At 36.0% G+C, this 210,988-nt stretch overlaps 1 protein-coding gene across 2 annotated transcripts; it reads right to left on the reverse strand.

The window, feature by feature from the left end:
* Positions 1 to 7,374: 7,374 nt before the first annotated feature.
* DTWD2 (DTW domain containing 2) lies at positions 7,375 to 138,817 on the reverse strand. Of its 2 annotated transcripts, none has more exons than XM_027874968.1 (6): positions 138,582 to 138,817; positions 88,511 to 88,601; positions 86,936 to 87,030; positions 79,735 to 79,927; positions 21,364 to 21,492; positions 7,375 to 8,740 (listed from the first exon to the last, which is right to left on the reverse strand). In XM_027874968.1, the coding sequence occupies exons 1-6, from the start codon at positions 138,815 to 138,817 to the stop codon at positions 8,570 to 8,572; spliced, it is 915 nt and encodes a 304-aa protein (XP_027730769.1). In that variant the 3' UTR covers positions 7,375 to 8,569. The 2 variants fall into 2 exon arrangements, with proteins under 2 accessions (XP_027730769.1, XP_027730770.1); XM_027874969.1 differs by lacking the exon at positions 138,582 to 138,817 and adding an exon at positions 137,963 to 138,073.
* Between the last annotated feature and the right edge of the window lie 72,171 nt (positions 138,818 to 210,988).

The raw sequence follows: 210,988 nt of genomic DNA on the forward strand, positions 1-210,988 counted from the left end.
AGGAAGGAAGGAAGGAAGGAAGGAAGGAAGGAAGGAAGGAAGGAAGGCTGGCAGGAAAAGAGGAAGGGAGGCAGGAAGGAAGGAAGGAAAGCAGGAAGGAAAGAAGGCAGGCTGGCAGGAAATAATGAAGGGAGGCAGGAAGAAAGGAAGAAAGGCTGGCAGGAAAGAAGGAAGGGAGGCAGGAAGGAAGGAAAGAAGGAAGGAAGGAAGGAAAGCAGGAGGAAGGAAGGAATGCAGGAAGGAAAATAGGAAGGAAGGAAGACAGGAAGGAAGGCTGGCAGGAAAGAAGGAAGGAAGGAAGGAAAGCAGGAAGGGAGGAAGGCAGGAAAGAAGGAAGGATTTATAAGTGCTTTCTATGTGCCAGGTACTGTGCTAAGAACTTACAAATATTATCTATCTTAATTGATCCTCACAATAATCCTAAGACAAAGGTTATAAGCGCTGCACAAAACCACTAAGCATCTGAGACTGAATTTGTATTCAAGTCTTCTTGACTCCAGGTTCAGCACTCTAGCCACCATGCTATCTAGCCATGAATTTGAAATGTCAGGCACATTATACACATTTTCCAAATGAGGAAACTAGTGTTCAGAGACATCAGTTAGCTAGAAATATGACACAGAGCCAGTAAGGGTCAGGTACAAAATCTGAATGTTGGTCATTCTTGATTCCAATTCCAGTGTTCTTTCCACTTACATCACACTGGTTCATTAATTCCCCCAGATAATTCCCACCACCGGAGGACAAACTTATACTGATTTGATTGAATTCAACTGTATTCACTTCAATAAAAATTTATTAAATGCTTACTATGTACCAGGCACTGTGGTTACAAAAACAAAAATGAAAAAATCTTTGCCCTCAAGGAGTTCATATTCTACATATACACACAATAGATCTATGCAGAATATATACAAATACAAGATCATTTTACTGAGGCAGGGGGAAAATGATGAAAGACTTCAAGAACATTTTGAAGGAAACAAAGTTGTAAGTGGTAGAGGTGAGAAAGGATAATGGCTACTGAAAAAAATGGAGCAAAGAGGAATAAGGTCAGACTAGCTAGAACATAGAGTTCAAGAAGGAGAGTGTAAAGGCACCCAGAATTAGAGATGATCATTTTTCAAAGTCTTTTGCATGTTGAAACTTAATAGAGAAAAAAAAAAACTCATCTCCAAAACAAATTAACCACTAAAACACTCTTGCACATATCACATCAATTACAGGCTCACACAGAGTCTTACTGGATCTGGACATATAGACAAGAAATTCCCAGACTTCATAGCAAACAAACAAACAAAAATAACAAAAAAAAAAAAACTTTGAAAATATTCATGACCTGTGGGGACAGTAGCAAATCCTCAGACCCTATATAAGGCAAAATGACATACACCTGGATTTATACCAGTCCTAACTTTCCCCCAATTTGGGTTTCCCTTTCACCAGTGCTGTGTCTTCCCTATATCCAAGCAAAAGGATTGCTATCATTTTATTTCTCTCTCTCCTCTGATACTGCTCTATCTATTTCTTCTTGGAGCTGTCCTAAATTTGGCACAATGCTCTGCCCGACTATTCATATTGGGTCCCTGTTTCCTACTTGTCTTCACTCTGTGTAAGAAAGATCTTGCCTCCACCGCAGCAAGTTTACCTGAGTTGAAGTAACCCTCAGGGACTCTTCCAACCTGAAATTGGATCTTCCCTCACTTTTTTCTATTTAGTCTTTCCAATATCCCATTAATTAAGAATTCATTTCCTAGACTTAGCAGTTGGTGAAAATTCTATGCTAGTCGAAGATGTTACAATTCTGTATAAAGTCTAGGGGTCCACAAAGTAATCATAGTTATGCTCAGTCATTCAGTCATGTCCAACTCTTCAAGATCCCATGGCCATAGCACAACAGGCCCTTCTATCCTCCACTATCTCTTGAAATCTGTCCAAGTTCATTTTTATTGTTTCCATATTACTATCTATCCATCTCATCCTCTGTCATTTCCTTTGCCCTTTGCCTTCATTCTTTCTCAACATTATGGTCTTTTCCAATGAGTCCTGTCTTCTCATTATGTGGCCAATCTTTAAGCTTCAGCTTGAGTATTTGACCTTCCAGTGAATAGCCTGATTTAATCTTTTTGATTTCCTTGCTTGTCCAAGGGTTAATTACAGTTTCAGGCAAGTTTTATTGCAAGCATACATAGGCTCAGGATACAATCATATTAACTATCAAATAATTCCAGGCCTCAACATTGCTATCTTTGGAGTTTGCAGCAAATTGTGCTACTTCAATAGTGCTCTGCATTTCTTGAGAAAATCCAGATCTGCATCACTCATCCTTACCTCTCTTAACCAAGGATTTTTTACCTCACAGCAAAGGATAAAATTTTCTAGTTTGGGAAATAGGTGTAAACACTTTCTTATGTAGTTGTAATCTCATAGCTATCTTGTGTAGGAACTTTCTTGAAAGGGAATTGGAATTTGAGGCTTATGCCTACTAGTCTTTGGAGAGTACATAGACTTCGATTCTCCAAACGTCCACAAGAAATCTAGACACATATTTTGTGAAAGGGTGTATTAAACCAGACTGCATTTTACCTTGTAAAGATGAGTTCACTTCAGATTCTAGTGAATTTCATACCTTATAAAGGATATAAAACTTTGAGTAGGCTCATTTTACTCCTTACAAAAGATGTGAAACTTTAAGTAATTCTAGGAAAGCAACTAAGCCTCTAGCAGAAATGCTGGACTTACCCACTAGGGCATAGATTGCCTCTGTACCTTTTCCCTACCAGTTCATTTGTACAGACCAACTGGAAAAGGCTGTATGTTTTTTTTTCAATAAGAGTTGTTTGGTGATTATAAGGTAAATGGACATTGACTGGCTATGCCCTAGTCTGGGGATAGGGAACCTAAGGCCTCAAGACCACATGTGGCCCTATAAGTCCTCAAGTGCAGCCTTTTGACTGAGTACAAGTTTTACAGAACAAATCTTTTTATTAAGGGAATTTGTTCTGTAAAGTTTGGATTCAGTCAAAGGGCTGCACTTTAGGACCTAGAAGGCCACATGTGGCCTTAAGGCTGCAGGTTCCCCATCCCTGGAGCCTGTAGAGATAAGTTTTAAGAAATAAACTGGATAATTACTATAAATTAGGGTAAGGTCTCTCACAGAGGGAACTCAGCCCTATACCAAAAAGACATGACAAAAGGAAAGGCTAAGCAAAAGGGAACTAGCTTCCCAAAACAATCAAGTTCTCCTGTCTCCTACCTGGGAAATGGCGGGCCTCAGAGGCAAGTCCCTGAAAGAGCTGTAAAGATTTCTACTAATTCTCTTTGAGAGTTCAACAGTATCCCAGCTGAGGCTGTGTCATCTGATTGAGCAGAAGGAACATTAGAACTTTTATATTGCTTAAACCCCCCCTAAATTACAGACTCAAAGGTAATATTCTGCAATTTTCACCCTCCCTCAGGAGAAATTGAAGTTTTTTCACCTTCAAAATGGCAGGGGATTTTACCTCCTTTTGTTTTAAATATTTCCTTTGGTTTTTTAATAAACAATGGCATTTACTAATGTGGGTGTTTTTTTGGAGATGCAGTTGGTAGGAAGCAATGGAAGGGAGCATCCCTGAAGAGAGGAATTTTACACTGAGGTATTTTGCCAGAGTTTTCTGACTCTGGTTAGGGACTCAGATCTAAAAATAGTGAGATTTATAGATCCTTTTGTTACTACTTCCCAGAGGGAGGAAAAAGTATTTATACTGGAAAACCCTGCTATGGTTCTGATTTTACAGACCTCATTGCTGGAGCTGCAATCTCAGCATCAGTACCTCCGCTCTGCTGCCCCTTCTCAAATTGGAAAATTCCTTCTGGGGTCTCTATTTTGAAGAGAGACCCAGCCCAGTCAATCTTCATTCTCCTCCTGGCCATACTTCAGATTTTCCAGATTTCATTATCAAGGCTCTGCAGTCTAACCATGAGACACTCATCTAGTGAGCCTTCTTACCATTCCTTCTGATATGCCAGTTCCCTTTTCTCATTTGTGAGTTCTCCCTAGGACTTCCATTTGGAGGAGAGACCAGGCAGGCCAAACCATTACTTTCCCAGGTGTGCTTCTGAAATTCAACACCATGCACTTGAGCTAGGTACCTTCCTAATCCCCTTACCCTCTTTCCAGCTAACTGTTGTGTGTTGTCTTTGCCTATTAGTCTGTAAGCTCCTTGGGGGCAGGGCTGTTTCTTCTTGCTTATATTGCAAAATGACTGAAACAGAGTAAGTGCTTAACAAATGCTTTGTGCCTTGCACTGTTTTGTTATTTAAACAATGAGCAATTAGCAGACTGAGGGAGACAAAGAGAATGGTTGAACAACCCTGCTCACCACATCATCCCATCAGTGCTACATTAATATTCTCAGTATATATAAATATTTAAGTGTTTACTATGGAAACAAAGGAAAAGTGAAAATACTCTACAACCTCAAGGAGTTTACATGCTAATAGAGTAGAAAATAAGTAGGTAAAAAGGTATTTACAAGATACTGGGAAGATACCAGGTAACTTAGAGCAGAGAGCACTAACATGGGAAGTGGGATGATCCACCAATAAAGTTGGCCTTCTGAAGACTGAGATGTTTAATCTAAGTCTTGAAGAGGCCAGAGATTCTAACAGTGTAGGGGAGGAAGGAAGGAGAATATCCAGGCACGCGAGAGCGTAGGCAGAGGCACAGTGATGATGCTGTGTGGGAGGGACGGTAAGAAGGCCAGTTTGGCTTGATCATAGAGTGTGTGGAGGGGAGTAATGTATAAGAAGGCTAGAAAGAGAGGAAGGTTGTAAAAAGCCTTAAATGCCAAACAGAAGAGTATATATTTGATCCTAGAGGCAATAGGGAGGCTCTGGAGTTCACTGATTGAGTGACATGGCCAGATTTGTGTTTTAGGAAAATCAATTTGGCATCTATGAATAGGATAGATTGGAATGGGATAGGAAATGCTTGACAGTAACAGAGTAGTTCATAATATAAATGGGTTTGGGGGAAAAGATAATAAGTTGTTTTGGATTTGTTAAGTTTGAGATACCACAGGAAGATATCCAGGTCAGAATGTCCAATAGGTAAGTTGGTGATATGGGACTGGAGTTCAGGAAAGAGACTGGAGCTGGATATAGAGCTGGGAATCAAATGAATAGATGATAATTAAATCCATGGGAGCTGTGGTGTCAGAGTATAGAGAGAAGAGATAAAGTCCCAAGAGAGAACCTTAGGGTACAACTATAGTTAGTGGGCATGACATGGATGAAAATATAGCAAAGGAAACTTAAGAGAGGTCAGATAGGTAGTAGGAAGGGGAAGAAAAAGGGAATAATCATTTATATAATGCCTACCACACGCCAGGTATTGTGCTAAGCACTTTACAAATATTATCTCATGTGATCCTCACAACAACCCTGTGATTAGTAATTAGTTACTATTATTATCCCATTTTACAACTAAGGAAACTGAGGCTGAGAGGTGAAGTGACTTGCCTAGGGTCACACAGCTAATAAATGTCTAAGCCCAGATATTAACTCAAGGGTGAAAGTGGTCAACAGTGTCAAATGCTGCAAAGAAAGCAACAATGAAGATTAAGAAAGGGCATTAGATTTGGTCATTAGGAAGTCATTGGTTATTTTTGGGAGAGCATTTTTAGTTGAATGATAAGATTGTAAGCCAGGTTGCAGAGTGTTTAGGAAAGAATGAAAGGAAGCAAAATGAAGACCACTAAGTGTAGGTGGTTTTTATTTTTTTTTTCCCTCCAAGGTGTTTAGCTGAGGACAGAAGAGATATACTGTAGGTTAGTAGTTAAAAGGGACAGTAGATCTAATGAGGATTTTTTTAAGCATGGGGACACTTGGATGTGTTTATAAGCAACAGGGAAGTACCCAGGAGATAGGGATAGATTGAACAATAGATGTGGAGAAGGGATGATAATGGGGGAAATATGCTGAAGAAGTTTAGAGGGGATAAGATAGATGATACATGAATAGGATTGGTTTTGGTAAGATGGGCCACCTCTTTATCTGACTAAAGAGAAACAGAAGTGGAAGATGATGTCAGAGGAATGTGGGATGAAGAGAAGAGGAAGAGGAGTAGGGCATGGCAAAGAGCCTGTTTGTTTTGGTGAAGGAAGAAGGGAGGAATTCAGTTGAAAGGGTTGAATGGGAGGGAATGGGCTAACAAGAAGAATGATGGCCTGAGAAAATACTGAGAGAAGGAGGGACATAGTACAGGATAGAATTAGGAGTAGTAAGGTAAAGGGAGAATGATATGAAAGGAATTTTGGAGTCCTTGACCATGGAAGTAGAAGACAAGTGATTGATGGCAAGATCAAAGGTATGACCACCAGGTTATGGTAGTTAAACAGATTGTGGAATTGAAAAGTGAGGGTATTTGAAGGAACATCAACATGTATGCTGAAGTCCTTTAGTGTGAAGGAAAGAACTGAGGTGGAAAGGGAAATCTTCAACCATATTTGAGAAAAGAAGGACAATTCCCTACGGATCAGTAGATAAGGGCCACCAAGGTCTAGATTGGGTGATAAATTTATATAGGGTGAATGAACCTTAGAGGAGGAGAGGTTACTAAACATTTTATTAACTAGAAAAAAAATTGAGATCATGCTGAAAAGCTTAAGGTTGTTGATAATTTAAAGGTTTTTAACAATGATTAAGAAAATTAAAGTCTAGAAGTATAATGCCTCTCATGTTTAAATATATTTCACAAACTCAGAATTTCAGAATTGGAAGGGACTTCAGTGACCATCTAATATAATTCATATAAGGAAAAAAAAATCCTTCTACAACCAACCAAACAAGTGGTCATTCAGCCTTAGTGAGGGGAAACACACACTATTATAAACTGTGGAATTCTAGTATTTTTTCCTAATTGGCATTTCAATTTATTATGGATTTTAATATCTTTAATTCATCCTATAATAAAAACCTATACAACTGAATATAGGAATATAAATTATCTAAACATTTTAATTCATTTACTAGTTCCCAGAAAGTGACTTATCTACTTCTCTAATGGATAAGTCCAAATTCTCTAATTTTTTTTTAATAATGTGAAGATTTGTGGCCCTTTAAAATTATAAGAAACCAAGTAAAATGATACAGCAATTTTCAGAAAGCATACATCTATACCATTTTTCTCTATGATGCTATATTATATCAAAATGACTATAATTATTCAATGGCAAATGGTGACAACTATATGACACACAAAAGATAGTTAAAAATAAAGTAAAAGATATGCCTTTTTTAACAAAAAACCTCCAAATACACTAATATGTGGCAATAAAATACATTTCATATATTTTATATGCTTTTATAATAAAGTATATAATCCTAGAGCTCTATTAATTTAAATGCTCAACATAAGGAAGAGCTATAGGAAAAATCTACAAATAGCAAAGCAATTCTAAGGACTCAAGCACTAATAATCAAGCTTATTCATAACTTGCAAAAACAAGGAAACAATGTTGTTTTATTGTCAAAATTCACATGCCTTTGCATATGATTTATGTTAAATATAAATGTGCACATAAACATTTCTTCTAATGACCTAAGGGGTATATTTAATTCACAAAACATGTAGTTCAAATATTCTCTATGAAATTTCACAAATGTTTCCCCAAAGTTGTAGAATTTAACTTCTTTCTACTTAGAGAGTTTTCTCTTAGATTTTAAAAAAATTTCATCTTTTATATTCCAATGACCCTAATTGATATTCATGTTATTCCATAAGAATGCCACTGAGAGTACTGTATATTTTTTATTCCAGTTTTGTTACTTATGAAAATTTCAACAAAATATGGCTTACTGTTAGGCAACAAATATAAGAACTATGAAAAACAGAAACTTTCACATTGAGAATGACTGCAACTGAAAATATACATTAATTTTCAAAACTATATGCAACCCTAAAATATGAAATTATAGTCTCTCCTAATAAGAAAGTACTTAAATCCCACTATTAACTGCATCCAAGTTTAGCAGGAAAATGAATTTTCCTTACTGTGTTATAATTTTTATTAAAATAAAAAAGCATAGATTTTAATGCTATAATTTGCTTGATTTTGTTTGTTTTTAACCTACTGCCCAACATCTATAAGGTTCCCATTCAAAAGTGAAAAATTGATGCAGGCCTTCACCATTGCTGAATCTTTACCAAATATACAGTTTTCTAAAACAATATTGCCTCAGTTAGTTGTAACAACTTTCCTCTTTTTATAAAGGGTAATTCCTTGAATGGACACTGTTAATCTAGAATAACAACTAACTTTTTCATTACAGGAGTTGCAAAAATTAATAGAAGTTTTTGAAAAATAAAATCAAGCCTTTTAATGTTGTTATCACTTTTCTTTTAAAAAAAAAAAACTATTTGTTTCATTTCCCACCTCTGGACAAGATTCTTATATAATTTCTCTCGGTTCTTTTGCTGAGTCAGTCAGCAACTCACAGAACTATTTGTAGGCTGAAAAATTACATTGGTGTTGTAAATTGCAAATGAATATGTATGTATACTAACACCACAAGGATAATTTCCCTAAATTTTAACACTATTCATTAAGAGCTCCATTTTCCTTAGTTTGCGTTTATTCTTTGGCATGGGCTTAGGATATAGCCCGTTTTTCAAGAGGTGTTCCTTGCTGAGACGAATCTGAGCACCATGCTGAAGCTGGAAAGAGCATAAAGCTTGAAGAGGTCGAAGCAATGTCTGGTGGAGGGAAAGAAGATGAAAAAGTCATTAAATATGTACATTAAAAAAGTCATTGTATCTAGACTTTTTCTAGCAATGGTTAAAATTACTCTTTTATATTGTCATTGATTCTTATACTTCTAATACTAGCACTAATAAATAGTCTGACAAATAGATTCTTTATTTGCTATAATAATTTATAGGACAATTCATTTCCTATGTATCACTAGGGAAAAATTTTAGATTATTTCACTAAACAGAATAGAAGATTCCCCTAAAGATACTGGAATTCAAATTTACTTTTACCTAATATTCTAGACAAAGGTGGGGGGGGATCTCCGTCACCCATAATCTGTCTGTCTCTGTGACTCCAGGCCTAGAGCTCTTATCCACTGAACCACCAAGCTGCTTCCAAGGAGTCAGGAAGACCTGAGTTCAAATATGACCTCAGATACTTACTAGCTGTGTAACCCTGGGCAAGTCACTTGACCTCTGTTTACCTTAATCTACTGGAGAAGGAAATGGCAAACCACCCTAGTGTTTTTGCTAAGAAAATCCCATGGACAGTATGGTCCATTGGACCACAAACAGCTGAACACAACTGAACAACAATAAAAATTGCCAAGGCTATGGAACAAATTAAACTGTAGCATAGCCTCTTAATTACTAGAATATATGAGACTATAAATTCTCTAAGTATATATATCTTGGGATCCTCTAGCTATTAAGTTAAGAGCTTTAAGGAGTTCTTAACCTTTTTTATGTGTGTTATGGACCCGTTTGGCAATCTGGTGAAGCTACGGACCCCTTCTCAGAATAATGTTTTTAAATATATAGAATAAAATATATAAAGTTTCAAAGGAAATAAATAATATTAAATTACAGTTACAACAAATAAAAATAATAAAAAATCAAGTTGATGACCCCTGAGGCAAAATGAGATAGGTATGACTGTAAAGTGGCAATACTATTGTAGCCATGATAAACACATGCCAAGAAAGTGTAAAAACATTTCTGGACTTGAACACAATAGTACATGCTGTGAAAACAGCCAACACAACAAAATTGTAACCAAATGTGAAACATTTTGAATACCATTAACATACTGAAAAACATTAACAGTTATGTCAGGAGAGGCCACTGAATCTCTAGCTTCCCTGAAAAACCGGAAAACAGAATGGAGAAGGCATTGTGCTAGGCACTTAGGATACAAGTATAAAAGATGAACCAATATCTACTCACAATGAGCTTACCTTCTAATGGGAGAGATAACAAATACATATAAAATATGCATGGCATAAATATAAAGTTAATTAATACAAATATATACATAGTAGTTAAATGTAAAGTAATTTGGGGAGGAGGGCACTAGCAGTTAGAGAAGGAAGGAATCAGGAAAGGTTTGATGCAAGTCTTGCTTAAGCATCTTAAAAGAAAAGCAGTATGCTGTAAGGCAGAAATAAGGAGGAAGTACATTCCAGGCAAATGGGAGGATCAGTGCAAAAGCATGAAGACAAGACATGGAGTGTCATGTAGGAGGTACAGAGGAGAAGGACAATTTGGCTGGATCACAGAGGGCAGGAGGATGAGTAAATAAGCTAGAAAGATAGGTTGAAAGCAAGTAATGTAAGATTTTAAAAACTAAAATCAAGAGTTTATATTTTCTCCTAGAAGCAATAAAAAGCCAGTGGAGTTTGCTGAGTCACATGTTTATATCTGACCTTGAGGAAAATTACTTTGGCAGCAATGTGAAGGGTGACTACAGAAGGGAGAGACTTGAGAGGCAGGGAGATCAATTAGGTGACTACTGTCATAATTTAGGTAAGAGTGGGTAAAGACTTGAGCTAAGGTTGTAACTGTACAAGTAGAGAGAAAAGGCCAGATTTGAAGTAGAAACAGTAAGATTTGGCAACTCTTTGGCTTCATGGGGTGAGGAAGTGGAAGAGGACCAGAATAATGCCTTAATTATAAACCTGGGAGACAAGAAGGATGACATAGCCTTCTACAGAAATATGGAAGTAGGCAATTGGTGATACGGTAATTAATTTCAGGAAAGAGATTGCAGCTGGATATACAGATCTAGGAGTCATCTACATGGTTAAACTCATGGAAGCAGAAGAGGTTACCATGGGATTACAGATGGAAAAAAGAAGAAGGTCCAAAATAGAACCTTGAGGAGCATCTGCAGATATGGGGTGTGGTTTGAATGATGAGCCAACAGAGCTGACTGAGAAGTCATATAGGTAGGAGGCAAAGTGAGAGAGAATAGTGTCACAAAAACCTAGAGAGGAGGGAGTTTCCAGGAAGAAAGGGTGGTTAACAACAAAATCAAATGTAGGAAACAGCTCAAGAAGGATTAGGATTGAGAAGACCTTCAGATTTGGCAATTAAGAGAACATTCGTAACTTTGGAGACAGCAGATTTGAGTGCTCACAGGATAGAGATTGCCTCTGTACCTTTCCCTAGCCACTCATTTGTACAGACCAACAGGACAACATATCAAATTTAACATCAAAGGTATACTAGAGCCAGCTCTAACAGCCCACCGTAAAATTTTCACTATGAGTATTTACACCTGAAAAACTGGCAATCCCTACAAATCAGAGATTGATTTATTGTTCTGTTAATTCTCTAGAATTAAGAATGTATTAATAATGCAGATTAAAATTAAAAGTGTGTATGCATACTTTTTTTCCCCCAGAGAGCATAGTTGTTAAATATTTACCAGCACATTTCTGTATTGCTCTATAAACACTGCTTGAGCTCAGCAGGAAAGAGTGCAGTAGAAGGTTCAGGGAATTAAGTCATCGTTGGACTAGAGGTCTGCGAAGTAGAGGCTAATAACTCAGCTAATAATAATTAAGACATTTATACAGCTTTAAGGTTTGCAAGATACTTTACATCTATTACCTCATTTGAACCTCACAACACCCCTGTATATGTGTGTGTGTATATATATATATATACACATATATATATATACATATATATACACATACATACATGAATTGTATAATATATATATAACCTATGGCAACATAAAAAATAAATATATCAATTATAAAATTCTCTGGCTTTTAAACCCTTCTCTAGAACAAAGGACAAATAATAAACAACAATAACAACAACAAACGCTTCTTTAGTTTTGTTTTGTTTTGTTTTGTTTTTATGCCTTAATTTTTCCAGTGGCACTGGTCTCTTTGCTATTTATCACACAAGACACTCCTTCTCCTGGGAATTTTCCCTGGTTGTTCTCCATGCCTGATGTGCTTTCCCTCTTTGTCTCCACCTCCTAGTTTCCCTGGCTTCCTTTAATAATCAGCTAATATCCCACCTGGCTGTTAGATGGCTCAGCGGATAGAACTCTGGTCCTGGAGTCAGGAAGATCTGGCCTCAGACACATGCTAGCTTCACAACCCTGGGCAAGTCATTCTGTTTGCCTTAATTCACTGGAGAAGAAAATGCAAACCACTCCAGAATCTTTGCCAAGAAAACCCCATGGACAGCATGGTCCCACAGGGTCATGAATAGTCAGACACGACTGAACAACAAGAAAGATTCCACCTTCTTTAAGAAGCCTTTCTCCGTTCCACTTAATCCTACTATCTTCCCTTTAAGATTACCTCCAATTTATTTGAATATTGCCTTCCCCATTAGGTGGTGAATTCCTTGAAGTCAGGGACTGTTTTGAAGGGTTGGGGGGCTTTTTTGAGCTTTTCTTTGTATTCTGAGCACTTAGCACAGTACCAGTCTCTAGAGTAGATATTTAATAAAATCTTGTTAGTTTGTTGACTTGACTTGAAACAAAAAACAAAAACCAGAGAACCCTGAACACTAAAGCCATTTGACGGACATTGTATGGTTTTGGCCTAATCTACAGAAAGGAAGATTTGGAAAATATAATGGATGGTCAATATAAGTTAAGGTGAGGTCCCCTATTACTGAAGGGACCCAGCCCTCAACCAGAAAACATTGAAAAAAGGAAAGGCAAACTTGATTTCCTACCTCCTGCCCCCTAGCTGAGTACCTAAGGGAGGAGATCTAGGGAGATTTCTACCAGTTTTAGTCTAAGAGTCTTTGTCCCATCAGAACTGCAGAAAAGATTGAAGCTGTAGGTAGTAGAAATGTCTATCACAGGTCAAGCCCCAGGGGTTGAGTGAACTGACCTATTCAGAGATGCTACATGTGCCCTGTGAGGAGAGGCCTCCCTGAGTCCTGCCCTGTGCAACACACACAGCAGTGAACTTCACCTGGACTCTACACAGAATAAAAGAGCCTTGAGGCCTTACAGTCTGCAGTGATGAGTTGCCCTTGGCAACATGTGCTTCTCTACCATAATACTTTATGTTTATGCCCACTTTCCCCATGGACATAGTCTATATATGTGGGACAGTATGCCCAGGTTTGGGGGATAAATGCTTTGTAACTACCATTCTTGCTATGCCTTAGAGTCTACTGGCACAATTATTTACATTCTTTCACTGGTAGGACTTCATGAATTATAGTTTTAGATGGGTAATTCCACAGGGTTACCACTAGAGCCTAAGGAAACAGTCACTCTTTTTAAAGGCTCAACCTGCAGACATAAGTTCTAATTAGGGGAGTAACCCAGAAAGGAAGTTACATTGAAAGGTGGAGACACATGATATAAATCCTAGATTCCAGGTAGCAGCCAACTTCTGAGGATGCAACCTGCGTCTTTAAGTTGTTATTGTTGTTCCTCCTCCATTTTTGAAGAGGACCAATAACATCATGGGGTAATGGGTGCTGTCTTGACTTGTGTACGAATTGGATTTAAGTGAACATGGTCATCAGCCTCATTCTGTCTTCCAAAGTCATGGAATCCAGTGCAAGACAAAAGTCAAGACAGCTGGTGACCGGGATGCAGTAACTTAGTGTCTTCTCTAAGTTCTACAGAACTTGTTTCAACTGCCTTCATGGCCATTGGAACAAATTTTTCTCATCCATCCATTCCACTGGGAAAGTCTTCACATGCTTGGGGCAGATATCCCTCTAACTCGCCAACAGATTTGAGGCCTATAGATTATCCTCAACCTGGTATAACCCATCCGCCAAGATGGTTTTACCAGGGTGTGGCCACTGTGCATGCTACAGCTTCTAGGAGCCCCAGGCGAGAATTGGGTAGCAGGCAGAAACCAAAGGTAGATGAGCAGCTCTGAAAAGGCTAGGCAAGCTCCCACACCAGAGGTGCTAGTCCTCCCTGAATGCCCCATACACTGCCATACAAGTTGGGTAAGTGCCAAAAGAGGAGTGCTACAAATCAAAATGATAATGCTTCCTTCATTAATATACAGATATAGTGCTATATTATTCAAATTACCAAAGGGATAGTAAATAACTAGACAAAATAATGACATAAACCATTTGGAGAAGCAAAAGATCTAAAATCTCAAGGAAAACAAGGGAAAAAAAGAAGGGGAATTAGAACTTAAAGATCTCAAATTGTAGCACAAAGTAGTAATTATCAAAACAATTTTTTACTAGTTAAAAATTTTTTAAAGTAGATCAATGGAACATATTAGACAAGGAAGAATTAGTCCCTATATGCCACCCTCTTCTCAATTCTTCTCAAATCTTCTCTATTTACTTTCCTCCTTTGACAGTCCTGATCTCAGAGGTGACAGTTCAACATTATCCTTTACTCTTAAATATCTTGACCTCCCCTTTATCCTATAATCAGTCAGTCACAGCTTGCCAAACCCCAACCATAGATTAGCTCAGTCATCTATCTTTGCTGCTCTTACTCACATGCTGCTGAACATCCCTAGTAAAAGTCATCCCTATCTCTTTTCTCTTTCACAGAAAAACCTTCTAAAATGCATGATCTACATCTCCATTTTCTTATTGTCCTCTCACTTTTCAATGCTTTGTAATCTGGCTTCTCGGTTACCATTCTAAAGAAAGTACTCTTCCCAAGGTTACCAATAATTTTTGGTTTTCCTTTGTTTTTTTCTTCTAAATTGGAGGGTGGTGGGGTAGGAGGGAGAAAAAATAAATGTTTCTTAAGTGAAAAAAAATTTTTTAAGAAAAAAAATAAATTCAATGGCCTTTTCTCAGGTTTCATTCTACTCAATCTCTCATCACTTGGATTTGGGACATTGTTCTCCACTAGTTTTTCTATTTGACTGCTCATTTATAGTTTCCTTTGCTAGTTCGGCATCTAAGTTCCGATCCTGATGTGTTCCATGTCCTCTTCTCTACTCTACCTATATTTGCTTCCTTGGTGATCACATCAGCTCCAATAGGTTTAATTACCATCTCTATGAGAATAATGCTTAAATATTTCCATCCCAAACTCTCTCCTTAACTACAATCTCACATTACCATCTGCTTGTTATTAATTTCCACTTGGATGTGCTATAGGCAACTCGAAGTCAACATCTCCATGATGAATCTCATCACATCCTTTCCTTCAACCCTAACCTGCCACCAGGAACATTACCAGTCACCCTGATTACAAACCCAGAGTCACCTTTAACTCTTCCCTCACCCCCTATCCAATCAATTGCCAAGTTTTGTCTATCCTACTTTCCTACACATCTCAATTTGTCACATTCTTTTCATACCATGTCTACCTTTCAATCAACACACATTTATGAAGTTCCTATTACGCGTCATTGTCATCAGCAAGCCATAATCAACACTAGCTATTACTATTGTCATGGCCATCTAATTGGTTCTCCTGACTCTAGAGTCACTTTTCTACAATTTATCTTCCATACAGCAGTCAAATTGGTACTCCTAAAACACTGATCTGATCATGTCTCTCTGCTATTCCATAACTGTCAATGCTTCCTTCTAGGATAAATCACAAAGTCCTCAGTCTAACAATTAAAACCCTTCACCAACTAGATCTGCTTTTCCAGTCTTACTTCATATTACTCCATTCATTCAGTCATACCAGCCAGTTAGCTAGTCCCTGGTTTTTTTTGTTTGTTTTTGCTCAGTTGTTTCAGTCATGTCTGAGTCTTCATGACTCCATTTGGGGTTTTCTCTCAGCAAAGATACTGAAGTAGTTTGCCATTTCCTTCTCTCATTTTACAGATAAGGAAACTAAGGCAAATAGTTATGTTATATGTGACTTGCCCAAGGTCACACAGTTATAGTAAGTGTCTGAAGTCTAATTTGGCCCCAGGTCTTCCTGGCTCCAGGCCTGGCACTCTATCCATTGTGCCACCTAGCTATCCCTAGTCCCACTTATAAGATTCAATTTGCTACTTTCATGTCTTTGCACTCTCTCCCCATCTCAGCTAGAATCTCTAGGTTTGTCAAAGCAAAACTCAGGTACCACTTCCTTGCAAGAGACATTTCCTGTTCATTCTCTCTCCCTCTGGAAATTACTGTGTGTGTGTGTGTGTGTGTGTGTGTGTGTGTGTGTGTATACATACATATATACATACATATACATACACACATATATAATCTTTTTTGTATTTATTTATGTGTATTACATAAATAATATATTCTCTTCTCCCCTAGTAGAAGGGAAGCTCTTTGAGGGAAATTAATATTATACTATTGTATCAATAACTAATTCTTAATTTGTAATTCAACCTTTTTTCTCCTATTTTTGTCAGGGACCCACCCCTGAAAAGGCCAGGCAGTCTCTGAAGAGGATGACCAAATAATGTGATTACTTCTAGCCCCCAAGACATCTGCTCATTAACTACTTTAGGCAGGGCCCTACCCAAATGGGACCCTAGTTGTTTAAACAGGACCAAGTTTGAGTTAGACCCTCCTCCCAGGGAGTATGAGCTTTGTCCTTGTTCTCTTCATTAAAGTTTGGGGTGATCTGGTCTACAAAGGGAAGAACAAGCCAGTGAAAAACTGAATAAGATGGCTTGTGTTTTTCTGGTTAAGACTGCTAGAAATTCACTTCCCTTAGGAGTCAGAGAGGGGCTTGATTGGCCACCTTCCCCACTTCCCAAAGATAGGGAGGAGCTGAAAATTCTTAACCAACCTCCTCATTAAAACATCCATAAATCACGATTGCCACAAGAGGTTCAAATGTTATACTGTCAGGCAAATCAGAAGGAACACACATCTATGTATAAAAGACCCAGCCAGCTCTCGTCTAGGGACTTTGGCTCAACTGCAGGCACAGATTTGACATGACCTTTATTAACAGATCACATATCCCTATTAATATTATGCTCAGAGAAATGACCTCATGTTATTATTGGTTAAATTTCCTTTGTGACATCTTTGAAGACAGAGACTACTTTGTTTTTGTCTTCATATACCCAGTGCCTACCAGTGTCTGCCTCGTGGCTGATATTTTAATAAATATTTAATAAATATATAATGAATATTAAATATTTAATGAATTATTGAGGAGGAATCTTCACAAAACCAAAAAAGGTGAAATGGCCAAATTTGAGGTAGAGAAGAAATCCCTAAATTTACTTATTTAGGGTTCTCAGGGTACATTTGTCAATTTTACACACCTATGAGAAGGACTTGTAAATTCTTTTTGTAAGTGCACGGACAAGAAATTATTTTGCTGTAAACACCTAGAGCTTGATGAGTAGTATAGCTTTAGGGGATGGTTGTTTGATTTTCTAGTTGCATCTGCATGTAATTTTGGCTAAAACAGAAATTTCTCTCTACCACAGCCTGGCAGAAAACACATTCTTATGTACTCTTCCAAGATCTAATGGAAGTAATATGCTAAATATTTTTTTCACTAAAAAGACAAGTTTCTTCAGTTCCATTTAATACTTTACTAAATCAACTTTGTTAAATTTATCATACAGTTTTGGTAAAATAAAGGGCTTATTTTCTTTGTTTTTCAGTTAAGGACTTCACAAAAATCAGAAGAAAATGTCACTGTTGCCCATCTCCTCCTAACTCTGCTCCTGACTTTCTGAACTTTAAAACTATGCCTCTGTTGCTACCTCAACCTGGAACTTCTGGGTCCTCCTCCACCTGATATATCCAACTATGCCTGTGGTCTTCTCACCCTGGAATATCCCTCCACTAAGCCAGCCCCTTTTTCTAAATGGTGAATTCCTCCTGGGACCTCCATTTTGTGGAGAGGCCAAGGCCTTTATTCCCCTTCTGACTTTGTTCCAGGCAGAGACCTAACCCTAACACTTAACCCTAACCCTGTCCTTTAGAGTCTGAAGCATCCCAGCCCTCCCTATGGCTGTGATGTTTAGGGCATCCTTCAAGGTTGCTACCTGCCTCCTTGCCTCCCTCTCTGGCTCCCACTGCATTTGGGGCCATCTCTAGGTGTTGGATATAGTGCATACTTGTGTAATGGGTGTAATGATTAACTAAATTAAATAGAGATTAATCCATTTATACAGCAAAAATAGGGCATCCTGTATAGGATATAGGAAGTTCCATATGGCCCTGCTGGAGTATGTCACATTTCATGAGTAGTTTATTTATATTGGAGCAGAGCTTTACAAATGATCAATTATTGATCTAAAAACAAGAAAGTTGAAGATTAAATCAGAAGAAGAGCAAATTTAAGGAAAGTTCTAATGAATCTGGAAAAAAAAGGAACGTCATTAACTGATTTGGCAACTACTGTCAACTACTGTGCAGGCTGGACTGCCCAGATTATGTACTAAAATTTTAAGATATGCATACAGTCATGCTTGTCAGCAACTTTTTTTGTTTGTTTATTGGTGAGGCAATTGGGGTTAAGTGACTTGCCCAGGGTCACACAGCTAGTAAGTATCAAGTGTCTGGTCTGAGACAAGATTTGAACTCAAGTCCTTCTACTCCAGGGCCGATGCTCTATTCACTGCACCACCTAGCAGCCACTTGTCAGCAACTTTTTGAGAAGCAAGACTGCATACTAGCTCCAATTTTATTTAATATGCTTTATTCAACTATACAACAATGAATTGGAAGCTGGTACTTTCCAGATATCAGAAAAAACCTCCATTTAAACAGGCTATAAATACTGAAGAATATCTTTGAGATACTTATTTAAGATACACTTTAAGCTCATAATTGTTTCTGAAAGAGCTAAACAGGATTGTGGATTGCTTTTGAGAATGACACGACTGATTCTGTATTGCATGTGAAAAACCTCAACTAGAAACTGTCATTCTGTTCGTTCAGTACAGATCTTGGTGACACCACATGTCATTCATCAGATTCTTCAAAGTTGGGAAAATATTTAAATTTCTACACAAGATGGTTTCAGTCTTCTACTTTCACAAACATTATTGCCCAAGAAACACAAACCAGAAACAGAAAACTTGATGTTATGTGTATGTTTTGTTTTGGTTGTTGTTTCTCTTTTTTCTTAAAGGCAGGGTATTTGGGCAATGACAGTAAAAAGATGGACACTGTTGCCAGAAGCTCAAGTCCCACTCTCCCAATAGCTCTGCCTGCAGCCTGCACTTCAAATGTGAGAGAGCAGAGGTTCTCTGTGGCTGCTGGAAAATGTTCAATCAGTGTAAAGTTTGCTCTCCTAGGTGAAAGGAGAGGAAAAAGAAGAAGTAGGGGAGATGAGTGGAAAACAGCAAAAGAGCCTGTTAGAATATATGATACTTGAGAATATATGATCCATCTTGAAGGGGAGGAAATGAGTATTTATATTACTCAGGTACAGTTGGATGTATCAGGTGGAGTAGGACCCAGAAGTTCCAGGTTGAGATAGCAACAAAGGCATAGTTTTAAAGTTCAGAAAGTCAGGGGCAGAGCTAGGAGGGGATAGGCAGCAGTGACATTTTCTTCTAATTTTTGTGAAGTCCTTAACTGAAAAACAAAGAAAACAATACTACTCACCTACTACATCCTACATGTGCTAAATACTTTTACAAATATTTCCTCATTTGATCCTCACAACAACCCAGTGAGACATGTGCTATTATTACAATATCCATTTTATAGTTGAGGAAGATGGGGCAGAGGTGAAGTGACCTGCTCATGGTCACATAGTTTGTGCCTGAGGCTAGATATGAACTCAGATCGTCCTGAGGCAGGGTTTTACCCACTGCACCACCTAGCTGTCCCTAGCCCATTACATTGGCAAGTTATGAAGGACCACTGCCATTGACATAACAACTATATTTCATTGCTGACAATGTCACTGGGTACTATCCACCTTCTTCACTAGTAATTCATATAGCAAAGTCTCTCAGTCTCTATCATGTCTATGATATTGCACAGATGATAAAACTAAGTCTAATAGAAAGGGCATGTTTTGTTTCCTCTTTTGTTTATCATTACTGGTAGAGTGCTGGAAAGTGAGCAAAATTCAATGATAGTTTTACCATTGAGTAATTATCGTTAGCTATACCAGGCATCACACCACAGAAAAGAGGACAGAAATGAAAATGTGCTGATAAAACTGAGAAACAAAATAAAGGCAATCTGAATTTATAATTGTATAATGTATTTTGAACAAATTACTTCTCAATCAATTTATACTTCTGACAAATGATGGTAAAGCTTTTATTAAATTACCAGACTTATATCCTTCAAATAGAATACTGTAATGTACATGGCTAATATGGTCCATAAAAATATAATGAGTTAACACTAGATGCATCTAAATTGTAAAAAATATAGCAATAATGATCATATCACTAAGTACTAAAATCTTTATTCTGTGTCAAAGTAGAGAAAAAGCTATCTTTTATAATGAACTTTAAAGGATTCAATTTTCTCTCTTTTCTACATTTTAAGTATGCTTGTGTTTCCTTTGTCTTCTTGAAATATATTTACAATAAGTTTTAGGGATCAAAAAAGATTGTGCTAACATAAACAGCTTTTTAAAAATTAAGTGTGAAAATTCAAAGCTTAAAAATATGCTTTATACTTAGGCCTCAAAAAAACAGTGGAACATTATTTGGTGCTGGTAAATATTATCTAGATAATAATCAAAATTTCTGGATGGATGAAAGTTAAAAAGACGATTACACATTTTAATCTTGACATATTTTACAAGCACGTCTCTTGGTCATCATTAACTACAAAGTCTCTATCAATCTTTCTTTTCTATACTCTAAAAAATGTGAATACAATACATGGACAACCTATAAAGTACTCAAATAAAAATCAGATCAAAATGAAATATGTTTGTTGTAGAATGCCTTAATTCTTAAGAGAGACTGACAGAAAATAGACTTGAGCAAACCTGAAAAACGTCAACAAGCAGAAGAAAAATCTTCATAAAAGGCTCAATGTAATATTTTGCTATTTGAGTACATTTTAGTATGCTATAAGAACTATTTGCATAGCTTAGTGTAAAGTAATTAAAATACATGCAAAAGCATTAGTGATTACAGTACTATCTATACTTCTACTCTATATCAAAAGGTATGTAGCAGAAAAAGGTCTAAACTGAGTCAAAGACATGGGTTCAAGTCCTAAACTTTACCTTTTACTAGCTGTGGTAACTGGGCAAATCACTCAACCTCTCTGAGCCTCAGTTTAATTGTACGCAAAATGAAATAATCCTATTTACATTCCTATCTCACAGGTTGTTGGAGTGAATAGTTTTATAAACTGTAAGGAACAACAAATATATGTTATTTTATCTATTTCAGATTATAAGTGCAATGGATTCTTTTTACATTTTCACAAAAATAATTACATTTTCCCAATTAAATGTCCATTCTTTAATCAAATCATAATTTTCTTCAAGGTACCTCTTGAATGTGATCATTTTTCTCCAAGATGGCAAGTGCAACAGCTGCACATTCTAGTGTAGAGAGGCACCTATTGGTTGGTTGTGTCCGAATCACATACTGACTAGAAACACTGGTTTTCAATTGCACCTGCAAGCAAGAAAAAAAGAATTTAATTTTAAAACCATATACTCTTAAAACAGTCATTTTTGCATGTTATTCACCATCCTACTAATATATATTTACGCTGACAATATACTGTTCTAATATAAAATATGAGAGTTTTTATAACCTTAGTTATATCATAATATCAAAAATACTACTTTTTTAAAATAGTATATTTCTAATATACAAATAATGTTGCATACTTCAAAATAGCAGTTACTGTAATACTCTTATGAAATATATATCATCCAACTCTGTTAAATTTAAGCTATCTATATCAAAAATAGAGATCCATGAAAGTTTTATTTGATTCAATTCAATAGACAGGTATAAATCTATAATGATTTCTTAATACAAAACATTGTGTTGAACACTGGGGACAGAAGGATGAAAAAGTCATTATCCTTGACCTCAAGGTAACTGTATTTGGAGGAAACAAGATAAGGATGCAAATAATTCTAACACAAAATACAAAGTAAAAAGTTTAGAAAGGGTGCCATCTGACAAAGTGTCATAGGGTGTGGGGGGAGTGGGATCAGGGTAGAAAGGAATTAGGAAAATCAGAGATAGCAGTATCTGTCTTAGGCCTTAAAAGAAAGAAAGAATTTTGGAAGAGTTGGAGGCAATATAGCAAATAGCTCTTTTGACAGAAACGAAGAAATTATGGCCTGGAGTTTTAAGAGAATAGAATGAAATGTTAGGGTGAAGTAGACTGTAGCGTGCCTTAAGTTCCAAGATAAGGAATTTGGCCTTCATTTGTTGGACAAAAGAAAGGAAGGAAGGAAGAAAGGAAGGAAGGAAGGAAAGAATGAAGGAATAAAGAAAAAAAGAAAGAAAGAGAAAGACAGACAGAAAGAAAGAAAGAAGGAAAGAAGGAAAGAAAGAGAAAGAAAGGAAAGGAAAGAAGAAAAGGAAAGGAAAGAAGGAAGGGAAAGTGAAAAGGGAGGGCAGAAACTTTTATTAAGATCTATGTGCTGGGCACTGTTACCTGATAGTGCTACAAATACAAAAATGAGACAATCCCTACCCTCAAGGACCTTAGATTCTAAATGAAGAAACAACACATTTAGGGGAGTGGTAGCCAGAGAAGACAGGATCTAAGGGATGGTGAACTGATTCATTCAACTGCTACACTCTTTCCAGGAACCACATAGTATAGTATGACTGTTCCATGACTGAGCCCAGAGTAAGGCAGTGTGTGGGAATTGGTGGTGGAGGTCCTTCCATTTTTTTAAATTATTTTTTTTATTATCTTTATGATCCTTCCCTGCTGTAAAAGTCTATGAATCAAATGTAAGTCAGGTATAGTCACTGGCTTCTTTAAGAGTTTAAGGGGCAGCTACCCTGGAGTCAGGAGGGCCTGAGTTCAAATCCGGCCCCAGACATACAACACTCACCAGCTGTGTAATTCTGGGCAAGTCACCTAACCCCAATTGTCTCACCAAAAATAAAATAAAATAAAAATAAAAATAAAATTCTTTGTAGGGCAGCTAGGTGGCATAGTGGACAGAGCACCAGCCCTGGAGTCAGGAGGACCTGAGCCCAAATCTGACTTCAGATACCTGACACCCACCAGCTATGTGACCTTAGGCAAGTCACTTTTCTTATTTTTATTTTTATTTTTTTAAAATTTCTTCTTAGTTTTCAACATTCACTTTCACAAGATTTTGAGTTCCAAATTTTCCCTCCTCCCACCCCAAGATGGCATGCATTCTGTATATCCCTTCCCCTAATCTGCCCTCCCTTTGATCTCAACCCCCCCCTTTCTCTTATCCCCTTCCCCTTCTATTTTCCTGTAGGGCAGGATACATTTCCATACCCCATTTCCAGTATTTCTTATTTCCCAGTTGCATGTGACAACAATTTTTTTTAACATGTGTTTTTAAAACTTTAGGTTCCAAATTTTCTCCCTTCCTCCCTTCCCATCCACTCTCATTGAGAAGGCAAGCAACTTGATGCAGGTTATACATGCGTAGTCATGCAAAACATTTCCATAGTAGTCATGTTGTAAAAAACTAAATATATTTCCCTTTATCCTATCCTGCCCCCTATTTATTCTATTCTCTCTTTTGACCCTGTGTTTGCTTCTGATTACCCTCTCCCCTAATCTGCCCTCCCTTCTATCATTTCCCCATTCTGTAATTCCCTTTCCCCCTCTTTTCCTATAGGGTAAGATAAATAGGCTTCGGATGTAGGAGCTTTGACTTTGTTGTCTTCTTCTGGTTGTATGTTTCGATCTTCTTTGTCACCAGAGTAAGATTCTATGGTCCGACTCTTTTTGGGCTGCTTGCTCATGATCTCAGCCAATTACTTGAGTTATAAACTCTTTGTTAAGGTAGGGGTCTGCTTCCAATGTGGAAAATGTACTGTCCCAAACTTCAGAGGTTTTGTGTAGCTGTTTTCAGAGATACTTCTAGGGATCTATAAATTTTCAGTTTTTCCAAGACGCTATGATCAAAGGCGAGGTGTTTACTCCTTTCCTGGCCTGTGCTCTGGTTTATGAGCGACCACAAGCACTCTTTTCTGTCTTGAAACCATGAGGAGGATTTCCTTTCCACAGCCACTACAAGCTCCACCACACCAGTGCTCCTCCTTGCCCCAGGATCACCACCCACAACTGTGACCCAGATCCAAGCATGGGCAAAGCAAAAGAATCCTGCACCAGCAGGGAGATCCCTGCCATCCCCCTCTGATCAGCCACTCAATTCCCCCTCAGTCTGTGGGCCAGAAGCTCAGGAAACAGCCACCACCCTGGGGCGACCTCAGGGAATGGGACTGGGACCGTGCTTCTCTCTCTCACCACAAACACAGACTTTTCTCATTGACCTTCTAAGTTGTCTTTGGCATTCGTGGGTTGAGAAGTTTGGAAACCACCACAGCCTCCCACGATTCAGTCCTCTGAGGCCTGCTCCAGGATTGCTGAGGCCTGCCTTGCCTGAGTGCCCACACCGAACTGCATTCCTCTCCCTGCTCAGCGTGATATATCTTTCCAATCAACCATCCAGGCTGTCTTGGGCTTGAAATTTGTTTCACTCTGTCTTTTTATGGGTTCTGCTGCTTTGGAATTTGTTTAGAGTCATTTTTTATAGTATTTGAAGGGGTTTGGTGGGGAGCTCAAGCAAGTCACTGCCTTTACTCCGCCATCTTGGCTCCACCCTGGTCCTTCCATTTTTAAAGAGGACCAGTGACATTGTATGTTGAATTGGATTAAGTGAGGAAGAGTTGTGCAAAATCAGCCTTACTCTCTCTTCCAGAGTCATCAAAGTCCAGTGGCAAGACAAAAATCAAGATGACTGGCAATGGATGATGGCCCAAGGTGTTGGGGATGACCTTGGCTTCTTTGATGTCTGTCCTAGCACTAAATGATCCACAGCACCTGCTTCAGCTGCCTTCATGGTTATTGGAACAAATTGTTCTCTTCCACCTATTCCACCAAAGAAGTCTTCACATACTTGGGGTAGACACCCCCATAACTCACTGACAGGCTTGAGGCTTGTCAGTTATCCTCAACCTGGTTTAGCACCTCTACTGAGATGGTTTTATTTGGATGTGACTGCTGCACATGCTACAGCTTCTTGGAGTCAAAGGTGAGAGTTGGGTGACAGGTAGATACCAAGGGTGGAAAAGCAGCCCTGAAAAGGGCTTGGCAAGCCCTCACACAAGAAGTGCTCATCTTCTCTGTACCCCCCAACATGGGGGAGTAAGCAGGAGGCAGCAGAATAAATGGCAGGATGGCTCATGGCTTTGTGCTCACTCACCAATCTGGCTCAGGACATCAGTTCCAAAGCTGAATGAATTAACTCTTCCAAGGACTAGGGGATTTTTTTTCTAGTGGTTTGGTACATTCTGGAGGCGATACCTTAATTTGGAAGAAGCAGGGCAGCAGCTGAGAGGATGGCAAGATAGCCACGTTTGAAAGCTAGATGCGATATGAAGCATGGCCTTTTCTGTTGCTCTGAGGCTTGCTGGGTATACTAAGCTATTTGAATTTATGCTCACTCACCATTCAATAAAGCATATGGTGAGAGACTAATGAAATTGTCCAGAAGGGTATTAATGAAAGATATGAGAATCAGATCTTTGACAAATGAGAGTGATCTCTTTCCAAACATGTCATAGCACTATGCTTTTCCTTTGCACTCATCTCAGAGTCTCTTGAGTTATATTTCCTAAAGTACATATTTTTCTTCATACCAGATTATAAATTCCTTGAAATAAAGTTTTATATTTTACATAAAAAGATAGACACATGATGTTATAGGCTTGTTTCTTCAGCATCCTTCTATTTGCATTCTCTTTTCACCCTTGTCTGTGTATTTTTAGTTTCTACACATACAAAGAAAAAAAATTAAGACTACATAATTTCTAAATTCTCTTCCATCTCTAATATTCTGTGACATACAATTGATTTTTAGTTCTGTCTCCCTAACTGGACCATAATAACATTATTTCTATATTTCTGCAAGGTTTACAAAGCACTTTTTCTGCAATAGGCCTATGAGGAAGGTAGTATAAGAACTCTTAACTCCATTATAGAGATGAGAAATCTGTGCTTCAGAGAAGGTTTGATTTATCTATGGTCATTCAGCAAATAGATATTGATAATCTGAGAAGCATCCAAAAAAGGTTGAAGGGGCAACTAGGTGGTACAGTAGATAGAGCACCGGCCCTGAAGTCAGGAAGACCTGACTTCAAATCCGGCCTCAGACCAAACACTTGACACTTACTAGCTGTGTGACCCTGGGCAAGTCACTTAACCCCAATTGCCTAAAAAACAAAACAAAACAAAAAAAAGGTTGAAGATAATGGTGAAAGAACTTGAAAGCATGCCACATGAGGAGCTGCTAAAGGAATTAGAAACCTTTACACTAGAGAAGACTTAAGGGTATATATATATATATATATATATATATATATATACATATTTTTGCAAGGCAATTGGGGTTAAGTGACTTGCCTACAGTTACACAGCTAGCTAATGTCAAATGTCTGGTCTGAGACCACATTTGAACTCAGGTCCTCCTGACTCCAGGGTTGGTGCTCTATCTACTGCGCCACCTAGCTGCCAGGGAAATGATAATTTTCAAGTATTTGAGGAACTGCTGTGTGGAAGAGAGATTATCAAAGAATCAACAAGCATTTGTTAAATGCCTACCTTAGTAATTGTGCCAGGCATTGTGTTAAGCACTGGTGATATATCAACAAAAGCAAATACTTTTGCCTTTAGGGAGCTTACATTTTAATAGGGGAGACAATGTGTACATATACAGGTCTAAGATAAAATGAGCAGATGTGTTGGGACTTCTTTGAACTTCTCCATCATGCCTTCCTTTTCTAGGAATCTCATCATTGGGAAATTCATTATCCTGCAAGACTGAATCCACTTGATAATCACTTCTCATTAGTATCCTCTTCCGCTTTATTTTGAACTCTTTGGCTGGAGGGCAGGGTCATCTCATCATTTTCTACCAAGCTAAGTCACCCTCCTGCATTCCTCTGAACTTGGCCATCATGTCCACCTTACATACTTTTCAGCTTCTTTTTTGCATATTGTCATCCTCCATTAAATTGTAAGCTTCTTGAGGGAAGGGACTGTCTTTTTAAATTCCTATTTGTATCCCCAGGACTTATCACAGTACCTAGCATATAGTAGACACTTAAAAAAATTGTTGACTGATATGAATGTAACACAAAATTATTATATCATAAGAAATGGCAGTTGAGCACAGATAAAAGAGAGCCTTGGCAAACAGGATTACCAGATAGGAAGAAAAGAAAAAAAGAATGGATAAAGATATAAGATTTTGAGGTATAGAAGACTGGAGGGTGGTTAGCTCCTTTCAAATGTCTAGGATCAAATATAAGTTAAAGGCAAAGACATTTGCCATGAGTTAAAGTGGTTGGGACTTAAAGGGAACAGGAAAGTTTTGCATGACTATTTTAGGGGGAAATGATAAAAAGTTGACTAGAGATGAATAAAAGGATTTTCATTTGGCAAAATTCCAGTTGAGGTCAGAGTCAGTTTAAATTTCTTTCTCAAGATCAAGTAGTGATAGGGGAGGAGGAGCTAAAAGGGGTGAAAAGGTAGAGCAGAGGGGTTTAAACCCAGTATTTTAGAAATTGAATTATTTTGCCTTCCTTCTCAAACTAGCAATCAGAGAAAATACATATTTAACATTTTAAATAAAGTATAACCACAGTTGTACTTTTTTTAATGTCATACAGATTAAAGATACAATAGTATTGATAATCCTATAAACAAAATGTTGAGCGTGTCCTGAAGTTTATCTAATACATTAAAAATAATCTATGTATATTTCGTTAATATAAACAGTTTATAAATTATTCTAATTGATTTTCTATATAGCTACTGCTTTCACTGATTTGTTTCTGCTATGAATGTGGAGATTATAGGCAAAAACAACACTGATAATAACTGAGCAATACTAAAGAGTGCTCACCATGAATCTTGAAGATGGAGTTAAGTTCCTTCCAATATAAAAAGATAAAAAATTTCATAATTTAGCTTAGGCATTTAACTATTTACAAAATCAGAGCCATTGCTCTGAAGGGATGAGTTAATAATCCAGAGCACAAGATATCTGCTAGACAAATATTTAGGAGCAGTGTTTAAAGTTCCTGAAGTGGGAGAGAATATAAAGCAACCTTAGTTTAAAAAATTAAAGTTAATTCTTATACTTCTCACATAAAAGGTAGTCAATTTTAATTAAGAAAAAGAGCAGATTTTTAAAGTACCAATCACCAATTGCCATTATAGTGATCAATTTATTCCATCCCAATGACATCTTCAGTACGTCATTCAGATTTCATCCTGATGGTTACTTCTTCAGTTGACAGAGATTTCAATTTCTCTATGTCTTTGGTAGATGTTCTTAAATTGCCATCCCCCCCAAAAAAAATATCATCTAGGCAACCTTCTGATGATAGATCTCTTCAGATGTAATTAAACTATTTCTTGGATGACCTATATTTTAATCTCTGGGATAATATTAAAATGCTAATAATGAAGTATATGGTTAGAAGGTAAACATATTCACTAACACTTTTAAGAATGAGAAGGGGAAGGAGTTGTTCTTTAATTTACCTCTGATTTTGAGTTTAAGAAAGCTCATCTGAGATGAATCAAGATTTTCTTTCCTTCTAAGATTTGAAACTATTTTTCATTTACATTAGATAACAAAACATTTATAATGAATAGGATTAGGTTCTGGAATAAGTACATTATATTATTTCTTCTAAGCATATCTAGCTTTGGCAAGTTCTTATTATTAAAATTAGTTTGTGTAATAACTGATATAGGTAAAAAAAAAAAGTCTAGAAATATGATAGGTAAAAGGAGAAAATCACCCTGTGGATTTAAATTGCTAAAGATAATCTAAAAAGTAGTTAATTCACAAGTCATTCATTAAGAGGCAACTGCAATCTCTCATGGCTCTGAAAGTTAATGGTAGAGTCCCCAAAGCATTTCTGCATGCTTAGAGGCATATTCAATTCCATCTTTAACTACCATTTCTATTCCTTCATTGGGGAATTAATATAAGTGCTCTGATGAAAACAAGAAAAAAGATGCTCATGAAACAAGTAAAGTTTACATATTAAAATCAATTTGGCTATTTATTAGAATGATTCTATTTACTAGTTGACTTTCATTTCTCATTTTTAGCTTATAGCAGACTCATCTTTTAGTATTTTTGCTATTATACCACAGCTCTTCCTTGGGTTTTAAGGAAATTCAAGTAGGAAAAAAGCATGACATCAAAAGTCATTAAGCTAGTTTCACGTAGCGTTCGAGAAGAGTACAAGAATATGGGTCTAAAGATGATTCCAGGAGTAGGAGGTTAGCATTCAAACCCATGCATGAAGTAGGGATCTAATTTATGTGGAGAAGGGAAAAATACATTGAAAATTTAAGCCATATTATTGACATGTTCAGTAATATAAGTGTGAGACCCTAAGTTTTTTCTTCTTTACTTTTTCAACCATCCACGGATGTTTTGAAGAGAAGTATAAACAAGAAGTGCCCGAGCCTTTACTCCTTTGGACCTCACCACCATGTCACAAGAACTTCATCATCCTACAAATTCACTTTCACTCTGGAATCCCTACTTCATCACTACCCTCTTTCCCTAGATCCCTTCCCACTAAGTAGAGAAGATGGAAGTGGAGAACTCCTCCCAGAACTTCCATTTAAGGAAGACATCTAAGCCAACTATCTCTTCATTGTTAGATTTTATCTTTAGTCTATTTTTTCTCCCTCCAGATTTTCTAAGTAATATGAATTCAATTCTATTCAGCTTATATTTATTCAGGGCTTACTGTGTACAAGGAATTGTGCTAGAGATACCTCCAAGGTCCACTAACATTCCATTGAGCTAACAGAAACAATTTATGGTTCACACTCCTCCCCCAAATCCCCAGAAAGCCACCAAACCAACAGGAATGACTAGCCAACTTCCCACTCCACAATCTCAGTTAGAAAACAGAATACAACAGTATGTTATTTACAAGAAACACACATGAAACATAAGGATTTACAAAGTTAAAAATAAAGGACTAGAGAAGAATTTATTATACTTCAAGTTAATTCAGCAAAATAGAGATAACAATGATGATTTCAGAAAAGCAAATAGCAAAAATAGACATGGTTAAAAGAGATCACCAAAGTAACTACATTATACTTAAAAGTACCATTGATAAGGTGATAACTTCAATACTTAATATATATGCATTAAATGTATAGCATCTAAGTACTTAAAGGAAAAGCTAACTAAATTATAGGAAGAAATTGGTAGTAAAACAATACAGGAACCATAACATGCCTCTTTCAGACCTAGAAAAATCTGACAAAATTATAAATAAGAAAAAGTTAAGAACATGAAGAAAATTGTAGAAAAGTTAGATACGATAGATTTCTTGTGACTATAAAAAAGGAATTTAAGGAATACATACACACATACACACACATAATATGTATTTATATGTATGTATGTATACACACAGACACACAGACACACACACACACACACACACACACACACATATATATATATATATATATATTCTCAGATGGATATGACACCTTTACAAAAATAGATGATGTACTACAGCATAAAAACCTTAAAAAAAATGTAGAAAATCATAAACATTAAAGACTTTTACTAACAAAAAAGTAACAAAATTATAATCAATAAAAGGATCTGCAAGAGGCAGTAAGGAGTATGCAAACTTCATAGCAAATGTGTCAGAGAATATAAGAGGAACAAACAACCTTGCCCAGACTGGCAGTGGATAAGTTCTCCTCTGGAGACAGCTAGGTTTCCATGAGTTTTCAATGTTGTTTAAATGAAAGAGACTTAAGTTAAATAGGAGTTTGTTAACCACAGAGCAGAGTTTGCAGAGCACACAGAGAAAGGAACAAAGAGAAGTCAACAAAACCTGCAGAATAGTTAGGTTAGCTAGGATTCAGGGAAGAAAAGAAGTAAAAATCAACAAAGTTAAAAGGACACAAGATCTCTATATAAGCAAAATTTTATTTCAAAATATATCTATACTGATCTCAAAGACAGGATGTATAGAGATAACATAAGGATCATAAGACTCCCAGAAGAATATGATAAATTAGAAAACCTGAACACTATAATGTGAGAAATAATACAAGAAAACTGTCCCTGAATTCTGAATATGGAAATATAGACAACAGAAATCTTTAAGATCAAAAAGTGGAAAAAAGATATATTATCTCAAAAGGATTCCAAATTACTAACAACCACATGAAAGAATGCTCCAAAAGAATGCTGAGAAAGAGTGCAGGAAAAAGTACCAAGGTAGAAGGATTTTTCCCTTGGCAGACAATGACTCTGAATTACAGTGATTCAAGGAACATGTGATAGGAACTTGCTAGTCAAAGAATAAGGGAAATATTAGCTCCTCGTGGTAACCAAGTGAGTAGTTCAATATTGAACACTTCAATCGAGGGGTTCAATTCAAAGTACAGTTAGAAAGGTTGATGGTAATGGTTACTGGAAAGATCAAATGATGGAGGCAGTTATTAATCCTGTATACACAAATTCTGGCAACTATGTCACTCTTTTGACATCACTGACATAATAATCCTTGAGAAAGAAGCTGGTACCAGGGGCAAGAAGATCACAGATACACAAATCAGAGCTATGAGGGGTCTTTTAGTCAGTCAGTCAGTCAACTTGTCCAACCTCTTCATTCGACAAAAAGGTCTGAAGCGGTTAAGTGACTTGCCCAAAGGTTACACACATCCTCTGATTCCAAAACAGGCCCAATTCCCATTAAATTGGCTAAGAAGACAATGCTATGAAGGAAGCTTCTAGACTCAGGCAGCAAGTAATACCTGAACTTTAACACTTTTTATCCCAGTTCCAGTGAGGGATAGGGGATTAGTATTGGTATTGGCACCTCCTCTCTCTTCAGCAGCACTGGCCCTCAACTACATGTTGGCGACAGAAGCTAGATTAAATGCTACTTCTCTGAATAGTAATGACAGTCAAGATGCAGAGACATCCAATCAATGAGAAAGGATGACAGGAGGAAGGGGTCCCACCTTCCTGGATAGTGTGGAGAATGAAGTGGAGCAGATGTCAAGGAAGCAGCACCTCCATGGGCCTTTGATAGAGGAAGGAGATTCAGTAGAATTTTGTAGGCTGCCCTGGGAACCTAATTAGAAACTACTATTTGCATAAGAAAATGTATTCTAAATTCCAGAATTAAAAATGAAAATTTGGAATATGCATAAATGCTAGGGCTGGAAAGGCTAAATTTATAGTTAAACTATTTCAAAAATGAGTTACAGATTTTTTTTCACAAACATAAGGAAGCTAGTAACTTCTAAATGAATGTCAGGACAAAAAAATAACAGTTCTAAAATAACAACTGACATGGTATAGTGGGAAAAACACTAGCTCTGGACTCAAAGGAACTGAGTTCAAATATTACCTCTGACACTACTTGACTTTCTTCAAGTCATTTAATCTCTGAGTTCATTTAATTACTAATATCAAAATTTTTAATCATCTATTTAAATAGTTATCATAGTGGTAAGAAGATAAAAGGGTGAAGTTGAACCAAAATGGATTAAGCTGTTACCTGCTACTTCACCAATGTAGTCTTTCATGTATGTTGCTTAGAAAAAACAGCAATTAAGAGTTTTTGAAATTTAGAAAGAACCTTTAAAGATCTATTCTTATACCTCATTTTACAGAGAAGAAAACTAAGGAAAAGGTTGGTTGACTTGCCCACAGAATTAAGATCTAGAACCTGAATTTCTAGCTTCCTAACACAAAAGTTTCTTCCACTATTTTGTGCTGCTCAGGATTAAATGTTTCTTTATTTCAGCCTTAATAGGTTTATCAACCTGAGAGAGTTATATGGAAGGCATGACCCCAAATTTGGATATAAATATGCAAGATTTTTAAAGTGATAAAAATAAACTTTACTGCAATAACTTTTACATACTGCAGGAGGATTTTCTGTGTAAAATTTGAAATTCTGAAGCTGTTCATGTTCTGGAAAAAAAATACCCAATTAATTTTCTCATTTCCATTCAATCATTCAATTATTCTCACTGAAGAGTATATGGTTCACAAATTTTATTGAAATTATTTCTGTTAAAGCTACCTGGCATTGTTCACCAAGAATGAAAAATAAATTGATTATAAAATATCTAATTCTCATCTAACCTTTCCAGGGAAAAATTTCTATTATAAGAACTACTTTATTCTTACAAGATTTTATCTCATTTTCTAAAATGCAAAATCTGATACTCTTATCTCTAAGGCTTTTTAACAGTTTCTTTTCTTATAGAAGAAAAATTCAGGCAGTGCAAAACTCATTACAGTATTGAAATTCACATTAAGAACATAAATAAGTCAACTCAAACATCTAGACTTTAATTTTAAGTGACGTTTTTAGAGTTCTTTTCTTTGCCAAAAAGTTCTAATGGAAATAAATGTCATGCAACTTTATTAAATGTATAGGCATAAAAAAACAAGTGGATATTGCAAAAACCTTTAGCAACCTGTTTTTCTGACTATTTCTATATGTACTAATGTTCACTTCTACTCCATAGATGGAGAGAACATGAATATCCACAACATAGACCAAGAAATCTAGATAGAATAACATTAAAAACATCTCCTCTATCATAATACATTTCTGAAATATTTATCATGTAAGACAAATTAGAGATATTAGCTGTTCAACATTCAAAAATACTCACGGGTGTTTTATGTACATAGAACTACTTATAATTTTCTTTTAGTTAACAGATAATAAGGGATCTTGTAAGCACTTTTACTGAATGGCTATTTTAGCATTCTTACAGTTAGTTACATTTTCTAACATGACTCTAGAGCCCCATACCTGAGGGAAGAAATATGTCAGAGACTCCCATGCCATTGGGGGAAGGAATAATCCCAGGAAAACTGCTCCTTGGGAAGAAAGGGATATATCACCATAGCAACACCTCTTCACTGCTCTATCTCCCAGCAACAAGATATGCCTTGCTGCTCCTCAATTTCAAACTTCAAAATCTTATACTTGGTCTAAAAACTTGTCACTCGATCCAGAAACTCTACCTCTTCTTCAAACCCCTGATCTAGAAACCTGTCATTGTGCAGAAACTCCTCAGGTCCAGAAGGTTTGATACCGAAATTATCAGTCACTGTTTCTCCCTGGGGCTGGTGCTGTCTTTTGTTGGCACTATCATCTGCAGCTAAACCTACTGCTTATTTCTCTAACAGAGTGCTATCACTCTTTTATGAGACTGCCCCAGGCCAACATACCTGGGAACTAATAAAATATTTTAAAAATTCTTTTGTTAAAGAAGTCAATACCACAAAAATAAATTAATTAAACTTGTACCTAAAGGCACTAGAAAAGAAGCAATAGTACAAAGGAAAGGTGTTTGGGATTTTGGGGGTTTTTTTAGGGAGCGATTATTAAGAAATATGAACAGAAATAAAAAAAGAAAATGAAAAAATATATAAGTTAATAAATAATCAAACAACAAGTGTTCATTAAGCACCTACTATGTATGTCAGACAGGGGCAGCTAGGTAGCACAGTGGATACAGTGCCAGGTCTGGAGTCAGGAAGACTTCTCTTCCTGGGTTCAAATCTGGCCTCAGAAACTTACTAGTCATGTGACCCTAGCCAAGTCATTTTACCCTGTTTGCTTCAGTTTCCTCATCTGTAAAATGAGCTGGAGAAAGAAATGACAAACCACTTCAGCATCCTGGCCAAGAAAACCCCAAATGGGGTAACAAAGAGTTGGACACAACTGAAAACAACTGAACAACAAAATATGTCAGACACTGTTAAAGGCACAGATATAAAAGCAAGGTAATCCCTTCAAGAAGTTTACGTTTTACTGGAGGTATAAAACATGTTGAAAGACATATACAACATAACATAAAAAGTAAATACAAAGTGACTAGGAGAAGGGGATAACAACTGGGGCAACCAGTAAAAGTTATCTGTAATGAAGTAGCACTTAAGTCATGTTTCACTAACAGTATTATTTCAATGCTACCTAACCACTATTAATAACAATATTTCTATAGGAATGGTTATTTTGACTCCTACCTCAGCATGCCAATATATACTGAAAAACCTATCGGCTGAGAGGCAGATTCCTCAATGACTATCTACTACAATTTCTGAGGGCCATGAGACTGAGAACAATAAGATGACCCTTACTCAGTAATGTGGGAAAAAGAAAACTGAAATCTCAAGAGAGAAGTATGCTAAGGGGTGGTCATCAAGGAGATAATAAGGAAAGAAATGGCAAGTGAGATGTGATGTGAGGGTGATGTGAGACAATGTGATGGGCTTCAACCACAGAGTCATTAAGAATAACTAAAAAGATAGGAACAGTCGTGATTTTTATTATGTGACTCCTTTAGGTGAAGAAAATGCCCACTTTAGAATGTTTACTTTTATGGAATTCAATTTTTTTCAATTTTATGGAATTTATTTCAAGCACTTTGAAGTTAAGGGATTTATTCATTTGGGTTTTTTGGATTCTCCACAAGGAATAAAACATAGCACAATGTTCTGCACATAACTGGTACTCAATATATTTATTCATTAGTTGAAAAATGGAATGTTTAAAAAAGAACAAAAACTTAAGAGAAAAGGTCCTTAGGAGAGAATGCTAAAGGATGGTCATTTTCAAAAGTAAGAGTTTGGAATAATAATCCACAAGTGTAGGGCCAGAAAAGAGTCTGAGATTGTACTTTGCTCCCTTCCTCTTCATGTGGGTAAAATATTACATATATTGGTTATATGTTGTTTTGCTGAATCTCTTTCTTTGAGTATTCTTTGTCATGAGGGACAGCTTCCGATGCAAGGAAGAATGTATTCAGAAATAAAGGTGATAGAAAAACAAAATATACCAATAAAATTTTAAGAGGATATGAGTAAGAATTTAATAGACATTATAATAATGTCTTTAGAATAACAATAAGCTGAACCTGTAATAATCTTTTATGGGCTCTAAAGGGTTTTTTTTCCTATGTCATTGGGCTAGAATAAATATGTTTAAAAAATGGAGAAAGGGAGATCCTTACCTAATTATAATGAATTAGGAGATTTTGGCTTAAAGAGATGCTTTTAACAAATGTTTTAAAATTGAAGTGACTTTTTAAAAAAGTAAAACAAATGTATTATATTATACTATGCAAAATGTTCATTTCCTGTCAGAAAGACTATCTGTATAAACAAAATCATTTCTTTATATTCTGTTCAATCTTAAAGAATCTAGGGAGGTGAATGAAGAAGCTTTCAAAATTAGAACACAGTGGAGTAAAATAGGGTTCCATGTATGGATTAGGAAAAGAGTTTCTGCTAACTCAGAAGTTTGTGGTGATAGAAAATGTTTTGTTTTGTTTTGTTTCTATCCATTATGCCTTTTTCATTTTCTTGTCTTTAGTTACAGAGATATCTCCATCAAAATAAGCTATCTGAGAGTGAGTATGGCAGGGAAAAAATATAGACTAGGACAGATTTCATTACCCTGAAATTAAATCACTTCGAATTCATGGATAGGTAATAAGAAATTCAAACTATAAATGAACTCAGATTTTCCATTTTTAAAGAATACCATTAGGGGCAGCTAGGTGGCTCAGTGGATAGAGCACTGACCCTAGATTCAGGAGGACCTGAGTTCAAATCCAGCCTCAGACATATAACACTTACTAGCTGTGTGACCCTGGGCAAGTCACTTAACCCCACTGCCCAGCCAAAAAAAAAAAAACAAAAAAAAAATAAAGAATATCATTAGACAGAAAAATAGTTCAAATTATTGTTTGTCCCTTCAATTTCACATTTAATAAAAATAGAAGAGGAAAATAATTTCATCTCAAAGACAAGGACATACCCCTTATAAAAATAATTATTGGAAAAATAAAAATTAATACCTACTTCTCAAGGGAATCTTCTTTTCATGGGTCATAGATAACACATTATTACAAAGTAAAGCTAATGAAAATGTTACTATTCACAAGTAAAAAGAAAGACTGTGGACCACTCCAAGTCAAAACTAAGATCCTGTGAAAAAGATCAGAGAAAGATCAATGCTAATAAACATACACACAGATAAATTCAAGAGTTGCACAAAAAGACTACCAAAAGACAATGGAATCAGAGAAGCCACACCAGGAAATCCAGCATGAATTCTCATAAACAGACCTAAAACCAGATAGATTTTTTACAGATAAATGCAGAGTTCTGGGGAAAGTGAGAGAAGATGAGTCAATATTAGAACCAGTAATCAGAGACCTGAAGCCAGATTGTGACCCTAACCTATCAGATTTTTAACCAGCTCTCATAGGTAGTGACTTACACAAGGAGAGAAGGCCTAGCCATGCACTCCTTGGAACATCAAGGGTACTAGTGTCAAAAAAGTTGTGAAGGCCTAAAACAAATATGATCTTCAATACGCTGACTGAGAGATGTCAGAGACATAGCAGAAGACAGAAATAATTCCATATTGGAGATCATGAGAGAAGAAGACAGAGTCTAGATAATGCCATAACCCACAGTGGACAATCAGGAAATTGAGGCAGAAGTCAGGAACTGAAGCAGAGGGTGGAGCCTGCCACCATCCACCAAGCTGCTCCATCCTGTTCAGCATGGTATTGAATACAGATTAAAGAAGAGCCAGGACAAAACAAGGAGTATCTAATCTATTCACAAGTGCCAGAAAAGATTGGCCCAAGCCCCAAATCAAAACCCAAGGAATGAGGCTAAAACATGAGGCAACAAAGAAAACACTGAACACTATGAAGAAATACTATGGATAAGAGAAGCCCAAAAGGTAAACCCCGCAAAAGGGAGTAACCCCACAACTATAGTTAAGCTAAGAGTTAAAAAAAAAAATTCTTTGACTACAAAGAATATAGAAAGTTCTAGAAAAAAATGGAGCAAAAGCTAAAATATGAAATTATAAAGAAAATTAGAGTTCAAAAAATAAAAAAATAAATAGAATAAGGAAAGGAAGGAAAAGAGGGAAAAGTATGAGAAATTCTGATGGTGAGAAATACATAATTAATAATACATAAATACATAAAATACATAAATACATAATACATAAAAGCTCATGGAAATGGAAGGAAATCCATAACTAGGAAATATAAATAAAGTAGGAAAATAGATCCTACAACACACAAGAAACACACAAAACAGAAAGTTTCACATAGAGTCAAAATGAGAAGTTGGCACTGAATTTATTATGCTTCTGATAAATTCAAAATAACAAAAATCAAGCATAGAAATCATTATTTCAGACAAGGCAATAGTGTAAGATAGACACAGTTAAAAGAGATAATCAGGGAAACTACAGTATGCTAAAGATATCACAGATAATGAAATAATATCAATACCCTACAAATGATATTTATTACTTAAAAATATGCACCAAATGCAATGCACTTAAATACTTGGGATGAAAAACTTAACCTAATTCTAGGAAGAAATAGAAAGCAAAATATGATAGAAAAGGAATTCAATATGCCTCATATAACAAAAAAAAAAGAAATGTGAGAAATAATATATGAAGAGATTTAGAATTAAAAGGAATATATGTATTTCAGAGAACTTCATAATACTTTTACAAAAATTGGTCATGTGGTTGGACATAAAACCACAAAAACAATCAGAAACATTAAACCTATCCTTTACTGACCTAAATACAGTATATTCAGTAAAGTATATTTGAAGAAAGGATTCAAAATTAAATAGTCTTTAATGGTTGCATTTGAATAATTCCTGTATGTGGATTACCTTGTAGCTGAACTCACAGATTTTGGAATAGAATTTTTTTCTGTCTCTTCCTGTTGGTTTTTGTTGGTAATTTACAGAAAGATTGATGATTTTTTGGTTTATAGCCTACAACTTTAATGAAGATATTAATTATTTCAATTTTTTAAGTTGACTCTCTTAGGGAATAAGAAAAAATAGGAAGAAGTCCCAGCAGTATTAGTCAAAAAAAGAAAAGAAAATTTAATCAGCAGAACAGCTTAGATATGCAAGACACAGGAGCAATTAAACAGAGAAGCATAGTGTTATTTGCAGAGGATATTTACTTAAAAGAAATAACTAAAATATAAATGTTTCCCTCTACATTTCTAGGGCATACTCTCCCTTATACCACCTTGGTCTCTGGATGGCATGAAATCAGCTTAGCTCAATACTTACATAGCACTGGTCCCAAAATGTTCATGTTCCAACACAGCATCTCTGATGGATGAGTCCTTGTCTCAGCTTCCACTGGGTGAGACCCCTGAAGATCTCCCCAAAGATCACTCCTTGTTCTTCTAGGCATCAATATGAGCTGACTGCAACATCAGATCTGGATTATGATTCTGGGATTCCTATTATTTACTCTTCCAGCCTTTCAAAATTCCCAAAGTTGGAGTCTCCATTCCATTCACCAGACACCAAGAGCTATGCCACTAAGATCCTCCAGAAGGTAATGAGGCAAAGCGACAGTAGCTGAAGCTGACAGGTCTTTTAAAATGCCTTTGTACTAAATCAAGGAGTGTCATTTTCAAAACATGATTAGACAACTAGAACCAGTTAGAGAACATCTATGGATGCTCCACAATCTGTCTCTCTAAGGCATTTCCCTTACATGACATCACAATTCTCCCAGGAGCAAGCATTCAGATTCTCCTGGCACTCTGTGAATGTACCAGTTACTCCATCACATTTTGTATGAAGAAAAATCCTTGTTTGCATACATGTGTGAGATCAAAATATTAAAAAGGAAATTTTTAAAAAATAAAATGTTCCTAATATTGCCTCTTGCTCAGCTTACATTTTAGAAAGGAATGTCTAACAGATCAATATTTCATGAAGCATTATTCTTTTAATAATGAAAAAGAAAATTCCTACAAAATTTTAGTGAACAGAATAAGTCTGGAGAATAAGGTCATGAAACAAAAAATTTAATTACAAGTATTGTCAGAGCCATTTAATTTTAATTACCTATCAATATTAAAAATTGGAAAACACCAGAAGGAAAATGAAATATTTCATGTCACATAAGTAATATCTGTTCACTGACATACTTGAAAGCCTAAGAATTACTTTTGTTCTCAATGGTTTTATTGCTTGTTAATCATGTTGAACATATCCACTGAAAAGAATTAAGAGTTGTTCCAGAGGGCAATGTTTAGAAAAATATGCAAAAGAAACTAGAATACAAATCTTTAACTAATTTCCTCAAAACAAAAGTATTCCAAATTAGTACATAAAGTATACTTATATAAACTACTATAAAAAAGCTACCTTGTTCAAAATAATTTACCAAAACATATTAGCATTTAACATGAGATTTTCCATAAATATTATTATTGTTTAGATTCAAAATAGAAATGACAAAACAGCAAATGAATATAAAAAAGTTTTAGACTTTAGACTGCCAAGTCCTCAAAAGATATACTCAGAAAGATATTTCCGACATTTGGATTCTGAGAACTTTTAGGTGGTAAGAAAACATTGTAGTGAAACTAAATATTTTCTTCTTTTCTTTTAATTTTTTAAATTAATTTATATTGATTTATCAACAATCACTTCCATAAGCTTTTGAGTTTTAAATTTTTCTCCCCCTCCCTCCCTACCTCCTTCCCCAAGACGGTACGCAATCTGATATATGCTATACATATACATTCCTATTAAACATATTTCACATTAGTGATGTTGTAAGGAAGAATCAGAACCCATAGGAGGAACCACAAGAAAGAGAAAACAAAACAGAACAGAAGAAAAAAAAATAGCAAATAGTATGCCTCAATCTGCATTCAAACCCCATAGTTCTTTCTTTGGATGTGGATAGCATTTTCTACCATGAGACCTTTGGAGATGTCTTAGATCCTTGCATTGCTGAGAAGGGCTAAGTCTATCAACGTTAGTCATCGCACAATGTGGCTGTTACTGTGTACAACGTTCTCCTGGTTCTGCTCACTTCACTCAGCATCAATTCATACAAGTCTTTCCAGGTTTTTCTGAAGTTCACCTGCTCATCATTTCTTACAGCGTAATAGTATTCCATTACATTCATACAACACAACTTGTTCAGCCATTCCTCAATTTATGGGCATCCCCTCAATTTCCAATTCCTTGGCACCACAAAAAGAGGTGCTACAAATATTTTTGTACATGTGACTCCTTTTCCCAGGAAATAAATATTTTCAAAGATGATTTTATTTAAATACAGAGAAAGTTGTCAATTGAAGTAAATTTTCTTGCCCATAACCACATGCCAGAGTTTGAATCTTCAAAGATGGATCCAAAATCATTTTCCTAGAACCTAGAATGTAAGTTATATGGCTTGACTTTCATCTACCTTTAACTGCCATTTTCTATTTTATCTAGTTGAAACCAAGATAATTGTCAGAATCTGTAATATAAACCTTTTTAGAGTGTGTGAAGATGGAATAGGAGACAGACAGAACACAGACTCTATGAAAAGTCAGAACTAACTTATCTTTAACCCAAAATCTAGATATTTTAAGAATCATAATTTTTAAAAGTCACCCTGTCAGATAAGTCATAGTCATCAAAAATACTATTAACATGAGCTTCTATTTTGTTTCATACACTAAGTATGGAAACTATTTAAAAGGCTAAGTTCCTTATCAATTAAAATATTAGATTTGCCTAATATTTTGGAAACAAAAATAATCTCATTATTTTTATATTTTAAATTTATTAAGTAAAACTTTTAGGAAGTTTAAGGTACTATTCATCAAGGATTTTTGTTGCTGTTACATTGAATAAATTATCATTCTTAGAGTTGAAAGAGAACTTAGTCCAACTAGTCCAAATCACACCTGAACAAAAACCCCACTCTACAATAGTCTCAGTCACCTGGCTCTTGCTTGAAAATATCAAATGAGAAAGGAAATAACTTTCTGCTGAGGCAGCCCATTCCATTTTCAGTTAGATCTAATTGTTAAACAGTTTTTTTAATTATTAAATTAAACCTAAATCTCTCTCTCTGCAACTTCTATTCATTGTTCCTAGTTCTGTCTTCTGAGGTCAAAGAGAAAAAATTCATATCCTCTTTCCATATGACTGCCCTTCAAATACATAAACATATATAATGTCTCTTCTAAGTTTGCTCTTTTCCAGTTTAACATTCTCAAATCCTCCAATCAGTCTTTAAACATTATGGCCTTGGGACCTTTCACCATTCTGTTCTCTCCATTGAACATGCTCCAACATGCTCAGTATCCCTCTTATAATGTGGCATGAAGAACTGAGATGTTCCAGCTGTGGTATTGACAAAGGCAGAGTAAGTAAACTCACTGCCCCTCTTGTTTCAGGCACTCTGCCTACTTTAAGGCAACTAAGGATAACATAAGATTTTTTGGCTACTGTGTCACATTACTGACTAATGGGATGGGGAAAATATCTTATCCCTTGCCCCCATTTAAGTTAAACTCATGTGAACAGATAGTATAACCAATAAAAAGTATAAAGTAAACAGAAGAGGCAGGATAGAACCTTGGTATATACACATCCACAGTTATGGAGGGATACAGCTAATGATCCACCAAAGACTAAGAAGGAAGAATCAGAAGTGGAGAACCCAGAGAGGAGTGTCATAAAAACACAAAGAAGAGAGTATGTAGAGCATTGTCAACAGTGTCAAATGCTGTAGAGAAGGCAAAAAGGATGACTATTTTATTTAGTATATGGAAATGTTCTCTCTCTCTCCCTTTCTCTCTTAGATTCAGAATAAAAATAAAGAGCTTGGGCAGAAAAAGAAAGCCGCAAAAGGACCATTAGACTTGGCAATTACGAGATTATAGAAATTACTGATAACTGTGGAACCAGGAAGACCTGAGTTCAAATATGACCTCAAAGGTTTATTAGATCTATGTTAGATATATGACAAGTCATATAACCTCTCAGTCTCAGTCTCTTCATATGAAAAATGAGGATAATTATAGTATGCACTTCACTGGATTGTTTGATGACCAAATGAGATGACTTATGCAAATGTTTCACTAATCTGAAAGCACTATATAAGTGCTAGTTATTATTTTCACAATTATTACTAGACAGCAGGTTCAATTGAATGATGAGGTCAGAAGACAGACAGTAATGGGATGAGAAAAGTAAATGGAGACAATGAATATAGATGGATGATTCTAGGGGTTTTGGCAGAAAATGAGTGTAGAAGTAAAGAACAAAATCTTGAGAAGATAGTAGGTAGGATAAAAGGAAGGTTTTTGTCAGGATAGGAGAGACTTGGGCATATTTTCAGGAAGCAACAAAGTGTGGGAATCATCCTCAAAGAGACAACTGAACCCACTGAAGCTGAGAAGATCACTAAGAGTGGATATAGGTTAAAAACAAAAAGTCAACACAGAACCCCTGCAGTAAGGCATGAATGATGATTCAGCAAAAGAAACGGAAAAGGAATGGTCAGACAGCAAGGATGAAAACCAACATTATTATTAACTATAATAATAGTTGACACAAACATCAGTTTAAAGACTACAAAATGTTCAAAAACAGCATCTCGTTTGATTCTTACTATAATACTATGAGGTAGGGGCTGTTATTATCCCCAACTTACAGAGGATGAAATTGAGGCTCAGAGAGGCTAAGTGACTTGACCAGGTTACAAAGTTATATATCTAAGGCAGGATTCAAGCCTACGTTATTCTGGCTCCAAATCTAGTACAACTAGAACACTAGAACAACACCATGGTAACCAAGGGAAGAGAGAACATACAGTGGGGAGCGAGTGACTAAGAGGATCAAAAGTTGCAGAGATATGTCAAAGGGAATGAAAACTCAGAAAGGGCCATTGAATTTACCAATTACGATCACTGGAAATTTTAAAGACAGCAATTTCAGCTGAGTGGTGTGGCTGAAAGCCAGATTGTGTAAATATCAAGGAGAACATTTGGTATACATGTCTTTTAAAAATCTGATTTAAAGGGCAGCCAGGTGGTGCAATAGATAGAGCTGCAGCCTTGGAGTCAAGAGGACCTGAGTTCAAATTCCGCCTCAGACACATGACGCTTACTAGCTGTGTGACCCTGGGCAAGTCACTTAACCTCAACTGCCAAAAAAAAAAAAAAGAAAAAAAAAGAAATTGGACCTAGTATTTGCTGCCACAACCCAGTGTTTGAGGTCATGTCTTTAAAATTGACTTCATAATTATAACAGTTGGGAAAATGGGGAAGAGCTCATCTTTCTAATTACCTGTTTTGTCTGGATGGCTGATATTAAGATAGCAAATTGACTTGACATGAAAAAAAACAAATAATTCAATAGGAATATTTTAATAAATGTATCAACATACAAGTGTAAAAGAAAGCCAAAATGATTAAAAGTGTTTTTCTTTAGATAATATTTGAATCTGTCTGTGTGTAACAAAAAGAAGTGGGTTTTAGTTCTTTCTGCAACTGAATATTTTGTATATTAACAGGTTATCCAAGATTTGATGGAATTTAATGGTTTGTAAATAGTTCTATGATGCTTGAATTGGACACTTCCAAGTGTACAATGCAAGAGCTTGTTTATATTTCATACTTTTTTATACTCTGAGAAAAAAATGTCAAAGAAAAACTTTTGGATTTGAGGAAAAGAGAGAACAACTCTAAGGTAAATTTTTTTAAAAAAAGCTTTGTGACACTTGCTTATACACTCACATTATTCTAATTATTAAAATTTTCAACCATCCAAAAAAAAAATCTGGTTGTTGTTGCAAGTGTCTTTTGGAACTAAAGCTAGTATCTTGGATTAAGTGATGCCTGCTAGTGCTTTCTGAATACTCTCATTCTGTTTCTTGCTTTAAAAGAAAAGACAAGATTGTTGGAGCAGTATTGTGGTTATGTAGTGTAATTTCTGATTAAAAAAAAACAAATCTGAATATCAAAATTGGTTTATTTAAAGCCTAACACCATTCCAATAAAGACTCAAAATTTCTTTTGATGTTTGTTTGAAGCTCTTCAATCTCCTTACAAGCTAAATGATAAATCTTTCCTGAAGACCTCACAATCAACAGTTAGGTTATTAGTAAGATGATTTTTTTTAGGTGCTTTGTACAAATAAGCATGTAATTTTAGAACTAAAATACTCACTGATTTCATTTTGATAACTGTATCAACAATTGATATTTTCATTTATATAATGAATTTTCACAATTTGAATTTTTTTCCCAATCACTGACAATATCTTGCAAGTTAGATTTTCATTGCATTTTTAAATCTTCGGATCATGAAAAAAAAAAAAGGAGAAAGAAAATAAATTGAAACAGAACTACCTTTTCTAATGTTTTTCAAAAAGCAACATAATTTCATTTTATGTATATTAGATGTGATTTCTTCTACATTCTATTGAAATTGTGGAAATTGAAATCTTTATAATGTGTGTGTATTGGGAAAAATTATCTTGAACTCAGTTACACCTATTACGTATAAAAGGCCACAAAGAGGGAAATCTTTTAGACAGTTTTTTGCTCTACAGTATGATTGCATCAGTAATGTCAATATTTGAACTGTAAAATGTGTTATCCTTGAAAATAACATATAGTTAGAACATTAAAGTAAATCTATCTAAAAGATGAAGACCAATTTTTTTAAAAGTTGCAGTATGTTGTAGTCTAGGTTCCTGAATTTGGGAGCAAAAACTAGTTTTCATCTGGAATGATTCTGAAGTGTGAGAATTTACTAAATATAAGTGAAACTTCATTTTTCAAGAATAGGAGTAAACCCTAATAGAATGTATATCATGTATCCTTTGTGGCAATCATTTTTCAAAGATCATGTGGTTTAGAAATAAATTGGATAAACAATGAAAAATGAAAAAAATGAAGGTTGAACTCAATGAACTCTAAGGTCCCTTCCAATACCAAATGTTGAATCCTATGATGGCCTCATATTTGCCCCATTCAGGTTCCTGGATTCCAATACATAGTTATCTTGGCAGCAAAGATCAAAAAATTTCCAAAGGTCTAACAGTCTAATACTGAATATAAGAGAATATTCTCCAATATTTGTTCTAAGTTAAAAATCAAGGATTGAATATTTTATCAGCTACCCAGCATTGTTTTGTGCATTAAACTAGCAACACAAAAACATAACTGACATTATCTATTATGTTGACCATTAAGGAAGATATAAGAAAAATTTACAAAATGGTCATTATTCTCCAATGAGATTTTTCACATTTTCTTCTATTTTTTCATTCTTTTGATTTTGTTTTATTGTTTCTTGATGTCTCATGAAGTCATTGGCTCCCACTTGCCCAATTCTAATTTTTAAGGAATTATTTTCTTCAATGAGCTTTTGTACCACCTTTTCCATTTGTCCAACTTTACGTTTTAAGAACTTTTAAAGTTCTCTTCTTCAATGAATTTTTGTACCTCTTTTTCCATTCAACCAATTCTGCTTTTAAGGAATTCTTCTCTTCGGTGAATTTTTGTACTTCTTTTTACATTTTGGCCAATTTGCTTTTCAGGGTATTTTTCTCTTCATTAGATTTTTGTGTCTCTTTTATCATTTGGCCTATTCTGTTTTTTAGGGTGTTATTTTCTTCAGAATTTTTTTGTGCCTCCTTTACCAAGCTGTTCACTCTTTTTTTCATTATTTTCTTGCATCATTCTCATTTCTTTTCCCAATTTTTCCTCTACTTCCCTTACTTGATTTTTAAGCTTTTTTAGTTCTTCCAGGGTCAAGGACCAATTCATATTTGTCTTGGAAGCTTTGGATATAGGAGTTTTGACTTTGTTGTCTTCTTCTGAGTTTGTGTTTTGAGCTTCCTTGTTACCATAGTAACTTTCTATAGTCAGGATCATTTTCTGCTGTTTGCTCATTTTCCAGCCTATTTCTTGGATTTTAACTGTATGCTAAAGTGGGGCTCTGCTTCTGGAATGGCGGGGGCACTATCTCAAGCTTTGGGTTTTTGTGCAGCTATTTTCAGAGATAATTCTGGGGACTTGGAAGTTTTTGGTTCTTCCAAGGTGGCATGATCTGGGGAGAGATGTGTTTACTACTCACCTAGCCTGTGCTCTGGTCTGTCTTTGAGCAATCACAAGCACTCTTTTCCACCCTGACACTGTGACCAAGGTCTCACCTGTCCTGCGGCTACAAGTTCTGGTGTGCTAGTGCTACTCCTTGCCCTAAGACTGAGACCCAGGACTGTGACCCACATCCAAGAATGGGCAATGGGTCCTGTCCCCAGTGACAACAAATGTACCTCTGTAATCTCCTTCTGACCAGAGTCTGACCCCCTTACCATCTGTGGACTGAGAGGTCTGGAAACTGTCATTGCCCCCACTGATTCAGAAGCCTCAAGGCCTACTGCTGGATCACTGGGCCATAGGCTGTGGTGCAACTCTCACCCTGGTGCAACAGACCTTTCTTGTTGACCTTCTAAGTTGTCTTAGGCTAGAAAATTGTTACACTCCCTCCTTTTGTGGGTTCTGCCACTCCAGATTTTGTTTTGAGGCATTATTTAAAGTTGCTTGGAGCTCTTTAGAAAGAGCTCAGGCAAGTTCCTGCCTTTTCTCCACTGTCTTGGCTCTGTGGTCATTATTCTCAAGGAGTTTACAATCTTTTGGGGATGAGATTACCAAATACTAACCGGTCTAGTAGAGTTTACAAGTGCAATAAGTATCTGGATAAAGGAGAATAGTGGGATTAGGTTTGTAGTGAAGACTCCATGAAGGGAAGTGGGATTTGAGTAGAGCTTAAAGGACAAGCAGGATTTGGTTAGGTGGAAAGGCAGGAATAGTACAGGAATAGGCATTATAGGAAAATAGCACAGAAAAAATTGAAATAATTTTACTCTCAAAAAGTAATATAAATAATACTAACATTTATATACAACAGACTTGTCAACAACAGGACTAGATACTCTGTGAGGTCAATTCTTTATCCTATGATTTTTACACAAAATAATAGTTCAAAGAATTATAACAAGCCTCAATAATTTGACATAATAACAAACTTCAAATGTCAGAACTGAAAATAACATCTAAAACGGATGAAAAACAATAACCCCATATGGCATATTTCAGCATCTCACTTATTATTTACTAATCCCTATAGATTGCTCATTTCTGATGCAGCAACATTCTTCTTGGCATACATGGAGATATTCATTAAAAACAAATCATATTAAAAATTCAAAGAAAAGAAAATGAAAAGAAAATATACTTTAAGGAGGACCATTCAAATAACAAAATAGTATCATATTTTAAACTTTTTCAGAAAAACTTAAATTAGAATATCATACAATCACAGCTTAGAGTCAGAAGAGACTTTTTAGGTCATCTAATTCAAACTCTTTGTTTTACAAATAAGGAAATTAGGCCCAGGAAGCTTAAGTGATTCTTGGCCAAGGTCAAACAGGAAGTGCCAAAGGTGGGATATGAATTCAATTCCTTTAACTCCAAGGCCATTTCCACCATACCATAAAACATATTTTGCAGTATTCCCAAATTTAGAAACATTTTATATGGTTTTATTGTTGTCCACATTTCCAATGTCCAATAGATTTGTCTCAACTTGCCACAATGTTCCTACCCTCAAATACTCCCCCTTCTTCACTGACTAGAACCCCACTGCCCACCTGATTCCATTACTTCATTATTTCACTGAGTCCATTATTCTGCCAGTTTAAAAAAAGTCACAAATTCTTCTGAAAGTATTTTTCAACCATGAAGATTTTCACTGAAAATGCATGACCAAAATACTAATGGTAATTGTGTGTATGTGTATATATCCATCTATATCAATATATATAAATATGAAAAGTTTTGTTCCAAGGAGGAGAAATTGGCATTTGAATTGAATCTTCAAGGAAGAGAAATATTTCAATAGGCTAAAATGTGGAAGAAATCTACACATGGATGAAGGAGAAAGTAGGATGAGATGAGTGAACAGCCATCATTCTAGTTTATACTGAATATATAATTAACAAAGGCAAGAAGTTTGAAATAAGGCTAAAATAATAGATTGGAGATAGATTATGGGAGCCCCTGAATACCAAGATAGGGGAACTATTAAAGTTCTAAGAAGAGGGAAGTGATGTTATCATGCCTGTCCATGATGAAGATTACTACGGAAACAGTTGAAAGGATGAATCAGAGAAATGAAAAACTTGAAGCAAGAAAATCAATGACAAAGTTAATACAGTAGTCCAAGCAAAAGGTAATGAGGAACTTAAGTTAGAGTGGTTGCAATGGAAATCAAAAGGAGAATATGGTTATTTTTGTACTGGCCAAATATCCTATACAGGATGTCTCAAAAGTCTTAGTGCAAGTTTTTAAGCTATTAAAGCTTTTAAATCACTAAGCTTAAGTTTAAGCTACTGCTTGAGCTATTAAAGTTTTAAACTACACTAAGACTTTTTGGGACACCAACTGTATTAGCATAGAGTTAAAGGTTAGAAAACCTGAATTCTAATTCTATTTCTGCATCCAAAAAATGAACAATTTGTATTGGATTATTTCTAAGATCCTTTTTAGAACCTAAAATTTTTATTTCAAGCATTTTCACTCTGCCACTAAATGCCTTTAGGTAAATGATTCTCTCTGTGCCTTACCATCTTCCTTCGAACCATAAAATATTTTATTTGAATGAGAAATCATATCCAGTGAATACTAGCACAAATCCTTGTCAATTTAAGCAATCCATTTACTTAATAAGTATACTATAGACTGTTGGGGGAAGCTGACCTCAAAGTCAGGAAAACTTGAGTTCAGGTCAAACTTCTGACACATCTTGCCTGCATGACCCTGAGGGAATCACTTCAATTCTCAAAGCTCTAGGAAATTCTCTAAGTGTGAATGTTGCACAGAAGGTGCCAACTTTCACTAGTAGAAGGAGTTTAAATATTTGAGAGTTCTGTATATCAATGAAATTATAGGTCCAGTACCTATACTATTTAGGTACAGTAACTTATAATAATAACATATTGATAGAGCACTGTATAATTACACTATGATTTGAATCATATATATACAATGCAATCTGGGTTTTTTTTGTTTTTTTGTTTTAGGCAATTGGGGTTAAGTGACTTGCCCAGGGTCACACAGCTAGTAAGTGTCAAGTGTTTGGTCTGAGGCCGGATTTGAAGTCAGGTCCTCCTGACTTCAGGGCCGGTGCTCTAACCACTGCGCCATCTAGCTGCCCCATGTAATGCAATCTGAATAGTAATAATATAATATACATTGTGTCCCAAAAGTTTTAGTGCCATTTTAAGTTTTAATAGCTTAAAATGGCACTAAAACTTTCGGGACACACTATTTTTTAAATGTGTGTTTCAGATAAAGGCAGTTATGAATCGTTTTTTCTTTGTTCATTTGTTTTATAAAAATCATTCCTTTGGGAGCTAGAGGGTTGTTGACTGTATTGGAGTTCCAATTATCAGATGAAATTTGCATTCTCAGGGTGTACCCTAGATTTGGCACCTATCACTTGACCTGTCACTTTTTTTTTTCCTTAGGCAATTGAGGTTAAGTGACTTGCCCGGGGTCACACAGCTAGTAAGTGTCAAGTGTTTGGTCTGAGGCCAGATTTGAACTCAGGTCATCCTGAATCCAGGGCCGGTGCTCTATCCACTGTGCCACCTAGCTGCCCCTACTTGTCACTTTAATGAAATGACAGCCAAGAATATGTTGGGGACCCAGATGCAGAAACATTTGGAAAAGAGGTTTGAGCACTCACACATTTGCATTCCATCTTATCTAAAACTGAAAAGAATACTAGACTTAGAGTAAGAAGACTTGGGTTGAAATCTAAGCTCTATCATTGTTTCCTTCAGGCAACTTACAACTTCTTTGGAACTCCCACAATTTTCTATAAAATCAAGTGCCTAAACTAATGTTCTCCAAGGGTCCATATGACTCTATAATTCTATGCTAACCATGTTTTAGAGATCATTTATCAATCCCAGCCTCTCTTAAGATCCAATCCTATTTGCTCAACTGCTGCCAGGACATCAGTAAATGTTGCAAAATAGTGTATTTTCCATGCCTTTGTACTCAATTGACTATGAAGAAGATGTGGTCTGCTGCCAGAGATCAATTGTGAAAACTAGTTTTCTTTTCATTTTTTTCCTCAAGGATACCCTAACATATATATGGATCAATCTAAAAAAAAACTTTTATAGCGAGGAAAAGGCAGGCACATAGGTTGGCATGTATTGATGTTCTCTGAAACAGCATTTTTCAGCAGAATTTTCCCCACTCATTCATTTATCTTATCTTTCACATATCTTGCCAATGATCTATCTAACTGCTAAATTAAACAGTTTTTTCACAGTATTCATTCCATTTGATCTCCCTATAAATTTTGACACCATTCGTGATCCTGGATCCTGGATCCTGATCCTTCTCCTGGATATTGACTCTTTTGCTTCTTTAATTTCTATAGTCCTCCACTTCTCTCTGTCTGTCTCTGTGTCTCTGCCTTTTCCTTTTCTATTCCCTTTCTATTCTTCCTTATCTAACCATTCTTTCTCCATCTCCTTTGCTCAACCATCATTGGTGTCCCATCCCCCAAGCCACTGAAGTTTACTGATTAGAGCAGGGACAGGTCAGGCCTGTACTTTAAGAAAATCAGGGATGCAAAAATGAATTAAATGGAGGGGTGTGTGAAATGTTACCTATTTTGCTAGTTACTTTCTTGGATTCTTCATTCTTGTTCTCATTCTTTAAAACAAGAACTAAACATTCATAAATATATATGCACATATGTATGCATACATATGTATATGCTAGTATGCATATGCTAATTTTATTGTACTGGTTGGCAACAAACTTTTTTTTTCAAAAGGAAATATTAAATCCAACTGAATACAAAAGCTACTTCTCTTCCATGAGGGATAACATTTATTATAAATACCAGTAGATAAATTGCCACTTAAGGGATAGGAACTGGACCCTTGATTTCATTAGTACAGAAAATTACCAGGTGATGAAACTTTATGGCATCATAAATTGCTATCTCCTATGCAGTCTTACTTAACTATTAAGTGACTTGCCCAAAATCAAATAGCCAGTATATTTCAGAAGCACTACTTGTACCCAGTTCTCCCTGTCTTATTTATAGATGCTATCAGGATAATTTGGTTTAGCTGGGTTTCATTCCAAACTCTTTGGAGTATTTCCTCCCCTATATGAAGCAGTGTTTCATATATCCAATATGAATCCTGAGAGCATCTGTAAATGAAACTAGAAGAATACTAAACAAACATGACATAATACAGATTGCTAATACTTCTATGACAAATCACAGGTCCAACCCCCATCACTATCACTACAGAAAAATGAAAAAAATCCCATGGGAGATGAGGTCACTAAGAGAGAGCATAGAAGGATGCCTAGCATGGAACAAAACATGAATGGCAGTACAGAAAAGACTGATGAGGAGCAGTCAGGCAAGTGGAGAACCAGGAAACAGTGTCATCATAAAAAGCAAAGGAAAAGAGTACACAGGGTAAGGGAAGGGAGTGTAGGGGGAGGGGGGATAGGTCAATATGTTTAACACTGAAGAGAGGTCAAGGATGAAGACAAAGATTGGCGACTTTGTAGAGAACAATCATAAAGGATAGCTTATGCAAAGTCCATATACGAGAGTCATTGCTTATTAATGGTGAGGTTCTCCAGATCATCTTATTCATGAATGGTATCATATTAACTACATTCAAGCTCTGGAATAGTACAGAGCATCCTCAATATGAGATCCATAAGAAATATCAGCCTCTCCACCCACATTAGAAAAACAAAGCAGATAAAGATTGTACATTTCATATACTATGACATTCACTTACAGCTTATTAAGTTAGTCCATCAGTATATACATATATACATATACATACCTATACTTATAATATACATCTATGCATATATATCCATACACAAAGATATACATACACACATACAAACACATACCAGACACTGAAATGAACAATAAACTGGGCACACAATTGAATGGTACTATGAATTGGATCACATTTATTAAGCTGCTCACATCACTTTCAATAATCCCAAGTTGCTCCCTATAATAAAAGACCATATTTTAAATCTCAATATTCACCTGGGGGTGCTGTGTGGATGCCTACTGAAGAACATGACAATGTCAGAGGACCCAATATTACAGGTAATCTATAAAGCAATGGGAAAGCATACAGAGGGTAGCACTTAGACAAGTCACTTACCATCTCTAGGGCTCAGTGTCCTCATATGCAAAATGAGTTAGACTAGTTGACCTCTAAGGTCCTTTCCAGTTCTAAATCATAGAACGTAGGTTTTCTGTCACCAAATTGTGTATTTTTTCCACTATATCACAGGTTAGAATAGTTCAGATTCCCTTTGTTTGCAACTTTGGGATCACATTATTGTAACTTTCATATTAAAAATCTATTGTTTTAGGGATAAGGATTTTTAAAATTAAATACATCTCTAAGTATTTAATCCTAAAGGAATAACCCCACTTATACTGAGCCTTTAAGTTGAAATAAAATGCAAAAATATTCTAAGGATGAAGAATATGAACCTAACATTGTTGTTGTTTTTTTAAACGGGGGATTCAATTCCTTTGAGCTTTTGATGTCAGTCAAGAGACATTTATTAAGCACCTACTACATGCCAGGTACTGTGCTAAGAACTGAGAATATAAATACAGTTTATGCCGTCAGGGAGTTTGCAATCTAATGGGGGAAAGGAACACTGAAAAGAAGCTTAAAAACAGAGGAAGGAAGTGGAAGGGGGAAGAAAGAAACCTGGAGCATGATGGATATTTCCAAAAGAGTCCAAAGCAGTATTGTTGTTCGTGACCCTATTTGGTTTTGTTTGTTTGTTTGTTTGTTGTATTTTTTTTTTTTGGCAAAGAAACTGGAGTAATTTGTCTTTTCCTTCTCCACTCATTTTACAGATAAGGAATTGAGGCAAACAGTGTTAAGTGACTTGCCCAGAGTCACACAGCTAGTAATTGTCTAGGTCAGATTTGAATGAAGATGGATCTTCCTGACTCTATACCCGACACCCTATCCACTGCACCACCTAGCTGCCTGTAAATATCAAAAAACTGTGTAGCTGGTGGGAAATGTGAAGAAAAAGTGTGCTGAACCCCCTCTCTAAATAGAGGCCCTGTAGGCCATGACCCTGCCCTCCAGTTAAAGGGTCCAATCTGAGGGGCAAAGAGAAATGATGAGATCAGTATCATGCAGATTGAGTCTCTCAGAATGAGATTTCTCAGTGATGAGATTCCTGGGGAAGTAAGGCATGATGGAGGATTTCAAAGAAATCCAAAAGCAGTATAGTTGGTGGGGAATAGGGATTCCCAGAAAATGCTCCTTTTCTATGTTCTTATAGGAAACATTTAGTTTGCCTTATATTTAATGGTTTTAAATACATATTGTTAATCAGTACTATCTATATAATATACCATACACAAGTGATTTTTATTATATGAATTATTCCATTATAGAATTTTTCTTATATGAATATGCAATACATATTCTATGTATTCCATTAAGCTCTGAATATATTCTTACTATTGGATTTAAAACACAAAAATATTTATAATTGTACCTTATTCAGTTTTCCCATATTTGCTTTCATATGGGTTCATGCCAACCCTATTACATTGACAGAGAAGACATTATTTCCATATCATAGTTAAGGGAACTGAGGAGCCTGTTTAAAGTCACAGGTTTAAAATCTTGATACCATAGTATCTCTCTCCCTCTTTATATTAAAGCAACATATACTATTTTTAAAAGATGGCATTTTATATTTATGTTTATATGTATATTTATAAAAGACAGCAGATAGGGGGCACAGTGGACAGAGCACCAGACCTGGAGTCAGGAAGACTCATTTTTATGAGTTCAAATCTAGCCTTAGGCACTTACTGTGTGACCCTGGGCAAATCACTGGACCCCATTTGCCTCAGTTCCTCAACTGTAAAATGAGCTAGAGAAGGAAATGGCAAATTATTTCAATATTTCTGCCAAGAAAACCCCAAATGGGAACCAAAACAACTGAACACACACATATCTTTCATACATGTGAAAAAAGTTACAATTATTTATGTCCTAAACACATTTATATTCACAGAAATATTAAATATATGCAATTGTTTCTAAATAGTTCTTCAGTTCTCAAATCTCTAGTTATTTTTCTAGAAACATGAATTCTACTATGCTATGATGCATACATTGTTATTAGTTATATTTTTTCTTTATGATATGGAACATGAAGCTCCTATGATGTAATTTTCAAAAATCTTTACTAGTAATAGAAAATAGCAAGATTTTCACTTATTTTCATTAGTATTCACTAGGAATGTTCTGATTTATAAAACAAGAATAAAATAACCACAAATAGAAAATAATATTTCTATCTAAAGAAAATCAGAATGATAACAAACTTTTAAACTTCTTTTTAGAATCCTAAAGCTTACCTTGGAAAATGAGAAAGAAAATCCATCACTGTCAGTGTAAGAAAATAAAATAACTTTAAATGATATTTTTTAAAAGATAGAAAATAAATAAAGCTGACAAATGATGATACTTGAAAATGCTGGCATTACGAATTTTACAAATATTTATGCTTTTGTAAGTAATGAAAAGGAAAGATTGAGAGTGCTACAGTTCAGGGCTAGACATCTGTAGTTTGTGAATACATAAAGGTTCACACTCCTTAGATATAATTTTGCAGTTACCAGATTAATATGAACTAAATGAAGGAAAACAGAGAGACTATGATAAACATCTCCCACTCATCTTTACTCAAACCCACAAACTCACCTTTACTCAAACCTTCATTCTTAATGAATTTTTTTTCTAGAAGTACTAGCATTTTATAGCAAAGTATATTTCCTGTTTCACAGATGGATTTGTATGCATGTATATAGCTCCACTATAGCTGTGATTTCAAAAGAAGGAATACTATAAAGCTACATTCCAAAATAATACCAAGTTACCGCATTGCAGGCAGTCATTTTAAGAAATAAAATAAAACACATATCTAGTTTTCATTTTTATTTTATATTTGGCATTGAAATATTAATCACTCAACATATTTTAAGGTCCTATCTCTTTCAGAAAAACAAATTCAAGATCCACCTCAATAAATCTGAAGATTAATTTCACTTAACAAATATTTGCCAAACTAAGAACAAACTACAGCATCAACCTCCTCCTACACCAAATCCAATATATCTCAACATTTATGTAAGGGCAAAGAAACGTCACCTGTTACTGCTGTTCCCCCAATTTTCATTCACCTATTTCCCAAAGTCTCTTTTCTTCAGGGAAAATATGTTCATCTGAATTATTTCAAGCCAACTCATCCTAGTCACTCCTCTCTTCATAATTCCAGATTATTAATCATCTTCATAAAACAAACAAATAGTCTCTTGCAGTCCACTAGGCCCCTAGGTTTGTAACTCATGGACTGGACCTAAAGTTCTGAGCTCACAAGGACCCAAGTCCTTATCTTAGGAGCTTTTCGAATCTCATGTTTCCCTGGAGAATATCTGGATTTGACTCATTTCTAGCTCTTACTTAAGTGTTGTATTAAGTTCCCTTGCAAATACTAACCTAATGGAGTTCAGAACAAGTTTATTACACTTGGAAAGAATATAGAAAGGACCCATACTTGAGACTCAAGAAAACATTCTCCTCAATAAATCCCAACCTTCTCCTCCCACACTGCCCCCAAATCAAGAACATTTATAGCTGTTCCAAACTTATATCAGCAACCTGAGACTGAGGTTGCTCTAGATAGTTGCTAGGGGGTCAACCCACTGCCCAAATGAGCTCCACCTTCTACAATACCCTATAGAGAGTTGATCTACATTGACAATGACATGATGGGATTGAGGCTTCCCCAAATGCAGAAGGAATGCAAGAATTCTAGGAGTGAAGCAACCAACTCACGGCCCTCTTTAGCCTAAATGACTCAGAGTATGAGGGAAAGGCAGGTCCAAGTTGACTCCTGTGCATCATGGCTCTAAATCTGGCTCCACAAGCTCCCACTTCGAATTAGGAACCCCTTAGCTTGACACTGTTACTCCCTAACCCCTGGTCTATACAATATTGTGACCTCTCCTTCCTCCCTCCTCCCTCTCCATTGCATTTTCCCTCTCCTTCCCGTATATCAACACTGATCCAGTTGCTTATTGCTTTCAGAGACACAGAGGCTTCATCACTAGGCTACACTGCTATTGCCACTTCTACCTCTTAGTCTACTGCCAAAGCTATTTTTACAGTACGAGTCGCTTCCTCGGAAAAGAATTAGAATTTTTTTAGGATGAACCACAGCAAACCAACAATCCTCAAGGATTGTCAAACACACTTCCAGGTCTTCTGTTAGTCAAAACAATAGCCCAACCCGGCTAACCACAAAAGGCAACACTAATAACTTTTCTGGCACTATGGAGACCATTCTTAAGACCTCCCTGAATCAACCTTCTCAACCACAAGTATTCACCTGGGCTACTAGTCAAATTCAAATTAATTCAACAAACATTTATTAAGCACCAATTGGGAACTCTTTGAGGGCTAGGAAATTCAAAGGCAAAAATTGTCTTTGCCTTCAAAATGCTTACATGGGGTGGGGTGGGGGGGGTGGCGCAAATAACAAGTACCCAGAGGTAAATACTAAGCAATATCAAAAGAAAGGATTCATGAAAGCCTTTGAATAGGGGGCAGCCAAAAAACTGAGAAGAAAAGGTTGGGATTCTAAAAGCAAATAAGAAACAGGAGAATATTTTAGGTATGAGGTAGGAGATGGAATGTTGAAGTCAGGAAATAGCTAATAGATCAGTCTGACTGGACTAGACAGTACATGCATCATAAACATATTAGAGGGGCAAAGATCTTTTTGGATCTATGTCTAGGGGAAGATTTCATGACCAAACAAGGGATAAAGAGAATCAAAGAAGATAAAATTAAAAAATTTCAAATACATAAAATTAAGAAATTTTTGCACAAAAATATCCAATGCAGCTAAAATAAGAAGGGAAAAACATTTGCTCCAAGTTTTTCTAGCAAAGCTCTCATTTACAAGATATATGAGAAACTGATTCAAATCTATAAAAAATAAGAGCAATTCCCCAACTGATAGTCAAAGGATATGATCAGGCAGGTTTCAAAAAAAAAATAATCCAAATGATCAAAAGCCATGTGAAAAAAATGCTCCAAATCACTACTAGAGCAACACAAATTAAAACAATTCTAAAGATAACTGAAAAGCAACATGACAAACGATGGAAAGGCTATGGGAAAGCTGGTACATTAATGAATCATTGATTGAACTGTGAATTGGTCTAGCCGTTCTGGAAAGCAATTTGGAACTACATTCAAGGTATCTCTATACTTTGGGTATACTTTGGGTATATTCCAAGAAATCTCTATACTTTGGGCATATTTTCACCAAGCAATATCACTTTTAGGTCTATGCGCCAGAGAAATCAAAGAAAGGGAAGGACCAATTTGTACAAAAATATTTAAAGAAGCTATTTTTGTTATAACAAAAAAGCTAAAAAACTAACAGACAATCCATCAATTAGAGAATAGCTGAATGAGGTATAGTATATTAATATAATTGACTACTATTATATCATAAGAAATAACGAAAGGAATAGGTTCAAAGAAGCCTGGCAAGACTTTTATGAACTGATGAAGAGTGAAGTGAGCAGAACTAGGAAAGACAACTAATATAAAAACAACACTGTAAAGACAAACTTTGAAAGGCTTAGGAATTACAATCAATACAATGATCAACCACAACTCAGCAGATAATCAATCAGTACACAGATGAAGAAGAATGCCACTCATCTCCTGACAGAGAAGTAGTGAACTAAAGATGAAGAATGAGACTTTTTTTGACCATAGTTAATATAGGAATTCTTTTTGCTTGATTATACATACTTGTTACAAGGGTTTTGTTCTTCTTTTTTCTTATTTTTCCCCAATGGCAGGGGAAATAGAAGGGAAAGTGAATGTTTGTTAATTGAAAAAAAAAATTAGAGTTATACAAGAAAGGGAATAAACTGTCCATACCATTTGATCCAGAGATATACCTCTAAGGTATATTCTCCAAAAAGATTAATGATTTTAAAAGGTCCCTTATATAGCAAAATATTGATAGCAACACTTTTTGTAGTAGCAAAGTAATTTAATTATTCCTTATTATGTGAAAAAGCAATACCATTAATGAACACATGCTCCAAAGATGAAAGAAAATTTTCCATATGCCAAAATACTCGAAGCAATACTCCATAGTAGTAAAAAAAAAACAAACAAAAAAATAACACCCTATAAACAAAATGGGTATAAATCAATTACAGAAAATCAAAACAAACTTTGGCATATAAATGTAATCATGCACTACTGCCCTACAAGAAACATCTGTCACCTAAGAGTTTGGTTCTAACCGATTGCAAAGAGTGCTCTAATTCTCACACCCACCCTAGTCATGCTAACAAAGGTTCAGTTGACAATTGGCAGAATTGTCTCCTGCCCTTGGACAACTGAGCACAAGAAATCTCAGATGGTCCCAAGGATAACTTTTTTATTTTTTTTTCTGGTGAGGCAATTGGGGTTAAGTGACTTGCCCAGAGTCACACAGCTAATGAGTATTAATTGATTTATACCCATTTTGTTTATAGGGTGTTTTTTTTTGTTTGTTTGTTTTTATTACACTACTAAGAGAGGAAAGTCAAGGCAAAACCCTGCAAAGCAACTAGAGGAACCTTACAGTTTAACTGTCTTGATCCAGATGAAAGTTTCAACCAAGCCAGTGAGCACAATACTTTCTGCAAAACATAACTAGGAATTTGACAGTATAAGAATATATTCTTTCTGAAAATAGAATAAGAACATTAAAATTAGTCATTATTATAATAGTGGAAAGTTTCATTTATATATATAGCTTTGATAATTAAATGTATGCATTTTAGAAAACTTAAATGGAGGAAAAGGGATTCCTAAGAAAACAGCTTTAGAAATTGCCGTGGAATATAAGCAATTTTTAGAATTTAATACCTTAATTGATTCATTTATGTATGTTATTATATTTACATGCAAATTAAAACTAAAACTTGACTGTCCATAGCATGCACTCCTCTACTGTGTCTATACCCTCCCAATTGGAGTTCCCATGGATTTAACTATTATATATATGAAGATGATTCAGAGATTTATATATTCTGCCCTAGTCTCTCTCTTGAGCTCTAGTACTGAATCACCAACTACATACCAATCAACAAGTATTTATTAAGCACTTACTATATGCCAGGCACTGAGGCTATGAAACAATGTCTATCCACAAGAAGCTTACATTTTCATTGGAGAGACTACAAGGACATAGAAAAGTATATATAGAATATATATAAAGAGAGTATATACAAATAAATACAGAATGGTTAATAGAAGGTAATTTGAGAGGGAAGGCATTAACAGTTGAGAGGATCATGAAAGGCTTAATGTAGACTAGGTATTGCTTGAGCTGTGCTTTGAAGGTGCTTTTCTAAGGCAGGGGTGAGGAGGGAGTGAATGCCAGGCATGGGGGACAGCCAGTGCAAAGGCACAAAGATGGAGATGGACTGTCCAGTGTGAAAACAGAGAGGTGAGAAGTCACAGGAATTAATTCAGTGGGAGAATGACATGGTCAGATCTGCCCTTACAAAAAATTACTTTGGCAGCAGTGGAAGACAGACTGGAGTAAGGACGAACTGGAGATAGGATGACTAATTAGGAGACTATTGCAATAGTCTAGAAAAGAATGACGAGGGCCTGAACTCAATCGGTGCCTTTGTGAGTGGAGAGAAGGGGTCAGATAGAAGAGATGTTAGGAAGGTAGAAATGGCAAGATTTAACAACCAAGGTGGGGGAGATTTAATTGTCAAAGACAATGCTGAGGATAAAGAGCCTCAAAGACTGGAATAATGGTGGTGTCTTGGACAGAAATAGTGAAGTCCAGCGGGGGTTAGGGAAGAAGGCGGCACAAAGATAATGAGTTCTGTTTTGGACATGCTGAGTTTAGAATGTCACTAGGGCATAGAGTTTGAATAGCAGACAAAAATATTTATAGCACGTTTTTGGTAGTAGCAATAAACTCGAAGGAAAAAGCGAGTACTCTAATATTACTTAGGGAATGGTTTAACAAATTGTAGTTTAAAATGGAATTTTATTGTGCTGGAAGAAATGATAAATACCAAGAATTAAGAGAAACTTGGGAAGACTTGCAAGAACTGGAAAACAATGAAGTCAGCAAAATAGGAAAATACCAATGAAACACTTCAAAACTCTGATCAGTTCAATAACCAATCATGGCTAGAGAAGACTGAAGGTGACACATGTTTCCTACCTCTCCAATGAGGAAGTGGAATATAAGTGTGGCTTGAGGCATACATTTTAAAATTTTTATTTCTTTGTTTTTACAAGCATTATCTCTCCCACTGCCCTCACCTGAACATTAAAAAAAAGAAAAAGAAGAAAGCCTTGATAACAAATGTGCATAGTTAAGTAAAACAAATTCCCACATTTACTATGTCCAAAAGTATGTCTCATTCTGCATTTTAAGTTCATCACTTTTCTGAAAGGAGGTAGGTAGCCCTCTGGATTCATAGTTTATCATTATATTGATTAGAGTTCTAAAGCCTTTCAAAGTTGTTTTTCTCTATAATATTGTTCTGAGAGTATAAATTGTTCTACTTCTGCTCACTTCACTCTCTATCAGTTTATAAAGGTTCTTGCAATTTCCTATGCTCATTTTGACATTTCTTATGGCTCAATAATATTTATATACTGTGTTGTTTAAAAAGTTTGAGAGACATAATTTCTGGGTAATTGGTCATTTTAATAAAAATTCTAGCATTTTAATAAAAAAAGGTCAGTGGCACTCTTGAATACCAAAGATCCTCCTGGCTGCAGGCTCAATGTTTATATGGTCTTGGAAAAGTGGGTGTTCCAGAGGGTGGCAATCAACCCTGATTGGTTAACAAGTAATGAGAGAGAATGAATCACAATGAAGGGCTGGACCTATTCTAATGAACTTTGATTATGTCATTTACTTTTAAATTACCCTCAGCCTTGGGCAATCTAATCAAAGAATTTATCCCCACCCAAACCTGAAAGAACACAATGGGATTATATTCCTTGGTTGAGGTTGGGTGGGGTCTGACCAAGATTGAGGAGAGTTAATTCAATCTCATTATCAGTACTGTCCTTCAAAAGAATGAACTTTGAAATGAGGACTATAGAAAAAGGGAAACTATGGATCTCCCCAAATCTTTGGTTATTAATAATCATTTTTCTGAATACCATAATTTGTTTAGTCATTCCCGAATAAATAGGTAACCACTTAGTTTGCTGATTTTTGCTACCTGAAAAGATTTGCTATTGACATTTTTAAAATATGTCTTTTTCCTCTTTCTCTACTCTCTTTGGGGTATAGACCTACTAAGTTTATGGTTTTGTCATAGAATATATACACTGTCTAGTAGTTTTTGGGGCATAGTTCCAAACTGCTTTCCAAAATTACTAGACTATTTCACATATCCAGTAACAGTATACCTACTTTCCCAAAGCCCCTCCAATATGTGCCATTTTGTTTTTTTGTCATCTTTGTCAATATGATGGGTAAGGGATGGAACCTCAGATGAAATCTGCTTTAATTTTAGCTATACATTTTTAGACATTGCTAATGTGCTGCTTTATTTTGCTTACTTGAACTTATTTGTTACAAGGAAGGGGCAGAGAGCCATTGGAAAATGACAATGATGATTTTTAAAAAATCAATACAACATTTAACAAATTAAAAAAAATTATTTTAAAAAACAAACATAAGGAGAGCTATGTCAACTAATAATCAAATATTTACTGAGTGCTGGATCTATTATGAAAAATAAACAAAAAAAAAATTATTGCAAAGCCCAAGTCCTCAAGGAATTTATAGTCAAGTTAGTGAGACAAAGTTAGCATCTGTGAAATTATGCATGACATGCCTATAAATATCACTTAAGGGGATCTAAAAGCACTAATAATCCCAATAGGAGGGCAATATTTAGTTATAATGTCAAATCTAATTTTTTCTAATGATTAAAAATTATGTACCTTATAAACTTTAGACAGTAATCTGAACAAAGTGTTTAACATTTTAAAGATAAAGGTAGCAGATTCATGAGATACTGATAGAACATCTATTGGAAAAATAAATATTACTTTTACCACGAAAAATTAAAGCACGTTTTCTTAAAATGAAAACATTTTAAGTCCACACTGATGACACTGCAATAACAATAAAAACATTAGCAACTAATAATTCAATACAACTGATGTGCTTTTTTCTTAGTTGATTAATCAGAATCTCATTCCTCTCTTTTCACTGTAATTTTTTTATAGTAGTTGGGGGGGCTTAGAAGAATCTTCAGTTATTTTTCTTAAGTTATGCAAATGATAATCACTTATACTCCCATCTCATTTACACTCCATTGGAGGTAATAGCTAGGGATTTTGTTAATTCATTTCAAGGAACAGAGCCAGTAGGCCAAATACTTTCTCAAAATAGTATTAATAATGCCTGTTGCTTAGTGATGAGGGAATTATTCAAGGGAATTTGAAATTGGAATGAATTTTATTCACTTTCTAATACAAGGAAAGACTCATTGCCCTGCTCAAAGCCCTTCTATTCTATTCCATCCCCCCGAAGTCTATTTGACCTATACATCCAGAGAACGTGTTCTCTTTCATTTTAGTCATTTTTGTTCAATTTGAACCCCATCTGAATAAAACAGTGGCAGGCACTATAAAAATCATAAAAGAAGATAAAGGTAAAAATTCAACCATGAAAATTACCATTACAAAAAAAGAATCCTATAATAGAAAGATATTTCCATGTGTATAGCACACCACTTTGGGGGGGGTGGGGGGGGGACTATCAGTGGTAAGGAGTGGCAATAACATAAAAAATCTCCTACAACACAAAATCCCATACCTGGTCAGGTTAACAGACAATATTCATAATAGAAATGTTTGATTGTGTATTGTTTGCCTAGCAGGCAAGAGAAGGGAGAAAGTATACTCTCTAAAAATTAGGCTTCAATTCTCTTTAAACCTTCCCACCCCAACATTGCAACTAACCCGCCTAGAGTTTCAACCCACCTACTAAAACAAAATAAAACACAGAAAGAACCAGGAATTTAGGAGAGTATTGGAGAGGAAATGGCACAACATTCTCCACCCCCCCCAAAAAAAATGGACCACTTTTTTCACTTGTTAAATTACTATAAGGAAGCTTAGAATCAAGTGGTATAATCCTATATTCTAGAGAGGCTAGGAATATATTTCTACAAATTTGCAATTAATAACAAAATTCCATAAATAGCAAAATAAACTGGATTTTTAAATGGAGTCCATTTTAATGAAAAAATTTTAGAAAACCAAATTTCAACTTTTCCTGAGTGATGATTATAGAGAACTTTCTTTAAATAAAATGATAGCTGAGGAAAATAAACTCACAGAGAAACTAAGCATCTATTTTATTCTAATACTAATAATCTCATTTCAGTACATCAGGGATCCATGATTTCCTCGGTGTAGGTACTCCTCTCACAGAGCAACCCACAAATATTTATCTAAATATGTGTTCCCAAGTTGATATACAACATCCAATTCCAAGTAGAACAGAAGTTCCTTGAGGGCAGTAATGGTTTGGCTTTGTTCTTTGTATTCCCAGCACCTATCACAACGACGTGGCCTTTAGTAGATGTTTCATAAATGTTTGCTGAATAAAAATTATTCAGCAAACATTTATTAAGTGCCTACTAGTATACCTCTTAGTGCTTTCAAGCACAAAGCAATGAAAATTACTTCACATGCTAAATCCAGATAGAGAGCTCATGGACTCAGAGTATAGACTGAAGTATATTTTCTTTCTTTTTTATTTTTTGGGGGGTAAGGGACTTGAGTTATCACTAATGCAAGAATTTATTTTGCTTGACTATAACAAATTTGTAACAGGTTTTGGGGTGGGGTTTGTTTGGGGGTTTGCGTTTTTTGGAGGGATTGCCTTCTCAATGGATAGGGGAGGAGGAAAAAGAAAGGAGAGAACTTGGAGCTGAAAATAAAATGAAATTGAAATTTTAAAAAAAGTCTCCTTTATATGAAAACACCTGGTATAGTGTTGCTATCCATACTATCTTGATAGTGAAGCTTGATCTTCTTGTTCAGTCATGTCTGACTCTTCATGACCCTTTTTGGGTTTTCTTGGCAAGGATACTGGAGTGGTTTGCCATTTCCTTCTCCAATTCATTTTACAGATGAGGAAACTGAGGCAAACAGGGTGAAGTAACTTGCCCAGGATCACAGAGCTATGAAGTGTCTGAGATCAGGTCTGAACTCAGGAAGATGAACATTCCTGACTCCAGGCTTGGCACTCTTTCCACTGTGCCACCTAACTGCCTTAGCTTGATCTTAGTACACATCCTTAAAGCATTTTTCTTTTGTGGTTTGAACTGCTGAATGTGTAAGGCTACACTGAATGTTTCTCAGCTACCATGATTTTTGAGCTCTTGAGCTTTAAAGGTTTTTCCTCTTCTTTGCTATCAGCTTGTTACTTGTCACTTTTTGCTGCTGTCCAGCGTGCCTGGGATAATTTTAAAAATGGGAAATCACATTCACATTTTCCTAATGTTAATGTCTTTAAAAATTAACTCTTGTGAAGACTCCCAATGGGGAGGAGGTATACATAAAGAATGACTATAAAATAAAAGTCAGTACTAAAATATTAATTGTTAAAAAATGATCCCCATACAGTTTAATCTATTTGAGGATAGACAGCAATATGTATTGAAAAGGTAGTAGGCAAGATTATTACATGATAGGGCTGCCTTATATTCAAGAGAAATCATTGGCAGGTAGACATAGTAGATGACAGATACTGAAATCACCTTCTAAAGTCCTCTCACACATCTAGTACTGACATTCTAGGAACTGTGCATTCTTTAGAGAAATTTTCAAGATCAACAAATTAAATTAAAAAATTAAAATTAAAATTAGTGCCTGGGTGACTAAGCTACTCACTCTCATGATGAAGGGACAAAAACTACCATTTTTGAACATTATAGACAAGCCAGTCTAACTGAAGCAGCAACCCACTTTGAGAGAGAGGATGAAGCATGTACCAGGCAGGTGAGGCCACCATTGGAGTTTATTGATTGGGGGGTGGGGTATGTGTGCCAAGATTGGATCTACCTTTTAGGAAAATCATTTTAGTCACTGAATGGAGGATGGATTCGAGTGGGGAGAGACTTGAGGCAGCACTCAGCATACTGTATGGAATTAGTATAGTGTAAGCAATTAATGCTTTGTTCATTCATTCACTATTATGAAGATAAAAAAGGAAAAAAAGAGGGGCGGTATTACTAATTATTCTAAGCATTTGATACCACCATGCCCAATTATAACAGGTAACTAGTCTAAAGGTATTTTTAGGTGCCCAAGCACTATACAAATTTCAGAAAGGTGCTCTTGCCATATGTAAATTTTTAGCTTCTGTGTAAAGGCTGAAACAAGCAGACATTATATGCAAATATAAACTTAGTATATAATGCCTGGCAAATAGAAAGTACTCAATAGTTTATTCATTCATTGAATAATTGATTGGTCAAAGGATATAAACATATAATTATCAAAAGAAGAAACCAAACTATCAACAGCGATTAAAAAATTCTCCAATGCACTAATAATTAGAAAAATGGACATTTTTAAAACTCTGAAGTTCCAACTTACACCTATCAGATTGTCAAAGATGACAAAAAAAAAAGATAATGATTATTGTAGAGGTTAGAAGTGGCACATGGTTGGTGGTGATGTGAATTCTTCCAGCCATTCTGGAAACTATGCCCACAAAAATCACTAAATTCTACATACCCTTTGGCCCAGGAATATAACTACTTAGCCTATTCCCCTAACAAGACCAAAGGAAGATTATTGTAGAGGTTAGAAGTGGCACACTGTTGGTGGTGATGTGAATTCTTCCAGCCATTCTGGAAAGCAATTCAAAACTAAGCCTTCTTGATGCCAGGCCCAAAGTTCTATCCACTGTGCCACCAGTTGCTTGTATGTTTTAAGCCCAAAGGCAATATCAGGTATTATTCATACTTTTCTTCTCCCACAGTGCCTGTTATACTTGTGCTTAATAAATGTTAGCTGAACTGAAATTAAAATGCTTACTACAGATCATAATAAGTGAAATGAGTGAAAAAGAATAAAAGTAAATTTCAGAATTAAAGTTAAAAAATTCAAATGTTCAAGACATGGGAAAACTGGCTTAAAAAGAGCTCTTATAAAAAATATCTGAGAGTTTTAGTCAACTCTTAGTTCAACCCCGTAGCAATTAAAAAAGTAATGGAAACATAGGATGGATAAACGGACATATAGTACTCATATCAAGATTATATTATATTGGATATATCACTTCTGAGAAACATTATTCATTTCTATGTGTCATATTTTAAGAGGGACATTGAGAAAACTGAAGTGCAGCTATCTAATGGAAGGTGGCCAAAATGGATGGAAAAATTTTGACTGAAAATATTACGTGCTATCAACTTTGATCATCAATCAACACAAATCAATAAAAACGAAAATGAGATCTCTATTAAACAGGATCAAAATGGGCAGAAAATAAAAATGCAAAGTTAAAATGTGAATTAGTAAGAAATGGGTACTTCCTGTATACTTAATAAAATTTTAACTGACAATTAATAAAAACTACTAATTGCAGTGGCCATATTTTCCCATTTGTATTCCAGTTGGGTGTCAAATCTATTAACCAAAAAAAACAAAACAAAAAAAACCCCTCTTCTGCTACTTCTTTTTTTAAAATATTAGTATGGTGAAATATTAGAAGGTCAAGTGTTTCTTAGCCATCTGTCCCCACTATGCCATACACATCAGTTCATAAACAGAGGCAGTTTTACCCACCATGCTATTTGATTGCTTCATACAAATGTACCAGCTGCCTAACTGTGCTGAGCATGCTTGCTGTGCTTTTTTATGAACTAATTGCATCCATGGGGCTAACTTAATTCAGTAGTTCTCAGGCATCACCTTTGCCAACTATGACAGCTGTTGTAAGAAAGCCTGCAGCGCATACACAATCGCTTGTGGCCTTCCTTCAAACATGGCTATGCAAAACATCTCTGAATAATGTGTTTTTCTAATGGAATGTCAGCACAATAAAAAGCCTAGAAAGAATCAGTATAATCATACTGCTCACTAGAAAAGTCACCATACTATATGTATTATGTCCTTAAACAATTATTTTAAGCTTTTTCAACTTACGTTCTTGTTTGCAGAAATTGTTGAAACTCAAGTAAATGAGCCAATGAACCAATTTATTACTATTTAACACGCAAGCAAAATGTCTTACACAACTATATATTCTCAATAAAGGCCAAGGAAATCAGAGATTTAAGATTTATTTAAAGTAGAAAATATTTTATAAGACAAATAATAATAATATCTAATATATAGGCAAGAATATATATAATATTTTGAATTTTAAAAAATCACCATTTAATTTACTGATAGAATTATCACCACCAGATAAAGTCAGACAAATAAGAAAAGCCAAATAAACTGATATCACAGAGAAGACTCAGGAAAAGTTAATAATATCCTAAAATATGTATTAATCAATCAATCAACAAGACTTTATTAAGTGCCTATTCTGTTTCAAGCACTGTGCTAAATAAACGTGGGAGACACATGTACAAAGAATGAAATAATCCCTGCTTTCAAGGAACTTCTGCTCTAATGGGAAGACAAGTATTTACATAAAGACATAGAGCATAAATATAAAATTAATAAATACACATAAAAAGGAATTAAATACAAGGCAGTTTAGGAGGGAGGCCACTTGCTTTTGCAGGGATTAGAAAAGCTTAATGCAGAGGATGGTGCTATTGCTTCATCTTAAAGGAATAAAAGGACTATAGGTAGAGGCAATGAAGGAGTACATTTGAGACACAGGAAGAGTTAGCACAAAATAGCTAGTAAGAAAACTGAAGATGGCATATCCCAAGGAAAGGACAAAGAAAAGGTCAGTTTGGCTGGATCACAAAGTACAAGAAAGAGAATAATGTCCAACAAGGCTGGAAAATTAGGAAGGGTCCAGGATGTGAAAGGTTTTAAAACCCAAAAGAGTTTATACTCTATCCTAAGGCAAGAGGAAGCCACTGGAATTGTTTGAGTAGGAGAATGAAATGGTCAGCTCTGTGCCTAAGGAAAATTAACTAGCCAGTAGTGTGTACATCAAACTGGAGTGGGGAGAGGCTTGAGGCAGGCTAACCATTTAGTAGGCTGCTACAATGATCGAGACAAGAAGAAATGAGGCTCAGGACTAACATGGTAACTGCAAAGAAAAGGGGAGAGAATTGAGAGTGGAGAGAGGCAAGATGCACGAGATGTTGCAGAAGTGGAAACAAGAAGATATGGCAACTAATTAGATATGCAGAGTGAGGGATTATGAGGAGATGGTGATCCAAAAAAGGAGCCTGAAAAGATGTGAACAGTAAGGGAGGGGGAAAACAGAGAAAAAGCAGTGAGATGAAATAGGAGATAAGATTATTGGTTTCAGAATCAGAAAGACCTGAGTTTAAATCCTGTCTCTGACATTATTGGCTGTCACTTAACCTCACTCTGCCTCAGTTTTCTCATCTGTAAAGTGGGGATAATAGTGCCTATCTCACAGAGTTGTGAAGATCAAATGAGATATCATATGTAAATGCTTGCTATTATTATTATGTTCAGGAAGAGTGGTCAATCAATCCATCAACAAGCATTTAGAAGGGGAAAAACAACTTCTAATGGGAAAAACTATATGCACATAATAAATTAAGGATTTCTCCTTGCTGGTATCCTGTGTATTCTCTGTACTTAGGATCACAGAATCATAGATTTAGAAATGAAAGAGACCTCATGAGGTTTCTATTTCAATCTCTTTCTTCTATAAATGAGGAAAATATGAGTCAGGGAGATAAAGTGATTCACCAAAGCTCATCCAAGTACTAAATAACAGAGCTGGAATTTGAACCCAGGCTTTCTGACTCCAAATCCAGCATCCTTTCTTCTGCAACAGGCTTCATTTAGATGAACTCTCAGGTATCAGGAAAAAAGAACTTACTTTTTGAAATGTTATGTTATATGTTATAAAGTGAGTCTTAGCCTTATATGTATCAACAAATCAACAAACATTTTTGCATACTTTCCATCTGTAAGGTATTATTCTAGGCATTGCAGGAGACATATACACACAGCTGCAACTTACCACAGAAAGAATGTACCATCAAACTAGAGTGATCATTTATTCTTATGTGGAGAATCTCAAAACCTATTTTAAGAGAATCATTCAATAGAGATTTAGAGCTGGATGAGACCTCTGATGATCCAGAGTAGACACTATCATCACCTTAAGCTATCATTCTATATCCCTCTTTCCTTTCATAGCCAAATGAACAAACAGATGAATAAAAAAGAATTTAAGTTCCTACTATGTGCAAAGCCCTCTCCTAAGTGCTGAGGATACAAACAGAAGAGGAGCAAGCCAGTCCCTGCTCTCTAGGAGCTCACACTCTAAAAGAGAAGACAAATACACATGGGAGGTTTCAGCTGCAAGTCACATAAAAAGATTCATTGCTCCTTAGGGTACAGCAGGAAAGCAGACCATCATGCATCTTCTTTAATATCATTTGTTATAGGCCTATATCTTTTGACTTCTGAAATATTACTCCTTTATAATGGTAGCTGCTATATCTTTTGTGATCCTGATATATCTTGGTACTTGAAATCTTTTTTTTCCCTACTGCTTGTGGTATATTTTATTTGCTATGGAAGCTCTGAATTTTATCATTACCAGTATCAAAAAAATGAAAAAGTAGAATTCATAATAAGTGAAGAAGAAATGAAGTTTATAATTGGAAACTCTTTTGACCAACTAAATGCCAATAAAATTAATAACAAATGAAATTAATAAATATTTACAAAAGTATAAAATACTCAAATTAATATAGTAAGAAATAGAGTTTAAACAACCCAAATGAGCTCCAGACTAAGGAATTCTCTCATTCAAAGACCAATTCTTATATTATACAAATTGTTTACAAAAATGAGAGCTCCTACCAAATTCCTTCTATGATACAAACATGATCTTGATAACTATACCAAGGAGAGTCAAAGCAAAGCAAACTATAGACTAATATTCCTAATGAACATTAAGATGTTAAATAAAATAGGAGCAAAGAGGCTACAGTAACATCACAAAGATTATACACCATGTTTGATTTATGCCAAGAATGCAGGGTTGGTTTAATATTAGGAAAACTAATAAAACAACAAAAATCATATAATTATGTCAACAGAAGCAGAAAAAATTTTGAAAAAAATATAATATCCATTTCTTTTAAAACACTAGAAAACATAGAAATACATGGCCTTTTTCTTAATATGGTAAATAATACATATCTATAACCAAGAGCCAGAATTATATGTAATAGGCATAAACTATAGTCCTTTCCAGTAATATCAGGGGTGTCTATTGTCAACACTTCTATTTGACATAATGCTAAAAATGCTAGCTATAGTAAAAAGACAAGAAAAAGAAATTTAAGGAATAGTATAGGTAAAGAAGAAATAAAACTTGTACATTTTGCAAAGTTAAAATGGTATACCTAGAGAATTCTAGAAAGTCAACTAAAAAAATTAAAACAACAGTTTCAGTGAAGTTATGGGGTTAAAAAATAAATCCACAGAAGTCATCAGAATTTCTTTATGATAGCAATAAAATCTATCAGGGAGAGATAGAAAGAGAAATTCCAGTTACAATAAATACAGAATGTACAAATTTATAAATATTTGGTAGTCGACCTAGCAAGATACACTTAGGCATGATTTGACTACAGGTATAAAACACTATTTATACAAATAAAAACATCTAAATAATTAGAGAATATGAATTGCTTATGTGTAGGCTGAGCCAATATAATAAAAATAACAATATTATCAAATTTATTATATTTATTCAGTGCCCTACCAATATAACTACCAAAAGGTAGCTTTATAATACTAGAAAAAAATAATGAAATTCATCTGTAGGTAAAAAAAATCAAAAACCTACAAAATGTCAAGACTCTCAAGAGAAATAGAGGTGAAAAAAAAAGTAGGGTGGAGGGAGACAGGGTTCTGGCAGTATCAAATCTAAAACTATACTACAAAATTATACCATACTATGAAATCATTCTCAAAACAATTTGGTACTGGTTAAGAAATAAGTCAATCAATGGAACAGATTAGGCATATGATACATAGAAGCAAACAAACCTAGTAACCTAGTGCTCAGTAAATCCAAAGATATCACCTACCGGGAGTACTCGGTATTTGATAAAAATTGCTGGGAAAAATAGTCAGCAATATACCCCGAGTTAGGTTTAGACCAACACCTCACATATTATACCAAGATAAGATTCAAATGGGCTCTGTTGTTGTTATTCAGTTATTTCAGTCACACCGAACTCTTCATGACCTCATTTGGGATTTTCACATTCTTGTCTTCTTCTGCGTTTATGTCTTGGTCTTCCCAGACACCACCGTAGCTTTTTATAGTCAAAATTTTTTCTGCTGTTTTTGTTTGCTCATTTTTCCAGCCTATTTCTTAACTTCCACTTTATGTTAAACTTGGCCTCTGCTCCCCTGGGGGCAGGGAAGTACCATCCCTCCCTTCAGGCTTTTTCTTGCTGCTGTTTTCAGAGCTGGCTGTGAGGGTCTACAAGTTTTTAGTGCTTTCTATCTTTCTTTTCTTCAGCATCATTTCCATGTTCCCATATAACACTTCTGGCACTGTGATATTATAATCCAAATATTATGGCTTCACTGACCTTAATGGTGAAATGGATTTGTTATAACAAAAAAAAAAAAAAAAAGAAATTTTTACAGGTCTTCTCAATTTGTTATGTTAGTCTTTCATTCAGATCTTTAAATGCCCTACAGATGACTTTGTTTTGTTGGATCTATAACCAAACTTTCTTCAAATTCATTTTTCCTTCCATTGTTTCCTACTGTTTTATGAGGTAAAACTGTTCCTATTCTTCTGGCATTCTCCTTTTTAAGACTTTACAAACAAGTTTATAAACTAAACTAGTGTTGTCCTTAGCTGCCAAATCTCTCAGGTTATGAAAGAGGTCAAATGTTTGCTGGCTGAAACAGTTTTTAGGTTCTTTTTGTCTCATAATTTTGACAAATGACTCTCTAATTCCAATTCTGCAACTCCAATTGCCTGCTGGACACCTCCAGTTGGATGTACTTATGGCACATGAAACTAAACATATCCATAACCAAACTCATTAGCTTTATTCTTACATCTGCCCTGCCTTTAATTTTTTTTTCATTTTCATAAATAAATGCATTTAATAAATTTTTGTTGACTAAATATATATATAACATATAAATATATATGTTGACTAAATATATATAACATATAACAATATATATCACAGTACTTTGCAAATAGAAGATACTTTTACTTTGCTCTGGCTATGATTTCATTGGTATAGGAAAGTCCGAGTGAGGAAACTACTCATGCAGATCAGTCAGTCAACAAACATTTATCAAAGTCCTATAATGTTCCAGGCATTGTGTTAGGCCCTGGGAATACAGAGAAAAATAAAACAGTTCCTTTCATCAAGGACCTTACATTCTATCAGGATACATAATAAATACATATGCTGCTATACACAAAATGGATACAAAGTAATTTTCTGAGCAGAAGGCAACTAGTATGTAGGGAAATAAGAAAAGGGTTCATGTAGAAGTGGCACCACTTTATTTTTGAAGGCTGAACCTTAAAGGGAATAAAAGACTCTAAGAGGTGGAGGTGAGGCCCATTCTAGGCATAGGGGACAGCCAATTCGAAGGCAAAGAGGCAGGAGATGGAGTGTTGTGTGAGGTCAGCCCGAGAACACTACGTGGGCAGGCCCCTTTTGGAAGATTTAAGGAATGACAAGGACAAGAATAAATGACTATCAGAGGATAGACTGCCATCTCCATCAACTGGAAGGTGTTCCTATAGCAATGAAAGAGCAAATCCATCAAATTACCCATGCATAGGAAATACATCTATTTGTAGATTGTTATGAATAACTGCAAAATATACAATTGTAAAACATTTATACTTTTAAAAGTATCAAATATTGTTATGTCAAACACCTGAAAACATCTACCTATTAAGATAGATGGATAACATTTTTAGCTAAGATTTAATAGCTTATTTGGTAACATACTTAAATATATGTAATTCTCCATAATTATCTTGACTTTACAGATATTCATAGTAAATATATAGAGAGAGAGATATAGATATAGGTGTGTGTGTTAAAATGTGCTGTTGTTTTTTTTTTTTCCATTTTCACAAACTAAAAAAAGGATATATTCTTTCAATCCCTTTAAATACTCATTTGGGACAAACTTATTGTCATTTTCTGTGCTACAACATTTTTTTTTTCACAACAAATGAATAATACTTCTAACTTTAATCATTAAGTGCTAGCTATTGTTAAAAATATTTGGGGAAAAATATAATATGTATACACAAGTGATTGCCATATGGAGCTTGAAAAGCTGATTGTCTGCAATGCTGATAATGACATCAAAGAACCAGATGCCATCAGCTTATAAATTATAAAGATGTTTTAGATAACCTGTTATATGATGTAAATGGCTTTTTATATTGCTGCATGATCTTTTAGTATCTGTCACCTTATATTAGGCAAGGGCTGGTTAGATTTCTTTATATATGTAATATCTATACACATATATTCATTAGTTTCCATTATGATAAAAATCAAATATTAGTTCTAATTAATCTCCACACAAATACATCAATCTTGAATTGTTATTTAAATATCAACATTATTGTGAAAAGAATACCCCCATCTCAACAATTTACAGATCTATTACTTTAAATTCTAGCAATAATAATTCTAATTTCAATGACAGTTTCTACATCAAATCTTCAGTTACTTCAGGTAAATGTTTTACACAATATAATTCATTCCTGAAAATTTACTCATTATTTTGGTTCAGTCATGCCCAATTCTTCATGGCCCTATTGAGGGTTTTCTTGACAAATATACTGGAGTTGTTTGACATTGCCTTCTCCAGGTGAGGAAACTAAGGCAAACAGGGTTAAGTGACCTGCTCAGGGTCACATAGCTAGTTAAGTGTCTGAGGTCACATTTGTACTCGGTCGTCTTCTTGACTTTAGGCTCAGCACTCTATCCACTGTGCCACCTAGCTGTCCTTGGAAAATTTTTGCATAAACTAAATTCATATTTTCTGATATTTATAATCAGAAAAATGTTTTATCCTCATTTTAAATTCATCTTCAGAGCAGTATAGTAACTACTAAAGTTTTTAAGTTTCTTTGTCCTTCACCTCTCTGAATCCTTCTAATTAATTCCTGACTTAAATTTCCCTCACTTTATCAAAATATACATAGATTCCAGCAAAGTATCTGATAAAATCTCTCATACAGGTGGCCTCAAGGCTGCAGATTCCTACCCCTTATGTAAAGGCTTAGAGGTTGGAGATGGAAAGGTGATCCATTCATATCACGTACCTTACCTGTGGGTACATTTCTCTTGGGACCTCTACTCTCTACACACTCTTTCATATAGTGACCTCATCAGCTCCCATGGATTCAACTGACATCTTTCTGCAGATGACACCCAGATCTACAACTCCAGTCTCAATCACTCTTCTCCAACTGAACGTCCCTTAGGCATCTTAAACTCAATATGACCAAACAAAATACATTATCTATTTCACAAAAAAAAAAAATAACCCTTTTATGAATTTCTTATTTCTTTGAAGGGCATCACCACTTTTCTAGTCTCCCAGGTTTATAACCATGGTAACATCCCCAACTCTTCCTAATTCAACATATAAAAGCCAAATCTTGTTTCTACCTCTACATCTCTGGCGTCTGACTCGACATATTCATAATCACATAGTCGTCTCCTTAGTTGAGGTCCTCGTTACCTCCCTCCTTCAAGTCTCTCTCCTACCCAATTCATCCTCCACAACTGCCAAAGTAATTTTCCATACATGAAAGTCTGATCATGTTACAATGCTAGTCAATAAACTCCAGTGTCTCCTATTGTCTGTAAGACAAAATATTAATGCTGTTTGCCTTTAAAGTCCTTCATAAAGTTTCCTTTCCAGTTTCATTATATGTTACTCTCCTTCCTAGACTCCACCTTTAATTAAACCAGCTTCTTTTCCTTTCCTCACATACATCTTCCATTTCTGTGCCTTTGAATTGGTGTCCCTCTTTCCTGTAATGCATCACTTGCTTACCTCTGGTTCTCTGAATCCTTTACTTCTCAAGATTCAGCTTTTCTGATAGGCCTGACTGCTAGTACCCTTACTTCCTAAACTGCCTTGTGTTTATTTTGTGAATGTTCTGTTTATACTAATTATTTTTATATATTTTATTTTTCGCAAATTTCATGTTAAAACAATTTTTTTTAAATTTTGAGTTCAAAACTCTATCGCTCCCTCAAACAGTAAGCAATCTGATATGGTTTACATATATACAGTCATATAAAACATTTCCATGTTAGTAATTTTGTACAAGAAGACTCAAAAAAAAAAAAGAAAAGAAGGTAAAAAATAACATGCTGCAGTCTATATTCAGACAGTATCGATTCTTTCGCTGGAGGTATGTATGCTTCATCATAGTCCTTTAGGATTGTCTTAGATCACCATATTACTGAGAATAGCTAAGTCATTCACCGTTCTTCATCTTACAATATTGCTGTTACTGTGTACAATGTTCTCCTGGTTCTGTTCACTTTACTTTGCATCAGTTCATGTAACTCTTTCCAGGTTTTTCTGAAATCAACCTGATCGTCATTTCTTTGTATATATTAACTATAAGCAAGTTCTCTCTTCTCACAGAATGTAAATTCTTTATGGAACAATTCAACAATAAAACATAAACTGTGAAAATCAAGGAAGATAACAAAATTGAAAGCAAAAATAACCACCTAAATGACGAAAAACTAGGAACTGGTTTGTTGAAAAAACTAATAAAATAGATAAACTATTAGGTAATCTAATTTTGAAAAAAAGAAAATAAAATCAAATTGGCAGCATCAAAAAAGAAAAAAGAATTCACAACAATGAAGAGATGAAATAATTAGAAATAATTTTACCTAATTATGTGCTAACAAAATTGATAATTTAATTAAAATGAATATTTACAGAAATGTCAAATTCTCAGATAAACAGAACAAGAAATAGAGAATTTAAGTAGATCAGTACCATAAAAAGGAACTGAACAAACTATCAATTAACACCCAGGAAAAAAATCTTAGTACCAATGGATTTACAAGTGAATTCTATCAAACATTTAAAGAAAAAATAATCCCAATATTTGGCTAATTTTGCTAAAAATAGGAAAAAAAGAGCTTATCAAATTCCTTCTCTGATAAAAATACTGTCTTGATATGAGAGGAGAAGTAGAAAAAGAAACTATCCTTAATAATGATCAATACAAAAATACAGTATTTAATAAAATAGTAGCAAAAAGAATAAAGCAAGATATTAAAGGATTATTGAATATGACTAGGTTGATTTGATGCCAGGAATACAGGATGTTCACTATTAGGAAAACTATAAATATAATAGACTACATTAATAATGAAAAATATAAAAAATCATATGATGACATCAATAGATGTCAAAAAAAGCTTTTTGACAAAACGTAATAACCTTTTTTTATTAAAAATACTAAAAAGCATACAAATAAATGCACCTACTCTTAACATGATAGTTTCTAAAACCAAGAGACATCTTTATATACAAAGAAGGCCTCTCCCAAGTTCAGAGTTAAAGCTAGAATATCCATTGCCATCATTATTATTTGAAGAAAAAAAAAGAAATTAAGGGAATAAGCAGAATCAAAAAAGGAAATTGTCACTTTTTGCTGATGATAATGATAATCTAATTAGATAATCCCAAATATTCAAATAAAAAGTTAAGTGAAACAATTACCAACTACAGCAAAGTAGTAGGATATAAAATAAACCCACATAACTCATCATTCTTTCTGTATATTACCAACAAAAACCAGCCAGAAGAATTAGAAAGTGAAATTCCTTTCAAAATAACAGAATGGAAAAAAATTGGGACTGCACCTACAAGAACTACATGAGTACAACTACAAAACACCCTATGAAGAAATAAACAGACCTAAAAGACATATAAATTGTGTCACGCTAATAAAATGTAAATGACAATATTGGTTCAATTATTTTAAACATTCATTATAAGCCAATGAAACTACCAAAGACCTTGAAAAAAGAGTCACAGAATACATCTAGAAGAACAAAACATCAACAATCTCAGGGGAAATAGGAACAAATGTGGGAAAGATAGGGGTGTAGAAATATCTTATCTTACACTATATTACAACATAGTGATATTTAAAACTAGCAATGGATGAGTGGAAGAGATTAGATGCATAAGATCCAGATACAAACAAATATAGTAATACAATGTTCAATAAACCCAAAGACTACAATAATTTGGATAGACTCTGAAAACAAAAACTGCTAAGAAAATTGAAAATTTACACATGCATCAAGTGCAACTTTTATGAAAGTAACCAGAAGATAAACTATGTTCTACAGCAGACAATATCTTTACAGAAACACAGTTTACCTAAAGATGTAAAGAACAAAAGATTCCATTATGTTTGCTTTTGTTGATTATAAAAAAGTATATAATTTCATGAAGTTATCCAAAAGTTATCACCCATATATATTTTAAAATCATAAGATAACTCTTTTTACAATCCTCTGATAAATGTCAATCGAGTAAAAAAATTGGAGAAATATGCTTGTCAAAAGAATTTGCCTCTGTCATAGAGAACTACCAAGGCAGAGTGATTCCCTTCGGTTGGTGAGGTCCTCCAGATGTTCCTACACACAGATGGCATTGTGCTGATTGCATCAAACTCTGAAACATTAATGATCCTCCTAAATGAGATCTACAATTATTCAAAAAGATTTTGGCCTAGCTATCCACATAGGAAAAACCAAGGTGATTTGGAAGGTTTATTTTCCATACTATAAGTACTACTATATAGTTATCAATAATTACAGTAACTCATTATTAGAGGAAAAAAATTAGTCCCCATAAAGTTATATAAGTAATAACTAATTAAAAGTACTTAGCAGAAAATAGCATGTTACTATATATCTATAAATTTAAAGTAACAGAATAATCGTTCACTGAAAACATTAATGGTAACAATATTTACAAAAGCCCAACACATATATTACTATGTGTTTGAACCATGTACCAAAATGTTATAGATGTGAATTTTAAGGTCCCATTTAACAATAAAATGGTCCATTTAAAATTCAATAACTTAATATCATGATTTCACCATTAAAATAATTTAGTTTTTTCATTAAAGAATTTAGCAACATACATGGTTCATATATGTAAATGTACATATATATACACACACAATCACAAATATATAGATACATAAGTATACATATATTTGTATAATGTATGTGCATACACACATATACATACACAATGTTTCATTTACCTGTCTAGGAAGTCGGAACAGGGAATTCTTATAGAAAATGTCTTTAGCCTGGCTCCATGTCCCATCAATGATGATGATAGTGGAAAGATGATTGGGAGAATTTGATATCAATTCTTCCAAATTAATTGCTTCAGCACCAGGATACAAAATTAAAGTGCCAGGATTTCGGCAAATAGCTGAAAGTTCAGGATCTCTAAAATGAAAACAAGGAGAAAAAAAGTTCTTTAGTGGTTTGAAGAAACATTTTGTACTGTATTAAATTTTCCCTGTCCTACCATCCATAACAGTATTCATCTAAACAGGAAAAACAGCAACTCTAAGTAAAAAAAATTAAGATACTGTGCATTCCCCAAACAACAACCATAACTTAGTCATTCCCTGGTCTTTCCCATCTCTACCATTATTCCCTTTACAGTGGCACCTCTTTCTTGGCAGATATTGGTATTTTGGTTCTAACCCAAAACAAGAATTATTACTCTTCACAGTCAGAACTACTCACTCCCTTGCTGCTAAGCATAGGCAAGCATTTCACACAATTTAATTTACTCTATCCCACAGACAACCTCATTTTACTGAGAGAAGAGCCCTAAAACAGGTTTGAGCCACCCAGGTTATGGAGAGTCAAGAACCTCTGACTTTGTCCAGCTCTATTCTGGAATAGACTGGCATAGGTCAAGTCAAAAGTTCATGGCCCTGAAACTACTAAACCAACTCTAATGTCAAATACAAGGTCAAGGCATATAAGATAATATCAAAGTTAATATCAAAGATGGCTTTGACATTCCTAACTACATAGTAGCTGACTAAGGGTTGGAAGTGGGAAAGTGTGGGTCCAGAAAAAAAATGACTTTGAAATATGAGTCCAGAAATGACTTTAAAATATGATAAATGATAGCTTGAGATTGAAATTTTATAGTACATAATTCATAAAACATAATCTCTAAGGTGGGTACAAAACAAGCTAGAGAGATAAGGGAAGCCTAATTCCCCTTTGGGGTCAGGCCACATGCAGAATAAATCCAACCCTGTGAGTCCAGAGCCAGGACATCTTGGTGGAGGAAGCCCCTTAGACCACAGGTTATACATGCATGAGTGTGATACAAAACAAAATGTTATGTGAGACTTATATAAGACCATCATTACTAAGTAAGGGGCTCAGAGAAGACTTCAAGGAGGAAATAATATTTGAGTTGGGGCTTAAAATGATGAGTGGGAGTTTAACAGGTGAAAAGGCAGACAGAGGAGATTGAAAACATAGAGAACAGTGTGAACAAAGTATGGAGGCCCAAAGTGGGTGTCTGGAAGTCAGAGTCATCCAGTTCAGCTGGAGCTTAGAGTACAGATAGGGAAAACATATTAGAAAAAGATAGAAAGGCATAAACTTGTAAAAGACTATGAACACTAAGCAAAAAAGTCTGAACTTAAATTGCTAGATAATAGGGAGCCACCGATGCATTTTAACAAGAGGAGGCCCACAACAATTTGGTTCCAATTTACCTTTCCAGTCTAATTCCATATACTTCATCAGCTTGAAGAAGCATAAAATAAAGAAAAAAATGGTTAAGTTGCAGTGAGAAAGAGCTGGATTTGAACCTTGCTTCTGACAATTACTAGTTAGCTATACGACCATACACAAATCACTTAACTCCTCTGAGTCTCAATTTCTTCATCTGTTAAATGGAAAGAAAGGAAGGAAGAACCAAACCAAATGAAGAAATACTTTGGATTAAGAAAAACACAAAAGGTAATTAGTGATTTAAAAAAAAAATAATCCTACAACAAGCAAAAGAGAGTCATAAAGAAAAAAAAAATGTTTTTTTTTTAATTCTGTTTAAAAAAAGTCTTGCAACAGGATGGCTACAAGAAATGAAGTAAGAAGTAAATAAGGAAATTAGAATTGAAATAAGTGTTCTAGAAGAAAAATTTGTAAAGAGAATAATAATTTAAAACAGATTGTTGAAAACCATACCAAAGTAATAGACGCCCTGAAAAACAGAACAGAACAATAAGGACTTCATGATTATAGGAAACAATGAAAAATACTAGAACAAAATCAAAAGATTTAAAAAAGAAGAAGAAAATATAAAGCACAACTTTCAAAAATAACTGAAAATAGGTAGAATAAGAAATTTGAGAAATAGGTAAAGACAATCAAAGAATAACCAGATTCCTTGAAAACAATGACCAAAACTAAAACTAACCCATGGACAGTATATTTTATCAAATCATAAAGGTTAAGTAAATTGCATAGTGGAAAAGTTAATAAAATGTGAGAGAAGAGGTTGAAAACCAGGGAAATGTGTAATGTACACTAATCTAGTCCAAGGATTAATTCTGCTAATTTGTTACTTTTTCCCAAAATTTTTAAAGTATTACTTGTTAGACAGAATGGCTCTTTGGGAGAAGGTAGAAAAAAACACTTGAAAAAATTTTGTGGATGTGAAAACAAAAGCCATCAGTAAAAATATATTTTAAAAGCAGCAATTGCAATCATACTATCAAAGAAAAAAGAGAAATTCATAACACAGATATAAACAAAATTACATTTTTCTAAAAGGAACCATAGACAATAAATCAATGTCAATATTAAATTTATATGCCCTAAATGCCAAACTATCTAAATTCATAAAAGGAAAAATTAATTGAAGTACAAGAAGATGCAGATAGTAACACAATAATAGTAGGACATTAACATTCCTCTCTCAGAGTTGGACAAATCTAACAAAAGTAAACAAAATGAGAAGTATAGAATTTAACAAATTACTAGAGGAATTAGAACTAAAAGACTTATGGTATCTTCTAAATGAGACCATTAAAGAATATTGGTATGTCTCAGAATTATGTGGAACTTTTACAAAACTTGCCCACAAATTAGTACAGAGATACAGCAAATAAATTTTAAAAAGGAAAAATCCTTTGCAGACTCAATTATAAAAAAAATTGTAAAAGTATGCTACCACACTCCTTTAATAAGAAAAATATATTCCTAATATTTAAACTGGTAAACACTAAAATAAAGAACTATAGACCAAAATCACTAATATCAATTTAAAATTTTAAAATAAAAACCTACAAACAGATTACAGCAATTTATCCAAGAAATGATTCATTATGACTAAGTTGTATTTACACTTGGGATAGATGGCTTAGAGGCATAAAAAGACCTTTTTTTAATATCATAAAAAATTTTGACCTAAAACCAAAAGGAAGCATCATATGCAATGAGGAGATACTCCTTGAGAGGAAGGACTGTCTTTTGCCTTTCCTTCTATCCCACTGCTTAGTGCCTGGCACATACCAGGTGCTCAGTAAATGCTTGCTAACTGATTGACTTATTAGAAGTTTTCCCACTGAATACAGGAGTAAAGCAAAGATACTCATTCTCTCCACTATTATTTGATATAGTTCTAAAAATGCTAGCAATAGAAAGACAAGGGAAAGAAATCAAAGGCATAAAGATGAGGGGACTGGGGGAAAAGGGAAAAGGATTTATATAATGCCTATTGTTTGCTAGGCACTGTCTTAAGTGTTTTACAAATATTTTTATCTCATCTGATCCTCACAACAACCCTGTAAGTGCTGTTACTATCATTATTTTACAGTTAAGGAAACTGAGGCAGCAGTTAAGTGATTTGTCCAAGGTCACACAGCTAGTAAATTTCTGAGGCCATATTTGAACTCAGGTCTCCTTGACTTCAGACATACTACTCTTTCCACTATGCCACCTAGCTGCCTCAGGTGATAGGTAGGTAGGTAAATATAAATAAAGACAGTCATCATAGGGAATCAGCAAATAAAACTAATTAAGAAAAATAATTTCAGAAAACTTGAAGGCTACAAAATAAATACCCAAAAATCAACAGCTTTTCTATATAATAAGATCTATAAGACAATAATAGAATGGGAAGTCCTATTCAAAATAACTAGAAAATGCATAAAATATTTCTCAATCTACCAAAGTACACTCAGTACTTGTATAAAATCAATTAAATAAATAAAGAACTTTATTATTTGGAGGAATATTCAGTACTCATACTTGGGTCCTGATAATATAATAAAAGTTACAATAATGCCTAAATTAATTTACCATTTTAATGCTATACCAATCAAACTATCAAAGAACATTTTATAGGACACTGTAAAATAATAACAAAATTCATCTGGAGGAACAAAAGATATAGCATATTATGAGAAACAACAATAAAAGGTGGAAATGAAATGAAGAATAGTACTTGCAGACCTTACACTATATTATAAAGAAAAAGTAATGAAAATAATTTGGTTGTGGTTAAAAAAGAGAAGTAGATAAATGGAATGGACTAAAAAAAGGAGAATTAGAAGTAGTGGAAATTAGGAAAGAACTCCCTTTTCAATAAGAACTACTGAGAAAACTGAAAAGCAGTATGGGAGAAATATTATTTAGATCAAAGACATACCACATGACACAACAAATTGGATTTGAGACCCAAATATGAATTATCATGCTATAAAAAAGTAGAAGAAAAGCAGATCAACAGGTAAGAGATACACTCTTAAGCAAGCAAGGAATAGAGAGAATTACAAGATATAAAATAGGTCATTTTGATTATATAAAATTGAAAAGCTACTACACAAACAAAATTAACACATATTGGATTAAGAGGGAAACAAATTAATTGGAAAAAAATTTGCAACAAATTTCTCAGATAAGGTCATTGATAAAAAGAAAGTTAATGCCAAAATATTTATAGTAGCATTTTTTGTAGTAGCAAACATCTGGAAATAAAGTAGATCGACATCAACTGGTGAAAGGCAGAGGCAGCTAGGTGAAGCAGTGGATACAGCACTAACCTTGGAGTCAGGAGGACCTGAGTTCAAATCCAGTCTCAGCCACTTGACACTTACTAAAAAGCTGTGTGACCCTGGACAAGTCACTTAACCCCAACTGCCTCACCAAAACAAACAAATGAAAAAAATTGGTGAAAGGCTTACCATGCAAAAGAAATGACAAACAAGTAGAATAGAGAACAGCACAGAAAACTCACATGAACTGATATAAATAAATTAAAGAGAGCCAAGAAAACAACGTAAATGGAAAGAACAATCAGAGCTGAATTATAAAGAACAAGCTGTGCCCCAAAGAATAGATATAAAAAGACATTTTCTCCCTGATCTTTTGAAGAGGTTGGGGTCCACAAGTATGGAACATTAAATATGATGCCAAATTTTTTTGAAGTAATAATTTGCTTTGCTGATTTTTTTTCTCTATTTCTTCTTTTTATTTTTTTTTCTTCTTTAAATAAGTCCTTTTTATAAGGACTATTGCTCCTTGGGAGAGGGAAGAGAGAAGAATATAGAGGGAAATATCAGAGATTTATAAATTTTTAAAAATAAATAAAACACTTTAAAAAAATAATTAGCTGCTCTCTCTATATATGTGTACTCTCTCCATATATATATGTATGACATATATACATATAATTATTAAGAAATTATTAGCAAGTTCTGGAAGATGTCTTGAAAACTTACATCTCCCATCACTGAAATATCATGCCTCTATGTGAGGCTTACAATCTGTTTGCCATATTCTTCATCTATTTCTTGTTTCTATTCAGGAGGTCTGTAATGTACATTACTGACAATGTTACTTCCATTCAGTCTCTAATCATCTTTGCTAAAATGCTCTCCAACAAGTTTCTTCCCTCTGGTTCCTAAATTTCCTCACATAAGTAAGTCTTCTTAATATAACGTTACTTTCTCCCATCTCCTACATATAGATACTGACATCCTTTTACCTCATTAATACAGAAGTACTTCAGTTTTTCCAATAATCATGCAAAGATCTCACATTCAGTACATACTGCATTTGTTTCTAGATAGTCTACAACGATTCTTAGTACCCTCTCTCCCCTTTGTCTACAAATACACCACCAGCACTACGAAAGCAGAAGAGGCTCACGTAGTACTAAAGACCCCATTTTGCATTTTACTTTGTTTCATAAATTGCCATGGCCAAATGATTCATTACCTAGTAGCCAACACTTGGTGACAAACCACTTTATTCTTGCATAACACATTCAGACTATTCCTTAGATCAGGGTCAAAGTCCTTCTAGCTTGTTAGAGCCCATCACTGGTTATTCTTCACCAAAATTACCTTACGAATCTAGGGTCACCTCAACAGGATGAAGCAAATGAGGATTACGTTGATGTTGAGCTAAATAGATTTCCATTCATAATATATGTCCATCTATATGAATACATCTAAGACCTATGAGTTCATTGGCATGCTAACTGCAAGTGTAGGAATGTACTCCTTCAATGTAGGTCAGAACTGATATATAATGTATAATCATAGAAATTTGCCTAGAGATCAGAAAGATTAACTGACTTGCCCAGGTCACCCAACAAGTAAGTGGCAGGGGTGAGGGGTGAACCCAAATTTTCCTCACTCCAAGTCCATAAATTTATCTATTATAACATAATATATCTCTCATATACATGTGTACCAGCATTATGTCCAATCCAATCCAACAAATATGTATTAAGTACTTACTATATTCAAGTCACTATGCCAACCATTAAGAATACAAACACAAAACAAAACACAGTCCACGATCTTAAGGGACTAACATTCTACTGAGATACGTATTTCTATTTTACACAGATTCTGGACCCTAGCACTTTGGATGGGTTGCCTGATAAGGCAATACAGTAATCAAAACAACACTGAAATGAAAATTCAGGTCAATGGCAGTAGCACTAAAAGAAAAGGACACAGTGAAAATGCGCTCTGTAATCCTGGGCTAGAGGCAGATTCACAATAGAGGAGAGGGACTAAAGTTAGTAGGATCAAGATATCAGATCTATGCTCCGAAAAGGCTGATGAGTCAATACACAGTTATAGAAGAGAAAAGAAAATAAGATTGAAAACCTCTTCTCCCTTCAAAAATAAAAAGGCAATACCATTTTTATAATAGAACAAATTTTGGGAATGTCTGCTACTAAATTTTTAGGCTGGTTAAAAATATCAACTTGTCTAATTTATTTTGCCTGTCTTCAAGACCACTTCAAAAATCTCAAGACACAAGAATTCATATTACACTTGATTGGTTAAACAATTTACCCTGAGAAGGTGTAGTTGGTGGACAAATTTAGGCCACAATTTTGAAATAACTAAAAATAAAACAGTAAAATAGAAGTTGAATTAAAAGTGGATTTACCTTTCTTCACTGAAGCGTCGACCAATCTTGACCTTAACTTTGTCCTGGGGAAGGCATGCAGCAAGCAGAGGTACAGTCCGTAATACTTTGTTTTCCTTTAATTAAAAAGCTAAATCAATTTTACAGGGATAAGCATACTTTTCTAAACTCTTATAATTATACACATTTTATTTTTAATTTTTCCATTTTTAAAAGGACTGTCAAATGAAAAATATCAATATAAAAATATTTATTATATACCTACTATGTACCAGGCACTGTGCTTACTCTCTGAGATTACAAATATAAAGAATGAAACAATCTCTCCTCTCAGGAAATTTATATTCTATCTGGGAAAAAACAAGTACATATATACATATACAAAATAAATATAAAGATAATAAATACACAGTAACTAGAAGAGTACACTCATAATTGGGGGAACCAGGGAAGGTCTCATGCAGAAAGCGGTATTTTAGCTGGATCTTGAAAGAAGAGCTGAATCTCTGAGAAGAAAGTATACTCCAGGCATGGGGACGGCCAACACAAAGGCATGAAGATAGGAGGTGAAGTGCTTTGTGGCTGGTCCCTAAAGCATAGGAAAGGAAGTAATGTATATAATGAGGCTGGAAAAGTAAGTTGGGATGAGGATGTAATAAGCTTTAAGAGCTAAACAAAGGAGTTTATATTTTATACTGAGGTAAGAGTATAGAAGAGTTTATTGAGTAAGAGAAAGGAGAATCACTTTGGCTGGGCATGGTGGCATATTCCTCCTAGTGGGAAGGCTCAGGCTGCCTTGAGTTGCTTGATGAGGTTAGAAACCAGAATGCAAAGGTTGGGGAATTAGAGAAAAGAAGTAGAAAGCATCTTATGTGGATAGCTTTTCATAGAAATTTGGTTGTAAAAGGGAAAGATAAAATAATAGCTTCAGAGGACAGTAGGGTTAGTTAGGAGGGTTGTAGTCACAGAGTAGGGGAAAAGAGGAGAGAGTGGGAAATGATGCCCAACAGTTTTAAGATAAAGAAAAAGGGAAAAAAGAGAGCACATGTTGAATGGTCTCAATTTTCTCAGTAAAGTAAGTCTACAGATAAGTCTAGAGAGGAGTGATGTGGAAGACTTGAAGAGAAGAAATTTAAAATTCATTTCAAAAACCTAACTTAAAAAATTCTTCTATTTTAAAGGGGGGAAACATACTTATCTACATAGAGCAGGTAGAATAAATTGGTTTTGGATTCAGATACAGATTAAGTTTCTACGGTAAAGCAGTGCTCCTCTTCATTTATAAAAAGCTCAAAATTCTCAACAGATGACATGAAATTTTCAAAATTAACTAAAATTCCTATTATCACACCTTTCTTAAATTATTAAATGGTTCTTAAATAGTATTGTTACTATACTACATACCACCTATAAAATATTAACAAATGAGAAAAAATAGATGCTACAAATAGAAAATAATTTTCCCCAAGAGAAAACATTATCAACTTAGTTCCAAAAGTGCTAATAAGTTAATATCCACCTATACAATACTGTTTCCCATTGCTTTCTTTCATACTATATTATTTAACTTTTATTGCTTCCCACATCCTTACTTACCTCTGCTGGATGCTGAATTATATACAGGTCGGTAGAGATATTTAGAGGATGTACTGGCAGAAATGGACATAAGCACACCTTCTGTGGACGTCTGCAGAATTATGGGGAAAAAAAGAAAGTGTGTCAAAAATTAAAAACATTTAATGCTATTTTAATGAAACCAAACATTTATAAAATCTCAATTGGCAAGTGTGGTACTACTGCTTAGTTCTGGGAATACTGAGCTATATTCCTTTGAGTTATTCCTTTGTAAAAGGAATTAAAAAGAAATAAAAGCATGAGCAATCGCTCATATAGTTCATATAGTTGTTACTGGAATTTTCATTTTTTTAAATTTAGTATTCTTTTATTTCTTTTTAATTAAAAATAAGTTTCATTAATCTTGTTGGGTTTTGTATCAATCATTTCTAGCTATACACCACAACCAATCTATTATCATCTGGAAATGAATCTTCTCTTGTAAATAAACAAACAAAAAAAAGCAGTTAATCAAAAATAGTCAGACAACAAATTGGACAAGTCTAACTTCATAAATCTCTACCTCTCTGCCAAAAGCAAATATATATATAGTATATTTGTTATTATATTTAATATTATAACATAATATAATAATATTTAATATTATGTATATATTTGATTGGTATATAATGGATCATTATAATTTTTACTTCCTTAGAGTAAATGTGTGCAGCTTTTATTTTTATAAATAACATGTCTATCATAAAAAATACTTTAAAAAAATACTTAAGACTCTTTGGAGGTCTCTGTTTAGAAATACATACAAGCAGCATCTTAAAATTCTATATGAATATTACTTTTTACTCTTATGCAACAGATTCGCATTTATAGGATGCACCAGGGAACTCAATATTACTTCTAAAATTTTAATCAAAGAACATGGTATATACATATGTAACTATGGTAACTATGTATATTAGTATACATCCTCTACTAAAGGTCTGCTCTAAAACTCCATCCTGGTGAGAAAATGACTCAGATTTTTACTAAAACATGCAAATAGATTAAACATTCTGTTACTTTCTACCAAGATGGATCATCTTTGGGTCAGTCTGGTGATGAATCAACTTGTCTATTGTCTGAGGACCACCCTATGATAGTGTACAGCCTCATCTTTAGGCTAGGAGCAGAGTGATAAATTTTTCAGCAACAACTCTAAATCATTTTCTAAATAACAGAGGGATTGGGATCTGCATTGTCCTATAGAAGTAAGGCCAACGAAATTACAAATCTTTAATGTATTGAAGTAGGAGTTACATTAGTCACACAAATAAATTTTATTAAACCATCACACTCCCTCCACAAAAGTCCTTTTCTACCACATTATGATAAGAAATAACTCTTAAGTTCTCAAAGGTTATTTCAGTGGAGTATATATTCTAGCAAGTCCTATCAAGTTATCAAGATTTTAAACATGGGACCAACAAACTGTGTATTAGTCATCTAAAGATCAGCCTAAGAAAGTTCAGAGAGGTTCATCATCAGAGCTGGTTACTGATTGATATGTATTACAACTACAAATTTCATTAACAACCTGTTATGGTGCAGAGTGGGTTTTCATTATAAGTATGAGAAGATGGAATACCCACACTCATGAAATCATAGACACCTGATTTAACAGTACACCATGACTGGCTCAAATAACAGGTGCTTAGTCCTGCTACTTACTGTAAATCTGAATAAAAATAATTGTGGATGGTTAGGAGGAGGTGCAAAACTGAACAAATTTCTATATATCATAAGCCTTTTCATTGTTGTTCAGTAGTTTTTCATTCATGTCTGACTCTTTGTGACCCCATTCGGGGTTTTCTTGGCAGAAATTTGCCATTCCCTTCTCCAGTTCATTTTGCAGATGAGGAAACTGAGGCAAACATGGTTAAGTGACCTGCCCAGATTTACATAACTAATAAGGGTCTGACGTCAGATGTGAACTCAGGTCATCCTGATTCCAAGCCCAGCACTCCATCTACTATATGACCTAGCTGCCCATCACAAGCTTTTAAAAGAACAAAGTAAAACAAAGAACCCAAAACAAGAATATGCTGGTAAATCTGGGGATTCCATATTCATTCTGAGTAGCTATTATTTGTGACTTTTATAATATAATCCTATAGCAAAAATTCTTCCTAATGTATACTGGATATAAGGAAGGATACACTTAAAGTGATCAGTCTATGAAAATCAAGTATAATTAAATGAAACCTGAAATGAAATGAAAATGAAAATGAAACTAAATTTAAAGAAAATAAAGAAAATTATATTGGCAGAGAAAACAAATTTACACATGATAATATTCATTTTAGTATACTAGCAATTTGCCTACTTGAAAGTTATTGTATTTATATTGTCAAAAGAAGTTTTTAAAATTTTATTTAAAAATATTTTTAAAACAAAGAATAAACTAGCTAAGGTAATTCACAACAATGAATTGATAAAAAAATAGTATAAACATCACAAATTGTTTAATCTGAAATATATAAGGAGATAATAGTAAAGGACCACAGTAATCTAGTGTTTGATAAACTCAAAGATCCCAGTTTTTTTAATAAGAACTCAGTATTTGACAAAAACTGCTGAGAAAACTGGAAAGCTATTTGGCAGAAACTAGGGATAGATCAACATCTTTCACCATTTACCAAGATAAGCCCAAAATGAGGGCATGATTTAGACATAAAAGGTGATACAAATTAGGAGAGCAAGGAATAGTTTACCGGACAGATGTATAGATAATGGAAGAATTTATGAATAAACTAGAGAGAGAGAGAGAGAGAGAGAGTGAGTGAGAGAATGAGAGAGTACACTCCTAGAAATAAAATGAATAATTTTGATTATATTAAATTTTAAAGTTTTTGCACAAACAAAAGCAATGCAACCAAGATTAGAAGGAAAGCAGAAAGCTGGGAAACAATTTTTACAGCAACTGACTCTGATAAAAACCTCATTTCTCAAATAAGTGGATAATTGAGTCAAATTTATAAGAATACAAGTCATTCCCCAACTAACAAATGGTCAAAGGATATGAACAGGCAGTTTTCAGATGAAGAAATTAAAGCTATCTATAGTGAAAAAATGCTCTAAATCACTATTGATTAGAGAAATGCAAATTAAAACAACTCTTAGATACCACCTCACACCTATTAGAGTGGCTATTATGACAGAAAAGGAAAATTATAAACGTTTGAGGGGATGTGAAAAATTTGGTACACTAATGCATTGTTGGTGGAATTGTGAACAGATCCAACCATTCTGGAGGAGAATTTGGAATTATGCCCAAAGGGCTATAGAAATGTGTATACCCTTTGACCCAGCAATACCACTACTAAGTCTGTAACCCAAAGAAATCAGAAAAAAAATAACAAAAGGAAAAATGACCTATATATACCAAATATTTTATGGTGGCAAAGAATTGGAAATTGAGGGGATGCCCATCAATTGGGGAATGGTTGAACAAGCTGTGGTGTATGAATGCAACGGAATACTACTGTGCTACAAGAAATGACAAGCAGGATTATTTCAGAAAAACGTGGAAAGACTTACATGAATTGATGCAAAATATTGCATACAGTAACAGCAACATTGTACAATTATCAACTGTGAATGACTTAGTTATTCTCAGCAATACAATGATCCAAGGCAATTCCAAAGGATTCATGATGAAAAACGTGATCCACCTCTAGAGAAAGAACTGATGGAGTTTGAATGCAGAGTAAAGCATACTATTTTTTACTTTATTTTTTTGTGGGTTTCTTTTTGTCTGTGTCTTCTTTCACAATATGACTCATATGGAAATATAATTTGCATGACTGCACATGTATAAACTATATCAAACTGCTTACTATCTCAGGGACGGGGAGATGGAGGAGGAAGGGGAAAAATTTGGAATTCAAATTTTTTTAAATGAATGTTAAAATTTGTCTTTACATGTAATTGGTAAAAAATAAAATATTATTTAAAAAATTAAATTAAAATAAAATATATAAAGAAATAAAACTCAATCTACAATGTATAAATGGTGGAAGAATACAAAAATAATTTTCAAAAGAGGAAAAATAAATTGTTCATAATTACTTGGAAAATGCTCAAACCTACTAAAAGTAAAAAGAAGAAAATTAAAACAACTCTGAGGTACCACTCAATACTTATCAAATAAGCAAAAATAATTTTGAACAGAGCTGAAGCCAAGATGATGGAGTAAGGCAGGGAATCAATTGAGCTCTCCCAAATTCCCCTCTAAACAACTTTAAAACAAAACAAATTTTTGGAGTGGTATAACAAATAAATGATAGGGGTGAAGCAATTTTCCATTCAAAACAATTTAGAAGGTCAGCAGGACAGGTTTCTCTCATTGGGGTAAGAGTGGAGTGAAGTACAGCACAGGCTGAGCCCAGGCAAGCCATCAGCAGGCCTTGGGAGCATGTGCATCAAGGAGGCTTCCAAAGCTCTTAGTTTACAGACACTAAAAGGGCAGGACAACTAGTTAGAAACAGATTACAGAGGACCCTTTGCGGGCACTGGGTTGCATCGTCCATACTCAAGTCTGGGTTACAGTCCCAGGGTGAGGAGGAGCATTGGTCCACTAGTTCTTGCAGCCCCATGGCAATGGGGATCCTAGTCACAGTTTCAATGTAGAAAAGAATGCTTGTGGTCACTCACAGAACAGAGTGCAGACCAGGAGAGCAGTGACCACACTCTCCTTAGCTCATACCACCTTGGAAGAACTGAAAATTTACAGATTCCCCCAGAAGTAGCTCTGAAAACAGCAGCACAAAAAACCTGAAATTTGGGACAGTGCCTCCTCCACCCTGGGAGCAAAGGTCAACTTCAACATAAAGTTCAAAGTCAAGAAATCGGCTAAGAAAATGAGCAAACAATAACAAAAAAGAACCTGACCATATAAAGTTATTATGGTGACTGGGAAGATCAAGACACAAATCCAGAGGAAGACAACAAAATCAAAGCAGCTAAATGCAAAGTCTCAAAGAAAAATGTCAATTGGTCACAGGCCCAAAAAATTTCTAGAAGAGCTCAAGAAGGATTGTTAAAATTCATATAAGAGAGTGAGGGAAAAATGAGAAAAAGAAATGAGAGTGATGAAAGAAAATCATGAAAAAAGAGTCAGCATCTTGGTAAAAAAAAAAAAAAAAGGCACAAAAATCCACTGAAAAGAAATCCTTAAAGAAAGAAAATTATGTACCAATTAATCTAACAACCTAGGTGAAATAGATGAATCTTTACAAAAATACAAATTGCCCAGATTAACATTAGATGAAACAGAATACTTAAATAAATGTATCTTAGGAAAAAAAACTGAACAAGCTATCAATGAGCTCACTAAGAAAAAAATCACTAGGACCAGATGGAATCACAAGTAAATTCTACCAAATATTTAAAGAACAATTCATTCTGATACTATACAAACTATTTGGAAAAGTGAGTAACCAGGAAGAGCCAAAATAGAGAAAGAAATCTATAGATCAATTTCCCTGATGAATATTGATGCAAAAATTTTCAATAAAATACTAACAAGGACATTACAGTAATATATCTCAAAGATCATACACTATGGCTAGGTGGGAATGCAGAGCTGATTCAATATTAGGAAAACTATCAGCATAATTGATCACATCAATAAAAGTCATATTATTTCAAGAGATGCAAAAAAAGCTTTTGACAAAATACAACTAAAAATATTCCTACTAAAAAATACTGGAAAACACAGGAATAAATGGAGCTTTCCTGAAAATGATAAGTAATACCTAACTAAAAACATTAGCAAGCATTATATGTAAAGGGGATAAGTTAGAAACTTTCCCAATAAGATCAGGGGTGAAGAAAGGATGCCAATTATCACCACTATTATTCAATACTGCACTAGAAATGCTAGCTATAGCAATAACAGAAGAAAAAGAAATTGGAAGAATTAGAATAGGCAATGAGAAAACAAAACTATCATTCTTTGCAAATGTAATGATGTTATATTTACAGAATCCTAGAGAATCAACTAAAAAGCTAGCTGAAGCAATTAACAACTTCAGTAAAGCTGAAGGATATAAAATAAATGTACATAAATCATCAGCGTTTCTATATATTACCAACAATGTCTAGCAGAAGAGATAGAAAGAGAAATTCCATTTAAAATATTGAAGACAATTTAAAATACTGGGAGTACACCTGCCAAGACAAACCTGGGAACTACATAAACACAATTACAAAATATGTTCACATGAAGAAAGTCAGATCTGAATAATTGGAAAAATATTAATTGCTGATGGGCAGGCCAATCTAATACAATAAAAATGACAATTCTACCTAATTTAATTTACTAACTCCATTAGCATAACAATCAAACAACCAAAAAATTATTTTATATAGCTAGAAAAAAAAGGGTAACAAAATTCATCTGGAAGAACAAAAATATCAAGGGAATCAATGAAAAAAATGTGAAGGAAGGTAGAATAGCATTACCAAATCTCAAACTATATTACAAAGTGGTAATCATCAAAACAATCTGGTACAGACTAAGATATAGAGTGGTAGATCAGTGGAATAGATTAGGTACACAATACACAGGAATAAATGACCATAGTAACCTAGTATTTGATAAGTACAAAGCTCCCCATTTTGGGGACAAGAACTCACTATTAGACAAGAGCTCACTATTAGACAAAAACTGCTAGGAAAACTGGAAAGCAGTTTGGCAGAAACTAGCTAAGATTAAAGAGAAAACACAAACTAGGGGGAAGGAAGCGGGGAAATTATAGCAAGTTTCTCTGAAACAGGCCTCATTTCTGTAGAGAAGTGAGTCAAATTCATAAGAATACAAGTTGTTCCCGAACTGACAAGTGGTCGGAACAGGCAGTTTCCAGATGAAGAAATTAAAGCTACATATAGTCATATGAAAAAATGCTCTAAATCACTACTGAATAGAGAGATGAAAATTAAAACAATTCTTAGATACAACCTCACACCTATCAGATTAGCTAATATGACAGAAAAGGAAAATGATAAATGTTGGAGGAGATATGAAAAAATTGAGACACTAATGCATTGAAGGTAGAATTATGAACTGATCTAACCAGAATTATACTACTATAGGTAGCTTTAATTGGAAATTTTAAATGGAAATTAAGGGGATGTCCATCAATTGGGGAATGGCTGAACAAGGGAATGGCTGAACAAGTTGTGGTATATGAATGTAATGGAATACTATTGTGCTATAAGAAAAGATGAACAGGATGCTTTCAGAAAAATCTGGAAAGACTTAAAAGAACTGATACAGAGTGAAGTGAGCAGAGCCAAGAGAATATTATATACAGTAATAGCAATAATGTATGATGAACAACTGTGAATGATTTAGCTAATCTTAGCAGTACAATGAATGAAGACAATTCCAAAACACTTATGATGAAAAATGCTATCCACTTCCAGAGGAAAAAAAATACTGATGGTGTCTGAATACAGATTTAAGCACACTTTTTTTTTTACTTTATTTTTCTTGGTTTTTTGGGGGAGGGCGGGGACTGTTTTCTTTTACAGCATGGCTAATATGGAAATATGTTTTGCATGATTGTATATGTATAATCTATACCTAATTGCTTGTTATCTCAGGGAGAGGAGGGGAAAAAGAAGCAAAGAAAAAAATTGGAACTCAATTTTTTCAAAAACTAAAGTTAAAAACTTTTATATGTGACTTGAAAAAAATACATTAAAATTTTCACAGAAAAAAAAACAATTCAAATGATATTCAATCCTATAGAGGTTATAGAAAAATAGGTACTTCCATTCATTGTTGGTGGAATTTCAAGCTTTTAAAAACCTCTTTGGAGAGAAATCTAGCTATGTACACAGTGGATATAGCCGAAGATGTAAAGTCAAGAAAACCCAAGTCCAAATCTGGTCTCATACACTAGTTACTAGTTTGTGCAACCCTGGGCAAGTCACTTAAACTCAGTCAACTTGGTTTCCTCGACTATAAAATGGGGATAATAATAGCACCTACCCCTTTGAATAGTGCAGCACTTCTTAAACTGTGGGTCACAACCCCACATGGAGTTGCATAACTGAATGTGGGGGTTGTGAAAATTTTGGCAACAGTAAAAGGTTTCTGAATGTGCAACAACCAAAAATTAATTCAAAATCAAACACATAATGAATATAAAGTGTTTCTGGCAGTGCTTGCCCATGATGCATCACACAACTTCACTGCAGCCTTGGTTCTAAACACACAACACGCATACTTTGCACAGTGCATGCCGTCATGCCACGTAATGCCAACCAATGCTGCCAGAAACACCTCAGCTCAGATTCAAGACTATTGTATACTATGAATTACAATGTTTTTACTGTACATACAAAGTTTTCTGCTCTTACATAAATATAATAGTTTAATTACAGAAAACAAAAACTTTTAATATTTTCCTACCATTATTCCTCAGCATGTATCAAATTAGTGTATCTTTGGATTGTATAGGGTTAGAATGTTTGATTTTTTTTTGAAATTGATGTTATTTCCTTTTTTTGTTTTGTTTTGTTTCTTTTTTTCGGGAGGGGCGCTAGTCAATTGGGGTTAAGTGACTTGCCCAAGGTCACACAGCTAGTAAGTGTCAAGTGTCTAAGGGCAGATTTGAACTCAGGTCCTCCTGCCTCCAGGGCCGGTGCTCTATTATCTCCTTATTTTACAGAAACATAAGTATTTAATTGCAGCAAGTAAAGACAAAAGTCCTTTAATAATATTTCTCCACCATCATCACTATATGTATATGTAAGTGTGAACATCAATTTTTTTAAATCAAGCACAAACAAATGTAATTTCATACACTAAAGCTAGTATTTATTTGAGAAATCATTAGCAATATTTATTTATATTTCAAGACAAAAATATTTTTTGGTAATGGAAAAGTGTCTAAATTTAGATAGAAGTAAAAATATTGATGACAATGTGGCAGAGTCTTTGCTATCAGGTTGTAGTGTACCTAAATTGACAAGAAAAAGAAAATATATTGAATCATTTTTGCAGTATGGATTTACTTCTAATAACAATGATAGTGTGGAAAAATCTCTTAATTTGTAATGAAGTTTTGGCTGCAGAGAGCACGAAACCAGCCAAACTAAAATGACATCTTAATAACAAGCATGCAACATACTGTAATAAACCAAGGGAATATTTAAAATGGCTTTTAAAATCTTCAAATAAAGAAAAACAATGTTTTAAGAAATTTGTTATTGTCAATGAAAAGTATTTACTTGCATCTTATGAAACTTCTTATTTAACTGCAAAAACTAAACAGCTCTACATAATAGGAGAAGATCTCAAGTTACCTGCTGCTATTAAAATGTCAGAAATAGTTCATGGGAAAAAGTATGAGAATGAAATTTGTAAAATTCCTCTATCAAATGATACTATTTCCAAAAAAAATTTCCAAAATTAGTAATGACCAATTCTAGCAGCTTACTACCAGGCTTAAGGACAGCCCAAAGTCTGCAATTCATTTAGATGAAACAACTGATATTTCTAACATGGCGCAGTTGTTACTTTATGTAAGATGTTTATGAAGGAAGCATATATGAGGAATTATTGTTTTGTTGCCCTTTGGAAGGGCACACAAGAGAGGAAGATATATATTTTAAAGTCGATAAATTTTTCACAAATGAAGGTTTACAGTGGAAAAATTGTGTTGGAGTCTGTACAGACGATGCTGGAGCAATAATGGGTGAGAATGTTGGATTTGTAGCAAAAGTTAAAAGTGGTAGCAATGAACATATCACTTTTACTTACTGCATGATCCATCGGGAGGCACTCATAGCCAAGAAAAATCACCAGAGTTAGATGTTACGCTTCATGATACTATCAAAATCATTAACTTCATTAAAAGCCAAGCCCTCAACAGTCATTTTTTTCAAAATTTTGAAAAGACATGGACTCTGATTACAAAAGCTTGTTACTCCATGCAGAGGTGAGGTGACTCTCAAGAGGGTGAAGTTTAAACAGATTATTGGAACTGAAAGATGAAATTGTTATATTTCTGACTGAGCAGAAATCCAATTTTATTAATTTTTTTCATTATGACTTAATGGCTTTCAAAACTGTGTTATTTGTCAGATTTTTTTTTTAAAAGGACAAACATGACTTCAAGGAAAACACTGTAACATATTTATGTTAAAAGATAAAATTGAAAGTTTTACTTAAAAGGTTAACATATGGAAGAATAGAGTGAAAAATGGTTCTTTAGAAATGTTTACAGCTACAGATGATTTTATAATTGAAAATAACTTCCCAGAGATTTAATTGTAAAAATTATAACTGATCATCTCAAGTGCCTGGAGACACAGTTTCAGAAATATTTCCCTTCAAATTTTGATTCTAAAAAACTAAGTTGGATTCATAAATTATACTCAATTGAAATGAAAAAAGTCAGTCATCTGCCATTAAAAGTTCAAGAAGAATTTGCCAAGTTATCAAATGACACAAGTTTAAAACTTGAGTTTCCTAAGGAAAAAAAAAAAAAAAACATTAAATGAATTTTGGCTTGGGTCAAATAGGTCAAAATTTCCAACAATTTCTGAAATGGTCCTAAACATACTTCTACCATCTTATGCCACGAATTTATGCAAAGTGACATTCTTAGCATTAACGATTATAAAATCAAAATACTGATCAATTCTGAAAAACACTGAAGATGCTCTATGTCCTGCAGTATCAAATATTCTGCCAAGATTTAATTCTTTACGTGAAAATAAACAAGCACATCTATTTCATTAGTAGGCAAATTTGCTTTTGTCCTTAATAAACAGTAAAATTATATGTATACCAAAGAACTGTTTTAAAATAAATTTCTTTATGATTTATTACCAGTAAGTGTTTTATTTGTGCACTTATTTCATATACCTATACACCCAGGGTCACATAAAAATTTCTTTGACAAAAAGGGGTCACGAATGGAAAAAGTTTAAGAAGACCTGGGGTAGTGCACTGGACTGAGAGTCAGGAAGACCTGAATACAAATCCAGCCTCAAATACTTCCTAGCTGTTTGATCCTGAGCAAGTCATATAATTTGTTTGCCTCAATTTCCTCATCTGTAAAATGGAAATGCGGGTCATTGAAAAACTCTATACCTGACTTCAGTGACCAGCCTAAATAAATACAATGACTTATTACCAGAAAGCTAAATATCAAGTGATGAAATTTTTTGCCGCCTGTAACTCATGGAAACATAATTGAAACCCACAAAAACAAAATCACAGATATTTTAAAGTTTTGAAGAAGCATACTTTCCATTTCTTGACAGGGAGCTAGCTGATGGACTAGAGAGGTAGAATGAGATATGTATTTTCAGACACAGTAAATACGTGGATTTGTTTTGCTTGACTGATGCAAAGGAAGATTTTTTTTGAGGGGAAGGAAGACATTTAGGAGGGTGAGAACAGAGTTAATGAAAATTATGTCCCCCCCCAAAAAAAAGAAAGGAGAGTCAATAAAAAAATTTTTAAATGTACAGAAGATAACAGAAAGAAGTGAAGAGGAAGAGACAAACAGTACTGTGTTGGAAATGATGTGTTGAATTTGTCAATGTATTTTAAAAATCAAGTTGAATGTAATATTCATAGTTTCATATATAATTCTCTCTTTTGTTCTTTGCATTTGGAAATATTCATGCCTGTTGATGTTTGTCACATTCAGAATTTTTTTTTAAGATTAAGTTTAAAAGACAGAGGAAATGTTTAAAAGACAGAGGAAATTTAAAAGACAGCAGTCTGTCTGAAAAAAGATAGTTTTTCATGGTATGCAAGTTCTATATCAGGTTTCAGTTGTGTCTGACTCTTAGTGACCCCATTTCGGGTTTTCTTGGTAAAGATACTGGAGTTGTTTGCCATCTCCTCCTCCAGTTCATTTTACAGATGAGGAAACTGAGGCAAACAGGGTAAAGTGGCTTGCCCAGGGTCACACAGCTAGTAGGAATCTGAGGCCAAATTTGAATTAGGTCTTCCTGACTCCAGGCCTAACACTCTATCCACTGTGCCACCAACTGCTTATACCATCTAGAGTTTGTAGATTTTATTCTCTTCCCTTTTATAATCAGAGTATCTGTCCTTCAACCCTGTAGTACCATTGCTATTCTGCAAGGTCTTTTCAAGGTCAATTGGATAGTGATTCAAGTGATTCAGCAGGCCCATCAGTTTTTTTCAGTAGTTGATAAGGGATGCAGTTCATCTGGGTCAGTGACCTGAACTCCTCAAGTACAGCTAAATATTCCCTTACTACCTCAGTACTTATTGTGTATATCAATCCCCTGCTAGACATTTTGGCTTTGTCCTTTTTAGTCCAGAAATCATACTCCATGGTAGAGAAAGCAGAAGCAAGATGAGAATCTTCTCTTTGTCATGCTTTATCACTCCCATCCCTTGCCCTTCCTATTCCTTCTTTGGCCCTCCTTTTCTGCAATATAGGTTTGGTTTTTTTTAACCCTTTAGTTGTAGGCTACAGAAAGATCTATACAGATTATAAGAAAGGAAGCAAGTCTGGGGCAAGCAGCTATGAATTTAAGGGTCAAATTTCTAGATTGCATCTCACTTTGGGGTAAGTGGACAACAGCATTGGGCTCAGAGTTAGGAAAACTCAAATTCAAATCTGACCTCAGACACTTATTAGCTGTAAGACCCTGGGCAAGTCACTTAACCTCTGTTTTCTTAACTGTAAAATGGAGATAACAATAGCACCTACTTCACAGGATTGTTATAAGGATCAAATGAGGAAATATTTGTACAACACCTTGTACCTAGTCGGTACTTAATAAATTCTCCTTTCCTTCCTTTTTTTCCTTTCTTTCTTGTCTTGTAGATAGAATTTCCAAGAGGAAATTCCCACTCTATAGAGTAGATAAGGTTATAAACCACTAGGATTTGGGAACACTCATGGACACATCCTTGTAGTCAATCCATAAACATTTATTAAGCTTCTCCTGTGTGTACTAAGCACTTTACAAATATCTCATTTGATCCTTATAATAAATGGAAGTAGATGTTATTACTGTCTCCATTTTGCAGTTGAGGAAACTGAGGCAAACATCACAGGCAGCTACAGCATGAAAATTTCTTTATTTCATTTATAATAGAGAGCTTTGTATAGTGAAGTGATCCCTAGCATCAATCTGAGTCAATAAAAAGCCCCTAGCAAGACAGATTCCTGCCTCCACAGACCTGGTGATTTTCCCACAACATGCAGTACATAACAGCCACTGTTGTTAATACTGTCTCTACTGGGGGGAGAAGGGAGACAAAGGGAAGTCAATACTAACCAGAACCAGAAGCAGAACCAAAATTATCAACATGTATACTTGTTCTATATTGAACAAATGTATCCTCATAAGCTAAAAAAAGGTATTCTTTTATATGTCTCACTTGTTCCGGGTCAGTAATTTGTGTTAATTTGTGTCACAAGTAGCATTTATAAAATATTTTAAGGTTTACAAAGTGCTTTACAAATATTATCTCATTTTATCCTCACAACAACCCTAGAAAAATGGGTGCTGTTATTATCCCTGTTTTAAAGATGAGAAAACTGAGGCAGGAACAGATTAAGTGACAAGTGTCTAAGGCTGCATTTGAACTCAGGTCTTCTTGACTCCAGATCCAGTACTCTATCCATTGCATCACCTAGCTTAAGATAGCTTCCTAAGCCTCCTAGCAGATCTTTTTGTCATCCTTAGCTTTTCTCACCAGCTTTGACCCATTCGAAGTTGGTGAGTTCTCCAATCAACTCCTGGAATATCCCGTACATTCACACTTAAGTCTCTTTCGACAGTGACCTCCTTTACCTCTTCATCTGAACTGTTTAACTTTGTGTCTTCAGAATTTAATTCAGGAAAGAGTCCTAAATCTCCTTGGCTTGTATCCCCAAAAGAGCTGTCTAGGAATTTCTACCTATCCTTTCTCTAAGGCCTAAAAAAAAAAATGTAGAATACGCATGTAATGGAATATTATTATGCCATTAGAAATGGTAAATATGAATAATGCAGAAAAACATGGGTAGACTTGTATAAATTGAAGCAAAGTAAAATAACTGCAATCAAAAGAATATATTCACATGGCCCATGATAACAGACATAAGAAATCACTAGAAGTAAACAGAACTCTGAGAAACTGAAAGAAAGGTGATGGTCCCACAGAAGAAAGGGTGAAGCATACAACATCCTCTCTCATGATGAAGTATGGACTATTATAAACATTATCAGATATGGCTACAACATTATAATGTTTTGGCTTGATTGTTTTTCTTTGTTACAAGGAAGTGTTCAATTTGGAGAGGAGGTAAGAAGGGTTAGTTCCAGAAATGGCCATGGTGTTTTTTAAAAAAAAAAAGGCATCAATCTCTTCTTTTGATCGAGGCTATGTAGCAGCTGCCCTCTCCTCTATCACAACTTCAAAGAGGCAGTAGTGTCTTACTCTGAGGTTTCCATCACTTCTATCCTAGCAACCTCCCTTATTGGTGAAAAATCATATCCACAAATTTAAGCTCTACATTTTGATGAATGAATTCATTAAAATTATATTTATATAAAAACTTTCTAGAATATAATTAGGTTATTCAGAATAATATTAGAGCACTTAATGAGTGAATTAGTCAATTGAAAACAAGACTAGGAGTTGGGAACTACTCAAAGAAAGGGTCATTGTCTTGCTTTGTAACCTTGAGAATGCTGCTGAGTTTTATCTTTCCTCATTCATAAAAATGGTAAAGATAATGGCCTAAAAAAGTTTTTAAGGAAGGACTGACGAACTGTTGGAAAATATTGTGAATATTTAGAAATTGTAGAAGTCCAATTTTTCTACTAGTTTATTATAGCATAACCATAGGAATAGGTTATTCTTGCATATATATGTGCCTACAAACTGTTAAATGCTCTTTTCCTATTCATTTATGCTTTTCCAAAAATCTATTCTACATTCAATTTTAATTATGCTCTGAAAGTAAAGACAAAACCTTCTCAAAATTTCCTTGGGGAAAGTAATGTTTTTTTCTTCTTCTTTCATTTCTCATTAAGGATACAGGAATAAATATGGATGCTTTCTGAAAGACACAAATTTACTTGCTCAGTAAGTGGGTACTATAATAGAAGGATAATCTGTCACTCTTAGCAACCTATATTTGACAGCATGTAGGCAATCAAAATTACATCTGAAATAGGACTGGTGATGCTAAGACCTTGGGAAAATGGGTTTTTTAATTAAACAAGATATTTTTAACACTTTAGTGAGCAGAAAGCATTCATTGAAATGGCAAATATTTATTCCTAGAAACTTTTTTTCCACATAAAAATGGTTTTAATCCCAATAAATTCATACATATAGGCAAACGTGAAAAATCAGTGAATGATTTTATTTATTTTGTTAAAGTATTTCTATTATGAAAAAGAATTTAATTTTTCCATCAAATGACTATAAATGGGGAGTTTTAGAGACATAAACCATCTTAACTTTCCCAGTATACAACAGAATTTTTTAGGTCCCAAAACTGTGAAAAATCAGTGAACAATGCAATAGTTTCATATCTTTTCACTGGACTGTTTGAATAGCCACACTACATGACACATCAAAATGTCAATAGCTTTCTGGTTATAATACAAATAGATATAAAAAGTTAAATACCACAGTGCCCTCTACTGTCATTTTTTAAAACTCTTCTATAAAGTCTTTTATAATGATATTTAGTTTGGGTATATCCGAAACAATACCCTGAACTGTATGCAGCACATATAAAATAAAAAGAAAAAAAAGCTTTTTCCAGCTGCTTTGTATAATCAAAAATGATCAATTTCTAAAATAATAACTTTAATCTCTGGAGAAAGTGGGGATGAAAATTTGGCTACATCATCAATATCTGTTTGGTTCTGGAATAATAGTCAAAGGCACCATTATATTCAAGAAAACCCATTCATTAATACCTTCACACATCTTATAATTGAATTAAAGGGGGAATCAATCAATCAACAATCATTTATTAAGTGCTTTCTATGGGTTGCACACTATACTAGGGTACTAGGTATACGAATAAAAAATGAAAGTGCCTTGACCCTCACAGAATTGACATCTTAGACATCTCAATACTTATTTCTCTACATTCTACCCACTTTACCAGAAGCAAGGTAATTGAATGTAACTACAAATGTTAATCTTATTTTCTCAAATTCACCATATAGAGACATGCATAAACAAGTACACCAAGATGGTTTATTATTTTTTTAAGTCAGCTAAGAAAAAAAAAAGGAAGGAAAGAACAATAAAGCAAAAATTTCCAATTAAAAACAGAGTTCTAGGAAAGAGGATTAATTTCCAATTTGGATATGATCCATACAAAGAGTTAGGTATGGGAGGGACAAGTGAAAATAATATGTTCTATATTAAGTCAAAGTTGGCATGACTTTCCCATAAGAGAGGGTATCTCCATGAAGACAGGAGACAACTTTAGGTGAAAAGAACTTGCTTAGGAAGGCCTAAAATAGTATTTATCCTAAAGCAGAAAAACTGGAATGTTCTCATTCAAAAAAAATGCCACAGTAGCATTCGTTGGAGGGCAAGGGACCCAATTTTAGAAAGACGAATATCTTAAGAGTATGTCTAAATGACCTTGAGTGAGCCAAGGACCAAACCATATGCCATCTATAGTTAACTATACAAATGATTACCTACTAGACTGGGCCCCCAAGCCCAGTTCATAGGTTCAGTAGTTTATCTGTCAAAAGAGCTCAAGGGGCCAGTCAATCAATCAATAAACCAGAAAATAGGCCAGGAAAAATATCTTAAATCCTCACTACCCTAGCAATCACTCAGGTCTCCTCTTACAGCTAGTCAACTGGCCCTCCACATCTTAAAGAATAATATTTACAATATCAATAGGTAAGGTTCACTTTCCTCCAACACTACAAAGTAAATAATGCGAATGTTATTAAACCTATTTTACAGTTGAGAAATCTGAGGCTCAGAAAGTTTATATGCTTGCCCATGGTCATGTTTAAATCAGGATTCAATCCCAGGTCTTTCCTGGCTCTAAATTCACAGTTCTTTCCATTATATTATACTATGTCTCTAAAACAACACACTCAGAAGCAATCTTTCAAAGCTGTGGTTTGTCCCAAGTGTTTCTCTTATTAAAAGTGTCTTACAGGAGCAGCTAGGTGGCACGGTAGATAGAGCACCAGCCCTGAAGTCAGGAGGACCTGAGTTCAAATTTGACCTCAGACACATGATATTCACTAGCTGTGTGACCCTGGGCAAATCACTTAACCCCGACTACCTTACCAAAAAAAAAAAAAAAAGTGTCTTAGAGAAAAATACATCATGAACACACAAAGCCAAGATGGTAAAGCAGCAGGAAAAAGTACAATAAGAAATCCCTCCCCCCCAAAAAAATTCCTCCAAACTGATCTAGAAAACAAACCATACTGAAACCTGATGGGGAAATCCAAGAAAAAGTCACACTGAGTAACTTTCCAGCCCCAGGTCAGCATAGGAAAACAGTATGGACACTGGGGAAGTGGTCTGGCCAGGAACACATAGCAGAGAACTGTAGTACCTGGGCAAAGGCTGTGCACTAGGGCAGAAGGAGATTCCAAGCCCATACCAGGACACTGCATTGTATATGGATACTGACTGACATGCCATCTGGTAGCTTTGTTGCTCACTATCCAGGTCAGCAGCACAGATTTCAAGGTGGATAGAGGAAGGGATGTACAATCGAGGTTGTGCTTCAGGCAAGGAGCGGTAGTGGGTGCTGGGCTGTGTACCAAGTAGCAAGTCTGTAAGCAAATAGTAGGGATGTGGCTTGGACCCGTAGAGCAGAGCAGGGTGTCAGTTTAAGCCTCTAGCCTAGTCTGAAACCTGCAGAAGAACCAAGAACCAAAGCAGGAATCCCAGACCAAACAGGACTCAGCAGTACTGTAACTGAACCAGCAGTCTAAATAGCTGACAGTGTCTGAGTCCAAGAGTCTTCTACTACTGATCAAACAAAAATCCAGGTCAGCAATTTGCAGGGCTCAGACCAGGAAGATAGCAATTAGACACTGCATGGAATCAGACCACTTTGCGAGCACTGAGTACTTTCCAATCCCAAGCCTTAGATGTCTCTGAAATCCTAGAATAATACAATACCCCAAGAAGACAACAACAGGACTAGCCCAGGCCTCACCTCCAGAAGTGCCCAGAACCTCACCCTAACATCAAGTCTAAAGTAAAGAATAAGGCTGGAAGAATGAGTAAACAAACAAGAATCCCAACAACAACAACGAAAAACAAAAATCAAAAAAAGCTACTATGGTGAAATGGATGCTCAACAATTTGGAACTATGCCTAAAGGGCTACAAAACCATGCACATAACGTTTGATCAAGAAATACCACTACTAGGTCTGTACCCCAAAGAGAGAAAAAAAAAAGGAAAAGGACCTGTGTGAACAAAAACATGTATAGCAGCTCTTTTTGTGGTGGCAAAGAATTGGAAATTGAGGGGATGCCCATCAATTGGGGAATGGCTGAACAAGTTGTTGCACGTGATAGTGATGGAATACTATTGTGCTTTAAGAAATGATGAGCAGAATGCTCTCATTAAAAAAAAAAATGGAAAGACTTAATTAAGTGATGCAAAGTGAAATGAGCAGAACCAGTAGAACATTGTATACAGGAATAGCAATATTGTACAACAATCTACTACGATAACTTAGCTTTTCTCAGCAATACAATGATCCAAGACAATTCTGTAGGACTTATGACGAAATGTGCTGTCTATCTCCACAGAAAGAACTGATAGAGCCTGAATATAGATCAAAGACATTTTTTCTTTATTTTTTTCTTGGGGATTTTTTTTTGTCTGTGTTTTCTTTCATAGAATGACTTACATGTAAATGTGTTTTGCAAGACTACACATGTATAACTATGCCAAATTGCTTACCTTCTCAATGGGGAGGGAGAGAGCATTTGGAACTCAAAATCTGGGGAAAAAAAGTTAAAATTGTTTTTACATGTAATAGGGAAAAATAAAATATTAAATAATATGAAAAAAAGAAAGAGATGCTTAAGACATAAACTTCAAAATACAGAATGACTCCAAAACATCTATAAGCAAAGCCTCAAAGAAAAACACAACTTGGGCATAAACTCAACTAGAATTCCTAGAAGAGATGAAGCAGGTATTTTTCAAAAGGTAATTTTTTTAATAAATGAAATTAAAGTATTAGAAGAAAAAAATTAAAAAGGAAAGGGAATTAAAAATTTGTCATAAGATATATAAAACCTTGCCCAAGCAAAAAACTTCCTAAAAATTAAAATGTATCAAACAGAAGACAATGATTCCAAGACACAACAAAAAAAAATATAAAAATAAAATCAAAAGACTGAAAAAATGGAAGAAAATACAAGGCATCTATCTCACAGCAAAAAGAACTGACCTAGAAAACAGACAGAGTGAAAAAAATATGACTACCTGAATATCATAATTAAAATAAGAGGTGGGATATCATATTTCAAGGGATCATAAAAGAAAACCAGATGACAAAATAGAACTAGAAAGCATCTACCAGTTGCCCCCTGAAAGAAATTCCAAAATAAAATTCCCAGGAACGTTATAGACAAAATCCAGGGCTTCCAGGTAAAAGAAAAAATACTGCAAGTAGCTGGAAAGAATTCAAGTACGGAAGAGCTAGTCAGGATCACACAAAATTTAGCAGCCACCATTATAAAGGAAAAGAGAGATTAGAATACAATATTCCAGAGGGCAAAAGTATAGGCTTACAGTAAATAATAACTTAGCCAGCAAAACAGTATAATCCTACAGGAGGAAAATGGAATTTTAATAGAGGATTTCTAAGCACTCCTGATGAAAAAACCAAAGCTGCATAGAAACACTGAACTTCAAACATGAGTTAATAAAAACATAAAAAGGTAAACACAAATAAACAGTCACAAGGATAATTTTTTAAAATTAAAATATGAATTGCATGTCTTTGCTTGTATTTATCTCACAACCAGGATTCACAAATAAATATCCATAAAACAAGGAGGAAGGTGGTGGGGAGAAGAAAACAGCTGACACCTGAACGTCACTCTCATCTGAACTGATCATAACAGGAAGGAATACACATAAATACACACACACACACACACACACACACACACACACACACACACACACAGCATTGGGTACAGAAATACATTTCTCTAAACAAGGAAGTAGAAGGGGAAAGGAAGAAAAGAGAAAAGGGAATTACAGGGAGGCATTAGTCCTAAATAAAACAAACTCTAAGGATGTACAAAAATATTTACAGTTCTTTTGAAGGTAACAAAGAATGGGAATCTAGAGGAGAAATATAAATTAAGGAATGACTAAGCAAGTTACAGTCTGTAAATGTGATGGAATACTATTGTACTATAAGGAATGATGAAGGGGATGGTTTCAGAGAAATCTGGGAAGATTCATATGAACTGATAAAAGTGAAGTAAACAGAACCAGGAGAACAAATTATACAATATGGTAAAGACTACAATATGGTAAAGACAAACAACTTAAAAAGAAGTGAGAACTTTGATCAGCATTAATGACCAACCACAATTTCAAAGGGTTAATGATAAAAAAAAAACTCAAGCTACCTCTTGATAAAGAGGTGAAGAACTAAGAGTATAGAATCAGACATATTTTTTTGGACATTGTCAATGCACAAATTTGTTTTGCTTCATTATACATTTTTGTAACAAATTTTGTTTTTCTTTTATTCTCATTTTTAGGGGGAGGGGTATTGGGTGGAATGAGAATGGATATTTGCTAATTGAAAAAAAAAAGAAAATATAATTGAAAAGAAAAGAAAATATGTTCTTAGGGATAGGTATTTCAGATTGTGGAACATGTTCTTAGAGGAACTCCTTACCCTGCTTTGATTTTCTATTCTTTAACCTCCACCTCTTTCACCTCATCTGCCACACTGACATTCTTCTCCTATAAGCTTCTCCTAAGCTTCCTCTCACTTTGCAGTACCTCTATATGTGTGGTCTTCACCTATTTGAATGCAAGCTCCTTTGGGCAGCTAGATGGCACAGTGGATAGAGCATCAGCCCTGGATTCAGGAAGACCTGAGTTCAAATCTAGCCTCAAACACTTGACACTTACTAGCTATGTGACCCTGGGCAAGTCACTTCACCCCACTGCCTCACAGTTTAAAAAAAAAAAAAAAGAATACAAGCTCCTTGAGGGCAAGGATTGTCTTGCTTGTATTTGTGTCCTCATTGCTTCACACAGTGCCTGGCACATGGGCAAGTACTTAATAAATACTTTATCTATCTACCCACTTCTCTTGAAATGTAATGTTCAGTTTCTTCCTCCTCCTTTCCAGGTCAATACATAGTTCTTCAAAAGAGTTAAAAGAGAAATTTTGATACTTTATATCAATAGACAATAAAGGACACATTAATTACTATTAAATATGGTTTCACTTTTGTATAATGAAGTATATTGTACTGCTTTTACAAAGCCATGGAGTCTAAACAGTATATTGATGGCTCGTAATATTTTAAAAATCATTTCACTTATAGATAATGGCAGCCCAGAACTTAAATCCTCATTTGCCTAACAAGTACATAGAGTTCCTTACACAGTCAGCCAACAGGATCTATACTGTGTTAAGCCATATTATGACAAATGACATTTTTGCATTTGGTAGTAAAAATATATATTAATTTTTAGTGAGCTTTACTTTGTTGTCACCTTGATTAGAAGAAGATGAGGAAGACAAAGCATGTAAAATAGAATAGGCAAACCAATGCTAAGAAATACAAACAAGCATCCCAAAGTAACAGAACACTCTGAAGTCAGCAGACTCCTGGTCTATGTTGTTATCATTAGTTCTTTGGAGTTCCTCCAGCAGTCACCTTTTTGGGTAGCAAAAGATCATAAGATTTGTAGCTGAAAGGGATTTTAAAATCCAGCTACCTCATTTGACAGATAAGGATACTTGAGATGTGCCATGTCATTTCCTGTTAGTTCTTTTGGTATCTCTAAAAATATGAAAGATTAGATAAACATCTCTGTACTCTAAATATTAACTACTCTGTTACCTAAGAATAAAAAATTCCAAATTATCAAAGGATCATAGATTTAGAGCTGAAAGGAACTCCAAAGGTGATTTAGTCTAACTATCTCATTTTAGAAAAGATGAGGAACTTAAGGCACAGGAAGATTAAGTGATTTGCGAAGTTACACAGACAGTAAATGACAGAGATAGTATCTGGACCCAGATCCCCTGATTCCAGACCCACATAGGTTCCCAAAATATCCCCTGGAGGGCACTGGAACTATCCAGAGGGGTGGCAGTAGCCTTGAGTACAACTGGGGGACATTGAAGAAAAATAAGGGGGCAGTGGAAATACAAGGAAAGAAGAGAATTTTGAAAAACTTTTTGTACATGTTTCATCTGTTATGTAACAGAGTTAAAGTCATAGTGATTACATTACTTTCCAAATAAACACACAAAAATGCAAGTTATAATTGATCAGTGGTCAAGTCTGCTGACAGGTCTTAACAAGGAAGTGTTGGCAGGTAAGTGTGTCTCACATTGTCAGAAAGTCCAGCATGCATCAGCAGGAATATGTTCATTTTATGACTTGTTTACAATACAATAGTATATGGTTACATGACACAATACTGCACTGTCAAAATTTCAATGCAGGAAAAAACCTCAAATTTATAATAAATTATTAAATTTAAGATGAGTCATTTCTTTAAAAAAAATATTTTATATTTTCAAATGACACCAATTTCAAAAAAAAAATTAAAGAAAGTAGATTTCCAAGGGGGCACTGAGTAATTTTTTTAAAAGAGGGTGGTAGGCCAAATAAGTTTGGGAACCTCTGCTCCAGAACTAGGACTATTTCCATTGTACCATAATCAAGTCCTTCCTTAGACCAAAAAATGATTTTCATAGTCCAAGTTTCAAATTCATTAACCTATTCCAGAAATGTCTCTAATTTCAATTCTCAGGTCTTCTTTTGAATGTTTCTTAGCAAGAATAACTTTTGCTTAATTTTAGCTTGCCATGTGCTCCTCTAAGTTTGGGAGACTGTACTTCTGCAAATTTTTTTTTTTATTTTGGTATACTAGCCATAACAATAAAGAACCAAAAACACCACAACAGAGATAGCTTTCAGACAAAGCTTAAGCAAGGGACCTAGTACTATTTATGAAATATTAAAGGTGGATCAAATGGAAGACTAAATTTGGATTTAACTTTGCTTCTATTTAACTGTATATGTCTAAAAATATATTTAAATTCCATCTCGTACCTTAAAGAAAATTTTTTTTCTGAGTGATTTAATCTAAAGTTACAAAATATTTACCTTCAACTATGTACAAAGCTTTAAAATATATATCCACAAACTAATTTTTGATTCCAAATCAAACCAAGGGTAGACCATGGAGAATAGTTAAGAATGATAAATAACAGGGATCATGGGGATAAGATACATCTTTACAGAATGTATTCTTAAAATTTGTATAAAGCATGTGTGTGTGTACTTACACATACACACACACACATTCTCAAACACACACTGGTCTGGGGTGGTAGCACTGAAAGACCAGTGAAAGCTGGGCTTTCCATACTCTCTACAAACAAGAGAGAGAGAGAGAGAGAGAGAGAGAAAGACAGATCAAAGAAAAAAACTAAACATGAACATACATATACATATACACATGCATCCTTTCAAAATCAACCAAAATAAAAATGAGGAAAGCAAAAAATAGTTTCAATACAATAAAAAGATACTCTAGAACAAATAAATCAGTTAAAGTGCCAGAAATAATTAATCAGTCAATAAACATTTATTAAGCTCCTATGTGCCAGGCACTGCGCCTAGTGTTGGGTATACCAGAAAGCAAGGCAATTCCTGATCTCAAGGAGTTCACAGTCTACCAGGGGAGACAATGTACATACAATTGTGTAAAGACAAACTATCTGCAGAATAAATTAGAGATAATCAGCAGAAAAAAGGCACTAAAATTAAGCGAGAAACAATGCAAGTGGACAAAAAAAATAATCAAAGATATCCAAAGAGATACACAAAATATTTGAAGAAATCAAGACAGATTGGCACTGGTAAAGAAAAAAAAATTAAAAACATAAGAGATTAAAGAAAACAAAAATCACAAGAGTAAATCAAGTGAAAATTAAAAGATGCTGAGAAAGATGATAAGGAAATTAAAGCAGAACCTGAAAAAAGTTTACAATAAAAATGTCCTTACAAAGAAAATAAGTAAGAAATACTAAGGAACTATGATCAATAAAATGAGCAAACACAATTCCAAAGAACTGGTAATCAAATATGCTACCCACTTTCTGATAGTTTGATGAAGAACTCAAGGTAATGAGACATATATTTTCAGAAATGACTTATGTGGGGATTTGTTTTGTTTGAATATATACATTTAATAAAAGACACTAATTTATACATAGTTGGTAAGCAAGTTTAGTTGTTTGTATTGATATTTTAATATCATTTTTAACAAAACTTTAAGGCAAAAAAAAAGATGAAGAGAAGCAAATGGAAGGGCAGAGTACTCAAAAGCCTCTATCATTCATGAATGGGATATTCAAGCTCAAGAAATCTACATACATATTAATATATGGCAGTATAATTTTGTTTGGAGTGGTTTTGCATTTGGATTAATAGAAATAATAGGGGTAAAAAAAATGTCTTCCTATCTAATAGAATGATTGAAGAGAGGACAAACCTAATAACTTGTAATACCAACTATAAGTGAACTCTCCATTAAAATGAAAACGAGTCAAAGAATAAATTAAAATCAGAACCCAACAATATGCTGTTTACATAAAGCATATCAACCCAGAAAGATCGCAGATGATTAAAAAGTAAAGGATGGTCTAAAATTTGTCATACTCCTACCAAATCATAAAAAGCAAGAGAGGTATTGATAAATAAAAGCAGGATTCAAAAAAGAAAGCATCAAAAGAGATAAAAACAAGGTCTTTATATTATGCTGAAAGGTTTGTTGCAAAAGATTATACATTGGTTTTAAACATGTGTCTACCTAACAATTCTGCAGCTAAATCAATGTAGGAAAACCTCAATCTTGCAGAAAGTAAATACAAAATCAAAAATAGGAGATTTTTAAACTCTACTATCAGAATGATATAAATCTAACAAAAAGATAATAATAAATGATAGTGCTAAACTAAGAATTAAACAAATGAAATCCAAAAGTTATGTGAAAAGAACTTAATGGAAAAATCAAAGTGTTCATGAAACAGTTTGAAAGTCAATAACGTGCTGGTTCACAATTGTTATTGTTCATCCTTTATTTTTGAAGAGGACCAATGACATCATAAGTGATATCTTGACTTGCCTGTAAATTGGGATTTAAGTGAGGTAGAGTGGCAGAGAGTCATCAGCCTCACTCTCTCTTCATCATAATCTAGTGGCAGGACAAAAGTCAAGACAACTGACAATGATCCAGGATGCAATGGATAAACTTGGCATCTTCAATGCCTGATCAAGCTCTAAGCTCTCCACAGAGCCTCTTCAACTGCATTCATGGCCGCTGAAACAAACTGTCCTCATCTGCCCATTCAGCCAAGGAAAGTCTTCACATACTTGGTGTAGATATCCCCCTAACCTACCAACTTATTTCTACATAATTCCAGTTATCTCTTTACAAAGCCTGCAGAGGACAACAGCAAAAATGAAATTTTAAAGCAAAAGTATAAATGTTTAAATAGAAGACCCTTGCAACATACACTGTTTTTGTATTTATTTGAAAATTACCCTGAACAATACGCAGTCAATCCTCAATATCTGCATATTTAACTTACAACTTAAAGCATTTGCATTATTTTATTAATAACTTCATTTTCACTTTCACGTTGGCAACCAAACATTTTAGGATATGCTCAACAGAGAAAAAATGAGAGGTGTAATGCACAAAATTTGTGGAGCATTTGCTAGCCTACTAGGAGAATCACTGGTCTTGTTCATCCTACCATTGTAAAGAGTTCCCCATGCATTCATTGAATATGTTCACTGTTTACCTTTAAAACTCAAGTTTTGTGTTAAGATTATGCCCCCAAAGCTAGTACAAGTCCACTGGGCTCTCAGCCCAAGCACACAAAGTCGGTGATGTGGTTTAGTGAGAAAATGAAGATAGATAAACTTCCAGTGGGAAAGTCTGCAGTCATTGTTGGTCACAAGTTTGGTATTAATGAATCAATGATTCATTATATCCACAAAAAGAAGGAAAGTATTTATGGTACTGTAGATTTCATATATTATAAAAAGTGACTATTGTCTGAAATCAGTGTTGTTTTTTTTTAAATTAAGATGTTAGCATAAAAAGTCACACAATTCTACGAAATTACTAGCAAGAAGAAATGTTTTGCATGTTACCAATTTTATTTTGTGTACTGCATTTTAAAAGTGTATATTGTTAGAATTAAGATTTTGCTTTAAAGAACTGTATGCAGAAAAGTGCATTTTCAGCAGTCTCTAGCAAAAGAAAAGAGTTATTGGTGGTTGCGGGAAGTTAATTCCCCATTTCCCTTGGGTCCAACATGTCAACACTTGTCTAGTGAGATATTAGTCTAGCACAGTATGGATTAGCTTAGTTTAGCAGTGAGAGCATTTGTTCACACAAAGGCTAAATTCATCAATGAATTTTTATAGACAGTTTCGAAGACAGAAAAAAAGTTATCAAAGTTGATAATTCCAAAATTTTCAATTACCCTGGCAACATTTATTCCCTACAAGTGTGTCTTACTATCCAGGTTCTTTAACTGGGTGCCTATTCTACCCATGAGCACTGGTGGGAAAGTGTAATTCTAGTTTATGGTTGTAATATTACATATTTACCTTGCATTTTCAGTAATGTTTTATTTATAGTTAATTTAATATTAGTGTATGATTTGGGAAATACATCTGTGGGGATTCATTAGCTACAGTGTTAGTAGGAATAGCCATTCATTTTTAGACCCTAAGAGTAATAATTCATAGAAACCACCCTTCCTCTGAGAAAAACCTAACTTACAAGGTGAGGAACTGTCAAAGGGAAATGAGACACAGAAAGTAAAAGAGTGAGTGGGGTAGAAGGAAGTTGCAATGGGGAAGCTGTGAATGAGAGGCATTATATACAAAATAAGCAGCTAGGTGGCACAGTGGATAGAATACCAGGCCTAGAGTCAGGATAGACTTGAGTTCAAATCCAGCCTCAGACACTCACTAGCTGTGTGCCCCTGGACAAGTCAATTAACCCTTATTTGCCTTAGCTCCTCATCTGCAAAACAGGGACACAATGAAGAAGGAAATGGCAAACCACTCCAGTATCTTTGCCAACAGAACCTCAAATGGGGTCACAAAAAGTCAGACTTCACCGAAACGACTGAACAATAACAACATATAAAACAGTTTTTATGTGCATATGTTTTGTCTTCAAAGTGTTTTATTTGCTTGGCTCCTAGATAGTACTGACTTGTTCTGTTAAAGTAGGCAATCTCTTTAATCTGTGAGTAGTAGTAGCTGCCCCGCTGGGGACCCAACTGGCCATTTCCAGGTGGGCAATATTTGTTTGTTTCTTCCTTTCTTCCTTCTTTCCTTCCTTCCTTTCTCTCTTCCTCTTCTCTTTCCATCCACATGGGAAATCATGCATGCCCTTACCAGTGGGCGCTCTGCCCAAAGGACTATAAATTTTGATCACTAAAACCTTGCAAGATATCTTGGGGTTTACAGGCTAGATTTTTTTTTCTCTTCTCTACTCATTTATTCTATCATTTAAAAAAAAAAACTGGGATAATTAAATCTTTTGATCCATGTCTCTTTTATGATTCCTTGAAAGACAGCACTGGAAAACCAGGCCTTGAGAAAGCCCTTTGGGATTCAAATAGAGTTACTTAACCATGCCTTAAACCTAAAACACTCTGGCTCTCACTGATTGGCCAACCATAGGTCCCAGCCCAAGCCTCATTTGGTCATTGTTTGGGTTTTGATAGTTCAGAGTGAGTGTAAATAGCAATTGTTTACATTCTGGCCAGAAAAAACATGAGGGTCTTCTCCTCCCAGTTTGATTTTTTTTTTCTTTTTAGCAGACAAACTAGGCCATCCTTTGCCGCATTTCATACCTAGCCTTAAATCGTTGATTGGATGTTGCCTCAGACAAACTGAGACCTGGGAAAGACATTAGTTTAAAAAGGCCAAAGTCTCCCACTGCATCTGGATCATCTCCAGTTGTCCTGATCTATATCTTACCACTGGACTCATATGACTTTGGAGAAGAGAGTGAGGCTGATGACTTTGCACAGCTCTGCCTCACTTAAATACAATTCACTTGCAAGTCAAGACATCACCCTTCTGATGTCATTGATCCTCTCTGAGAACAAAGAACAAGCAACAACAACAATAACAATTGGGCAGCTAGGTGGCACAGAGGATAGAGTCATCTTCCTGGGTGCAAATCTTGTCTCCAATACTTACAAAATGTGTGACCATAAGCAAGACAGTAACCTTATTTGCCTCAGTTTCCTCATCTGTAAAATGAACAGGAAAAGGAAATAGCAAACCACTCCAATATCTTTGCCAAGAAAACCCCAAATGGGATCACAAAGAGCTGGACACAACTGAAGAATGACTGAACAACAATGAGTTTTATCCTCCTTCCCAAAGTGATGATTTGAACAATCTGAGCTTTTCTGCTAAGAAAAAAAAATGGAGGAATAGAAGTCTTTAAGAGCAAATGAATAAAGAAGACTGAGAACTAGAATTTAATTTATGACCCTTCCAATACAAAGAACATATATTTCTTGATGTTTACTATATAATTATCTATATAATTTTGAATAGGAATATACATATATTATACATGTATATATATTTTCATATATCTATATATACATGTGTGTGTATGTATGTATATGTATATGTATGTGTGTGTATATATATATTATACATATATATATATAATTTCCCCTTCTACCTCACTATGCATAAACCTTAATCCTTTCCAGGTCTGAGGATCATGTCATAAAATAGGAGCATTTTCAACCAATCACATGGTTAGATCTAGTAAACCAAGAAAATTGGCAATTGTCCAAAATTGCATGGTCTAAATAAGAGAAAGCAGTAAGACTTTAAATTATGTATGTTTCTAATTATCATCCACTTAAAGGATATGCTTGCTCTAAGCACTTAGTCTACACTTATTGAATATAATCTAAAGGATAGGTAACTGAAATAGGAGTTATGGTAAAGTTATATTAGATATGACAGCTAAGTGGCGCAGAGTAAGGAAAGCACAAGGCATTGTCAGGAAGACCTGAGTTCAAATGTGACCTCAGACACTTATTAGTTTTGTGACCCTTAGTTAAGTGACTTAACCTTGTTTGCCTCAGTTTCCTCATCTGTAAAATGACCTAGAGAAGGAAATGGCAAACAATTCTAGTATCTATGCTAAGAAAATCCCAAATAGGGTCACAAAGAGTTGGATACGACTGAAAAACAACTGAACAACAATATAAGATATACAACACACACAGCCTAATTACAAATACTTCAATTTAGAAATGAAAAACAAAACTATTTCTTCCTAAAGCAGCCCTTACTACTGAAATAAAGATGCAACAGAGAAAATCAAGGATTAAGATGAAAAAAGACATGAAGAATAGCTAATTTGAAATTTGTTAATAATCTGCAATATGGCCCATTTTGGGAGAGTCTGCCAAGAAATCATTCAGGTTTTTTGCTTTTGGTACCAGCTTCTTTCCTTGCTATAGTTAACTTAGTATTTTTTTTTTTTACTATGGTTAGCTCCCTCTCATTTAATTTAATAGGATTCTCCAACTATCTTCAACAAAATCCATTCACTTGCAACCAGCAGCACAGAATAAAAATACTAAATATTTAGATAGTATCTAATTTGCAAAATTAGAGATTATTTTTCCATTTATTCAAAATTAAATTATGAAGCAAACTAAATTAAGACATGTTCTTAGTTCAGAGCTTTTGCTATGTTTAAGCAATAATTACGTAAGAAAACCTACAAGGTGCTCTGAATTCTGAGTACAAGCATCTAACTCTATTCCTGTTTCAAAAAACATCTCTTTGTACTATTAAATACTAAGAAAACCAAATTGAAAAAAATGGCTCCAAAAAAATCATGGTTACTAGAAGAGAAAACATGAAGCAATTACTGTATAATAAGAGAAGAATTTTAAATCCAGTAACTTTTTAAATTATTACAACAAACTACTTTTTAATAGCTAGGCAGGTTCAGTAGATAGAGCACTGAACCTAGAGTTAGGAAGACCTAAGTTCAAGCTGGTCTCAGGCACTCAATAGCTGCATGTCACTTGGCAAGTCACTTAACCTATATGCTTTAGTTTCCTCACCTGTAAAATGGGGATAATAATAACACCTACATTCTAAGGTTATTGTGAGGATCAATGAGATAATATTTGTAGAGAACTTAGCACAGTGCCTGGCATATAGTAGGCACTTTATAAATGATAGATACTATTATCATTATCATTATTCCAAACAATATTGACTGCATCATTAGATGGTCTGATCTGTTAATATATATTATGTATGGCTGTTTTCATAGTTCAACCATGGAAACAATGCTATCAAATGTTAAAAGAAGGACTTGAACCCCTACTTCCTAAAAATAACATACTAGTATTATTAAAAATCAAATAACATAGTATCATAAAACCTCATTTGATCCTTACAAATTCATGAGATCAAATGAAATAACATATTTAAAGTGCTTTCATTTTAGCCTCATTACAATATTGCCACCTTAGACAATTATCTCAGAATCCTGGTACTTTCTCTTCTCCCGTCCTTTGATAGCTAAAGCTTCATCTCTGTGATACTCTTCCTGAGCAAAACTCCATGCTCCAAATCCTTCTTGACCACCCCCAAACCAATCAAACATTTGTTGATCCCAAGCTAACTGTATGCTGGTTCGCATTATATGAGGTATTTATGTATAAAACATGACCAGTGATGAGATTGCTTCTACATAGCACACAAAATGGTTTGACTAAATGAAATTCATAGAACACAGAATGATTTGACTAAATAAAAGACAGCATACCAGGAAGTACAACATAATAGGAAGGATTATGCCATTCTGTAGAAGGCTTTCAAATCCAGACAAAGAAGTTTAGATTTTATGTGGAAAGCCATCAAAACTATCTGCTTTCTACTAAGGCAGAGTCTATCAGTTGGGGAATGGCTAAAAAAATTATGATATATAAATATGATGGAATACCATAATCCATAAGAAAGGACAAATGAGAGTTTTAGAAAAATATGGGATCACTTGGATGAACTGATACAGAATAAAGTGAACAGAACAAGAACAATTTATACAATAACAACAATGAAAGACTTAAGAATTGTGATCCATACAATGACCAAACCTAAGGCCAGAGGGCCAATAATAAAGAATGTTGCCTACCTCTGACAGAGAGGTGATAGACTAAATATGCAAAATGAGTGAATTTTTTTAACATGGCCAATGCAGAAATCAACCTTCCTTGATCATACAAATTTGTTACAAGGTTTTTTAGTTTTTTCTAGTGGCAGCAGGGGCTAAGGGAAAAAGAAAATAAATTAATTCAACTTATTCAATAATTCAATTAATGAACATTAATTGAAAAGAAAATTTATTTCAAAAAGAAAAAGGAAAAATTCCCTTAGAATTTCCTAAGAAAATCATCATATTGATTTCAAATAGAGATGATTTTGCCTCCTTTTTTCTTACACTTATTCCTTCAATTTATTTTTCTTTTATAATTTCCATACTAGTGTTTCTATCATTTTTCTAATAGTATAGAAAATGGACACCTTTGCCTTATCCTTGATTTTACTGGGAAAGCTAATGTTTCTCCACTAGAAATAATGCTAGGGGCAGCTAGGTGGCATAGTGAGTAGATCTCTGGCCTTGGAGTCAGGAGGATCCGAGTTCAAATCTGACCTCATACACTTGACACTTACTAGCTGTGTGACCCTGGGCAAGTCACTTAACCCTGATTGCCCCACCAAAAAGCAAAAAAAAAAAGAAATAATGCTAGCTTTTTACTTCAAATACTTTTGATCACATTGAAGAAAGGTACTTCTGTATCTATGCTTTTTAATGTTTTCAACATAAATACTATATTTTATTGAAATTTTATGAGATTAATAGTATAATCACGTGCTTTTATTGTTATATCATATTTGGAATTTTCCTGCTATATATTTACTAAGTGCTTTCACCTTCATTATTTCATGTAATTAATCCTCATAATAGCAGGATAAAGTAGTTACATTTTACATATAAGGAAACTGAGATCCACTGAAGTTATGTGATTTTTCCAAGTGGGTTGGTACTACAGAGACAGTACTAGAACTTCTAGGTCGAGTGCTTTTCCCATTTACTAAGAATCATTCTACATTAAATAGAATCTATATTTTTATAAGCTAGAACAGATTTGACTAATCAGTTGTGTAAGTTTGGGCAAATAATTTAGTCTCTCTGAGCTTCCCTTTCTTCATCTGTAAAATGAAAGGGTCATACTAAGTACATAACCAGAGTCCCCTTCTAGCTCATCTATGATTATTTAGTGTACAGCATAGAGATGCATATAGAGGAAGAATTAGATTGAATAGCTGTGTAAAACAGACTTGACAAATTTCTCTAAGACCAAGCAGAATTTCCTAGGACCACAACCAAATGCTACTCTTCCCTTACCTGTCTCTCAGTTTCTCTCTTTAAATAGTCTTGAAAGCCCATTTCTTCCTTTTCAAGCTATTTTCTCTAGTTCTTATCCTGCTGCTATCCCATCTATCATAACCTTTAGAGCATGATCACTACTCTACACTCATACTGCACTAACCTCAAAAAATTAGATATTTATCCAGTGGTTGAAGAAATAATTTTAATTTTCCCCACAAGTTGGAAATCTAGGTCTTCTAAGCTGAGTAGAAATCGAAAGAAATATCCGGATATAGTTAGTCCAACAAAACCATGACTAGTGCCACACATGTTGCAATGCTAAGGAGTTACGGGGCAGTTGAGTTTTGGGGGAGTTAATTAGCAATTACAGACAACATCACTGAGAACCACAGCAACCAGTCTCCTAATCTAGGCCTTCCCACAGGTGACAGATAAAAGCAAGGAGAAACAGAACTTTTAATACAACATTTATAAGGCTAATCTATTTTATTATAGGTGCTAAACTGATTCTCATAGGAAAGGTGAGGGAATGAGCCAGTTCAGACTTTGTCAAAAAGAATCTTCACAGGTCTGTTGTTTCTGGACAATTGTCCTTGTGTCTCTGTATTCTTCATGTTATATGTGTCCCCAAAGAAGGTTTTGGCAGCTAAGTAGTACAGCAGACAGAGTGCTGGGTCTGCAGTTATAAAGACCTGAGCTGAAATTTGGCCTTGGACAGTTACTAGCTATGTAACCCTGGATAAGTCACTTAACTTTTGTTTGCCTCAGTTTCCTCATCAATAAAATGGAGATAAAAATAGCATTTATCACTCAAGATTGTTGTGAGGCTCAAACGACATAATATTTGTAAAGCACTTAACACAGTGCCTGGCACACAGTAGGCACTATATAAAATTACTATTAGTCACAGACAACACCAAAGGCTTTTGCTTCTCTTCATTGGAGGGAACTGGGAATTTGCAGGAATAAGAAAAGTTCAAGAAGATGAAATTCATTTTAAAAATTGAAGACTATGTAAAATTAGTGCTTCAAAGCTATTTTTCAAAATGGTATGACAAAAAGAGCACTGAATGGTGAGACAAAAGTCCCACATTCCAATCTCAATTCTGACACTTGCCAACCACAAGACCAAGGACAAGTCAATTACTTCCTATGAGACTTCATCCATAAAAGCAAGATAATGTTAATTGTACTGTCTCACGTGACTATTATGTTAACTTTGATTCTGCTTTCAAGGATGATTTCGTGATATAGTTGAAACTTCCCATATACAAATTTGTCTGTAATTTATTAGGAATAGGGCCTTGACCTATGATTTTATTCACCTCCCTCTCTTTGTGCAGTTTGGTACCTTCTCTGCAACTTAGAGTCTTAGAACAGAAGTTCTTAACCTGTGGTCTGTGAACCTTTTTTTTTTAATATTCCGATAATTTTATTTTGAGATTGGTATTCTTTGTAATCTTATTTATTTCTATTTCATACATTTAAAAAATTTTTCTGAGAAGGGGTCTAAAGGCTTCCATCAGTCTGCCCAATGGGTCTATGACATTAAAAAGGTTAAGAACTCCTCAGAAAATTGCCTAAAAAACTGAGAAATTAAGCAGCTTTCCCAGAGTCACACATATCTGTGTCAGAGATCCTCATGGCTTTAAGGCCAGTTCTCTATCCACTTCATCAGCTATTCTCAATTTTTTTGGTCTCAAGACCCCTTTACGTGCCTAAAACAAATTAAGGACAGAGCTTTTGTTTTCATGGACCATGTCTATTGATACTTACCATATCAAAAATTAAAACATGTTACTATCACTATGAAAATAGTTTTGACCTTTCAGAACCCCAAAAGAGTCTTGGGAAAGCAGATTATACTTTTGAGAACCACTATATGACACCATATTTCCTTCTCACATATTAAAATGTTATTAGGAACTCTAGTCAGTATAAGGACTAACCATGAAATTGAGAGGACTAATAATGAAAAATGCTAACCACCCCAATAGAGAAGTGAAGCACTAAGATTATAGAGTAAAACACATTTTTTTGGATGTGACCAATGCAGAAATTTGCTTGACTATTCTTGCTTTTCTTCTGTTCTCAATTGAGGGATAGCAATGAGAGTGAAAAAAGGAAATTTTTGCAGAGTGAATTTTTTTTAATTTTAAAGAGCCCTAACTAGGTAACAATTCAAACAACTAACAGCAGAAAAGGCAAAAGAGCTCATTCAGAAAAATGAGGAACAAAGGGAACTGGGGCCAGACACTTGTGTGTCTCTGTGCAGTACTCTATTAAGCCTGAAGGAAAGAGCTCAGGATCCATCTGATGCTAGTTCTGTTCCCCTGGAAGTCCGTTGAAGGCAAAGACTGGGGCCTGTGAAATGCAAATTGCCTGAAGTGGGAGAAAGCTGAGACAGCTTTGAAATCTAGCCCTGAGGGAAACCACACTCAAAGGGATAAAGTCAAAAAGTGAGCAACAGGAGAATACATGGGTGGACTAAAATTACCAAACATCTCAGGAGGAACTCAAATAACTTGAGAAAAGTAGATTAAACAAACAAGGAATATATTAATAACAGAAAAGAATGTGGCCTCCAGCTCAGCTAAAAGAATCCAAACATCTATGAATAAATGCTTCAAGAAAAAGAAAAATGAATCAACACCTGATGATACAAAGGATGTTGTCAATTACCAACAAAGCATTAAATCAAAGCAAGATATTCCTAAATAGTTTAAAAGGCAAATAAAAAATATGAAAGCAGAATCTATGATCTGCATAGCAGAAATAACTGGCAGAACAGAAAAACTTGAATCCATGGTGGCAAGTCTCACCAAAGAAACGAAAGAGAGAATAGCTGATTGTGAATACAAATACACAGAAGTGAAGAACAACTGGAAGAAGAGAAGCAAAAAAGTAGTAAGTATAAAAGAAATCATGATTTCCATATAAACAAAACATGTTGATCTCGAAGATAGGATAAGATATGGCAACTTAAGGGAGACTATGACAAGTCAAAAAATCTAAACACTATAATGCAAGAAACAATTCAAGAAAACTGCCCAGACTTTCTGAACACAGAAAGCAAGGTACCAATTGGAAGGATCCACAAATCAACTCGGGGGGAAAAAAAAATCTATGCTATGAACTCCTACTGGTTAAACCTAACAATGTCAATGACAAAAAACAAACTGTGCAAACGATGGGGTGAAAGACCTTCTAAAATAAAGAAATTTGAATAACACAAGACTATTTCTGTACCTACCAAAAACCACAGATGGGAAGGGAATAATGTGTTCTGAAGAGCAAGGGAGCTCAAGATGCAACCCAAGGTGACATACCATGCAAACCTGAGCTTAACAAATAATGAAAAAAAAAATGAATGTTCAATAAAAGAGGCATTTGGAGCATTGTTAGAAAGAAAACAGTACCAGAAAAAAAATATTTGCTTGTCAAACACTTTAGATGACAGATATGCAAGAGTAAAGATTATTTTATTTATTGTATTTGTATCCCAAGTGCATAGCACAGTGAACATAGCACATAGCACAGAACAGGCACTTTAAAATGTGTGTTTTCTGATGGATATTTAAATATATCCTACCATATAAGACACAGGATTTGTAAATACTTTTATGATTCTTGTCCATAGATACAACACTATCAGAGGCAAGATGGGTCAAACCATACAAGGTTTTGTCCATCTCAGGGTCAATTAGGGGCCTGAAGTTAAATAAATTTCATCAGTTATTAAAAATATAGCTAATTTTTACCCACATTAACAAAGAGGGCAGTAGGGTAGTAGAATTTCTAAATATAAGGGATGCAAAACAGTGGTGAAATAGTTAGCTATCCTGATTACATAGCAATTGTTTGCAGGGAAAGGCAGCTCAGAAGTATTGATGGAATAAAGAAATTGGTCTGGCACTCAAAATTCACCAAAGATAAACCACATAAAATGGATGGTTTAGAGTTAACTGTACTTACCTTCTTAAAAGGGGACTTGTAAGGAATAACTTAAGAGGTGTATTTTAAAGTGGTATGTAAGTGCTAAGTTATGTAAAATGAATATGTAGGTAATGTTTTAAAAAACACTCTAAAGCAAGATAGAAATACAGCCATTTCTGCAAAAGACTACTCAAAATCCATACGCATTTAAAATGTTTCTCAAACTAGCTAACTTTATTCAGAATAGCAAACTTTGAAGAAATATATCTTTTAAAACTAATTCAGAAAATAATAACATATATTTAGGCATATTTCTATATAAATAGATCTGATTTATACAGTAGGACCTTGCCTTCTTCATAACTATAATTTATCTGTATTTAGGAACAGATGTTAGTTAGCTTCCGTCATTACAATACAAAAGCTAAGAATTTTTTTAAAGGGGGAATCTCATTTTTCAAGATAAATTTATTAAAGAAAAGTTGGAAAAATTTTACAAAACCAGAATTCCGGTTCACAAGAATCACTGAATCTCAGAGTTGAAAAGTACCTATAAGACATATAGTCTAACCAGCATAAGAAGAATTCCTTCTAAAACATTTTTGAACATTAGCCATCTAGTTGTACCTAAGGACTTCCAAGAAGGAACCTACTACACACCCCAAGAAAGCTCACTGCACTTTTAGATGGATCTAATTATTAGGAAGCTTATTCTTACCTCAAGACTAAATTTGTTTCTTTGTAATTCCTACCCACAGTTCCCTAGTTCTATCTTCTGGGTGAAGTATATTAAATTTACCTCATCACCTTATCTTTTTATCTTATCATCTTCCACTTGATAGCCCTTCAAGTATTTGAAGACAAATTTTATCTTCCTCCTGAGAGAGGACTTGGGTTCAAATCCAGCCTTTGACATTGACTAGCTATGCGACCATGGGCAAGTCATTTTAACTCTAAGAGGCTCAATTTCTTCATCTATAAAATGGTGACAATAGCTGTGATACTTATATCACAGAGAAATTATAAGGCTGAAATGAGTTAATATTTGTAAAGTAGTTGCAAATGTTAAAGTGGTATATAAACACTAGCTACTGTTATTTTAGTTACCTACCTCTGGACATTTTTCCAGTTTTTTATTGGTAAATGTCCTTTCTAATATAGCAATTTTTGCCTACCCACATGCAGCAAACCCATGAAGAAGATTACACACACACACACACACACACACACACACACACACACACCATGGAGCAATCATTATTTAGATTTGACTGTGATGGAGGGTGTAATACCTCTCTAATGCTCTTGAGTACAAACATACCCAATCCTAACCCCTCTACCTACTGCTAGTTTTTTACCTTATCCTCTCACCAGATTCAAAGGCAGTCTAGTAGGTATGACTAACAACACACACACAAAAAAAAAAACACACTGAAAATTCAAAATCTCTTATTAACCAATTGATTAATTAGCTCTACACACCAACCCTGGCTTATAAAAACTAGAGAAACCCTCTTTCCCCATAAGCTTTCTTTCCTCTTTCAGTTTCAAACTCTGAACTCATAGGGTTACACAAACATCAATATTAACTGCCCATATAATTTATTAACAGTAACAACACAAAGTCATAGATAAATATTTATACAATGTATTAGCTCTAGGAAAAGATCCAACTAGAGTTACATCTGTACTCTAGGAATGGAAGGGGCAGAAGAAGCTGCCAACTAAAATTCTCTTTTCAACAGCTATAACTTCTGATTCCTTTAAAATACTGGAACCAGAAACCAGCAAAGACAGTGAAGTTAAAGAAAGCAGTACAGCCTAATTCTCCCCAATAGATACTCCCTCAAAAAACTAGAAAGAGCAGCAGAACAAGTCATGACTAGGAAATCAAAGGAAAAATCACTGAGTCATTTTTTTCTAACTGAGGTCAACAAAGGGAAATAGATAGAGGTCTGTGGGCACAGGCGGGCTGAGTCTGGCCAAGAAGAAGTCCCCCAAAACTTTTCAGTGAGAAGACAATAATGGAGCCTGTGCCCAGAAAGGGTCACAGATTCAGCAGTGGCAGGCCTGATGCCGTGCAGGGAGCAGGAAAAAGAGGCAAATGGCAGCTCTGCAGATCTGACCGCAAGGTAAGGAACTCAGACCAAAAAGTATGAATCAACTATGTAATACAGCAATTTAAAAAGCTAATGTGATCTTAGGCTATATTAAGAAACCTAGTGTCCAGGACTAGAAAGGTGATAGCCCTGCCCTATTAAGACTATTCTGACATTCTGAAAATCTCATTTTAGGAAGCATATTAATCAGCTGGAGAATATTCAGAGAAAAGCAACTGGGATGGTGAAAGGCCTTGACTAATTTGAAGAAATGGTGATGTTTCAGCATAAAGAAGAGACAACTGAAGAGGGAAGGAGCATGGTTGACTACTTTCAAGTATTTGAAAGGCAATTATGTGAAAGAGGAATAGATTTGTTCTGCTCGATTCAAGATAAACAAAAAATACATATTTATTAAGCACTTACTCTGATCCAGACACTATGCTAAGTGCAGGGGATAAAAACAGAAATACGCAAGATGATCGCTTAATGAATTTACATTCTGAAAGCCAAAAAAGCAGCATAGGGCTAGGGAAGGGAAAGAGGTAAGGGGAAAAGATACAGGAAAGGAGGTAGGATATAGAAATGGCCACAAAGTGATTCCCAGCACGAAAAGGCAAAAGCTCACTAAAAGAGCCAGAATACCTAGAAAGAGGTAGGGCAGGAGAAATGAGGATGGTGGCCAGAGTGTAAGCAACATGGTGAGGAAAAGCTGAGAAATAGTTCTCAGAAGATATCTTATCTCTTATCAGAGCCAGGGAGATGCAGAAGCAGAGTTCAAGATTATAGTGAAAGAAAGATGAGAGGGTGAGGGGATGGAAGTGTTTAGGGGCTGAGGTGGCAAGAATGTAGGGGATATGGTGAGGAGATGGTCAGATGGTCATATTTCTCAAATCTGACTCCTCTCCTCTACTCACACAGCTACTACTTTAGTTCAGGCCCCCATCACTTCTTACCTAGATTACCATGACAGCTTCCTGCCTCCAGTCACTCATCACTCCAGTCCATTCTATCCATTGTTGCCAAAATAATTTTCCTTAAGTGAAGATCTAGCCATGTGACTCCCCTATTCAATCTGCTCTAGATTAGACAACCTGGCCCCAATGGACTTTTTGAGCCTCACTGGACATTTCTTCCCCTCTCACGCTCTATGATACAACTAAATTGTCCTTCCCTCTCTCTTTTTCATTCATGACCCTCCACTTCCCATCTCTGTGCTTTCGCATTGGCTATTCATCATGCCTAGAATATATTCTCTCCCTATCTCTGCCTCACATATTCCCTTTCTTCCTTCAACACCCAACTCAAGCACAACCTTCTATATGCCTTTCCTGATCCCCTCAATTGTCAGTGCTCTCCTATTCAACTACTTTTTTTTAATACAATTTATATTTATCCTCTTCATATTACTATATGCATACACACAGATATATGTATATATGTATATATGTATATATGTATGCATATGTGTGTGTGTCCTTGTCTCTTCTGATAGAATATATGCTCCTTAGGAATAAATGGAGTCTTCCTTAAAATAATAAATAGCATCTACCTAAAACCTACAGCAAGCATCATATGTAATAGGGACAAGCTAGAAGCATTTCCAATAAGATAGGGGGTGAAACAAGGATGTCCATTATCACCACTGTTGTTCAATATCGTACTGGAGACGTTAACTTTAGCAATAAGAGAATAAAAAGAAATTGAAGGTATTAGAATAGGCAAAGAAGAAACAAAGCTATCATTCTTTGCAGATGACATGATGTTATACTTAAAGAATCCTAGAGAATCAAGTAAAAAACCACTTGAAATAATAAACAACTTCAGTAAAGTTGCAAGCTATAAAATAAACTCACATAAATCATTGGCATTTCTATATATTACCAACAAAGCCCAACAGCAAGAGATAGAAAGAGAAATTCTATTTAAACTTACTGTAGACATTATAAAATATTTAGGAGTCTACCTACAGAAACAAACACAAAACTATATGAACACAATTACAAAACACTTTTCACACAAATAAAGTCAGATCTAAATAACTGGAAAAACATCAGTTGCTCATGGGTAGGCCGAGTTAATATAATAAATATGACAATTCTACCTAAGCTAATTTATTTATTCAGTGCCATACCAATCAAACTACCAAAAAATTATTTTATAGAGTTAGAAAAATAATAACAAGATTCAATTAGAAGAACAAAAGGTCCAGAATATCAAGGGAACTAATGAAAAGAAATGCAGGGGAAGGTGACCTAGCTATTCCAGATCTTAAATTGTATTATAAAGCAGCAATCATCAAAACTGCTTGGTACTGGCTAAGAAATAGAGTGGTGGATCAGTGGAACAGGTTAAATATGCAAAAATAGAATCTCAGTTATGGAGGATTAAAAGGATTGCTTTGCTTCAGTGGAGACTCAGTCTGAGATTAGATTACATCAATGTATATTGGTCCAAACTGGCTTATTATGATTTCCTCCAGCTCCACTCAGCGGCACCTAGGAGAGGAGATGCATAGTGGGAGAAAGCCAAGGTTGGGCTTGACAAGGTGCGCACATCAAAAGGACAGGGGTAAGGAATTCAAGAAAAGAGTGCAGAATTGAACTAATTATCAAGTTGAGCTTGGGAAAGGAAGAAAGTGAAGTTATAACAGGGGTAATAGCTTCAGAGGATACTAAGGAACGGAAGGAAAATCAAACCAATTAGAACACAGATCCATTTGAATACTTACGAGTTGTTAGATATTTTATAAACTTCCATATTGTATCTTTTTATATATACACAGCACTCATCTGGCTTTTATTATAACAAAGAGGAAAAGAAGTCCATCATCCTTATTGAGCCAGGAATCATTATAGACATAAGACAAAGCCTTAACATGGAGCTAGCATGGGAGCATTTGACTCCATGTTAGGTCTTTGTTTTGAGTTTCTTATTGCAAAATTCAGGCTTAATTTTTTTATTTTATGTTTAATGTATGGAATAAAACAAGCATTTCCATAATATAGTACAATAAAAAGATAATTGAACATGAAACTGCAAATCTACTATGCACAACTTGCTATTCCTTTCAAATATACAACAAAATTATCATGTAAATTTCTTTTTTTCTTTTTTTTTCTCACCATCCCCCTCCCCTGCCCTAGAGATGGCTATCATTAGATACAAATAGGACTAGATATAGATGTAAAATTATTCTATACATATTTCTATTTATCAGTTCTTCCTCTGGATGATTCAAAAAAAATTCAAACAATTCAAAATTCAGGCTTAAACTGAAGAAAGTAAGGAAAACCATCAGACCATATAGGTATGACCTAAATAACATCCTTTATGAATATGACATGGAAATGATAAATAGATTTAAGGGATTAAATCTGGTAGATAGAGTACACAAAGAACTATGCACAGAGGTTTGAGATACTGTAGAGGAGGTTGTGAGGGACTGTCTGATGTTGGCAGTTGCCAGTTGGGCGCTGTGGCAAGAGTAGGGTAGAATCTGGGTATTTTGGAAGTCGAGGCAGGGGCTGTGGTAGGCAGAGTCGTGGTGAACTGGGATGGGCTGGGTACAGAGAAGCCCTGAGGCAGTGGGCAGTGCTATGTGAGATAAGCTGGGTGCAAGGAAGTAGCCGGAGGACTGAGTTCCCTTTGCTTAGTCCCCTCCCTATATGCAACGTCAACCCCAGACGCCTCCATCTTGTGACCTTCCTGACTTCCTGGGTCCCTTTGTGTAGCACTGACCCCAGACCCCTCCTCCCAGTATCTGAGTCTGACTTCCTAGGTCACGTACTCTGTCTATGCTCTAATCCCAGATGCCTCCTTCCTGTATCCGGTCCTAGCCTCCTACGTCACTCCCTCTTCCTTGGTGTGCTAAACTCAGACAGCCCCTTCAGGTATCTGACCCTACAATCATTGGCTAGTAAGCGGGCTGGGGAGGAAGGGCTAAGTAGGTAGTTAGGAACAAGCGTGGTCAGATCACGCGCTCTCTCTCTTGGCTCCTGCTCTGTTGCTCTGGCCTTGCTGCTTGGGCTTGCTGCTTGGGCTTGCTGTGATGGCTTGCTGTGATGGCCTCTGAATAAGGCTCTGGTGTTGGCGCCTCCCAATGGCTCATCTCTGTGTGTTTATCCGGCTGAGGACCGAAGACTCGGAAGTGAGTATGACTCTGGTAGCCTGCTCCTTATAGGAGGAGAGGGTCGGCGCGACCGACACAGGGTCGGCGCGGCCGGTACAGGAGGTAACAACAAAAAACATCCCAAAGAAAAAGAAGAGCAAGAAAGTAAAATGGCTGTCTGATGAGGATTTACAAGTAACTGAGGAAAGAAGGAAAGCAAAAAGGAAAGGAAAAAGGGAAAGATATACCCAGCTGAATGTAGATTCTAGAGAAGAGCAAAGAGATAAGAAAGTTGTCTTAAATGGGTAATACACAGAAATGAAAGAAAACAATAAAATGAGAAAAACAAAAAATAATCTCTTCAAGAAAATTAGAGATATTTTCTCTTTAAGAAAAAGAGAGGTAATGTTTCATGCAAGAATAGGCATGATAAAAGACAAAAATGATAGAGACTTAACAGAAGTAGGAGAGGTTAAGAAGCAGCAGCAAGAACACACAGACCAATACCAAAAAAGGTCATAACATCACCAATAAGCATGATGATGTGGTTATTGATCTAGAGCCATACATCCTGGAGAATGAAGTCAAGCAGGTCTTAGAAAGCACTGCTAACAATAAAGCTAATGGAGGTGATGGAATTACAGCTGAGCATTTAAAATCCTACAAGATGATGCTGTTGAAGTGTTGTATTCAATATGCCAGCAAATTTGGAAAACTCAGCAGTGGCCAGTGGATTGGAAAAGATCAGTTTATGTACCAATCCTAAAGAAGGGCAATGTCAAAGAATTTTTAAATTACTGAACAACTGCACTCATCTCACATGCCAGCAAGGTTATATTTGAAATTCTACAAGCTATGCTTCAGCAATACGTGAAGCAAGAATTCCCAGGAGAGCAGCCTGGTTTTTGAAGAGGCAGAGAAACTAGAGAGTAAATTGCCAACACTCACTGGAATATACAGAAAGCAAAGGAACTGCAGAAAAATATCTGCTTCTACTTCACTGATTATACCAAAGCCTTTGACTCTGCTGATCACTACAAAATGTGGCAAGTCCTCAAAGAAATGGGAATACCAGATCATCTTACTTGCCTCCTGAAACACCTTTGTAGGTCAAGAAGTAACAGTTAGATCTGAACATGGAACAACTGATTAGTTAAAGTTTGGAAAAGGAGTACAACAAGGCTGTATATTGTCACCTATTATTTATTTAAATTACATGCAGAGCACTTCAAGCGAAATGCCAGGCTAGATAAATCAAAAGCCTGAATTAAGATTGCCAGGAGAAATATCAACAATCTCAGATGTGCAGATGATACCTCTCTGATGAGAGAAAGTAAAGAAGAATTAAGCAGCCTCTTGATGAGGGTGAAAGAGGAGAGTGTAAAAGCTGGCTTGAAGCTTAACATCAAAAAAAAGATCTTGGCAACTAGTTCCATCATTTCCTGGCAAAGAGAGAGAGAAGAAATGGAACCACTGGCAGATTTTATATTCTTGGGCTCAAAGATCACTGTAGATGGTGACTACAGCCATGAATTTAAAGACACTTGCTCCTTGGAAGGAAAGCTATGGCAAATCTGGACAGCATACTCAAAAGCAGAGATATCACCTTGCTAACAAAGGTCCATATAGTCAAATCTGTGGCTTTTCCAGCAGTAAGGTATAGCTGTGAGAGTTAGACTATAAAGGAAAGCTAAGCATCACAGAATGGACATGAATTGTAATGCTGGAGAAGACTTTTGAGAGTCCCTTGGGCAGCAAGGAGATCAAATCAATCAATACTTAAAGAAATCAATTCAGGCAATTCACTGAAAGGTTAAATATTGAAACTGAAGCTTAAATACTTTGGCCACATAATGAGAAGATGGGACCCATTAGAAAAGACTGATGTTGGGAAAAATGGAAGGCAAAAAGAAAAGGGGGTGGCAGAGAATGAGATGGATAGATACTGTCATGGAAACAACCAACATGAACTTGGACGGACTTCAGGAGATAATAGAGGACAGAAAGACCTGGCATGGGGCCATGAAACAGTCGGACATAGGTGGAAGAGCCAAGATGGCAGAGTAAAGGCAGGGACTCACCTGAGCTCTCACCCAAACCCCTCCAAATACCTTTTAAAAATGACTCTAAACAAATTCCAGAGCAGCAGAACCCACAAAAAAGATGAAGTAAAACAAATTTCCAGCCTAAGACAACTTGGAAGGTTAGCAGGAAAGGGATGTTGCACTAAGGTGAGAAAGGAGCACAGTCCAGCACAGCACAGACTAGGCCCCAACAAATTAGGAGCAGGCCTTAGGATGACTGAATCACTGGCAGCAGTAGCACTTTCCAGCCCTCTCAGCCCACAGACACCAAAAACAACTTAGAAGGTCAGCAGGAAAGGTCTGTAGCACCTGGGTGAGAATGGAGCGCAGACCAGCACAGCGACAACAAACCAGGAACAAGCCTTTGGGAGTGACTGAATCAGCAGAATCAGCACAAGCAGCAGTAGCAGCTGCTTCCAGAGCTCTTAGCTCACATATGGTAAAGGGGTTGAACCACTAGTCAGAAGGAGATTTGCTAGCCCTAAGGCAGGACTTGATTGCTTTGCCCATACTCAGATCTGGGTTGCAGTCCTGGGTGGCAGCCCCAGGGTGAAGTGGAGCAGTAGCACAGCAGAGCTTGGGGCCACAGTGGAAGGGATACCCTCTTCACAGATTCAGGGCAGAAGAGAGGGTTTGTGGTCACTCACAGACCAGAGCACAGGTGAGGAGAGTAATCAACACCTCTCCTTAGATCATACCACCTGGGAAGAACTGAAAATTTACAGGTCCCTGCAAGTATCTCTGAAAACACCTGCACAAAACCCCTGAAGTTTGAGACAGTGCACCCTCCACCTTGGAAGCAGAGCCCTACTTTAACAAAGAGTTAAAAGCCAAGTAATAGGTTGGGAAAATGAGCAAATAACGAGGGAAAAAACTGACTATAGAAAGTTACTATGGTGCAACAAAGTCAAAGCTCCTGTATCCAAAGCTTCCAAGAAAAATATGAATTGGTCTCAAGCCATGGAAGAGCTCAAAAAGGATTTTGAAAATCAAGTAAGAGAGCTAGAGGAAAAATTGGGAAGAGAAATGAGAGTCATGTAAGAAAATCATGAAAAACAAGTCAACAGCTTGCTAAAGGAGACACACACACACACACACAAAAAAAGTAATGAAGAAAATAACACCTTAAAAAACAGACTGGGCCAAATAGTAAAAGAGGGCCAAAAAGCCTATGAGGAGAAGAATGTCTTAAAAAGCAGAATTGGCCAAATGGTAAAGGAGGTCCAAAAGCTCACTGAAGAAAATAATTCCTTAAAAATTAGAATGGAGCAAATAGTAGCTAGTGACTTTATGAGAAATCAAGAAACAATAAAACAAAACCAAAAGAATGAAAAAATAGAAGACAATGTGAAATATCTCACTGGAAAAACAACTAACCTGGAAAACAGATCCAGGAGAGAGAATTTAGAAATTATTGAACTATCTGAAAGCCATGATCAAAAAAAAGAGCCCAGACATCATCATTCAAGAAATTATCAAGGAAAACTGCCCTGATATTCTAGAACTAGAGGGTAAAATAGAAATTGAAAGAATCCACCAATCACCTTCTGAAAGAGATCCCAAAATGAAAATTGCCAGGAATATTATAATCAAATTCCAGAGTTCCCAGATCAAAGAGATATTGCAAGCAGCCAGAAAGAAACAATTCAAGTATTGTGGAGCCACAGTCAGGATAACATGAGATTTAGCAGTTTCTACATTAAAGGATCACAAGGCTTGGAATATGATATTCTGGAAAGCAAAGGAGCTAGGATTACAACAAAGAATCACCTACCCAAACAACTGAGTACAACCCTTCAGGGGGAAAAATGGATATTCAATGAGATAGAGGGCTTTCAAGCATTCTTTATGAAAATACCAGAGCTGAATAGAAATTTTGACTTTCAAATACAAGAGTCAAGAGAAGCATAAAAAGGTAAAAAGAAAAAGAAAAGGGAAATCATAAGGGACTTAATAAGGTTAAACTGTTTACATTCCTCTATAGGAGGATGACATTTGTAACTCATAAGACCTTTCTCATTATTAGGTGGTTACAAGGAGTATATGCAGACAGAGGGCACAGGTGTGAATTGAATGTGAAGGGATGATATCTAAAAAATAAAATCAAGGGGATGAGAGAGGAGAAAGAAAAAGGAAGAGGTATAATAGAGGTAAATTATCTCACATCAAAGAGGCAAGAAAAGGTTTTCACAGTGGAGGGGAAGAGAAGGGAGGTAAGGGGGAGTGAATGAACCTTATTCTCATCAGAATTGGCTCAAAGAGAGAATAACATACACACTCAATTGGGCTAGAAATCTATCTTACTCTACAGGAAAGTAGGAGGGGAAGGGGATTTTGGGGGGGTGAGGAATAATAGAAGGGAGGGCAGATTGTGGGAGGAGGTAGTCAAAAGCAAAACACTTTTGAGGAGGGACAGGATGAAAGGAGAGACAACAGAATAAATGGTGGTGGGGGGATAGGATAGAGGGAAATATAGTTAGCAATAGTAACTATGAAAAAAAATTTGAAGCAAGTTTCTCTGATAAAGGCCTCATTTCTCAAACACAGAGAACTGAGTCAAATTTATAAAAATAACAGCCATTCCCCAATTGATAAATGATCAAAAGATATGATAAGTTTTCAGATGAAGTAGTCAAAGCTATCTATAGCCATATGAAAAGCACTCTAACTCACTACTGATTGGAGAAACACAAATTAAAACAATTGGGGGGGGGGGTACAACTAGGTGGTGCAGTGGATAGAGCACTGGCCCTGGAGCTAGGAGGATCTGAGTTCACATGCAGCCTCAGGTATTTGATACTCACTGGCTGTATGACCCTGGGCAAGTCACTTAACTCCAATTGCCTAAAAAACAATTCTGAGGTACGACCTCAAGCCCATTAGATTGGCTAATAGGACAAAAAAGGTAAATGACAAATGTTGAAGGGGATGTGGGGAAAATGAGATATTAGTGCTCTGTTGGTGGAGTTGTGAACTGATCCAACCATTCTGTAGAGAAATTTGGAACTATGCCCAAAGGGCTATAAAACCATACATAGCCTTTGACCTAGCCCACTACTAGCTCTGTATGCCAAAAGAGATTAAAAAAACAAAAACTGAAAGGATTTATATGTCCAAAAATATTTATAGTAGCTTTTTTCTGGGGGCAAAGAATTAGAAATTGAGGGAATGCCCATCAACTGGGGGATGGCTGAACAAGTTATGGTATATGATTATGATGGAATACCATTGTACTATAAGAAGTGATAAGGCCGCTCTCAGAAAAACATGGAAAGACTTGCATGGGCTGATGCAAAGCGAAATGTACTGTGTACAAAGCAACAGCAAAATTGTAAGATGATAAGCTGTGAATGACAGCTATTCTCAGCAAAAGAATGATCTAAGACAACTCTGAAGGACTTATGATGAAAAATGCTAAGCATCCCCAAAGAAAGAACTGATGATGTCTTAATACAGATTGAAGCATGCTTTTTTTTTTTTAAACCTTACTTTTCTTGAGGTTCTGTTGTTGTTGTTTTTGGTCTATGTTTTCTTTCACAACATGACTATTACAGATATGTTTTGCATGACTACATATGTATAACCTATATTGAATTGCCTGCCTTCTCAATGAGATGGGGTGGGGAGGGAGGGAGAGAATTTGAAACTCAGAAGTTTTAAAAACTAATGTTAAAAATTGTTTTTACATGTTACTGGGGGAAAATGAAATACTAAATAAAAATAAAGTTAAAAAAAAACTTTTAAGTAAATATTCTTTTATAAAAGCTAATTACTGTTAGATCTGATAGGTAGTTAAACATAACTGAGGTGCAAGGATCGTGAGCCAATGGTGAAGAAACTAAACCTAAACTCCCTTAAGGGTACCAGAACCCTGGGGAAGGAGATGAAATCTAAGATCTAACCTTCAGTAGGGGCCAGGGAAGTTATTATTTATACATACATACATACATATGATGTCAGACTATTTGTATACTGTGTAAATGTGTGTATACATATGTGCATATTTGAGTAAATCTAGAAACAACAGCAAAAACATATACAGACTTACATACATATATACTACTTGGGGACTACAAATATCCAGAGAATTAGAATACAATAAAATTCATTAGCACTAAGACCATATTATATATAATTTAAGGTGTAATTTATATTGTAAAACTTTAAAATTCAAAAGTGGCAACCTCGGTTCTGCTTAAAGACTAAAACAGGTACTGATTCAGCCAATCACAAACTGATCCGGGGCAGCTACGTGGTGCAGTGGATAGAGCACCGGCCCTGGATTCAGGAGGACCTGAGTTCAAATACAGCCTTAGCCAAATAACACTAGCCGTGTGACCCTGGGCAAGTCACTTAGCCCAATTGCCTAGCCAAAAAAACCAAAAACAATTACAGACTGATCTATTGCGTCCCAAATGGGTTTAAAGCTGCACTAGGACTTTTGGCATACCTCCATTCTAATCTGTGCCAGGAGACAAGAAAATGCATGCGGAAAACTTGCACCCGAGGAGCTCCCTGGGCTCCGGGCTCTCTCATGCATAAAACGTGACCGGGCTGCCCGGGGCGGAGGAGCGAGGGCCCGGGCTCCACAGTCGGGGGCCTGGCAGAGATCTCGCCTGCGACGCCGCCCCTCTGTGTGACCCTGGGCAACTCACTTAACTACCGTTTCCGTCTGTTAAACGAGGGGGTTGGGTGGCCAATGGCCTCTGAGGTCCCTGTACGTGCTAAACCTCTGATCCTAGTACTAAGCTTATCAGAACTGAAGGGACTAAAACGAAGCAGGCAACGCGCGCAGTCTGGGGCGGAGTAGAGGCACGCTCGACCCCAGGCGACACGCAAGGAGGAAACACGCCCCCCCGACAGGAAGTGCTTCCCGCGGTGTAAGCGGGGCGGGAGAGGAAGGGAGGGGAGGACAGGGTGGGTGACCACACGGGGCTTGCGCCACCACGCACTAGGCGCCGGCACCACGCTTTTTCTTCCGCAGGAGGCGCTGTGCGCGCACCGCCCTCCCAGAGCCCTCCCCTCGCGTCCGCGCAAGCCCTGCCCCAGCCAGCTCGCCACCCGGTCACCTGCAGCGGCTGCACTCCGGCCTCCTCAGGGCGTGCTCTACCGGCAGCTCCCAGAGCCCGTCTGCGCAGTTGCCGTCATTCTCCGGGTCAGGGAAGGGGAGCGTCGCTTCTGCTGACTCCACGGCGCCCTCGCCCTCCCTGGCCGTCTCCTGCGGTATGAGGGGCTCCGTTGCCCCCGCGCCAGATCCCGCCAACGCAGCCTCGGCCGAGCCACCAACCGCCGCTTCCGTCTCCATGACGTGCTCGGGCTGTCGGACCGCGGGACTGGCTCCGCCGGGGGGCGCCCAAGGGCCGGGGACAGCGCTCGGCCGCGTGGGCTCAGTCGCGTCAGTCGCGGGGAGGCGGGTTCTTTGGGCCGCCCTCGTGCGGCCCGCGCCCGCCTCCCGGCCTCGCTCGGGTGGGCGCGGGAGTCGCGCCCCCGACGCCGGAGAACCGGGAGAGGAGAGTGGCGGGGCTGGCGGAAGCGAGCCCGGCCAGTCCGAGCCTCCCTCCAAGGTCGGCTGCAGGCGTCGCAGGTCACAGATCACAGATCGGGAGGTGGAAGGGACCGATGGCCAAACCGCTCATGTTACAGACGAGGAAACAAGGAGGGGCGATGGTATCTAAAGACTTAGAGCCCTCAGCTTTTCCTGTCTTAATATTTTACAGATGAGGAAACTGAGGCTTATCTCCAGCGTATCACAGGTAGCCATACAGTCAAGGTTGAATTCCAGGTCCCCCGAGGCCAACTCCAGACAGCAGTGCTCCTTGCTTTTGTACCATTTGTTTGGCTCTAGCTCCAAATCCAGAACTCTTAATATATCAGGATGGGGAACAAGTAGCTATACTCCCTCTGGGAATTTAGGAAGAGAAGAGGGAGTTGCCATAACCTATTCAATCAAGCTGTAGCCTAGTGGTATACTAGGGGGAAAACCGCTGGCCACATCTGCTGTATGAGTGGAAGTAACAAGCCTCTGCACCCGGAAAGTTTAGAAGAGTGTTGCTGGGGGCAAGGTTGTAGTCTTCTTGACTCTATTGATCACACTCTTCCTGGAGTCTATAATCTATAGGGTTTTTTGTGATACTGCTCTCTCGTGATTCTGTTTCTCTCAACCACTCTCAACCACGTCTTGCTGGTTCTTCAGCCAAGTCACCCAATTAACCATGGGCATATCCCAGAGCCCTGTCTTGGACTCTTTTTCTCTCTTTTTTATAGGCTGTCCAACTTGGTGGTCTCATCTATTCCCTTGAGTTCAGTTATAGTTAGGCATATGATTCCCAGATCTATGTATCTAGCCCTAGTATCTCTTCTGAGATAGTCACATATCTCAAACTGCATGCTCTTAAACTCAACATGTCCAAAACAGTTTATCTTGCCTCAAAGCACTTTCTCCTTCTGAACTTCTATTACAGTCTGTTTCATGACTATTCAACCAGTCACCTCTACTATCTTCTGTTTCTCAGGGTACATATTCAGTCCTTTACCAAATCTTGTCATTTCTGCCATCACAACATCCCCTAGGTGTCCCTTTCTTTCCAGTCACACAAGCATAATCCTGGTTTGGATCCTCATCACCTCTTCAAATAATGGTAGTAAAGGTAAGCTCCTTGAGGGAACAAATTTTCATTTTTGTTTGCATAGCTCCAGCACTTAAAACTACTGGAACAATCTTCTAACTGGTCTCTCAACTTCCAAGTTTTTCCCTACTCAAATCCATCCTCCACTCAGCTGGCAAGGTGATTTTTCTCAAGTATGAGTTTAGCCATCTTCTCAGATCAGTGCTTGTCCCTCCGCTTGCTTCCCCCCCACCCCAAAATCAGCTTCAGTGACTCCCTGTTTTTTTTTCCTGAATACTCTGGCATTTTAAGCACTTCATAACATGGCCTCTCACTACCTTCCCAGTCTTCTCACACTCTAGTCCCCCTCCCACTCTCTAAAATCACCCTACACTGGCCTAGTTGCAGTTCCTCTAAAATGATACTCATCTTTCTGCTGCTGGCCCCCGTGCCTGGATTGTTCTGCCTTTTGGTTTACCTGACTCCCTTCAAGACAGCTCAAATCACATCTGCAGGAGACCTTTCTTGGGCCTCCCCGCTGCTAATGTTTTCCCTTTCAGATAATTTCCATCTGCTCTATGTAACTTGTATGGACTAGTTATTTATGGGTCTCCTCACAATCCCCAATTAGAACATGTATTCCTTGAGGGCAGACACTTTTTTGTTTTCTTTATATCCCCAGTGCTTAGCACAGTACCTAGCAAATAAGAAGTGTTTAGTAAGTGCTTATTGACAGGCTTACTGGTGGATGGAGTTCTGGACTTGTCATCAGAAAAATGGCTTCAAATTGTACCATGGGCTAGTCACTTAATGATTGTAAAATTAGGGAAGGCTTTCAGGAAATTCCAACATTAAATCTATGATCCTACAATATTCAAGTAGATCTGTGATCTTATCAGTGTGGGTATCCTGTGATCCTTATGCTAAACCAGGGCTGGAAACTGGGTTGAAATAAAAGATAATGTAGACTGTAAGAGAATTCTAAGTATCCTTTCAAGTATAAGTTGCCTGTCAAATTCTGCATTTGCTTCCATATGAATTTGGTGTATGAGAAAGCCAGGTTTCCCATCCCTACAGCCATGAATATTTTCAGTTAATGTGTGACAGCCACAAATTAGATAAACTTTTTTTGCCCGAGAAAGTGCTAAAATGCATTTTCAAATATTGGCAGTAAATGTAAGTTTCTTGAGTTCAAGGGAAAAATAGCCTTTATGGCTCCTTGTACATTTTTTTTAGACTAGAACTATGGGGATCACCAGTTAAGGAAACTCCTTCTGCCAATACAGACTTGTAATTCCCTGGGACAGAGAATTTAAATGACTTGTACTTGCCTGTGATCACACAGTCATTATGTTTTAGAGGAAAGGCTTGAACACAAGTCTTCATGACTGATCCTGGCTTTGTGTTAACTACCCTGCTGCATTGTGCAGTAGTAAGTTTCAACAGAATGTAGTCTTCCTATAATACATATATGGTCTGACTACAGGTAACTAAGAAATGACCCCCATATCTGTAACAAGTCACATTTCTTAATATTAAGATGTAGTTTCATTTTTTATGGTATTATTTGGTGTTTCTCCTTGTTCAGTGCCTGAATCTCTTCTTGAAGAAAGTATCCATGCTGTATAGGTATGAGATTGTATGTAGTTTACAGTCTTTAGTTTCTCAATCCTCAGTTTTTGAATATTTTTTTTTTGCCATGTTCCTCCCTGTCTACTTTGCACTGAAATCAACAAGTATCAAAGTATATGTTGATTTCATTTGGAGAGTCCTTTGAGGTCTTTTTAGACTTTACTTCTTCATTCTTTGCAATAGATACTGGCCTAAGTTTTGCGTTGAAATTGCATCTTGTTCCTCCAACTCCCCCCTTTCTAGTCAGTGTAGTAAGTTTACAAGTAGCCAGTATAAAAAGGCAAAGGATAGGAAATAAGATTGCAAAGGGGAACCTGGAAGTCACATACAAACCATCCCAAAGATCAGAGTAGCGTAATTTACAAATCATTTCGTATATAACCAAAATTCACATCCTATTAATATGTGTGGAAACAGGGGAAGCCATCTATAGGCACTGCTGTCGAGATTTTTGATCCAATTATATGTAAATCTGAGACACATTCCAGACATCAACAGAACATCCAGAGTGCTGATAATTTTGAAGTGATGTAGACATGTCAATTTTAAAATTTTACCAACGACTCTGATATGATTTGGATATATTAATAAACAAAGTGGCACAGGTAAGAGTCTTTTTCCCAAAAAAAAAACCTATAAAAATGAGACCTCAAGCTTTTGCCACGTTCTATCTTCAGTTGCCCACTTCAAGCTCTCTTCAGTCTTAGCTGGTCCATGCTGCCTAGTGCTCTCAGCTCTAATCTGTGATTATGTAAATAATTATCTGTGCTTCTCCCCCTCCCTATTCTCTTTCCCATGCTAGCTGCCTTCATCCCCTGTTCCCAGCTGCCTCTGTACCTCTTGCTGATTGTCTCTACCTTTATGTGATTTTTGCCTCTATACCCTCGGTGCTTAATTAAAGTGTGATTGCCACCCTGTTTCCTACTGCCAGTCATGGTCTTTCTTAGCAAAAACCCAAAGAACAAGGTGTACCTGCCCCCTTTCACAATTTCATAAATTATTAATTCAAACTTCAATTATCTTCATTGTGGTCTTTCTGCTTATGCCCACAATAAGCACTGTAATATTAGTATCCCATGAAATGACATTCACCTTTGGATGAACAACAAAAATCAACTCAGCAAATTCCTTTACCTTTCCAAGAAGAACCTGGGAGTTTTATTTACCTGTTACTTCCTCATAGCCTCGAAGTTCACTTACATGAAAATTGTCATGATTGGAGCCAGAGGACCTTGGTTTAATTCTTGACTCTGCCATTTGCTATCTGGGTGACCTCAAGCAAGCCATTCTGGGATTCGGTTCTCTCATATTATATGTAAAATGAGAGTCCACTTAGACCTCCAAGGTACCTTCCAGCTCTAATCTGTGAAGCTATGATTGAATAGTTCTTCAGGTTTTATGTTTTTTTGTTGGTTATAGGTAATAACCAGCATTTAGAATACCAGCAAATAAGTTAATATTTCTAGACAGTCCAGAAGCTGCAGTTGTTAGTACTTTGTGTCCTGCTTTTGAACACTGTCACAGTCACTGCAGAAGCAGAAGGGGACTGCCCAGGACTGAGAATCTTTTTTTATTTTTTCTTTGTTTTATGAGTTGTTATAGCTAAAAAAATTTTTAACCTCGTGGCCAGCCTGATGAGCATGAATCTCTCTCTGTATCTTTAAATTGATCCTTGAAAACAAAAACAGTCTATCATTGGGACCAAATCCAAAGTCTTTGCATCACCATAGAACTTGTCAGAACTTGTAGTTTCTATAATATCCTTTGAAAATCCAGGATCACCTACTCACTGGAGTAGGATTTTTATGGAGTATCCATAATCACTAATTTCAGAAGAAACAGAGTTTTTTTAAATAAATATTTATAAAAGAATGTTTTACTTGTTATTTTAATGCATAGTAATGCAACAAAGAATCCCTATGTTGTCAAATTTAGTCCGGTTATTGCCTATATTCAAAAAAATTGCCATCTTGTTCATCTTTATTCCAGTGGTATGTTATACAATATCTTAAGAATTTTCTTCCCTTTACTCCCTCCAAATACAAATTAGCTTGTCATTTTTTTAATATGTGTACATATGTATCAGATGTTTGTGTATATATGTTGTATGTACATATGTGTGTATGTGTATACATATACACTCTTGGGAAGCAGCATCAGTCAAGGTGACCTGAGTTTTCACTTCCTGCCTCTGACATATACTGGCTGTACGATTCAAAGTAACACTCCAAAGCTATCTTTCTTTCACACATTCAGTGGAAATCCTTATTCAAATATGGTAAAGGGATGAGAAGGAAAGATTCCAAGCGATCATTAAGGGCTTTTGTGCCAGGCACTATACTGAATGCTTTACAAATACTACCTCCTTTGATCCTTACAACCACCCTGGGAGGTAGGTGCTAGCTATCATTATCCTCCTTTTACAGAAGAGTAAACTGAGGTTAATGGAGGTAAGTCACTTGCCAGGGTCACATAGCTAGCAAGTGTCAAAAGCCACATCTGAAATCAGGTCTTCCTGACTCCAGGCCCCGAATTCTATCCACTTGCTTGTCTACTTTTTTTGGTAGCAAAAAAAAAAAAAAAAGATTTTATAGGCTACATTATATCAGGCTTTTCACGCATGTTAAGCTCTAGACACATGATTTGACCTGTAACATACCCAAATCCATGCACTAATACAGCAAGCAATAGTAAGAGTCTACTATACCAGCCAACATCTATGAAACCCTAGAGACAGTCCATGGCCTTTGAAAATACCAACCACCCAACAAGAATTGCTGCATTCTACCAATGGGGAGAAACACTGTCCAGTCAGAGTCTCATCCACCAAAAAATAGAAAAATGAATTCTAGATATTCCTAATATGTATGGTACTATCCTGGTCTCTAATATCATTTCATAATAATGTCATTAATATATTCAAATTAAATGCTATTATGTGGTCCATTCTAACTTAGTGTATTCATTTCTCAATTATTCCTGTGAAACTGATTGTCCTTTGTAACATGGTTTTATGAAACCCTTTAACACCATTAGGCAGGGTGTTTGTATAATTTACCTGTGAAAAATATTAGTAGAAGAAAAATGTAATGTAAATATAACTCCTGCTACTTTTTTTTAACTTTTTTTTGTCTCATTCCTTACCTAGCCTTAATTGCTGAATGACCAAATTAGCTCAATCAAACTGAGACCTGTTAAAGACTTTAGCTTAAAAAGGCCAAGGGCTCCTACTGCATCCAGGGCCATCTCCAGTAGTCCTGATCTGTATCTTGCCACTGGACCCAGATGGCTCTGGAGGAGAAAGTGAAGCTGATGAGTTTTCACAGCCCTCCCTCACTTAAATCCAATTCACTTGCACATCATACTATCACTTACCCAATGTCACGGTCTTCTTCCAGAATGAAGGACAACCAACACTATACAGAGGATCAACATTGTATCTTAAATGTAGATGCAGATCTGTCTTGGTAGAGGAGGTTTCCTTAGAGAGATTTTCCTATATTATACCAATAAATTCATAGATCCAATCCTCCACACACACCCCAAAAAAAGTGTGTCATTACTATTGCTTTTTAATAGTATTATGTAATTTAAATTGAGAAAAAAAGTAAATCATGGAAGGATGGGAAGGGAATAAGCATTTACATAGTCCTTGCTATGTGTCAGGCACTGTGCCAAGTGATTTTACAAATATCTCATTTGATTCTCATGACCACCATTCAAGGTAAGTTCTATTATTATCGCCATTTTACAGTTGAATAAACTAGGGTAAATAGAGTTTAAGTGATTGGCCCAAGGTCCCACAGCCAGTAAGTGTCTGAAGCTGCATTTAAACTCAGTTTCTCCTGACTCCAAACCTAGCACTCTATCCACTGTGCTGCCAGCTGCCTATTATGTTAAGAAATGTTAATTTTCAATTTCTTGGGGAGAAATACTAATACAACTTTAGTCAGTTTTTAAAGGGGTGATCTTCATTTTAAAAAGCTTCTCAGAGACATACCTAACCTCATGTGAAAACAAAACCCTGATATAGACAGCCCAGGACTCTTAACCCAAGAGCACTGGGAATACTATTGGCCCCCAGATCACTAGCTCTGCTTCCAGCTTGGTCTCCATGGCTATCAATGAAGGAAGTGATCCCTGTGGAGGAAGGGCACCTTCCTAACCATGCCAACCACTGACCAGCTGCTGCTGATGAGGAGATGTGCCCAAGAGCCCTGGAAATCCTAGAACCCCACAGACCATTGAGAGTGTTTCTAGCCCACCCCCTATAGTCATCAGCCTGGGAAGCAACACCTTCGGAAATGCAGCCTGGAAACCTGCAGGTAGTGCATGTACCTTCTGCTGAAGGCCCAGAAAATACCAAAGTCTTGGGTGCTGTCAAATGGTTCAACATCAGAAACTGATTTTATCAGTGGATGTGACATTAAAGATGATGTGTTGCCAGCTGTTTTACCCTAAGAACCACAGAACCTTTCTATCTACTGTGCAACTGAAACCTCTATGTTGTCTCCTTTATTAAAATGTGAATTCCCTGAGAGTAGAGACTGTTTCTGCTTTTCTTTGTGTTCTCTCATTGCTTAGCTAAGTGCTTCACACACACACTATGTACTTAAATGCTTTTTTCATTCATTCATTCATTCATATGAATAATGATGGGTAATATAGTATGCCTAAAAAGAAATAAAAAATTTAAATTTCCATCCTTGGTAGGGTAGAGGAGAGAAAGGAGATGTTGATCAGATTTATTTTATTTTACTATTATTTGAGAACTTTTAAAACATATACCCAGGTTCTAAAAAGGAAAAGGTAAAAGCAGCTCAAATTTATATTATGCTTTCCTAACAATAGCCTTGTGAAGTCATTAAGGTGGTATTTGTAGAAGTACCGATAGCAGCAGTAGCTAGCATTAATATAGGGCTTTAAGGTTTACAAACTGCTTTAAAATTTTAGTTTCATTTGATTTATTGGACCAATTTTACAGAAGAAATTGAAACACAGATCAAAAGATATGTTAAAGCCACTGTAATTCAAGTCTGCTGACCACAGGTCTAGCAAGCTGACTTTCCACCTTAAAGGCCCAGATTATGTTTTACTTCAATAGTATCTCCATAATTAAGATGCTTAATATTTAAGGATGAATAAATTCTGTACTGAGATACAGCTATCATTATAACACCAAACAAATTAGAGAATGTGAGTACTATTGAAAAGAGATAGGTTAATCTAAAAAATGTTAGCCAAAACAACCCTTTTAAAAAAAAAATCACATTTTAATGACTAGTAGATTGGAGAAACTATAGGATTCGAGTTCTGGTTTATCTTTTTTTAAATTTATTTATAGTTTTCAACATTCACTGCAAACTGATATAGGCTCTACATATACATTTATATTAAAGCTATTTTTGCGTTAATCATATTGTAAAGAAGAATTAGAACCAATGGGAGAAACCATGAGAAAGAAGAAACAAAAAAAAAAGAGAATAGTATGCTTTGATCTGCATTCAACTCCATAGTTCTTTTTCTGGATAGGGACAGCATTTTCCTTCATGAATCTTTTGGAGTTGTCTTAGAGACTTGCATTGCTAAGAAGAGATACGTCTATCAAAGTTAGTCATTGCACATTGTACATTGTGTTTGTTACTGAGTACAATATTCTGGTTCTGCTCACTTTACTCTATCAGTCCAGATTTTCCAGATTTTTCTGAAGTCTGGTTGCTCATCATTTCTTATAGCACAATAGTATTCTATTACATTCATATGCCACAACTTGTTCAGTCATTCCCCAACTGATGGGCGTCCCCTCAATTTCCAATTCTTTGCGACCACAGAAAGAGCTACTATAAATATTTTTGTACATGTGGGTCCTTTTCCCATTTTTATTATCTCTTTGGGATATAGCCCTAGAAGTGCTATTGCTGGGTCAAGGGGTATGCACATTTTTATAGCCCTTTGGGCATAGTTCCAAATTGTTCTTCACAATGGTTAGATCAGTTCACAACTCCACCAACAATGCATTAGTGTTCCAATTTTCCTACATCTTCTCCCACATTTATCATTTTCCTGTTTTATCATGTTGGCCAATCTGATAGGTGTGATGTGGTACCTCAGAGTTGTTTTGATATGTATGTCTCTAATCAATAGTGATTTAGAGCATTTTTTCATATGGCTATAGATGGCTTTAATTTCTTCATCTGGAAACTGTTCATGTCCTTTGACCATTTCCCAATTGGGGAATGACTTGTATTCTTGTAAATTTGACTTAGTTCTCTCTATATATGAGGCCCTTATCAAAGACACTGGTTGTAGAAATTCTTTCCCAGTTTTCTGCTTCCCTCCTAATCTTGGTTGCATTGGCTTTGTTTGTACAAAAACTTTTTAATTTAATGTAATCAAAATTATCCATTTTGTATTTCATAATGTTCTCTATCTCTTATTTGGTCATAAGTTTTTCTGTTCTCCATAAATCAGACAGGTAAACTATTCCTTGCTCTCCCCATTTGCTTGTAGTATCAGCCTTTATGTCTAAATCATGTACCCATTTTGACTTTATTTTAGTATACAGTGTAAGATGTTGATCTGTGCCTAGTTTCTGCTATACTATTTTCTAGTTTCCCAGTAGTTTTTGTCAAATGGTGAGTTCTTATCCCAGAAGCTGAAGTCTTTGGGTTTATCAAAAAGTAGGTTACTATAGTCATTTATTACTGTGTCTTGTGTACCTAACCTATTCCACTGATCCACCACTTTATTTCGCAGCCAGTACCAAGTAGTTTTGATGATACAATTTAAGATCTGGTATGGCTAGGCGACCTTCCCTATCATTTCTTTTCATTAGATATTCTGGATCTTTTGTTCTTCCAGATGAATTTTGTTATTGTTTTTTCTAGCTCTATAAATAATTTTTGGTAGTTTGATTGGTGTGGCAAGTTATGGTTTATCTTAAGGCATTATTAGACCAGAAATTAAAAGGAAAGACAGGCTCTACAAATTACAGAACTGAGAACAATTACTGTTTTCTGGCTTTACTAAGAAAAGTAAAGAAACAGGAAGTGAACTTTGGCATTGTTCCATAAACTACTGCACTAGAAAGTGAAATTTAGAAATTACCAGAATTTGTGACTGATTTTGTGTGGAATTGGAGTAGTACCTTGGGTTTGAGCTTATCCAAAACAACATAAAATATCCCTAAGGATCTCAAATTGCATTATATGAAGAATACCATGCTATAATATAAACTAGTAGTTACTGACTCAGAAAATGGTTGATTTTACTAATAACAACATATTTATATAGCACTTATATACCTTATTTAATCTGATCTTCAAAAGGTATGTAGTATTATCTTCATTTAACAGAAGGGAAAACTGAAACTCAGAGAGTTCAAGTGACTTCCCAGATTCATATACTGAGTATCTGAGGCAGGATTCAAACTTCCTGACTTCAAAGCCAGCACAGTGTCCACTATGCCTCTTAGCTCTCTCTACTGAGGCAAACAGCTACATATTATGACTGACCCAGATACAAATATAAGCAATTTCCCCACCTAAGTAACTGCCTTTCCTCCACTACTCTGATACCTGTCTCCACCACTTCTGATGTTCCTTACCATTATAGCTACTTTCCTCTTCCCCCATTTCTTCCTGTCCACATTACTGCTACTTAGCAACCAACTAATCTTATGTCTTTCCCACCCCCATCCCACATATCTCCTCAAGTATGATAGCAATCTGTTTCTGAATCATCTCTTTATATACTAATGGTGGCAAGAACAACTATTCCGGCAGCTTACCTCCAGAAATTAATGGGCTAGGTGGACATTTGTCTTAGATATGGCTAGGCCTACTCTTTATTCTAATCAATCTCAGGAACAAAATTTATACCTTAGCTAACACATTTTGCAGGTTAATATGCAAGGAAAAACAAGAAAATGTCTTAATCATATCCCATTTGTGTATTAGAAGATACAACATTGGTGGAGTTATCCCTTAACCTCCTTAAAAAGATAATTAATCCAAAATCTGTAAACTTTCCCCTTATTTCTTCTTTACCTATTTAAGAATGTGTTAAATGTTTTTTGATGATGCTAAATGTGGTATGGGCAGCTAGGTGGCACAATGGATAAAGTGCCAGGTCTAGAGTCAGGAAGACTCATCTTCCTAAATTCATATCTGACTTCAAACACTTACTGTGTGACCATGGGCAAGTCACTTAACTTTGTTTGCCTCAGTCTCCTCATCTGTAAAATGAGCTAGAGCAAACCACTCAAATATCTTTGCCAAGAAAATCCAAAATAGGGTCATGAAGAGTCAGACATGACTGAAAATGACTGAACGCCAATAACTGAAAAATGTGATACAAAAAGTTTTACTTTGTAATAAATGCACTCAACCTTGGTTTGTTCCCCTGTTCTCTGCTACGTCCAGAGAAGAGCAGGCTGTCATGAAAATAAAGTAGTGTGGTATAGTGAAGAGAGTGTTGGATTTAGAAGCAGAATACTTGAGTTTGAATCCCACCTCAGCCACTTCCTTACCACTGTGACCTTGAGCAAGTGAGGTTATTTAATCTCTCTAGGTCTCAGTTTCCTTGTCTATAAAATAAGGGAATGGGACTAGAGGACCTTCACGGTTCTTTCCTGCTCTAAATCAATAATACCTTTATATTTCACTGAGGAAGGATGTAGTATTGTTTTTGACCACCAGATGGCGCAAAAGTTACCAGAAATTAGCATTCTCTCCACTATCCAGCTCTCCAGTTCTCAAATGATTGGCAATTAAGGTGGCCACGTATCCAGTGTGTCTAACACGTCTAACAGTAAGATATGGAATATAGACAAAATTACAAAAATACAAATTCAATTTTTCAAGCCCCATCAATCAAGACCTGCCAAACTGAAAGGATTCAATAATTCTCTGTTTTTTTCTTTCATTTTTATTATAAATTTGACAAAAATCTATAAACATGAAGATTACTATATACAAGGAACAGAAAAATATTTTATATGACATCATAAATCTCATATACAACTTTTAAGTATAAAATATATCAGTATTTCCAATGATGATATGATTGTTTTATCTTCTGAACCTTGTGCAATGCTGCTTTTCTGTTGTTTTCTCTATTTTTAAATATTTCATTTGACATTTTTTTCTTTTCATATAATTATTGATTCTCCCACTCCACCCCAAAAATCTACCCCCCCAAATATACACTAAAATAATCCTTCACTTATAATAAATTAGTACAGTCAAGCAAAACTAACCCACAAATTTGCTGTCTCTGAAGACTTTTGTCTCATTCTGTACCATTACCTCTCTCTGCCAAGGGGATGAAAGCATCAATCATTGGATTAGTCATTGCATTGATCATAGTTCACAAGCTGTTGACAACTATTTTCCTTTACAGTGTTGTAATCATTGTATAAACTAGTCTCCTGGTCCTGCTCTCTTTATTTTGCATCAATTCATACAAGCCCTTTCAGATCCTCTTTCATCATTTCTTACGGCACAAAAATATTTCATAGTGATGATCTATTTGTTCAATCATTACCCCAATTGATGGGTACCCACTTTGTTTTCAGTTCTTTGCTAATACAAAATATACTGCTATGTGTACATAGATCCTCATCTTTCCTTTCCATCTTTCTGTTATCTCTTCAAAGCTTAAGCCTATTAGCAGTATTGATAGGACAAAGGGTAAGCATATTTTAGTGACTTCTGGAATATAGTTCTGAAATGCCTTCCAGAATGGTTAGATTACATCACAATTCCATCAACAGTGTTCCTATCCTCCCCCTTGCAGCTTTCTTTTGTGTATTGTCTTCCTTCTCCCATTAGATTGTAAGCAACTTGAGGGCAGAAACTCTCTCTTTTTTTGGTATTTGTATCCTTAGAGCTTAGCACAGTGTCTGGAACATAGAAGGCACTTAACAAATGTTTATTGACTGACTGCTTAGTGTAGATTGGCTGTCTCAAATTTGCCCAAAAAAAAGGAAAAAAAAAAAAGAGAGAAATAGGAAGATGGTTAACAAAGTTGGGTGGGTCATATGAGAAGTTTTTGTTTTGTTTTTTAAGGATGGGTTAAGACGTGGGTGTGTTTGGAGACAGTAGGGAAAGAGCCAGAATATAGAGACTAAAAATTAGCAACAGTGGCAATGATTGGGAGTGGGGAGGTGTGGGAATAACCTTCTGGGGAAAACAGAAGAGGATGAGATAGGGAGTGCATGTCAAGTTTGACTTGGCAAGGAGAAGAGCCATCTTTTCATCAGAAACAGAAATGAAGGAGGAGATAGTTGAAGGAGATACCTGAGTGATTTGGGGTGAGGAGAAGGAGGGGAAAGAGAGAACTCTGTGAATGTCCTCAATTTTTCAGATAAAATATGGGTTGATGTCCTCAACTGAGAGAGCAGGGGGTGGAATTGTGATGGGCAGTGTGAAGAGGGATAAAAAAGTTTGGAATAGTAGCTACAGTGAGTTGGATAGCAAATAGGGAGGTTAAAAAAAAGGTATTGCCTTGTTGCAGTGAGGGCTCAATTGTTATTTATAATTTATAGTGGACCCAGCTGGCATGGTTTCATGATTTTTTTTTTTCAACTATATTCAGCCACAGCAGCTATATGGGGTTAAAGAAGGCAGATGGTAGAAGTGAAGGAGACCAGCTAAGATGGAGTAGGAGGAAGTTGTAGACCTAAGCTCTCCCCAACAACTACTCCACAAAGATCTATAAAATGCACCAGACTGAATTTTGACCAGGAAAGTCCAAGGAAAAAGGACAGTGAGTCATTTTTCCAGTCCAGGTCTGCATGAGTAGACACAAAAGTGTGTAGACACTGAGGATTGGGTCTAGCCACAGCTGTGCAAGAAAGTAAGAGGTCACAGACAGGGCACAGGACTTGACCTTGCACAGGAAGCTAGAACAGCCAACAAATGTCAGCTCTGCCACTCACTGCCCAGTGCTGGGTCACAGATATAAGGTGGACTGAAGAGAGGACTTTCACCTACAGATAATGGTCCAGGACTAGGAGCTGTTGCTGACTCTAGGCTATGGAGTAAATAAGGAGCAAGTTCAGAAGCAAGCAGCTTAGACCCTAGGAATAGAACTGGTTTCAGAGACAGTCTCTAATCTTGTTTGAAACCTGCAGCAGAATAACCAGGGTAGCGACAGAAATTATTTTCTGTTATATTGATAACCCTTTATTAATTAGAATCCAGGCTTTTTTCCTCTATTTCCTCATTCAGGAACCAGCCTCTGTATGGCAGCCAGTTTCTGAAGAACACTGCTGATACATAAGATTGCCAAATCCTCTCTCCTTGATCTTGGGCAGGACCCCACCCAACAAGAAGGCCTTACTTCTATTTAGAGTGTAAACAGAATCAAAATCTAGGTGCATTCCAGCCCTAAAGCATTAAATCTATGCCCTTGTACCACCTCTACCACTCCCCACTGGAATTTAGGGTAACCCAGCTTATGAAGGAGAAAACCAACCTGAGTGGTCTGGGTAGAGATGGATTCACTTGTCCAGATTGCTGGAGGCAGCTGAATCTCATGATCAAGCCAGTTCTCAGCAGAAGGAGCTGAAGGTTTTCAACCCATCTCATTTGAAAGTCTACCCCTTCATTAATTGTTCAGCAGTGTTGATTTTCACTTGGATTGATACAATCTGCCAGGCTACCTGTAACCAGAGAGCTCCCTCCCACTCAGACTGATGAATTAGGTTGGTAAATGCTGGAAGAGGCTGCTTGGGAGGGAAAAGAAAGTGCCAAGGCCAACATTCCCTGAATGTTGTTGTGCTGCATACGCTGGACTGCCAGAGTAGTCAGACTGAAAGTAAATTGGTCCATCACATTCTTTCCACTTTCAGGGATCATGCAATAAAAGCCAAAGAACAACTAATGGAAGTGGAGAGGCTGATGGGGGTGAGAACTGAGGGGCTTCCTAAAAATAATTGGGTAGTATGTCATCTTATTAATGTGTTCTTTGATCCATTTGTCTTTTTTTTATTGCTTTTTCTTTTCTCTTTACACTCTCTCCATTGGCAAACTCATCCACTTCAATGGATTCAACTATCTCTTCTTTTGCAAATGATTTTGTAATCATTTTTGTAATCACCAGATCCATACCTTCAGCCCTAAACTCTCTCATAATCATGTAATTTCCTTACTCAAAACTATCAATGGCTACTTATTGCTTACCAAGCAGACTCCAAGCTTTTTATTTTGTCATTTCAAGTCCTGTCCATTCTAAATACAATCTAAGTTTTCCCATATTACTTCCTTTCCTTGGACCCTATACTACAATCAATTCAAACTATTATTTTTTCTGAAAGATGTCTAGCACCTTCCTACCTCCATGATATTTGTTCATATTATTCCCTGTGCCTCCAGAAATTTAAGTCTCTCCCATGCATCAAGGTCCAGCTCAAATGCTACCTATTCCATGAAGTTTTCCATGTATTTGCTAATGAGTAATTCCTCCCTCTTCTGAATTCTCAGAGCACTTTGCAAAGTGAAAAAAGTGAAAAATTCTCAGAGCACATCTTTTATGCACTTTCATACCCTACTTGATTCTATAGTTACCATCAAATTCTGGAATTCTGTGATTCTACGATAACAACATTGCTGTGAGCATCACCTAATTGAAGCACTTTGCAAATCTGCCATTATTATACAATGTCAACTGTTATTACTTTGTTTTGGCACTTAACACATCCCAGCTTGTACTTATGTACCAAAAGATGAAGGACTGGATTAGATCCTCATTAACTGGGAGAATTGCTTACTGAAGCTGAAATGATGGGAAGCTTAGGGGGAAGTGACCACTCCACCCTAGAATTTATGATTGAGGTTAGGAAAGCCACAGTTCAACTATGGCATAGTTTAACATGTACTCTAGACTTGGGAGAACAATTAATGAATTAATCGACAATGGTTTAGAGAAAGAATAAGTAGGGTCCTGTAATGGTGAAAAGAATGTAGTTGTTCAGTCATGACCAACTCTTTATGACCCCATTTGGGGTTTTCTTGGCAAAGATACTTGAGTGGTTTGCCATTGCCTTCTCCAGCTCATTTTACAAATGAGGAAACTGAGGCAAACAAGGTTAAGAGATTTGCCCATGGTCACATAGCTAGTAAGTGTCTGAGATTGGATTTGAAGTCACAAAGATGAGCCTTCCTGACTCCAGGCCCAATGGTCTATCCACTGCACCACCTAGCTGTCTATCGCTCAAAGTTTAGAATATGGAGTTAGTACAAAAAGTTTGATTAACATTACAAACTACCAGTTAGTTCACAGAGAAAACCTCTGTAAACCAAATGGGCTTGCCCTGAAATAATCTCCAGCTACAATAAAAGGACAAATGAAGTAAATATCAAAGGCATTTATGTAGGATTACAAATTGTTGCTACATACAAAAGAAAAAGGTTCCAAACAGAATATGAAGTTCTTAGATAAGGGTTTGCTATTTCTTAAAGCCTTGTTTGTCACTGTGAGAAAAGGACACTAGTGATGATAAGAAACTATTATGAAAGTCTTACCTCAGTAGTGTGGATTTTTAGGGGGACCTTAACATTAACTTTTTTTCAAATTATAGTTAGCCTTGCAAGGAGACTACTGGCTCAGGGGTAAATCCAGATAAAAGAAAATAAATGTGCCTCATCCAATGTACACTAAAATGGAGTTGCACACATCAAGAGAGGAAAAATAGAGGGCCTTTCTCTCTTTCCTTCCACAGGCCTGTGGATTAAAATTTATAATTCTATAAGGCTTCAATGTTAGCCTACGAGTGACAGAAGACTGCAGAAATAAATTTAGAAGACTCAAAGAGAAACAATTCTAATGATGAAGAAAAACAATAGTTATCTGAAAAGACCAATGTGAATACAAAGAAAATTAAGTAACCAATTTGTATTTTTTAAAGATCTGTACAGGAAAGAGTTTATGTCCAGACCAAAGGTAGAGAGGATCGTGGGAAGTAAAATACATAAGTTTGATTACATGAAATTAAAAAGCCTTTGCACAAACACAAATAATGCAGCCAAAATTAGAAGGAAAATAGGATGGGGGGGAAGAGCAAGTTTCTTTGATGAAGACCTCATTCCTCAAATATACAGGGAACTGAGCCAAATTTATAAAAAATGAATCATTGCCCAGTTGATAAATGGTCAAAGGATATAAACAAGCAGTTTTCAGAAAAAGAAATCAATGCTACCAAAGTCACATGAAAAATACTCTAAATCACTATTGATTAGAGAAATACAAATTAAAACAGTTCTGAGATATCACCTCACATCTACCAAATTGGATAACATGACAGAAAAAGGAAAATGACAAATGCTGGAGGGGATGTGGGAAAACTGGGACACTAATGTTCTGTTGGTGGAATTGTAAACATTCTGGAGAACAATTTGGAACTACACCCAAAGAGCTATAAAAATGTGCATACCCTTTGACCCACCAATACCACTACTAGGTCAGTATCCCAAAGAGATTTAAAAAGAAGAAAGAAAAAGGGCTTTTTGTACAAAAATATTTATAGCTGCCCTTTTTGTGGTGCAAAAGAATTGGAAATTGAGGCAATGCCCATCAATTGGAAAATGGCTGAACAAGTTGTGGTATATGATTATGATGTAATACTATTGTGCTATAAGAAATGACAAGAAGTATGATTTCAGAAAAACCTGAGAAAACTTTTTTTATATGAACTCATGCAAAGTGAAGTGAACAGAACCAGAAGAACATTTTACACAGTAATAGCAATATTGTAAGGATGTTCAACTGTGAATGACTTGACTATTCTCAGCAATACAATGATACAAGACAATTCCAAAAGACGAATGATGAGATATGCTGTCCACATCCAAAGAGAGAAATGATAAACTCTGAATGCAGATTGAAGCATATTTTTTAAAACTTACTTTATTTTTCTTGTTTTATTTTTTTTGTCTGTATTTTCTTTTGCAACATGGCTAATGTGGAAATGTTTTGCCTGACTTCACATGTACTGTATTCAGTTGTTTTTTTTTTCTGTCATGTCCAACTCTTCATGAGGGTTTTCTTGGCAAAGATACTGGAGTGGTTTGCAATTTCCTTCTCCAGCTCATTTTACAGATGAGGAAACTGAGACTAACAGGGCTAATTGACTTGCTCAGGGTCACACAGTTATGAAGTATCTGAGGTCAGATTTGAACTCTGGAAGTTGAGGTTTCTGACTCCAGGTCTGGCACTCTATCCACTGTACTACCTAGCTGTTCTGTATGTATAATCACATGTATAATTGATATCAAATTGCTTGCCTTCTCAAGGAGAGAGGAGGAGCACAAAAGAGGGGGAGAATTTGGAACTCAAATTTTTTTTAAATGTTTGTTTAAAAATGTTTATATGTAATTGGAAAATATTTAATGAAATGAATAAAGTATGTTTTTAAAAGATATATATGGGGAATGAAGGCTAGGTTATGCCATAGTGTGAGGAGTACTAAAGCTCAGAATGGACTGAGGTTGGCAAGGAAAGCTAAGGATAAGAAAAAGGTTTTGTTTGTGGCTATTGTTGTTAGCATCATTGGTATAAAAAAAGAGGATCAAAAAATGAATAAGACTTTTGCTTATGGGTAAATGAGATCCTGACAACTGACAACAGCAAGAAGGTAGAGCTGCTCGATCCTGATTTCGTTTCTGTTATCTCAGACAAGGAGAATGACCTTTCCACTGGAAATGAAAGAACAAAAATGGCTAACAGAGAATAATTGATACCCAAGAAAAGGAGGGAGATGATAATAAGCACCTAGAAGTCCTTGATAGACTCAAGTTTCCTGGACATGCTTAGGTATTAAAAGTACTGACTGATATGATTGTTGCTATTTGAAAGATCATGGAAAATGAGGACTGAAAAGGGGCAAATGTTTCAGTTTAAAAAAAAAGAAAAGGAAGAGGATAGTCTGCATGTTATAGTCCCATGAACTTAACTTTGATTCCTGGCTAACTTCAGGAACACATTACTAAAAATATAGTCAGTTAACATCTAAAAAAGAAAGGGGGTAATCATAAAGTACCAACATGATCTGTCAAGAACATGTCTTTCCAAACTAACCTGATTTGCCTTATTAACGGTGCTTTTAAAACTGGTAGATAAAATGGTACTTTCCAAGTAGTTTAAATTGGTTATAGCAAATGGAGAAGTTTTGAATACTGTGGATAAGTTCATTTTCCTTGGCAGTATACTTTTCAGGGATATACAGATTGATAATGAGGTTGACGCACACATTGCCAGAGCTAGCTCAATGTTTGGGAGGCTCAGTAGGAAAAGTGTGGGAGAGAAGAGGTATTAAACTGATTACCAAACTGAAGGTCTACAGAGCTGTTGTACTGACTTTATTGTTGTATGCCTATGAAACCTGGACAGCGTAGCAGCTCCATGCCAGGAAACTGAATAGCTTCCATTCGAATTGTCTTAGGAAGATTCTGAAGATCACCTGGCACGATAAAGTACTGGACACTGAGGTCCTTCCTCCAACTAAGCTGACAAGCATTCAAATTGTACTGCAGAGAGCACAACTGTGATGGGCTGGCCATGTTGTTCAAATGCCAAATGTACCTTTGCCAAAAGACTATTTTGTGGAGAATTCACACAAGGCAAGCACTCATGTGGTGGTCAGAAGAAGTGATACAGAGACACTCTCAAGGTCTCTCTGAAGAACTTTGGAATTGATTGCATGACATAGGAGACACTGGCACAGGAACACCCAGCATGCCATGCCCTTATCAAAGAAGCGCTGTGCTCTTTGGGCAAAGCAAAATTGAAGTAGTTCAAAAGACACACAAGATGCACAGATTTAGAGAATGCACCTCAAATGTTCGCATGGACTACTTGTGCCCAACCTGTGGTAGAGCATCCAAGCTCATATTGGTCTAATCAGCCATTGTCCAACACACTGTAATTTGACTCTAATACAGTGATATCATTTTGGTCCTCTTGGAGAACAAAGGGCAACAAATGAACTGACTAGACTTAAAACATTTGATGAAATATCTCAATTATCCATAATAAACTTCATCTTATTAAATTTGGACCAATATTCTAGATTGACTCAATATTCCAGTGTGTTAATTATCAACCCCAGCTTTGTAATATCTGCAAACTTGATGATTATGTCATATATCCCCTTATCCAAGTCAATGATGAAAATATTAACTAACACATGGCCAAGTATAGATTACTGAATGCCACTTGATACACTGATATTCAATTATTAACAAGTATTCTCTGAATCCAACCATTCAACCAGTTGTGAATCTGAGTTATCATGTAGTTCATTTCTCTCCATGTTCAACACAAGACTAATATGAGATACTTTTAAAAGCTTTGCTAAAATCTACGTAAGCTATATCTACAGTTTCCTCATTTACCAGTTTATTAACCCTGAAAAAAAAAGGAAATGGAGAAATGGAGTTAGTCTGGCATAACCTGTTTTTGATGAAGGCTTACTAATGCTTTATAATCACTGCTTCCTTTTCCAGATGTTCAACAACCATTTCTTTAATGATCTGTTCCCAAATTTTCCTAGGAATTAAAGTCAAAAGGACTGGCATTTGTGATTGCTAAGCCACTGTCAGTAATGATTGGAAAGATCATGGAAAATGAGAAAAGTACCATGAGATTGGAGAAGGGCAAATATTCTGATCTTCAAGAAAAGATCAAGTAAAATCAGAGCACTTACCCTTCCTTTCCCATTTTCCATGATCCTTCAAATATTACTGACAGTGGCTAAGCAATCACACATTTAATTCCTAGGAAAATCTGGGAACAGATCATTAAAGAAATGGTTGTTGAACATCTGGAAAAGGAAGCAGTGATTATAAAGAGTCAGCGAGCCTTCATCAAAAACAGGTTATGCCAGACTAAATCCCATTTCCTCATTTCTACATCTGCCCTCTGGCACAGTGGATAGAGCCCTGGGCCTGGAGTTAGGAAGCCTTTGGTTCATATCTGGTCTCAAACACTGACTAGATGTGTTACTTTGGGCAAGTAACTTAGTCTTAGTTTGCCTCAATTTCCTCAATTATAAAATGATGATATTAAATAACAACATCTACCTCTAAGGATTGTTGTAAGGATAAAACAAAAAGTATTTAGCAAAGTGTCTGGCACATGGTAGGTACTATATAAATACTAGCCATTATCATCATTATTATTACTCATAGATATAGCACAGATTAGGACAGGTGACTTGAATTCTTAAAGGGTAACTTAGGCTACCTTATCATCTTCTTAGTTATCTTAGATTTCAACTCCTTATTTGCCATTTTTGTTCTTTAATTTCTAGTGGAAGGGTCATTCTTCTAGTCTGAGAAAACGGAAGCAAAATCAGAATTGAGCAGCTCTGCCTCCTCTCTGTTGTCAGTTATCCAGGTCTCATTTCCCCATAAGCAAATGTTCTATCCCTTTTTTGATCCTCCTTTTTCTCTCAATAAAGCTAAAGAAAAACATTTCCTTGACGTTAGATTCCTTTGCTGGTCTTAGCTCATTCTGAACTTTAATACATCTGACACTGTTTTGACAGGAGCATACTACAATATTCATCCTCTATTACCTGGCCTTGATTCCATCATCTGTACATTTCTTTTTAAAATGAGAGTTGCCTTGTGAGTTCCTTGTGTATCCATATTAATGCTTTCAAATACCATTTCCCTCTACCTACTGATTCCTTCCATTCTGCCCATCTCCCCCATCCTTAAAGAAAACCCTCTCTAGACATGGCCATCCCCACAAGTTATTATCCTATAACTCTCCTCCCTTTCTCAGCTAATCTCCTTGAAAAAGTGGTCTATATTCACTGCCTCTACTTCCTGTGCTCTCACCCCCAACCCTTTGCAAAATGGCTTCTGACCTCATCCCTTCACTGCAATTGCTATCTCTAAAATTGCTAATGATCTTTTAGTTGCCAGATTAGGTGGTATTTTCTCAATCCTAATCATTCTTAATGCAGCTGCTGTATTTTGACACCATTGACCATCCTCTCCTGGATACTCTTTTCCCACTGGAGTTTTATGACACTGCTCTCTTCGTTTGCATTCTACTTTATCTGATTGTTCTTTCTGTCTTCTTTGCTAGCTCATCATCCATTTCACACCTTCTAATGGTGGATGTCCCTACAAGTTTCTATCCTACGACCTCTTCTCTTCTCCCTCTACACTTTCTCAGTAAATTCATCATCCTGCATAGCTTTGACTATACTCTTTATGTAGACGACCCTCAAATACATATATCTGTTCAGCCACAGTCTCTCCTCTTACCTTCAGTACCACATCACCAATTTGCTTAATGGGCATTTCAAACTGGATGTCCCAGAGCCATCTTAAACCAAACATGTCCAAAACTGAATTCATTATTTTAACTTCAGACCTTCCCCTCTTCCAAATGTCCCTATTTCTGTTTAAGACACCATTATCCTTCCAGTCTTCTAGGTTTGTAACTTTGGCATTATCCTGGATTCCTCACTTTTCCTCACCCCACATATCCAATCAGTTGACAAATCTTACTGTTTCTACCTTGAAACCCTCTCTCACATCTGACCCCTTCTCTCCTTCACACAGCCACCATCTTAGTTCAGTCCAACATTACCTCTCACCTGGTTTATTGCAATAATCTCCTAGTTGGTCATCATGATTAAAGTCTCTCACCGCTCCATCCCATCCTACATATTGCTGCCAAAGAAATTTTCTTTAACTCTAGATCTGACCTTGTGATTCCCCTATTCAACCTACTTTGGTGATTTCCTTTTGCCTCTAGAATAAAATATGAACTCCCTGTTTAGCTTTTAAAACCTTACACAATCTGTGTCTAACCTATCTTTCTAGCTTCATTGGATATTACATGTCCTCCTATATGATACAATCCAACCAAACTGGCCCTCTCTCTATTCCTCACACATAATATTCCATCTTCCATCTTTGTGCCTTTGCAATGGCCATCCCACGTGAAATGCTTTCTATCTCTAAGCGTAAAGATAATGGACTAGAAGTACAGAATGAGACATATGTTTTCAAACACAAACTGTGTGAAATTGTTTTTCTTTACTATATTTATTTACTGTAAGGGAGGGCTTTTATTTGTGTGGTGGGGAGAGTTGTGAGGACTGAGTAAAGGAACAGTGAAAAGAAAGTGAAATAAAATGTCTTGGTAAAATAAAACTTTTAAATGCATGAAAGAGCAGAAGGAAGGTCATAAAGGGACACAAGGAAGTAGGGCAATTTTGAAACTTTCATGTTAAATTTAATATATTATATTATATTATATTATATATAACATAATATAAACTTAATATATACTTTTAAAAATAATCTGTGCTGTAATCGAGATTCACAATGTCATATACTTCTTTTTTCTCTTCTTTGTATAAGACATGTTCATGTTTATTGATATTTGTCAAGTTCATAATAATAAAATATTTTTAAGAATACATGATTATAATGGGATGTTATTTCACTATAAGGAATGATAGATATGGAGAATTTCAATAAACATGGAAAGACTCATTTGTAAGAACTGATACAGAGGGTAGTAAGCAGAATCAGGAAAATTATATACAATTACTATAATAATGTAGACAAACATTAAAACAAAACCAAATGCTAGGTAATTATAATAACCAATCTTGACCCCAGAAAAGATATAAAGAAACATACCTTTATCCTTTCACTAGAGAGGTAAAGGACTATGTGTATGGAATTTTGTACCTGCTGTCAGACAAAACAGCTCTATTGGTTAGTATTGCTTAATTTTGAAAAAAGGTTCACTGGGTGAATTGATTATTTGGAAATGACTGTGATGCCAATAATATCTGCTTCTGCCCAAGAGAATGATAGTTCATTGAGGGTAAGGTGTGTCTGTGTGTGTGTGTGTGTGTGTGTGTGTATGTTCAGCATCTACCACATATAGTAGACATTACTAGACATTACATTGTTAGACATTAAATAGGTACTTGTTGAATGGAATTGGATAGCAAAACAAAAAAGCATCAATAATTTTTTTAAAAACCAAATAAATTATATTCTAAAACCTGCACTAAATAATGTTAGCTTCCTTTAGCTCTAGAGAAGACTCTGAGAAAACAGGAGGGGTGAGCTCTGACTCCGTGTGCAGAAGTTTTGAGAGACTGAGAGAGAAAGGATCTGGCATTTGAGCCATCAGGTCTCAGCAGCCTCCACTTCTCTCCACCTAGGTCCAGACTGAAGCAGCCTGAGATTGAGATGGAAGCCTTGACTAGGAAGACCTGTAATTAATGAACTTTCTATTTGAGTATAATGGTAGCAGATGGTGATGTTTGCCTGTCCCTCCACACACTTCTCTCCAAATAGGACAGTTTATGTTAAACTCAAAGACTGCTGTTCTTTATATTATATCTATATCTACATAGATAGGTATAGATACTGATATATAGATGTAAATATACAGATTAGAGTTAGGCATAGCTACCTATAGATATAGAAATATATATCTTAAAGTTATTTGTGTATATATATATATGTATATGCATATATATACCTAGTATATATGCATAAAGTTTTATATATCTAGAGATAGGTATAGATATCTGTAGATCTATCTACAGATATCTATACCTATCTCTATATATCATATCCATATATTGATATCTATGTCCATATATATATAGATATAGGCATTCAAATGCCACTTTTCCCACCCCTGTTGTCTCTCTCAGTCTCTCTCAAAACTTCTACACACTGAGTCAGAGCTCATCACCCCTGTTTTCTCAGAGTCTTCTCCAGAGATAAAGGAAGCTACAGATATTTATACTTATCTATATCTAGATAGATAGATAGATAGATAGACAGACAGATAGAGAAATAGGTAGATAACTGCCTTTATATTCAATCAGTATTGAAAGTTGGCACAAAATAAAAGTATAATCCACAATAGCTGTACTCCATTCCTGAAATTCACTGTCTCTCCACCTCAACCTCATATAATCCTTAGCTTCCTTCAAAGCTTGTTTCCACAGAAAAGTTATTGTGATCCTTTCAGTTGCTAGTGACTTTTCCCTATATTTTACTTTTTGTATTTAACTTTCTAATAATAGCTAACATTTATATGGCACTTACTATATGCTAAGGACTTTACAATTATCATATTTGATTCTGGGAGACAGGTGCTATTATTATTTTACAGGTGAGGAAACTGAGGCAAATAGAGGTTTAAGTGACTTGCCCAGGGTCAGATAGTATCTGAAGCTGAATTTGAACTCAGGTCTTTCTGATTCCAGGTCCAGTGCTTTATACACTATACCAGGTATCTAGAGGATATAGAGGAAATGAAGTTGTGTATGAGAACAGCAAACAGACTAGGAATGCAGTGCATGTAAAGTAAAGTAATGGACAAAAAGCCTGGAAAGGTAAGCAAGAATGAGATTGTAAAGGGTTTTATGTGACAAATAGAGGATTTCATATTTATTACAGAGGCAAGAGGAAAACTCTGGAGCTCCTTGAGTAAGAGAATGGCATGGTCAACTGTACTTTAAAAATATAAATTTTCCAGCTCTCTAAAGGATGGGTTGCAGAAGTGACAGACTTGAGGGAGAGAGACAGGGAGAGAGTGAGATCAATTGAAAGGCTATTTGGTGAGGGCCTGAGCTAGAATAATGGTTATATGAGTCATGAGGACTGTGGCAAAATATTTGGTAGAGAATAGAATCGACAGGTCTTGTCCACTGATTGAATTAGGGGCCAGGGTTTGAGGGAGAGGGAAGAGTTGCAGATGACTCCAATTGTGAAGCCAAGTGACTAGAAGGATGGTGGCACACTTGAGAGAAATAGGGAAGTAAAGAAAAAGAAGCATCTTAGAATTAGGAATTTGTAGTTATTTCTAACTTATGGCCCGATTTTATCACATAATTTTTTCCTTCTCTCCACAATATTGCCAGGTATCTTTTTTTTTTTTTAGACTGGATCCATGATTTCATTGATATAGGGAGTTACCTCCCTATGCTAATGAAGATCACCCACTGCTCTGCAATTTAGAGAGTTGTCAAGGACACTGAGAGATTAAGTGCCTTGCCCAAGGTCACAAAACTGGAATGTGTCAAAGGCAGAATTTAAAACAACAAATCTAATAAACCTTTATAAGCAGCTGTAACATGCCAAGCACTGTGCTAAGCACTATGGATATAATTAATAAAAAGAAAAACAGTCTCTGCCCTCAATGAACTTATAATCTAAAAGGGAAGACAATACACAAAAAGAGGCAGGAAAATGAGGGGGTGAGAACAGGATAGAAGTACCTGGCGGAAGTATCTGGTGAGGGGGCATTTTGTTTGGTGGAATTGAAAACAGGCAGTACGGCATATGCAAAGGGGAGTGATGTGAGAGTCTGATATCTACTGTCTACAACAGAAGGCACTGAGAGGAGTTTAGTACTCTGCCTTTCAGCCCTCCAAATAGAAGGAAGAGGAGACTGAGAGAGGTGGGCTTAAGTTAGCTGCATGGTGGTGAGTTTAGAAGTGATGAACTTAACCTGGGAGGTGCATCTTATTCCTGGAGCTGAAACTAGGCAGGGCAACAGATGATTTTGAGGACAACTCTCTATCCACCATCTGATGTGGCATCTCTGTTGAAGGTTCTCCTTCACCATTCAATGATAATGACCTCTACTCTTGTCCAGACCACTCTCTGGAGGGCACTTTTAACATTTTTTTCCCAAATTGATCAATGTCTAATTGTTCAATAGTGTCATGTCTCTTCTAAGATAATAGTACATTTACAACCTAAAGAGCAATAGCAAAGTTGGTTGTACTTTTCAAATGAAGCTTTTCATTTGAAAAGGCAGAGTCAATGTGGCAATTTCCTGGAGTATGTCTCAAGAGCATTTCTATATTTGCCAAATTCATAGAGCATCCAAAGTATTTCTTCTTATTTCCAATAATCTCATATCCAATTATCTTCCTGCTAGTAAATTCTAAGTTGTTTGTATTTTTTCCCCCACAAATAAGGCAGAGGTCTAAAGCAATCAAAAATGTCAGATTTACTAGTTGAGAAACTCTCTAATTTTTGGAAAGTATTAAATATTTTCTATTTTTGTCCCTTCGGATTATGATAGGTAGCATGTTAGTGTAAAGGACCAAACACTGAACTTGGAGTCAGAAGACATGGCACCTGGAGCAATACCCCACGAGATAGAACTGATGACTACAGAGCAGGGACCTTTCACTTTTTAAAAAAAATTGATACCTATTTCAACACAATTGCTATTCTTTGTAATTTTATGTATTTATGTCATGCATTTAAAAACTTTCTTCTAAGAAAGGGCAGTAGGCTTCACCAGACTGCCAAAGGGATCCGCACAAAGGTTAAGATCCCTGCTACAGGAAAACATAACAAGGAAAAGAAAGGCTTGGAATACATGAGTGTTGCCCTTTTAAAATTATTATCTTATTTGAGTTGTGATACTCAAGATTCAACTTTCTATCCAACAGGACAGATTCCCATCATAAGTGGTACTTCTGGACAGAGTAGAACTCCCTAGAAAAAGGATTCTAAGGAATTAGTGAAACCTCCTACAAGCAGAGGATCATAGAATATCAGGAATGGATACTATTTATTATTCTCCTTCTGAAGAGTCTCTCATCTCTACGTATTTATGACTCTGCTCTCTCCTGATTCTCCTCCTACTTGTCAGACCTCTCAGTCTTCTTGGCTGGATTTTCATCACATAGGGCCAGCTACATTGTGTAATGGATAGCACAGTGGGTCTGGATTCAGGAAAAACCAGGTTCAAATATGACCTAAGACACTTACTGGCAGTGTGACCCTGGGCGATTCATTTAATCTTAGTTTGCCTCATTTCCTCATCTGTAAAATGGGGAGAATAATAGCACCTACCTCCTAGGGTTGTTGTGAGGATCAAATGAGATAATAATTGTAAAAGATTTAGCATGGTTTGCTCTATTGTATAAGCTCTATGAAATAATAACTATTATTATTATTATTATTATCTATGTCATGCTGTCTATGAATCTATCCCAAGACTCTGTCTGGGTTGCTCTTCTCTTTTTTTCTCTATACTGTCTGACTTGATGAACTCATCAGTTCCTTTGGGTGTAATTATCTCTATGTGTGTGATTTCTATATCTACATATCCAGCCCTAGACTCTCTCTCTTGAACTCCAGCTCTATATCACAACCTGCTAATTAGGGTTTTCAAACTAAATGTCCCATAGAGATCTCTACCTCACTATATATAGAATAGGAACCACTATTCACCACCCCCTACACACACACACACACACACACACACACACACACACACACACACATACCACTACCACCACCACCACCACCATACTCATCCATCTCCTATAATTCCATATTATGGGGCAGCTATGGATAGAGCACTGACCCTGGAGTCAGGAGAACCTGAGTTCAAATCCAGTCTCAGATACTTATTAGCTATGTGACCTTGGGCAAGTCACTTAACCCCAATTGCTCAAATAAAATTCCCTATCACTATTATACCTTCTTACACCATCATTCCAGATATCCAGGTACCTTAGTGTCAAATCTTGATTCCTCATTTTCATTGACCCAACATACTTAATCAGTTTTGGAAATGTTGTCAGTTCTGCCTCTACATCCTTTCTAGGGCATATCCTCTTCTCTCTACTCATATAGCCCCAATTCCCCCTCAGGTCCTTATCAACTCTCACTAAGACTATTGTAATAACATTCTATTTGGTCTCTCTACCTCATCTCACACGCCCCAAAGTGGCAGAGCTGGGTCTATAAACTGGTCTCCTTACTACACCATGAATCAACAAACATTTGTTTAGTGCCTACTATGTGCCAGGCATGGAGGTAGGAACTGGGAATACAGAGACAAAAATGAAACAGTCCCTGCTGTCAAGTAACTTATGTCCCACAATGTCCTTTGGGAGAATGGGCAAATATGAGAGTCAAAACTCTTTTTCCCTTAAAATTAGGCTAAAAAAACCAAAGGCCCACAGTCAAATGCTTTAGTATAGTCTAAGATAGTTCTTCCTGGAATGAGGCATGATTACTTTTTCTCACCTAAGATTACTATATTGAATGTAATAAGGCTTATCCAAGAGAAAGGACTACATTTCACATGAAGCTAGGGCTCTCAAGGACAGGACTGTTTAAATTTTCCTAGACTTAAATTTCTGTGAGACCGTATGTACCAAAGGATGATTGCATCAGAAGGGCAATGAAGATTTTCAAGAAAAAGAGAAAGGATATAAATAGGCAATTTTCAAATTAAAAAAAAATCCAAGCTACGAACCACCACATGAAAAAATTCTGCAAATCACTAATAATAAGAGAAATGGATATTAAAACAATTCCAAGCTTCCAGTTTATACCAATCATGGACAAAGTTAACAAAAGACAAAAATGGCAGTTGTTACAGAGCCAGTGGGACAATAAACTCTAATGTGCTATTGGTAGAGCTGTGAATTGGTTCAACCATTCCAAAAATGTTTTTAATCATACCCCAAAAGTCACTGTTTATATATACTGTCCTTCCAACACCACGCCTTTCTTGTTTATATACATATATATAATATATACACCACATATACACACACATACATATACATATGTGTGTGTTTATATATCTATATATGTCTCAATATATGTATATACACACACATCCATATATCAGCACTTTTTGGTATAGTAAAGAATTGAAAATAAAGTGGGTGCCCACTAATTAGGAAATGGCTAAACAAATTGTGGTATATGCATGTAATGGGATATTATTTTGCCATAAAAACAACAAACATAAGGGATTCAGTGGAACATGTCCAATGATTGTTTGAGGGATGATATGCTGCTGAGGGCAAGTAGGTGGCACTAGGGATAGAGCACTGAACTTGGAATCAGGAAAACTCATAGAATATGGCCTCAGACACTTAACTAGCAATGTGACCCTGGGCAAGTCACTTAACCTTATTTGCCTAAATTCCTCATCTATAAGATGAACTGGAGAAGGAAATGGCAAACCATCTCAGTATCTTTACCAAGAAACCCCAAATGGAGTCACAAAGAGTTGGAAAACTACAAAACAGTGCTGGATTAGTGAAGTAGGCTAGTCACTTTTGCTTTCTGGTCCCCACTTTTTAGGCAATACTACTGTTTTTTAGCTTCTCCCCTCTGATAGAATTTTCTCTCAGCTCCTCCCCTCTAGAGGATTGGTTTGTCTTTCAAACCAACTATGCAAAGATAACAGAAAAGAAAAAAAAATTTCAGAGGTGCCACTTCACATACCTATTATAGCTCATCATAGCCTCCACCCAACAGAACTGCTTATTCATTGATTAGAAAGGTTCAGGTCCAAGTTTTTCTCTTTCTGCTCTGGGAAGTTATGAAAATGAGTCAATAACTCTCTTTATTTAGCTTAAACCCCTACCAGGAAAATTGCCCGGGTGGATATATGTCATAATCATGAAATCTATTTCTCTGTCTCTCCTAGGGCTTTTCTCACCCTTTCCCCATTACTTTTTTTCTCTGCTACATTTGAGTAATAAAACACTTAGATGAGTAATGCAACGATTAACCAACTTTAGCTCAGAAAATAAAAGGAAAACAGAAAGTAAACAAACTCTTTAGAAACAGATATTTGGGGAACAAGGACAAACCATATAGGAATTTCAAATGAAGAATTATGAAATGAAGTCCTTTATCCATTGCACTATGGAGGAAAGAAGTTTGGGGAAAGAAAAGGAAGAAGTGCGGTTGATTGAGAGAGAAGAGGGAAGGGTCAGAGAGATGGAGAGAGGGAGAGAAAGAAAAAGAGAGAGGGGAAAAAAAGAAAGGGAGTGAGACAGAGAGACAGAGAAATAGAACTTCCTGTTATAAATGAGAGTAGAAAGCATATGACATGACAGATTAAGATGTTTCATGAGTGGATTCTCTCAGTCTTTAGTCTGGCCATACAATAGACATTTACCATGCTTCCTCACTGTGGAGTATGAATCTTAAAAGCATTTTTTCTACTTTTTTCTTAGTGATGAGACCATAGTCCCCAGAGTACTCAAATTGAAAGTGTTTTCTTATTTCTTTATTGTTTTAATTTGATTAAATAATTTACTTTAAATATTTGTATCCATAATCTATCTTGGTCCTGGAAAACTGATAATGAAACATACATTTGCCTTACCAAAAGATAGAGATTGTAGATGTTGGAGATGATATATTCTGTCATACAAGGTTACAGTGTTAGTTGACTCACATTTTCCATTGATACAAGAAAGATTCAATGTTGGGGGAGGGGGAGGCTTTAAAGGAAATAATTGTGCTGGAAAAGTAAAAAGCAATGCCAAAACTTTTTAAAATATTGGAATATGCATTCATTATTTAGCCTGCTAGCCTGATGCAAATCGATTTTAGAAAATAAAAAAAACATTACAGGGGTTTTTTTTTCAGTTCAACAAACATAAATTCATTCAACCTTCCCATTAATCTTGTATTATTATTCTCATTTTACTGAGGAAAAAAGAGGCTCAAAGAGATTAAGTTATTTGCCCAAGGTCACACAGTGTTAGAGGTGTGATTGAAGCCCAGTTCTTGACTACATCAATTTCTTCTAGATCTGACAAGTTCCTGGCTGAGCTGGGATGGGGACTTGAGGCAAACAAGGTATATTTATTATCCAAATGCCCCAAATTGAACCTAGTAATCCTCTTGAATTCAAAGTTTAATGGCACACAAGGTGCATTTTGAAGGGGATTACCCAGGATTGTTTATGGAATTTGAGCTCAAGCTACAGTTACTTGCACTAGCATGACAAGAATCCATTTAAGGTTTTGTTGGAGTTTTTTCAATTCATTCAAGGTGGGTTTTTTGGTGGGGTGACAACTTACAACAGTAACTTAGTGGGTTACATTAAGAATTGTTTTCCTTTCAAATTCTAAACTATATTTGGCAGCAGGTCTTTTCATTAATGACCTTGACAGTGTAAATTGCTGTCTCTTTAAGACGTGTTACTGAGTTGTCCCTGCTTAGCGTACTCAGAGAAACTGTAACTGAAACTGGAAGTTAAATCCGAGAGTTCCGAGAAAACAGTTGCTGAGTTTTGAATGGGACAAACTGTTACAAACTGGGGAGATATGAGCAACAAAAATTGTGTGATTAAGTGTGATTAAGGGACAAATGCAATTTCTCAGTTGATAGTCTGAACTCAGAAAAACAAGAGGAGAAAGAGGTGAAAAGAAAGATTTCAGGAGTGTTACCAGTTAACCTTGCAGTGGGAAATCAGAGATTCCCTTTAAGGAGTAATCTAGCTTATTGGAAAAACAGACTAGAAACAGAGAATTAAAGAAGTGACTTGGCAGATTAAATAGTTTGACTGAAATGCTGTGCCTAGTAGTTAAGTCAAGTACATTTATCACTCAGTTTAGCAATTGAAATGTCTTTGCAATTCAAAAGCTAAAACAGACAGCCCAGCTTTCATATAACTACTCTAGTAAAAACCTAAAAATTATACCTGACCAAATGATGAACAAGAAATCCATTGAAAAACTACTGTGACTTCTTCTATTCTAAAATGATACAAAAAGTCAGCCAGAAGCCACAGGCAATAGGAAAGAAGGATTTGCCAGCCCATGCTCAGGCAAATAAGCTAGAAACCTCCCCAGAAGAGCAAGAGAGAGGATAGAGACACCTGTCCTATGCAAGATTCTGAATCTAGAGGCCTCAGAAGCAGAGACTCCTCTGAGAAAATCCAAAGGTGGTAGAAAAGTAGAAGCAACTGAGAGCAGCGATGACCAGTCTGGAGCAAAAGTGCTTAAACTGTGACACCTCAGATAGAAAGGCTCCAACATACCTAGCAATCTGGCCTAAGATACCATCAAGCGTCCTGAAAACCCAGTATGCTGAAACTCAGAAGTCTAAGGGGAGCAAACCTTTTAAGTTAGAGGTCATCATAGGAATCCAGATGACCTAGGTTGAGATCAAGCTGGGCTGACCATCCCCATACAAAAGCATAGCTGGAGGAGTAACCTGACTTAGACACAAAGCTCTAGGTCAGCAGCAAAGGGTGAAGAGATGAATAAACAAAAGAAGATACAGACCACTATAAAGGATTATAGTAAAAGATACTGTAGAAGGAAAGAGTAACTCCATAATATGTATCATCTGATTTTTTTAAGATTCTATTTGTACCCTTATTTCTTATTTATTTTTTATTAGATTTATCTAGAAAATAAAAGGACATATCAAGGTCCCCAACTAGTGCAGTTTTACTATTTCTTCTTGTAATCCATTTAACTTTTCCACTAAGCATTTAAATGCAATGGCATTTGGTACAATATTTGTTAATATTAATTCATTGCCTATGTTGACTTCGAGCATAATGCAATTTGGGGGCCATCTCCAGTTGTCTTGATCTATATCTGGACCCAGATGGCTCTGGAGGAGAAAGTGAGACTGGTGACTTTACACAGCTCTCCCTCATTTCAATCTATTTCACTTGCAAGTCATGGCATCACCTTCCTGATGTCATGGTCCTCTTCAAGACAAAGGACAAACAAAAGAAGAACAATGTCCCTTTTTATTTGCTTTAATAAAATCTATTTTTTTTCCTGTTGTCCAAGATCATGATTGCTACCCTTGGATTTTTTTGTTTTGTTTTTTTTGAGTCCAGCTAAAGCATAAGAAATTTTGCTCCAGCCCCTTATTTTAACTCTGTAGCAATGTGTATGTTTGAAATACGGTCTTGTAAGGACTATATTGTTGGATACTGGTTCTAATCTATTCTGTTATTTCTTTTCATAGGTGAGTTCATCTTATTCATATTTGCAGTTATAATTATCCACAAGTGGGTATTATCTTCATCTTATTCTCTAACACTTTCTTCTTTCTTTACTCCTTCTCTTAGGGTAGTAATAGAGAAAAGAGTGTCCACAGCCCTAGTGATTGTTATTTCATGCAATCTGTTTACACTCCCTTATCTTTCATCTCCTCCCCTTGTTCAGACTCCAATCATAGATTCTTACCTTTTCTTTCCTGCCTTCTAAACCTTTCTTCACAATCCACCTTCCAAGGTTAGAGTTTGTTTTCTTTATTGTGAATCCACTCCTGAATTATCCTCTCTTTTGTCCTATCTGTCCTCTTCTCTCTACCAGTTTCTTCCAGTTTTCCTATTAAGTTGAATGTATTTTTATGCCAAATTGTTCTGTACTCTTTTCAGGGTTCCAATGTAATTGAAGTTCAAATGCAACCTGCTCCCCCATCTCTTTCTCCTTGTTTGTATAGTCTACTTCTTTTATACCCTAATTATTAGAGAGAGCAATTTTCTACCTTCTTCTTCCCCTTTTCTTTCCTAGTATATTCCTTTCTCTCTCTTTTCTTTCTTATTTAAAGATCATCAAAACATAACAGAATCAAGTTTCCTAGGCCCTCTATTTGTCTTATTTAACCTCCTCTATGATCCTAGATGATATCGGGGTCCTGGGAAGACATTTATTTCTTCTCCCCCATTGAAATATAAATACTTCATCCTGTATATTCCCTTTTAAATGCTTGAACATAATTACTTTTTTTTAATATTTTTCTTGACCCTTCTCTTTGCATTTCAAAGTTTCTATTCAGCTCTGGTCTTTTTATCAGCAATTATTGGAAGTCTTCTATTTCATTAAAATCCATTTTTCCACTTGTAGGATTACATACATTTTTGCATGGCAGCTTATTCTTGATTGTAAGCTTTCTTTCATCTTTTGAAATATCATATTCTAAGCTTTCTTCTTTACAGTGGTAACTGCCAAATCCTTTCTTAACCTGGAAGCTCTGGATTTTAACTATGAAGTTCCTAGGAGTATTCATTTTTAGGATTTCTTTCAGGGAATGGCTAGTCAATTCTTTCTATTTTCACTTTTCCCTTTGGTTCCAGTAGATCTGGCAGTTTTCATTTAATATTTCTTGAAAGATGGTATGCAAACTCTTTTTTTCTCATTTTTTTTTTGTTATGGCCTTCAGGTAGTTCAATTAATCTCCTCTTTCTCCTCCCCTCTTTTCTTCCTCTTCCTCTGTCTTCCTTCCTTCTTCTTCTTGTTTTTCCAGGATAGTTGTTTTTGCTATTTTTTCCAGTCTTTTGACTTTAATATTTTTTGTTGTCTCATGGATCATTAACTTCTCTTCCATCCATTTTAATTTTCAGGAATTTTGTTATTTCCTGTACTGCCTCTATTCTCTTCCTTCTCCAATCTGCCCTTCATAGGATTCCAAAATGGATCTCTATAATACACATCATTTCCCTGCTCAAAAAACCTTCAGTGCCTCTCTGATTTTATCCTAATACATTTTAGACAATATTTACCTAACCTAGCATTTAAGTTTCCTATCATATGGCTTCAATTTACCTTTCTATCTTTATCACAACTCCCCCTATGCTTCATTCTATGTTAGAAAGAAACTGAAATACCAGGCATTACTCTTTACTCATCCTATACTTCCTCCTCTCCCTCCCCCCCCATCCTTCTTCATTCTCATGGACCATCCCTCATACCAGGAATGTACTCCCAACTCATCTCTACCTATTGAAATCTTTCTCTTCTTTCAGGCTTCAGCTTAGATGCCACCTATTCCATGAAGTCTTCCTTGATCTCCCATTTGAAATTGACCTCTCTCTTCTCAAACTTCTTAAAGCACTTTGTCTGGTTCTCTTTTGTCTTTATTACATTCTACCTTTTATTATTCTTATTTGTATTTAAACCACTTACTTCTCATTAAACTAAAAGCTTCTTGAAAGCTCCTTAAAAACTTTATTGTTTTTTATTTTTGAAATTACAGGATCACACACAACCCCAGTGTCTAATATCAGTCTGGAACATTGTAAACAATGAATAAATATTATTTGAATTAAGTTGAATTTTTTCAAAGATAGAGTGTAGCAGAGTTTAGGAATGACTACTCCTATATGTAGCTTTGGTAGGATTGGTTGGGCTGTGTTGACAACCACACCAAATCCCTACCCCCTCCACCTGTTACTTGTTCTTCATTATTATTCTGGGTTCTAAGATAATTGAGAGATAGAGTCTAATATTTCCCTACAAATTAATATAAATACACAGTTTACTTCATTAGTAAGTTAATTAACTCAGTTCTGATAAAAACATATTTGATAAACCTTTTCCTATAAGCTTTTTTGTCTCTCTCTTTCTCAAATCACCTGATCTCATAGGCTTAAATTAACATCAGTATTACTGACCATGGAATTTATTGACATTATAACAAACAATGCAAATAAATCTTTAAACATTTCAATTCTATATCACACTAAGAAAGATCACAGCCTGAGTCACTGGAACTTCTGATTTCTTCTCAACTCTAGGAACAATCCCATTGACTCTCTCAAGATGGCAACATCTTTCCAGAATTTTCTTTAGAATACCTCATCCAGAGCAAAAGAGTTCAACTCACTTCTTTCAGGAAATGTCTCTTCAGTTTTTGTCTGAGATAACAGTTAATTCCCTCAATGTCTCAGGAAATAATTTCTTTTAGTCTTTTCTCTCTGTACCTCACGGTATCTCTTTTGTGACGACAGTCTCCAAATGATAGTTAAACTGACATTATTCCAAGACTCTGTTACTTCTTAAAGATACAGTAAAAGCATCCATAGAATTTGTGGGAGAGATTATTGAGCTAAAGGTCAAAGTAGGAAGATTATTAACCTCAGTTCCAATAAATTCAAGTGATCAGCTATCTACCACCACTTAGAGACAAATGTTTCTTTAAAAAAAAGATGGGTAGAAGCAATGATTTGAGCTATCAATATGCAGTTAATCAGAGGAAGCTGGAAGGCAGGGCTTCTTGTGGTCAAGAATAAAAATGTGCATGTGCCTGAAGGAAATTTAGCATTAAAAGGTATCTTTGTGAAACTTAGATACTTGCTCATACTCTAGGATTTAATACTTTAACCTACCACCCCACCCCCCACATGCACATACACATTTCGTTGGTAATTCCACTCTTTAGGGGCTAATTGATCTTGATACTAATTTTATTTTGCTTCTGGACCAACACATTCTGCTTTTGGACCCCCAGTTCAATCTACATCTCACCATCCACTGAAACCACATGATTACCCATGTATTTCCTTTCTGATTGGATCTTTCCACTCTCTCCTACTAGGGAGATTCAGTTGTTGCCAAGCAGAGGTAACTATGGTGAGCTCATCTCTTGAGGTCTCTAAAGGTCCCTGGCACTTTCTATGATAAGCTCTGAATGCCATTAGAATTATCTTATCTTTATTGAAATATTGTTAAATGAAAAAGCGAATAGTAGGCAAAACATTTCAAAGCAATCCTCAGTAATTAACTTTGTTTCCCATTGCTTCAGACAAGAACACAAAAGAGAGAAATAGAGAATGGAACAGATTCATCATTTCCCCAAAAGATTCTTAAGTTTCTCTGAGAAGCCAGAATCCAGTCACTTTCTACTGGATTCTGGTTTTTTGAGGCAATCAGTATTAAGGGACTTACCTAGGATCACAAAGTAAGTAAGTGTCTGAGACCAGATTTGAAGTCAAGAACTCCTGATTCTTGGGCTGATGCTCTATCCACTGCACCACCTACCTGTCCCTGGATTCTCTTGATAAACCAAACTATGAGTCAGGAAAGGAAAAATCTCCAGATGCTAAAAGGTTTCTAAGCCTCCTGAAAAGAGCCATCTATTTACCACTATTGCTGCCAGCTGCCACCACCTGCCATCACCTCTACTGTCTCTGCCTCTTCAAGTTTCCCCCTTCTCCTCCCTCAGAGAACTTTTTGAAATTACCTCTTTACCAAAGTTTCACCCATGATGAGAAGACTTCTCTCTTCTCAGAGAGAAAGAAATACAATCCTTATGGTCTAATAACATATCTCCCAGGAAGTAGTTAGTCCAACCATGCTAGAAGAGCAGTTATATTCCTCCCTGGGTTTGAAATTTGCAGTCCCTTGCAAAATAATTTTTGGTAAACTTTCATCTGGAAAGTAAACAACAGCCCCTAAGAAAACAAAGATAATTACTCAGTGTCCCAGAGAATCACCTTAGTGTACCATCAGCCATACCCACAAGAGACATAGCACAATGCAAAGTATCATCTGACAGGTTGGACTACCAGTCTAAATTACATGTATGATATTACATAAATGTCATAGTAGTACTTGTATATCCATGTAAGCTAAGTCAGTAAGCATTTATTAAGCACCTATTACTATGTGCCAGGCACTATACCAATTGCACAGCACTTAAAGGCAGCTAGGTGATGCAGTGAATATAGTTCTGGGTCTGCAGTCAGGAAGATCTGAGTTCACATCCAAACTCAGACACTTATTAGCTCTGTGACTCTGGGCAAGTCACTTAGCTTCTTATCTGTCTCATTTTCTTCATCTCTAAAATAGAGATAATAAAAGCACCTACCTCCCAAGGTTGTGGTGAGGATCAAATGAAATACTATTTGTAAAGTACTTAGCACAGCGCCTAGAATATAATAGGTGCATAATAAATGTTTCCTTCCTTCCTTCCTAAATGTTAAGGATACAAAATAAAGGAGTTTAGAGTATAATGGGGAGACAACATTCAAACCATCTTTATGTACAAAATACACACACTCATATACATATATGTATATGTATATATATATATAACATATATATATATGGAGAGAGAGAGAAATAAAGATAGAGAGAAATTGGAAATAATCTCAGAGTAAAGGCACAAAGATTAAGGAGGACTGGGAAAGGCTTCTGGATCCCAGATTCAATCCACATCTCACCATCCACTGAAACCACATGATGATCCACGGATTTCCTTTCTGACTAAGATCATTTTTCCACTCTTTCCCACTAGGGAGGCTCTGGAACTTTAGTTGAGACCTGAAGGAAGCCAGGCAAACTAGGAGATGGAGATGAGGAAGGAAAGAGCTCCTGGCATAGGGGCCAGTCAGAGAAAAGGCTCAGAATTGAGAGATGGAATATCTTGCTGTGAGGAACAGTAAGGAAGCCAGTATAACTAGATCACAAACATGCATAATAGTAAGCAAAATTAAATCTAGAATAACTTAAGAAGGCCCATGAAATAACTAAATATGCAAAATAATAACAGATATAAGAAAACAAGCAAACTCTGTAAGCAAATTTGTGCAGATACAATACATGAATCAATGTACAAAGATAATTATATGCAAGTCACATATTACTTGAATAAACATCTTCATTTATGTCTGGCTGCATTTGAAACCATTTCATCAGTTTTACCCAGAACATCATAAGTTAATATTGTCACTAGTAGAATAGTCCTAGATCTCCTATGTTGTGTTGACCTATCTGCCCCTATACCTAAGCTGGTAGATGGGATGGAATGATCATAATCCATATCAGAGCTACAGATAGTCTTTCCATTCTAGGTAGATAGGTTGTTGTCCTTTGTACTTGAAGAAAATCGAAATGACATCACTATGTTGGGGTCAAGGTACAGTGTGTCCAACTGTGGCTGATCAGACCAATATGAGTTCAAAAAACTCTACCACAGGTTGGGCACAAATAGTCCATATGAACATGTGGAATGGAGATGTCTCTATATTTGCATACTTGACATTTCTTTTGAACGACTGCAATTCTGCTCTGCTCATACAGCACAGTGCCTTCTTTGATATAGACATGCTATGACTGATAGTCCTGTGCTACTGTCTCTCATGTCTCACAATTGATTCCAAAGTTCTTCAGATAGACTTTGAAAATGCCCTTGTGTTGCTTCTTCTAACTTCTATGTGAGCACTTTCCTAATGTGAGTTCTCTATAAAATAGTTTTTTAGGCAAATGTACATTTGACATTCAAACAATGGGGCCAGCCCATCAGAATTGCACCATTTGCATTAGAGCGGCTCAAAAAAGGAACTCAGTATCTAGTACCTTATCTTGACAGGTAATCTTCAGAATCTTCTTAAGATAATTCAAAAGGAAGTGATTATATTTCCTGGCATGAGGCTGGTATACTGTCCAGGTTTCACAGGCATACAATGAGGTCCGCACCAAGGGCTCTGTAGCCCTTCAGTTTGGTAGGCAGCCTAATAGCTCTTTTCTCCCACACTTTCCTTTGAAGTCTCCCAAACACTGAGCTAGCTCTGGCAATGCATGCATCAACCTCATCATCTATGTGTACATTCCTGGAATGTATACTGCCAAGATAAGTGAACTAATTCACAGAATTCAAAATTTCTCCATTTGATGCAACTGATAGTTCCACATGTAGATGGTGCAGTACTGACTAGTGGAGAACCTCCACTTTCTTGATATTAATTGTAAGGATAAGTCTATGAATGATCCAGCCCTCTGAGCCAAACATCACTTTCATCATTCTCACATCTTGCCTATGTCTTCTCCTTACAATCACACAGTCTACTAAATGCCAATGTTTGCCGTGAGGGTGCTAGACCAAAATTTTATTGCATTTAGGTAAATGGAAGACAATGTTAGTGACGAGAAAATCATGAGACACACAAGTCTTCAGTGACCACTGCTGTTGCTGTTTCTGACTCCATTCCTCCCAAGGACTCCTTGCCATGTCTGATAATCTGGCATTTAAGTTATGCAGAATTATAAGCTTGTCCTCTTTGCACATTGATGATGAGGGTCTCCAAGACTTCATAACATTTTTCTTTGACTTCATCAGGGTTCATGATGGAAGCATACACACTGATGATGGTGATGTGGTACTTTCTTGTAAGTGACAATCACATTGCCATGAGTCTGTCATTCACTCCTTTTGGGAGGAAGCTTGTTGACTAGATTAGATTTAACTGCAAAACCTATACCAGCTTTACAGCTACTCATCACTACAACCACTCCAGAAAAACATGTATCCAGCTCCAACTTTGGTAAGCTAGACTTTATTTGCCAGCCTTGTTTCACTCAGGGCTGCTATTTGGATGTAATATCTGCTGGTTTCTCTTGCAACAAGAACTGTTCATCTTTCAGGTCTACTAGATTTTGTGTTGTCCATAAGTGTGTACACATTTCATGTACTACTGGTGAGTGGAATCATCTTCACAAAAGTTTTTGTACATTTTTTTATGTTTCAACCACAGTGAAGGATCTCTGCCTGCCACAGTAAGCAGGCCAAGCTGAGGTTAGGTGAACCAGATAACTTTTAGGGCACCTTTTCTAGCTCCTTTCTTACAATGGGAGGTGACCAGTGCAGTCTTTAAAAAAAAAAGCTACTCAGACACCTGAGTGGTAGAGGGGTGGAGTGCTGCTGAATCCCACTGCTGCTTCAATCTGATGAGAAGAAGACCCTATAGCTTAGACCACCTGTGTGCTGGGTTGGGATCACAGTTCTTGGTGTATTCGCACCTACTGCTTCATCATTTGCTAGTTGCCACAGGATTTTGAGATAGGTAAAAACAGGGTTTTGATGGCTCAAAGTGAGTATAAATAGCAATTGTTTCTGTTCAGGCTGGAAAGCCTGAGGAACTTCCTCTCCCAGATTGATTTTTTTTTTCGTAGGCAAACTAGTACATTTTTGCCTAGCCTTAAATCACTAAATGGATGTTGTCTCAGACAAACTGAGATCTGGGAAAGACCTTAGCTTAAAAAGGCCAAGGTCTCCCACTGCATCTGAAGCCATCTCCAGTCACCCTTACCTATGTCTTGCCACTGGACTCATTTGACTCTAGAGTACAGTGAGGCTGATGACTTTGCACAACCCTGCCTCACTTAAATCAAATTCAAGTGCAAATCAAGACATTACCCTCTTGACGTCATTGGTTCTCTTTGAAAAAGAAGGACAAACAACAAAATGGTACGGGTAATGTCTTTTGACTTGTGCATAAATTGGATTTAAGTAAGGCAGGGTTGCATGAAGTCATTGGCTTCACTCTGCCTTCCAAAGTCATTGCAGTGCAGTGGCAAGACAAAAGTCAAGACAACTGGCAATGACTCTGGATGCAGTGGATGACCTTGACATCTTCAATGTCTGACCAAACTCTAAGTATTCCACAGTGCCTGCTTTAGCTGCATTCATGGCCTGTTGGAACAAATTGTTCACATTCAGCTATTCTACCACAGAAGTCTTCACATGCTTGGGGTAGACACCCCCTAACTCACGGATGTGTTTGAGGCCCCTAATTATCATCAAACTGGTTTACCCCATCTGCTGAAATGTTCTTACCAGGGTGTGGCCACTGTGCATGCTACAGCTTCTTGGAGCCACAGATGAGAGCTGGGTGGCAGGTGGACCCCAAACGTAGAAAGTAGCCCTCACACCAGAAGTACTAGTCTTCCTTTAACATCCCATACACCCTAGCCTTTCGCATCTAAATCAGAACCAGTGGAACGTCTGAGATGGCAGCAGTATTATGTTCTAAGGGTTGTGTCTATACCCTAAAAGTCTTTACTGTTGAAGTGCCAGGCAAAAAAAAAAGTGTTATTTCTTGGTTTAGTCCACTTCTATTATTTGAACTGACTATTGGGGTACAGAACACAGGATCCTTTTTCATTTGAAATGTATGTTTCTGAAACATTGTGTGGGTTAGGCAGCCTTTGTATAATAGGTAGGCAATCCTTTTTTTTTTTCTAGCTACAACTTCTATCCAGAAGAATAGTGGAATAAATAACAATGTGATTATTATTAAGACCTTCAACAAAGTGACAGTTTTGATGAAAGATCTTGGTGTCCATTGAACATACTAGCTAGTAGAGTGATGGAGAGCTATTTCATGTTTATTTGTGCAGAGACTAGACAACATGCCTTTTTTCAATATAGTCACTATGAATGGGGGTGGGGGCAAAGATAATTTACCACAATAATTTATTGTCATTTGGTGTTAGTTGATTCCAGATGTGCAGATAGAAGTTGTAGCTAGGTATTCATTTTGAATAGCAGAGATTTTCTCTATTCTGATTTCTTTATTCCAGCACTGGTAATGCCCTGATAATGAGAATTATTTTATCTCTATGACGGATGAATAATGCTTTGTCTAATGACTCCTTACCCACAGCATACACAGTACTGATGTTTTTTCCCCCTGCTTAGTCAAGATCTGGAATTCTGTTCTTGTGGTTACTGTTCCCCACTGAAGTTATAGGATATCACACACACACACCTCAATAGTATTAAGTTAGAGATAAAATGCTTTACAAAAATTTGCCTTCCTTTTTGCCCCAATTAAGAAATAAAGAAAAAAACAAAACACCTGTCATAAACACGTATCATCAAGCAAAAAAAAAAATCCTAAAACTGTCCATGTCCAAAAAAAAAACAAACCCCAAAAATATGTGTCATTATGTACTCTGAATCCTTCAACTCTTTATCAAGAGGTGAGTAGCATGTTTCATTGTAAATCCTTTGTAATCCTTATTGGTCATTATGTTGATCTGTGTTCCTAAATCTTTCAGAGTTGTTTGTCTTTATAATATTGTTGTCATTGTATAAATTCTTCTCCTACTTTTGCTCATTTCTCTTTGCATCAGTTCATACAAGTCTTCCCATATTTTTCCAAAACCATCCTCTTCATCATTTCTTAAATCACAACATTTATATACCATAACCTATTCAATCATTCCCCAATTGATGGGTACCTCCTCAATATTTTTAATTCTTTGCTGCCACAAAAAAAGCCATATGTATTTTCATACATCCTTAGAATTTGTTTTGCTTAGGAATACTTTGGCCAGTTATCTACTCTCCCTCTAATTACCCCTTCTCCTTTCTCCCCTTTCTTTCCTATTTCTCCCTTTGAATGAAATGTAATTCTGTGTCCAACTCTTTCTGTATATATATTCTTCCCTCCTTTGACCAGTTCAGAGAAGAGTAGGGTTGAAATGTCAACAACTCCCCCACTCCCTCCTCCTTGTTTGTATAGACTTCTATTTATGCACCACAATCACATTGTAATAGGAAGAGAACATATACAAGGGAGTAGTGACCAGGTAAGTATATATTTGGTTTGCAAAATCACAGAAATAGTAAGTAGAGTCATAAGGGCACTCTCTAGTAACTGTAGCAATATTGATTTGATTATAATTCCCAGAGGAAGAGGTGGAAAAGAAAGAGAGCTAGTATGAGGGTGGCAACAGTGCAGATGGCAAGAAGTTCACCAGAGTGCAATGTGGAACATGGCTGGGGGCAGTAAGATAGAGTGAGCGATCTAACCATGTGAATTAATGCTAACACACTGACCAGTTAGGCCAATGTTCACTCTCTAGGTGGGAGTTCCAGGGCAAGGTGTCTTAAATCCCCCAGAGCTTAGCTCAGGAAGTCTGGTAGTTCAGAGGGACCAGTGGGAGGTTTGTGGTAAGGAGACACCAGGGTGGAATACAGAGGAAGTAAGCAGAACCAGAAAAACAACATATATGATGACTATAACAATGTAAATGGAAAGAACAATAAAATGAAACTGAGTTTTGTGTAATTATGTTTACCAAACTTGGACCTAGGGAAAAGATAAGAAAATGCACCTCACTCCCTTATTTGCTGAGGTGGGGAACTATGGGTGTGGAGCATCACAAATACCTGTCAGGCTCTAATGTGCTGGTTAGTTTTGCTGAACTGCATTGTACCCCTCTCATTTCTTTGTGATAAGGTAAGACTTGTTGTGTAGGGGAGGCAAGAGGGATATATTCAGAAAAAAATATGAATTAAGAACAAAAGAAATTCATTAAAAATAAGATAATTTTAATAAAAAGAACAGACTATCCCTAAAACAATGGAGTCATTGTGTTATAGTGAAATGAGTAAGCAAAGACTCTACAATTTGGGTACCCGTATTCAAATTCTGCCTCTGATGCTTACAACCTATGTGACTTTAAGCAAGTCATATAATCTCCCTGCACCTCAATTTCCTAACCTTTACATGAAGGCCATGTAGTCCAAACCTTTCATTCTACAGATGAAGAAAAAGGCATGGAGAGGTTAAATGACTTGCCCCAGGTCCTAAGTATATTAAGTGGTAGAGCCAAGAATTGAACCCAGGACATGTGACTTCAGACTCAACACTCTTTCACCTTCATCATACTACCTCTCTACTACCTTCTGATACTCTTGATGTGTCACTTGGCTTTGCCAATTTAAAAAATACATATTTTTAAGAGAAAGGAAGAGAGGAAGCAGAAAGTATATAGTCAGAGTGATATAAAAGGACAGCAAATTGCTTTTAAAATATATAGATCAGGTAAGAAGGCAAGCATTTTTTGAAAAGGCTAAATCATAGAGACTACAAGTAGGGTAAGAAAGATATCAAGGAGGTGGCCTGGAAACCTAGCAGGGAGGTAGCTGTGGAGTTGAGATAGGAGAGAGCTATTTCTTTCTGGGATTGCAGAGGGACAGGATAGGCTTTCCTGGGCCTTGGTCAGTAGGCTGAGCATAACATAACCCAGTGTGGCTCAACTGGAAAACTGTACAAGGAAAGTCATTGCCTTGGAGGGAGGGAGAGAATTTGGAACTCAAATTTAAAAAAAAATGCTAAAAATAATTTTTTTAAAAAAGAAAATCACTGGCTGCCTAGGCTTCAAAATCATATATGCTATACTGAGGGCTCAAGAAGCAGATTCCAGAAACTTGTGATTGATAGCTCTGAAGACCCAATTCCATCATGATAAAACCAGAAATGTTTTAATGTCAAAGTCCAGACTAGGAAAAAATAATTTTGATCCTTTACCCCATTTCTCCACCAATTGTTTGTTGCCCTGTAAAACTTCATGGTAAATCTCCTGTAGAGATTTGGTGTATTGGTATTGTTGTCAGTCTAGTGGTTTCCTGATGGTCTACTGGTTGGGATTTACCACTTTCATTGCTGTGGCCCTGGTTCCCTGATTCCTGGTGAGGGAAAGTTTCTTTAGGAGGGAGGAAAAGGAACATAGCCAGGTGGTACATCAATAGAGTGCCAGACCTAGAGTCAGCAAGACATCCTCCTGAGTTCAAATCTGACTTCAGACACTTCATAACTGTGTGACCCTGGGCAAGACACTTCATTCTGTTTGGCTCAGTTTCTTTATCTGTAAAATGAGCTGGAGAAGGAAATGGCAAACCACTCCAGTATCTTTGCCAAGAAAACCCCAAATGGGGTCACAAAAAGTCAGACACAACTGAAAAATGACTGAACAAGAACTAAACCAGCTGAGGATCTTCAGCCTGAATCGAGTGGGCAGGCTTGAAAAGCTGATGCTTCTCTTCAGTTCTTGGGCAAATAAACATACCTTCTGTTGCTGCTTCTCCAGAGACTCCTCTGACCTTGTCATAGTAATCCTTTACTCTACCAAGGTCCCCTGCTGGTAAATTATAATTGGTTTCCTTTCCCACACTACATGGTCTGATTGTGGCAAAAGATCCTGACTTGACCTTAGAATCAACTCAGCTCAGACCTCTCTTTGATACTCTCATCTTTCCCTTCCCATCACTGCTGCTAATAGATTCATAGACTAGAGCATAACATGAGCTCAGGATTCCCTATCTTAGTTCTGCAACTGTGGTTAGGCTGGACCAAGATAATTAGGGAACAAGTGAAAGAGTGGATGGTTAGGGGTAAAGAAAACTCCTGTGTTCTTTTCCTCAGGTGGGGAGGGGGAAAGAGGTTGGGTTTGGGGAATTTACACTAAGAAGTGGAAGCAGCTAAAAACCTTAAGTGAGCCATCAATGAGCCAAAACATGGATCCCTATTGTGCATTGTGATAGCATTCTCTTTAAATATGATAATTTTGATAAATTTTTGTTTATATACTAAATTGAAAAGTTCAAGAGGGAAATTGTTTTAGGAAATAAGTATAAGACACTATACATTAGGTAGGGTGGAGATTCTCTCTAATTCCTTTGGTATCTTTAATTTCATTACACTGTATTGAGTAGGCACAAATTGATTTAGAGTGTACCTTCTGCATCATGTTTCTTATGTCCTTTCTTCTCCTAAGAAAGAGGAGGGAGGAGAAAGGACATAAGAAACATGATGGCAAAACAAAATGGCAGATGGATGAAGGTGATCAAAATGCATAATCAGGGTGAATAAATAAGATAAGGACAGCGTAGGAGAGAAAAGAGATGCTTTACTTACGTTATCTCATTTGGTTATTGATTATAGGCAGAATACTATGTGGAAATGGAAGAGGTGAGGGAATGTTATTAACTTCAATCCAAATTCTCTGTCCTGTTGTCTTTATGATGCAACTAATTCAGTCCTGATTATATGGCCTGCCTTTATTTGATAGCAAGGAGATGTTGTAACACAGGCTGAGGAGGAACTGCCACTGTGGCACAGAAAAAAAAAATGATGTCACTTTCCTTTTCACATTTCTCAAACATAAGAGTGAATAAAGCAGGTGCAGTGGGTGAAGCAAAAGGAAAGATATAGCATATTAGTGAAAAGCAGCAGTGAATGAATGGAGAAATGACTGACCAGTATTCTAGGTGAATTCTACATCAAGTCGACAAGCATTTGTTAAGCACCTACTACGTGCCAGACACTATCCTAAGTGCATCAAAAATATAGACTAACTTATTTCCTTGGATCCTGTCTATTCAAATATCCAATTTACTTCCAAATAAATCCCTGTTGCTGTTGGGGATATCATCATTCTTCTAGTCACCAAAGTAAGTACTTCAAAGTCATCTTTGACTATTTCCTTTCTCTCACCCCACACATCCAATCAGGTTTGCATCCTCATTCTTGACTCTTCTCTTTGCCCTTTGTCCAAATTCAATCAATTTCCAAATCTTGTAAATTTTATGCCCACAACAATTCCCACATCTACCTTCTCTTACATGACCATCTCTTTAGTAGCTCAGGTCATTGCCTGAATTGTTGTGATGGGTCTCCCTGATCCCATTCTCACCCCCTTTCCAATAGATCTTCCATACAATTGCCAAATTAATATTTCAAAAATATTGATCTGACCATGTACTAAAATGTTCAGTGATTTCTTATTGTCTCTAGGACAAAATACAAACACCTCAGCATATTTAATTTTTTTCATAATCTAATTTCTACCTACTTTTGTATACTTGACTAACTTTACTCTCATTTACATACTCTATGTTTCAGACAAATTGACTTATTTCCTCTTTGCCAAACTTGACATGCCATGTTCTGTCTCCATGCTTTTGTACAGGCTGTTCCCTATATCTGGAATAACCTCCTTTTCACCTTCACATCCTAGAATCCTTAGCTTTCTTCCAGTATCAATTTACATGTTGCCTCTTCATGAAGCCTTCCTGATCCCAAGTAATGAGTATGTGCTTTCTTTCTCTGTCTCTCTCTCTCTCTCTGTTTCTGTCTCTGCCTCTCTTTGTCTCTCTGTCCTCTCTCCCCAAATTACCTTATATTTACTCATCTTTCTACATATTATACATCTCCCAAATAAGCACCTTGAGAGCCCCAACTACTTGCCCTGCCTTTGTTTCTCCAGCAACTAGCACACTGTCTTGCAAATTAATATATGTTTTTGAATGGTAATATTTGAGAAAATAACATTGGCTTGGCCTGATTCTTCCTTAAGCATATTTGCATTTGCATATTTCTCATGTTTATAAAAGAGTGAAGTGTCTTCTCTATCCCCTTTCAGGTAAACTCTGAGATAGAGAGCCTAAGGTTGAACATGAGTATGGACGTTTGCACCTGGGGTGAGTTGAGTGACCTTAGGTATCAGACTATACAAAACTGAAATGAATGTAGCCAAGCTGAGAGGGAATAAGAAATGATCAGAACTGGCAGAGGAGTCTGGGTAACTAGGCACAAGAAGTGTCTAAAGGGCAAGTGATTGAACTATATTAGAGAAGCATGGGCCCTCCTGAGGCATTGCAATAACACAACTCCTGGACCAGATGGCATTAGGTACTGGAGATGGAAAAAGATTGATTCAAAGAGAGATTTTAACAACTATTTTTAATACTTCACATAAATAAAACTGTTTCAAAGGACTAGTAGCTCTTCAACACCATTTTAATCTATGAAAAAGGAGATAGGAATCTGCCTTCCAACTGGAGACCCATATGCTTAGGTAATAACATGGCTAAGATTTATGCCTCAATCCTATTAAAAAGACTAGGTGACTGGAGCTCTAGGAATGGACATGTGAGCAGGTTCCAGAACAACTTCATGCTAATTGGTGATTGCAATGAACATACTATAATAACACATTAGAACCAAACTGTTACCTTACAGCTGGAAGAGACATTAGCGATCAATGAATCCAATCCCCTCATTTTACATGAGGAAAATGAGGTCCAATGAAGTTGTCACTTGTATAAGGTCACAAAGGTAAAGAGCAGAGCTGGGATTTGAACCAAGGTCATGTGACTCCAAATCCAATCCTCTTTCCAATACAATTAGCTCCTTCCCCCATCAGAAAGTAAGGTTGGTTCTAACATATTAATGATTTTATTTCAAATATTATTGATTGGCAACTGTGTACAGAGTATAATTATATTTCAGAGTATTTTATTATTCCCAGTTGTCTTTCCATAAAAAAAATAAGCTTAAAGAAAATTCTCATCCTTTTCTATAAAGGAATCATTATGTTTACAAGTAATATTTAGATTAAAATCTGTTATATTGATATACATACTGCAACACTGTCTGTAGGCCATCTACAATGTTCTCATAGCTTAGAGGAAATGGCCTCTAGGGCATAACAAGTAAGCACTGTGTATATCATACAGTAAGTATGAAATACATAATTTTGATCAATTGAATCATAGCATTATAGAATAAACACACATTTTATTTCAGTAAGTATTTTTGTTTTATTTTTAGTTTTGCTCTGATCAATAAGTGACAAATGACTTGCGTTGAGCCAGTTCTTAAAGGAACTTCACCTCCCAGGTAACTTCTAACTTGGGACAAATATAGACCTTTTGAAACTCTCTCAGATTGAACTAAAACCCAGAGAATCTTTCAAGTCTGGAATTACATTTTTGAAATAGTGTCTTTTAACATTTTGAGGACTGGGAGCATCAATTGATGCAAAAGATTTATTTGTTCCTTCAAGGCATTCTTAAAATCTGGTTCATCCAATTAACCAATCAAACACCCCAAGATTCAATGGTATATTGGTTGATCCACACTCTTACTAGTCTGACTGCAGGCAACACATGACTTCATTGGAAGACTATGTATTAGACACTTAGGATTTCTGGTTCTGGCAATCTATCTCTTCTACTGAAAGTGCAAATGCTCAGAGTATGAAATTTAGTACAGTAATGTCACAGTTATCTATAAGAGTTGCATTGTGGTGTTATATACTATATACACAAGAATCAAAATAAAATAAAATTAATGCTTAAAGTATGCCGAACATAATTTACTCTTTCTTTGAATATTTAGGATCTTATAGCCTCTTATTGTCATAAATCTTTAATACCCCCATAAATGTCATTATATTATATCTTCCTTAGGGGAATCTCACTAATATCAGACCCAGGTAGGACCTCAAAATCATACTCTAAGATATGAATTACTTAGACTAGTCTAAGGCCTTTTCTCATCAAAGGACATTGTTCCTAGTAAACAACTATTTCTGGACCCACTCTCAGATTCCTCATCTTCCCACATAGTATTATTGTTGTAGTGCATGAATTGGAGTTAAATGAGGCAGAGCTGTGCAACCTCATCAGGCTCACTCTCTCCTCCAATGTCATCAGAGTGCTGGGGCAATACAAAAGTCAAGACTGCTGTCAACTGTTGACTGCCATGGTCCAAGATGCAACAAGTGATCTTGGCCTTTTTAAATTAAGGTCTTTCTCAGGTCTCAGTTGTCTGAGGCAATGCCCATTCAATGACTAGGAGCTAGATGAGAATTGAGACCAAAGATGACTTAATTTACCATCACAAAAGTATCGATCTAGGAGGGGAAAGACTCTCAGAGTTTCTGGCCAGAACAGAAAACAACTACTATTTACACTTACTCTAAATTATGAAAACCAAACAATGAGCAACAGAGATTTGGGCTGGGGCCTGTTATTGGCCATTCAATTAGTGCCAGAGTGATTTAGTTTTAAAGGTATAATCAAGTAGCTCCATTTGAATCACAATGGGCTTTTTAAATGCCTGTTTTTGCAGAGTTATATTTCAAGAAATTATAAATGAAAACTGCACAAGACAAAGAATAATTGTCCCAGGATTTTTGGGGAAAAAATAATATGATCTTTCCTCTTCTTCCCCTAGATTAATAAAAGTCTAGCAGGTTTCCACATTTTTCTAGGGGGAAAAAAAGAATGAGATGTATTTCCTCCAGACTAAAACCAAGGAAACCCTTACTTTTTTACAATCCTCTCCCCGTCCCCCATCCCAATTTAAGGGAATGGTGGCACTAGCCACTGAGCACTTCCAGAACGGGGTTCCTCCAAAGAATAAATCCAATTTGAGCCATCAGTGCCATGTGATCAAACGGCATGGCTCAACAAATAACTCCCCAGGAAAACAACAAGGTCAAGAATAACCCACGTGTAGGAAGAAGCCTCTAAATACAGAACCTTTTAGACAGGAGGAGTGACTCTTTTGTGGGTATAACTTCAGCTTTTGGGCATGCATCATCATTCACAAGTTCTGTGCTTCATGGGGAATATCTCTCTGCTGCTGCTGAATGGAGGTTTGCTGAATGGCAGTTTTGATGATTCTGAGTTCCTATAAGTAAAGTATTATAGATGTAGAAGAAGATATTGGAAATTTGGTTGACTATTGATTCTGATATAGAATGTATTTTTTCATGTAATAAAAAATAGAGTGAAGAAAAATGAGTTTGAATTCTGTTTCTTTGCATTCTTGAATAAATGAAAGTTTACTGTAATTGGAAGACCAATCTTATATCTGTCACAAAAGTAAGAATTCTAAAGAGGTGGCTAATGTTTTATAACTAGAAGATGTAAATTTCTTCCTAGTTTTCTTTTTCCCATATTAGTCAGTATGTCCTATGCACTAGAAAAAAAGAGACTAGTATTCATAAATATTCTAAATTTGATGCTACAGGAAAATGCAGTTCAGGATATTTAATGAATGTGAAATAAGCAATTGATTTAATTAATTTAACTTGCTGCAGTCTCTGGCTACTAAGCAGATTGCTAAATTTAATTAGAGAAAAGTATTTTCAAATTAAAACTAATAGAGAATGTTTGTTCCTTTCAACAATGAGATGACTTATATGGAAAAGAGGGGCTTTTCCCCATAATTGACATAAGGAAACTAAGAAAAAATCTGTACTTATTTGAAATAGAACTTTTCCAAGACCTAATAGGAGACCTAGATAGATTATGTACTAAAATATTGTAATTTCCTAGACCCTTTCATACAACTTTACAAACAACTAAGCATGATAGTTTGTTTTCCTTAGCTCACTTTCCTTTTTTTTTTAATTAAAGTTTATTTTTTTTATTTTTTTAATTTTAAAAAGTTTTTAAAAAACTAATCTGTTCTGGAGAACAGAACCAAGATTGTGGAGAAAAAGCAGGGACTCACCAGAGCTCTTCCAAATTCCTCTCCAAACAACTTTAAATAACACCTCAAAATTAATTCTGGAGCATCAGAACCCACAAAAGGATGGGGTGAAACAATTTTGCAGTCCAAGATAACTTAGAAGGTCAGCAGGAAAGGTCTCTATAGTGAGAGTGGAGCACAGTCCAACACAGGCTGCACCAGTGCAGGCTAGACCATAGCAAGCCAGCAGCAGACCTTGGGGGTGACTGAATCAGTGGTAGAGCTCACCCACAAACAGTAAGGGAGTTGGACAACTGGTCAGAAGGAGATTATAGTGGTCCATTTGGTGGCACTCGGTGCCGGACTCTATTGTATTGCCCACATGTGGATCGGAGCACAGGTCTGGGTAACAGTCCCAGGGTGAAGGGGAGCATTAGCACATCAGAGCTTGTGGCATCAGGGGAGAAGGATCCTGGTCACAGTTCTTTGAGGAAAAGAATGCTTGTGGTCACTCACAGATCAGAGCAAAGGTTAGGAAAGTAATGACCACACCTCTCCTCAGATCATACCACCTTAGAAGAACTGAAAACTTGTAGACCCCCAGAACTAGCTCAGAGAGCAGCACCCTGGGACCATGTCTTTTTACCCTCAGAGCAGAGCCCCACTTTAACATAGAATTAAAAGTCAAGAAATAGGCTGGGAAAATGAGCAAACAATAACAACAACAAAAAAGAACCTGACCATAGAAAGTTACTTTGGTGACAGGGAAAATCAAAACACAAATTCAGAAGAGGACAACAAAGTCAAAACGGCTATATGCAAAAAAATCAAAGACGAATGTGAATTGGTCATAAGTCCAAAAAAATTCCTGGAAGAGATCAAAAAGGATTTGAAAAATCTAGTAAGAAAGTTAGAGGAAAAATTGGGAAAAGAAATGAGAGTGATGCAAGAAAATCATGAAAAGACAGTCAACATCTTAGTAAAAGAGGCACCAAAAACACTGAAGAAAATAACACCTTAAAAAACAGAATTGGCCATATGGTAAAAAGAGGCACAAAAATCCACTGAAGAGAATGCTTTAAAAAGCAGAATTGGCCAACTGGAAAAAGAGGTACAAAAATTCACTGAAGAAAAGTACTCCTTAAAAAGTAGAATTGGCCAAATGAAAAATGAGGTACGAAAGCTCATTGAAGAAAATATTTCCTTAAAAATTAGGATTGGAGGGAAATCATAACTGTAAAAAGAAATTTACAATATGTTTCTCCGATAAAGGTCTCATTTCTCAAATACATAGGGAATTGAGTCCAATTTATAAAAGTAAGAGCTATTCCCCAATTAATAAATGGTCAAAAGATATGAACAGGCAGTTTTTAGATGAAGTAATAAAGATATCTATAGTCATGTCAAAAAATGTTCTAAATTACTGTTGATTAGAGAAATGCAAATTAAAATAACTCTGAAGTATCACCCCATACCTATCATATTGGCTGATATGACAGAGAAGGAAAATGACAAATGTTGGAGGGGGTGTAAGAAAATTGAGACACTAATGCATTGTCAGTGGAGTTGTGAACTGATTCAAACATTCTGGAGAGTAATTTGGAACTATGCCCAAAGGGCTATAAAACCATGTATATACCCTTTGACCCAGCAATACTGCTAATAGGTCTGTATCCCAAAGAGATAAAAAACAAAAAAGGAAAATTACCTATATGTACACAATTATTTATAGCATTTCTTTTAGTGGTGGCAAAGAATTGGAAATTAAAGGAATGCCCATTGATTGGGGAATGGTTGAACAAGTTGTGGTATATGGTTGTGATGGAATACTATTGTACTATAAGAAATGGTGAGCAGCATGCTCTCAGAAAAAAAAAAAAACCGGAAAGGGCACAGTTAGGTAACATAGTAGGTGGAGTACCAGCCCTGAAGTCAGAAGGACCTGAATTCAAATCCAGCCTCCAACACTTACTAGCTTTGTGACCCTGGACAAGTCACTTAACCCCAATTGCCTATAAGAAAGAAAGAAAGAAAGAAAAGAAAAAGAAAACCCTGGAAAGACTTACATGAACTGATGCAGAATGAGATGAGCAGAACCAGAAAATTGTACATAGTAACAGCAATATTACACAATGATTAATTAAATGACAGTTTTTTTCAGCAATACCATGATCCAAGACGATTGCAAAAGAGTTAAGATGAAGAATGCTATTCACCTCCAGAGAAAGAACTGGTGGATTCAATGCAGATTGAAGCATACTTTTTTTAAATTTATTTTTCTTGGGGTTTTTTTGTCTTTGTTTTCTTTCATATTATACGTAATATGGAAATATATTTTGTACAATTGCATATGTATAACCTATATCAATGAGGAGGGAGGGAAAGAGGAAAGGAAGAGAATTTGGAACTCAAAATTTTCAAAAATGAATGTTAAAATTGTTTTTACATGTAATTGGGGAAAAATAAAATATTAAATAAATATAAATTAACATGTCTCTCTCATTATCCACTTACCCCTATTGAAGGAGGAAAAAAAGGAAAAATAAAGCCTTCAGTACAGACCTGCATTGTCTGGTAAAACAAATGTCCACATTAACTATGTCTGAAAACATATCTCTTTCTGCATTTTTAGTCTATCATCTATCAGGAGGTGAGGAGCTTTATTACATCTTCATTTTTTTGAACTCATGGTTTGTCACTGGATTGATTATAGTTCTAAAGTCCCTCAAATATGTTTTTCTCTATAATGTCAGCGTTGTATAAACTGTTCTAGTTTTTTCTGCTCATTTCATTTTGCATCACTTCAGAGAAAGCTTTCCATTTTCCTCTGAAGTTGTCCATTTCATTATTTCTTGCTGCACAATAATATTCCACTGCATCCATGTAACACAATTGATTTAGCAATTTCCTAATAAGAGGATGCCTCCCTAGTTTCTAATTTTGGGCTATCATGAAAAGAGCTGCTGTAAATATTATCGTAGCATGGTATTGTAGAATAGATACTTTTCCTTTTTCTTTGATTTCTTTGGTGTAGAGGCCTAGTAGTATTCGTATATATTAGCTCACTTTCGTAAATGGAGAAACAGATTGGTCAAGTGACTTTTGTAGGTCTATGAATTCTATCAACTAGGTGCAATCAGTCTTAGTCACTTGGCTAGAGAAGTTACTTATATACAAACACCACAAGTCCTTAGAGGAAAGAGAACAACATAATTATCTTATGCCTAATCTTCAACAGTACTTAATCTCAGAACCAAGTTTTAGGGATCTAGATTTCTGACACCATACTGATAAAATGGAACTATGAAAGAGAGAGTTCTTACTTCCTTTTCAAAATCTTCCTTAAATGAAATTAACAAAAATTTAAGTGTACTAGGGGGTAATCACCTCCCTGATTTGCTCCGCTGGAGCATATTGTGTGATCTTTCTGGTAGGCCATATTCTCTAGCTTCTTGGTAAAGGAAACACTTGACCAGTCATTAAAGACCACTGTGACTGAGGGTTGTGTTTTGGATTATTAGTAACTCAACTAGGAAGAGCTGTTTGTCCCATGTAAGTTTATAATTCTTATAAGTACTGTAGAAAAACTCTTCTTTAGTCTCTTTTGGGTCCTACTTGGTTTGGAATGTATCTCTTCTTTGGACTTCTAGCTAGGGAAGGAAGTTTCCTCTAATAAGTTTGAAAGGTTAGGAATTCTTGATTAAGCTAGATAAGTCCATTTCTCATGTTAGTGTTTAGTGACCTGGGCATAAGGCAAGTAACACAAAAGAGAACAGGAAGCTAGGAAGATGAGACCCAGTCTCAAGTTCATAACCTGGCATTGTACATGTTCTCATTGCTATGTGCTTACAGCCACCAAAGCTGCTGGAGGTGGGGAAAAGCAACCTCCTCTTTCCAAATTCAAAGGAGAGATGCCAAATCAGGCAACACTCAAGAGAAGGAAACAGAGATTTTCTACAGATCTTGTAGTCTAGTAAGGGGAAGGCTCTTCCAGGCTGAGTAACCATCTTCGATACAACTCTCAGTCATGGGGACATCTAAGGAACAAACAGTAGCTGTCGATTAAGCATGTCTTTTAGCAGGAGACCAGAAAATGTGGCCCCTAAGAAAGGGCCAGAGCACATGCACAGATCAACAAATAGAAAGTACCCCTCTCCAACAGATCAGGAAGGCTTTTCTGATTATCCCAGTCAGAAGAAAAAAGCCATTCCCAGATCCATAGCCTGCCCAAAGAAAATCTTCCCTCTACCTATTCAGGCTACACAGGGAAGGACAGGTTTTCAGATGATTTGGTAGTTTCCAGTTAATTCTGTATTTCCCTTTTCCATATCCTCACTCCTAAATATTAACATTTTTCATGTTAACTACCAATTTATTATTGCTGTGTTGAAAGGAAGTTTACAAAAATCAGCCCACCCAAAAATATCTAACCACAACATTTTCACTATCCCTCCCTATGCCTACCAATGTTAGTGACAATACCTCCTAAAGTAGTATAGAGCAAGCCTGATGAAACAAAGCAACAGTGCTACATATAACTATTTCCATGTTTATTTAAATGTGTTCTTTCACCCACCCCAATTAACTTATGTACAGTTTAATTTATTAACAAGTACTGGACCAATATAACCTTCAGATAAGGAGAGGCTATACTTTAAAGTAGCTCATTTAAAATGGTGAGATTTTCTTAATATGTGGTAGGTAAAAAGTAAAGTGCTTGACCATGGGCCCGCTAAAAAAAAAAAATTAATCTGCTGATCTAATCTTGGAACACTGCTACAGAATTTTCTAACACTTTTGGTAAAGTCCTACAAGGTAGTGGGAAATTATGTGTGTCAAGCAAACAGATTCTAATCAGATTTCTGGTTGCCTGGTTACTTTACCTGAGGATTTTTTTTTAAATCTCATTTCATTAGCATGTGCCTTGTAAGCAAGTTAGTAATTTATTCTTATTAAGTCAATCATATAGACAATAACAAAGATGCTGTAACCTTGCTGTATGAATTCAGTCCTTCCTGAGTTCCACTGAAGAAGGTATTCAGCTCTAAGAATCCAAAAGTTGTCATTTGTAGAATTACCTACAAGGCATTGTCACCCTGAGGAGAATGTCACACATTGGAAGCTCAGTGTAGGAATGGGTCCAAGTGACAGAACTGCCATTATAAAGTCTTTCCAGCACTTCTTTTTCTGAGAGCTAAACCCCTTTTGGATGAGATCCAAGAAGGACTGGCATAATGCAGGTGAAATCCTGTTTCCCATGAAAACCATTTTTAACATAATGAAACTGTTTCTCTTAAGCAAAATTATTCCCACTACTCAGCAGACAGTAATAGCTAATGACAGTAACAAATCTTGTGCTTCTGAATGAATAATCCTGTGGTGTTCATTTTTAAGTCTCTTTCTGAAATAGCTAAATATATGTGCAATGGATGACTAGCCAATGAGAACCCGATCCTGAAAGCAAACCAAGTATGGTGAACCTCCTTCCTGAAGTGCTTGATGATGTGGAATGGAGGGGTCCCGACCACCACTTCAGAAAATACACAGGTGTCTTATGATTGCTTCCAGTCTGATAATCATATGGTGAAGAAATGGATTTTTGATTGGATTTTGAGCTGAGTTTAACACAGCTGAGCAGGAAAGGGGAAAAGAAGCTTTTGGGGGGTTGGTTAGTACCTTTTGAAGGTACATCCAATTCCAGCTCAGCAGCTGGAACTTCCTTACCTTTCTTCACTATGTGATTAGTAGATCACAAGTAGTTATAGAACACCTGCCCATGCTCTGATGTAAAGAACAAGGCCCTTCCTTTGTCAGCTACTTCCAGAAGCAAGTCTATCAAATGCAAATGCTCCAGGACCAAGAGCTCATTAGTCAATTCTCCATTACATACCTAAGGGTGGAGTCAAAAACATCCCAACTCATTTTAAGCCTTGATACCTTAACTAACGGAGTATGTAATTCAATCAATCACAGGCCTTAAGACTGAATTTGAAAAGTCTTTGAAAGCTATTTGACGAATGGAAATATTGCCAGGCAGAAATTACATTCTAATTGGATGAGGAATTTCATTACACTCTCCAAATCCTGAAGGAAAAAAAAAATCATTAAATTAGATGGAATGGGAAAATTTCCAGAAATAGGAATAAGTGACTTTCCACCTGGGAAACCACCTAGGGAAGAAGAAAAGGTTTCAGCTTTGGCCAGGTCTTCCCTCCCCTACCACCACAACTTTGACCCCAACTTCAAAGGGTTCAGAAGATGTTAAACTTCCCATCTTCCCATTGGTGTCCTAAATGGCATCCTTGGATCAGCTCTCAGCAGTGTCTATACCCTGGAGCTAAGGACAAACTGCACTCATTGTCCGACAAGAAACACAGAAAAGAAACTAATGCCTAAGGGGAATTTCTTGAGCAGTCTCCTACAAATGAAAGAAAGGCAGTTTCAGCAACTAGAAGCTGTGAGCTACCCTTTTGTCACATGCATTTTCTTTGTGTAAACCCATTTTCCCCGGGATTCTATATGTACTTGGGGGACTATAGGTCACAGACCTCTGGTGTCTTAGTGTACCACTATTCTTAGCATTTTTTTTTTTAGGCAATTAGGGTTAAGTGACTTGCCCAGGGTCACACAGATAGTAAGTGTCAAATGTTTGGTCTGAGGTTGGATTTGAACTCAGGTCCTCCTGCCTTCAGGGCTGGTGTTCTCTCCACTGCGCCACCTAGTTGCCCCCATTATTCTTTTTTTTTTTTTTTTTTTGGTGAGGCAATTGGGGTTAAGTGACTTGCCCAGGGTCACACAGCTAGTAAGTATCATGTGTGTGAGGCCAGATTTGAACTCAGGTCCTCCTGACTCCAGGGCCGGTACTCTATCCACTGTGCCACCTAGCTGCCCCTGCCCCCACTATTCTTAATGTACCACCTTAGAAAGTACCCCTTTCTAAAGGGTATGATTACCTGCATGATTAGCTAAATTATTCTCAATAGATCATCTTAAAGAGAGCACACTGGGGGCAGCTAGGTCTTACAGTAGATAGAACACAAGTCCTGGAGTCAGGAGGACTTGAGTTTAAATCCCCAGTTGCCAAAGAGAAAGAGACAGAGAGAGAGAGAGACAGAGAGAGAGAGAAAGAGAGAGAGAGAGAGAGAGAGAGAGAAGCATACTGAGGACTCAAGCCAATGGCATTAGATAACCATCCCTGATTCCTCAGGGGTACACTTGTGACAGACATATAGATGGTCAAGATTTGGGGACCTGACTCTTAAATGGCAGTAGGAATTGGGATAAGGCTATTTCATAACTTGCATGATTTACACTTATGTTAACTAAAATACTGTTTTGCTTATATTTATGATTTTCAGTGGGGCAGCTAGGTGGCGCAATGGATACAGTGCCAGACCTGGAATCAGGAGAACTCATTTTCCTGAGTTCAAATCTGGCCTCAGACACTTAGTAGCTGGACTCTGGACTCTGGACAAGTCACTTATCCCTGTTTGTAAAATGAGCTGGAGAAGGAAATGGCAAACCACTCCCGTATCTTTGCCAAGAAAACCCCAAATGGGGTAATAAAGAGTTGGACACAACTGAATAACAACAAAAACAAAAATTATTTTCAATGTAACTGAATGTATATGTCATCTCAGCTGAAGGCAGAGAAGAAAAGAGAGATAGGTGAATGAGGTAACCTCAGCAATTTTCAAATCTCTTTCCAGAGATGATAGATTGAGAGTAATCACACAAATTAACATAAGGACAGGAGTCTTAGACTCCTAAAAAATGATTGAATATGAACAAAAATTAAGATAAAGGACAGGTCTTGGCAGAGATGAATAGAGATAGAGCAAGGGAAACTACAAACAATAGCTGTTGGTGGTCATGAATCCCATCAAAAATTTTTGATGTTCTATCTGGTTCATTAAGAGGGGAATTTAACTTGCATGTAATTGTTTTCTATAGTAGGTTTCATTGTACTGTTATTCCTGTGAAGAGTTATCTTTCTAAAAAAGAACTATTTTTTTAACCAAGAATTTACATCTTGGAACAAAATTAAGGGAGTACTTAGACTGGAGATGTTAAAAAAAGAAATGTGTTTTGAGTAAAATACTTAGATGAGTAACAATGCACAGCAGATGTCATCCTTCAGGCAAATGGTCTGCTATCTAGCACAATAAAGGAAAATGAATTCAGTGAATTGAGGGTTTTGGAGAATACAAGAAAAACAATAGTCTAAAAAGTCTGCCCTATATTACCATATTCCATTGTGAATTTTTATATGTTATTTATATATTCCTTAAGGCAAAAGGCAAGTATGGTGCTGCTCCCCATTTTCAAATTTTGTTGCTGCCTTTTAATGTTACCACTGAATGAAGACAATAGCTCACATTTATATTGTGCTTTCAGGTTTCCAAAGCACTTTCTTCACAACTCCGCCTTCCCCCTTTGAGGTGGTTAGTGCAAATTCATTGTTCCCACTTTTCAGAAGGGGAAACTGAGACTTAGAGAAGAGTCAAAGGCATGATTCAAACCTAAATGCTCCTAGTTCAATTCTTCTTTCTTGGCTCTTCTCATTCCATTTCTAATTCTATCCTGGCCAAACTGCTGTCTCCAGGAGGAGTGCTAAACCCTTTTTAAAAACTTGATAATAATTGTTTTATTTTCTGTTCAAGCCTTAATTATCTTCATAATCAGTTTTTGATTATCTATGGAAATGGTTGACAGTAGTGATGTTTATACTCCGATGTAACAAATATTGTGATCTAAAAATTCTTTTTATTTGGCTTTGCATTTTATGACTGGAGACTCACATTTCATAGAATGAGGGTGAATATGCATGTTTAGTTCTTCCTTTGCTTCAGCACTTCAGAAGATCTCTAAATTCAACTTACCAATATGAGTATGCAGATTGTAACCCATCTATCTTCCTGCATCCTGTGGAATTCTGATACATGTCTTTCCCCAGATTCTCCATACTGTATCTAACCAATGCACTTGAGGCCTTCCTCTCATTTTTTAAAAATACATTTTATTAATGCTTTTTGTTTTTAAATCATTGTTATTTCTAGAGAAGAAAACTCTTCCTCCCAACCCCCTCTAGACTGAGCCCTCTTTTGTAATAACAACAACAACAATTAAGCAAATTAAGCAATTAAGCAAAAACACTTAGTACAGTAACCATATCTGAAATTGTATACAACATTCTGCTCTAGTAGTCACCTGCCTCTCTGCTCTAAGGAGAAAGGTATGGTTCATTATTTGATATATTATTTGTTTTTCATTTATTTATGAGTTCAGTTTCCTTCCAGTAACTGTTTCCTTTACATTTGCTTATTTTCCCTTTTATTTGCTCCTATACCTCCTGTTCTTTTAACATTCATAAGCCTAATATTAACATTAATTTCATTCCCTAAACAAGCAAAGAAGTAGCCCAAAGGCAAATAGATGGCAGGGGGGCCAGGGTATAGCCCATTTGGAATTGAAAACCTAGAGAGCAACCTCCAAAGTAGATTTTATGTGTGTGTGTGTGTGTGTGTGTATGTATGTATGTATATATATACATACATACATACATATATATGGAGAGAGAGAGAGACAGAGAGAGAGAGGGAGAGACAGAGACAGAGATAGAGAGAGAGAGAGACAGAGACAGAGAGAGAGAGAAACAGAGACAGAGAGACAAAGACAGAGACAGAGACAGAGAGACAGAGATAGAGAGAGATAAGAAGGAATTTTCCATATTCAAATCAAAGGATACACACATACTTCTGTACTTTTCCTATTTCTCCTTAGAATGCTTGCCCAAACCTTACATACCTTTACAAAGCTTGTACCCAGGCTGACTGGTCACTACTTCCTGAGGCTGCTTCTAACTGATTCAGAGCAGGACCAAATTAGACACTGCAGGAATCAGTGATGGTGTAAACAACCTCCCTCAGTTAAACCTTCTGAAGTAATCAAGTGAAAAAAAAAAAAAGCTGATAACCTTGGAGAATAATTTGTCAAATTCACAGGGAAATGAAAAAAAAAAAAGCCCGCCTTTATCTTTTCCAAGAGTGCCTAAAGAGACATGAAAAGCTCTAATACTAAGAGACTGTCCAGTATCTAAAATGGTTGCTTCGCAAGAAGTTATTGATTTAATTAATTAATATTAGACAAATTCAAACAACTTGTGATACTGATGGGTAAAGCAAGTAATTTAAGAAGAGTATTGCATACTTTTTTTTGCTTTCTGAGTTTCAGTGATAGTGGAAAGATAAGTAATGATAATAGCTGATAAATATATATATATGGAGACAGAGAGAGAGAGAGAGAGAGAGAGAGAGAGAGAGAGAGTATCCCCCCACTGAAGTTTTAGGCTATTAAACTAAACCTTCATTAAGAATTCAGGGACACTCTGCATATGGCGTTTTACATACACTGTTTGAAACTCACAACAACCCTCTTATTTTCCCCATTTTACAGACAAAAAAATGGAGACTCAGATAGTTAAGTGATTTGCCCATGTTCACACAGCTACTAAACATCAGAGGTAAGGATTTGAACCTAGGTCTTCCTGACTCTAGGTCCAGAGCTCTAGCACACTGCCTCTCTAAGTAGCATTCTATTCACATAACTGTGAAGTAATTTCCATTAAAATCTAAATGATGACTGTTGACGGTGGAAAATGTCTGTTATATTTAGATATGTTCAAGGTAGTTTCAATATATTTTCCCCTCAGGGTGATATACAGTAATTTACTTGTAATGAAGTCCCACAAATAACTATAGGGCATGTAAAAATGCAAATGGCAAGTGAGAGGGAAAATTTCCATCTGGGATCCAAGCATCCAAAATGGTGTTTATAGTCTTGTTTTTTCCATAGTTTCTCTTCTTAAATTAACATCATTAGCCATAGCAGTGTAATCTTGATCAAAGGAATGGATTGAAACCATGGAATTGTGGGTAACTGAAAAACTCCTCAGCAGGACTTGAAGTTCTGTCTCTTTGAAAATGAATGCTTTCCATTGTCTTGTGAAGTTAAGTTTTTGGTATCCAAGTGTTGGCACTAAAATGGGGAGAGAAATAGATTTTGTCTGGGAACAACTTGATCAGGCAACAAACTGAAGATCTGAGTCCCTTAGCACTATAACCAAACAATTATCAAGGCATTCATTCATTCATATTCATTCAACAAACATTTATTAGGCCTTTACAATGCACAACCAGCTGTGCATAGTCATATCAAGGACAAATGTATTAAAGTTTAGAAATAACTATAAAATTCTTTAGAGAAGATAAAATTCTTCTGTAAATGCCATTGGTTCACAACTATCCATCACTTCCTTAATTGAGTGACCTTGGATGAGTTCATTGCTCTGTCTTATTTTAAAAAAAAAATGGGAGCACTCATCTTTGAAAAATGATTCTAACTTCCTGAGTGAGAGGCATTCTGGAAATCCAAAATAATAATTATACCTTGCCTCAAGATTGTAAATACTATAGATAATATTGTTTAAATCAGATGATAAATGATTAGTATTTATAAAATGTTTTGAATTTTAGCTTACTTAATACAAAACAACAGTAACATAGGTCAGCAGTATCATTTCCACTTCTCAGATGAAGAAACTGAGTCACAGAAGAAACTGAGTCAAGGTATGATAGCAAATTACTAATAGAAATATCTGTCCTGATTGCATTTCTTCTCAAACTAAAAATTCTTATAATATCATGGTACTTCAGTTCCAAATACCAGCCTGAATTCAAGCCAAATTTTTCTATTTACCCCAAACATGTTATTTTAGAAAACAAACTTATGGTGTGTTCTTTGTTTATGCCACTATGCCTGCATTGCTAATCTTCTAATAATAGAAACTTCACAGTGTAGGAATACTACATTGTGGCTCACCTAGTTTGGGCTCCAATATCCTTGCCAAGAAAACTCCATGGAGAGAGGACCATGGGGGTCACTAAGAGTCAGACATGACAGAAACAACTGAACAACAACAAAAAATAGTAATTACAATACTCCATAACAGCAATTATCTATCTACCTATCTATGATGGACATACACACACACACACACACACATATACATTCAACATGATATGCATAGACAACTACTGAAAAAGATGTGTATACGCGGGGTGTGCAGAAAGGTGATATGTGTGTCTGTGTGTGTAGTCAAAACTATGTAGAGCTGTATGTGAAGAAAAAAAGAGTAAAAGACACCCCCCCTCCAACACTAAACAGACCCCCATGGAAGCTTTATGGGAGGACACAGTCAAGAATCATACAGAATTAGAAAGCATGAATGGGTTGTGTTCTCCATGAATAGAGGGAATATTCACATTGATTAGATAAGTTTTTGACCTGTAAATACACTCAGAAGTTCTTCCCATCTGAACCAGTTTTCCTGGGAAAGGTGACAACTGCCATCTAGTGAAGTAGGATGACAACATCAGAGAGCAAGGAAAGGGACCACCAGTGAAATGACCACCCACTGGGAACAAAGGAGAGAGGCTGGAGTGGGCACAAAGGTGAACAAACAGAGCAATAGTTGTAGAAGAAAGGATATGGAGCAGGGACTAGGGAGAATAGCAAGCTGGACCAGGGATGAAACAACTACCACCTACTAGGCACTGAAGAGACCTATGGCAGAACCATTGAGGACAGCAGCAGATAGCAATAATCAGGACCAGGGATTCTGCTCAGTGAGATGAGAGGCAAGATCAGCCCAAAGCAAGCCAGGATGCAGGCAGAGGGGCCATGGAGGGGAACACTGATGGGAGGAACAAATCCTCATTGTTCCCACAAATTATGGGAACTGTACAGGACTCAGAAGGAATGTCTTGAGAGCTATCATTATTTTTATGGGCTTGTTCGTGAGTCCTATTTGTTTCCATTAACTTGTAAAAGAAAACTGCTCATATTTTTTAGTCTTTTGAGCCTATATGTATGTAAGAGGAGTCAGTGACTATCCTTGATGAGAGAGATGGGGAATGGGATGTCAGATACTTAAATTTCCAGATTATCTGGATTGGGGCAAGAAGCCAGGAAAGTGAAAAGTCTCCCAAAACATAATCAAGTACTTTGTGTTAGAAGGGAACTTCTAACATGAGGATTACAGGTATATGCATACATCATGATTAATAAGCATTTATTAAGCACTGTGCTAAGTGTTAGGTATATGAAATTAAAAACTAAACAGCCCTGCCTTCAAAGAGCTTGCCTTCTATCAGAGGAAACAAGATATACATATATAAGCAAATACAAAATATATACAAGGTCTGACAAATTACTAGGGGAAACTCGTGAGCAAGTTTAGGGTTCTCTGTCCTCAGGTCTGAAAATTTATTATATGTACTTACAGTCCTGGGGCCTAGACAGTCAAAGCCTTCCAGCTAAGACAATGGCCACTGTAGATTCCTCTGCTCTTCCCCTCTACTTCAGAAACTAGACTTTTTTTTCAAGCTACAGTATAGGAAGTAGCCAGGGGACCCAGGTGCACACAACTTTTTCTCTATTTACAATCTCTAGAGACAATGCTCAATTTGTCTTGGGTACTTTTACAAGGCTCATGGGGAATAAAACTGGTACTCTCCCCAGTCTGTGCCTCTGTACAGCTCCACTCCCAGTTCTGCTTTCCTGGGCAAAATGTCTTTGAAAGGGGATTCCTCCATTCTTCAAGTCTTAGTCGCTAAGTATTCAATGATCATAGTAATAGCTTTGATTTATAAAGTCAACAAGTTTTATCACACATTAAAGGCTTAAGAATGAAAGTAAACATTTAGGAAAATAACAAAACTTCTAAAATTTTGGTTGCTACTTAGCCCAAAAAGGGATAATGGGAACAGGAAATAAAGGGATTGACTAACAAAATGGAAGCTTATTTTCTCCATGGAGGAGAAAGGTAGGGGGAAGAGAGTCATTACACATGCTTCCAATTCATGCTTGGACAGCATTGGAGGTCCCGTCAAGTCTATTGCTCACATTGAGAATGCCTAATGGTTATAATTACCATACCTTGTTCAAATGTCCCACCATCAATCCTATTGGTTTCAAAACAGCATTTGTTTCATAATATTCTTACTTTCTTCAGCCACCCACCATAGCTTTTTGATGTCTTCTTCTCTGTCCCAGAAACCTGTTCAAGAACTTGAAGAATTCTGGATAAAATATCAACCACCAAGTACTTCCCCTTCTCCAAGGCTTCTGAGTCAGTATTATGGAGTTACTAGAAGATGGGGTGATCAAGAAAGGTGTCATATAGGAGACAGAATTTGAGTTCTGAAGGAAGCCAAGAATTCTAAGAGACAGAGTTGAGGAGGGAGCGTATTACAGACAAAGGGGACAGAATATGCCAAGATGTGGGGACAAGAAATAGAAAGCTGTATATAAGGAATAGCAAAGAGGTCAAATAAGGTATATAAATGGTAATAATAAGCAGTAAGCCTGAAAAAAAATAGGCCTGTCCCAGATTACGAAGAGCTTTAAATGTCAAACAGAGGAGTTTATCTTTTATCCCAGCGAAAATAAGGAGTCATCAGAGCTTCTTGAGTTACATGGTCAGACTTGTGATTTAGGAATATTACTTTCGAAGCTACATATGGAATGGATAACATGTACAATATGTGTATGAGTATGTGTGTATGTATATTATATGAATGTGTACATATATGCATATATATTATTTTTTAGTAAGGGGACTGGCTAATAATAGCCTAGTCCTCATGAGTACGTGTGGCTTGCTCTGTTTATACAATACCCTGTTGGACTTCAGAGTGTACTCTAGTTTTGTTTTCTATCTGCTTATCATGTCAGGAAGAGGAGCTTTTTTTTTTCTGTTTACTATTAAATGGGGACTGAGATTACTTACAAAATGCTTACAAAAGATAGTAACAAGACAATTCAGCAATTTTTTCCTTGATGACTGTGATCAGAGATAACACATCATAAGCCTTTGGGTTCAGAGGCCTTATTCTGCCCACCTGAGCCCTCATGTGGTTATGAAAATGAGCTGCTGTGTTTTGCTTGTGTTTCTTCTTTCCTGCTCTTAAATGTCAGGAGAGCAAACCACTGCTGGTCCAAGAGCTGGAATTATTCATGACAGGTCTTGTGACTAGCCACACCTATTTAGGAGTGAGGCCCTGAGAGATTAACCCAGCACAGGACTACATCAAAATCAGCAAGCAGGGATAGGATATGCTGCATTTGGAAATGAGCTTGCTAGTGAGAAGACTGTAGAAATTGCTTTAAGTTTGAGCCCAGTAACCCCTGAAATGGAGGTGACATAGGGAAGACACCAGGGTATTGCGGGAAAATGTTCTTGCTATAAACTAATTAATGTTACCTGGTTAAATGAAACTGGGATGCTAATTGCTGGAATGTATATATGGCAAAAGGGAAATATTTGCTGTAACTGGTGATTGATATGGGAAAAACATAGCAAAATGTGGGCTCAGGATGATGGCATTAAAGAGAGACCTCTTCACTGCCTCTCAAGGGTATCTCCAGAGCCATGAGGAGATGTAGCTTTGTACAGGGAATTGACTCATCTGTGACAGTGGGAGTTGGGATAATGATCTCCAGTTTCTATAAAAGCTAAATACACACACACACACACACACTTACATATATATAATACATATACATAAATATATATGAATATACAATGTACTTATATGCACACACACATTTAAACGTGCATTTAATCTTCAAATATGAGAAGTGTAGGCAGGAGTGTGCTGGCAAATGTTTAATAACCCTTTGCAGAGGGCTAGGGGGAATATACAAACACTTTTAAATTTAATCTGCATTATTAACACTTAAGTGTAAACGATCAATAAGAACAATAAATCAAACTCTTACAGCATTTGCTGATTTCTGAGGTGTAGGTTCACACTGAAAATTTAACAATTGTCTGTCAAAGCCTGTTAGAGCTAGCTCCAGTATACCCCTGAATATCTGTATAATCTGTAAATCTATACAATTCTTTTATCCACTGAAATAATCAAAGAATGACTGGATTTTTGTTATAGCAAATTCAATTTACAATAGACTTGGTTCAAATTTATTCTCATTCAGAATGAGGTTTCAAAATTTTTCAACAACTTATTGAGGAAGGAGCATCATAGACCAGAACATGTACGGCAATTTTTCTTCTAAGAGTTTTGGGGCTGGTTTAAGGATTGAAAGAGACTAGTTTTCTGTAACAAAAAAAAAAAAAAAAAGATCAATTTCTTATCTTTAAGGACAAAAAGAACTTTGTCAGACAAAACATAGAAGTTATTGTTCTATTTCTTAATAAAAATCTCTGCTTTCATTATATAAAGCATTTCCAGACCAAGTTGCCTTTTCTGAGCCAGGAAACATATAAACATTCTCCATATCAAAAGCAGATTGAAATTTAGTTTTAACATTGTGTAATCTGGGTACCACCTTTGTTACTACTTCCCTGACAAGGAGAGCTACCTGTTGAGGATGAAAGCTTCAGGTTGGGTTGGACTCACTGGATTTGTGCGTCAAACAAAAGAGTTAGGTCTCTCTTCTTTTTTTAATCATACAGTTTTTATTTATTTTTTCTTATTAACTTTCTTTTTTAAAAATAGGGTTTTATTTTTTTCCAATTACATGTAAAAACAATTTTAAACATTCATTTTTTTAAATTTTGAGCTCCAAATTTTTCTCCCTCCTTCCCCTCCCCTCTCTCTAAAATGGTAAGCAATTTGATATAGGTTATATATATGCAATCATATAAAACATATTTCTATATTACTCATGTTGTGAAAGAAGAAACAGACCAAAAGGAAAATACACACACACACACACAAAGAAAGTGAAAATAGTACACTTAGCCTAGGTCTGCATTCAGATTCCATCAGTTCTTTCTCTGGATGTGGAGAGCATTTTCCATTGTGAATCCTTTGGAATTATCTTGGATTATTATACTGCTGAGAATAGCTAAGTCGTTCATAGTTGATTATTGTACAATGTTTCTGTGACTATGTACAATGTTCTCTTGGTTCTGCTCTTTTCACTTTGCATTAGTTCATGTAAGTCTTTCCAGGTTTTTCTGAAATCAACCTGCTCATCATTTCTTATAGTACAAGTATTCCAGTACATTCATACACCACAACTTGTTCAGCCATTCCCCAATTGATGGGTATTCCCTCAATTTCTAATTCTTTACCACCACAGAAAGAGCTGCTATGAATATTGTTTTAATGTAGGTCCTTTTCCCTTCTTTTATGATATAAAAGAGTCAGGTCTTAAAGGAATGTATTATTTTTCTCCCTTCCCTAGGAAAGATTTTTTAATTGATACCCAGAGTGGGTGTCCCAAGACAGACTCAAGAAGCCATGTCATTTGTAGTTTGAGTTTAGAGTGGTTGGCAACAACAGGACCCAGCACTGTGACGGCAATCTCGGAGACAGAGAAACTTTGCTGGGCTGATGAGAGTTCAGGGACCAGAGTCTGGACATTAAGGTTTGGCTACAGTGACTGAGCCTCAGGGTTGGGGAGATTGTAACAGATTGGGACAGACATCTGACATTATTGGTAGTAACTGCTCCTGTGAGTCAACACTATGACAGTAAACATTTAACTCCCCTCTCTGATACATGTTGCTGGCAGACAATTTTTACAAGATATTCTCTATTTCTTTAAGCTATTTATGTTTCCTAATCTTTTTTTTTTGTCTTCAATAAACTACGGCAAGTCATAAGTGATCTCTGATTACAATCTCTGTGCATGAAGGAGTGCAATACAGAACACCAGTAACTACCTTAGTATACACAGACCTAAAACTAGTCAGAAGTTTACATCTCTCTCCAGAACATTAGGGATTCCCTAACTAGGGGCTGAGCCAAATGTAAGAGAATTTTATTAATAACTTTGATAGGGTCCTAAAGAGCAGAGAGAGATGAGCCATATGATTCATCACTACTGTATCCCTATGCTGATGGTGTCATTGTTGAGCCAGATTCATGTAGGCTGGGACTCAATGAAGCTTTAGTCTATGAAGTGAGAGGTAGAGTACAAATGTGGATAAAGGGAAGGTAATTTCTCTCAGGCCACCCAAGGGGAAAAGAAAGCTTTCTTGGAGGGAGAAGGAAAGCAGGAGAGGTCTTCTTCCTCATACTTTCACTTTCAACTCTAAAACTCAAAAACTGCCTTGCATTAACATTTGCTGGTCAGAATTAAATTGTTAGATACTGCAATATGTATCCCAAGTTTTGAGCTTTTAAAATACAACTTGTAAATTTTGGAGGCAAAAAACATACTGTATTTCTTGATCAAAGGCTTGGCTATGGAGTCTTTTGAATAAACCTTCTCTGTCTCAATAAGGCCTCCGAAGTATTTCTTTCTTGCATGTAAAACTACAGAAAGTAATGATAGATTATGATTTGTCATGTATGGTTTGGACTAGGTGATCACTGGATCCCTTCCAACTTCCAAATTCTGTGATTCTGATTCTTCTCGATTGAATTACCTAAACTGCAAACCAAGATTGGTAATAATAATATTGGGTAGTGGCCTAAGTTCTGGCTTTGCTGTTTTTTGCTGTTGGCAGAAGGTTTGAATGTTGGCCCTGTCACTTACTGTCATAGTGACTTTGAACAAGTCACTTAACAACTTCTGTAAAATCAGGAAATTTGACTATATGCCCTATGTGGTAGTCCCTTCCAGCTCTAAGAAATATAATTATAGACTCTTGTTCCAGGAGAATTGCTCCATATCTTCCAGTTTATGATGCTCCCTTCTCAATTTAATTTGCTTGTTGCAAAGCATTGAAACTTCCATTCTAAATAAGGATTAATTTGTACTAATAGCTATGCTGTGAACCAAATTTGCCATAACAAAAATGCAGTCATGTTTTGATATTTCTATAATGGCTTACATTAAGCTTTTGAATTTTTTTCTATTAGACTTGTGCTGAGGTTTTAAATAGAAAAATCTTAGAAGAGTATTAACCTTAAATTTTAATAGATCCAAATTTTTGTTTTCCTTTTTGTAAAAATCATACAATTAATCAATCAGTTAACAAGCATTTACATGCCTACTGTCTGACAGGCACTATGTTAGACACTGAAGGTACAAACTTGAGCTGCATTGGGACTTAGGTAAAGAGAAAATGCCTTCCAGTGATGGAAGTAAGAGTACTACATTGCAGGTATGGAACATGTGGTGTTCCATTTCTTGTCTTAGTGTCTTTGGACTGGCTATCCCTTGTGCAAGTAATTCATGCCCTTCTCATCTTTTCACTTACTCCTCTTAGAATCCCTTTTTTACTTCTAAAGTAAACATGTCTAACATGTCAAGTCCCACAACTGCTGAAGGAAGGACTTTGGAAAGAATTGCTCTGCCCACATGAAGGTAAGGGCCAACTAAAAAACAGTAGCTAGTTTTCCTGTGAAACTAAGTACCTCCAACACTATATATACTGCTTAATGAGGAGGCTTATCCTTGGAATGTTTTTGGAGGGATTTTTTTTTTTTTTGGCTTGGGAGCTTAAATACTATTTTAATTTTTCCTCCTGTAGCTTTTATTTTTTTTAAATATAAGATTTTGTTTCCGCCAATTACATGTTAAAACAATTTTAACATTGTTTTAAAATTTCAAGTTCCAAATTCTATCCCTCCCTCCCTCCATCCCCTCCCCTCTCCCTGAGATAGTAAGTGATCAGATATAGCTTATACATGTGCAATCACGTACAATGCTTCCATATTAGTCATTTTGTACAAGAAGACAAGAAAGAAAGAAAGAAAGGAAGGAAGGAAGGAAGGAAGGAAGAAAGGAAGGAAGAAAGAAAGAAAGAAAGAAAGAAAGAAAGAAAGAAAGAAAGAAAGAAAGAAAGAAAGGAAGGAAGGAAG

The sequence above is a fragment of the Vombatus ursinus genome, unplaced genomic scaffold (assembly GCF_900497805.2).
Source record: "Vombatus ursinus unplaced genomic scaffold, bare-nosed wombat genome assembly UNPS02014807.1, whole genome shotgun sequence".
Taxonomy (NCBI): domain Eukaryota; kingdom Metazoa; phylum Chordata; class Mammalia; order Diprotodontia; family Vombatidae; genus Vombatus; species Vombatus ursinus.

Excerpts from the sequence above, each read along its gene's own strand:
- DTWD2 (XM_027874968.1), bottom strand. The coding sequence starts at position 138,817 with ATGGAGACGGAAGCGGCGGTTGGTGGCTCGGCCGAGGCTGCGTTGGCG. Across the intron at positions 21,493-79,734 it reads TGTTCCGACTTCCTAGACAG|GTGCAATTGAAAACCAGTGT; the intron begins GTAAATGAAACA and ends TCTTGCTTGCAG. Across the intron at positions 8,741-21,363 it reads AAAATGATCACATTCAAGAG|ACATTGCTTCGACCTCTTCA; the intron begins GTACCTTGAAGA and ends TCCCTCCACCAG.